Raw genomic sequence first — 259,657 nt, forward strand, 5'->3', positions numbered from 1 at the left:
GGTCAACCATTGGCAGCAATGGACCATCACTGCATCGTGAAGGAACGGCTTGCTCTTGAGTGGACGCCGGCTGTAACACTTCTTCGATACATAAAAGGGTCAGAATCTGAAGTGAACAACAGATGCAAGACTATAAAAGACTCACCTTTTTACCATATACACCGTTCTTTTCCTTCTTGGAGGGGTAAATATATAGGTCATTCTTGGACTCCTTGTCAGCTATTTTGTAGGCATTCAAAACACACAGCCCATAGTACGATTCCACAATGCTGGTCACAATAGTCTTGCTGCTGGATCAGTATTGAAAGAATCGCTATCGCGCTGAAAATCGGATTTAGCCTTAATATGCACATTTTTAATCATTTTATTAACATTTGAGTTATAAATTAAGGGAATGTAGGACTAGGGTGAGCCCGAACTACTAGTCAAAGCACAAGCCTCTATGTGAGACTTTAGCAGTACGAAAAGTACAGAAGTGGAAAGACGAGATACTTCGCGAGGTTTCAAAAACGGTAGAAACTTCAAGAAGCAGCCTCTTAAAAACCTTCATATTTTGAATAGAAGGCCTCGTCTTACTTGCGGAATGCTTGGGGCGAACATAGGGAATTTATTGAACACTTTACTTTGACTTTACAAAGTATTGTTGGACAACTCGGACTTAAAGGAAATAACGAAGGATATATCGGACAAAGGACCTACATGCGGACTTAGGATAGAAATATCCGATACCCATGAAGTCATAGGAAAAGGAAAGGATTACAACGTTCTGAAATAAAGGAAATCTAGACCTCGCGAGGTTGACGTGATGGTTGTTACTGGGGACAGGAACACAGGAAATATGTCATGGACAGCGACTGGTTCTTTTCCTTATTTAGAGGACATCAGGATGATGGTGACATAGGAGATATGTTTCCAAGGATATGTGGGCAACTCGGAGACCTCGGGAAGTCTAGGCTCTGTCAGTGTAACATGGATACAGACAGGGGACTCTTGGCTTATTATTTTATTCATGGTTTCTGGCACAATCTCTGGCAGCCACTTCAACATCGCGACTGTCATCGTTTTCTTCTAGGTCAACATCCATAGCATTGGGCTCAGCGTCATCTATAACCAGTATAGTTAGCTCATAAATGCAGGGGGGACATGGGAATCCACCTGATATAGGTATCTTTTTGTTATTCTTTTCACATTTCTTGGTTGTTTTTTTCCCTAGTAAGTCATCAGTATGACGGGCAGCTGGGAGGACAAAATTACAACTTACCCTCACTTCCTTTGGGCATGATGTTGGGTGAAAGCAAGAGAATCCAACACGACCAGCTCCCTGGTCACCTACAACGCAAAACCATATTGGTCAGTTGTCTGGTTGCTCGTCGTTAAACGTTGTTTTTGCGAGCCTGATGTGAAAACACCTAATGAGAAAAGACTTGAAAATAAGCAAATTGGCAATGGGCAATCCAGGGTCAGTAATGACAAGAGTAGATATCCATGCTACAGCTAGCAATGGAGATCTTCAACATTGGTACTGTAGATAGTAACGTAGAAAAGAATTCTGAAGTCACATTAGCTTGGACAAATGAAGTACTATGGGTCGTTAAGTACTCTAGGTCGTTGCCAGACTTAGTATGGGACAAAAAGAAAGGGTTTTCTCTACATCAATGGTCCTAGGACTACAGTGGCGAGCCCAAATGCCAACAGCTGGCGAATGGAGGGATTGTAGTCGTGGTACAGAGTTGAGTTAAAGCATGTCACACCATAACGCTCGACACGAAACTTTACCGCTTATGCGGACTTTCTCACACCAGACATAGCATCAATTGATAAAATATTTCAAGGTACACAAAATACACGAGCTTCAAGGTTCACTACTGGCTACATGAAGAAGTCCAAAAATACAAGAAGTCCAAGAGATACAAGAAGTCCAAGAGATACAAGAAGTCCAAGAGATACAAGAAGTCCAAAAAGGCCAAGAAATACAAATAAGATGGCTACACAAACCTGAGTCAGTTTGGTCAAAACGTCTGTAGAAACCGAGTAGCCAACTGTCGATTCTTCTCTTGGATCTTCGGAATGGTGTAGGTAAACGACACCACTTTTCTCCATCTGGTCGCATTCATAAGTGACCCCTGGCCAGACAAACACTCTCAGTGTCTATTCAGGAACCACTTTTTGCAATCTTTTGACCAAAAGTCGATGTTGAGTCCGCAGGCCTGAAATGGCGCAGGGCAGGGCCACCAAGACATGTGTGAGACTTCAGACACATTGGTATTCACTTGATCTTGTACTGTGGGGTCAGACCTTGAAATAATATTCAATAAATATCCAGACTTACCCTTCTCGACCATGTATACACCACAGAGCATATCCATTTCCACAGGGGTAAGGAAATCGTCCCAATAGCCTGCTCCCCCTTGCTCCCAAAAGCATCGTCCTTGCATTTGAAGGCGATCTGGGTCACCGCCGAAAACCACACGCTCCTCTGGAACGATTATTGTCACCATCCTCAACAATAAACCTCCTGCTAGCACCGCTGCCTGACCCCTGTCTGACCGTAAGAATTGATCTTGTTCACCTTCATATGCCCTCCAGTCGTGGATGTCTGGCTTGTAACCTGCTCTCCTGAAGCCGAGGTGACATAGGGTCGACACATGAGGATCTTCTCACTGCCAAACCAGCTGTTGAGAAGGTGGTTTGCCATAAACGAGTGTGTGGAACCTAATTCCGAACCTTAGAAGCTGAGACGCTATAACATGGAGGTCGGGACCCCAAGCACAGCAAATGATATGCAACACTGATACAGGGCATTTTACATGCAACACCATTTTCAGGGAAAGTAGATCAGCTTTCTTGTGAACCAGGTGCCAGTCCTCGCCATTGATCGTCACTTGAATGACACAGATCTCCCAATTCAACAGATCCCAAATGTATGAGGATGGGTCAGAGAAATTGTGGCTTGGAAAAGACATAGGAGTCTGGGTATGCAAAAGTATATGGAAGAATTGACAAAGCTTATCCAGAATTTCCCGGCCTGGGTCGGGTTCAGAGAACAAGGTGTTCGCAGGGTTGTTCCACCACTGACCATTGCCCAACAGATATTGGGTGGTGTCCAGGTTTGCGGGGTCGATGTTTTCCCTCTCCCATTCACAGTCACTGAAACTGTAACGTTCATAAGCAACCTCTGCCATTGTCAAAGGAACGAAGCAGGCCAACACTTCCTCTTCTGTTTCGATATAGCCTGTGATAGCTGTCAGGGCTTCTCCTGAACTAATTATGATGTTGTTGTTGATGGGTGGATCATCTTCAATCACCCCTTCCTTATCCTCCCCTTGCTCTTTATCATGACTGCCCTCATCATCTCCTAACTCCGAATTGGTGGCTGATAAACCAACGTTTTCGGCTGGGGGATCTTTCTCCCAGTCGTCATCCAAGGCTGGATCAAAATCACCAAATTCGCTGCAGAGATCCCACGTATTGGAGAAACCGTCATACTTCTTCTGTGCGTTAGAGGCGTTCCCACTCACTCTCCGTCTAGCCACGAGTGAGACATGTCCGAACACGGAAGCCACTGCAGTTATCCCAATACCAACACACTGCTCCTTTGCAACCTGGTGGGTGAAACTTGGCTGCTTCTCGTTCGTGAGCCTCTCAGGTCTGATGCTGTGTGGCTGTTTCTAATGCCAGACAATCCCACTTTCGTTTATCTCGGTGCACAAAGAAATTCTGCCAACTCTGTCCAGGATGTTGACCAGAGTTGACCTTGACCTTGGGTGAGTCAGAATCAGGGAGATGGTAATGGCTCTGATATGGAGCAAACTGAGAGTGAGTGCTAGCTGAGGGTGGGTCTTCGCGTATTCCCCTGAAAAGTTTCCAGAACTCTTTGGTTGACGGAAAGATATCCTTCAAAGCCTCCGCCTTATCACAGTATGTTGCCCATGCCTTATCCTTCCAAATACTCGTACCCGTCTCGTTGTACTGCCCTTTGGTAACAGCCTCGTGGCCCGAGATCTCACCCCAGTGGATGCACAAAGGTACATTCAGCTGCCGGTAAAACGACAATAACAAAGGTGAAGTGTGTTGACCTGCTTCGATTATACCACCTGCACATAGAACATATTTGTCATTGGTGTACAATCTCTCAAACGCCACAAACCACTTGGGATGTATTCCCTTGTTGTTCTGTAGACGTTCACACCAGGCGAAATCCAAATGGAGCCTTTCCTTGCGCTTCATCCACAATATACCGAGCGTACCAGCTGCTATCAACAGTAGGAATGCATCCCTAGAATGTTGGGTGGCTGTTTGAAGTGCTGCAAGTGAGATATGTCCATGGTGGTATCCGTACGAGGCCAGATATCTCCAGAGGGAGAAAGTTGGTGAAAGGAAGGATGTATCGGGCTTGCCTTCGTCCAGCATCACCATGACTAGATTTCGGAGATGCTTCTCAAGCTGGTCCCAAGCATTTGTAATTTCTGTAGGTAGAACATAAGGAAAACAGTCGTTTTTGTAATCAAGGCAGCCGAAAAGCGATCCTTGGAATACACTCCATTGTGGTACAAGCGGTAGGAAAGGGTGGGCGTCATGGATCCAGTTGAACTCCTTCAAGTGTTCAATGGAGAGCTCAGACCTGATCGAGAAGTGAAGGGCATTCGAGGTAGGGAGTTCAGTGGGTTCACTATGGTAGGAGCAGTCAACGATAACTTCGCGTCAGGGATCACTGTATACCGTCCTCCGCAGAGCGACAGATACACATATTGACATCAAGATATGCCCGCCTAATTGCACGAATCAAGACAGGGTCTCTCAGCTGCTGATTTCGATAGGGATAGATGCTACACAGTTCAACCAGCCATTCGTAAGTGACCCACGGATTATTACCAGAGATCCAAACACTAATGTCTAGCTAGATTGTTAGACTGTTGCCCTCTATGCAGCCCCCTCCTCCCTCTCCTTTGTCAGAAATCGCCGATTTTGAGAGCATCACCGAGCCTGATAGTGAACCGATGATCGGCCCAGAAACTGGTTGTGATGAAACACCCGAAAATGGTGAATGGACAGAGCACATTAATGCTGTTGGTGAACACAGCATGGAAGACTGCCCTGCCTGTTCACACTTTATGACAGCTATCCCGCTAACGGCACTAAAAACTACTACAAGGTGCAGCAAAACACACTCCAAGCATGAAGTGCGCAAAACCAAACCCAACACTAGTAATTAGCATAGTTGATTTGTGGAGGTCGGTATCAATGGACGCTCTCAGCAAGGTTCACTGAGAACTCTAAGATAGGACTTCAAAGGTGGGGCTTTATATGGTTCAAAACAAATTTAAATTCTGTGTTCATAAGTCAAAATGACAAAGGCTTTCTACGAAGTTCACTACTTCGAGGAGGTGTTCAATTCTTTCTAAGTTCAAATAGAACTATCAAATTCAATTCAAATTCGAGTCAAAGCAACTCTACAAGTTCAAAGTTTCCAAGTACCAAAGTGGCAACAAATGAAAATCAAATTCAAAGTTCAAATCTAATCTTTTCCAAATACAAACACCAACTTCGAAGAAGTGGGGCAAAGTATGAGCCAGAGTCCCCTAGTGAAAGCACTTAGGCTTCTGTTGTAGGTTACTGGGGAAAATACTGCTGCTACCACCCTTCCTTATATGCACTTTTTCGAATAAATAATAATCAAACGTCGAAGATATGGTAAAAAGTCGAAAATATAGAGAAATCCCTTTCAGAGATACCAAAGTACCCTTAATCAGGTATAGTACATGTCAATTAGATATAAAACTGTCCAGAATATAGTATTCCTTATTTCTTTTCCTCATATTTTCTTTATTCCTGTTCCAAGTCGGATATCTTTGACATTTGCATGTGGATACATCCTGACCCCTTTTTGTTTCCAAGGCGAGTCCCCATGTGCTCCCTTGTTCTCTCTTGTTCTATCCAATCTGGAATAGTCCAAAACTGTTCAATCTACATTCCAGGGATCGTTCCTATGGTTCTTTCCTGGTAGAATATCCTTTCTGACCGGACATCGACGACATCTGCCCCTTTTCTTGTTTCCAGCTGTAAGTTACAGCCACCAGCTTTGTTTTCGTTCCTTAAGTCAAAAGTGGACTTTAGATAGTTACATCCGTCTGATTGTTACTTCCAGATGTACTTCTAAGAGTTGTTTCTGTCTTTTCAACCAATATCGAAGAAATCAATAAATTGATAGTAAAATCAAGTGTCCCCATGTTTGCTACAAGTATTTGCGAGTGAGACAAGGCCCATGCAAATGAACGAAGGTTTTTAAAAGGCTGCTTCATCAGTTCCTACAGGTTTTGGAACATCAAAGACTCTCGTCTATAATAATTCGTACTTTTCGTACTTCGGATAACCCGCAAATAGACCCGTGCTTTGACTAGCAGCTTGGGCTTGCTCTAATCCTCATATTCTGTTCCCATTTTGATTATATTATATATAAAAATGTTAAAAATGCGCTTATTTAGGTACTAGTAGAGTTTATCCACGATACCGCTCTCCCAAGTCACTGAAAGTCAAATTGCTGCACTCAAAGTGCCTGACGAACAGTACGAGTTCCCAAGCCCTTGGAAATTAGTGCATCCACTTGCATCCCAGCAGTGGGAACCATCTGGTGAGTCATTTGCTGTTCCATCATCAGCCATAACATCCTGACACGCCGCAAGAGCAACGATCATATGCTTGACAACCACAGACGCCTACAAAACGTAAAACATCCGATGATTACCATGTGGATGGTGTATTCAACACATCCGAGTATGACATGATGTCCATGTATCGTTGTGATGGAGGGGTTTTCTAGATCATACAAAGCAGATGTGTGTTAAGGACGTGCGGAATGACTCGGAACCGAACGGAACCGAATGGAGAAACGATAAGATAAGATATAAGATATGTACGGAAGGATATACTAAAAGAGGAATGATCTAAGATGAAGAGAGGGAAGAAACGGAGTTGATCGGAGCGTGTCGGGGAGCGACGAGGAGAGTGAAGGAGGTCGAAGAAAATGACGGAGTCTTGACAGTAGCCGAAGTTATTGGACAACGGCTTCCTGAGTCGAGCTGCCTTAGACCAGGTCACTGGGAAACCAGAGTCGAGTTTTTCTAAAGAATGTAACTACGAAGTTGTACATCTTATATAGGATAGAAATGTACAAGGTCCGAGACGGATTGTATAGTCGGATCCGCATTCGGACCGCCGACTCCCAAGCCGATGGTCTAGGCTTTAATAGGTAGTACGGAGATTAAGGTAAGTGGAGTAAGTGATTGTCGCATCGGTCCGGATCGGTCCGGCATGGATGTAACAGTATCCCCCTCTTAAGGTTCTTGCCCTCAAGAACCTTTCCGAGACGGAAACCGATGTAAATATAGTAAGGTGGAATTTCGAAAAAAAAAAAAAAAAAAAAAAAAATGAAGTGAGTCGGATCCGTGCGGAGTCCGATGAACGTGATTTTCTAAGTTCATTCCCCCTTAACCTCCTTCCTTCACCATCATGAGCGCAGTTCCCACCGAGTTCCTTCCCCTTCTTACGCCTAGACCCACCCTTAACAAACGAAGGCCTTTCGACAAGCTGCGTCCGATCGGAGTTGAAGGGAGCCGAAGGGGAAAAAGATGGAGATGAGATGGAGGTAGAAGCGTAAGGAATGGAAGCGGCCAATGTCGGACCTTAATAGGTAGAGAAAGAAAAAATGTATATAGTACGGACCGAAACGGCCACTTGGGCCTTATATTGTAAAAACTTTTCTTGAAATTGAACACAGTGAAATGAGTGAATAAGGATCATAAGGATCCGGAGGGACCCGGTCTATTAGGGTACTTAGCGTGAAATTCCGTAATGATCTCCTCGGCCTGGAAATTATCGGCCGGGATCCAAGAGTATTCTTCGTCAGTACCTTCATATCCTAACCACCGTACATAGTACTGCAGCTTGCATCGGAACCGTCGGTCGATTTTGGAATCGAGTATCTCCGAGACCTCGTAATGATCTTCAGAGTCTTCGACGATAACGGGTCCGGGCGGGTCCTGGACACGATTAGGGATAGGATTAGGAAGGATAGATTCTAGTTGAGAGACGTGAAAGACGGGATGAATAGAGCGGAGTTCTTTCGGAAGCCGAAGAGTGTAAGCAACTGTGGACGGTTGAGCTATGATTTCAAAAGGACCGAGATACTTCTCCGAAAACTTCTTGGTCGGCCGAGTCGATTTGATGTTTTTGGCTGTCACCATGACTCGGTCTCCGACCTTCCATTCGGGATGTGGTATAAGCTTTTTGTCCTTCTGTTCCTTGTAGCGTTTCTGAGCTGCTGTTAACTCGTCACGGAGCATAGAATGTAATTCGTCAAGATCGACGACAAACTCACGGGCCCGTTCGGATGCGATATCGCGTTCTGGATGGACAGTGATGTTCGGATGATAACCCTTGTTGGCAAAGAAAGGAGAGATGCCGGTGGAAGCGTTCGGAGCGTTGTTATACGCGAACTCTGCTAAGGGAAGAAGTTCGTCCCAATTGTCCTGCTGATAATTGCAGTAGATTCGGATGTACTGTTCTAAAGTTTGGTTAGCACGTTCGGTCTGTCCGTCGGCCGAAGGGTGGTATCCGGAAGTGAAGTGAAGCTTCATATCCAGAGCGGTACCTAAGGAGCGCATGAATCGAGAGACGAATTCGGATCCGCGATCGGAAGTGACATGATTCGGAACCCCGTGTTTAGAGAAGACATGGATAATAAAGATGCGTGCGAGCTGTTCGGAAGTGATAGTAGTGTCGGTTGGAATGAAAATGGATTGTTTAGAGGCACGATCTATAATGACTAGGATGGAATTATAGCCATTAGAATTCGGGAGTTCTTCGATGAAGTCCATGGATATAGAATCCCACGGACGGGCCGGAACTGGTAGAGGCTGAAGCATACCGTACGGTCGATGTCTCGGAGACTTGTTCCTATTACAGATAACACAGGACTTAACGTAATCACGGACCAATTCACGGATCCGTGGCCAAGTGTACTGTCGGCGGATAGTCTCTAGGGTACGATTCTGACCGAAGTGTCCAGCTAGAATATGGTCATGAAAGATGCGGAGGACCCGGAGTTGGAGATCCTTAGCATCTGGAACGTAGATTCGTTCATCAAGACGAAGAAAACCAGACTCATCTAAAGACCAACGGGATTTCTCGGGATCCGTAGCGGACCGGAAATGTTCCCGAAGGGATTCGTCTTCTGACTGAGCTGTTCGGATGTCTTCGTGAAGTCGTTCAATATCCATAATGACACTAGCGCGAAGGACGGGGCCTTCAAGGAAGGTAGCACGGAGGGAGGAGGAGAGTTGTTCTTGTGTAAAGACTGGACGGAAGTTATGAGGATTAAGACTGGCATAAGCGGTATCCCCCTCTTTAGGGTAGACGTCCCATCGTCTAGTAAGAGCGTCCGGTTTAGTTCCGAGACGTCCGGGACGGAAACGAATAACCATGTTAAAATGAGAGAGATATTCGGACCACCTAACTTGCCGACGGGTAAGAATCTTGGTAGAAGTGAAGTATTCCAAGTTCTTGTGATCTGTAACCACGTCGACCGGATCTCCGGAACCCTCCAAGTAATGTCGCCACCGTTTGAACGCTTCGAATATAGCAAGAAGCTCCTTGTCGTGGACGTCGTAGTTGAGTTCGGGAGGCGTGAAAGTGCGTGAGTGGAAAGCAATAGGGTGAATCTCACCGTCCTCGGTCCGAAGGGAAAGGATTGCAGCTAATGCATAATCGGAAGCGTCGGTCTCCAGAATGATTTCCTGATCAGGAAGCCAGTGCGTAAGTATAGGAGCATGAGTAAAAGCTTCCTTTAACGTTTCAAACGCTTTCTGACATTCGGGACCGAAATTCCATTTGATCTGCTTCCGGGTGAGGCGGGTAAGAGGGACAGTGATGGCACTATAATCGTAAATAAAGCGCCGATAGAAATTGCAAAAACCAAGGAAAGATTGGATATCCTTGATCTTACGCGGCGGAGGCCATTCGGTAATGACTTTGACCTTTGCCATGTCCATTCGCAAGCCTTCGGGGGAGAGAATGTAACCGAGGTATTCAATGGTGTCTGTGTGGAAGTCGCATTTCGAAGCTTTACAGTAGAGACCGTTCTTTCGGAGTCTACGGAGTACTTCCTTAACATGCTCCCGATGGGATTCGAGGTCATCCGAGTAAATAAGGATGTCATCCAAATAAACAAGGACATTGACGTCAAGCATGTCAGAGAAAATATCGTTAACAAAGCGTTGAAAAACAGATGGAGCATTGGTTAAACCTTCCGGCATAACACGCCATTCAAAGGATCCGTAACGAGTCCTGAAAGCGGTTTTTGGTTCGTCTCCGGGAGCGATCCGGACGAGATGATAAGCATGACGTAAGTCTAGCTTGGTGTAAATCCGAGCCCTCCGAGGTGAGTCTAGAAGGTCAGATATGAGAGGAAGCGGATACCGGTCTTTCTTCATGATCTTGTTAAGGCCACGGAAGTCGACGCATAGGCGGAGATCGCCGGACTTCTTCTTGACAAAAAGAACCGGAGCACCGTAAGGGGATTTCGAAGGAGTGATGAGTCCAGCACTGATGTGTTCGTCTATGAAGTCTCGAAGTGCTTTGAGTTCGGCTGTGGAAAGAGAGTAGATCGGTCCGTAAGGCGGATCCGAACCATCCTCTAGATTGATTTTAATATCGTAAGGTCTATGCGGGGGAAGTTCCCCGGCTTTCGACTCGGAGAAAACATCAGCGAACTCGTGATACTCCGTAGGAATACGTGCGAGATCCTCATCGGATAATTCCGAGGCTCTTCCGGTCACCGACTTTTCCGTTGTGTCTACCATCTGCATGGTATAAGATCGCGCACCTGATTGCTTTGTAGCGTTCAAGTAAGCACGAGCAGAGATGATGGAAACCAGCGGAGTCGAGTTGGACGGAGCGTTAAGAAGATCTGCATAGGAGTAAATAGGCTCAAAAGGAAAGTGAGAAGTTTTAGAAGCGTAGCGGAGTTTAGCCTGTTGGCGTTTGCTCGGGCCCGCCGGAATGGATTTGTCTGAGTCCTCGACAGAGGGAGTCGGATGGTCGGCCGGATTCGGAAGCGTGTCGGTTCGGAAAGTGATACTGTTTTCAGACCAGTCAATCAACGGATTGTAGCGGTTGAGCCAGTTGTATCCCAGAACCAAGTTGCAAGTAGAATCTAGAGAAGTGACGTAAAAGTCGATTAGAATGGTTTTGCCTGTAGAGAACTTCATTGGAAGCGAGGCGGATGACGTAATAACGGAGCCGATGGAACCGTCGAGTAATCGTAAAGATATAGGTGAAATAGGTATTGTATGTACTAGATTCTTTGTAACAAAGCCTTTATCAATAAAGCAATGGGAAGAACCGGAGTCCACTAGGGCCAAGAAATTATATGTATCGGAGGTAAGAGGAACCGTAAGCGAATTAGAAGAAGAGAGCGCAGCTGCGTTGAGTGTAACCTCAGGATAGACACAATCCGGTGCAGTGCAACTCCGAGCTTGTGTCGAGGCATCGGAGTTGCAGCCTAGTTTCCCGACTTCTCGTCGGACTTGGCCTTCTCCGGAGTAGAAGAGACTGTCGCTGCACGGGCTTTAGCATCCTTCGCAGTCTGATTAGTCTTCTTCTTTTGACAATCCTCAACTTTATGTTTACCCAACCCACAATAACTACACAACCCTTCCTTCAACCGTCAGGCCTTCTCGTCGGCGTTGAGTTTTCCATCCGTTCCTAACTTCTCCAAGAATGGGAGACGGGGAGCGGCGGAGGCCGAAGCGGAAGCGTTGGAAGTGGAAGAGTTCGAGGTCTGTTCTTTGCCTTTCGGCTTGGACTTGGATTGTGAAGAGGAAGAGGAGTTGTTGTTGGAAGTAGAGGTAGAGGAAGAGGATTGTTTCGGAGTAGAATTGGAATTGGAATTGGAATTGGAATTAGACTGGCGATTAGCTCGGGATTTTTCGGCCTCGCGCTGCCAATAGCGAAGATCTACGGCTTTAGCAGCCGCTTTGAGAGGATGATACAACGCCGGCTTCCCGCCGGTGATGTTACTAACTCCGTCCTTTAGACGTTCAGGAAGACCTTTGTAAAAGGCATGCTGAAGAGCGGAGTCGCTATAACCAATTTTAGCTGCGATGTCATTGAATTTAGTAATATACGGCGCGATTTTCTCGTTCGACCGCATAACCAAGTAATCCAACTTATCCGCCGCTTCTCCGGCGGCATCCACTTGACCAAAGTTAGTTTGGAGTTCTACTACCCAAGCTCTGTAGCTAACCATCCAAGCCGGCGGATCCAGCTCGGAAAACTCGCTACCTAACAAATCAGGTTCAAAGTAATCAAGAGCTATACCACGGAGGAAGGAAAGTCCGTAGTTGACTTTGGAAGCGGAGTCGACAAAGGATTCGGAGAAATAATTGAACTGGAGTTGTAGACCAGTGAGGAAGTTTTTGAGTTTGGTGGGGTCGGAGCCGTTGAAGGTTTCGGGGTCCTTCGGTTTGGCACCTTTCTTCGGTTTTGCTTTTTCGCGTAGCATTTGCTGAAGCAGAAGATTGTGAGTGGTGAGGTAGGTAGCATAAGCCGAAAAGAAACCCTCGGCTCCGCCGCCTTGTGGCGGACCATGACCACCACCTCCACCACCGCTAGGAGGACCACCGCCTCCTGAACCACTGATCAGAGGATCCGACGGATCCTCCTCCGGGTCAGTACCATCGTCAAAAGAGTCATCCTCGTCGTCATCCGCTCTACCCTTGCCTTTATTCCTCCTGGGTGTCTCCGGAACCTCCTCGATGTGCATTTCGGAGATGATCGGAGATTGTCGGGGAGTGCGTTGGTTGGAGCTGCGATTGCTGGAAGAGCGTCGGGGACGATTAACGGTACCTTGGAGTTTGCTCGGAGATAGTAAAGTATTGTATGGGTCGTTGGAATCAGAAGCATAAACGCTACTGACCCTTCGTGAAGAACTGGGAACTTGAAGATGGGATATACGAAGATGAGACCCGACATGGGTCGTAATCGGAGTAGGACGGGAAGGAAACATAGAATCGAAGATCTTGAACTGATCAGAGACGTCGTCCGGAGTGAACGACATTTCGACTCAAGAAAAAGAATTAAACTACTGTTAAGGACGTGCGGAATGACTCGGAACCGAACGGAACCGAATGGAGAAACGATAAGATAAGATATAAGATATGTACGGAAGGATATACTAAAAGAGGAATGATCTAAGATGAAGAGAGGGAAGAAACGGAGTTGATCGGAGCGTGTCGGGGAGCGACGAGGAGAGTGAAGGAGGTCGAAGAAAATGACGGAGTCTTGACAGTAGCCGAAGTTATTGGACAACGGCTTCCTGAGTCGAGCTGCCTTAGACCAGGTCACTGGGAAACCAGAGTCGAGTTTTTCTAAAGAATGTAACTACGAAGTTGTACATCTTATATAGGATAGAAATGTACAAGGTCCGAGACGGATTGTATAGTCGGATCCGCATTCGGACCGCCGACTCCCAAGCCGATGGTCTAGGCTTTAATAGGTAGTACGGAGATTAAGGTAAGTGGAGTAAGTGATTGTCGCGTCGGTCCGGATCGGTCCGGCATGGATGTAACAATGTGGGAGCGTCGATAGTGACCACATGTTGCCTAGATAGCATAGACAGTTCTGAAAAATAGTTTCAAATAGGTTTCTTCATTTGAAATATACGCCTAGTCAAATTACTGAAGAATACGTCGCTCTAACCCTCTCCTCTGTGATTATACAGTAAGCAACACTTGGTAATGTTCATGAATATCACTGCTCCATGGCGATTAGTATAATACTATAGTATAGATGAAATTCATTACACACCTCATCAATTCCCTCGCTCTAAGCTGCCAGACCCAATTCTCTTCAGTGGTGTTCTCCCATTTCGCAAATACAGATCCTTGCCAAGGGCATCGCTCAAATGCAAAATCTGGAACAGTTGAGTCATCTTGGGATTCCCTGGCGAGTACCCGCAGACAATGTTCGATAAAAGGGTTTGGTGGGAAAGGGTTGCTGACACCTTGATGAAAGAAAAACAGGTCATATCCAACTTGTTTGTTTTCTATGCTGAGAGGTACTGTCATCTTAGCAAGCACCAGAATAGCTTGCAGATTGGAGCTATACATGTACGTATTCGGAAAGCCTTCATGTATGAGGGGCACAGGAACGGAAAACAGGACACCATCGCCAGAGATGAAGATTGCAGGGGATGCAGGCTATTTACGATAATTAACACACATTATGTGGCTTGTGCAAAATTGTGACTTACTACACCATTTGAATCCCAATATTCTATCTGCTGGTCCACTTCATCGGCCAGTGGAGGACTGTCTGGTACAGGCATTTTGGGGAGAATGGATCGATCTGAAACTGGACCACTTTCAGAGAGAAAGATCAGAAAGTCCCGGGTACTGCATATCTTGACAATCATTTGTTTCATGAGCCTGAGAGTCGAAAATCACAAGGAGCAACATAGGATGTAAGCGATAGGCAAAACCGGCTACCCAGTGAAGGTGATTAATCACATATCATACTCTACATCCATCCTACAGCTAGGAATGAATGTAGAATGCCCCCACACACCTCTATCCTACAGCTAGGAATAGAGGGGACGAGGGCTTATTGATGATGGTGGTGGGAGGAGACAAGGGTGACTTGATGTGACTGAGTAACCTGAAAGTCACTGTATGTTACTAGGTCACATAAGAGTTACTTATCTCCAGTGTTGCTCGGACACATTGTCCAGGGACAAAATGTGTGTCCCATGGACAGCATGTCCGACAAATCAGTGGCGGACACATTTGTTGTCCGTGTAGTGGACACAGGAAAGACAGTGGGCCGGTTGCAGTCCGCCTACCCGAGCGTCGTGGATACACGTTCGTAGATAACGATGAGCGTCATAGATACATGTGTGTAGATAACGATATTGATTATCGATGTATTTCAAGTTGGTGCGCCGCCTCTCATTTTATTATGTCGTCTCATCCTGTACTTCCTGTACTCACATAACCATGGCTTCAGATCGAAGCGAATGGGTACAGCGGCAATTCTTCCACCATCCAGACCGTGACAGCCGGGACGTAAACGTACGACAACGAAGCAATTATAGTGACAACATTGCAAGCTACAAAGCACGACGGTATTGTCAATACTGCTGGGAGAAAGACAGGCAAGAGTATATGCAGCACCAATCACAGCTAGCAGATACACATCAGCAGCCGCTGTCAGAGTCACAATGGGAAGCCCGACGTGCGTGTTCATTTATATTTTGACCTAACACTGCCTATTCTTACCATCGGCGATCGCTCACATGGCCTCTAGTATGGCAGGACAAGCAACGGTGTACGCGTGGCGAGATCGGGACTATGATCAATCACCTTGCCACTTGTCTCAATGCACCCGATGAAGTCAGTAAAGAAGCACACCGAATCAAGAAATCCAGAGGTACCCCTACCCGAAAGCGTACCGTCACTGTCACCCAATCCTCGTCAAGGCATCTTGCTATCCCTCCACCCATATTTCCAGCATCGGACTTGGCCTCGACATCCATGTTACCACCACCGTCCCCCTCCCTTCCATTTTCTCATCCGTCGAATCCATCAACTCCGATTCCATCCATACCTTCTTCACCAAGCTCAACCCATGCTAGTCTCGCACCAAGTGATTCGATATCTGTGGCAGGCTCTGCAAGGTCACGGAACAGCCATCACCGTCAACTGTCACGGTCAGCCAGTGCTCCCACATTTACATCGGGTGGCGACATCACGCTGATTCAGCCATGGGACGACAATCGTAAAGAACGTTATAAATATCTTCTTGGTGCCATCACTTCCACAGCCGGTGTACCTCTACGATGGATCGACAATTATTTCGTCAAAGTATTCTTTAGGGAATTTATCCCGATGGCCCCGCATGTTAGTCGCCATAGCCTTGGTCATAGTATTTTACTGAAGGTCAAGGAACAACTTCGAGCAAAGGTACATCAGTGAATTTTCGTATCAATATTATCCTCATTGTTATATAGGTTCGCTTCCAAGTCCAAGGACACAATGCAACTCTCCAAAACAATGGCTGGACCGGTATCAATCATCACCATCTGTCAGCATACATGATTGCATCTGCGGGGAAGGTATTTGCTAAAGGAATATTGAATCAGAGGGACTTTGACAGAAAAGTGTACATATAGAGACAAATGTACTTAGAAAATTCCGGACATTGCAAGTGATAGCTGCACTGTGTAGCCATCAAAGAAGGGTAGAAAGGGTAAAAAGACGGTCGCGTGGCGTCTGATCTTGGTGACGCCGGCATGTGTCCTGGTGCCCATGACCGTGGGTGTGGGAAGGTCAAAACTACAAAATGTGTCCGCCACTCGCCTGTCCGCTACACGTGGTGACGGCTACTGTCCAACAGTGTCCTGAGCAACACTGCTTATCTCACTTCCACCACCGTCACCCTCCCTACATCTGCCGTTAGGAGGGTTCTCAAAGGTGTATCTTCCTCAGTCTGTAGAGGAAGGTAACTTAGGTATCCGGCTACTGCTTTGAAAACTGGGCTCTTGAAATAACAACCACTGGTATTTGAGATGCCTGTTATCTGTGAAGAATGTGGCGGTGAATTCTCATCTTCTGGGCTACACCACCACTTCAATCAAACAACGAATAACGAATGCATCAACTATGCCAATACACTTGATGGAATCTCACCTCCACCTCCTTTTCCCAACGACATCGAACCTCTGGATGACCTGAATACACATTACTCTTTCAACAATTTCCACTCTTTCGACTTCAACAATGATCCAGCTCCTTTTGAAGGCGACTTTTTCAGAAACGACTACACTATGCATGATCTGGGTTAAGCAGGGGATATCTTGACCGATGACGATGCTCACGATGAAGACAATACTGATTGGGTCGACCATACTCACGATTACAACAATAGAAGCAGTGGCACTGACGATGAAGATGAAGATGAAGAGATAGAAGATGGTTTGGAGGATTTTGATAACGATGAAGTGAATGCAATGCATGAACATGATTGGGAACCAGTTCGAGAGGGAGACTCAGAGAGTGATGAAGAGCATGAAGAGGATGGGGACATTGAGGAACCCTATGGCCCACACTTCGATGCGACGCCAATCCCTGAAACAACACAATGCTTCAAGATTGAAGATCAACTACGACAGCTACCATTCGTGGTACAATTTCCAGGCCCAGCTGGAAGCCCATTGCACGATGGAAGCGAGGACGCCGACAGTCGCTACAGACGCGAACTGAATGGCGGTTCATCATTCTAGCACCCGTTCAGCTTTCAAATTGACTGGGAGGTCAGGAGGTGGGCAAAGCTACATGGCCCCGGTTCCAACACATTCAATGAATTCTTGAAAATCCCAGGGGTGCGATGATTTCTGTAGCCCTAATGCTGTGATGTTGACATTATGTGTATGTGTAGGTTGTAGATGCTCTTGGTCTATCCTTCAAGACTACCCAAGAACTAAATAAAATTATTGATTGTCAACTATCTGGCTGCCCAGCCTTTAAACTTGAAGAGGTGGTGGTTGCCGACGAGGCTTTTGAATTCTATTACTGTGATATCTTAGAATGTGTACAAGTGCTGTGGAGAGACCCAGACCTTAGCTCATATCTGATCGTGTGCCCTGAACGACACTATACAGATAGCACATGCAAGACAAGACTTTACCACAGTATGCATACTGGGCGATGGTGGTGGGCTACTCAGGTTGGTGTTTGAATATTTGTATAGGTATTACATATTACTTAATTTTTGTTGTATTTAGAAGGAGATTGAGAAATCCCATCCTGGTGCTACAGTCATCCTGTTAATTATATCGTCCGACAAAACACAGCTTACCATGTTCGGTAATAAGACTGCCTATCCTATATGTATGAGCATTGGAAATATTCCAAAGGAAATTTGCCAAAAACTTCTCATGGTGCATATGTTCTCCTTGCCTATCTCCCCACCTCCAAACTCAGCCATATCAGTAACAAGTCAGCTCGTTGTCATGCTATGGCTAACCTTTTTCATTCATGTATGCAACATATCATGTCCCCTTTGAAAGAAGCAGGGCTCAATGGTATGGAAGTCACTGATGGGAAGGGAATTTGTCATCGCGGACACCCTATTCTAGCAGTCTATGTTGCAGATTATCCAGAGCAAACCCTGACAACCATTGCCAAAAGTAACTGCTGCCCTGCACTCTGCCCAACAGAACCCGAACAGCTGGGCAATGATGGCATGGATGGGCCTTTTCTAGATCTTGAAGAGGCTCTCAAGGTCCTCAAATCCATTGCACATGGCCTAACTGAGTTTCATCATCAATGTAAAGCACATGGCATGAAGCCTATCGCTGAACCCTTCTGGAAAGACCTCCCCTATACCAATATCTTTCAATCTATTACACCAGATATCCTTCACCAGCCGTATCAAGGTCTCATCGAGCATTTGGTTGCATGGCTGATAAGTATTGTTGGTGCAGCAGAGATTGATGCACGATGTCAGCAATTCCCACCCAACCACAATATACACATTTTCATGCAAGGGATCTCTAAGCTCTCTCAGGTCACTGGAACAGAGTACCAGATGATTGGTTGTCTGATTTTGGGGCTTATCATTGATGTTCAACTTCACGGAGCCTCATCATCCACTCAACTTTGTGGGGCAGTTCGGGGCATGTTGGATTTTGTCTACCTTGCCCAATACCCCCTTCATACTACAGACACCCTTCAACTTCTCAAACAGTCCCTCACTTGTTTCCACAATAATAAAGAGATCTTTGTGGAGCTGGGAGCATGTACCAGCTTCAGGATTCCCAAGCTCCATGGATGCCAGCACCATGATGTTCATATCCAGAATTTTGGTACTGCCGACAATTACAACACTGAATACACAGAATGACTACACATTGACCTCGCAAAAAATGCTTACCGTGCAACCAACCATCGCGATGAGCCAGACTCGACTTGCGCCGAATAAGGAATCTGCCGAAAGTAATTGATAGAGAGAGTCAGAGCTCACCGTCGAGACAGAGCAACTCCATAATATTGCTCTAATACCTGGCTCAATGTGTCAATCTCAAGCGTCTCTATCAACTTCAACCGAGCCTTAGGCCTTACTGTCCATATCTTCTTGAGATCTTCCTTGTTCTCGGGTTCAAGTGAAATGACGGTAAACTGCCGGTCAAACTGAACAATTTCTGCACCCTGAACCCTCCTCTGGATCTTCACAGCACTTCCCTGCCTGCCTCGAAATGGGTTCGTAGACTTCAATTTGTCCAATACATGCAGCCTATCTAGGGAGACTTCTTGCCGCAGGTTTATATCGCACATTTCTATCCATCTGAGCCGTTGACCCTGACACTGGTAAAGCATTTAAGCCACGATGAGAACGATATATGGTCGGACGTTCACGCACCAAAGTAAGCCATTGGTCGTCGTCCATCCAACAACTGAACGACCCCAATTTGGATTCCGTGCTTGTGGAACGATTGCCATAGTTGTTGATACTAACTGTGTTTGCATGTGTAAAGGTGGTGTTGCCAGAGAAATGCGCATTGGATGCGCCCTCGAAAAAGTGACTCGAAGACATAGTTGCACGGCTTCAAGTGATGGTGAGAGGAAAGGGCCACAGCAGCCAAGTTGTTCCTGGACCATGTGCTTAATGAGCATGCTGTCCACCACTATGAAAACTTGAATATCACCCAAGGAGTTTGAGCAGTAACACCTCTTGGTGTGAGGTGACTGATAACCACACTCAGGCTTTTGGTGTGGTGCCATAAATGCACAGACAGAAGTGGTACAGAAGACACAGCTTACAATGCTTCCGATGCAAGATAGAGGAAACGGGAGGCCGGTCATTACAGATCAGTCAAATGTATCCGCCATGAGAGAGAGATGGAACTCCGATAATGACATCCATACATGATACAATCCATTTTTGACCACGTAGGTATGGACTTGATAGAGTTGTTTCTGGCACGAGTTGAGCAAAAACATAATCATAATGTGTCCAAGCCAGTGGCCACTGCCAGCAGGAACCAAGCTAAGTAGAAGTCGTAAAGTTGTTGACACGCGACGGTTGACAGCGGAGGAGCATGGTAATAAAGTACCGGTTGGCTGCGCTCAAACTCTCTATGAACATCCACAACGACCTCACCTTTCTCAAGGATCTAGCTCAACAACATCAACGCTCAAGGTCTGGAGATAAAATTCTCTTGAGGATCGCACCCTTCTATGTTCAAGCACCGAAATTTATACGCGTATGGAACTGGCCAGAACTCGCCGTCTGTGGATGGCAGCTGGATAAGGACGATTCTTCAACTGACTGTCATCAGTATGAGGACAAAGGGGGAGTATGAATTCGATTGTTTGGCTGGGATAGTCTGGTCTCTGAATATCTGGTAGTTGAGGCAGAGTGGGTTGGATTTGGATTTGGAAGCAGGCTCAGCCGTGGTGCATCTGGAAAATCCAGATTTATTAATTAGTATGAATTAGTATGAATTAGTACTAATTAGTATGAATTTGCTAAGTTATCAAATTAATTCGTACTAATTAGTATGAATTCATACTAATTAGTAGGCATTAGTAGGTAAATAAATTGTACATACTTCTGTATAGTGTACTATTTTATTACTATACTATATACTACATAGTGTACTGTTTTATTAGTATACTATACTATGATATTTTGAAGTTGAACCTAACTAATTTTACTTACTTACATTTATTAGTATTAGAACTACACTTGTCCGAAATTTTTGACCCCCCTAGGCAAAAAAATGCTAAAAAAGCGAAAAATAATAGTTTGGCCTAGTAGTACCATCAGAATGGACTTCAAGTACTGTTTTAGACCAGTGTTCTGCTTCCTTTGTAAATGTCTTCAGTGATAGAAACTCTTACTACACTGTCTTCTAATATAAATCTAATTTACCCCTGCAATTCTGTGTAATAACTTATGCAAACCTTTTGCCCCAATTGCCCCAATTAGTGATTAGTATATAAAGTGTGGTTTTCTCTACCATTTTGGGTGATTACTTATGGAAAAACTCATATAACTTTTTGCCCAATTAGTGCCAATTAGTGTCAATTAGTGATTAGTATCAATTAATAGAAATTAGTTTTGGATTAGTACAGATTATTACTAATTATTACTAATTACTACTAATATATAAAGTATGATTTTCTGGGTGATTACTTATGGAAAAACTCATATAACTTTTTGCCCAATTAGTGCCAATTAGTGCCAATTAGTGTCAATTAGTGATTAGTACGAATTAATAGAAATTAGTTTTGGATTAGTACAGATTATTACTAATTAGTAAAGTAGGTTTTCTCTGATGTGGACTTGTACGTTATCGTTTGCATTGTCCATACCTCAAATGTCACCCACCTCTTCTTCTTTTTCTCTTTCGTAGATTGATGGCGGACTTGCGGCCGAGTTGTCAGTGTCGGTCAGCACATATGACAAGTGCACCACCCAATTTTCGTACCGAACATGGGATCCCTTATTCTGATCTTAGCCTTGGGCCGTTGGAGAAGAAGGATAATCGGACGGATAATTGGGACTGGTGATCTTGCAGACGGCCAAAAACAATCCTCGAGGAATCATCGACATCGCTGATTAGGCTCCACAACATGTGTTTGGCCGAAGACTCTGGCGTATGGAGTTATTTCACGGTAACTTGCGCCTCTTTTAAATATATTCTCTTTCACGTGCTGACGCTCACGAAGACTGTTTTTCCCCCCAGTGCATGAAAATGGTTATCCGTGTTGGGTACCGACTCTATGTGATGTCTGTTCAGACAATATGCTCAAGGACATCTTCATCTTCCCATTCCTCAAGTCACGAGTGAGTTCTACACTGTTTCTCCCTCTCCACTTCGCACTAACTACATGTCCCCCTCTCCGGTCCAGGAATCTGCATCGAATAACCCGGAAGGAGTCGCGGTCGATATTCATTGGCATGGTATCGCACTCAAAAGTCGTTTTGAAAGTTGAGACGTCTCGGAAGTCGTCGTTTTACAATTTCGAAAGACAAATGATGGTTGATGGTAAGTTCCTCGATCCCTCGCCATCCGACTTATTGCTTACCTACATACCAGAACTTTAAACTTCTTGAAAAGCGCAGTCCCAGGTCTTAGATCTCAGTCGTCATCAGTGGTCTCAACTACTTGAGAACCCCCCCGGCTACCTGCGGCGGACAGATCACGGAAGGGAAGAAATCCTCGGGTAGGACGAGTGCGGGTACGGTGATCATGACTTGGCCGTACCCGAATATCTAGCCAACGAGGTGTTGTAGACTGTAGCACCGTTTCTGGCTTAGTACGATGAAGTATGGTTCATACTTCTTCCCGGCGCAGACAATTCACGTTGTTCCTCGTTCCTCGTTGTATTCCATAGACAAAAGCCGCGACGGCGTAAGGCCCGTTTCACTGATAGTTTCGTAGCGAAAGGGTTACATATACATCTTGACAGTTTAACCAAATAGCTAATGTACTCGGATCAACAACTAGATTAAACGGATACGAGGTCTGATCTAGCCTGTTGTGTAGTACTATCGATCTGCAATTTCAACGATGGACGCTTGCCCGACGTGACCAGCTTCAATATCGATCCATAAATTCAGTTCGTGGGCATCTTGTTTACCCTTCCCAACATTTCCGGATGAGCCTGTAGTGGTAAAGAAAACCTTGAGTGGTACCCGAGAAAAATACACATAGAATTTGAATTTGTTTCTGACCTTCAATCGGCTTGTACACATCTTCACAACCCTCAGTGTTTGGATTTGGCTGGATATGTGGGTCACCTGAGGATAGATCTTGTGAGCAATTGACTATTGAAAATGTGAGTCCCCTACCTTGGACTAGAATGGGGTACCCATGATCGTTGGTAAACTGACCCAAGTCAGACTTGTTAAGATACTCCAGAAGTGCCTCATGCGCCTGCTCATACCATGTTGATCCGAAATATGGGTTCACCTCTAGATCTGGGATTCCATACTTCTCCCAGTCCTCTTTGGGAATCTCCATCCTTCCACTACGGTCAAAGGACCAGAAAAATAATCGGGTTGATGGCCAGCGAATGCAGGGCATATTGTCGATCCATTCGGGGGAAAGAGGTGGAACATGTAGGTATTTTGGTGGATCAGAACTTGACGGATCAGACGTGAAGGTCCCTAAGAGTACAAAGCTAATTTCATCAACGAAGACTATAAATATTGATGTGCGTTAGTAGTGAAGACTATATAGCTATGCCAATTTCATACCCAAGTCTTCGGGATTACCGGGATGATGAGTAGATGTCTGTGCGAGGAAGGCAGTCGGGAGTCGCTGCCGATCCTCTGGGGGCAGTCGTAATGAGAACTGAATAGCCACTTTCCATTCATTGTTATTCTTCGCGAACGCGAGATCAACCAGCGAAGGGACTGTAACATGATTAGAATTAGTAAATGACTCTGAAAACAAGATCACCTGAATTCGAATACTTGGCAACGACGTTGGGAATACCAATACGAACTTCACAGGACCACACAGGAGATGTGATGTTAGGAAAGTATCCCAGGATTCCGGGTTTTCTGAGATCAACAACCGTGCCAAATGTTAAGAGGTCATGGTGGCGGACAGAAGTATAATATCTAAACAATGAAAGCAGCCGGAAAAAGTCTGGAACAGCGCGGATGGAATCGAGCGGTGGATTGCAACCGTGTGGAAGTGGGGGCAGTCGTGTAAAGAAGTGCGTATCTTCGTCTTTGTCGGAGAGTGCCGAGGTTATAACGTCATACTGGAATGACCCAGTCCTCAGATTGAACGTCCAGTCGCGGAACTTGAGCGAAAGCTAGATGGAGCTATTTTTAGACCGCAAGGAGGTTACAGAGAGAGCTTACTGGATTTGACAATTTTTGTAGAGCTCCATCAATTAGCACATCGTCACTGGAATTGACCTAAACACGAGATGAGCTAAGATAGACAATCATCAAGGTGATCATCCGTACGTATCTGTAGCACAGATAACTCCATACAATCGGTGTCCTCTCGTATCGCCTTGCGATAGTATTTCCACTGACAACCTCTAGACACAAATCAACGCTTACAGATGTAAAGAAGGTAGTAGTAGAACGTGAGCAAAACGTACCATCATGGTATATCAGTGTTGGCATCATTGACCGACCCACTCCAAAGAGTTGTGTGAGCCATACTCGACTTGGATCAAATAAGGAACGTAGCTAAATATAAAGGTCAGAACTCACCGTTGAGAGAGAGCAGTTGCATAAAGTGGTTGTAACAGCTGGCCCAAATATATCAACTTCAGCGTCATCGTCAACCATCGACTCTTACCCTTTGTATCCTCTCGACGTCTCTCTCGTCCTCGGGTTCAAGTGAAACGACCGTAAATCGTCGGTCTCCATATTCAATAATTTCTGCGCTTTGGACCCTTTTCCGGATTTTTACAACATTTTTCACTCTGTTTCGGAATGGGTTCGTGGACTTCAATTTGACCGACACACAATGTGTCTCCGACGATATTTCACACAGGATGAGTATATCGCACATGTCTATCCGTCTCAGTCTTTGTCCGCCGTGCTGGCACTGCATGTAAGCACAACAATAATGATCTATGACTAGAGCCCACGCACCAAGGTAAGCCATTGGTCGTCCTCCCTCCGACAGCTCGACAATCCAGGCTCAGATTCCGCGCGTGCCGCTGGATAGTTGTAGTACTTGTTAATGATCGTATTTGCGTTTGCAAACGACTGGCCACCATAAAATTGCATATGGTGTGCGCCCTCGAAGAACCGTCCTGAAGACATTATCGCCCAAGGTTGTGGGAGAGGGAAAGATTGAGGAAATGATGTGTCCTGTGCATATTCATCCTCAGTCACGCATGCAATCTGTCAAGCTTCATGGGAATTTGACGCAAAGCGGTTGTCCTGGATCTCAAGGAGCGATGTTTGTGTGTAAGTAGCGGCAGTCCTTTATCCCGTAACTGTCACATGACCTGTTGTGACAATTTCTAAATATGGTGATTTTCGGTTGGGAGGCAGAAACTTCACCAGCCTGCATAGATTAGAACCATCAAAGTCTCGAAAAAATGCGCTAAAATAAGAAATTCACCGAAAATCCGGGAGAGTCTGTCTGTGTGGAGTTGTTTTTCGTCGCCATATGACCAGCGAATAAGGGCCACAGCCGGACGCCCGGTTCACACCAGGATAACAGTATTTGAAAAATCTCAACGACCACTATCTATCTATCTGCTCCCTGAAGATAAATAGATAGATAGATTACACGGCGTGGTCCCAGAAATCGGAACTGCCGGAACTACCAAGTGCCGGTAGACTTTTAGGCGATCAGTAGCCTTGTACTACAAGGCTGTCCTACTAGTATCTTTTACCTTGTTAAACAACTTGTTTGCTGCCAGGAGTGAATCTTTCCTCCAAAGGCCATTCAGTTCGTGCTACTCAGCTCAATTCCGTGAATACGAACAACATCGACGTAGAGAGCTAACAAAGGAGTCACCGGGACAAACCACCTCAGGCAGGAGTTTGACAGCTACGTAACGGCCTGATAGACCCCCAAAAAAGCCGTGAGAAACCGGGTCCAGAAGGCCTGCTACGCCGAGGGCGTTTCCCAGGCACTGCGTACTACGGCTCTCTTCCTCCTACTACTTTTCCGCATCGCCGCTCCCTCGATACCTTCTTCCCCTCTTCCCCTCACATCCTCGCCGCTGATATAGGACATAGTACGCGACTTTCACCTTCAACGTCGTCTTGGTACCGCAAGAAATGAATAATCACTCGGAATTCGAGGTTGCGCAGCTCGCCGGTTGGTGCACATACGGTGTACCTTTCACACTTTTCGTTATTTGACCTCAATTTGACCTTGCTCTCTATATTTTTAGGAATATTTTCGGACGCCTTGGAGCTACATTCTGCTCAGAACGATCCAGTGTTGACAACTTGTTGAATACACTGCTCTACCCCATTTGTTCCTTCACACAGCTCCCTCGATTTCTACTTCCCTCAGTCCTTTGCATTTACCATCACTTTTACGGGCCAAAGATCTAAGATACGCCTCCTACAGTGTCTTGTCACTGTGGAAACCGCCAGATCCTGGAATCTGAGGTTCTACCTGGTACTACAGCCAGCGGGTAATTATTCCTTATGGCTGGCTGACAGGTTCTCTATCATCATATTCTTTATAGAGACTGAATGATACAGCACAGTTGTGTTTTAGATTGATTTTCGGGTGGTATTCCAGGTGTGCACGCCGAAATTCTCTCCTTGTTCCACATATTTACACTTTTCAATAGCCTAAGTTCTCATTTGCAACCCCGGCGAGTAGCTACAAAAGGTCAACAAGTGACGTTTACAAGACATTCGAGGTTGCCGTTGCGGCTGCATTCATGGTGTACTGCATGTCTACCCCCCCTATAGGAATGGCCCAATGGTAACTGCAGACTCGATGTTATTGTATCTGACAATATTCATTTTGTTCAATATCATATCAGTATTATAGTAAACAGTCCTCAGTGAGATAATAGATTTGAAGCAACAACATTGTTATTGAACAATCGGAAGCATTCTAAACCATATTGAAGTCGGTGCGAGACATCAGCCCGAAAATTTGGGGAAAACATAACATATGTCATTTTATCCGTACACCATGGAGCTAGCTAACACTACTCTACATATCTATTTACGGGTAAAGTTCGTTACACACGTCTCAATTAATTTGCCAATTCTTTGAAGGAAAAATGAATTCTCGCCTGGTCGCCCCCAATCCACCCTCAAGTGCATCAGCTCGGAGTCAATTGATATATGTAGTTGGCTACCATATGCCAACCATCGCCATTGGCCTCCAAAGTGAATTATAGGTGTTGATGAATGTCCTAAGGTATATAATCATAATTTGTGGAAAACCAATGAGCACAGCTATTGGGACGAACCCATCCGTGGTTTACCATCATACTTGACAGCAAAGATGGCTCAAAAAGTGATCACCGTTTTCTTACTTTTTCGTTCACCATCTTGCGGGTATCCGTTCATCCCCAAAATTTGATAGTCTGATCCTACTGTAATTTCAATGATTTCTACCATAGGACTAAGTGAGTACATGAGTAGTACTCTCACGGGAACAAAATTTATGTTTCGGCGGTCTCCTAAAACTGCCGGTTATTGAATAGCCGGTATATCCGGCCATGTTCGACAACCTCAAATTTGAAGTCCACGAACGTTTTGAATATAGACTCACTCCCTAAGTGATTTAGATTACATTTAGAAGTACGGGCAAGGAATGATTGGGGACAATTGAGATAACATAGATATTCTACGCTACAACAGGAGTAACGAGTAACGATCCATGATAACCGTCGCCCATTGCCCGTTGCCCGTTGCCCAACCAACCTGCAAGCCCAACCAATGGGGCCGGGAAACGACTATTCTCCCGCTATGCTGCCAATGGGTTGTAGCTTAAAACTAGACCCTAAATACATGGAGTGCCCGTTCCCGTTACTTCTTCCCCTACAATCATAGACTGTCGCGCTTGAATTCAGTACCATGCGAAGTGAAACATGTTTGAAGGACATTCCTGCAAGGTTTCTGAAGACATGCCAGAAAACGAACACGACGGGGTACCAGACAATTTTTGAGGAGTAGTGGGGGACATTGTACCGTAAAGTACCTCTCCCTTGAGACAATACTAAGGTGACCAATGCGAGGTTTAGCCCTTGTAGACAAGTTCAATTGAATGGAAGAGTGCACAGGATAAAAAGGAAAATCAAGGAATTCTGGCAAGCGCACCTGGTCCTGCACTACTCTCGATTTTAACCAAAACCACAACCCCGTTAGATTCGCTTTGCATATCGTTTAGCGTTCAATATGTCGAGTATTTTAATATGAAAGAGAAAGTGGTCAATTCATGAAAGGGATAAGAGGTGGTGTTCGTACCTGCAAGGATGCACCTGAAACCTATAACTCCGGTAACAACGGCGGTTTTGCGGTTGACATGGTACGCAGACGTTGCCGTGGAGTCGAGTTTTACCCAAATATCACTGGTTGAAGATGGTGCGAGGGATAGCGCAGCCCGAGGAAATAAGCGTGCGTCGGTCATGCAAGTGGTAGGAGGAGTAGAGCCCGTAGTCCTCCTTCTGTTATTGTGCGCACTTATTTCCTTTGAATTTCGTCTGAACTGCAGGAGATCATACCAAACCGTGTCGAACGTTTGGCGCTGGTGGAGAATCCGTGGATAAAAGAAGAACAATGCGACTCGAGGAGAGAGGAGAAATATTTGGAAACGTGTCGCTACATCGCAGGGACGTAGAGCGGGAGTAGGTGGTTAACTAGGGAGGATCTACGGCGTAGCAGGCCTTCTGGACCCGGTTTCTCACGGCTTTTTTGGGGGTCTATCAGGCCGTTACGTTAGCTGTCAAACTCCTGCCTGAGGTGGGACAAACTTGGACCAAATCACCTGCCCTTAAGCTTCAACCACATCGGTTCAGACAGTTTTGGCATCTGTTCCCTCAAAAACTGCCAGCTTTCCAACTCTTTTCCCCTCCTTCAATATCCATCCACATACGACTAACTATCACGTCCGAAGAGCTCAGCGGTGCCTCTGCTCCGATGGTTTTGACCTGGTTCGAATAGGCTGAATCCGCTAGCGATTGATGTTCCAGAGGAATGGGATTGCGTAAAGGCAACTTGGGAGTTACCCAGTATCTGTGAGTAGAGTCGTCGATATCTGAGCCCGTACGCTGAGCTGACTTTAACGATGGTAGGATGATTGCCTACCGGCCAATCGGACCTATTCTATGGTCTCGAATTCTCAATTTTGCGGGGGTTTTTTAATCGTGATAACTTGCGTAGATTTACATTTGTCGAATGGATCCGTGTCAGTCCAAATCCCGAAGCACATCGTTCAAGTCCGGAAGGATCGATTGTCATACGATGCGAACCGATAGATCTGGAGGGATTTATAAACTCCGGCGATACAGAGACATTAGGGCTGTTCAAAGTCGTTGAGGCCATGCTCGGGGTACGTGGCCACAGTCAATTCGACCTGAAGAAGTGCCTACTAATCTTCCTGGTGCAGCGTTAATCCACCGAAATCCTAGCGCTGGCCGACGGGACAGCAGGTGATACTAGTGATACTGGCTAAGAGTGGTTTCTCCTGGTCGTATTGGGCAATGTACCAGCTTCACTCGCGCTTTCGTACTACACCTCTGAATCTTTTTGATACATGCTCCACTTGACTCTGCTTCAATTCAAGTAATACGTTCAGTCTGGTCTTCTAAAGAGCTAGTAATTTTTGGGGGCGAGAGTGTGAGACGAGGGCGAGGGCACTAGTGAACGTATCATGGTGATGGAAAGAAAAGTCTTGATCTAATCACTCCGCTACGAACCTACTGGAATATACGTACATGCTATCGATCTGGAATTTCGACTATGGCTGCTTGCCCAGCAGGATCAGCTTCAAGATCGATTTGCAAATTCGGTTTGTGGGCTGTTTGTTTACTCTTCCCTTCCTTTCCAGATGAGCCTGTAGCGTAAAGAGGACTTTGAGCGGTACCCGAGAATGGATACGTGTAGAATGACTTCTAACCTTCGATTGGCATATTCATTTTTCGCCTGCCACGGTAGCCATGATATAAATACCGCGCCTCGAAGTTTGATTTCCGCCGTATGTGAGGGTCACCTAGGGATAAATCTCATGAGGGACAAGTTTGATTCAAGGTTCGTCTCTTACCTTTGACTAGGATCGGATACCCATGATCGTTGGCGAATTGTTGACCGCCCAAGTCATAGTTATTACAGCGGAGATATTCCTGTACTGCCTCATACTCCGGCTCTACCCACGTTGAGCCTAAGCATGTCTTTACTTTCAGGTTTGGGATTCTATACCGAGCCCACTCCTCTTGTGCAATTTCCATCCTCCCTCTACGGTCAAATGACCAGTAAAACAATCGATTTTTCAATGGCCAGCGAAGGCAGTGCATATTGTCGATCCATTCGGTGGAAAGAGGCGGGACATGTAGGTATATTGGTGGATCGCAACTTGACGGATCAAACATGAAGGTCCCGGTGAGTTTGAGGCCAAGCTCATCAAAGAAGACTAACATATAAATGCATCTTAGTAGCGAAGACGGGATGGGGATTCAAATTTTATACCCAAATCATCGAGATCGTCAATGACATGATCTTGGAAGAAAGGGAATGACTGCACGAGGTAGGCATTCCGGAGTCGCCGGCAGTCCTCTGGTGGTAGTCGTAATGAAAACCGAATATTCATATCCCATTTGTCGTTGGCCTTCACGAAAGTAAGGTCAACTAGCGAGCGGACTGTGGGAAAGTTAGACTTGCCAGGAGATGAACCCGAAAAAAATTTACCTGATTTCGAACACTTGGGCGTGATGTCAGGAGTACCGTATCTACAAGGTTCACAGGACCACACAGGAGTCGAGATCGAAGGAAAGTACGCAAGGACTCCGGGTTTTGTTGGGTCAACAACAGTGCCAAACGTTAGAATGTCATGGTAGTGGAAAGATTTGGTCCTTATACAGTGATCTCCACCGGATGAAACTATCTGCAGAAAGTTTGGAAGAGAGCGGATGATCTCTACGGAATCAAGCGGTGGATTGCAATCGCGTGGAGGTGGGAGAAGGCGATCACGGTAGGCCACTTGAGGATCGTCTTCGTCGGAGGGTGCCATGGTTATGAGGTCGTACTGAAACGAAAGAGTTCTCAGATTGAATGTCCAATCGCAAGATTCGATCGAAAGCTGAATGAAGCTACTTTTAGACTGCAGTGGCCGTTACAAAGAGAGCATACCGGAATTGACAACTTCTGCAGAGTTCCGTCATCATGTACCTCGATAAATGAATGGACCTAGACACGAGATGAGTTTAGATAGACGATCATAAAGGTGGGCATTCTCACGAGTCTGTAGGCCAGGTAGAAGAATACAACCGGCACAATCTTGTTGTTGTATTGGTTAAATATAGTATCCCCACCGACCACCTCTAGACCTAAATCATCACCCAGAATGTAGAAAGAGTAGCGTAACACACCATCATGGTATATCAGTGTTGGTACCATTGACCGACCCACTCCGAAGAGTTGGGTAAGCCAGACACGACTTGAATTAAATAAGAAACTCTGCTAAAAGTGATTGATAGAGAGAACCCACCGTCGAGACAGAGCAATTTCATAGATTGGTTCTAATACCTGGCCCAAATATGTCAATCCCAGTGTTTCATTCGACGGGTGAGTCATACCGTCCATATCTTCTCGACATCTCCGTCATCCTCAGGTTCAAGCGAAACGACTGAAAAGCGTTGATCTCCAAACCCAGGAATAATTCTGGCGCTTTGGATCCTTTTCCTGATTTTCACAACACCTCTCATTCTGTTTCGAAATGGGTTCGTGGACTTCAATTTGACCGACACACAAAGCATCTCCGAGGATACTTCGCGTAGGATGAGTAAATCGCCCATGTCTATCCGTCTGAGCCGTTGTCCGCCACGCTGGCACAACATGTAAGCACAACGAGAATGATCTATGACTAGAGCCTACGCACCAAGATAAGCCACTGGTCGTCCTCCCTCCGGCAGCTCGACAATCCAGGCTCAGGTTCCGCGCGTGCCGCTGGATAGTTGTAGTACTTGTTAATGATTGTATTTGCATTTGCAAACGACTGGCCCCCATGAAGTTGCATATGGGATGCGCCTTCGAAGAAGCGACCTGAAGCCATTATTGAGGGTAATGGAAGAGGAAAAGATTGAGGAAGCAATGTGTCCTGTGCATGTTCATCGATTCTGGGCGGGCTGTGCTCAGTCGTGCATGCATGCTGTCAAAATCACAGCAAAATCACAGTGCTGTCAAGCAATTGTCAAGTGTGCCTGGATCCATCGTCGAGCCATGTATTTATACTATAGAATTGAATATTGACCGTTGAATATCGAATGCTTTCCTTCAAAGGCCGTTCAGTACGTGCTGGTCAGCTGAAGGAACAACATGGATGAGAGAGCGAAGTTGAGCGCTAAGCCAACGACTCACTGGCCCGGGATCAACTTGTGGCGTACTGCCAGCTTTCTCGTTTCTTTCTCTTTTGATGTACACCCACAACCGAGCTTAGCCTCTGCTCCGATCCTTGGATGGTTTCGACTCTCTGGTTCGAATGCGGCTGAATCTTGTTCTGGGGCGGGAAGTTGTCAAGCGTGTCCGCTATCGATTGACATTCCAGAGGAATAGGAGTGGATAAAGGCAGCCTGGGAGTTACCCAATATCTGTGAGGATAGTCGTCGATATCTAAGCCTGTACGCTAAGCTGACCTTGACGATGGTAGGATAATTGCATACGTACTAGCAGACTTCGAAGTCGGACACTGAAGTGGGCAAGAATGCTTCGTAGACGTGGAGATATTGTTGAGGTACATTCATCGATCAGACCTACTCTATGGTCTCGAAATCTCAACTTTGCAGGTTGTATATCATGACATCCTTGCGTAGATTTGTATTTGTCGAATGGCGGTTCAAAATCCTGAAACACATCTTTATTCGTTCAAGTTCGGAAGGATCGAGTGCCGTAAAAAGACCGTGCTTCGACTTCAGGCGTTCAAAGTTTTTGAGGCATGCGAAGTCAATTCGGAATGCCTCCTAATCTTCATCGTGCAGCCTTAATCCACGCTGGCAGACGGGGCGTATTAGGCAACGCATCGGATTCGCCCACACATGCGCTCAACAATATGGGAGGTTACTCGTTTTATAAATCTGGCCTTCTAAAGAACTAGTACTTGTTGGCCCGAGAGAGGAAGCTATAGTGATGGTATCATAGTGATGGAGGGGAAGATCCTGATCTAATCGCGCCGCTACGAACAGAGCCCACTGCACCCTCACCTCCCCTCAACCGCCATATCAATCAAGACGCCCTTATCTGCTGATTCTTCAACAAGCGCCTTCAGCACCCCACCTTCACGGTTCAATAATTCCCGAGGCGTGTCAAATTCGACCTGGTAAGCATGGTGAGCAAGGCTGAACGTTCTGGACAAATAATACTATACTCACGATACGACCCGCATCCAAAACCATCTGAAACAGTCACAGTCAGTGATGGGCTACTACGAGAATGAAGGATAAAACAGGAACGCACAATTCTATCAGCATCCATAATCGTTTGCAGACGATGAGCGACGGTGATCACTGTGGTGTCCGAACCTAATTCATTCCGTAGCGATTGTTGAATGATAGCATCCGTTTCATAATCTAAAGAACATGAACCGATTCACGAAAAGAATGTACGAAGATAACTCACCGATGGCGGAAGTAGCTGCAAACAGGCAAACCTTAGATTAGGCTAACAAAGAAATGAAGAGAAAGGCCGGAACCGCACCTTCATCTAGGATCAAGAGTTTACTCTTCCTCAGAATTGCCCTAGCAAGAGCAAGGATCTGCCGTTGACCCACGGAGAGGTTAGTCCCTCCGCTTGAAATCCCAGAATCCAAGGTCAGTTTATCCTGGTCGTTTGTCTTCTGCAGCGCAAAAAGTCCCGATGAGCGTAAAACGTCGTTGAGCGTTACATCATCGTGTTCGCCAAACGGATCTAGGTTTTGACGGAGCGTTCCGCTGAGTAGTTCGGGCTAGGAAGGATCGGTGAGTAGGATTATAGTGATCTGTGCGCAAAGGTGTACGTACCATTTGAGGGATGATAGTTATCTTCGACCTCAACGCATCGAGATTGAGAACGGTAGTGTTAATGCTGTCGTAGTACACGTCTCCCTCAGTATAGATGCACCTGAGGAGTGACAACGTGAGAGAACTCTAGTATACGACGTTCAGTATGCACATGTCAAAACCGTACAAATAGTCAACGTACCTTTCCAGAACCGGTACGACCAACTAGACATGCAGCCATATTAGCATGCTGGTGAAGGGTCTGATAAACGATAGAACGTACCGACTCCTATGCGCTCGCCAGACCTGATATGGAAGGAAAGGTTGTGCAAGACTTTGGGGCCATCCGGGCTATACCGCGCAGAGAGGTTTTCTACTCTCAGATCACCACTTGCCGGCCAGTACGCAGGGGGTTCGCCAGTGCTCGAAGCTCCAGGTTCTCTCTCGATGTTGAGGTATCCGTCAATACGTTCCAAGCTAGAGATTTGAAAGTCAGCTATCACTGTCAAACAATCTGGTGGATACGGAGAACAGACCTATTGGCTGGGAAAAGGTTATGGGTTGTGAGCATTGGTTAGCATCCCATCGGCATAGAGCGACACACCTGAAGACTTCAGTTCGTTCCACGTGAAAATAAAGAACAGAATCGCTCCAGTGAAGGTGACTATGCATACAGCACCTCCATCAGTCCGTGCAATAGACTCCGCGAAATCTCAGCACCACATACCGGCCATGTTCAAAGTAAACCCGGCAGCTGAAGCACTAACGTTGCTGAAGTAGACGAGGTAACCCGCAAGGCTCGCGGAAAACACCGCCGCGAGAAATTCAATTCGAGTGGGCATCCATCTTCCTACGTTATAGAACGTCCGAGTTATCCTGACGTTCGCATCAACTCGACGGCGTAGCTCCGCTTCGAAGGCCTCCTCAGCTCCGTACGCTCGAACGGAAACTATCATCTGGTCAGTCATTTGCTCATCATCAACGAAAAGTGATTTGACTTACCGATACCAGCGAGTGCACCCTCGAACCTAATGAAAATACTACATCAGGCCACGGGTTGCTAGGATAGATAGGGCGAGAACGTACTGAGCAAGAACCGGAGCTTTGGAGTTTGACCTAGATTGAGATTTCAGTATTGCGACGAGAAGCTTGAAATTCGAACCACCCACTGTTCACGACGAATACACAGAACAGCCCGACCGAACAGATCCCCACACCACTTCCCAAGCAGCACTAACACGACAGCTGGTGGTATGAAGATCGGCGTGTATATTACCAAAGCAATCAGCTGGGTGATCATCCTAGTTCCCAACACTCCGAGTTCTTGCAACATATTTGGAAGTCTAGAGTCGACTGTGGAAGTGGAATACGATTATCAGGGGTCACGATGGTGAGTCACGGAGAGCAGAAATATACCCTACCGGTATTGATGTCGCCGGTGCAACGAGTCAGGATGCGAGAAACGGGGGTAATGTCCAGCCATCTAGTATAAAATCAAAAAGCGGACATGCTTTCTAGTAGGTGAGAACCAACCTGAGGGTAGTTGTCAAGACCGACTGCATGAGCCTGATGTGAATGGTCCTTGAGGCTCTAACGGCCAAAACTGCATGGAACGCATAAGTGAAGGCGGATATAAGCGCTGCAGCTAACAATATCAGGCCTGGGTGGGGGACTGAGCGATTAAATGAGGGCAGTTAAAGACGTTGCGTACCATATATCTCGAAATGGCTGGAGTAATATCATCAGTACCCAGTAATGAACAGTGCGATGGAAGCCCCACGTACAAAAACACGGGAACACTCGATGGAGGAAGAACTTCATACTGTCTCGCCCAATATCCCAAATACCACGTCTGAAGCACATTCAACCCACCTACAGTTAATAAACCGCCAACGCACGTTCCAATCGTCAGTATCGCATGGTTTCCTCCAAATGCATAGCCGTACATCTTAGCTGACAGAAGATGGGTCACCTTTCAGCATGTAGAAGACGGGATGAGAGAGAGAAACATGCCAGAGGACGATCCAACCTGCCCATATTGAACTTCCTCCGCCACTATCAACTTCCCATCAGGAACGTCCTCGGAGGACGCTGATGACTCTTCCTCCTCCTCCTTTTCCTCTTCATTCTTCAATTCGACCGTTTTTCTCTCCACTTCTTCAACCAACGATTCGACATTCTGCAGCGCAACGTCAAGAGATCCTTGCGACATGATCCTCCCATCCTTGACAGACACGACGAAGTCCGCGAGCGATGCGGTTAGAGGAATATTATGGGTCTGTAGTAAGCACAAACGGCATGTAAGCGTCACGTACGAGCAGAACATGGTCAGATAGAGAATACTCACGACGAGCAAAACTGTCCTTCCCTGGAGAAACTCACCCTTAAAGCACTTGTCTACAATCCACTTTGCGGTATGAACACTTTCAGACTCATTAGGTTGGCCCCATGAAGAACGTAGATAAACAATGGTTGACTTACTCAAGCGCAGCCAACACATCATCCAACAACAGAATCTCCGCATTGGAATAAACAGCCCTCGCAAGTGTAAGCCTCGTCTTCTGCCCACCACTTAACGTAATCCCCTTTTCCCCGACCTCGGTTCTATCTCCAGCCTCAAACAATGCGAGGTCTCGTTCTAACCCGCATTGATAGATAACTTTCTTGTATCGCTCCTCGTCGAAAGGTGAACCGAATATAATGTTTTCCTGATTATCAAACATACCGCGTTAAGTTGAGTAACACCTTCGAAGGCAGCAGATAGCGACATACCCGAATAGTCTCATTCTGCACCCAAGACTCCTGAGCCGCATATGCGACACCTCCCGCTCGTGGAAGACTGACATACGAGTCCTTAGCAACAGGAATATAATGCATCTCGCCTACATGTAAACCTGTCAGAAAAACCAGCGAAAGGTAGAGACAGAGAGCGGAATATACCAAGCAATGCCATCAAGAGCGACGTCTTCCCAGATCCAGTAGGTCCCACAATCAAATTCAAACATCCTTTCTTGAACCGCAACGTCTCCTGGTCAACCTTAAGCACAAATCTCCTCTCCGTTTCAGAAGGCGATGATTGAGCCGCGGCCGACTCCGTGCTGACTTCTGCAGTCCACGTAAACAAAGCTTCATGAATCGCAATCTCGTCACGCGGAACCACATCTTGGTTTTCTCTATACGTTATATTCGGTGTGTACGCGTCCAGGAGTTCTGTCTGTGAAATCCAAAAGTTCGAGTTCAATACGGGAAGTTCAAGTTCAAGGTGGGGTAAATTCTCACCCCAACGAGGAAGTCGTCAACACGGTCAAGCGAAACTTTCGCTACGATAAGTCTCGTTAAGAGAGTAATGAGAACGTCACACTGTGTTCGAAAACTGTCGAAAATAGTGATTGAACTGAACACGACAGATGCTTTGAGCTCTTCCTTCATGACAACAGTCTGTTCCCCTTCCCATTAGCAAGCTTAAGTGCGAGGAGGGAAAACACCGACACTGGAGGATGGCGAGGAAGTTAGCCACACCACTAGCGGTAAGGATATTAGGTAGAATAACTCACTATGTGAAGTAAGAAACTGCCATCGTGATAACCGGTATTAAAAAGCTAAAGATTGGCTATGGGTCAATAAAATCCACACCCACATTCTCCTCAATCAGTAAAATACACCCACTTGGCAACCCGAGTCATCGCTTGCAACAACATAAGCTTTCGAATCCATTTAAGCTCCTCCTCCCTCTTCTCCGCAATGGCTTCGCTCATCTTGGTCTCCCACCCAAACAACTTAACCATCCGAATGACTTTCGTTGCTGTTTGAGAGTAGGCCAATCAGTTAAAAATCCAGCAGGAACGGAAAAGGAGGCCAATACCGACTTTCAGAAACCAACTGAACCCTCTCATCCGTCTTCTTCATCTTCTCCTTCTGTATCCTATGTGTGATATTCGCCAAAATAAGAAGGACAGGAAGGAGTATCAACATCGTTCCGAATGCAACGAAAGCGCTGGAGGGGGGGAAAAAACCATCATTAAAAAAAGGTCTAAACGGTACCGGCGTGATACCCCAGCGACACTAAGACAAAAACGTACCTCCACCCCAAAACCGAATAGAGGAATAACAAGCTCAGTGTGAACTGAAGCGGGACATAGGTGAAGAGATAGGTGACATGAGATCCTTCCAGGACGTTACTGACATCCGTAGTGACTAGATTGTTGATTTTTCCGACGAGGGAGCTGGAATGTGTGCCTGGCTTCGAGTTCGACGTTGCCTACGTTTTGAATGGAAAATCGGATGGATTAGATTTCTGGAGAATGAGGAAAGGAGTAACCGTACCTCAACGTTTTCATTTGAGTTGGGCCGAGCAGATAATGGAGAACCATCAACTTTCATCCGGATACGTAACGCATGTGAGAATACTGCCTGGGAGAGGATGCTGTCGAGGTGTGTTAAAATACGAAACTAGATCGATAACGACAGGTCGGGTCAGAATGGTTAAGTGAGGGTAATGAAGCGAACATACAGCTTCGAACATGTATCTTTCAATGGCCATTGAGCCAATATTTGGGCCTAAAGTCAAATGGATCTTCAGAAAAGAACGGGGACTAAGTAAGAGAGACACCAACCAACGAAAAGCATGGCTACCCAGAACCAGGGGCGTATGAAGGCGGGCTCGCCATTCGCCTCCATGAATCTTTTATATTGCAGTGTAAGGTCCACGAACTCCGCAAACGGGGGATGTCGCTCACCTCAAGAGCTGGTTGAGCGCGACGGGTATGGCAAATTTGCCAAGTGTAAAGATCACGACCATCACCATCATCCAAAGGTATTCGTACTTCACCAGCCACAACAAGGTCCAGAATATATGGCGTCGTGGGCGGTTTTGGACGAAAGAATCCGGACGGTTGAAGCTTGGTACATGCTGGGAGAAACTTTGGGTTGAACATGAGCTTCGGAAAGGAAAGAGAACGGAGCACCTTTTGAACTTTTTCACGCAAATAATCCGCAGCGTCGTAATCAGCTAGAGGGGGCAGCTGATCTGCCGTTAGATGAGTTACGCGAGATGCAGCGAGAATGAGAGGATCGAGGAAGAAGAAGAAGATCAAGCTGAATAAGGTAGCGGTTTGCTCTGGATTGGGATTTGGGGATGGTTTCTAGTGTGAATGTCAATCCTGGTGTCAACTGATAATGAAGAACAGGCGTACGTTGGGGTTGACAGGCTTGTATTGTCTCGGCATGGCCAAAGGTAGCGCGGTTGCAGCGGCTACCACACCGATTTTCCACCATAACAATAAGCCTTCTTCATGGTCCTTTGGATGGAGAGTATAGGTGGCCAGCGGGAAGAGGTCACGATAGGTATACACCAAGAGCGTCACGACAAGTAGCAAATTGACATGACGCGTCACCATATCGCTCCATTTTGGCGACGCGACGACGACAGCCAAAGATAGCACACAGATGTACACCTAATGAAGCTCGTCAGATTTGATAATAAGAAGTGGAACCAATTCGCACCAGGTTAGCGTTCGAAGCAATAACGCGGTAATCCCAGTCGTACGCCGTAGCAAACGTGAACCCTCCAATACACACAAGGGCGACGGATGATATGAACCGAAGGACTTGAAGTCCAAATCTGACGATCCCACCATGCGATAAGATATGATTTTTGAGGTTTTGTGCGTCTTCCACCGAGGCCAAATCGTCTTCTTGTCGTGTTTTGTTTCCTCGAAAAAGCTTCGTCAACGTCACGACCGTTAGAACTGAGAGCGACAACGCGCCGGAAAATATCGGTAAGAGGGCGCTATCGTAAAAGAAATCTCTGCTTCTCATCGTAAACGGAGTGAAAAGCTCTTCATACGGAGAGGAACGTACGCGGTATCCGTCGTATCCACCTGTTGCATCAACACTTGCGGCGGCCACCATGGCATTTTCCTTCCATCGTGCGACATTGCAAGTCAACGGTCTGGGTGGGGTATTTCAGATCTAGTTGAGGAGATGAGGCCTTATCGGAATTTTTTAGGCTGCGGCTATTTATACTGCGGACCAAAATGCCCTTGACGATATCAAATGACTTTGGCTCCGCTCTGAATAATGATGGACAGCCATCCCGATATCGCTTCGTATGTTGGCTGGAGAAATCATCTGTATATCGAGAAACAGAACAGAGTGTTGCTGTGGCTCGTGGGTGGAGCTTGCTATGTGCTTACGCGGCCACTAGTGTACGCAAGCTTCACCCAAAGGGTCTCCGACAGCCTCGTAGCGTTATGTACAACATCCCGAGTCACAAATTTCCGATTATGATGTACGTATGTCAAATGGTACGGGTACAATGTCACAAGTGACCTGTGCGTATGAGTCCTTGCTCGCATTTCAACTTTCTTCACGATACAGTGGGAAGTATTCTAGAATTCAGTTCTGTCAGCAATCGATACACCGTGAATAAACAATCCATACCGGAACAGAAAAAACTACCCATGCTCCATGTTTGCACCACTTGTCACCTCTCCACCAACCCCACCTCCAGTTCCTCCTCCCCCCGGATTTATGTTTACCATCTTCGAAGACCCGCCCGGCTGAGTTTGTACTATCCTTCCATCCGCACCCCTTTTATAATCCCGTTTCTTAAATTCTTCATCAACCAATCGTTCGCTCGGGTGTGCCTTTGCCTTCCGAAGTTGAGAACCGTCTTGCCCTGGATCTGTATTTTTGCAGCAGCCTGTATACATAGTAACGAGTAGAACGATACCGTTCCTCAACCATAACTCGTAGACAAGTGAACTCACAGCAGCAACTGCAGAGGTACGCGATCCCCATGCCGACATCTCCCATCTCGGTTCTAACGCTCCCTTCGAATGATTCGTCTTTCTTTCACTGATTCAAGTCAACCTTGCCGTACGAACGCTCCGAGCCGCTTGGAGAGATTCCTTATTAGCCTCCGTCGGAAGTTGTAGGAGGTATGGAAATGCGGTTCTCTTGCAACAAAGCCCTATAAGTCACCACTCGCAGTAAAATGTCGTAAACTTAAACTTACCAAACCAGTCTGGCACAGTGAGAGCAGGAGAGGAAGAACAGTTCAATAGCAGGCTGCATGGACGTCATACTAGGAGTAAACCTGCAGTGCATTTGCGGCGGAACTCTCACGCTGCGAGGCTTTAGGGCAGGCCATCCGGCGTTCCAGTCTAAACCAACACACCCCATCGATGCATTATGCTACATCCCTCCATCCCTCTCCCGAATTTCCACCACGGATTCAGCACAAACCATGCTCTATTTCAAACCTACCACCGGAGGCTGACCTACGTCAAGTTACATAACCCAAAGAAAAGATCTCGGTATCCACAAAATCTCCAAAACCCGGTTTCCTCCCATCGTTTCCCCATCAAGTCCGCTGCTGCAAGGGCAAGTGCAGGAGTCGTCGTCGTTGGTTGAGTCGATTCGGTCTTTCAAAGAACAAGAAGAAGGGGAAGACGAAACACGCCACCTCCAGCAGCTCCCTCCACCACCAACACACGCATTCGAAGCCTTCATCTGCTCCAATCCCTGGAGGCTTCGGATTCTACTTAACCGGCCTAAAAGTCTTCGTCTCGGGACAAGAGGTGTTGACAAGCTACCGATTAATTTTCCAGAACGAATGGGAATGGGTGATGGGTGGAAGTTGCTTGGTATCTGTGAGTAAAACCCGGTTATCTGAACTTTTAAATGTTCAACGAGTTATCCGATTGGTTCTAGTCGGCGGTGTAGGAGCTCAAAGTCGACAGCTGACGTTGATGCAGATAGGCCAAGGTAGGTTCTTCAATACCTCGCCGTCCGACTTATTGCTGACCTGTATACTTGAATGGGCTCCTTGAAAAGCGCAGTCAAAGAATATATTCACACGTCATTGACGGCTTGAAAATTGGCAATTGGAGGGGTATCGGAAGGTCATCGGAAGAAATAGACGCAGGAGCAGAGGCCACAACGAAGGGAGGGTCAAAATCCTCGAGGCAAGTGCGGATACGGTGATCGTGCTACGTCCCGAATGTCTAGGCACTTATTTATCAGACTCGTTATAGCTCACTGGTATAACGCTGCAAGCGGTTTATTCTAACGTATTTTACAAACTGACCGTGACCTATTTCACCAGCAGCCCTGAGCAGGAGGGAGTAACACGTAAGTATGTACATTCAATCTGGAATCTCGACTATGGATGGTTGTCCGACACGGCCAGCTTGGGTATCAACTTGCGAATTTGGTCCACGGGCTTTTTCTTTGCCCTTTCCTTTTTTTCCGGATGAATCTGTGGGGGTAATAATCACCTTGAGACGTTACTGAATATAAATGTAGAATGAGACTCTGACTTGGGTCAGGAAAAAGCGTTGCCGTTTTTTGTAGTTTTGATTTCAGATGTTTTTCAGCCCGAATGTGAGGGTTGCCTGAGGATAAAGCTTCGGAGTAAGTTCCAAATAACTCGCAGTTAACGGCCTCTTACCTTTGACTAGAATCGGATAACCATGATCATTGGCAAACCGTTGGCCACTCTGAAAATCATAGTTCTTGGAGCGAAGATATTCCTGAACTGCAGTATATGGCCTTTCGCTCCAGCACGACCCAATATCTGTGTGTACTTTCAGCTCCGGAATCCCATACTTTGCCCAGTCGTCTTTTGGAATTGCCGTCTTCCCACTTCGGTCAAAAGACCAGTAAAAAAATTGAGTATTCAATGGATCATAAACACAGGGCATGTTGTTGATCCAGACGGGAGATAGAGGTGGGACATGCAGATACTTTGGTGGATCACAAGTTGACAGATCACACGTGAAGGTCGCAGTCAGATAGACGCGAAATTCATCAATGCAGACTAAAATGTGAAATATGTCAGTAACAAAGGCTAGATATGCAATTTTATATGTACCCAAGTGTCTGGAGTCCTTATGGTTGTTGTAGAAAGGGAATGACTGCACAAGGTATGCAGTCCGCAGTTGTTGGCGATCTTCTGGTGGTAGGCTCAATGAGAATCGAAGATCCATTTGCCATATGTTGTTTTCCTTCATGAAAGCGAGATCAACAAGTGAAGGGACTATGAAATGGTCAGAGTTGGAAAATGACTTTTGAAAAAGGGATCACCTGAATTTGAATAATTGGCAACAATGTTGGGAATACCAACAGAATGTTTACAGGACCACACAGGAGATGAGACAGAAGGAAAGTACCCGAGGATTCTGCGTGTTGTGCAATCTATAACAATGCCAAAGATTACAAGGTCATGGCAGATACATTTGGCTGCCTTGATGCGACCTCCAAATGATGAAACAATATGCAAGATGTCTGGAAAAGCGCGGATGATCTCGTTGGAATCGAGCGGTGGATTGCAGTCACGTGGGAATGGGAGCAGTTGATCAAAGTAGCGCACTACAAGACTGTCTTCACCAGAGAGTGTCCTGGTTATGACATCATACTGGAATGAACCAGTCCTCAGATTGAACGTCCACTCGCGCATTTCGTTCGAAAGCTGAATGAAGCTATTTTAGACTGCAGGGGACGTTACCAAGACAGCTTACTGAAATTGGCTTCGGAGCCTCATCATCTAGCACGTCGTAAATTGAATGAAGCTAAAACGAGATGAGCTGCAATAGACAACTATTGAAGTAGACATCCCCACGAGTCTGTAGGCCAGGTACAACCGTACAATCAGTGAGTTCGAGTATTGCCTTATAAGAGTGTTCACATTGACAACCTCTAGACGCAAATCAGCATCTGATTTGAAGACAGTAGCGGAACACACCATCATGGTATATCAGCGTTGGAATCGTTGACCTACCGACTCCAAACAGTTGTGTAACCCCAACTCGGCTTGAATCAAATCAGGGACGCAGTGGCCAAAGATAGAGATCAGAACTCACTGTCGTGACAGAGCAGCTTCATAAAGTGGCTCCAGTACCTGGCCCCAATATGTTAACCTTAGCCTCTTCATCAGCCACCGAAACTTACCCTCTGTATCTTCTCGAGGTCTCCCTCCGAATTCTCAGGCTCAAGCGAAACAACCGTAAACCGTCGATCTCCAAACCCAGGAAAAAATTCCGCGCTTTGGATCCTTTTCTGGATTTTTACAACATTTTTTACTCTGTTTCGGAATGGGTTTGTGGACTTCAGTTTGACCGACACACAAAGTGTCTCCGAAGACACCTCGCGCAGGGTGAGCATATCACACATGTCTATCCATCTGAGCCGTTGTCCGCCACGCTGATACTATAGATAAGCCACAACGATGATCTATGACTAGAGGTCTACGCACCTTGAGAGTAAGCCATTGGCCGTCGTCCCTCCGACAGCTCGATGATCCACTGGCAGGTTCAAGTTCTGCGCGTGTTGGACAGTTGTAATTGTTGATGATGTTATTTGCATTTGCAAATGACTGGCCTCCATGAAGTTTGATATAGGATGCATTCTCAAAGAAGCGACCTGAAGACATCGTTGCCCAAGATGATGGGGAGAGGGAAAGGGTGAGGAAGTAAACATGCGCTTGTGCTGCTCACGTACAGGCTGTGCATCGTGCATGAATGCTGTCAACCATGAGAATTTGAGAATCTCCAGGGATTTGAGCGGATAAAAACCAACTCTCAAGATGAGATAACGAAGCTTTTATTTTCCTAGTAGCAGTTTTACTTTCCCCGAGCCCCCTCATCTTCAAAGACCCACTGGGCTGCGCTTGTACTATCCTTCCATCCGCATTCCTTGTTCAATCCCATTTAATAAGCTCTTCATGAACTAATCGCTCTCTCTCAGGTCACCCATTGCCTTTCGTCGAAGTTGAGATCCTTCTGGCCCTGGATCCGTATCTTCAATGCACCAGCCTGTATCATCGTAACGAATAAATGATAAAGTTCCTCAGCGGCGTAACTGCTAGACGGGGATGGCAAGCTCACAGCAACCACAGGAGTATTTCAAAGCTAGCGCCTCCCGCTTATTTCGGTTTCACCGCTCCTTTCTGACTCTTCTTTCGTGGGCAAGTTCACTGATCAGAGGTATCCATGAGCTCCGAGCCACTAGAGGGCTTATGTAGGATGGGAGTGCGAGCTTCTCTGCAACGAAGGTTATAACTCGTCGCTCACAAGAAAATCATGGTAAACTTACCGAAGCACCCCTCAAGCACGGTGAGAGCAGGAGGCTTGAACAATCGGCTAGTTGAGGGTTTAGGGCAGGTCATCCGGCGTTCCAGTCCGAAACCACACCCCTGTCAATGCTACATCCTTCCATCCCTCTCCCGAACTTCCACCACGGATTCAGCACAAACCATGCTCTATGTCAAGCCTACCAATGGAGGCTGACCCACGTCAAGCTACAGAACTCAAAAAAAGACCTCGGTGTCCACAAAATCTCCAAAACCGGGTTTCCTCCCATCGTTTCCCCACCAAGTCCACTGTTGCAAGAGCAAATGTCGTCATTGTCACCGTCGGTAGAGTTGATTCAGTCTGTCGAAGAACAAGAAAAAGGGGAAGACGAAACATGCCGGCTCCAGCTCCCTCCTCCACCAACACACGCATTCGAAGCCTTCTACCCAAAAGGAAGCATCAACCCATCTGCTCCAATCCCTGGAGGTTTCGGATTCTACTTAACCGGCCCAAACGACTTCGTCTCGGGACAAGAGGTGTTGATGAGCTACCGAGTAATGTTCCAGAACGATTGGGAATGGGTGAAGGGAGGGAAGTTGCCCGGTATCTGTGAGTAAATCCTATGATTATCTCAACTTTTAAATATTTAACGAGTTTCCGATTGGTTTTTGGCTCTATGTAGTCGGCGGTGTAGGAGATCTAGCCTACAAATGTAGCGGTGGAAGACAAGAGAATAGATGTAAATGTTTCGATGTGAGGTTGATGTGGAGGTAAGTCCATACGCGTATCCCCGTATATACATCTTCTCATCCCCCGCACTGGTGTACAGACAGAATGGAACCGGTGAGCTCTACACATACCTCCCCCCAACTGAGAACAACAAAAAGCAACTTCTGGCCGTACCACCTGTCTCAAGAGCAAACAACGATTACGGTTTCTCCGTAGGCCGCGGATCCTTCACTTTTGTCAAAGGAACATGGGTGTGCATAGCTCTCCGATTGAAAATGAACACCGTCGGTGAAGAAGATGGTAAGGATTTCCCAATATCATTCCCCGCTGTTCGCCAACCGAACTTGAATACGTATCCTACAGGAGAGTTAGAGCTCTGGATTAACGGCCACTCCGTCATTTCTATCCAAAGACTATCGTTTCGCGACTCGGAAATGGCGACCATTAAAGGGATGCACTTTCAGACTTTCTTCGGCGGTATGAGTTCGCTTCAAAATCGAGTAGCACGTAGACTGACATGGGAAATAGGCCACACAGAGGATTGGGCATCTCCGAAAGATCAACGGGCGTGGTTCGCTGATATCACAGGGGTCTCCATCCTGAACACGCCATCGTGCGCTGTTTCTCCATGATCTGGGATGCGTTAGAATTTACCATAGATATTCAGAATACATCTTACACGGTAAAACTCTTGTCGTTCCGACTCTCGCATTTCCAGAGGGGATTGAACCATGGTTTCCACGACAGAACGTATTTAAGAAACCGGATCGACGGGCGTGAAGATTTGACTCGGCCCGGGGATAAACGTTTGAACCTTCCGAGTGTACAACAAGACCAGATCGAACCTACTTCCAGCGCTTCCGATCAATGATCTCGCTCGTCCAAATCAACTGAGTGATACTCCGGAGAACAAGGCATATCTCGCTGAAGCTTCTTCACAGCTATACTCATCCCAACCCGGCGCACGTCACGACTCAGACGGATCCAGCTACGGAGATGAATTCGAGAAGATGGATGGAAAGGTCTTCCATGCGACTCGAAAACGAGGCTTTGTCGGACGATAAGGTGGCGAGCGGATTAGAATATGAAAGCACCTCGGAGGTCGGTGGGATAGGAAAGTTGGAGTTTTTTCCTGGGTTACGATATTATAATTCAGGCACCCAATTTGTGGAATCAAACCGTGGCAAAAAGGAGTTTGTGAAGGAGTTTGTTGACTCGTATCAAGGAGAATATATCCGAGCCAACTTCAACCAACGTGATCAGGAGTATCAAGCCCACCGGAGTACAAGTTGGCAATTGTTTCAGGATTGAATATTGACTAAGCGCTGCGCGGAAATGTAATGCGGAGCGTAAGAATGGTAGGACGAATTAACCAGGTAGGTAACTGAATTGTAATTGAAGCACCTGTGGTAAGGTAGGCATGACCTCGGTGTCGTATCTTCTCCTCCGATGCGCCATTCCTGGTGATTAGTCGAGATTTTTCTGCGATTGTTCAGCCAGAGGAGGATGTGGTGAGTCGTGAGTGAAGATTTGAACTTGATGGGGTTCTCGGTTGTTCGTATCCATATGATATTGAGGGAGGTCGTTCAAGCGTACGTTGGAAAGATTGGAGTTTTTCTAGGTTATGAACCTCGGAGTGATTTTGCAAACATAGTCGGGCATTGGTGGGGCTGAAAATTTGCGAAATTGAAGGTGTGTCACTAGATGAACTGTGGAGGGGAAAACAAAGTTTCCTTGACGGGGCGTGAACCTAAGTGGGGATGTTTGAGCCCCACTTTGTTCAACAATGCAGAGTAAGCAAGTAAAACGCCCCAGTCAACCTCTCCTGCAACTACCCGAGCCAACAAGACATACAGAGTGAGTGATGTTGACCAATGTGGTCAAACTCAGCCAAACACGCGAGCTCTTCTTGACGCGTTCCTTCATCCACTGTTCTTATTTTTTTCGATGGCACATAGAGTCGAAACGGTACTAAATCCAATGAAAGTGGTATGTCCTGCTCAATGTCACCGACTATGACGTAGGCCCTTCGCTAACCTTTATTTATTCAGGCATCCGCTCAGGAAAACTGTAGAAAGCCCCAGATTCCCCTTTCCCTTACCAACACACATCCATCGACGTCACCCAACCTCATTTGGCCTCGCTGACGACAACGACGACGTTCAACTTGCACAAATGACTCCTCTGACGCGCGCTATACGCAACGTTGGACGAAACCGCCAATGTGACGTCAATCGCTACGCTTTCCTTTCCTTTACAAATACCAGACCCCTCCACCTCTCTCCCTTACTTCGATTCAGTCCACAAACCCCCATCTCATATCGATTCTACACCTCTAGCAAGTACAGTAAAATGTCCAACAACAACGCCGATCTCCGCATTGGAGATGTCTTCAACGTCAAGGACAAAGTCGCTTTGGTGACGGGAGGTGGTTCAGGCATTGGCCTGATGATAACACAGACTCTCGCTGTCAATGGTGTCAAAGTGTATGTCGTTGGGCGTACAGCCGAGAAGCTGGATCGCGTTGCAGAGACTTATGGAAAGGACATTGCTGGTCAGATTATTCCGCTTCAGGGTGATGTGTCGGATAAGGAGGGTGTCAAGTGAGTTTTTTTCTTCTTTTTTTCCTTCTTATTCTAGCTTTGGTGCTAACCTATTGGTTTTTACTCAGGAAACTCTACAAGGAGATCGAGTCGCGCGAAAAGTGTCTCCACATTCTCGTCAACAACGCCGGAGTTGCACGTGGTAAGGGCGATCTCGACGGGGAGAAGACCGCTCAGCAGCTAAAAGAGGCCCTCTTCGATCCGACAGCGTAAGTTTTTAGTTTTATCCACCCCTTCTACAACAAGCTTATCAACGTCTATATCCAGCGTCGAGGAATGGACGGATATCTACGCCACAAACGTCGTCGGTCCCTACCTCATGACTACCGCTTTTCTCCCTCTCCTTCAAAAAGCCACCGAAGACCAACACGGCTACTCCGGCTGTGTTGTCAACATCAGCAGCATCTCTGGCTCCGTCCGTATTTCTCAAGGCCACGTTTCTTACAATGCCAGCAAAGCTGCCACCATCCAACTCAACAAAATGCTTGCCACCGAATTCGCAAAGGCAGGTCTCAAGATCAGGGTTAACTCTATTTCACCAGGTGTTTTCCCAACTGAAATGACGACAGGGGAGAGTGGGGAAGATCAGAAGAGTGAGATGCCGAAGGAAAAGAAGGGAGGGTTGCCAGCGAGGCGACCGGGGAATGATAGGGATATGGCGGCGGCGATATTGTTTACTGTGGGGTGCCAGTATCTGAACGGTCAAACGATCTACGTGGATGGTGGATACCTTCTTCAGGTTGGGATGTAGGCTATTGGCCGACGGGAAAAATGGATGTACCATAGGATGTATCATGATTAATTCCGCTTGACACAAGAATAAACTGACTTTACCATCATACAAAAGCGTCTGAAGTGCCATCGTTTTCGCAGGCCCTGTATAAAATCATACAATTCAAACGACGAGAAGAACATTGATGTTCGTGAGTTATTTATAAAACATACATGGGCCTCGAAAACATGAACATAATGATAATACATCATATAAATAATATACAAGAGAGGGAAACGCTACGTGTGTACTGGAGCATACCCCACCGTAGCCTCCAACCCGCTCTCTCTGGGAACCTCAAACCCAACCGACTCCAAACTACTCCTCTGTTCAACCTTCTCCACATCTAGATATCCCGACGGACTCTTCGCGAACACAGTTTGAAGATCTCGTACAGGAACATCATCATAACCAGCTTGAACTTGAACATCCCTATCCTTATCTCCAACGGTAACCCCTAGCCCAAACCGGACGATAATCAATGTCGGTACGATCCCAGCGATCTGTATCATGGAGTAATAAAACACCGCATGGGCCGTTACGAACGCTTTCGTTGGGTGCCAATAGACACTCGGGCTATCGCTGTTGGTGATGCCTATCGCTACAATGATTGTGTAAATGAGAAGAACGAGATGGTATAGAAGTCCTGATTCGAGGCTAATAATAGTAAGTTTACAGGACCAGGAGATCGAGATCACAAGGTTTGTGTAAGGGTTCGGAAGATGGTGGATGAATATAACCGGAACGCACATAATTATAAGGGCAGTAGCAGCAGCGCTGTAGTACATGCCCTTTCCCCCCTTCCCGTCCAACGCCATATGTCTGTTCGCACATCGGGTGATATAGATTAACCGACCAGCTGTAAAAAAAAAATCAAGGTTTTTCAAAAACCCATCGAAATAGACTCCAGCGAGTCATACCTATCATCAACCCGAGAAGTAGGTTCGAAAACAGTGCGGCAAACACGAATATAACGAATTGAGATAGTTTTGGTCCTCCGCTTCCGATAATGGGAGTAAACACGAACAGACCATGGATGCGAGAGAGTGTTATTGCGTTCCAGATGCCAAACACTGTATACGGGGGGGTTGGATAGGTTGAGAGGGATTGTCCATCGAAATCCAATAATTACACACCGGTTGCTGTCAGAGAGAAAACCCCCGGAACGACAACGAATCTTCGTCTCGATCCCCATACCAGATAGCACCGAGAGAGCTGTAGTAGCGAAATATAATTGAGCTCCACATTTTACAAAGCACACGTCGAGTTCGGTTCTTACCAGAACAAGCTCTGTCACCAAACTACGAGTATCGTTAGTATCGTTATGAGAGCTAGAGAAGCTAAACTGACTTTGTTATAACGATAAACACTACTCCAGCAACAGTCATTCGTCTGGAAGTGGATCAATCAATTTCCGACCCAACAGGGGGGGGGGGAAAATCAACTCAAAAAACGCACCGCAGCTCCCCACGTACCCCATCAACAAGCTCATTTCTCAAATTCACCATAGCATGCCAATCAGAGGGAATAAGAACCTTCTCCACCTTCTGAACTTGACCTATCTGCATTACGACGTTGATAATATTGATCGCCGTTCCGACTGCCGAAAGGAGGAACAACACCACCACCACCACCACCACCACCGTAGTAGCACCTACCCATCCCGTTCCCGTTCCCGTTCCCGTTTTTTCGTTCCCGTTTTGGTCTGCGGAGTGAATTTAAGAATATAGATGGAATATCCGAACAGGCCCAAATAAAATACGAATAAGATACACTCGATCTAGGAGGGGGATCAGTGGTTGTCCGAGATCCGAGTCAAAGGGGGCGTAACTGCAATAACGGTCATCGGTACAGTTATCCATTCCTGGTCACATAGGGTACTGTATCCGAACACTATTCCGCATGCCGATCCATCCAAGAGGGTGGATGAAGCCATATTCGAGGGGAGAGGCAGGCCTCAGGCCGCTTATTGAAGCGACAGATGGGTGAGGCCGCGAGGGTGTCTGCTGCGATGTCGATGAAGGAGGGGCCCGGGGGGCACGTCGTGGTGGAAAGCTAAAAAGCAGTTCACTTGCCCATCATTCAAAAGAAGTTTCGAAGCTATACCGTGACTTACCACGATTTACCACGCCCCCCTCCCTTCAGGGATAATAAAGTTTGACACAGGGCGCTTTTTTGAGGTTTGGGTAGAAGGCGCTGAGAGGCTGTTTTGAGTTCTTGTAGTTATGCCGAGCTTCGGGATCTACAAGTTTGAAGTTTAACGGGTACGGTCTGGTCCTGCCATGCTTGAAAGTTTGGTTCAAGCCGTCGACTAGAGCATCGCGAACCAGAAATTACAGATCTGAGCTATGCAGAGAGTCGTATCCGACGTTAGCCGTTGGTAGATCTTCGCGTGGTGCGACAAAGACTCGTGGTGATCAAGTCCGGCAATCGCCGAGGATGGTATTCGTCCGTGTGTGGGAAAATATTATTATCGGCATTCGAATCCGCTCTCTTTTCTGCCGTGGCTTTCGCTGTGAGTGAACTTTCTGCAAGATCACCGACAACTCACGTGCCTGCTGGGGCACAAATCGAGACGTACGCATCCCCGACGCAGTCGTGAATGGGGCACATACTGCAGCCGACGAATTCGAAGATGATAAATCCGGTGGGAGGAGGAGCTGGAGGTGGGCTCGGGAGAGGTAAATACTAAAGCTGCTAGAAAATGAAATTTTCGGTATCTCGCCTGTTGGTTATCCGCTCAAAGGCTCTGGAATTGATGTTCAAGTACCCATTGTTGATAGCATGCATCCATGCAACTTTTGGGTAGATATGACCTGAATCCGTCCAAGGATTCCGACGGTTTCAACCGAAAATTCGGATACCGAGGTCTTTTTCCCCCCCGAGTTCTGGAGATCTACATGGCCTGTGGGTAGTCTGCATAGAGCATGGTTTGCATTGAAATTGGGATAGAAGGATGTCGGCGTAACATTGACAGGATGCTCCGGGTGTGGTTTCGGACTGGGACCCAGATGACCTGCCCTAAAGAGCCTCAAATAGCCGATGAACTGTTCAAGTTCTTTCTTCCTGCACTCACCGTGCTTGAGCGTTCTTCGGTAAGTTTACTATGATGATCTGTGTCAGCGGTGACTTATGATCTTCGTTGCAGAGAACCTCGCACTCCCATCCTACAATAAGCCCTCGCGACTCGAAACGATTTTGTACGTATCGATTATTTAATTCATGAAGACTTTATAAAACAGGATTAAACAAGGGGCAAGGATGTAAGAAAAATGTACAACCCAGTGGATCTTAGGTTGATGGAGTCGGGCTCGGGAGGTACTAAAGCTGCGAGGGTTGAACGTGACGTTGACATGTGAATTGATTATCGATGAACATGCACAGCACGTTGGTTTCTTACTCTTCTCTGTCCCACCTTGAACGTGCCCAACGATGTCTTCCGCTCGCTTCTTCGAGTGCGCATCACATATGCAATTCTATGGTGGCCAGTCATTCACGAATGCAAATCAAATCATCAACTACAACTATCCACCACCTGAACCTGTATCGTCGAAGAATGGTGAGCAATGGCTGACCTTGGTGCGTAATAGACTCAATTTTGTGTGGTTTTGGTTATAGCTGATGCTGCTGTGTCACACACCAGCGTAGTGGACAAAGGATTAGACAGGTAGACATGTGTGACATACTCATTCTGCGCGAAGTCTCCTCAGAGACGTACCGTGTGTCGGTCAAATTGAACTCGACAAACCCATTTCGAAGTGACAGGGTGGGAGGCGTTGTGAAGATCCAGAAAACGACGCAAAGCGCGGAAATTGTTCCTGGGTTTGGAGATCGGCAGTTTACAGTCGTTTCACTTGAACCCGAGGACAATGGAGATGTTGAGAAGATATGGACGGTAAGTTTCAGTTGTTGACGGAGACGCTAAGCTTGACATGTTCAATGGGGCCAGGTACTAGAGCCACTGTATGACGTTGTTCTGTCTCGACGGTGAGATCTGATATCTACCATCTTTTGCTGCGTTCCTGATTGGGTACAAGTCGAGTATGGCTTCCACAACTCTTTGGAGTGGGTCGGTCAACGATACCAACGCTGATATACCACGACGGTGCGTCTTGCTACTCACATTAGTAAATAGTACTGATTTGCGTCTAGAGGTTGTCGATGCGGGGACTATCATAGATCAATACGAAAAGACACCGATTGTATTGACCTACCTGAACTACAGATATGTGCGGATGTTCACCCTGATGGTTGTCTCTCAGCTAGCTCATCTCGTGTTTAGTGGCATTCCTTTTTTCACGTGCGAGACGATGAGACTCTGCGGAAGTTGTCAATTCCGGTAAGCAAACTTTGCAACGTCCCCTACTGTCTAAAAATAGCTTCATTCAGCATTCGAGCGAAAACTGGACATTCAATCTGAGGACTGGTTCATTCCAGTATGATATCATAACCACGGCACTCTCCGGCGAAGGCGGTTCTCAACGGCGCTACTTTGATCAATTGCCCCCACTTCCACCCGATTGCAATCCACTGCTCGATTCCAAGGAGATCATCCGCGCTGTTCCGGACTTCTTACAGTTGATTTCATCATTCAGAGGTCGCATCAAGGCAGCCAAACTTATCCGCCATGACCTTGTCACATTTGGCACTGTCGTTGATCGCACAACACACAGAATCCTCGCATACTTTCCTTCCATCTCACCTCCTGTGTGGTGCTGTCGACTTCCCGTTGGTACTCCCGACGTCGTTGGCAAGTACTCAACATCAGGTAACGTTCTGCTAGAGCAATTTCCCATCTCTAACCATACCATTTCATAGTCCCTTCGCTTGTTGATCTCACTTTCACGAGGAAAAACAATATATGGAAAATGAAACTTCTATTCTCATTAACCCTACCACCAGAAGACTGCCAACGACTGCGGACTGCATACCTCGCGCAGTCATTCCCTTTCTACGACTACAACAACCATCGGGACTCCAATGCCTTGGGTACGTATAAACTTGAATATCTAGCCTTCGTTACTGACATATTTCACATTCTAGCCTGCGTCGATGAATTTGTCGTCTATCTGAATGCGATCTTCACGTCTGATCCGTCCACTTGCGATCCACCAAAATATCTGCACGTCCCACCTCTATCCACCACTTGGATCAACGATATGCCCTGCATTTACTGGCCATTAAACAATCGACTATTTTACTGGTCCTTTGACCGTAGTGGGGAGAAGGAGATTCCAGAAGAGGACTGGGAGAAATATGGAATCCCAGAGCTGAAAGTAGACACATATATTGGGTCAAACTGGTTGGAGCCGTACTATAGGGCATTTCGGGAGTATCTTTCCTTAAAGGACTATGACTTCCAGAGTGGTCAACAGTTCGCAGATGATCATGGTTATCCGATTCTCGTCAAAGGTAAGAGGCTGTTTACTACGAGTCATTTTGGAACTTACTCCGAAGCGCTCTTTGTCCTCAGGCAACCCTCACATTCGGGCTGAAAACTCCTTAGAGAGAGGAGACCTTCATGCACCTGGCCCGATGAGAAAACATCCGAAATCAAAACTACAAAGACTGGCAACTTGGGTCGGGAAAACTGTCAAAAGTCAGAGTCTCATTTTACATTTATATTTTTCAGTACCGTCTCAAGGTAATCACCACCCCCCACAGGATCATCCGGGAAAAAAGCAAAGGGCAAAGGAAAAGCCCACGGAGCAGATTCGCAAGTCGAGGCTGGCCGTTCCGGACAATCATCCATAGTCGATATTTCAGATCGATAGCACATACTTTCGTGTATCAGTGCTCGTGTCCGTTCCATCTCTAACGTTCAAACCGTATATTCACCTTGCGATTGTATCCAGGTAGTCGATATAGCTGAGTGAATGAAAATTCATGACCCTCTCGCGCACTGCCGTGAAACAGGGCATAACCCATCTAGCCCTTTGCAGTGAGCTATTACGAGGCACAATGACCATACCCGTACTTGCCCTCCGGGATATCCTTTCCTTCGTTCCGGTTACTCCTGCCTGTATTTCTTCCAACAACCTTCCAATACCCTCTCAGCCGCCAGTTTCCGATTTCCTCGTCCTCGGATATCCCGAAGAAACCCTTCCCACCTTGAACTTCAATCCATTGGGGCGAACACCGACGATGATGTCGACCGCGCTCTCCAAGGAGGCTGTTCAGATATACAGGTCAGTTCTAAGTCGGATGACGAGCCGTTGAGGAACTTACCTGGCTCGTCAATGTCAACCGTCGACTTTGATTATTTCGAGTGTCATACACGGCGATATATATTGACCGCGAGTTCCGAGAGTTTCAAGAAGGATTTGGATTGAGCAACACCTATTATGGAGTGAAGAGGGAGACGCCACGGTGTCGGTACACGGTACAGATGTGAGAGAGCGGTGTAGAACGACCTGTGGGTTGAGGTATCGCGATGATGAAGGTGTGGATCTTGATTTGTTCTAGCGTCTTCTATGAGTAGCAACACGGCTTATTCGGAACCCAACACGAAGCTTGAACGTTGATAACGCGAACCCTGGTGTGAACTCCAGCAGGGCAGAAGAGAGGAGAGTCAAACAGGGCTTACTGCAAATGGTTCCAAACCCCATCTTCCGTTACCAACGGCGTGAAGCCTTTTAGTGATGAATCAGAATTCCTTGAGGGGTCGTTTTTGCCTGCTTCAAGCTCAGTCGTCCCGGTTTCACGTGGGCTTCAACTCTCAACGGACAATGAATAGAACTTGGGCACGGGGATACACGCAGTGTTGACCGAGGACCCCCCAGAGAATGTTGGTTCCTATGCGATAAACGAGGGTGAGTCGGGTGGTATCTGAAATATGGATGATGTGTCGATACCTCGAAAATCTACCACCGCTGCTTCCAAATTCGAATCCACCTGACTCGCACCATCACCCGCCTACCAGCACCAGGATATCTGGAGCCCAAACCATTCATAAGCACACTTCCTATCCCATTTGTAGTCCTCTAACCTCAACAGCTGGTTCAAGGCTTCAAGCAACGTGCTTGCACCATTCAGTGTAGCGATCCGCGCACGCTCTGACCTGGTGTATGTGTATGCATTTTGGTATTGAGAATGATCGTCGCTTGAGGGACACAGGGCGTTGTCATGTTGTTGAGGAATTTGACTTTCGATATCGAGTTGTGTATGTTGTTCGGGTGGTATTCGTTGATGAGAAGGGTCACGGTGGTCAAAAACGTCAACGAGCACCGGTGTAAGAAATTACCACGCTTCTCTGCTACAGTCGACCGAGGCTCAGACTGGCTCGGTCACATCAGCTTATTTATTGGTGCGTTTTAGAGTCTTCACACATTCGGAATACAGCTCAACGTCTTCACTGCTGTTCAGATTCACGCCCATCTTCATACGGTCCAAGATCCCTTCAGAGTTCAGCCAATCTCATTATATTGCCAGTGACGACGTACTCTCGCAAAAACCACCAGAAGTCCACTACCCAAACCTGGACAGTACGCGAAGAAATCTTAAGCAACGACTCAGGCTTTCACTATTCAATCTCGATGCTCTCGCCGTCAACTTGTCATTTCTTTTCTCGCACGAAAGACGAAGGTCACTAGCTATCTCATACAATGAGTTCATGCGCCCGTCTTTCATAGCTCAATGAGATTACCATGGCTTGCAATTATCCCGAACCTTTCTCCTCGCAGTCTAGCACTAATTCATCTCCTTATTCATAACTCGACTCGTCTACGTTACCCTCAAGGTGTTCTTCAACTTCGTGTCCACGTCACTGCTAAACCATGCCCGTCTGGCCCAGTGCGGGTTTTTTTGCAGATCGGGTCGGATTCGGTCGTTGAACGACTCAATGAAGGACTTTGATCCATGAGAACTGGTACGAGAGGGGCGCTTTTACGCCAAGCAGTATGCATTCTGTATGATAGTACATTCCAACCAATTCCGGGTCATGAAGAAACATCACCCGATGGCGCATTCAGGACGGAGACGCCTGTTTGCTCTTGAGACCGGTGTCACAGCCAGAAATCATTGTTTGTTATTCTCCGTTGGGAGATTTATAATCTGTACAATTCGCCGTCATGGTAGACCAGTCGGGGACATCAGAAAAAGATATCAATACGGAAATACGAGAGATATGTACTTACCTCCACAGTGAACCCAAACGAGCCCCACATCGAGACATTTGCATCTATTCTCTTGTCTTTCGCCACGACATTTTAAGGCTAAGCCTCCTACACCTCCATCTAGAACCAATCGGACAACACGTCAAACGTCAAAAAAAAGGTCCAGAACGTATAACCATAGTCTTTTACTCACAAATACCGGGCATCTTCCCTCCTTTCACCCACTCCCAATCGTTCTGAAACGAGCTCATCACGACCTTGTCCCTAAACAAAATGTTTTCGAGCCAGTCAAGTAGGATCCGAGGCCAGAGGGATCAGAGCAGATGGGTCGATGCTTTTCGTCTAGGTAGAGGGCTTCAAATTCAACAAAAAGAAGGACCTCGGTATCCACAAGATCTCTAAAACTGGGTTTCCTCTCATTGTTCCCGACCAAGACCTGCTGTAAAAGAGGAAGAAGGGGAAGGCGAACGATGCCGGTACCATAAAGCATGGTTTGTGTTGAAAATTGGGATAGAAGGATGTCGGCGTAGTGATAGGATGTGACGGTGCGGCAGGAATGTCTAGTCGACAGGTAAACGGTTGAGGTCGATCCGGTCGGATGGCTGACAAAGTAACGGTAGATAAAAAAAAAGAAGAGTACTACGAAATATTCGAAGTACGATACAACGTAAAAGACCACGACGCCGCAGGAACGTGATGTATCTAGAGAACTCGTGTAGAACAAAGAAGTTGACACTTAGCTTAAGTGACTGATTCTCGTATCTTGCTCAAATATATGTTGTTAATGTTCGCTCTTGCTCGGGATTTAGTGGAGAGATTCAGGGCTCGGTTTTGGCTCAGAGGAAGGGGGAGAAAGGCAGAAAGAAAAAGTTAATTATTCGGTACAGCATTGACAGTTTATATGAACGGACTCTGGGTCCGAGCGTGCGAGTAAAAGAAGTAAGTAAAAAAAAGCTAGTTCTAAAAAGGACTATCTACTTGGTTCCTTGATAAGATAACGGGGAGGCTAGACCTCTGACCCACGGCATTCCCGAACCAGTTCCGCCTCAGTCGACGCTACTAAGACTTCGCTTTGGGGTGGATGAGGTCCCAACGCGGCATAAAGCAATTTTACCGCCAGGTGGACGAGGCCTTGCGGGAGCGGACTTGTAGGAGGGGAAAAGGAAAGGAAACAACATGAATCGGAGGCTCACCGTAAGGTACGAATTCATAAAAATACAACGACAAGCGATTCACGCTGTAATAAAAGTGCTTCTGCGTTCGAAAAGGAAAATAAGTAAGTTTTAATTTTGTTTAGGTTCGCAAGTAGAAGATCATCAAGAAAACAAAGTGAACAAGAAACTCATCGGGATGAATGATTCTACCAGGGACCCGCAGGACCCTACCACAACGGAACATTGGAACGCCAGATGGCCTGCCCTAAAGAGCGTCAAATAGCCGAATTTGTTGTTCTTCGCCTCCTGCTCTCATCATGCTTGGGGGTTCTTCGGTAAGTGGACTATGATTTTGTCATGAGCGGCGACTTATAACGTCTGTTGCAGAGAACCTCGCACTCCCATCCTACATAAGCCCTCCAACGGCTCGGAGTGGTTTTGTACTGCAAGCAACGAGTATAAGTTAACTCCGATTCATCAGTGAATTGGCCCACGAAGGAAAAAGTCAGAAAGGAGCGGTAGAACCGAGATGGGAGGGAGGTGCTAGCTTTGACATACCCCAGTGGTTGCTGCTGTGAGTTTGGCATCCCCGTCTAGCAGTTACGCCGCTGAGGAACTTTATCATCCATTCGTTACGATAATACAGGCTAGTGTAGTAAAGATACGGACCCAGAGCCAGAAGGATCTCAACTTCGAAAGGGAAAGGCTGACCTGGGACTCTCAAGTAGTTTGTCAAGCGTGATCAAACAAGGGTTGCGGACGGAAGGATAGTACGAACGCAGTCCAGCGGGCCTTTGAAGATGATAAATCCGGTGGTAGGAAAAACTGAAAGAGGGTTTGACGGAGGCGAGCTTGGAGGAAGTAAAGCTGCTAGAAAATGAAATCTTCGGTATCACGTCTTGATAGCTGGTTATCCGCTCAAAGGCCCTGGAAGTGACGTTCAAGTTCCCATGGTTGACACTATGCATGCATGACTGAGCACAGCCTGCACAGAACTAATGAACATGCACAGGACACGTTACTCCCTCAATCTTTCCCTCTCCCAGCACCTTGGGCAACGATGTCTTCAGGTCGCTTCTTCGAGGGCGCATCCCATATGCAATTCTATGGGGGCCAGTCATTTACGAACGCAAATAACATCATTAACAATTACAACTATCCAACACGCGCCGAACTTGAACCTGGATCGTCGAGCTGTCGCAGGGACGACGGCCAATGGCTTACTTTGGTGCGTAGACTTCTAGTCGTCGATCATTCTCGTTGCATACATGCAGTGCCAGCGTGGAGGACAACGGCTCAGACGGATAGACATGTGTGATACGCTCATCCTGCGTGAAGTATCCTCGGAGACGCTTTGCGTCTCGGTCAAATTGAAGCCCACGAATCCATTTCGAAACAGAGTGAAAGACGTTGTGAAAATCCGGAAAAGGGTCCAAAGCGCGGAAATTGTTGAATATAGAGATCGACAGTTTACGGTCATTTCACTTGAACCCGAGGATGATGGAGATGTCGAGAAGGTACAGAGGGTAAGACTCCATGGTTGACAATGTCACTTAGGTTGACATATTGGGGCCAGGTATTAGAGCCACTTTATAAATCTGCTCTTTCTCAACGGTGAGCTTTGATCTCTATCTTTTGCCGCGTTCCTGATTCGATTCAAGTCGAGTTGGGTTTACACAACTCTTTGGAGTGGGTAGGTCAACGATACCAACGCTGATATACCACGACGGTGCGTTCTGCTACTTACATTAGTAAATGATGCTGATTTGTGTCTAGAGGTTGTCGATGGGTGGACTCTCATATACCAGTACGAGAAGGCGCCGGTGGTATTCCACTACCTGAAGTACAGACTCGTGCGGATGTTCACCTTGATAATCGTCTCTCTCAGCTCACCTCGTGTTTAGTGGGATTCCTTTTTTGACGTGCTAGATGACGGGACTTTGCCGAAGTCAATTCCAGTAAGCTGTCTTCGTAACGGTTCCTGCAATCTAAAGATAGCTTCATTCAGGCTTCGCCATCTGGGTGGACGTTCAATCTGAGGACTTGTTCACCCCAGTATGACGTCATAACCACAGCACTCTCCGGTTCTCAATATCAATGGCGGTCCTACTTTGATCGGCCACTACCATTTCCACGCGACTGCAACCCACCGCTCGATTCCAATGAGATCATCCACGCTATTCCAGACTTCTTACAGCTGGTCCTATCATCTACAGGATTTAACCATGGAGCCCCCGGTTTTGACCACCATGACGTCCTAACATTTGGCACTATTGTCGATATTACAGAACCCAGAATACTCGCATACTTCCCTTCCGTCTCATCTCCGGTATGGTCCTGTCGACCTTCCCTAATTGGTACTCCCGACATCGTTGCCAAGTACTCAACATCAGGTAATGCTCTTAGAGAGTAATTTCCCATCTCTAACCATTTCTTAGTCCCTTCACTTGTTGATCTCACTTTCATGGAGGAAAACAACATATGGCAAATGAAACTTCTATTTTCATTAAGCCTACCACCAGAAGACCGCCACCAACTGCGGACTGCATACCTCGTGCAGTCATTCCCTTTCTACCACAACCATAAGAACTCCGAGGACTTGGGTACATATAAAATGCATATCTAGTTTTTGTTACTGACATGTTTCACGTTTTAGTTTGCATTGATCAATTTCGTGTCTTTCTGACTGCGACCTTTATGTCTGATCTGTCAACTTGTGATTCACCAAAATATCTGCATGTCCCACCTCTATCTCCCATCTGGATCAACGACATGCCCTGCATTTGCAATCCATTAAACACCCAATTTTTTTACTGGTCTTTTGACCAAAGTGGAAAGACCCAAATTCCAGAGGAGGACTGGGAGAGGTATGGAATCCCGAGGTTGAGAGTAAACACATTTATTGGGTCATTCTGGGATGAACTGTCATATAACGTAACTCGGGAATATCTTTGCTCCAAGAACTATGACTTCCAGAGTGGTCAACAGTTCGCCAACGATCATGGTTATCTGATTTTAGTCGCAGGTAAGAGCTTTTTACGATTCATTTGGAACTTACTCAGAAGTTTTATCTTCAGGTGACCCTCACAACCAGGCTGATCAAGATCACCCAGAAGGAGCCCTTTGTGACTCGCTGAAAAAAATTATAGAGATCGATCAGTGAAATTCGGGTCAGAAAGAATGTTCAAGTGGAATGGCCGGGGTAAGGCCCACGGCCCGGCGGACAAGCCTTGATTTCAGATTGATATTCGAGTTCAATTCGAGTTCAATTGTAACATATTCTGTATGTACGCCACCATTAGATTTATCAGTGCTCGGTTCTGTTTATTCTATGACGAAACCAAAAAATATATGATTCGTATTGGTTTTAGCTCGTTCTCCGGACTGTCAAACTTGAAGATAAGTGCAAGAATTGAGAATTCAAATTCAATTCCTATACGTTCAAGGACTTGTTTATTTCTCATATTTAACAGGCCGGGTGAGGCTCTTTTCATATTTGCAGGCTCGGATGTTGCGAAGCACCACCGGAGAATTCGACTACATGAATTGATCCCATCCCCCCACGATCTGAAAGGACCCTGATACGACGAACAAACAGGGTACTCGTAGTAGCGAGTTGCAAGTTGCGCTATGATGTCCATACCTCCAACATCGATGACATTAGCGTTTTCGGCATTCCACGATTCGAAAGGACCCTGATATGACCGAAAGAATGAGTAGTCCCAGTGAGTATATAGCCAGGGACGGTTGAAAGGACAATGATATGTGTATTCGGGAAATCAAAAGCCTCGGGGGGAATCTTATGTCAAGGGCTAGGTGGTCTGTCTGTCGGGAATGGGAAGGTGTACTAAATCATTCAGTTTCTCCAAAGTGACTGAGGTGAGCCCACTAAAACCACAACACAGCCTTGAGCAACGCCACGGGACACTCGCCAGACTGTAGGAAAATTTGATCGTCGCGAACCTCAAAGTCTAATTAAAGGAACGTACTTGAGAGGCTCATCGTTGAGTGAAATTTACCCGAATGTCGGGGGAGGATTATGAACACACGAACTCCACCGTTTATATACAAACGCGGGATGAAGTTAATAATTCCCTTGTCGGACGACTTCTAGATCTGACAGCTTGTGAACGAGTTCTGATTGAGATTTCCCAAGGATTTATTTGAGTTCAGTGGCGATGTTGAATATAACCGTTGACCAGTAGTCAGCTGGTGTTTTAACGATGTATTTTGGGATGCGGAGGAACTTGCTAGTGAAATACCCGCCAACGCGTGAATGAAGATAGAAGCAGTCTTCCGAGCCAGAACGATAACTCGGGAGTCGGATAACCTTCCGCTGCCCTCTGCTAACGTCATAATCATAACTCGAGAGCTGAAACATGGACATGACTCGCTTTAGAAAGGGCATCTTTTTTTCGTACAATCCAGCAATAGGAGATGCTGTCATTGTTGCGGGTCGGCACGCTGAGTCTATGTGTGGGAAAGCGCCCATTCGTGGGAACCTTTTGTCGGAGTCCCTCGGAATTTCAAATTCCTTCCTTTGCAGTGCTCTTCATGATTGATGCAAGTTCAAAAAGCACTGAGATAGTTCATACTCATCAAGTACTACGCGACCACGTCGAAAGCAAGTTAACACGGGGCAAAGTATACTGGGTTACGGATGACTGGCGAGCGCCTTGGAGGTATCATTAAGCAACCTGTGCAGGTATGGTCCATTTGCATCACTTCTCCCGCGATCAAGTTAACTAAACCCCGAAGACCTTGTACCATCTACTTATAGTACCAATGTCAATACCAAAACTCTGGCGTTGATTGTCGCTAAGTCCTGGTCAATTCTGATTCGTTGAGGGGAAGCCATGCCCGTTCGCCATCAATGACACTTCTGAAATCAAGGGAAAAAGAACCTCCGAACGGTAATATGATTAAATCGTTTTTGCATCCAATTTATAAATTTTCACAGTATATGAACACCTCACGCGCGCTGTCACTGTAATCCCGCCTTCCGACCCCCCTCCCCCCCTCCAGCTGCCGACCATGAGGGCTTTCAACGCAAAAGACCCTCTGACCCAAATCGGCATAGCCTCCGTCGTATTCACCGTCCCCGCGATCCTCACCACCGTCTACCGTCTCTACATTCGTCGTAACCGTTACTGGGCAGACGACCTCTTCGCTCTCTTCTCCATGCTCGCTCAATTCATCATGTTCTCAGGCGCCTTCATCCATATAACCCACAGCTCCCCTCGACTTTCCATGGTAGCAGCGTACTACATGATGGCATCCGCGTTCTACTCCGTAGTCTGGTTTGCAAGACTCAGTATCGTGTTTTCCATCATTCGAATCCATCCTGATCAGGGAATGAGACGGAAGTTGTATTGGGTTGCAGCATTGTTTGTGGTAATTACGGCGGTGTTAATAAGTCAGTTGTATTGGGTTTGTGAGCCTGCTGGGGGTCAGTGGAAGAATACGGAGGCTCCGCAGTGTAGTTTGACGAGGCAGGTTGTGATTTTTCAAATCGTCAGTGCGTAATTCCGGTTCGCTTTGCGGGGTTTCTCTTGAACTAAATTCTCAATCCTCACATAAACAGCCGACGTTCTCTCTGATGCCATCCTCGTATTTGTTCCCATCCGTCTCATCCAAACAATATCCGATAAAAAGCTGCGACATCGTTTAGCCGTCATCTTCTCAACGTGCTTGATCACAACAGCAGTCTCGCTCGTACACGCTGCGTTTATCTTGGTCCATGCGGGTCCTCAAGAGGTTATAGCGGCTATCACAGAGGACTGTGTTAGTTTGATCGTGTGTAACGTTCCTGTCGTTGCTACGCGGTTGATTCAAAAGTGGAATATGCATAAAGAGTCGGAAGAAAGGACAACTACAGGTGTGGGTGGTAGTACGACGGCTATATCGATCAAGTTTGCGACCTGGGTAAGCGAAACTTTCCGCAGTGGGGGAACCAAAGTTCGGAATGTTAGAGAATCGACGGTGTCGGCGACGACTGGTACGGCGAATGAAGCGAATCCTGGGTGGTTCCGATGGGAAAGGGATTTAGGAGAGGATAGTTCTTCGGATGGAGGAGTTGTTTCGAGACAGACCCACCACCAACATTCTGAGCTCGGACAAGGAGAACGAGAGCGATCTACCCGAAACCAGGCGTTTCCAACTGTTACGCTAGATCTTTGCAGTTCGAAGGCTGATGATCCTGAGCTGTTGAAGAGTCGAGATTACGACGATGATGTGGAAAAACAAGATTCGGAGGAGGGTCAGACCGGCTATCCGCCGAGGAAGCAGACGGTGACGTGGGTAGACGATGTTATGGATCGATGTGAACCGAATTCTCCGTCACGTACGTAAATGGGTAGGTGGTTGTTTCACGAACCCATTTACTCGCCGGCTGATAATTTCCCCTTTCGTAGATTCATAGCGAGCACTGGAATCGCTTCGACGGTCTTTCTAGATCTCTTTCTATTTGTTTCTGTTCTGTATCACTAGTAGTATCATTCGCTATGCTTTTGCACTGTACCATAGACTAGATTAATTGAAAGAAATGCCTAAACACTGTAAGGCCCCGTTCTGCGCGTCGGATAAGTATAAGGTCTGTTGTATTTCAGTGTTTGAGGGTTGTAATCTGAACTTCACCAGATCGGCTACATCGTTGGTTTCGGAGTCATCGGACCTCCGTTCTACTCGTGACTGTTCGCCTGGTCATCTCTTTCCCAGACATGTGTACAGTATTGAGGAGAGTACGCGGTCAAGGCTTCTGCATCGACAACGTGGGAGGGAAAGAAACTACTATCTGATGGTCATTTGACCTCTACCTGGGGCTCGGCGTTACCACCTAAAAGCACTACACTATCGGTACAACTCCCATCACAGTCGATGGCGAACACAGTCCTCCCCCCTCACTACCCTCACCCTCCATCCACAGCTCCACTCGAAATCGCTCAAAATTGGCTCAGAGCCTTTTCCAAAGCCCTCACCAATAATCCGAAATCGATAACCACAGACTTATTCCTCGAAACTTCATATTGGCGAGACGTTGTCTCTCTCACATCTGATTTTCGCACTTTCAGCGGTTTTTCGAATCATATAAAGCCATTCTTACACTCACGAGCGGATCTTTTCGTTCCAACTTCACTCAAACTCCTCGTTGGCCATGATTCAAAGAAACCGATGATCACAGAAGTCTTTCCAGACTTGGTGTTTCTCCAATTTGCGTTTTCGTTTGATGTTTCGTACGGTGGGAAAGGCACTGCAATTGGGAGGTTGGTTTATACGGGGGTGGAAGAGGAAGGCGTGGCAGGGTGGAAGGTTTATACGATGTTTACGTGTCTCGATCAGTTGGATCCGTTTGTTGAGAAGGTGAAGAGTTTTTTTCTTCTATGACTGTTATCACTTGCTTAATAGTATATATCTTTTTTAGGTTGGATCTAACCGTCCAATAACACCTGTGTTCGAACCTTGGGATGAATTTCGTCGAAAGCAGGTAGAGTTTGAGGATAGAGATCCTGATGTGTTGATCATCGGTGCGTTCCTTCGGTTTTCTCTCATCTTCATTCCTTAACTGACGTCTTGTACAATCAGGTGCCGGTCAAACAGGACTAGAAATAGCAGCTCGAATGAAACAACTGGATATAGACGCGTTGGTGATTGAGAAGAACCCTCGAGTCGGGGACAACGTGAGTCCCATCACCTCATCGTTTCTTTGGGACCGCAACGCTGAAAAATAAATAAATAAATTGTATAGTGGAGGAACCGCTACGACACCCTCGCCCTTCACGATACGATCTGGTACGACAATCCACCGTACCTCTCTTTCCCCTCTACGTGGCCCGTCTACTGCACCGCTGGGAAACTTGCCAACTTTCTGGAATCCTACGCAGAAACTCTAGAATTGGCTGTGTGGACTTCCACTACGGTCGTTGGGAACGCTAGGTGGAATCAAGAGGATAAAACGTGGACTGTAGAATTGGAAAGAGGAGATGGGAAGGGAAGGAGAGTGGTTAAAGTCAAACATATTGTTTTTGGGACTGGGTTTGGAGGGGGCGTTCCTAATATCCCGAAGGTACCAGGCGTGGTGAGTTCCGAAGTTGCGAGTCTACTTCTGAGTATTCCTTGGCTAACGAACGATCCCTACCACTCCTCTTTCTTTCAGGAAAAGTTCAAAGGGAAGATATACCATTCCTCAGAGTTCAAGTCTGCTAGGAACCATAAAGGTGAAAAGGCGTTGGTCGTTGGAGCCTGTAATTCGGGTCAGTTAGTCCTCTCGAGTATATCCTCACTTTTGCGCTGACCGCTCCACTCGTTCAGGCCATGATATCGCCCAAGACTTCGCCAGGCAAGGTGTAGAGGTGACAATGTACCAACGCAGTTCGACATACGTTATCACTGCCAGAGCAGTTGCGATGCTGTTGGCGTCGTTCAACGAATCCACGATGAATCAGTTAGACTGGGTTGATCGTGCGAACGCGTCGTTACCATATCATGTCGTCCGGGAGATTCAGCAGAGGGTTGTACCTGTGTTTCGTGGGAGTGGGGTAGATGGGTGGGTTTTGTTTCTCCTACTTTCTTTTTCCCGCGTTTTTTGATGCGTTCTTCTTGGTGGGTAGGGAGGTCATTAAGAATTTGGAAAAAGTGGGGTTCAAGACGAACACTGGACCAGACGGAGCTGGGGTGTTTCCATTGTTGTTTGAGAAAGCCGGAGGGTATTATATCGGTAGGTTTTCACGTCCCTCCTCTCCATAGTCGTTAACGTTCACTCCCTCGATTAAGACACCGGAGGCAGCGAAGATATTATTACCGGGAAGATCAAGTTAATTTCAGGTGCAGGTGGAGGGATAAAAGAGTTTTCCGATACTGGTTCAGGGGTGGTGTTCCAAGATGGAAGTTCGATTGAGGGCATTGATGTCGTTGTCTTTGCTACTGGGTGAGCCTTATGCTTGTCATTCCACAAATCCGATACTGACCCCCCCGGCAGCTTTGCAGACGCAGCAGACTCCATCTCACCCATTATAGGCCCTGAACATGCCTCTAAACTGCACAGAATCTGGGGGTTGAACGAAGAGGGGGAACTACACTCTGTATGGAGAGACTCCGGTGTGGAAGGTGTTTGGGTCGGAATTGGGAATCTTGCAATGTGTAGGTATTGGAGTTCTGTGCTTGCGCTGGAGATTAAAGGGAGGCTTGTTGGGATGTTGCCGGAGAAGTATTGAATATCTAACCATCGAAGTTTACAACAAAGTGTATTATACGTAACCTGCTACTGGATATCCCGCATCACCTTGCACAAGTCTAGTCTCGCCGATGAAAAAGATGTCACCCTCAATCGAAGGCTCCTTCGCATTCAACGCCAAAGTTCTCCCAACCTTCTTCCACTTGACCTGATTTGAGCAGCGGAATGAATGGATGTGAAAATAGCATGGAGGATCATTGAGTGTTTTTCTACTTCCATCTCATCTCTACCGGGTGAGTTTGAGCCAGAGTTCGATGAACGACGAGGACAAACCGGCGTTGACTCGTGAGAGAGATGCCGGCTGGTAGTGAAAAAGGTGTGGATTTGAATAGGAAGCAATGGAGGGTCGAGAAGGAATCCGAGTATTTACCATAATGCAATCCTTTCCCAAATTCCTCGTCCCGACGGTGACAACCTCGCGAACCCAACCTCCCATACTCGAGGTTGAGTCAACCCCAAAATCCACCTTTATGATCCCGAGTTGATCCCAAGAGTTCCTTGGGTATCGAGCCCCGGAGGGAAGTAATTATCGGATCATGTGGTCTGTCTGAGGCTTGGTGTTACCACTACCATCAGTAGGCGACAGGAAGGGAGCCAAACATCGTGGAAGAGTGAAACGAAGACAGCACGGTAATCAAATTCTACGCACTCCCACCACCACCACAGTCGATGGCGAACACAATCCTCCCCCCTCACCACCCCCACCCTCCATCCACAGCCTCTCCACTCGAAATCGCTCAAACTTGGCTCAGAGCCTTTTCCAAAGCCCTCACCAAAAATCCGAAATCGATAACCACAGACTTATTCCTCGAAACTTCATATTGGCGAGACATCGTCTCTCTCACATCTGATTTTCGCACTTTCAGCGGTTTTGCAAATCAGATAAAACCATTCTTACACTCACGAGCGGATCTCTTCGTTTCTACTTCACTCAAACTCATCGTTAACCATGATTTAAAGAAACCAATGATTGCGGAACTCTTTCCAGACTTGGTGTTTCTCCAATTTGCGTTTTCTTTTGATGTTTCGTACTGTGGGAAAGGCACTGCAATTGGGAGGTTGGTTTATACGGGAGTGGAAGAGGAAGGCGTGGCAGGGTGGAAGGTTTATACGATGTTTACGTGTCTCGATCAGTTGGATCCGTTTGTTGAGAAGGTGATGAGTTTTCTTCTTCTATGCTGTGTTATCACTTGCTTATTAGTATATATCTTTTTTAGGTTGGATCTAACCGTCCAATAACACCTGTGTTCGAACCTTGGAATGAATTTCGTCGTAAGCAAGTAGAGTTTGAGGATAGAGAACCTGATGTGTTGATCGTCGGTGCGTTCCTTCGGTTTTCTTTCATCTTCATTTCATCCTGACATCTTGTGGAATCAGGTGCCGGTCAAACCGGACTAGAAGTAGCAGCGCGAATGAAACAACTGGATATAGACGCGTTGGTGATTGAGAAGAATCGTCGAATTGGGGACAACGTGAGTCCCGTCACCTAACCGTTTTCTTGGACCTTATCGTTGAAATAAAGATAAAATTTCCGTGTTAGTGGAGGAACCGGTACGACACTCTTACCCTTCACGATACGATCTGGTACAACAACCCACCCTACTTCTCTTTCCCCTCTTCATGGCCTGTCTATTGTTCCGCCGGGAAACTTGCCAACTTTCTGGAATCCTACGCGGATACTCTAGACTTGGCGGTATGGACGGAAACTAGGGTCGTTGGGAACGCTAGGTGGAATCAAGAGGATAAAACGTGGACTGTTGAATTGGAACGAGGTGGGAAGGGAAGGAGAGTGGTTAAAGTCAAACATATTGTTTTCGCAACCGGGCTTGGAGGGGGTGTCCCAAATGTTCCGAAGATACCCGGTGTGGTGAGTTCCGGCCTTTCTCCTACTTGTGAGTGTTGGGTCGTTCTTCGGCTAACGAAGGATCCTCTACCACTCCCTTCTCTCGCAGGACAAGTTCAAAGGGAAGATATACCATTCTTCAGAGTTCAAGTCTGCTAGGAACCATAAAGGTGAAAAGGCGTTGGTCGTTGGAGCTTGTAATTCCGGTCCGTCAGTACTCAGTGCTCTTGAATATATCTTCAATTGTGCACTGAACACTCCGCTCGACTTTTTAGGCCACGACATTGCCCAAGACTTCGCCAGGCAAGGTATAGACGTGACAATGTACCAACGCAGTTCGACATACGTCATCACCGCCAAAGCGGTTGCGATGTTGTTGGCATCGTTCAACGAATCGATGATGAATCAGTTGGAATGGGCTGATCGTATGAGGGTCTCGTTACCGTATCATGTTGTCACGGCGATTCAGCAGAGGGTTGTACCTGTGTTTCGTGGAGTCGATCGGTAGGTTTTGCTCATTCCAGTTTTTTTTTTCGCCTCGCATCTTTAAATGTATTTGACGCTCATGTTCTTGATAAATAGGGATGTCATTACGAATTTAGAAAGAGTGGGGTTCAAGACGAACACTGGACCAGACGGGGCTGGGTTATTCCCGTTGTTTTCTGAGAAAGCTGGGGGGTATTATATCGGTAAGATTCTTTACGTCGCTCTTTCCCTCGACGCCTCCCTTCTGTGTTGAACCGAAATTAACGTTGGCTCTCTCAACCTAGACACCGGAGGCAGTGAAGATATTATCACCGGGAAGGTCAAGTTAATTTCAGGTGCAGGTGGAGGGATAAAAGAGTTTTCTGATACCGGGTCGGGCGTCGTATTCCAAGATGGAAGTTCGATTGAGGGCATTGATGTCGTTGTCTTTGCTACTGGGTGAGCCTCTTGTCAATCCACAAATCCGATGTTGACTCCGCCTCCCGTCCGGCAGGTTTGCAGACGCAGCAGACTCCATCTCACCCATCATCGGCCCCGAATATACTTCCAAACTGCACAGAATCTGGGGGTTGAACGAAGAAGGAGAACTCAATTCTGTATGGGGAGACTCCGGTGTGGAAGGTATTTGCGTTGGAACTGGGAGTCTTGCGATGTGTAGGTATTGGAGTTCTGTGCTTGCGCTGAGAATTAAGGGGATGCTTGTTGGGATGTTGCCGGAGAAGTATTGAATTCTAAGTGATCAAATTTCATAACAAAGTGCATCACAAAGTAGTTATAACCCACTTACTGGATGTCGAACAATACCTCTCTAGTGTCGCAAAGACGTCGCCTCATTTCTCAACTGGAAGGTGGCAGCCTAGTGAACCGGTCTGCTGGGACCTTTCTTTACCTAAATAATGGTGCCGAGCATCGTAGGTGCACGTTTGTAGATAATAATTACTGTCGGAGCCGCGGATGCCGGACAGCTTGTTAGTAGATTCCGTTTACCACAATGAATATGAAATGTATTGTACTGTATTTTAGCTCAATCTCTCACCATACCACTTGGGTAACTCTCACTAAGATATAATAATTTTAGGGACTGTTGAGCCTGAGCTATGAATATTTTTCACGCGCGACCTCCAAACCTCGGTTAGATTGGGTAGCCGGACACGCGCGTACGTAGGTGGCAGGCACTTGTGGTGGCTATGCAGCAGAGACATATACCGCCCGTAATACCTGCATATCTCACTCAGTTTTGGACCAAATTGAACAAGTAGGGGCTCGTTACATAGGGAATTTTAATTACTACAGACTGGTAAGGTCAAATATTTTTTGAGTCTTCAGATATGCTTCCAAAGGTTCCAAGTTTTGTCACCATCTGCCCAGGAAACCCAGAATTCCAATATACCAGCCTTGTGATGGTGCTTGGTAATCTCCAGGACATGGATTTGTCAAAATACTGAAATTTACATGTTTTAACTATATTTAGGGCACATTTTGACACTGTGAGTCATATCTGCCACTCCAGAATCATAATTTCAATGAGTAGGAATGTTTTTGTGACATTTGACATCACTGGTGGGTCATATGAATTGCTCAGATCCAGATTTGAGCTCAAATCTAGAAATATATATGAACTACTGTAACCCCCTGTATATATCTGTCACAAAAAATCTATAAAATCACCAAGTATGGTTAAAAGCCTTATTTAGTAGTGTACTTCAGATCCCCAATGTCTGAAGTTGATTGGATAAGGACTTGGCTCACAATGGTTCTGTCATTGTTTAGTCAAAAAAAGGGGGGGAAAAGGGAAAAAGTGAAAAGATTCAGTGTTAACAAACTTTGCATGAGCTGAAGGCCTAATATTGCATCTGTTAGAGCTTGGGGAGTGTCTATAGAGCATATAATAATAAGGGAAGAAAGGGATTTTGGTAGGAGTGTCACCTTGTGTGGACACGTGCTTATATTGATCTGTATTCCCAATTAAGGAATTGGTGCCTGATTTGGACAAGACATGTGAGAATTGCCATATTTCCCTTAGTTGTGCACACCTTGCCCTCAAACTCATAAGAGAGCTCAATGAGATGGTAAGGTACATTTTCATTACTATACATATCATAGGAAAGTTACTAATTATCGTGCTAGGATGCCGCCGTCCGGCTTCCCCGTGTGTCTGGCTTCCCAGTCCGAGACAGTATCAATTATTGGGATGTCGAAAGACAGTGTCCCATGATGGCAGGCATAGGAAGGTCAAAACTACAAAATGTGTCCTCCACTGACCACTGGTCCTACCTTTGGATAATGGTAGCCTACTAATAAGCTCAAATTCATCAGATTTAGTCAAATTGTGGGCTTGTAAGTTAGCGTTGACAGTCATGTGCTGCATGGGAAAGCATTACTTAATATAGTAGGAGGGAGCAAAATATAAGATAACAAGCTTATGACCCGGCCCTTTGTGCCGAGTTTTTTTGCATGTTTATACACCTGCTTACTTGCACTCTGTAGGAGTTCTGCAGGTAGTGAACAGCATGAATCACCCATGGGGGGAAAGTTTGTGTCCCTTGGCCCACTGTATTCATGTCACATGACCCGTTCTGTGAATATCCTGTGTCAGAGGCGTAATTACACCTGTTCTACCTGTTACCCATGGAAAAAAGTATGGTGGGTATGGGACTTGTACAGGGTGACTAATCCATTCCAGCCCCATCCCATGCACAGGAAAACCCACCAACCTGTGCTGTTCCAACTTCCCTATCTGCAGGTATGGCCATGCTCTATCCCATTTTACAGGTGCAAACCCATGGGAAAAGTATTCTGTGTCAAATCAGTACATATTGTATAGTGGGTGACATAAATAGCAGGTAGAGGACTTGTACTGTGTACAGGACTTTGTACAGGGTGGCCTACCCCATTCCCTCCCTGTCCCATGCACAGAAAAACCTGTAACCTGTGGAAAACCCCACCAAGATAGTACAGTTAGAGAAGGGGAGAGGAGGGACCACAGAAACAGTGAGAGATGACAAATTATTACCAAAAAAGAGTGTGGGAATATAAAAGTTACATCTAATAACAGTTGAAGTATAGATGCATGTCAGATAACAGTAGGAATAAACAGGAACTTGAAAAATACTACATTAGCTCAAAGGGAGGGGACATGGATATTGTCGTGCATGCAGGAAATTTCGATCTCCGCTTTAATTTACCCCGGTCCAGTCGCATAGATCATTTTTTCAAGATAATCGCGACACTTCTCCCATAATATAAGGAGGATTTTCATCAAGGGGTACGCTTAGACTGTGGTACGTCACTGTCACAATCTCGTGCTTTGTGACACTCGTGGAAGGTCCGCTCTTGGACCCGTTCTACCATCTTCTCAGACTCCCAGGCCGTGAAGCAAATTTTACATTTTTAGTCTTTTTCTGTGCATGAGAATCGAACCGGGCCTAATCGAAATCACTCCCGGTTCAATACTTTCGGCTATTTACCGATGGGACTGGGAATTCTCAAATGGTGAGATAATTGCATATCCACCGCCTATCTTCCTTCATCAGCTGCTCCCGAGGCTGAGTAATTCGGTTTCCCTCGGGTACATGGAGACATCCAACACCTCGTCAGGTAGCCAGGCATCTTTACAAAAACAGTGCATTTCTTGAAGAAACGCCAGCGTCAGTACCATCATCATGTCTTCCCCCCAAGTAACCCTCTACACCGCTGCTGCACCCAACGGTTGGCCCATCTCAATATTCCTCGAAGAGCTCGGGATATCCTACGAAGCCATTAAGATGTCCATCTCCGACTCTGACATTGGAAAAGTCCACAACCAAGTCAAATCTCCATGGTATCTAGAGATCAACCCCAACGGTCGTATTGCTGCAATCACCCATAACGGATTCAACGTCTTTGAAACGAGTGCCATTCTGGCGTATCTACAAGCGGAGTTTGATAAGGAGAACAAATTTGGGTTTAGTCCCGTTGGAAACCCGAAGGAGTATAGTGAGGTGTTGCAGTGGTTGTGCTTTGCGGTATGACTGGGCGCATGGCGCCCTTTCTTCCTTTTGTAGTCATTGAAATTCAGGCCGCTGATACGTGCTTGGTATATATCTAGCATGGAGGTATAGGCCCAATGCAAGGACAACTCGGCCACTTCAAGATGTATGCACCGGAACAAATGTGGGCAGTCGTTTCTCGAATGTGTCTTTGGGGATTCGGCTCAACCTCAGGCTCCCCCCTTTTTTCAACAGCCCATACGCGCAGAACCGTTATCTAAACGAAGTAAAGAGGCTTTATGCGGTCCTCGATTCGCGATTGGCGAAACACTCATATCTCGCTGGGGATAAGTACACGATTGCTGATATCAAGGCCTATGGATGGTTGTTTCCGCATCTTGTCTTTCGTCATTTGATATTGACCATGAATGCATATCCATATACTAGGGTCCGACTTGGCGTACTGTTCGCAGAGAGGTATGGCCTTGATCCAAATGATTGGCCGCATGTGAAGGTATGTTCGTTAATGAGCTGCGATTTCCACCTTACTGATGTTTCTTTTCTTTTCTGTTTACATAGGAATGGATTGATAGAATCGAAAGTAGGCCGGCTGTTCAGAAAGGCGTGAAGGTACCTTAAATTTTGGGAGGATGGTATGATCGCGATGTACTATGTATTTGGATGAAGAGAAGGCTTTGAGTCGGAGACCTGCGGCGAACGAACACATGATCTGGTCTGTGCGATACGTTCCTAAGTATGTTATACCAGACTCGAGAAGGTCAGAGATCTGTGGAAAGGCTGACTATGGATTTTGTACGCGACAAGACTCGGTCAAACACGAAGGCGTTCAGTCCTTTCCCTATCATATGACCTCGTCTAAATCCCGCCCTAAAACATCCAGCGTTACCCTCCGCAACTGCTCCATCGCTGGGAGTCAAAGTTCGTCAATGTCGGCTTGACGAATAACTTGTCCGAGTCAAGGTGAGTTTTGAATCCGGAGTTCTAGATACCTGAGCTCTGAAACACATGGTGTTCATCGGTCGCTCTTATGAAAGCCATTCCGGTGCAAAAAGGAATACATATTTCGTGTAGTACTTCCGTAATACACCAATGGACGTAACCGTCTTACACGATGTATACACCCTTAGCAAGAACGCTGACCATCATCCCAGCCCTATCCAACTTTCTCAACGGCTCGTACACGCCCTCGTCCAATTTCCGGTCTAAAACAATCAGTGATACAGTCCTCAACCGCTCCATCTGCGGCCACAATTCAAGGTTGATCAATGACCAACGCGACTCTACCATCTCCACGAACGCTTTGTCCACGTCAAAGTGAGATTGAACCCGGAGTTCCAGATACCTAAGCTTTGGAATGGAAGGGTGTCTTTCATCGGTCACTCTGAGTTCCTCCAACAGTTTCTTCGTCACGTTTTGTTTGAGTGGGATATGGAGCTTCTTCAGGTCGATTCCATGGTCAGCGCAAAGTTCATGGATAGTGAGCTTTTGAAGGGCAGGAGTAAGTCGAAAGAGTCGTATGATATATGTATCATGTATGGGCATTCCAAGCAATGACAAAGTAGTGAGGCTGCACCCAGAGCGAAGAATGCAGGAAGTTATGGCATGATGTGGCCAGTTAGAGTAGAAAATCGGCTGTTCCACAGTATGGTCTTTTATATTCTCTTGCTTAAGAGCCACCTCCCCATGGATTTCGAGGGACGTGAGGGATGGGAGGGTCAAGACAAGGAATATATCGGTGAGTATGTTATATACTCCACAGCTGTTGAGAAAATGAAGAGAAAGAGAAGTGATGGGGGAGGTGATATGAGGTATATCATCGACGGTTTCTCGGTCTTCCTGGATGAGAGGGAAGTAATGACTACCGGTTCCAAGGGCAAGAGCCTTGCCGAAAAAGCGGAAGGAGCGAAGCTTTTTAGCAGCCTTGAGCGGCGCAAGGTCAACGTCTACCCTTTCCCATCTGTCGTACTCCAAATCAAGATGATGTAGGCCTTCCAACCTATGCTGTTCAACATGAGCGCGTACTTCGTCCCTAATTATTTCGAGACGCCTAAGTTTGGGTGCATTATTGATGCCCTCCATCGACCAATTATGCCAATCGCCCTCCAAGGTAGCAGATTCGAGCAACGGAAGGGAAGCAAGACGATCGTCGAGTGCGAGGCAAACAGTTTCTTCGCTCAATCTCTCCATGTTAAGATGTTTCCATCTATTCCGATGTTCAGACAATAGCGAAAGCAACGCCGCGTTGGCATCAATGAAAGTGTCTTCGAGCACAAGAGACAGTAGAGCTTCCTTTGAACGTATCAGAGCTAGTTTCACGAGCTCGGCTGCTCTGTCGCAAATGCGGACGGACAACATTGACCAAAGTTCTGGAGTTGCGATAGCAGCTTCCCTCCACCGAGAACAAACAGCGGCGAGGTCGAGAGCAGTAGACTTCCAAATAGCCTTAAATCCAAATGAATTGTAGCCTGATGCAGAAAGGAAGATTTCGCGTAGTGTTTCAGGAGGTATTCGGCGGATGGGAGACCGTAACGACTCGAACTGGGAGATTTCGCGCTTAATGAGGGAGATCTTGCTTCGAAGCTGTTCAATATATCCTTCATACATCTTAATATCCCCTTCTGCTGCCACTGTGAATTTGGAAATGTCCTGTTTTGAAGGAGGAACGATCGCGTTTGGAGAGCGAAGGATTGTCTCAAGCTCGGTGCTCGTCATTGGAAACTTGGACCGGCGAGGCTGAATTACAGAGGGTTGCATTGCTTCAAATTTATCTACGTTGAGAGTTGCATCAGTCGAGACTTGTAAAACAAGATATTTATTCGTTACCGTCTCTTTGTTCGCGGACGTGGGAGGAGAAATCGATCCCGCTGTTTGTGGGTGTTGACGTGATGTGGCCACGTGAAATGATGTAATAGGCCTTAGCTTACACCTCCGCCAGCAAATCGCGACGTATGACTGGTTTGGAACTTTTGAATACGCCGGAAAACGTCGGACGTCCATCAAGAAAAGCCTAATTACTTCAAAGAAAACATCAGATGACGCTCAGAGAACACGAGGAAACGGTAGTCAAAGTTTTGGGCGGCAGTCCGTGTACAAACCGTGTAGAACACCGGTTTTCATGTGGGATGGGCTTTGCGGAAGTGCTTCTTGTGGTGGCGTTGGTGACGTTAGCCGACAAGTCCTGCGATGATAAAAACATGGCCATTATAGACCCTTCCACAAATCACCCGTCCTATGAATTTCGATGATCGACTAGTACGCTTCCATCATCTTTCTATATGTGTATAATTCAACCATTGATGGCTCACCTTGATGTAGCCCAAACGGGTATCAACCAACTCCCGAAGACATATATAAGAACTGAACATAACCTCTCAAGATCTCACACCTCATCCCCCTCCACCCCACCCCACCCGACGCGTCATCATCATCAAGTGGCAAATCCGTTCCTCCCTCTGTATCCAGAACAAATGTGAGTCGTGGACTCTACGGCTCTAAGTTCTATCAGTCGCTAACTATGGCCAGAGTTGACCGCCTTTGCAAGACTAAAAGATATCCGAGTTTCCAATCATAAAAGATGACAGAATACGACTACTCTCCAGAAGGCTACAATCGATACATGGAGACTCAACAACGTATTTCGAGATGGGTGAATGACACGAATTCCCACTCCAGCGAGTTTAAAAGTCCGTTCGGACCTCGGTCAGATGTTTCCAAAGAACCTGTTTGTAGGAGCCTCAACTCTTCGCCAGCGCCGGGCGCGAATAAGTCACGGCCTCGACCACACGAATATCACGGCTCGACAACTGGAAGCAAAGATGGATGTCCCGATGTCAAGAGGAATACCAGTGTCCAGCGTCCATCCCCTCGAAATAGGACCGAGAGTACCGAATCAGACACAACTTACTATGACCCGGACGGGCCAGGGCCCATGCCAATGCATGCTCCTTCCTATCCATTACGAGCTGCTATTCCCGGGAAGCCTACGCAACCATCATCTCACTTAGTTGATAGCGCATCTCACAATCCATCGCACATACACTCACGCCATAAACCTTCACATGGCAATCAACCCAATCCCGTTAGCAGCCATCCCCATAACTCAACAGCGACCAGGGGCCGTACTCTCCCCACTTCTGGGCTAGCACAAGGCCCCAACTTGGTCAGATCGTCTTCCCTACCTCGATCGCATACAGATAGTCGTTCTGGTCCCAGTCAGGACCATCATACACACCATTCTTCCAATAAATCTCATCACCATCACCACACCGGTGGTGGCGGACACCACCACCACCATCATCATCACCATCATCACCACCGTCCCCGTTCCCGGTCGACGGGACCGTCGATAAGTCATTCCACCAGCTCGGGTACGGCTTACCAGATTAGCTCCCCTACTTTTATCGCTCCAGCTCCAGCTCCCGCACTCGGGAAAACTCGACCTTTTGTGGTTCCTTATTCTCCGAGAGACCGCGGGTACTATTATCCCGCACCTAACGAGCACCTCATGTCTAGTCCTGGATATATTATACCGCCGCAGAGAGGTATGGTTATGGTAAGTAGAGCGTCAGAATTTTAAATTGTTGTCGACGTTCGACTGATATCGAAATTGTTTCTTTTTAGCTATAATGAAAATTGGCTTTCCAAAATAATTGGGAGGACGTGTAGACCAGATATGCATTATTTCCTTCGTTTATGGGTTGTACAATAGAGATTGAACGCACTGTATTTTTGTACTTTTACATAAATAAAAAACGACGGGAACGTTGGAAAGTTCTTCGGATTCATTGGCGGCTTACAAGTTATACATGCCCGTTTCTAAGCTTAGCACCTTGGGCAGGACCATGACAGGTGACGTAACCCCCTGTTAGGGGGGGTTTTAGTCGTGTGGGAAATGGACCTAAGAGGTCTCGCTTCCGAAGTGCAACGTACGACTTCTTGCGCTTCGTTCGCTTCCTCCATCCGCGTCCCCTGCTCCCTCCTCGCTCCCTTCCTGGAATCCCGTCTCCCAACGCTTTTTTCTCCCATATGTCTCTCATCTACACTCTAACATGACTTCAAGGTTACTCATTTGACGCCGTGTGCAATCCTGATCTCACATCGCTCCGTCCAACACAGCATGGCAGTGGAATGGTTCTCCGAGTCGGTGCGACGATGGTGCGCTTTTTTTGCTTGCTCACCTACTGCCACTAATACTCCTCACAATCTCTGTAGGTTGGCCCCAGTATTTAGTTTCGTAACACGCTCAGCAAGCCCACCTACTGCTACTGGAAACAATGTGTACAGGATTTTAAATGGGTGCGTCACGGTACTCTTCCCATTCTTGTAATCTGCCTAACCCATAACCTCTCTTTGTAGTAGCCTCTCACCTCCATTATACTCATCTTCAACCTCAAGCTGGCTCTGTCAATGCATGTGACTCACCTAGGGCAAACGAGCGTTCAGTTAGTAACAATATCCCTCAAGTCCCTGCACTCTTTGGAGGCTCGCAAACTTGTAAGGCAGATGATTATCACATTGGCGTCAACAACCACGTCGGTGCGTTTGTTCCGCTTTCTGACTTCAACTGTCATTACCTGGCAGGCTCACAAGCACGGTTGACCACCAATCCCGCCTTTGAACTATGAAGTACAGCAAAGTACCGAACTGGACGCGAAGAAACTCAAAAGATAGAATGGCTCCGTGTCCTATCTACAGCAAGGTTAGGGATGGATAGTAATTGCACGGGCCAGGGTCACTGTACAATTAATTCAATAGTACACTATAATTTGTGTAGTACACTCATTTGCTATCGGCCAAGCTTAGTGCTCCGATACCCAGATATATCTTAATTATCACTCCTTTTATAATATTGTTTCTCATTTCTTTCCTCTTTTCCAAGTTTAGTACGACTGGTGGAAGACATGATTTAACTTCTTGCGCGCATGGAGGTCCCCGGGACACCGGCTAATCGATAGCCGATGTTTCCGGATATTTCCGCAACACAAGTCTGCATACCATGGGTGGGCTAGTTATTCTCCCACTTAGATATTTGGGTTTTCGCATTTGCTGAGGGTCTAAATGAATCTGTCAAGAACTGGCTATCTACCAATCAAAAATGAATTGGTGTGAAAATGGATCTTGCTGAAGAGTCGAGACGCGTCTAAAGTACATAGTACGGCTGACCGTAACCTGAGTCCTGACCTATCCTCACTTAAGCCGGGTGAACCGTTGAAGAGTCTCATATTTGAGATATTCCCTATTGAAATTGGATAATAAAATAGTATCTATAGTGAGCAAGGACAACTAGAATGGTGTGAATGACTGACCTTTACCAAAACAAACTTGTCCGATGTTTGGGACATAATAGAAGTACAAGGGGTCTGTCAGGGCTCTATTTTATTAAATATATATATAGTATCTCTCTATAATTACATTTATTTAGTTAACGCACTGCAAAGCATTTGCATGATTGTACAGGCTACCTTAATTTTATCGTCAAGTTCTACACGACGAACACGGGTGAGAGGCACAAATACTATCAACCAAGTTTGAAGCCAGCATTAATATGGTAACAGAAGGTAAATTGCACAGGATTCATGTACGGCTCGGTGAACATTCACAAAGAGCCAGCAAGCTCAGATGTGAGCACGGCAGCGCGGCCACCAAGCTACCACGCTGGTACACACAGAAACAATTGTGCCGGGCATTGGGTAGTGTGAATGCACTGGTGAGTAGAGGAGATTTGAGATCGCAACAGACCTAGGACAGTGGAGCGGGAAAGCCAAAGAAACGGGGACATGTGGCGTCGACGAAGGCCCAGTGGTTGAAAAAATCTGAGAATAGACGAGATGTTAAAATGGACGACATCAGTGCTAGGCAGATTTGGTACACATGGATCCCACATACTGCTACAAGATGAGAGTCGTTGTTCAACGCCGTGCATGGGGCTACTATTGATGACACACTTGAGTTATAACATTGGGGGAAAGGCAGACAAGCGCACGGCGCACCTCGAATCCTCATTGGACAATTTTTGAGGAGCGAAGTGGAACGAGAATATGTGCGAAAATGGCAAAGAATGGATGTTTAGGTATTAGGACTCGTAGCAGAGGATAGTGTGGAACCGTATCGAGCTATGAGCATCGCGCATACTGTAAGTGTAGACATTTTGAGTGATGAGTACTCTTTCAGTGAACGAACAAACCTGTTTAGGGTGCAGGAGCGTTACGGCAAACACTACAATGAAGAGGATGGCTCAGAAATTATAAGGAATATGGTACCAGGCGAGCAAGCAAAAAAAAGCGCACCATTGTTGCACCGAGAACCAACCCACTGTTATGCACCTGTGTCAGACGAAGCAGCATCGAATAAGCAACCTTGGAACTATGGCCAGATACTAGAGTGTAGATGAGAGGATATAGGAGAGTAAAGCGTAGGGGACGGGAAGGGAGCAAGGGACGCGAACCGAGGAAGCGCACGAAGCGCACGAAGTCGTCCGTTGCAATTCGGAAGCGGGGCCTCTTAGGTCCATTTCCCACACGACTAAAACCCCCCCTAACAGGGGGTTACGGCACCTGTCAAACTCCTGCCTAAGGTGAAGCTTAGTACTAGGCCGCGGATGAAGCGAATTTGCATCGTGACCCCAAACCGTGACCGCGTCCAGTGGTAATGCGCAATCCTCCCACCAAAAAGTTAGCCGAGCGTGCAGTTCCCACGGCTGGCCTCCCCGCCAAATGCTGAATTAAGAACGGCGAATGAGTTAATCTCAACATCGGCCACATACTCACTCAAACTCTTTAGGGATATCAATATTTGGGATAAAAACAAGATGATTTATCGGAGAAAAATCCGGAATTTAGTGAAATGCCAGCTTTTGCAACATGTAAACACTTGAATAATGGGAAATCTTTACTTATTCTCCGATAAATCATTTTGAATTGTTGCAGAAACCTATTTCCGAGTGGTTTCAGGGAGCAAGAAGCTCCAGGAAGCTCAACTAACTATTCTCCGCGGAATGAGTGAATCGAGTGAAAATAGAGTGTAAACATATGTAAACAAACGCGACGCGCTCGTCCAGAACACATTAAACACGCTGAACTCCCCCAAGGCTCTCACTGGAGGCATTTTGCTGTCATGTGGGAACTGTCTTGTCTATGTCATGTAAGCCGTATGTGGAAACGCTTATTGTGACTAAAATGTGACTCAAACAATAAACATTGATGAAATTTAACCTAAATGAGATTACAGTTTTGTAGTAAAATATATTAGTTGTTGTGGCCAATGCAGTGATCATTTGCGCAAAAGGTGCCGGAATGCTAACTCAATGCAGGGTCTTTGTCGCTTCAACGTCGATTGTGAAGTCACTAAGTCACGTGAACGGTGACCTTATGTAACATTGAATCAGCATTACAGCGGCTTTTGCACAAACAATCACTTCATTAGGAACAATAACTAATATACTTTAGTACAAAACTATTATCCTATTTAGGTTAATTTTCATGAATTTTTATTGCTTGAGTCACAATTCGGTCACATCAAACCCTTCCACATACGACTTACATTACTGCCACATGACATAGACAAGACAGCGCTCACATGACAGCAAAATGCCCCCAGTGTCTGTGTCTATGCCTCTCCAGCTCATCAAAAATGTCAAGGAGAAATTCAAGGACTATTTTGGATAGAGGAAGAGGAAGAAACCATTCTCAGAAGTACTAGGAGTTGCGAAGGGCAATTGAACGGTTTAATGCCGAAGTTGGGTTGGAGGGTGCAGGAGAGCTAGAGGAGGACGTTGTGGGGTTATAGACAGGTGTCGTTGGGCATAGGAAGGTGGGAGTAGGAGACGACGAAGCAGAGTGCGGCCGGGGAGCTTCTCTGATGAATATACTAGTAGCGAGGACAGCGCTGCCGAGTATTATAAGTAATTCAATATGGAATTTGATGGATTCTCGTGATAGGTATATCCAAATACAGCCATTCATTTGTACTACCCATTCCCATAGTCTGTACTACGATTTGAACTCTACACGAAGTTGCATGTCAAGTTGAAAGTCAGTGCTCATATTCGCCGCGTTTCAGACGCGACACCCGCCAAATTAGTGCTGACTAAGCGCACGCTCTCAGAACCGGCGTTGCGCATTACCACGTCCAGCTCCAGTCCTCCCATGGAGTCATCCAGCCCCAACCTTCCATTGCAACGTTCCCGTTCCAATCGACATTCACACTGGCAGAAACTTGGAGTCAAAGTCGTGTGCCCTTTGAAAACCCTGGAATCTAGGCTAGACCTTCTGGAACGCAAATCACGGGATTCTGAGGTTGAAATGTCGTGGCAAGTGGTGATACAGCAAGCAGCGGATGCCAAATGCAAGTCGACGGCGGATAACTTGAAGTTACCGCGTACGTTTCTCCTCCAGTAAAGGCTCTTTCAGGAAGACACAAATAGACTTCTTTTCCATGACAGCCTCCTTTTAGTATTTACTCTTTCTGCGCGCTCTCGTTCTCAGCTCATACCGTGTCGCAATGATGATGAAGCCTTTTCGGGGCTCCAAAACACGATAGAAATAACAGAGGATCCGAGTCATTTTCAAGGTTTTTCGGTGATGGTGCTTGAACACATTACTTAGTTCTTCCTCAGTACGTCCCCGCCTTATCCATCAATCTCGATCTATGGTTGATGTGGTACTGTCATCAGGTTCGAGGGTGAGCTCCCTGGTGTAGGTAAGTCGATTGCTCTCCTTTGGTGGTTCGGCTTTCCACTGAAACCTAGCATAGGTAGTTACACCATAGAGGTGGACAAGAACGCCAAAATGACAAGAACTTCAATGTATAAGTGCTTCTCGCCTTCGTGGGGGTGGAATTCGATCAAGGCTTGTAAACGATCGCGTTAGCGATCATCCCAAGGCAATTTGGAAACCGAGTGCGGATGTTCACGACGCCTGGAATGTTACTTATTCATGGACCGATAGACTGGGCGGATCGCTGGGCTGCAATGGGCGGATTTATACATCTTTCCAGGAGCATGAGAGCTGGTAATATCACCGCTCAAATCCCCCCGGAGTGTTGTTAGGCTGTTCAAGTTCCCATGGTCAACAACAAGCACAGGCAATCGATGAACATGCACAGGGCACGTTGCTTCCTCACCCTTGCCTCTCTCCGTCATCTTGAACTTAGGCAACGATGTCTTCAGGACGTTTCTTTGAAGGCGCATCCCATATGCAACTCTATGGGGGTCAATCATTCACGAATGCAAATCAAATCATCAACTACAACTATCCAACATCCACAGAACCTGAACCACACGACGACCGATGGCTTACTTTGGTGCGTAGATGACCAGTCATGGATTATCCTCACTGTGGCTTACATGTAGTGTCAGCATGGCGGACAAAGGCTCAGACATATAGACATGTGCGATATCAACATGTTGCGCGAAGTGTCGTCAGAGACACTTTCTGTTTCGTTCAAACTGAAGTCCACGAACCCGTTTCGAAATAGGATGGGGAGTGTTGTGAAGATTCAGAAAAGGACGCAAAGCGCGGAAATTGTTCCTGGGTTTGGAGATCGACGATTTACGGTTGTTTCACTTGAACCTGAGAATGAGCGAGACGTCGAGAGGATACAGAGGGTAAGATTTGGTCGTTAACGGAGACGCACATCTAAGCATTGGGCCAGGTACTGAAGCGGGCTTACGAAATTGCACTGTCTCGACGGTGTGTCTGATTTCCCAACTTCAGCTGTGATATTCCTAAATCCTTTAAAGTCGAGTATGGCTTACACAACTCTTTGGAGTGGGTAGGTCGATGATACCAACGCTGATATACCATGACGGTGCGTTTTCATACTGTCTTTACATTTCAAATACTTAAAGTTTGTATCTAGATGTCGTCGATGGGGAGACCATCATAAGACAATATGTGGAAGTACCGATTGTAATCTTTTACCTGACCTACATATATGTGCGAATGTCAATCTTATTGATCATCTATCTCAGTTCATCTAGTGTTTAGGCCAATTCTCTTTTCGACGTACATGCAGATGGGACTCTGCAGAAGTTGTCAATCCCAGTAAGTCTCTTTGTATCATTCCTTGCTGTCTAATTATAAATAATATCTTCATTCAGCTTTCGACCCAATTTCGCGACTGGATGTTCAATTCGAGAACTCAATCATTCCGGTATGACATCATAACCACGGCACTCACCGAAGACAATTCCCAACCGCGCTACTTTGATCGGCCCATCCCACTTCCACGTGGCTGCAATCCACCGCTTAATTCCAACGAGATAATTCGCGCTCTTCCGGACTTTATCCGGCTGATTTCAAAGCTTGGGGAGCAATTCAATGTTGAACGTTCAAATGCCTTTATCCACCGCGACGTTCTAACATTTGGCACTGTCGTCAATCTCACAAAACCAGGAATCCTCGCATACTTTCCTTCTACCTCGTCTCCGGTGTGGTCCTGCAATCTCCCTATCGGTACTCCCGACATTGTTCCCAAGTATTCAAAATCAGGTATTCTTCTGTTCAGAGTCTTTGCTTCAGTCCTAACTATTTCATAGTTCCCTCACTTGTTGAACTCACATTCACGACGAAGAACGACATATGGCAGATGGATATTCAGTTCTCATTACGACTACCGGATGAGGTCTGTCAGCGGCTCCGGAACTCTTACCTCGTGCAGTCATTCCCTTTCTACAACGACAATGCTGTTGATTTTAACAATTTGGGTATAAAATTTGTGTAGCTATCTACTTCGGTGCTAACGTGCATCATGTTTTAGTATTCATCGACGAGTTTAGTTTCCTGCTCAATGGGACCTTTACGTCTGATCCGTCAAGTTGTGATCCGCCGCAATATCTACATGTCCCGCCTCTTTCGACCGAACGGATCGACGACATGCCCTCCCTTCACCCGCCATTAAAAAACCGATTATTTTACTGGTCATTCGACCGTAGTGGAAAGACGCAGATTGCAGAGGAGGATTGGGAGCGGTATGGAATTCCAAAGTTGAAAGTAGAGATGTATATTGGGTCGCGCTGGTGGTGGCTTTCATATGGGGCAGTTCGGGATTATTTGCGCTTTAATGACTATGACCTGGGTGGTCAACAGTTTGCCAATGATCATGGGTATCCGATTCTAGTCAAAGGTATGAGAATTGAACTTTCGGGAGTTCAGTCAGGGGTTGCTCATGAGATGTATTCCTGGCAGGTGAGCCTCACATCCAGCTGAGATCAGGAATGGTATCATGGCTAGGAGAGAATGTGTTCAAGCCATTTGGAGGTCAAGGAGTTATTCTACGTGTATTCTTCTTGGGTATCACTGAAAGTCTTCTACAGGTTCGTCCAGAAAGATAGTTGTACATCACCGAGTTGACCGGGCAACCCCAGCAAGCGCAAACCCTGGTACTACATTTTTCTTGTTGCTTCTCGCCATTTCTCTCTGTGTTTTCTTACTCAGCTACTTACTCGTCCTCTTTAAAGGATAATGCATTGTATGTTATAGAGATTGAGCATTCTTTGTTATAAAATGGTGAACTTGCTATCGGACAGTTCTTCACAGTGTTGCTTGGACACAATGTCCATGGACAAAATGTGTGTCCCGTGGACAGCGTGGCCGACAAATCAGTAGCGGACACATTTGTTGTCCCACAGGAAAAACAGTGGGCCGGTCTCCATCCACCTACCCGAGCGTCGTTCGTAGACAACGATAATCAATTATCGATCTGTTCGTCGCTGCCCCATGATCGTGGGCGTGTGAAGGTCAACTACAAAATGTGTCCGCCACTGACCTGTCGGCTATACCTGGTGTCGGACACTAGCCGACAGTGTCCTGAGCAACACTGGTTCAACTTCTTCGGATTCGACTAGCTCCAACTTTCCTTTCTCCAGTCTCCCATGATCTACTGGCAGCCCCAACCTTCCATTGTAACGTTCCCGTCCCAATCGACATTCACGTTGTTTAAGACATGGAGTATGGCTCCTGGACTTTGAGAGCGTCGCCAAATTCTTGAATGAGCAACGAGCGACGGAGAAAGCTTCAAAATCGGCTCTGGATTTAAACTAGATCTGCTCGACCAAAAAACGTGGGATGTTGAAGGGAAAATGTCGTGTTGGCCGTCGCGAGTAATAGAGCAGGCAGCGGATGCTAAATGAACGTCGACAGTGGATACCGTCAATGATCACCGTGTACGTTACTCTTCCACGATCTGTTTAGAGTTGGAAGACACCCTGATCGAATACTTTGCAGCGGTATCAGGGTTCTTGTTTCTAGTGTACCACCGAGGAACTGGAATAGAAGTGACAAGTAGCAAGCGTTCCGGGTTTAGCAGCGCCGTACATGGCAGACAAAGTTTGTTTAGGTTTCAACGGGGATCGTTTCCCCGATGTCCGAAACCAAGTGTGGATATGGAGTCTTGAAGAACACGAGGATCCCTTTGGAATGGAATGGGGGCGAAAGAAGCACACAATTTCCCCGGTGATAGTTCGTCCGAGAGTTGCCTTCGCGTTCGAAGTCGTTACTAACCAGAGCTTTGAGGGAAAACGGTCTTACTGGATTCTGTAAATCCCATATGTTTGACTGAAACAAGCTAAACAAGATGTGAGCCGGACAAGATTAGTATCAGCGATGGATACACATACGTAGGTGAATATTACAAATCGGCGTCGATCTTGGTCAAGGATAGTTTAGTTTACCTAGTGGTGAGCTCTTCCAGCTCTAAATCAGTGTCTATAATCTAAAAGCAACTATGGTACTTAAACGCGTCAAAAAATCATTTGATTTTTTTGCGTGGTTTTTTTCCTCGCAAAGTCAAAATAATGTCGCGCAGTTTGGGCCGTTCGTCGCAAACTCAACTCCGTAATTCCGCACAGTCACGATTTCCGAAACCACACAGTTGAGACTACGTTTCCACTCGCGCAGTTTCGAGATTCAGTTGCATGTTTTTACTTTTTTTCATCACACAGTTTAAACTTTACTGTGACATAGGGCCAGGGCTCGGGGTCTTTGATACTTTGGAGTTGCACATACAAGGTAGTTCTCGACGTATTCAATACTTAACTTTCAACAGCGTAGAGTGGTCAAGAAATAGATTGGAAGGTATAACCTGGTCAGCTAATGTCCAGAGGCCCTGTAACGTGTAAGAGTTCACTGATGACAAGATCTACAATGTTATCGAATACGGGTACGATAGGTAATTTCAAGATAAAAGAGGGTACGTCATTCGTCATTCATACAGGGAAAGAGAAAGCCTTGTTCAAGGTGATCTGGAATGTCAAGAGGGAAAACTGGTCGTCAAAGCCTTCGCTTCACTAATGCCTTCTTTTTAACTTGAGGACCAGTTCCGATAAAATAAAGGCCCGAATGAGGTAAGGAATGGGTTTGGACAGAAGGGGCTGATTATAGGGAGGTTAAGTGACTCGGAGGTGAAGCTTTGAAGATGAATGTTGACGTTAAACATTAAACCCTGACGACGAGTCAGTCATTTGAACACCTAGGATATGTGCATGGCAGGCTCAATTTGAGATGACGGGCTCTGAGGAAAGTATTTCGAACTCACCGTTGACCCTTGCCTTGCCCTTGCCACCAATAGAGGAAATATAGTCAATCCCTCATCCAGTCTTGATCCAGTCTGATTCCTCCTTCAAAGCAGGTTAGTTGTGGTGTGTGAAAAGAAAAATTGAAGTTCGTGGCCCCTTGATCTTTATCACTACCTGGAGCAGACTGAAAAAACTGGTTCATGACGGTGAAGGGGAATGAGGAAACGAAGGCTGCCAGCAAAGCATTGTTGTCAGCTGTTTACTGCAAGCAGCGGTCCGCCGCCGCCGATTGTCGGCTTTTGCCGGATAACTTGTGATAAAGACGTCACCTTTACTAGTGACAGCCGAAGAATGCCGAGGCACGCCATCACTAGAAAACCTGACCGGGTTGACCGGGTTACAATAGCCGGACTGTCAATCAATAGTGCGAGGAAAATAATTGCAACTGTGCGGGGAAAGCGCACAATCCCAACTGTGTGATTAAACATTTTTCTGATTGTGCGATCAAGTCCTGAGAATATGACTGTGCGGATTTGCGGGGCTGAGTTTGCGACGAATGTCCCAAACTGCGCGATGATTTTCTGACTCTGCGGGGAAATTTTTTCACGCAAAAAAATCAAATGATTTTTTGACGCGTTTAAGTACCATAAGCAACGATCAGCGTTACCATTGAACGTGAAAAAAAATCGATTGCTCGCCGTTGGGATAGCCCAAATTCGTGAAGTCGTTGCAACACTTGGTTCGATATATCAATCTCAGGCATCACCGTTCCTAACTTAACGTCTCTCCCCTTCTCGGGTTCATATGAAGCGACTGTTCTCCAAATTAAACAATTTTCATAATCCGGATTTGCACAGCTCCTCCTGAATAAGTTAAACCCGGCTTTGAATCGGCTTGAGAAGCGAATTTTCATCACGCGCTGAACACCTTCCGAGGAGAGTTCGCATAGCATGTGAATATCGAACATATATACCCACCCAAACGTTCCAGCTTGATATGAAATATAAACCATAACAATAGCGACACAGAGTCCTACGCACCAAAGTAAGCCATCGCTCATCACCCCTGGAACTGTACGATCTAGGTCCTAATTCCTCCCGCACCAGATGATTGCAGAAGTCATTGAAATGTGATAACCGTATTCGCGTTTAATGAGATGGGGGAGCGAGAAAGGTGGAATGCATACACTCCCGGTCGGTGGTGCTTTTCGACGCTCGATTCCGGGAACAGTGGTCGAGGGGGGGTTTGAGACCTCCCTTCTCCTCTCGCATTTCCGTGGTGAGGTACCAGCTCCATCCAACAGCATGCCGCCCCGAATATTGTTCTAGACGCTATGCGAGTCCATCAAATTGCCCTGTCCAGCCATGCTTGTCAGACGTGTCATAACAGTGATAACACGCAAGCCGTAGATCGGTCCACCCTGTGATTGTCTAGCGTATTGGTGCAACATCTGTTTCTGGAGTCGAACACCCTCAGTTGTGCGCAGTTAGAGACAAGCGAAGTAAATTCAGAACTGAACTTTGAATCCACAAAAGCGTAACTACGCGAGCTGTGAGTTACAGCCTAACAACCTGAGAAGGCATTTTTAGGGTGACAGAGTAAATGACATGGGTAAGTGGTTTTCTCACCTGGAGAAAACCGTGTGGACGGTGGTGCTGAATGACAGGAACGACGTAACAGGCGATGTCACTGCTTTGGACGGGGGTAAGTATACATTCGTGACCATTCGTGAACGATTTGCGGCGCACGATGAAGATTTCCATCATTCGAGTTCAGGGTAAAATGGTGGAACTTGAATGGAATATCTGTCATACGTACATGCCATGTCACGTTCGTTGAAAACATTGATGGACAAATTGAATATGGCAAACTTTCAGAAGAAAGCCTAAACTTTCGAGCTTGCAGATAGTGACCAAAAATTAGAGCAGCCTGACCTGAAAGGGCGTCCAGCTTATTGCTTTTGAGGCATAGCACGGATGGTTTGATAAATAGGAGGGCGTAGAGACTGTTTCAGAAAATAAGTAATAAATGGGACCCTGACTGAGAGCGTCGTGCGGAAATGGGGGTAGGCATTACCAAATTTCGGTCATTGATCATACGATTCCAAGTCTTCACACGGTTCCCCAGACCTACTTATATCAACGTGATCAACGTACGAATTTTTCCTGCTTCACGGTTGACCACCAGCACCAAATCCTCGCTCATTACTCTTGACGACTTCTCCATTATGTTCTCCTTGAAGTTCATTCCTCTTTGTGCGCTTGCCATCGCCTTTGTCAATGCCCAGTCGTCCGGTTCTAGTGCTGCTGGCACTGACAGTGCTACTGCCAGCGGTACTGCCAGTGGTGCACCACCCACGGGTACTGCAGGCATCACGCCATGCATTCTACAATGCGTCAACACCGCTGCCACACAAGCTGGCTGCCAGTCCTTGTGCGTACTAGTTTTCTTTTTCCCATTACGCGTCCGTTGGACATTGAACACTTTTCTTTAGCACCGACCTTAATTGCGTTTGCACCAGTGCAGCTTTCCAAGCTGCCGCCGGTGCATGTTTGCAGTCGACTTGCACACCTGAGGAGCTTCAAACCGCTATGGGTCTTCAGCAAGCTAACTGTGCAAACGTTGGCAGTGCGTCTCTTTTATTTTCGTTTGTTTTCTCATGTCACTGATATCCTGTTTCAGACTCTACTTCAAGCGGAGCCTCTGGTACCGCAACTGGAACGGGTGCGAGCGTAACCGGCACTGGAGCGGGAACGGGAACTGGAGCTGGGACTGGAGCTGGGACTGCAACGGGCCCAGGCACTGGAACTGGAACTGCCAAACCAACAACTGGCCTAGGTACAAGCGCAGGGACGTCCTCGGCTGCTGGAGGTTCTCAGACAGCTGGCGGCAACGGTGCTGTTGCTCTTTTCGACACGAGCTTCATGGCTGTCGGTGTGGCTGCTGTTGCCGCCGTGGTTGGTGGTGTTGCGGCTTTGTAAAGGAAGAGAGAAGAGGTTTACTCCTAGTCGACGGAGAAAAAATCGCATCTCGAACGATTATTCACTGTTCTCATTCTCTAGTACCTACCATTTCTTATGTTATACTGTCGCTATTGAAGAGTTTCTGTACGGACTAGCATTTTTTTGGAGACTTTTTACTTTACCAGTCACGATGAATTGAATGTTACTCTTTTTGCTAGTTAAAACCGCAGTCACCCCACAGGTGGAGTGTCAATTCTACACCTACCTTCACCGTAACGGGCTGTCCTTGACAAAGTCGGAGTCCTCGTTCGAAGTCCAATCCGATTCAATTTCAAAGCTCCAGCAGTTTACGACTTTACCATTGTGTCGCAGCTGTATGCGCGCAAAGCAAAAAGTTCAATATCCAAGCGCATGGGAACCAAAAACAAGCGTCCCATAACATCATACCACGTGCTTGCCACGTGCAAACGTGTCGTTTCTGCTCTTCGTCGTGCGGTCCACTCAACTCTCCGCCTTCTCCGCCTTCATTGTCGACGTTGCCAGCGATGCCTGACGCCTTCAGGCTTGACTTACGAGAATTTAAGTGTCCCTTATTTTGCTGTTTGTTTTTGGCCAAAAACGGTGGGAAGAGCCAAGAAAAAGGCTCAAAAGTGGTGGAAAGTCTTTTGCAAGTTTTTTGGGCATAATTACTGATTATCGTCAACTGGTTTCGAACGTCGATGGGGATCTCTTAACTCAAACTTAAATATCCCGCTCTGGTCAATATCTAGCGGCACATAGCCTTATACTGAAGTTCTACATGGATTCTCGACAATCTCAATGCAAGTCAAACATCAAGTTCTTCAAAATTCATCTGTCACTGGATTGGAGTCAATTTCACCTGCAAGACCAGGAGGTGTCACTTACGATATCCACTAACACGATTACGATCCTTAAACTTAAAGTCCCTGGTAAGTGTATCGACTGTCGAGATCGAATGCTCAAGGCCTTCACTTATTATTGTCAGGCGGCAAAGACGGTCATGATAATGCGTGAAGGAGATGCAATTGTTTTCTCGACCTGCGCAGCGATAGCAATGAGGTTCCGAGACACAAAATACGAAATTCGGGCTGAAGCAGGCAACCAATCTGGCGACTCCTCTGGCAGCACTTATCAGTATTTTCCTCGGCACGATGGGGGAATCTATGAAGAATGTCAAACGAACTGCAATTCGGAGCCCGTTTCTTTTAACACAATCTTTCCGGCTTTTTCTCGTAGGCCAGAGTAACGCACACGTTTCGACGGTTCACGGGAGCTAGGATCTCAAGGAACCACTAAAAATCCGCAATTGTGTTGAATGTCCCCGAGTTGAGCGTTAAGCGGTGCTGGGCGCTGAACTTGATTGAAGTCAAGGCGTTAAGGTCATAAACCGGAAAGAGGGGGGAACATATCGGATGAGCAGCTTTGAATGACTGCTTGGTTTTTATTTATTCAAAACCCGGAACGTTTCGATGCGAGGATGCGAACATCCGAGTTTTACCGTTATAATCCGGGGCTCTGAAAGTCTTTTAAAGTTCCGCATTCCTGGCTTCTAACCGTCCAGCCCCCCCCCAACTTTGACCGTCGCCCGCCATGGTTTTCTCAAACACCTTTACTATTGCTGACGATATTCAATTGTACTACACCGATAGCGGTGCCCCTCCAAATTTTCCTGAATACACCACGTTACTTGTATTACACGGCTATGGATTCGGTGGAGGTACGTATTCTTCAGCAAACTGCAAGGTCCTTTAACGATCGCTGAACCTCACCTCATAGCTGGATTTGAAGCTATGCAGTCGCACTGCCACGACTACAACCTACGCGTGGTCGTCGTAAACCGGCGCGACTACCGGGGATCAACTCCCTTTACGGATTCAGAGCTCGAGGAAGTTCGACAGGGAAACCCAATTTTTCTAGAGCGACTAGCCGTTCACCTAGTCATGTTCTTGAAGCAGTTTATCGAAAAGGAAAATATTCCTGTGATCACGGACAATCGAAAAGGAGGCGGACTGGCGATTATGGGATGGTCTCTTGGTGCGCTTACAGCTATCGCCCCGTTTTCGAATCCGGATTTGTACGATGAAGAGACGCGTGTGATACTCGAGCGTTATGTTAAAGGTCTGATACTCTATGGTGCGTATTTATTTGCAGCCTTTTTTTTGAGTATCTCATTTGAGAAACACTAAATAGATCCTGCCTACGCTGCTCTCGGCTGCAGTATTCCCCCCAAGGTTGATCCTTCCAAACTATATACCCTTTGGACGGATCCAGATGCCGCCCAAATGAGTCCAGAGGAAGCCATCCAAAAGGGTCTTCATTGGGGCAGCTCGTACTACCAATATACGGTCACTAGTGAGGGTGTTCCCACCCTCGAAAGTTTTGAGAAGACAGCCTCCTTGTGCCGAACGGAAAATTCCCTGGCTGATTCTTGGACGCAGAACGACGCCATGCGAATGCTTGACCCGGAAGGAAGTCATCCTCTCCGCGCTGATACTGGACTGTAAGTCTCCGTTTCTGGTTAATGATGCCCCCTATCTTTGTCAGGCTCAAATTCTACTGCATAGACTTGCTCCTCAGTGGCAAGCGATCACAAAGGACGCCGCACATCGGGCGCTCCTCAATGAGTCCCTAGCTCAGAAATTTCTGCCGCAACTTTCGGTCTTATTTCTCTATGCTCCTCATTCACCCTGGATGGCGGTTCTGGCTCACATGGAAACGTACAGAATCTATCAGGAACATGTTAAGCGGAAGGAAGCTATTCGGCTGATAAACTTTGTGAAGTTGACAGGTGCTAATCACTTTGTGAGTTCGGTTTGATTTTCCTGTACGTCGCTTCCGGTGAATTTGACTTGATTAACCGCTATACCCTTCCCAGATGCATGTCGCCAATCCCAAATTGCTGCTGGAAGTTATAGCAGGAAACTTGTAGGCTGCAAGTCAGTCGTCTCAACTCGAACGACGGGGGGTTCAACTACCTCCGTCGCCGGTTACATGTACAGTACAAGTTCCGAAATATATAGTTGTAATCGACCCTTGACATCAAGGTACGCATTGAACATGGCGGGGTTGCCGGTAAAGTACGTAAGGGATATACTACTGAACCTCCTTTAATGATGCCCCGTCGGGCTCAAAGGTTTGTGCCATTACTAGGGAGTACGCGCTCAATTATAGGGTCAGTCAAACTTTCAAGGCTTTTACTGGCAGATAATACTATGTTCGAAGAGAAATAATACATGATCGTCTAAGATGGGGTTTTGCGGAGGGTCGAGGGATCGAGCCAGCGGGTGGCGTGGAGCCCTGATCCTCTCAAAAATTCATACTCATGGGATCCCATCTTTGAGTATACTCCATGGGGTTCGGCCGCTGATTTGTATAGTCTACCTGTATGGAGGTAAAATTAGCCCCTTAGGATTGGTTTCTAAACCAAGAAACAGTTACTTATGTAGCTAACGCGTTATTACCGAGGTATGCATTCTCCCCGTACGCCGAAGGATCTATACATTCCTACATCATCAGAACGAAGCATTTTCGTTCCCCAGCATTACTACCACTTATGAGTCTGCTTGCAGATGCCTTACTACCCGTGTAAGACGCAGGGTGTAATGGATACATGGAAAGTATTCTCAACCTGTGACTTACTCAACCATTCTTCGGTGTTTCAATGGCGTCCATCGAGTTGAGGTGACTGGTGCTCGAGAACGCGCAAGGAGTGCAAGTCCGATTACCAGTATACTGCGTAATTGCGGCGGCCCAAGACCCACGAAGATGGAATATCGCCACAATTGGTGATAGAGCTCGCTGCTCGCGTGTCAGTTCCATGTCGTTCAATTTACAGCTACAGTAGTCCTGACACAATTGAAGGCATGTTGATGCCATTCGTGGTAGATTTAGATCTATCCGAAGGGCAGTCCGACTCGGAGGTGCGAGGCGAGGTACTGACGCCCCTGCTGATTTGAAAGTTACTATGTAGTTATCCGGGTCTTCGCGCTCTGAGTCTTTACGCTCTTCCCGTTGTAATAGAAGTGATTTCTTCCCCCAATTTCGTTGTCTACAAGGCTAAAACACTAGTCAAACAGTAACTCAAACTACACGAGTGAAAATTCGCCCGCCGCCAAGAAGAACCGTCGCGTCGGTAAGTTTATCCTCGCGCGGACCCTCCCGCCAAGGCCCTCGGAGGGCAGGACCTTTCCCAAAAGGCAGAAGATCGGTTGAGCATGCTTTGATGCGCTGAGATAAAATGAAAAGGCATTTTCTGGGTCCATCTAGACTCTAGAGCCCCAATCTCACTTGGTAACAGTAACACGTACAATGTTCCCTTCTGTACGCGTATATACGGGACCAGGTTTCTGGCAAGCCACACTATTGTGTCACCAACTACCTCATCGCCCGGATATCCAAGATCAAGGGGGGTTTTCAATTCTGAACTTCCTTACGTTGAAAATAGAAATCCCTTATCGGTGAAAAATCAAAAATGCTGTGTTGATCTTGACAATTAACCCCTATTACGTTTTGCCATGTGCCCCGGGAACTCAATTATGATCGACCATTTTCCGAGAACACCGAATCAACCGGTTGATACACCTGTCTCCACATCGCATCTGGCTGGCGCCTGGTAAGCTCTAGCCTGACGACTGGATTCTAAGCCACGTTCTGTAAATGGGCGTGGCGCGACACAACGCGCGCCATTTTAGTTCAGTTTCTTCAACAGGAACGACGTTAGAGACCATTCTGACTGCTCAGTAAGTACTAGGACCCCTTACTACATGTTTATTGGCGTATCCATTTCGTGAGGGAAAACAAAAGAATGAAGTTTTGGAACCGAATCACCTTCGTTGCCGGTTACCATCGTGCTCGGCTAATATCAAACTCCCTCCTCCCTCCTCACGTTCACCAGCCTCTTGTTGTCGTCTTGTCGTCCCCTTTCAAGTTCATCACTCTTGAGTTATTATCAAAGGCGTTTTGAACCGTCCATGTCGATACTTTTACGTTTGGGACTAGCCTCCGTGATAATCTTCAAGCCCTTCGTCCGTAGGGCTACACTCTCCCAACGCGAAACGGCTCTCTGTCATCAAAATTTCCGTCCGCTGTGTACAACATAAGTGGGTGGTTAATGGGTGGCGATTATTTGGATCACCTCTCTTTTCGAACCAATTAAGACCCGGTTTATTGGGTTGGAACTTCTTTAGGAGCAAGGTCGGGAATTACGCAAACCTGGTAATTTGAATTCGTGCTTGTGCAGAATTACGGATTCACTGCCATCCCCGAGAAATTCAATATAGATGTGAGCGACAGGGCAGGTCGTGAAGGCGTTTGTTGGCACGTATCAAGGAGTTTATCGAGGAGCCGCTGTGAATCTGAACTAAATCTGAAGCGTCAACATGTTTAAATTGACCGTTGCTCAATAATCAAGTCCGCCAAGTTGAATATTTACACTGAATACCAGGATCAAGGCGATAAACGTCCCCAGAGATTTCATATATATCGCTTGTGGTTGGTCTGTTCGGTATACCGAAACTTCTCCGAAAGATAAGCAAAGCGAAGCTGCCGGGAGGCAACGCATCCTTTCTGTTTCCGATCAGCGGCAGGTATTTAAATATTCTGATGTCACAGAGTGGGACCTACAAGAAGCGTGATTGCTTATTTGGGCTCCTTTCCATTCCATTTAAGGCAAACTTCCCATTGTGGAAGCGATCTGATCAATTTGAACAAAGAAAAATGGGTTCAAAGCCTATTCCTTTTGCGCGGCCTTCTCGGTAGATCATCCAATACCTCCAATGGACAAGCCCTCAAGATGTTCAAATCTCAGAACCGAAAGGCTAGCGATATAAAAGCCAACAATATGTCGGAACATTATCACACGAGCTTACCCCATAACACGTTTTTACCTCTTGACGCCAAACGTCTTTGAAACTGCAACCTCTCGCTGCCTTGGTGTGGATGACTATAAGCAACTTTTCTGAAGGCGATACCTATTTGGGAATGTGGGTCAACTTCCTTGCTCGCGACGCGCCATATTTATTTCTCTAATATATTCAGGCGTACCGCCGTCATACACGACACACCCTATGGGTTCAGCCAGCTCTCTTCACAAGACGACGGCGTATATCGACACGCTACTCACTATCATAACGAACAACATGCAGGCAGGAGTCGTCATGAACAACGATGGTACCCACACTGGAGTTCGCAGATTCCAATGCTGCCGCAGCCGACGGGTTCACTAGGTGTAGAGGAAAATTATGAACAAAAGGTGCGAACACTGTGCCTGCAACACGTCCTTTTCCTCATCGTCGTCTTGCAGTATTCACCTCAAGTATCACTTCAATCATATCCCTCACATACACCGTCCAGTTCTGATCCTGTGACCAATTTGAAATATCATGATCTCCACTACACCGCCGTCGGGCAACATGCTGGTCCCGGGTTGTCAACACCGAACGTTCGTAACAACCCTGACTCAAAGAACTTAACAATCTCTCAAACATCAGATCGAGTGGGACCTCCCGTACTCGGAGTCGACCTTACCATCGCCGAGGCAGAAAGTCGGTTGAGACAGGTCCACAATCTGCCTGCCGGAGTCCCGCTAAACTTGACTGCAATACCTGACCCTCCCCCTCCTCAAGTCCACCAGGATACTTTGGTTCAGATCGCTATTTGGTCAAGCCCATCCAAACGATTGATTGCCGCGGATATCTATACTGCTATTCAAGCGAGGTTCCGCTCTTTTCCTGAAGGTCCAGACCAGCCATGGCGAGTAAGTCAAGTCCCAGCTCACCGTTTGATGGGTACTCACTGACACATGTACTCTACCTCAGCGCTCTATCCGCCATATGCTGTCGTTCAAACGAGCTTATGTGAAGTCCAACGACAAAGACCACGCCGGGCGGCATTTCTGGGAGCTCGACTTTGACCATCTCGATCAGGGGTACAAGCGTGAAAGAAAGCGAGGCGGCGCAGTTCCTAGGAGCCAACGAGGCAAAACTCGGCACTTGAAAGGGGGGGAATTATCGTACGAAGAATCAGGCTTTGACGAAATACTCGTCGACCAGGATGAGTTGTACCTCAAAGAAGAATACTACTCTCCCTCTCCTTCACCGTTGTTGTTTTATACCGACCCCCTGCCGTCGGACGACAGCTCTGATACGGTTGTGGTGTCTGCCCATAGGTCGGGACGGACTCGATACTCCCGCTCTCATTCCTACTCCTCTCAGACCGGGCGCCGACCTGCATCACGACAAAACTCGTCTACTTCTGGTTCCCCCCCATTGGGGTTTAGTGGTCCGGTTTATCTGTATCCGCCTGGAGGGTACCAGGCTGACTTAAAGGAGGCTGTTATTCCTATGACCCAGACCTCGCCCCCTCATCCCAATAGCCACCGGACCTATGGCGCCAGCTTATCGCCTCAGTGTATTCCATTAGGTCAAATGGATCAGGGATCATCGATGGAAACGCAATCAATCTCCAGACGCCGCCCTTTTTGAAGTTCAAAAAGTGATGGTTTCCACACGATTCCAAGAATGGCTAGTTCCACAATCACTCACGGTTATCAAGAAGATCATCCACTCCTCAGGTTTGCCTAGAGATATCCAATTGTAAAATAACGACTCGTGCATTGTTGTTGTTCTGACCTATGACCTATGACATTCTCTTTCATGAACACGTTTTCGGTTGTTTTGGCTTTCTGTGTAAGTTTAATGGTTTTTTACTTTCGCTGTAATTCGTTTCAGTTTATTTATTTGATCAAATACCGTATAGTGTATTCATTTACCATTTGTATCTACACCGCAGACTGGAGTCAGTAAAAAAACCTTCTTTCGTTTCGCGATTAGTATATCAACGATGGTATCAGCTCTTCCCATATCCCTTTCAAAGCACCCCAGTCGTTTTGCACGACCTTTGCTTGATGGGAGATCTTGGCTCCAACACATCGAGGACAGGGAAGCCTCCACCTATAACGAGAAAAATGGGCATCAAAGTTTGTGTCGGACGAAGAATCCTTACCCGCATCGAGTGAATTGATCTAGTCTAAAGCAGTGACAGTTTCATTCGTACAATCAAAGGGATGAGAAGATTGAAAAGGCACACAAGACTTGATCACCATCAGGTAACGTAACGGTCAGAAGACAGTCTACTGATGATGGCGGCGGCGGTTTTCGTGAGGAGGTTCGACGCCGTGGAATACTGCTGGTGGCACTGGCAAGATTACATCCATGACAGAGGTACCGTCGGTTGTGACACATTGGGCAGCACCAAAAGGTCCTGAGGTGTTTTGCCGTCATTCGCAAGATAGTACCCTGTGAAAGAGTGACCCAATCCAATGCAACAACCTTTTCTTGTCCAGACTTCACTTGTAAGTTCGTCTTTTACATGTGAAGGGAGTTGGGGAGTCAATAACCATCCAACGTGACGACCGGAGACTTACTTGTCCACTCCGGTAAACATATAACACGTCCTTCTCCACAAGGACATCCCCTCGATGATATCGCTTGTCAGACGACAAAAACCGTGGACGACTAATCTTCACTATAAGAGTCCCTGAACCTTGCCTTTGTTCAACGCTGCTCTCGACAAAAACGAATGGCCTGTAGCGCTCTAATATCACACTCTGCCACTCCGAATCTGAGTGTCCCAGTCCCGGTCCTAGTCTCACTGCTCGTCCCACTACGAGCTTCTTATTTGCCGGTATGACCACCCGTTCCTGGACTCCAAAAACCTCTCTCGCAGCAACACGACGGATTTCTGCCGAGACCACATCAAGATAGAGGTTGCGGTATAGTCTAGAACAAGTTAAAATCACGGAGAGTTTGTCGGTAAAGGAGACAGTTTGTTTGAGAACGATGAGGATAATCTCCGAGGGGAGGTCTACAAAGTGGATGTGCATGTCTCAGGCTTGGGGACAGCCTCAGCTCACTCTCCTCGGGATAAAAAATCGGGACCGCCTTCGATCCCGATCCTCCGACTCGAATGCCTCGGGTCACGTCGATCGGCTAGTAACTCGGCATTCAGCTCCAAGGAGACGCAGACGTGTTAACAACGGAAAACGTTATTTGTTTCAAAAGATCGGAAGCTACCTTAGAAATTTTTAGGGGTCTTTCAAGAAGCAAGCTCCAAGAACGCCGTAGGCAAGTCCACTTCATGGTTTTCTGCCACAAGCTGCAACCCCTTCCCATCATTAACGCGCTCATAAATCTTTGTGCCGCCATTAAAGACACCTCCAGTAACCAACCACCTCCCGTCTTCGCCTACAAATCCCATCCCTCTTAACTGCTTGAAATCCGTCTCGATTTCCGTAACCAATTCAAACTGGCCTGTGGAAGGATCGGTGATTTGGAAGATCGCTATCGTATCGCCGCCATCAGTACGGCCATCATACCGATTCGAGACGTAAATGTAGGGTGTCGAAAAGGCATCGTTAGGTCGTGGAATAAGAATTTCTCCTGCAGTCACGGCGTCTGGCGTCTTGATTGCATCTGCGAAGAGGGCTGTGGATGGTAAGCTGCAGGAAGCAACATCGTGATCGGCTCGACTGCGGAGGGGGAATGAAGAGAGGGTGTTGTTCAGTTCGTGGAGAATGTAGATGTGGTCACCTGTATTCGATTTCAATATGATGTGAATACGAAAAAAATATACTACTGAAAGGACATAAATGACGAACCATAAAATGCAGCGTGCCTCGGTCCACTACCAGGATAGGAGGGGATAAAATTCTCTGAAAGACGATATACACCGTCCTGGTTTCTCGCAAGTCTCCAGGTCTTATCCGAACCTAAATCCGGGACGAAGACCTCCCCATCAGACGGCTCTAATACCACTTGGTGAGGATGGCTAGAGGTTTGTCTGGTTGGGTGAGGTCCATCACCTGTGAGTTGCAGAACTTGTGAACGATTCGAACCAACATCGATGAAAGGTGCTTCTTCCAAGATTGGAATCGTAAAGATATTCCCATTATCATACTGTCATAAGCAATGAAAATTGTCTCAGAGAACTTGGGGAAAAATTCAACGATACTATTAAACGGCAGCTCACATTTCCGACGACGACTTCATGCCTTCCAGCAACGAGTGACGAAGGGCCATCTCCTTGACACGACACCTCTGCCATAACTTTTCCATCACCTTCCTGATCGTATTGTACGGCAATGAGCTTCGCATTCGGGATCTTCAAGGCGGTAAAAACGACCGATTTGTTTCCTGGATGTGCGGTCAACCAGGATGGTTTAGTGCCGACAGTTACAGACGAAGATTTGACTAGGGATTTGGCAGACGGGTCAAACTTGAGAGTAAATATCTCTTTGGTATTTGAGCCCACCAGAATGGTGATCGTCTTCATCTTTCAAGGCCTTGAGGGCTGAGATAGTTCGTGGTGGTACAGCGGACTGAAATCGTCCCAGGAAAGTACAGCCACGGCGAAAAACCGATCCTTCCAAAAAAGGAGATGCCTCCGAAAGCAACACTGAACACACTTACATGGACCGACGATGAGTAATATGATGGTCTGATCATCTATGGTACGTGTGTCTGCTCGGTAGGTTATTTTGTGCTGCAGTCAGTCATGATTGGTCCGGAGCTTCCACACCCAGTGATGCCTGCCGTCCGGCAATTTTCGAGCATGGTACTTGTGCTCGTGCTCTGGCAGTTCAAAAGTTATAACACTGAGAATACTTGGAAGCACTCACCACTAACGATCAAGCAGTTAAGCAGCACCACAGTACAAACACAATGGATAAAGTACATATATTCAAGTAATGAGGGGTATAGGAAATACATACGTCGTTATGATATCGTCCGCATCTATCCTTACAACCAGACGTCGCTCCTTCGCGAAAATTAAATAGAACGAGTTTACGCCGTTTCGCTACTGCCTCCGCAGCGGTAAAGCCCTCTTACATCCAAAGAAATCCCGTCGGAGCTTTGACATCCTCATTCTTCGCAACGAGTCTCAAATCCTTCCCGCCGTTAATCCGTTCGAACACTTTCACACCTCCACCATTCCCACCACCAGTAATCAACCACCGATTCTCGGGTCCACCGAATGCCATGCCTCGAAGGTGTCTAAGTCCAGTCCGAACTTCCCCCACCATATTCAGAGAGTCAGAGTCAGACGCTTCGAATATAGCAATCGTGTCACCCTCTGCTGAAGGATCGTTGCGGTTGGAAACATAGACATAAGCTTCAGGATATGTCGAATTTGGTTTGGGGATGAGAATCTCAGCGGCGAGCATGTCATTGGGTGATTGCGGAGGATGAGAGAGTGTTGATTCGCTGGCAAGAATCACAGGCTGCTTTGGGAATTGCAAAAGCTTTCCTTTGACTAGTCGAGACGACAGTTCGAGTAGAGTGTACAATATGCCGTCTAAGGGAGACTGTGAGTAGCAATAACTGGAAGATTTGTTGAAGGGAAACAGGCATACCGTGAGCAGCAACGTGCCTAGGGCCTCCACCAGGAGGATATGAAATTTCGCCTACAATAGTCCATGTCCCATCGGGGCGCCTTGTCAGACGATGAATGACATCTGCACCAAGATTGGGAACCATGAGTTCATTGGTTTCGTCAATCCAAAAGACGCCGTGAGGATGAGGTGATTCTTGACGTTCCCTATTCGGCCCTGTTCCTGGGAGGTATATCGTTGTAGGAGATTTCGAAAGGATGTAAGGAGCTTCATGCGTTACAGAAAGAATTGAAAGGTCTCCTGAGCTATACTATGTAGACGCAAACAAGTCAGTGATCTTAACGTAGTCAAATTTACGATGACGAACGTTCGCAATGAGTAGTTCGCCGTCCTTGACGAGAAGGTGGCATGGATCCTTTCCACCGCTCGATGCTTCAGCAACAACCTTTCCATTTCCGCTTTCATCGTACTTCAAGGCCACCACAGTCCCTTCAGCTTGTTCCAGACACGCAAAAACGAGGCTCGGATCTGTCGGGTGGGCTGTGATCCAAGACGGATGGTATCCGATTCTTAAGCTGCTCGAAACGGTAATAGTTGCTTTGCTGGGAACAAATTCGAGAGTGTACACCTCTTCCGTGTAGGAGGAGCCGAGGATTCGATAGGACATCGTAGTTCGTGATGATGACAAGTAATGGACCGAAAGACTTTTATACCACCCCGTGACTGTTGATTCATCGCCGATAATTCACCGTCCTGTAGAAAAGCCTCCATAGGTGACAGGAAAATCTAGGGTTTATCGAATTCAAGCTTCGTACTCGTACAATCTCCAGTACGAACGGCTGTCGACAATAGTGATGGTGAAGGCAAAAAGGTAATGTATTTGCGGCCAAGAAGCCCGACATTTCCCCATGAGCACACGTGATTACTTCAGCGAACCAGGTCTGACAGTCTGTAATAAATATTATTTTTACATTTATTTCGACTTCTGTAGGACCGTATGGCAGGAGCAACTTATAGGACAAAGAATTCCTACGGCTGTCCGAGATTTCTCCCATTTGGTTCGGTGAGCATCTCAACGCTTCATTTCCTGAACATCATTGACACCATAGCTACAGCGCGAAATGTCGTTGAAATGGCGGAATATGCTCGTCGAAGGATGGATCATGGAAGGGCTCCCGAGGCGGCACGAGAGCAGGACTGGCAAACATATGTCAACGGAGTCCGGAAAACGACGGCAATTGAGTTACGAGGGACCAGGAGAAGCCTGTTTCAACAGAGTAGTATTGTGTTATCTCGCACCCCAACTTTACCTGCAGCAAAGATAACGCGACTGCGCTCTCTACCTCGGTCCTTGATATACCCTGAATCACAATTCGGAGTTTTTGGTACTCGGGCTAGAGAGATAGAGTAAATTAAATCATCCACTAGTACTCGTGAATTAGATACATACCTTTACTGAATTTTCCCATTCCACCCCAGAACCTCGAGGGTGATCCGATAAGCCCGAGAAAACAAAAAGCCCAGCCTACTCACAAAGAACAGAAGTCAATCACCACCACACATGTCCCTTCATAAGTCGTCTTCCCGTCCTAACTACCTGAGCACTTATCACATTTCCATGCTCATCAAATTTCGCACCAACATCAACGACCCCACTTGGATGCTTCAGTTTGACTAGCCCGGGAGTCTCGGTCGATCGCCGAGATGAAGAATGACGAAGAACGTCCCATACCACCGACCCTTCTACATTCGCAGCGACACCGAGACAGAGCCCCAACGTCATCGGTACTGCTTTGTGCAGAACTCCCATCGATAGGGCGTGTACGACCACATCAACTTCGTTTCGATCGTCTTCTTTTGTTGAGGGGGGTCTGACTATGGCAATTTTAGGCTGCGCTTTAGCACTCGGGTCCAAGCCCATCTGAAGGGCACCCTCCCGACGGAGGGATTCTAACATCTCGTCGACACTCTCTGTCGGTTTTCCGCGTGTGTATTCCTCCAGTGACGGCCCGAGAGATGAAAGAGCCTCATACGGAACAATTACGGTGGGATTCGAGGCGTCAATGAGGGTGGCAGGAACGGAGGTACTCGTACCGTCTGGGGCTTGGACTGAAAGAGCTGTCTTTGAGTTCCCGGTAGGTAAAAGCTTCCCCGTTCTGGCCCCACTGGGGTTATGAAAGTCAAGTGTGATGACAGACGCCTTGCCCGATACACCTGCGATAGATGTCTGTGGGATGTCGATATCTGGAACGTATTCAGAATCCAAAAGCGTGCTACCCTCGCCCTTTCGAACAGGAAAAGTCGTCTCGATGACCTTTTGAGTGTTGGTGTTGAATGCCCGAACGGATCCCAGCGTAATCTGCGAATCATCCCCTCCTCCTTCTCCAATGCGAATACGAGGCATACACATCCCTTCATCAACTGCAAAAACCCCAATCATACTCGAGAGATTTCCACAATTTCCAGATAAATCGATGTCACTGTCCCGGATGCCAACCTGAACGAACGTATACTCCACATCAACATCCAATTCCTTGCTTTCCTTCTCCTCGGCAGGTTTGACCAAGCAGATTTTGGAAAGACTTGATATCCCTCCTCCCATACCGTTGAGTTGTCGCCCGTATTCTGGGTCTGGAGAGCCCATGAGACCGAGGAAGATGGCAGGCCAGAGGGAGGTGTTGGAAGGGAGGTCATCCTGGTTCAGAAAGACGCCTTTAGATGTACCTCCTCGGAGGAAGGTTGCTGGGAGGGGATTTTGGGTTTCGTTTAAAGACCTGGGGGATTTAAAGGAAAGTCTCCTGGCGGTAGAGGTCACCGAAGTATTACGAGCCATTTGTGTAAGTCTTCGACTGCCTATTGGCTGGAATACATTCGGCGGAAGCATTCGCAGACCTCAGCTAGCAATTTATTGAGCAAAAACTCAACAAGCTACAGGGCTTAGCGTTGACGATGGTGTGGGATGAAACCAGATCCGGACCGTACGAGAACCCGAGTCACTCACGTGCTCGGAAGGCCGGCGGAATTCCGCCGACTTTGATATGGGCAATCAAATTTTCAAATTCAGACCAACTTCATTTGACCCTTCATCAAACAAGTTGACCTCAAGTCGGACGCGTCCTTCCAACACTGCTCTCACGCACGTCTTGATCAGGCTCTTTCCCAACGGTTGCGGTAGAGGCTGAAAACAAACCTAGAAACACTGGGGGCATTTTGCTGTCATGTGAGCGCTGTCTTGTCTATGTCATGTGGCAGTAATGTAAGTCGTATGTGGAAGGGTTTGATGTGACCGAATTGTGACTCAAGCAATAAAAATTCATGAAAATTAACCTAAATAGGATAATAGTTTTGTAGTAAAGTATATTAGTTATTGTTCCTAATGAAGTGAGAGTTTGTGCAAAAGCCACTGTAATGCTGATTCAATGTTACATGAGGTCACTATTCACGTGACTTAGTGACTTCACAATCGACGTCGAAGCGACAAAGACCCTGCATTGAGTTAGCATTCCGGCACCTTTTGCGCAAATGATCACTGCATTGGGCACAACTAATATATTTTACTACAAAACCGTAATCTCATTTAGGAATTTCATCAATGTTTATTGTTTGAGTCACATTTTGATCACAATCAGCGTTTCCACATACGGCTTACATGACATAGACAAGACAGTTCCCACATGACAGCAAAATGCCTCCAGTGAAACGGTGTAGCAGTGACAGTCTAACGAGAGTTTTACTTTCTGTTGGAGGCCTTCTTGTGTCGCGCTGGCAGTCAGACACACAGTCTCTAGCTGACACGTGTACGACCCTCTTCATCGGGATGTAGTCATCTTCTTTCATACCTCTTCCTTTTCCAGATATCACGATTGTTCACCCTTGAGCTGTCATCGGTGGGATTTCTTCTTACCGAACCGGTTTGAAAAACGCTCAATACCGTGGTCGCCTGGCAGTGGAACATGGACTGCTTCCCGGTTCATATAACAGCAAACCTCCAGCCTTCGTCATTCTGGACTGCTCTGGATTACTACTCGGTGGCATTCCGAGAAGACTTCCAATGCAGTTATCCCGGCTCTTACGGCCAATGTAATGTGATTTTACAAATGGGCGAGCTGCGGCTGATTGCATGTCGAAATCCGAATCATGACGCTGATATCAACTCCAGTCCAGTTTTAGGAGTAGTAATCTGGCCGTCGATAATATCTTGATCTTGATTCATGTCAGTCACTAGCAGTACTTGGGGTGAGTCTGTCCATCGAAACTATGTTTTTTCTACTCCTTCGCAAAAGGCCTGATTGGGACTCGTTCTCAGAGTGACTCCAACGCCACGGCGCGAGTCCTCACAGTAGTCCGTTGTATCCTAACACTTGGACGACTTGGCCAAAAAGATCCTGGTCACTCCAGCTATCTGGATTCTGCTTACTGATTCATCATTCACCTTTTCGGCGGAACGTCCGACTGCTCTTCAGTACTATATAAAAACGGCAAGGACTCTTTGGCTGTTCATGTGCAGTGGTGGGGTCTTCCCCATCCCGGAAGCCGCGATGAACGTGGGATGCGGTCTACGAAACTAATAATCAGCGCTAGGGGCGTTCGCAAAGGGATTAAAGGTCCCCGTATAAGGGGACGCCTAACATGTCTGACATGTCCGCTGTATAGATCAACAGCGACAGGGACGTTGTAACTGACCGCGCTCCACAAACTGTTGAGAAGATATCCAAGACCCAGGCGAGATCAGGGACTCCGGAGTGGGACAAAGACCGATTTCAGCTCTAGAGAAGCTCACTGGGAGTGCGGGCATAATCATGACTCGAGACTGCTTCTTGGTCAAGTCAATATAATGACTGAATTATTATTATTTTTAGTTGGCGGCGGCTCCGTCGGGAAGTAGTGGGAAATACGATGCGACTCTAGGCTCGTGCTGCCCTGCGACGAGCTAAAACCCGCCACAAATTGCCTGTCAACATCGAAAAAACACAAAGATGACAGCGGAGAAATCAGGGCTCCTTCCGCGTCTTTTTGCGACTGGCTATCGATGCATTTTCATTGGATAGACATCGGCACCTGGGGTCTGTTTTCTAAATTTGCCATCATATCAAATACATCGTACTGAATTCGAGTTCTTTCAGCCAATGTAAATGCTCATTAACCTCGAGTTTGTCCATAAGGTCAGTGGTCATCGAGCAATAGCTGGCACATTTACATATGAATGTTAACTACCGTGTACTCGTTTAGTGAACGGTCGCCGCAGTGACATGAACTATAGATTACTACCGCGAGTGGGCTCGAATGTCGTGGCTGGGGTACCAGGGGGGCAGGGTGCGGATCACGCGAGCGAGATCTGGCAACCCGTGCAGATTTCTCATCTTCTGATGCGTTCAAGATCAATAACGTCGACGGTCTTGCGACGGTCTGAGCAATCCGTCCAAATAATGAGAACTCGGGCGACCAGATTTCATCAATCCCAAGATACAGCCACCATCACGACTTTTGTTATTTTTGACTGCCGAGAGTCTCTGGAGAAACCTAACAGATGTGTTGATCTTTACTTGTCAGCGACAACAGTTCAATCAATCGCGGGAAGAGCAATGCAAAATTGGATTTGCGCGAAAATCATTCAAATTCTATTTGGAAATCTGCTGAGTGAGCCCGTGATGGTTTCTGGTGATCAACAATGACATGATGACATGATGTGGTTACAGACGGGTTGAAGGAAACGTGTAATGAAGGTGTCGGACGTATTCAATCGAGTAGGACGTGCTTACGAATGTTTCTCTATCCCCCGACTCCGAAATCATTACGGACACTGTTGGTGGGGATAAATGCTGGCAGGTGAGCGGAAGGTTTCTGATGGAATATTTCTTCAACAGCATTAGAGACTTGCGTGTACGGCGAAGGGTTAATCATGATGATCCGGGTCACGTCTTCCCTGACGGTGCTTAATTTGTGTTGGAGTCTAAAGTCAAAGCGATTGGTTCAAGTTGACGGCTTTTTGTTTACAATTGTACGGAGATAGAAGATAGATACGATTGAGGGTGCGGTGGTGGTGCTAATGATGGATAGAGGAACAGGCTTGTGCCAGCACGAGGGGCGACATCGAGGCCTAGAAACACAGCCAATTAACAAATCCTCTGACGCTCTTCAAAACCTGACTGACGATCCTCCGTTGAGAGTTCGGGACACGAGAAAGATAGTGTGTGACAAAACCGAGTCCGAAACTGTCAAGAGGAACTTGCAGTCGCTCTGAAAGGCTGCTGTAAATGAGATTGTCCCGATCTGTGGCAAGTTTTGGCGTCCCTGCAAGCATTATTAAAGCTGACATGGATATTTGAATGTTTAATTGCGCGATTGAGTAATCAACGCTGCCACTGGGGTTCCACAAGGACCAACTCCAAGCTTGATACGAACGCCTGGAAATGACTCTTCCACCTGTGGCATCCCGACCTCATGATTTCTTCCTTGTTGTTGAGAATTGGAATCAGTCACCGATGAGAAGACTGAAGCACTATCGGATGTGAAATGAGACTACACACTGGATGTTCCTGACACCACGCCCCATCAGCGATCCGTGCGCCTCCAGATCTATCCAGGGTTGCTGCGTCGGTCGTCCGCCGCCATTCCGATGAGGTAATCGCGTCAGCCACACCCCATGATATTGTAGGTTTCCTCCTAGGATGAAAACATGAAAGATAGTATGTGTATTACACACCCATGTTGATGAAGCGAGGTCAAAGTGCGGTTCTTGCACTGAAGGAGAGGGGTACAGCCGTGAGTGCTGCTAAATACGAAGCGGCGTCGTCGGTAAAGTGCGATGGTACGGCCGTTCTATCGGGTAATATGGCGGTTTTCCGGCATGCGGTCGTCGCTTGGACCTGTACAAGAAATGGCACCGGATCGCAAGCAGACATCCGAAATGATACTGTGCAACGGAGAGAATCGAGCACTGCCGAGCACAAGGTGGAGAGATACCGTGCTGGGGGAATTAGAAAAGATTACAATGGTTGTGAATGATTTTGTGGGGTATCAAATGGCTCTTGATGTACTGGTTTACAGTCGCCGGATATATGGCAGTAAATGAGTGTAAAAGAAAATCCCTCGGTGACGGTTATGTTATCCGTACGACGATCAGGCCCGTGGGACTTGAGAGGGGTATTACAGTAATGTAGCCTTGGAAGTTCTGATTCAGACTGTCGCGTGTTTCAAGAGGTTTCCCAGACAATCCACGATGGGACGGAATTTTCGTGGCGTTTTGTGGTTGGACCTGGTAAGGCGAATTCCCAGAATTAGCTCAAAACTCATGTCACAAGCATTTAGTTACCGAGGTCATCCAAAAGTCAGAGTTATAGCCCAGCGAGAAGTTCGTAGCAGGGTCCGAGGTAAAGGTGGAGGTTCAACATAAGGTACTTGCCACCATCCTATCGAAGAGGGAAATCATGATGCTTCTTCTACCGCTTTAGGTGATATGCTGCCACCACAATCTGGGTTACGGGACGTGAGAGATAATGCGCAGTGAGCAAAAGCTGTTAAACACGCGTAAGCCTTTTGATTCTTGAGAATCAGAAGGCTTGAAACGGGCAAAAGGCTAAGGCCTCTTCCTGGAAGCTACGGAAATGACAGCGACAGTGCCTGAACAAGCCCTAAGAACGGCGGGGACCTGGAGAACAGGGTAATCCAAGTTCGGATTATGGGGCCTCGCGTAGCAGGCCAGCACAAGGCAAAAGACTCTAATAACAGGAAACGTTCTGGGGGGATGACAATCATCCCGACATGCTCGTGAGCCGTAGTGTCGCAAGGTCGTGGCGTGCTGGAACTGGCCTATGGGAAGAAATCGATGTATAGGTGAAAAAAAAGATTGCCGAAATGAGAAAGCAAGCTTTCGGAAAATCAGAAATCGGCGCGAAAGCAGTGTCCGGGGTCTCCCGCCTCATGTTAGCACAAAGGTGACCCCATTTGGAAGCAATTGGGAAGCAATGTCGGCACCGCCCCTCCCCTCCTCCCCTTTCCCCATTTGGATACATCCGACGAAAATTGACACGACCCGCAAGCGAAATCGAATTATAATTCAGATACTTCCTCCCCACGCGTCACTACATAAAATGAGCCTCCACAGATCCTTCGCGTGCCCTGCTTATTCCCCTTCTCCCCTCGATAATTCTCATAATCCTTCTCATTCCATGTTCTCCCTGTCATAATCATTCATCATGGACACTGATAATTCTTCATCGAGCGATGTACCAATGTCACCTTCCACAACGTCGGCAACGACGACCACGGCGAGCATAACGTCTGCATCACCACATACGACATCAACTACAACAAGTTCAAATTCAAATTCACGAGCCCAACCTCCACAATGTGTCTCGTCATCGGCAACCAGGTCGCCACCTCGATTACCTACAACAGCTACAATCAACCCTCGGTCTGGTTCTACAACTCCGACTCAACAAAGCCAGAATCCCTCGCCACAAAGAAGTTCATCATTATCGCCTCGAATCCGCGAGCTCAGAGGACCCGCCACTTCTAGTTCAGGCTCTTCGAGTTCTTCCAGCGGAAGTAGCGGTGTTTACGGTTCTAGTCAAAGTAATGGTGTTCTAGACGCCAAACCTTCTTCTCAATTGGCTCTTATGCTTTCCACCGCTTTGGAGGAACTTGATACGCTCAAAAGCAGATATTCAGAAGAGAAGCAAAGGGCCGATTATTGGGAGGGATTAGCGAGAAGTTTTAAGGTTATTGAAGAGGCTTACAGTGCTGGCAGTGGTGCCGGAAGCTCGGGATCGCCAGGTCATGACCGCTCACCGCGGTTTAGCACCAGTTCTACCAGTTCGCAGCAGCAGCATGCACCAGATATATCGACATACCCTCCAGCCGTCGTCGAGCTCGTTTCATCTCTCCATCAAGCCCGTTACAACGCCGAGTGTGCTCGTGATGACGAACACGCGCGTAGGCTCGTTATCACCGATCTCTGGCGCCAGTTAAGGGACTACTTGGACGCCTTGGAGAGACACGCGAGAGATGCCAAACTTGCGTTCGACAGGAGAGCTGTAGGTTTGAATAATGGAGAACCCATCGATACCGACCGAAGCGGTAAGTTACTTTCGAATTCGCCTCACACCCGCCCATTGATTGTTATTTGCCAGGAACAACATCTGGTGGTATCCTCGTTGAAACTCAACGGCCTATACCTTCTCTACGTGATTTGGAAGGTGCCGGTTTTGTCTATGACGAAAAGGGTCGGATCGTAAATAGAAGTGGGCATCCGCTTCCTGTTGGACTCGAACCTTTGATTAGGTTTCGCAGCGAGCGCGGTCCTCCGGATGCTTCGCCTTTCGCAAGCACCGCAATGGGCCCTCCTACCCTTCCCCCGTTTACCACTGCGCCAGAGCCAAAATCTCACAGAAAGCGAAGGAGTGGTAGTATCGAAGGTGGTCACCACGGACATAGTGGGCATGCGCACAAGAAAAGTCGCGTTAATAATGTAAGTGTTCCGCTGCAGACAGTGTGTCCTCGGCTTTTCTTCTTTCTTTCTGTCGCTACATCGCGCTTCTTCGGTTTCCACGCGTCTGGCTTTCTTTTTCTTTCTTTTACCCGTGGTCGGCCGACCCGAGATGAGCGCACCTCAAAGATCCCGAGGCTCTTGGTAAATCTGTGTTCATTCAGCTTGTCTGTCGATCATTGCCGTACCAACTCCTCGACATATATACGTTGACACCGAGAATCTATGTTCAACTCAGGTCCCGCCTCTGGCCCATTTATTTCCTTCACATGTTAAAATTCCACTCCTTTAATTCTCCTCCTTTTTTCATGTTCGTATGGCCTTCCTGCATGTCTCGGCCGCGTTTTGCATTTCAACTTCTTTAGGTTTTCCGATTTTACCCCTGATTTTCGTTTACAGCATTGAACTAATACGATTTCCTAGTATCTTCCTCCGCCACAACCACTTCACCCCCCTTCGCATTCCGCACAACCCTTCAATTTACCCCAGAACACCTCTTCCGCCCCCGACCAAAGCCCTAATCTCTCCAGCCATCCCTCCCACTCCCGTCCGTCCCCTCAGCTAACTCACATACCTCCTCCACCTCCTCCACAGCAACACTATGGGGATGCACGACCCCCAGGCAAGAGCCAAGGCCAGTTCGTACCGTGGCACCCACCGGGTCACCCTACTTTCAGTGCACGTGACTTAGAACGGGATCGACAGGAAAGGGAGAGAGGAAGGCCTTCATCTTTACCTCGTGAATCACGGGAGCGAGTTGAAAGAGGGAGGGCAAGAAGCAGGAGTGCATCGTCCGACAAATCGTTGGACGATATGATTCTCGATGCCACTGCTTCTACGAGCCATCCTGATCAACCGGAAATAGCTGGAACCCAGCTACCACCTTTACGCTATACTCCCGGCTCTGGTGGCGGTGTTGTGTCGACCAAACGCCGCTCTTCGAGGGAGCGTGATGAACGTGAAAGGGATTATCATCAACCTCGATCACCCCCTTCAAACCACCACTACCTTCCTCCACCCGGAGGACCCAAGATGTATACGCATCCTCCGCCTCCGTTACCTCAATTCCAAGGTAGAGATGTCTTTGTGGCAGGTGAAGGTAGGTCTGGAGATAGGCCTGGTGAAGGTGTCGTAAGGGCGGGCGAGAATGGTCAGGGAGGTGGGTATTCTTATTCCAAGTTTCGTATTTCATGTTAGGTATCGACAGATACCTTAAATTTCCTTTCTTTATGGTCAAAGATTAGGCCCACTTTCTTTCTTTCCTGTCAATGGCCCCTTGGGTCATTCACAAAAAAGGGCCATTCGAGTCCCCTGTCGTCACACCGCTATTCGCTTTCATATTTGCCTTCTGCTCTGTTATCGGCTTTATCTGCTCGCCATTGTATATATATTCTTTCCGCTTCGTTGTATCTCTTCCCTTCAAGATCTTGGTACTCATGGTTTTGCGGTTCGAGGCAGCCCTTTCACCGTGGTTTTTTCTGTTTTTCTCTCTATTGGGCCTTGTCACGTCATGGCTCCCGCTTTACATACCTCATCTTTCAAATGTTCCGTATACCCCATTTTCTTTCTCCACAAAGCCTCTTATCCCCACTCCTCAATAATTCGCCACTACAGCCAAACTATCCATCATCCGCCAAAGATGGAGTAGGGGATGAGGTGAGAGGAATCCACGTTTGTATTGGTTGATATCTTATTGCCACCTCTTCTCTCTCTTTTCGGTTTTCTCTTGAAATCCCTTCTTTGACACTGCCTCACTTGTTTGTTTGTTTTTTTGCCGATGTGCGACAGCGGTTATGTCGATATTTGACCCTTCACCTTTCATTTCTTCTTTGGTTCCCTCCATTCTTCCCGTTGTTTTGACATTCATGGACAATTTCTGATTTTTCTATCATTATACAGATCCGCATCATCCTTCGTTTAGCAGCAGTCATGCCAGTCACCATCCACATGCTCTTACCGCGCATCCCACGATTCCTAATGGACAATCGCTATCATCGCTCCCATCCTCATCTTTGACGTCCTCTCATGCCACCACCACCACTTCCTCGCATCCGTCCATTCAAACATCTTCCTCGACGATAGGCAGCCAATCCTCACTCGTTCAGCCAGGGTCATACCCTCCCACGAACTCACAAGGTCAACGTATCTGCCGTCAATGCGGACAGGCCGGACGATACAAAGATGGGAAATGTGTTGAAAAGTGGGGACCAGGTCCTCATGGTCCTGGCACTGTTTGTGATCGGTGCCGCAAGAAGATGAAACGGGTCGAACGCCGTGGAACGATCGAACAAGCTCAAGCCGTTGCTGCTGCGCAAGCACAGGCTGCTCGACAGCAAGCTGCGGCGCAGGCTAGAGCCGAGGCGGCAAGGATGGTAGCTGAAGCTGAGCAAAGAGAGAGGATGGAAGAACGAGAACGAGGGAGACCGATAGTTGCTAAGGATAGGATGATGTTGACGAGGAACGATACTGTTATTGTCCCTCCTGCCGATGCAGGGGCAAGTCCTGGTTCTTTTTCTCGTCGAGATCGGGAAAGGGAATACTCTCCACTGGGTGGGAGGTTAACGCCCTTGATGACGGGCACCGCAGGAGAGCTGGCACCTCCTCGGACGATCGTACCTGCTCCTGGTCCTTCAACATCATACCGAGGGAACCCATTACCTCCTCGCAGTTCGTCACTCCGTCCTTCTTCCCGTAGATCTGAATCGCGTTCTGGGTCTGCGGAGGATGTTGACCTGGATGCAGAGGGCGACCTTGACGATGGCGATGGAGACGGTGATCCTGAATCTCCCGAAGTTTATTCCAGTGAAGCAGGAGGGGAACGCGATTTGACAGGTCCTCAGCGCACCCGTAGTCGAGGGGGAAGCGGGGGAAGCACTGAAAGTCGACGATCTGGAGGCAGTGGTGTGGTCGTTGGAGTTCGGAGGGAAGTACGAGAACAGGAAGATCCGGAGGCGGATATCCTGGAGGCCATCGATGCAGCTGAACAGAGCGTCAAATCCGAATGATTCTATTTCACTCACTTTACTAAGCACAGCGACCTTTTTTTATTATCATACTTCCAGACATCTCACACCTCACCTATCATATCATTTTACAGCGACGTCCGTCGTTGCATAAGTCGAATGCTGTATCGATTGCATCTACATACTTCTCGACCTCGAAAATCAAACCATATTGTATTATTATCCGTAGGTGTTGTCAGTTACTTTAGATGCGTAAAAGCAATCAAATCTTGTTAGCATTTCGCCGCAGCAGGAGGTTGCTGTGTGTAAAGTGAGTTTGTCTCTGAATCTCAGGTATTGGGTCCCGCTCTAATACATCTGCTTCTCGATCTCAACAAAATATTGCGTCTCGACCCAGACCTTACGCTTAATCAGCCGAAGCCGAATTTCTTGTCTCGTCTCGAAGGCCCTGTCATACTACATTCAATTCCGTCGTTATGTGGGCTTTAGCGTCTATCTAGCTGCCGTATGCACGATCGTTGTGCTGGTTCTGGACTCAAGCAGACTTCCTCTGCTTGAACCGTCCAGTTGTGGAAAGCATCTCGGTATCTGCAAAAAGGGCAAGGTTCTTGTCGAAGGGACGGTGGGGCGTCGACTTGGTATAACCTCAACTCATTATTGTCTTCGGAAATAACTTTCTAATCGCCGTCGCGCTTCATTTGATACCACTCAGTAGCAAACATTAACATTATTCCAGCTCGTTGGCCCGAGCTTCAGCGTCGTTGGCCATCCTCCTGGCAGTACGTATGTGTGTGTATCTTTATCCACTCGTTATTCTAAATTCCAGATAACTAAATATTGATAACCACAGTCTCACTTCTATCAGAGCGCTACTTGCTGAGTCAACTACAGCGAATTCGAGCGGAATATACGTGATAACCGTCTTCTTGCTTCCTGTCGAGTTCCGAGTGGTAAAAGGGAAGATAAGTATGCGTTTAGTTGGTCACTGTCCCTCCCGGTCCTGTCAATTGATGCTGACCATTGAAAGAAATCTGATTTGATCGAATGGCTTTAGAGCACATATTCACATTCACACACCAGACTCGTGGTTACACGCCCCCGTCCGACGTGAAATATTACCCACGAACCGACATGCCATCCTGCCCCACTTTCTTTCGGAGCTGATGGAGAACAATAAACCTTGCGATATCTTTTCCCTGACTGCGATTTCAGCGCGGATCTTAGAAAACGAGTCAGTCCTCTCCCTCTTATTATGATTTTTTGTATCATCGGTTCGTTACTGACATGCGAACGTAATTACGCGAGGTAGGGCGGTGGAAAGGGTGCTCGGGGTCTGTTGCGAAGTGCGCACTCTTCCGAAGTGAGTAAGAACAAAGGGAGGGAGCGCCCGCTCGGATCTAAAATGGAGTTTGGAAGATTTCCCAAGGTGGCTTTAGCGGTAAGAAGCCCAGCCTCGGATTTTCTTGTGCAGTACTTTACGTGGACTTGACAGCCAAGCAAAGCCCCCCGACGATTTTTTCTGCAAGGCATTACGGCACTGGAAGCTGGTCTCGCAACCAGAAGCCGCTCTTTTAGTCGCGCCACCCGGGTGATTGTCCAGTCTCCATGCTTTTCATTGTCCTTATTCAATCTTTAGCACAGTTTCCACGTTTTACTCAGGCATTTTGCTTATAATTGCTAGGCATATTCTAGCTTCCGTTTCGATGCTCGGATGCCCGGAGGCTGCTTGATACAACTGATCTAGATCCCTATGAGCAAGTTCGCCGCCCTCTTCTTTCGAGCAGCACAATGATAAATCCTCCTTCAATAACGGACTTCGATACAAAATGAAGAGGCAATAACACACTCTTATCAGGTCGAAGACTCGTTCCGCAACGCCGCCGTTATGGATGAATTGGGTTATCCAAATGTGACCGAGAGGTTTTACAATAGGGTACGAAAGATACCATCTCTTTCTTGCTAAATATTTTAGTCCTCGTCGTTTCTTTCCTATCAGAGATTGACTCAACGGACCGACTCATCGGGATGTCGACTTCGGTTCGAGCTCCGGTTGCTAAAACGATTCCTGTTCAATCACCTCCAACTTGATAGGTCGAATTCTTACATACATCCTGTTATTCAGGCTCGCAGCGCACCACGCCTATGGCTGGTTGTCAAATCCTTATTCCGAGGACCTGGGCTCTCGGACGTACGGTCATGCATTCCACCTTCTGCCGCTTGGCCCGTCAGTGAGTGAAAAATTGATCAACAAGTATACCCTATTATCATAATATGCAGTATCCAATAACGAAGGATTTGACTCTAGGGTTGAGGGTCTATTGACCACGGCCGACGACGTCCAATGTCAAATCACAAGGAGAAGGTGCAACGGAGAAGCACATATGTACTTGAACAGGATTCTCTCTTGTTAGATCAAGGATCAACGCCGCACGCCCGACAATCAGGGTAGAAGTGATATTGGGATCACCGACGACGTATACCCCCATATGTTGGCGAAAATCTTTTCTCAGAATGCCCGTTAAGGTTCGGAAAACCGTCCGTCTATTTATAACGACACCTAGGAGAGTTAACCTTGACTTCGTAACCTTGAATTGAACCCAAAGCTCGGAGGTTTGAATCCGTCCTGCGTAATGTCAGGTTTATTACCAAGTTCTGGCGTCGTGGGATCATGAATCATTCTCAGACGACCACAGGCCGCCACCGCCGCGCACGGCTAATCGCATGTATTATTAGTCACTTCCATCAGAAAACTAGGATAGAATAAGCACATGTCGGTCGGGTTGGGAGGGAACAACTTAAAGTCGAAAGGACCCCAATTGCACCTCCAGATTAGGAAAGCAGACGACGCACGTTGCACCGGGCTTCGGGATCGTAGACTCGGGACGAGCTCGCCGGCCAACAACGTACATACAATAGGCTATAGCAGCGTTTTCACCTTCTATATGACTAGAAGGTTATAACGGGAGTGATAGGCACCATGATGGCGCAAATTCTGGTGGATCTTGCCGGACTTTGCCTACTTATGCACTTTGCCGTATCCAGATTCCAAACTCCTTGCGGCTTACCTCAATATTGAATATTGAATCCCCATTGAATTTGTTCGGGGCCCCGAGGACTCAGAGTAAAACTGGTGCCCGCCAGGCCGACTATCGACCAAACCGTATCCTGTGATGCGCGTGAGTGCTACTAGGGTATGTATTTGGACACCAAACTGATGGAAAGATAAATGAGATTTCCCCAGCAACACCGCAGTCCCAGACCTGTGAGTACCACCGGTATTAACTTCATCCCCAGGGCACGGGCCGGGGAGGGCACGAGAAGTGGCGCAAGTTTTGCCGTTCGGGAGGGTCTCATTGGCGGGTGATACTATTTACGGAGGAAAGACATGGAATGCGACGGCACGCAGATACTTGTATTTGGGCGTGTCAGGGTGACGAATCTGGAACCGATCCTGTTCAACGTGAATAAGTTACAAGTACAAGTCGCAATTCGGAACAGTCTGAGTGATGACCATAGTAGATCAGTGCGTCAAGCATTTCACAATTGTTTCAGCCTTCTGAAATTATCATGGACGGTACCAATTCTCCTATCTCCTGTTGCTGTGATCAAGTCCGCAGAGACCTGATTTGAGTTTGTTAGATTTGATAATGGAATCGCACCAGAGGCGCGATAAAGTGAATATTCCGAATTGAAGTTCTTGTTGAACGATGCTAGAGAAGTAAGCGTTTTGACTATCTTGGGACTGATGGTCCCTATAATCACACATGTCGGTCCTAGTACACTTTAACAGATTACGCTGACTCACCGAGTTGTACAGCGGGAAACGAGAGTTCCGCTCGTACATTAGCGCTTGAAAATGAATTCAAAACCTGAGTTGGTGATTAAGCGACCTTAAAACCAGATGGAAAGAAGAATAGATGAGTACTTACTGCTGCAGTAAGCTCGAAATTTCCGCTATCGTCCACATTTGTCAAGCTGGGAACGACGAAGGCAGAGTCCTGTACGGGATGTCCGCTTCCACCATTGTCATGGATCCTCCCGTCGACGGCGACAAAGAATTTAGATATCCCAGACCCCAGGTCGATTGGAGCATCAAATTTAAAATAAGAAATGGATCCCCATGTACTCGCTCCCGAAGCTTCAAAATTGGCTGATGTAGAGAATTTTCGGGAAGAGAAACCTTCTCGAGACTGCCAAGAAACCCTTCCAAGACAGGGGATTAGCGAAGCCAGAAAATCGGAGAGATAGAACATACTGGACTTCTGGTGTGACATTCGAGGAAGTGGAAGACAAAAGCTAAGTAGTCAGACCCAGTCAACGGTCAATCCCGTGCGAGTATTCGGACTCGACATACTCGTATGAAACCTCTGAATCTCATCTCTCCAGTTGAGGTAAAGTCAAGGGTTACATTGACAGGCTTCAACTCTAAGGGAGCAATGACATCCGTAAGCGCCACCGTTTTCGGGACAGTTTCCATCATGCGAGTGAATAGTGTGATGCAGGTGGAAATGAAATGTTCGGAGGACGTGGAAAGGCTGTGAAATTAATGAGATGCACGACGTAAATGAAAGGCCAGAGTTGATTGAAAGAGGCGCACTCGAGCAATGGTAGCATTGTTGTCGGACACATAGAGCCGTAAATCCGAACGAACAGTTACATTATCTGTCGTAACGAGCGCTCCTATGAAACAATTTAACAGGATGTTGATGAGGAAAAGCCACGCGGACTCTTTTACCTCCTCGGTTTCCTTCACTTGCCAGATACTCTTGAACTCTGTAGTTTCCGTGTCAGAGCTGGAGAACGGCACTTCCGAGTTGTGAATGGCAGATAACTTACACATTGATATCGAAAACATCCGGTGTAGAATCGAAATGGATTCCTCCCCCAGTATTGTTCGGTGTTACCGCACTTTCGGGTACTTGAAGATCATCACCGTGGATATCAGAAAAATCATGAAAGTTTCCTTTCAAAAGGGGACGTACCCACTTGGGGAAATCCACCATGGTGCACATTCCCCATCGTGTGACCACATGCAGTAAGGCCCTAGAAGGAGGTTAAATAAGGAGGATCCAGCGCCATTATCGAATAAAGTGAATACAGACGATCGCATCGGCTTGGTTGAATCCGGCATGTTCAAATTGATGAAGTGTCTCTTCAATACTGGTCTCAGGCTCTGGTACACCGAATTCTCCGCCCTCTGTCGCGTCGATTCGTCCTCCCCGGAGAGGAATTGTAATGGTGGGAGAAGAACAGGAACCAATTGAAAGCGAGACGCTGAGCGCAATTAGATCGGCCACTTCGGAAATATAAATATGAATCAGCAACGACCGAGGGCATCAAGGAGATTGGAAGAAAAAACACAAAAACGACGATTCCTTACTCGAAACATGTGCGTTCACAAAGGGAGCAAAGAACGATAACGAATCATTCATCGCTGATCCACTATTCTCTGGTCTCAAAGTTTCAAATCCGATGGAGGCATCGATGCCACCGGCCCCAGCAGGTACGTTAGCCGTTGAAAAATCATCTAGTGCGTTGGTTTTTCATCAGTATATCGAGGATGTCTTGCTAGAGTTGTGATGAGATCGTACGGAAAGCAACCCTCAACCACTGTGCACTGGTCTGTCTTCCTAGTGTTTGAGGACCTTGAATATAATTCGTGCACGGTGTTATTGCTCGTTTGAATCCGGCATCATTGAACCCTTCGTTATCGACCAGTATATGTTCAAGTTCATCCATAGTCGGATTAGGCCAGGTGTAGACAGCATTGGAGTAACCGACGAGATGAGAGGTCGCCAAGAGTAGGAAGAACACACGGTTTAGCAGACCCCGGACCATGATGTTGCCACGCGCAATCAAGAAGAGATAAGGTCTTTTATATGTCTTCGCCACTTCATCTTGTTTTTGCCTTATATGGTTTAACCGCTCTATATTGATTGGAAAGTTAGTCAGACCAGGTTCACCGAAGCTTAAAGTGAATCACAACGCACACGTTCTTCCTTTCAAAACGGTCAGGGGCGCCAATTCGCTTCCACTCATCTAAACTGGGGGAGTATTTTCTCTTCACCTGACAAAGGTGGGACTTGTAACGTTTGATTTAATCATGCAGAGAAAGGCTTGGCAGGAGTTGGTGGCAAAGCACTGAGAATGTCGCCCAACAGGGGAAGCCCGTTGCACTAGTCGAGTCCGAGTAGCCACGTTTTCAAGATCAGCAAGATAACGGAGGGCGCTTTTAAACAGGTCGAAGGTGACAAACCAGCTTCGGACGATGGTTTACTTGTATGTTTTCGGAGAGTGGTTTGCAGGCTGTAGTTATTGGGCCCATAAATACATCGTGCCTGCTGTAGGGAGACATGGCCTCGTTTCATGTCAGAAAGTGTATAGCGCAAGGTACGTTTGAGAACGAAAACGAAAGAATGGTAATCGATTGATGAACGTTCGCTTCTGGCTGTTGAGCTGCACCAACAAACAATCCATTATTACTCTGTCAAATCAGAGGGTGAAGATATATCGGTCATGTTGAAGAACATACCTGTCATACGATAACCTAACTCAAGGGCAAAGGTTCTAGAGCTTGCTAACAAAATGCCAGATTGATCTTGGCGTTCCTAGCTTTGATTCAGACGACACGCAAAATCGTTCGATTCGATATACGAACCCCCCGCCAAGTATAACGAGGCTAGCACTTGTGAACAGTAAATCAGTAGATAAGAGTATCATGCTCTGTGGCCGCTGGCCTGTGCGGATAGTACGAGGACGTGAGAGGACTTGATGGTGAAATTCTATCCTTCATGTCTTGATATCGAGGACATTAGAGAGATCCGAGCAGCAATAACGAAGGCGAGCAGTCAGTAAATCATCGACGAGTTTGAGAAACACGCAACTAATTTCACGGAGGATTGCTAAAAGGAGGTTATTGACCCTCCCTTCTCCCCTTCTATTTACGTCTCGTGCAGACCACTCCTCAGAATTCCTCACAAATTACTCGTCAATCTCGAATTTGTAGTGTTGAATTTGAGCCCTGAACAGCGACCGTACCGACAACGACTCTAGCACCGGCAGGTCGAAAACATTGGCAACGACCCAGAACGAGTGTAAAAGATAGAATTTACCGCTATGAAGTCCTTTCACTTTTCCGTGGATCTCCCTGGATATGTGCACCTTTTACTTTCTGCAATTTCTCTGTATTGGTTTGGACTTAGTCCAATTAGCAAAAGGAATCAGTTTGGCAGTACGGAGACATACTCAGTGGCCGTTTCAATCCTCCAGCGTGTTGATGAAGAGAGTGACTTGGAAGAGTGATGAGATGAGACGACAAATCAAGCTAATCGTAATGATAAAGTGTTATCAGATGGGTGATCTAATCAATCATGAAAAGTCGCACAGTACTGAAGTACTGATCCCTCATCCAAATTCGGTGTATTTTCTTGCTCAATCTGGTCGTATTCGCACAATCCTGCAGGGTGTAGTCAATACGCCCTGAATAGATTGCGCTAGATGTAGGGACACGGAAATCGGTAATCGAACGATATATAATTCAACTACTCTCTCTCAAATCCGAAGGTGCAGGGTATATCCTCTACATGCCATACGGTCTCCTAACCTAAGGGCGGAGTTGGTTTTCTAAAGGCTGCTAACATATGACACATTCGTCTTGAGGTTTTCCCAGCTTTCCTTCGAGTCGGATACGTAATGAATCGTTCGATCCGATATATGAACTCCCGCTAAGTAGAACGAGGTCAGCACTTGGACCCATGCGTCAAATAAAGGGGGTGGGGAAACAAGATCCTCACCTATACTGGAGACTAGTAGCGTTCGAGTCACTCTCCAAAAGTGAATATACATTATACTGGTGATGTGGGTGGCCAAACTTCTGCCTGGGACCCAACTCAACACGAGACGCCAGCCGTATGGAAATCGTTGGCTTCAATCTGCTTCCGTCGTTACTGCGAGGAGGTCGTACATCGGCAAGAGAAGACGATCCAGGTTTCGGAATCGTCAAAGATGCATCAGGGATAAGTAACCGAGAATCTACCCATGTCGGAGGACTGTTTTCGAGAAGAGTGAGGGAGACATACCACGCTCCGAAACGGGGCCGGTCATGTCTCCATTTATCTGTAGATATGCAGAATGCGAGACGCCACATTCGTCCTAGATGAAGCCTAACCGTGAAATTAATGCAGCCAAGTTGTAGGCAAGCCACGTACCTCTAGCAATAAAATCAACTCCAACCTCACCCGACACCCTCATCCTCTTCTGGAACTTCATCAGCTTTATGTCGACCACGAAGGCACCCTCATCAGAGGGTATTTCCACAACTTCTACTGCATCTGGAGCAGCTTTACCGCCAAGTACCATCTCGTCTGTCCCTGAAAGCGCAATAAACTCTGCAGAGGTCCTCAGCCGTTGGAATAACGCCTGATCTGAAGTTATCAGACACGCCAGCTTGATCTCCTCGACCGTGGCCGGCGTTAGAGGTGCCGCATACGACAACACCAACGTTAAAAGATCTGGTGAAGTAGAATCCGAAGCCGGTTTTCGATTGATGATTGCCCAGTATATAGCCGAATAACCTTCGATGGACTTCTCCTGCAGCAGAGCGTTGAAAGGTATACGATCGTCTGCACAAGCGGCGTGGCAACTCTCCAATATCCCCTTCGCCTCCACACCATCATCCACCGTCCTTCTAACCACATCTCGTATGATTCCCAATACGGTCGTTCGTACTTCTCGTGATTTGCGAGATCCAACAAAGCTCAAACCCCACCAACTGCCTGTCGTTTCCTTTCCTGTTCGCAATGTTGCTGTTCCTGTTCCTGGTCCACGAAGGTTCGGTGTGATTGGTGGATAAGTCGTACTAGAGCTTCCTCCAGAGCTTGTACCGATGGGGGTCTTTATATCCGTTGGTCGCGACGATGTGGAAGGTGGGGCCCCACCAACCTCGTCATATGAGGGCGGTGCATCTTCCTGTAGTGGGTCTTCCTTCTGGATAATCATATCGGGAGTGGATGGATGAGAAACAGGAAACGTAGATTTAAAGCAAGAGGAGAGGACAAGTTACCGCGCAGTTCGTTTCGACATTGCTGTTGAGGCTTCCTGCTGCTGCCGAACTGCTGCGCACTGCGCTGATTTGTTGTTCAGGGACGAAGGCGGTGCAGACAAAATGCGCGAACCGGTCCGGGGTGTGAGAATTTTTGGAAAAAAACTGACCCCAGCCAGCTGCACCAATACCGTACCTTTTCAAGACACTTGAGATCTCAGCCCATGAAGTTTGCATGAACTTGAACTGTCATGACAGCAACTCGGAGTTACAATGATATAAATCTAGTCTGTATTAGCCTGGGCCCGCCATTGTGAAAATAACCAGAACTACGTAGTAGGAATACAGGTTAGTGAAATAAATAATCGCCCCCCTTTATACAGTATTTATCCGAGCACTATTCCTCACGAACCGTATCGAGCTAAGTTCCGTTTGCGCGAAATTCTCCGATTGATCTCTGTCAGATTCCACAGCGCAACCCATCCCAACTCGAACTATGATCAAAGTAGGTGCGATCCCCTAAGTAGTATTGACGGGTAAAGACCGGGGAGTCAGCCATACTGAACTGAAGGGGAAAACTTCATGTATTCACCGTAATTTGGGCAATGGAATCGGTAACATACTACAGGCGGTGTGTTGTGAGCCTGTCTCATGGAATATATTTCAAAGAGGGTTAAGAGACACACCGTTGCATTAAACTTCAAAGAGTAAAGCACTACGAGGACCACCAGAGAGGCTGATATTATAGCACCCGATTCAATCCTATGAAACATTGATTGTCGTCAGTCGAAAAGGAGGAATGTTCAACCGTAAAGATCGCACACTATAGCCATCGCTTGGAGATATTTCTGACAATAAGGCCTCCCGAGGAACTTGGATGTCCGTCGTGCATCCCACCAAATGCGTCCAGCTAAACAAAATTTCCGATCAGTTTAACGGATTCTATCCCCTCTAAGGAGATAAATCAACAGCGTACCTATGAGACCTGTGACAATAACATTGGTACTCAAGGACATGGCATATCCGATCAACGAACACATCGGAATACTGGTATCAAACACATTCTGACCTGGTTGAACGCGCGTGAACAACCAAGCGGAGATGTAGCCAGATACTAGAACGATTGTTTAATCGAGTTCCCGAGGTCTTTTGAGCGTTTGAACACTCTTACCAGAGAACCCGACGAGGAGGAGCATCGGAAGAATAACGATCCAGCGTGTGTACCCCCAAATGATATACAACCGATAGATCTATTTGGAATGGCGTAATGAGTCGGGGGGAAATCATTTGTGAAATAAAAAAAATGAATAACTAGAAGTGAATCCGCGATTAAACTGATTCATTCAAAATTTCAGACACTTGATTCGAAAAAAAAGTTGGCACGAAGAAAACACGCACATGTTTGTAATATATAAGGCCTGCCTCAGCAGATCACTCCACATTAAAGGATCGGTATAATAAGCCATTGGTTCGTGTTCAGGTCCGAAAAACGCGTCGATCCCCCGGATGAAGTCGACCACGACGTGCGCTGTGCATAACGCGTACATCACGACGGCCGCGCCTAGAAAGACCTTGTGCCCTCTCGATCGTAGGAGAACGTATAGACATATGAGAAACAAAACGGTGTTGATGCCTTTGGTATCGATTATCACTTTAGTATTGTACGTAGTTGGAAAAAAAAAACATACGACTCACCGAAGAATAATGTTTCCATCTTTCCATACATTCGTAATCAAAACTCCCTTCAAAACGAAGAAAAATTATCGGCGTACCCATAGGGCGATGAACTGGGCCTGTTGAATGCGTGTCGCCGATGAATACAGATCATTATCAGAATTCAAGGTGGGGGATAAACTCACTTTTGAAATCGTCATGTTCCGCATCGTCGTTGCGGACTGGAGGTGGAAGGAAGGTGGAGGGATCCCGTATTCATATCGTCTGAAACCCCAGGACTTATATTCATATTCATATTCCACTGAGGATGCGATCTTTAACCGCCTCCCACCCTCTCCCAATCAAGTAATCTGCATTCAATGGTTGCACGGGGCTGTCAGAGGCTCCTCACTCCTTTTTAGTTGCACACAAATACACGCTCTGTCAAGATTTCGGAGCGTGATGCGTCGTGATAGAGACGGCATGGCATGGCAGTCTTTTTGTGGATCCCGAATTTGAAGCGTTAACCTTCAGATTTCATTCGTCTCGACTCTTCGAAAGGCTTCAACAAGACAAGATTAGCGCTGTTGACGGCAAATGGTAGAGGACTCTCATACGTCGCTTGATCTCTCGGTTGCTCGTCGATTGAGGTTGAAAAAACAATTATTCACGTGACGACTTTCGAGTTCCGCCTGGGAGCCGGAGGTCCGAGCGTGGAAAAGCCCCACCAATAGTCGTCCCCGCCCTTCCCAGATTGTCCAAGCGACACGCCCTCAGTCGCACGTTCGATCATGACACCGTGTCATTTGAGAAGTTCCCCGACAGTCCATCGTTTTGTTTACGGACCGGGAGATAACTTCGAAGTTCCGTGATTTGGTTTGCCACCGGGGCACTTATTCTTGTGGACCCGACAAAATTCCTCAGTTTCGGATCCGACTATTGCTCGGTGAGCCTGAACAAGGCACTACCTACCTACGCGCCTGCTCTCAAATTAAAGGCACGGTCAATAGTAACTTATACCAGGTAAATACGACTTTGACGGCGCGCCCTTGCAATCCGAGTCGTATCAATATCATGGATTGTATACCTATACAGCTTCACGTACACGTACCTACGAATTTGATTCATTTGATGGCCAGCCCTCAGCAATGATTAATTCACCGCCAGTAATCGGTGTCATCTCAATCTCTCACGAAAAGGAAACAACGACGTGGTCAGTTTCAGCTAACAATTCAATGATGAAGACGAGGCACCAACGTCAACCATTACAACACATTGCGCAACATGGGCCCACGACGTGTGGCGGTATAACGACAGTCGACGAAACATAGTAATTTTGTTTGTAATAAATATAGTAACGCAATGTCCGTAAACTGACGTCCAATACGATTATGTTGAAAAACGAAGTGCACAAGCGTCTGACAGGTAGAATGACAACAAAGGTAACAAGATAAAGATATCCTCCAAAGTCCCAAAAACGAGAGATGAGGGAACAAGGGTTCGGATGTAAAATTTAAGTGAAAGCACGACAACTTAAGACTGCTTACAATACCCATCACTGCTTCGAATGAAATTAATCGACCCATCAGGCTGACTTTGTCCACCCTTGTTGATAGCTTGGTCAGGACCGTGACAGCTACGGTATAAAGAACAAGTCAAAAGGGGGCTTCCGTCTTTGCCGTTCACATCGTGGTAAGCTGGGAGAAAGTTGTTAGTGTCGAGTTGAGCGGAAACAGGGGGTTGGGAGGACGCTTACTATTCACGAAACCGCACCCAATGACGGTGTCGCACATTTTGAGGCAGTCTGAGAAAAGGAAGGATTAGTTAGGGGGGGGGAATGACGGAGCAGTAAAACAAACATACCATCTATAGTATCAACCAACCCAAAGGTCATGTAATCATCCGCTTCTATAGCACCATCCAAATTGGTAAATACGGGGTTATAAACACCCGGGGGCGGTGGAGGAGGAGGGGGTTGAGAAGGGGTTGCTGGCGAAGGGACTGTAGGATCCTGCGGTACTGGAGACCTCCGTTTGGGCGCTGCGAGTTTAGCTCGAACAGCTAGTGCGAGTGGGAAGGTAGGACAGTGGATGGAGTCGGGGACTTTGTTGAGGACAGTGCAGAGGGTCTGTATCACAGAAAGATGAGTAGGTCAGTTAAACGGCGCGTAATAGACGGAGGATATGGAAATAACGTACGCGATCCTTGAGCCATGGCAACTCGGGCGCGTTATCTGGGTTATCTCCCATATACCAAGCGGGGGAGTAACCTTCCTGCCATGGAGGAATAGAGGAACCGAAGTTGTTTGAGGCCGAAAGAGCAGCTCCGGCGGAGAGCTCAGCTTTGGCTATTAGGTTTGGGAAACGGACGGAAGTTGCAGAAACGGAAGTAACAGCGAAAGCAGTAACGAGGGTGAGGAACATCATCTCTCTCTTTCCACAAACAAAGGACAGTAGGGGGGGGGGGGGAAGGGATGAAAGAAAGTCGGAAGATTTGTGAAAAGTTGTGAGTGATTTATATGAAACACGGCACTGTGACCGATATCAGATGTAGGTTGTTACTGAAGGATGGCATCTGCGTGTTTTGTGACGGACAACTGTTTTCAGATAGGAACGGGCTAGGAGTCGAGGCACAGACATTTTCGGTATCCAGGGACGGGATTGACAGCATGAAGGCAAGGACACTAGCCTTGATGCTACAGCAATTCATCGAAGAACAAGGAGTTAATGATGCTGGTCAGTACATATCCAGTGAAAGGCAGAGGATGTGAGGCCTTTCGCTAGTTTTTGGTCCCCAAAGGTCCTCCAGGAACTGAAAATAGAGGTCTAGACGTTCTATCGATCATGCATGGCCCGGAAGCACGGAAGCAGCGAGCGCTGTCGGAGCCTCGGAGGCAAACGTGATTTGAAACTTTTGGGTTCTGTGCGGGCCGTCTGGTCTGGATTACTTTGTCTCGGGAAAGTGAGAGAGGGTAACGGTTCCGGGGTGAGGAAAAAGCTACAGCTTCAAGACGTCGCTAAACGCCCTCTTCAGCCACGAAGATGGAATTCAACAGGTATAATGGTGAGAAGTAAACTTCAACATGTTACAGCGGTGATAGACATACTGGCAGGAATATTCAGTTTCCCGAGGTGTTGATGTTCTGAGGCCTTCACAGACCGTAAATTCCCCGTTCCTTAAACAGGAGTTCTCGATCAGAATCATATCCTTCCGATTTCAAATGTCGTAATAAGTAAAAATCTGAAACAAAGCAAACTAATGAAGACGAACTGGTATGAGTTGGGTATGACATTGAGATTGCATTGAGAGCTGGAAAGAGAAACCGTGACGGTGCCTCGAGCGTTTGTGACGAATGTGACAACCAACCTCCACGGTTCATTCCCTCGATGCCATTGGCGACAGCTCCATGCCACCCTGCGGTACTGGCTCTCTCTTGGATAGTGCATGTTACACTAGGGTTATAACTCGACCAGCAGCTTCATTAGCGGTGCGTGGAAGAAATTCAAGCTACAACAGCCAGCTTATTTTTGTTGCCTACCATTTTTAGCTGCAATTCGTGCTCTATGGTGCGGTTACTAGCATCAACAGTCTAAAGCAACTAAAATTTCTTTTTCTAGGAGCGTACGCTATTCTTTTCGGAATCTGCCTGTTCACACTCACCACTCGAAAATTAAAATTACCTTACTCCTCCATCCATATCGCCGCGGTGACTACACTATTTGCTGTAGGCACGATAAGCCTTTCTCTCAACACTACCATCATCGTCCGAACGGCGACAATGTCATTGGCTCCAATAGCCTTCAGCGACATATCTCTAGCTATCAATGCTAACAAGTCTGTCAACGAAATACTTGAACAACAGTACGGGTTGAAGGTTACCTATCGCTATTTACAAGACGAGCTAATATGGCTATGCAGGAGAGTTTTAATTCCGTGCGCGCACATGCTACTTGTGCTAGCCAAGTATGACATTCTTTCTCTCCAGGAATCCATACATAAAACTCAGAAGCCCCCCCTTAGTTCTATAGCCGATGCAATTCTCGTATGCATGGCAGCCTATTGGAGATAAACCGTTTACTCAATTACTGTCTTTCAAACCACAGGTGTGGCGTTGTTATATGATCTGGGCATATAACCGAAAAGTTACCGCGTTTCCCGCCCTGTTCTGCTTTGTCAATAATTGTACGTTGTGAAATGTTTTGGGCTGCACAATGGAACGTTGACATTCTTCTTTTCCATACAGTTCTTGGTATTACTACGAGCGCTTTATACATCAAGAATGGACATGTAGAACAATTCTTTCAGGTTCCTCATACCGACTCAACATCGACCGTTTTTACCGTCTTTATATTCGGAACTCTGTTCTCCAATCTCCTTATTACCGCCATGATAGGCATGTCATATTTTCGTTCCTTAACTGCCAACACTAACCCCACCCATTAGCCGGACGTATCACATATCTCGCCCACAAATCCAAAGCTTTCCTCGTTCCTGATTATTGGAGGATGTACAGAGCAGCTATTTCTATCACGTATGTCACACCTTGTCTCTTTTTCATCACAGCTGCTCATTTTTTGTGCTTTCATAACTTTCCCAGTCTCGAATCCGGGATGCTACTGCCATTAGCTATCGTAGTCTACGCTGTGGCTGCTCTGCAAACACAAAAAGTTCCGAATACATGGGTTCCGTCCGCCAGCTTAGGGGTTATGGAGACAGTGGCGGAGGTTATGTTTTATGCGTTGGTTCAGTTTGTTGTGAGTTTCAGGTCGTCGTCGTCGCTTCTCTGATCCTCTATTGACACGCTCGCCTAGGGGATCGCGCCTACATTGATTATCGTTAGGATTGGTCTTGGGGTGAGCGTTGAAGGGAGACAGCAAGACTCTAGCCCTGAGCGGCATGAGATGAGGGCGGACATGAGGGTGGAGTAGTGCTGTATTGGGAGATGTGTACTAGGGTTGGATCCATTTTGTGGCTTTCAAGTTGGATGATATGATTGGCGTTGGGATTTGGCCCAGCGTTTTTCAATTGGGACCTTGGACCTTTTTCAAGGCTCATACGAAACGGCCCATGCCTGGCTGTCTACTACATTTGTATATGTACCTCCAATCGGACATTTGTATTGTTGTAGATGGGACATGTATCTCCTTGTCTTTTGTCATTGGCTCGTGATATGGGTCTGCCGCTGGGCATTCTTTAGCCGGCCCTATGCTTCCCTCCGTTTCCATCGATGTAGGAGCGTTGAACCCGCGAAACAGCTAGCTCTCAATCACCTCCATTCGAACCTTCATTTCCTACCTTTATCGTAACGATACACGTGTCTGAAAGCTTACCTTCCATACCCAAACCCTCGAGCTCGCTCTTCGCTTCATCCCACCTCGTTTTCCCCTCAAGGAATCAGGATATCCGAAGGATTACCCTCCCAGTAATCTCAAATGGAAGTAACGTTTGACAACAGGGGCAACGTTCTCAATGCCAAACTACACACGACTGTCGATGACACCGTAATATACACTCTCGAGACTACCTACGGATTTCGAGGTAGACGAACGACGGTTCTGAAGGACTGTAATCCTGCGCCCGGTCGGTCAGCAACGGTGGGGACGATCAATTGGAGAGAGAAGATTATAGAGGTGAATGGGATGAAGAAGAAGGTTGGGGATGTTAAGAAGAGGAAGGGGAATTATTTCCGAAAGTGCGTTTCGATTGAGACAATACCTTGAGTTTCTTTAGTTCTTTGGAGTAATCTTGCTGGATTTTATGGTCTTTTTAGTGCGAGGTTTTGGCAGTGGGGATCAGAAAGGAAGGAATATGAAATCAAGTACAAGAATGATGAGTGGAGGGTGAGGAGGGGGGTTTTACCTCTTTTTCTCTCTTCGGTGTGATTTTGCGCGGGTTAATGCTCAATCTGTCAGGCGACGAGTGTAGAAGGCGATGAACCATCTATCGACCGGAACCACAAGAAAGAGAAAGAGAATTCAAAGGTCAAGGCAACGACGGAGGCTATCGATGAACCTTCACGTACCCAACTGGCAGAATCATCCATTCCAGCATCAGATCTATCGGTCCTTTCAAACGACGGCTCGACGACCCTCGATAGCGAAAAATCCTCGAACAGTCATGAAGGGGAACAGGAACAGATGGAAGGCCTAGTTGGACATTTCCAAGTTCCATTTCGACCGCATCTGTTCACGAAATCAAAGCCTCCGGTGTTGAAGCTGTCTCGAGTTGCGTTGCTGGAAGACGAGGTGTTTTTAATTTTAGTCTTTATCTATTCCGAAGCTAAGCGACAGGACCGGACGGTATGTTTTGTGTAACCAAAAGACCAGACTCCACGTTGACCGGTTTTATACAGAATACCTCTGTCTCGTCGGAAGGATAGAAGGGGATATACCTACCGAATTTTTTCGGTTGATGTTCACATAACTCGTGTAACGCTTTACACCACCTCTATGTAAGTACTTGTCAAAGATATCGAGACCGACCGTTTTTTCAAAATAATGTCTACCTCGCGCTCTTGCATATCCATACAATGGTTTCTTGACGCTAATGTTTTTTTAAACCCAACTTGCAAGGCTCTGATATTTATATCGACGCTGCTGCGTACCTAGATATTGTAATCGACAGTGCAGATTCGGGGCTTCTAAAAAGCGGGCTAGGATGTATGTCAGGCAGGCGCGTTTCAACTTATACTTAGTAAGTACTCTCCGATTCCGCTTTTGAATTTAGCGATATCTATACCTAAAAAGGGACTCCAACGCCGATACTATTTGATTGTTCAATGAGAGGGGAGTGGAACTGTATGGTGTGTTCAATAGAACTTCAACTGTAACGTCCTCCCTTTGACCCCCGCATTCTTGCACTAGGCTGAAAGGGGTAGCTGGGGACGGTGCCCCCCTTTTGTGAACTTATACCGGGGGCTTGACTTGTACGCTCCACGCTCTTTTTGGACGTCAACGGTTCCCATCCTCGGAAAAACTGACAAATCAGATGGCTCCGAGAACGCGGGCGGGAAAAGATTAGGCTGAAGATCCATGAAAGGACCGAGTCACAGGCGAGTACACACGGAGCGCCCTACGATGAGGCGGTCTTGGGTGGAGAACAGAAGTGGGTCTCGCTGCTTCTGGCAATGCGAGTCCGACAACCTTGTGAATGTCTGTGAGAGGCGAATGTGTAAGTGGGCACCCGAAGCGAGTCCTCGGTTCACAACCGGTGGCGTTGCTTATATTTGAAACTTAGAAAGTCGGCGCACCGTTCACCGTTATGGCCGGTTGAATGCCGCTGGGTGCATAATGACGATTCATCGGTACGTATCCGAACAGATAATGATTTTTGAATTCAAATTTGGAAGCAAGCCTGATTACTGCTTCATAATAGGTGGTCGTCTCACACATACGATTACGCGGCACGCCGGCAAGGGGAGCCTAGACGGTTTCAGGTGTTAGAGGTATATAAACCATGACCCCATTACTGCCTCCTTATTCCTATATTGCTTATCATGTCTTTCAAACTCGATCTCGACACTCCATCTTACAAGGGCGCCGTCTCACTCAACACCGGACTCTTCATTGGCGGAAAGTGGGTTGATCCTGTCGAAGGGGGCACTATCGAGTACGTCTGCTTGTGTTTTCGTTTTATCAAAAGTCTCCTAATCTTCGTTCTCTTCAGTGTCGTCAATCCTGGTATGTAATCGACAAGTCGCGATTCTGGTTCTTCCATCTGTCCTAAGAACCATGTTCATGATGCCCTTAACAGCTACAGGAAAGAAGATTGTCACCGTCCCTGCGGGCACTGCGAAGGACGTGGATATTGCAGTCGATGCCGCGAGAAAAGCATTTAGAGAGTCTTGGGGCTTGAAAGTCCCTGGATCAGAGCGCGGAAAGTTACTCAACAAACTCGCAGATCTCATAGAAGCGAACGTCGACGAATTCGCAGCTCTTGAAACTCTCAACGTCGGTCAGTTTCCGGTTTTTTCACCTTACCCCTTCTGTGTGCTCACCATTCTATACCAGGTAAACCTTTTTCCATGTCGAAAAATATGGACGTTGGTTTCTCGGTTATCGCTTTGAGATACTTTGCTAGCCAGGCGGATAAAGTTAAAGGAGAGACAATTGAGGTAGGACGTTCGATTTTCTTTTTCTGTCGCGTTATAAAATATCCCCCAGTCGTCTGAACAGAAGTTTACTTACACCAGGCGCGAACCTTATGGTGTAGTGGTATGTCGCCTTTTCTTTATATGGCCTATGGCTGCTAACAACAGACTTTGGTTTGATAGGGAGGAATTACTCCGTGGAATGGTCCTCTGGTACTTGATCTCCTTTTGTCGAGTTTTTTGTTTCTCTCTAAATCTCGAAATCATTCTAGCTCATGCTCATTTGCAAAATTGGACCAGCTGTCGCTGCGGGAAACGTTGTTGTTTTGAAGGTGAATTTGAGCGTCGCAAATTGCAGCCTTTAACGCCTAAATAATCACTCAACCATTCCTTAGCCTTCCGAATTCACACCTTTAACGTCTCTCAAAGCTGCCGGATTGATTAACGAAGCGGGATTCCCCCCGGGAGTTATCAATATTGTCAACGGATTGGGTAAGTTTTTTATCCACTTTGCGGATTTTTATCCACTCATACCGAACACGATAGGTTCAACTGTCGGCCATGCGCTTTCCTATCACCCCGATATTTGGAGGATCTCTTTCACTGGCAGTACTCTAACTGGGCGCAAAATTCAAGAGGCTTCAGCCAAATCAAACCTCAAAGTTGTCACACTCGAGCTCGGTGGAAAGGTATGGGTTCAATTCTTCCTATTCTATGGAAGGTATTTACTTTGATTAGTCTCCCAACATCATTTTCGACGACTGCGATGTTGCGCAGACCGCAAAATGGGCTGCCAGGGGTGTATAGTACGTCCCTCTCCTCGTTTTCGGTGATTGGCGGGCCCCTTACCAAGTTATGCAGCTTCAACATGGGCCAAGCATGCATTGCTGGCTCACGTATATTCGTCCAAGAAGGTATTTACGACAAATTCCTTGCTGCTTTCCAAGAAGAGACCAAGGCGTGGAGTCAACATACCGGAGATCCCTTTGATTTAAACACCCAACACGGTCCGCAAGTCTCTCAGATTCAATTTGATCGGGTGATGGGATACATCGATTCTGCAAAGAAGGATGGAGCAACGATCCTTACTGGAGGTAAACGACATGGAAACGAAGGGTACTTTATCCAGCCCACGATTATTACGGACACGAGGCCGGATATGAAGATTATCAAGGAAGAGATTTTCGGGCCAGTTGCGTCGATCATCAAGTTCAAGACTGAAGAAGGTACCATTCATTTTTCCTTACTTTATATCAGAGTTCTGACGGCTTCCCGTTTTGAATAACGTGTGTGTAGAGGTGATTGAGATGGCAAACAATACGACATACGGATTGGCGTGTGGACTGTTTACGCAAAATGGAGCGCGGGCGACGAGAGTGGCGCATGCGTTAGAGGCTGGAACAGCTTGGGTGAACTGCTATACCATGTTCGACCTGAATGCACCATTTGGTGGGTATAAACAGTCTGGCATCGGAAGAGAGTTTGGATCTGAGGGTATCTACGAGTGAGTGCTTTACGATTTTTCTTTGGTTGAGAGCTGCTAATCATGGTCTGTGATTAATCATTATAGGTACACGCAGCTTAAGTCGGTTCATGTCAATCTTGGTATTCAGATTTGAGAATGTGCGATTGAAGTAGAGAATATGCCAGTAGGAGTAGACTTACCCCCAAAATACCATCGCCCAAGTTATGCAACTTCTACGTATCGAATCCCCCATAGGTTACTCGTCAAGTTATTCGCCCAGCGGTCACACCTGATCCTCCCCCTCTGTCAATAAAATGACTCTCCTGGGGGGGACTTGGAGCTCTTCTGAACACCTCGGAAGCTTCAACCTAACGGTACCACGTCATGGCGCTCGGGGCGGGTGTCGTCGCTGATGTCGGCGTGCCTGAGCCCAGGGCCGACGCCCGCCTCCCGTACTTTCCCGCCATTTTCCCGCCATTTTTCAAATTTCTTTACACGTACACGTTTTATTCCCGGTAAGGAATCTATCAACCTGTCATGCCGACGCAGTCAATTCGGATATCTCGGAATGTCACCGATATGGCCGAATAGAACGACCGAAGTACTCGATACGCAAGTTTGCAACAATCGCAATTAATCAATTCTATAGACTCCGCATCTTGAGTGAGAGATTTTCCAGAACAAGTTACTGAGATGATCTTCCATTCTGGTTCTCTGCTTTGGTTCTACTCAAGGATCAAGAAGGCAGATAAAGTTGATTCGCGTCAGTCGCATCACGATCACAAGTACTGTCGAAGGCACCATATCTTGTCGTCGAAGCAACGTCGAAGGTACTCCGTTCATAAATCTGAATAGCTCCCACAGAAATAAACTCGAAGATGTCGTTATAGGTACTCCTTGTACTAAGGACTGATGAAGTCTGGCGGGCTTCACTGCCATCTCTGGACGATGTTTGAAGAATATCAGGTCCGAGATGAACGTACAAGGTTAAATGAGCTGCTGTTTCAACAAGTAACGTTTAGGCTGTATTCAGAATAGCACAGCCTTATCCCCGTCTTTACCCCAAATTGCAGTTCAAGACTCAGGCTCCAAATCATTGATACGAAGTTACTAACTGTCCAAAGTCACTGATAAAGGAGCTACGCATATCTTTATCCTCATCCCATCTGTCATGTTTTACTGACTGATATTGACCGTTTCCCACGGAAACGGGATAAAGTTCGGAGCGGGTCGTCAATGGTGTAGTCTAAAATCCAATATTGCCTTAAGGGCAGTTTCCCCTGGACTCTCGGTTCTTAACCTTCATGCCCCCCTCACTGGCTTGACATGCTCTTTGGAATATTAGTATCTTTATGGTATGTTTCCGGAGCTTCCTCTCGTTTCCTCATTCTCCGCAATTTCTTCTCCAGTTTGTCTCTAGAAGCGACTGCACTTCCGTCATACGGAGTCGCAAGTCTCCCGACCCGGATAACCCTCGATCGACCGTTGACCCTTACATGGTTTCGAGATAGCGGTGACCAGATCACCACACTCGAAATTATACCAGTAGTTGAAGGAGGAAAACCCGTCACTTCTTTCGGAGATAATCGCATACTCGTCCCAGTCGGGACCGAAACTCAGGGCGACATAACCATAACTCCCACTGTTACTGGGTTCGTCAAAATATCTTAAGGATTCTCTCATCAAAAAGTACATTACTCACCTTTCCAAACTCTCGCAGCCTATATGGATTCAACCTTCAGGCAGACCCTACAACTCCGCCCACGGTGTGCGTAGTGACCACCTCTCCTCTTTAATCACTCTTTTTACATACCAAATTGTACAGTGAGCCAGGTGTCGCTCTGCCTGTGATGACACTATTGTTTGTCAGTTCGGCCACGAGCTCTCACCCAAATACTACGTGAGTATACATCCATTTTAGCCCGTCTGCGAACATCGATCTGATCAGCACGAGACTATAGCGGAACTCAGACAACGCCGCCCCCGACTACTTCAACCACTGCAAGGTACCTGGGATGTTTTTCGAGGCGAGCCCGATGACTCTGAACTGATCCATCCTTATCCAGCCCCTCAGTACCAGTCCCCACAACTACTTCTTCACCCACGAAGAAGCAAAACTCGGTGTTGATCGTCGCCCTCGTCGTCGGACTCACCGCTGGAGTAATCCTCTTCTTACTCGTTGCATATTTCATTTGGCGCCGAAAACAATCAAAGACGACGCAAGCCGTGGAATATGGTCGTAAGTTCCTCGAAACTACCTCTCCCATCCCGGGAGCTTCAGTCATCAGAAACTGATACCTTGGATCTATGTATAGCACTTGCAATTACACCCTTTCAAGAAGCGATAATAATGGGGTATCCTTCTTCATCTAAAATCCACACCGAATGCAAAAGGCTAGGGTCGAGCGGTCCAGCGTCTGCATCGACAATGTCGACGACAAGCTACACTCACAGTGGCACTACATCGCCATTACGAACTGAGACTCCCCAAGATTTATACCAAGGAACGAGCGATTCGGTACCTTGGGTGAGAAGAGAACAGGATGGTGGACGTGCGCCCGTTGAAGCGGTGGTGCTTCCACCGCAGTATGATATTCGATGGTGTAATAATTCGTGAAGGACTTGTATATGATAGATCTGATTAATTGTCATTGGTATTAGCAGCCGCCGAGGAAATGCATCATTAATCAATCAATTAAGCGTAAAAAGGTAAAGCAAGGTTGTACTAATCACATGCGGCTTGTGCTTTTTTGTGAAGTTCCCAATGACCATTTTCGGGGTCGCCTGGTCCGTGACAAATAACGGACAAGTAGCAATTATCGAAACAGTTGTACTCCTGTAGTAATTTTCCCGGTAAGAAGTCTATCAACTCAACCTGTCATGCCGATGCAGTCAGGGAATGTCACCGATATGGCCGAATAGAACGACCGGGAACCAAGTACATCGATACGCAATTTGCAATAATTGCAATTAACGAACTCTATAGACTCCGCATTGAGTGAGAAATTATCCAGAACAGACGATCTTCCATTCTGGTGCTCTGCTTTGGTTCTACTCAAGGATCAAGAGGGCAGCGTCACGAGTCGCCTCGTTGGATAATATATGGTGCGTGGGAATTTTTTGCTTTTACTCCTGAAAAAGGAGCTGTAGGTCCAACAGTAACTATTCACTGGACTCACACAAGGGGGGTTCATTTAGTGGATGACTACTACCCGCACAGTCATATATCCGCTCTTGAGATACCAGGTTGAAAACGCAATTACACCATTTATAAAATTCTTACTGTAAAGGTAGAGAATATGTTCAGTGAATATTGTCCTGAGAAAAAATAGCTAAACATCACGTGGGAGGAGTTCGGTTCAGCCAAGATCGAACCTTGGCTCGATCCCAAGAAGAACGGCTAAATGACTGTAAACATTATTTGTAAAAAATCCTTACAAATACTTTATAAACATGGACCGGGCTCCCTCCATCCTTATCTTGCCTCTTAATTTCTATCATGTCTTTCAAACTCGACCTTGACACCCCATCTTACAAAGGCGCCGTCTCCTTCAACACTGGACTCTTCATTGGCGGAAAGTGGGTTGATCCTGTTGAAGGGGGCACTATTGAGTACGTCTACTTGCATCTTCTCTTTCCAAACATTTCCTAATTTTTCGTTCCTTAGTGTCGTCAATCCTGGTTAGTTTTAATCGACCAGTCGCTGCTGAGTGCTTGCCAACTAATCATGGGTTCCACGTGTTTCTCACAGCTACCGGAAAGCCCATCACCACCGTCTCTGTGGGCACCGCGAAAGACGTGGATATTGCAGTCGATGTCGCGAAAAAAGCATTCAAAGCATCTTGGGGCTTGAAAGTCCCTGGATCAGAACGCGGAAAGTTACTCAACAAACTCGCAGATCTCATCGAAGCGAAAGCCGACGAATTCGCAGCTCTTGAAACTCTCAACGTTGGTCAGTTTCAGTTTCAGTTTTCCGATTTTCGACTTTTTACCCCGGGCCATTCTGTTGCGCCGCTCACTGTTCTTATCTTCAGGCAAACCTTTTTCCTCGTCGAGACACATGGAAGTTAACTTGACGCTAACCGCTTTGAGATACTTTGCTGGCCAGGCGGAAAAACTCAAAGGGGAGACAGTTGAGGTGAGCCGTTCGGTTTTCTGTAATCTGTCGCGCTCTAAATAATCTCTCCCAGTCTTCTGAACAGAAGTTTACTTACACCAGGCGCGAACCGTACGGTGTAGTGGTATGTCGTTTCTTTACAGCTTTGCATAATAACAGACTCCGTTTGATAGGCAGCAATTACTCCATGGAATGGCCCTCTGGTACTCGGTCTCCTTTTTTCAACGAGTTTTTTTTTTTTTTTTTAATTTTCGAAATTTACTAGCTCATGCTCATTTGCAAACTTGGACCAGCTGTCGCCGCAGGGAACGTTGTTGTTATGAAGGTGAATCTGAGCGTCGCAGATCAAAGCAGTTGACACCAAAATAAATAACCTATGCGTTCTTTAGCCTTCCGAGTTCACGCCTTTATCGTCTCTCAAATTAGCTGGTATGATTAACGAAGCAGGATTCCCTCCGGGAGTTATCAACATTATCAATGGAGAGGGTGAGTCGTTCATTCACTTTGCGGGAAATTTATTGACTCGTACCTAAACGAACCCGATAGGTTCAACTGTCGGCAATGCGCTTTCCCATCACCCCGATATTTGGAGGATCTCGTTCACCGGTAGTATTCTGACTGGGCGTAAAATTCAAGAGGCTTCAGCCAAATCAAACCTCAAAGTTGTTACACTCGAGCTCGGTGGAAAGGTATGGCTTCGACTCTTCCTGTTTTTATGAGATATTAAAGGTATTTACTATGATTAGTCTCCCAACATCATTTTCGACGACTGTGATGTTGCGCAAACCGCAAAATGGTCTGTCATGGGTGTCTAGTGCGTCTCTCTCCTTTGTTTATCAGACGGGCTCCTTGACAAGATTTCGTGTCAACTCTTAGCATTAATATGGGCCAAGCATGTATTGCAGGTTCGCGTATATACGTCCAGGAAGGTATTTACGACAAATTCCTTGCTGCTTTCCAAGAAGAGACCAAGGCGTGGAGTCAACATACTGGAGATCCCTTTGATTTGAACACCCGACATGGGCCACTAGTCTCTCAGATTCAATTTGATCGGGTGATGGGATACATTGATTCTGCAAAGAAGGATGGAGCAACGATCCTTACTGGAGGTGAACGACATGGAAACGAGGGGTACTTTGTCCAGCCCACGATTATTACGGACACGAGGCCGGATATGAAGATTATCCAGGAAGAGATTTTCGGGCCCGTTGCGTCGATTATCAAGTTCAAGACTGAAGAAGGTGCCATTGCTTTTGCTTACTTTGGGTTGGATTGCTGACGGCTTTTTTGTTTTGAATTAACGTGTGTGTAGAGGTGATTGAGATGGCGAATAATACGACGTACGGATTGGCGTGTGGACTGTTTACGCGAGATGGAGCGCGGGCGACGAGAGTGGCGCATGCGTTAGAGGCTGGAACAGCTTGGGTGAACTGCTATACCATGTTCGACCTGAACGCACCAACCGGTGGATACAAGCAGTCTGGATTCGGGAAGGTGTTTGGAGAAGAAGGTATCAAGGAGTGAGTTCTAATATGATTCTTTCTTATTTGAGCCTGCTACTCATTGCGGTTTGTGGTTATAGGTACACGCAGCTCAAGTCGGTTCATGTCAATCTTGGTATTCAGATTTGAGCCGCAGGCCTGAGAACTTTGAGGTAGGGAATTAGATAGGAATAGGTTTATCCCAAAAAGTGTGTGATGTTCAAGTTGTACTATAGATGTTTCATCAAAGTTTTGTAGCGCCAGCTAGGCTGGCCCTGAAAATCTTCATCCTTAGCCTGTCATTCAAAAATCGGAGGACGAACGTGATGGCAGATAGGCGTTCAGAAATGCAATGCATGCGCAACGTCGATCTGGTGAACTCCTGTTCTCCAGCAGTGAGCTATTGTAAGAGAACGTACTTCGCACGACTCTGGAGGGTATTTCACATGGGACGTTTAGGACTTGGCCAGTGCACCCTCTTGTAACTATACCTTCGATCGACAGAGATAGATGGTTCAAAGTTCATAATGTTCATCGACATCGCTCATCTTCTGGCGAATGACGTCACGACCTTCTTTCAAATTTTTAACGGGGTTTATGAACCTCCGAAGGACCCGGCGGAACAACTAATATTCCGCACTCGAAGGGACAGGTACAGGTACAGTACCTGCGATCTCTAGCGTTGAATGGGTTACTTTGAATGACGTCACGATGTTCTTCAGAGTTCTACGGTCTTCTATCGCATGATTTGACTTTTACGCCACTGACATGTGGGTCAATCCCTTGATTGATTCTATAGATAGCGCTCAATTGGACCCCGACGCACGAACATTCCGTCGCCCGCAACTTGACACTGTGCATTCCCTCGAGAGCCAGTGACCTTCAATCTCTGGTGTGAAATGAATGGTCTTTTATGGCTATTGCGGAATTCTCGTTCTTCTGACTCCTGGATCATGGAACATCGATCGGGTTCCCGGGGCAGAGTGTGTCGTGTGTACTATAACTCAAAGATGCAAATCTATATTCAAATAAATCCCCGACGTACGAAAATCCCCGCCGCCCTCGAGCTCGAGTCCTACCCTTCCCCTGATTCTGCATGTGTTATCCTGTCCTACTACATGTACTTGTACACGCGGCTGACCCCGAGTCAAAAGAACAAATGACACGGGGCATGTATCAAGTGGTGTTGAGGCAGACAGATGATGTAACTAAGGCAAATCTCCCCGACGTACGAAAATCCCCGCCGCCCTTCTTTCCCCTTCCCTTGAGTGCCCTTCTTAGAAGTTCTATTTCAGTTTTTCATTTCAACACCGAGTTCATAGTTCTTCCGAATTCATTACTTACAGTAGTCCATGACGAGGACACGAGTTGGTTTCACAATTCAACGTTCAAACGTTCAATTGACAGTAATCAAGTTGTCCATTGTCATCGATCATTAGATTCTCAAATTACCACCCTGAACTTGTAGTTGATGAGCGCTGAGCGTTCCCGGCTCCCGAGTTGTAAAAGTAAGAAACCGTAATTAGCGGTACGTACAGACACTGAGTGAGAGTTGTCGATTGTCGACTGATCATGAACCTCGGTCTGGGGTCTCTGAGGGTGGCGTTGGTTGCCTTTTTTTTTTTTTGAGAATCAGAATTCAAATCCAGTCAACGCATTTGCGAATTTTTCACGTTTGAAACACCGGGTTATTACGAACATGAGGGGGGGTAAGGGAGAGAGACTACAGACGAAAGGAATTCGAAGCTATCGCCGCACACGAGGTTGAGAGGTTGAGGTTGAGGCGAGAATAACACCTGTGAAAACCTTCAAGCTCAAGTTGGGAAGCGCGATTTTTACATTGAACCAATGCGAGCTTGGATTACCAGGAGAGTATACGATCGTAATTATCCGCTAGTCGTACGAAACAGAAAAAAAATTCAATAACGGAGCAGCGGGAAGACCACAGACGAAGCTAGCGCTTGACGTTATTGAACCCACCAATCCACCCCGCGAAACAACAAGTTGAACAACTTTCTTTCCGGTCCATTGCATCACTTCCAGTTCAGCAGTAGTTAAAGTTAGTACCACATGTGGAGGGGTGGGGAGGGAGTCTCCGCAATCGCCGAAAAGAAAAAAACAAACATAAAACGATGTGTATATTTTTTTGAGGAGGTCCAAATAAATATAATGATCCTGATTCCTGTCATCGATGAGTATATAAAGAAGGGGGGGTTGCACATAAAGACAGATGGGAGAAATCTGACCCAGCTATCCAACCATTCTTTGAATTGCGGTCACCGTTCGTGTTTTTCTTTGTCGTGTTCGTGTTCCTCTAGAACTGAAGAGCCCGTTTTATTGCAGTTATTACGAGTCGTTGAAAAGGGGGGGAGGGGGAGGACATTGAGTAAGCCAGCGAGAAAAAGCGTACAGTGAGGAGAGGGGGGAGGGAGGAAACCAACGGCTAGCGTTGAGAGAGTGAGACTGACAACTGACAACTGACAAGCTGCGATTTCCCCGCGGGATTCCTCAAGGGGCACTAGATCCGCACCCTAAAATTGGGGGTCCGTTTGTTAATCGGGGACACGAGTGCTGATCCGGTTTCACTTCGGACGGTCATGAGGTCATACCGCTCCGACTTTCCGGTCTATCCATACATTCAAGCCCGGGTCATAGCCACGTGACAACTCTGTGGAGTTTTTGGCCCCAAACAACACGAGATAAGGCTCGCTTCCTTGACATTCCACAGCTTTCGACGGGATCTGATTGGTCGCTTCGCATTCTACAAGTTTCTGCAGTTTTCGACGGGATGTGATTGGTTGAGACGTTTTGGCAGGTAAAGCCTGCTCAACCGCCAGACCGCCAGATCGCATATAACGCCGGTGGGCATCGGTCGTCAGTTTTTATTATTATTTCCCCGTCCGTTCACTCGTACGTGGTAACAACTACGACATGTCAGAAGGACGCACACTCAACCGGCCGATTCAGAGTTGTTTCCAATGTACGCCACTTTATCCTTTTTCTCTCATCGTTGTCGTTTACAAGCGTTCTTACAGGTCGTAAGAGGAAGATTAAATGTAGGTTGAAGGATGTCTAGGCCAGGGATCTGACACTAGACTTTCAGGCAACCGTGCCCATCCTTGCGCACCATGCTTGTTGCGCGGAGAAGGAGACACATGCCATGAGGTGGAGAAAATCATTGCGAGGTAAGCTTCATAATAATCCCCTCCCCCCCAAGCGTACACACAAAACATGTCTTTATGTCGGTACGAATTATGTCGAAAATAGGGCTATGGGCCATGGCGTAACAGTCGAAGCTGTCGACGAAGTTCTTAATAGGGTAGTTGCTCTTGAGCAAAGCGTGTCCAGGTTGTCCAAAATGATGGCCAACAGTCCTTCCGAAGGTTCCGCCATGAATACCGAGTTCATTCATCATCCTAACGGACACCAGAAGCGATCTCTCGCTAACGGTAACACTAACGGTACTCAGGGAGTAGCAGGTTCCAAGCCTCAACAACCACAACCACCACAGCAACTGCCAACAGAGGAAGACGCAGCTATGATCCTCGCAGACCTCGCAATGGGGAACCGCATGAACATCCGTCGCAGTTCTATGCACATGGAAGCCAATTCGAATCCAGGCAGAGCACCCAGATCGTTCCCTGGCCTAGCCAACACGCCCATGCAACTTCCGCAATTACCAGGCACCAGCAAGCTTTTCCCACCCAATGCGAATGGAATTTCAGAGGAACATCCTCTTTCGCTTCTTGTACGACCCACGACGAGCGTTATCCATCAAATTCTATCCCATCTTCCAGCTGAAGCCGATGCGAGGGGTTTAGTTCGGTTCTATGTCAGTTCATCCCTCTTCCACCCGTTTTTTTTACACCTTTACTGATTGGGGGGGGGGAAAACAGTTTGAAAGAATCGAATGGTACACACGAATCATCCACTACCCCACATTCTGCTACGAAACGAAGATGCTCACTCGTCAAATATCCGACACATCCGCATCTTCCACCCCTGGAACGCCCTCCATCTCTCTTCCGTTCCTATCTACCTACTTCATGGTTTTATGCCTCTCGTACCATTTCATCGAACCTGAGATGTGTAAAGCTTTGGATACGACATTTGAAGAAGCAGCAGAGATGTCGAAGAAGATGTATAATGCAGCACAGCTTTGTCTTTGGATTGGGAATCATTTAGAGAATCATTCGTTGGAGTTTGTTCAGACGCTCATGTAAGTCTTCCGTTCTCACCGGATTTTTGGGTGGTATTTGGTATTTCGGTATTCACGTGGGTTGTTGGGGTAGACTTATGGGGATTTACCAACAGAACCTCGGTGATTCTGAGTGAGTAAACTTGTCAATTCCGTGCCTTACTGACAAAACGTAAAATAACTTTTTTTTAACTCTTTAGTTCACATTGGGCGCTTTTGGGTTCTGCCATCAAGGTTTGATCTTGGGGGTTCTTTTTGTTTGCTCAGAGTCGTCGAACGTTAATCCTCCATTATTTTTATTTTATTTTAAATTAAATTAGATCGCTCAAAACCTAGGCGTCGACCGGCTAGGCCACGAATCTGACAAGAGAATATACCCAGCTCCGTGGAAGTCAGTCGTCAGAAGGGAAGTTGGAAGACGAGTTTGGTGGAATTTGGTATGTTTACTTGTGAATTTTTCATTTCCCAAACTTTTCGGTGATTCAACACACACGCGAATACGTGTTAGATCCATAACGAATGGTCAAATGCCGCCGCCCACAGCGGCGCTTACGCCATCATCCCCTCTCAAAACTACACAGGGCTCCCTCTCAACATCAACGATATCGATTTGGACGAGGAGGAGGAGGAGAGCGGCGGCGGCTCGAACAGACTCGTCCAACCAGCTCCTCATAACCAATACACCGTAAGTGGGGAATTCCCCATCTGTATTTTTCTTTTATCCTATCCTCGATTAACGAAAAACATCTTTTTTTCTACTTTTTTGAGGAAATGACCTACTCCCTAATCCGATTCCGATTCGTTGAGATCCACCGACAAATCGTCGATACTGTCGAGAAAAACCCGATCCACCCAGGAGGAGCAGGATGGAGGCCTAGTTTTATTGCAGAAACGGACGCGAGAGTGTTGACGATGTTGAAAGAACTCCCTGCGGCTTTTGCGTTACAGTCGGGGGAGAGGTCGGTTATTAAAGGGTTGAAGAATATCGAGTATACTGTGTCGCTTATTACGGGAGAAGCCCTGAGGATGAGGTTGCATAGGCCGTTTTTATTTAGGGGGTATACGGATGATCGATTTGTGAGTTGGGGAATTTTTTTTTTGACGTTTGGTTTTTTTGGAGGAATTGAATTTCTGGTGTTTTTTTTTTAGGCTGCGTCTAAGCAACAGTGTGTTGCGTCTGCGAGAGCTATACTCAAGTATCTCAAGAACGATATTGGCCAGACGACAGTTCTGCTCCGGAGGTGGTCTGTGATGTTTTTCGGGTTTACGGCTGTAAGCCTTCCCCTCCCTTTTTTTTGTGTGTGTGGATACCCGTTGAACACTGCCGATTTCACAGTCCATCGTGTTACTCGTGGATTATTGCCAACAACGAGCTATCGGAGCTCTTCAAGATAGCAGGAAGGAACTTCAAAGCGCGTTGAATCTGTTCAAGTGAGCTATTTAAAATGGACTTCATTTCGAGAACTTGCTGACCTCCACCTAGGACCGTTCAGGTTTCGTCCACGGCCGCTCAGAATATCGTTCCGTTGTTGGAAAGCATGATCGGTAAGACCGTCGTCCTATGAAAAACATATATACAGTACTGAATCTTTCAACCCCCCTGTAGCCGCCGCCGAACACTACCTAGTATCCAACAAACACTCTCACTCTGGCAGTTCTCGCCCAGGCCACGATGACCATGATCTTTGGAGCGAAATCGCAAAGGAAGCTATCGTACGTAGAAGTTCTCCCCCTCCCCCCCACAACCCGAGCGTTTTCCTAACGGTTCCCTCCCCCCCTCTTTCGAACAGGCCAACGCAGGTGCCAATGGGAAAATTAGACCTCAACATCTAGCTCCTTTACTTCCCTCCATCCTAGTCCCGAACGTGAACGTGAATGCAAATGGACAGAACCCGACGTTGTCCCCGTCGGGGTTTTTGCAATCTTTGGGGTTGCCCAAGGTGAAGCAGCAGCAGCAGCAGCATAGTGGGAGGGAGAATGCGAGAGAAAGGAACGTGAACGGGAATGCGAATGCGAATGGGAACATGAACGTGAATGGAAATGCCAACGCGAACGGGATTGGCAATGGGAACGAGGCACATCATCATGGTCATGCTCACGGTCATACCAATGGAAGAACGGCTGGAAGAACGGCTCCGGCTACCCATTGGGAGGTGTATTAAAAACCCTCCTCGCCAAATTCAGCTTCCTTTTTTTTTTTTCAAATCCGAAAACGACTGCGAAGAAAAATCGAAAAAAACTCAAAGAAACATACGGAAAATCGGAGAAACGTGTTTGCTTTTTCTTCAACTTATTTATCGGAAAAAAACGTCTTTTCAACCACTACGGACACGGACACACACATGCCAGAGGGGAGCGTTACGACCTTTTAAATGCTTTCATCGTGGACGAAAAAACGAACAAAAAGCAACAAAAAAACATCGGGAAAATAATCAAAAACCGCGCCATAAAAAACATATACTGAAGTAAAGGATTGATCTGGATGTTGGACGGACAGACGTTTGGACAATGGGATTGGGATTGGGATTTGTTGGGTAAAGGGGGTACGGAAAATGGAAGGAGATGGGACGGGAACGAGGGTTGGGAAGGGACGGAGAGGGATACGGAATATTTGCAATCCATCTTACTTGCTTGTCGATTGTCGCAGATTTTTTGACACTGCCTCTGGGCTGGTCTTATGAATTTCAGGGCCCGTATTTTAACAAAGATCGGCTTTTTTGAGTTCGCGAGAGCCTCAAAAAATGACATTCGTGCATGTCCATTTGACAGCTATTGCAAATTCCATCGATATATTACAACGCATTCTACTGCTCCTTTGGTTTCAATCCGCTTAGATCTTTCGTAGTCCTAATCCAAAAATGAGTTTATGCGAAAAAGTCGAACAGGATAGGCAAACACGCACTCTACAGGCAACCCAATCACGTCGATCGCGTTTATCACAGTTTCATCTTCATTACCATGATTATTGACGACAAATATCTATTTTGAACCCCATAAACCATCACCAACCAAGCGAAAGAGGGGGGAACATACATGTAGAGTATTAACCGCTTGGAACCTCACATACCGTAACGCTATCGGATCCCCCTTCAACACATGATCTTCGGACAGATCAATAATCTGGGCCACTCCAGGTTCATCCGCGTCTTCTACGTCTTCAAAACCGAGATTGGGGCGATTTACAGCGAGCTTGATTTGTTTGGGTGCTTTGGCGAGGTCGTTGGATCTGATGATGAGTGTTTTTACACGGACGGTTTGGTTAAACTGCGTAGATATTGAGATGGAGATGGAGATCAGTGGAAAAAGAGGTTAAAGCGCGCGTATACGTACGGTAATGTTCAGTAACAACTGTTCATCTGCGTCACTCTGTAGCCACATGTTGCTAGCTGTGTTGATCGACTTTGATGCTAAGAGATTTTTGAGGGAATACTCTGACGATTCGTTGAGGCAGTTTAGTTGTTGAAGGTCGAGGAATTCAAGGAGGGAGACCTAGTAGTAATTAGATTTGATTTCGGCTATTATTCGGATGATAGGGAAAGCATACATCGCCCTTTTCTTTGGGAGGTTGAGAACCTGCACCGGCGAGAGATTGGAGGAGTTTGGCGTCCATGATGACAAGTAGGGAGGATTACGTAAGTTACTGACGCGACGTCGGAGTTAAAAATAATCCTGCATGTTGGATGGATGAAGCAATCGACGTCGTGTAGGTTCGGAGCGCCTAGCCTTGTATAGCGATACGCGTCGCTTGCTAATTGTTGGTAATTGGAAATACAGTCCCCACTGTTCAGGGCTATTGGTTACTTACCCCCTTCTAGTCCTCGATGCGTCGTTGACCAAGGTCTCCCTTAAGCTTCCACAACGATGTCCTCCCAATTCCCAGTCTCCAGCGAATCTCCCCCTAGCATACCCTCGTCCTCCCAGTCCTTCTCCGTCACACCCGACCTTCCCACTCAGGCACTAGTCCCCGTTCAAAGCACTTCCAGGCGAGATACTCGAAAAAAGAAGAAACCAAGCACCGAAGAACAACGGGCCACCCATAATGCTGTCGAAAAGGCTCGGAGGGAGAATTTGAATGAAAGCTTTTTAGTACGTTATTCCCTTCATTGATTTCTTTTTTTTCAAAAAAGAGAGTTTACCCGATGAACTTTCACCAAGGACCTGGCTAAACTTATCCCGTCGATCGCACAACATCGGAAACCCTCCAAAGCTCTAATCATCACTTCATCCATCTCCTACCTTCATGCGTCCCGTCGCCATCGAGCTATGGCCGCTCGTGAGCTCAGGTCTTTACATATGGAAGCGGAGAACTTGAGGAAGGAAGTAAATAATTGGAGGGATCATGCTGGTATTAAGAGGATCGACGAGCCTAAGAGGAGTGTAGCGTTCGGAATGATTTCGAGGGGTGAGTTGTTATTGGACGACACCGCGACCTCGGGGTCAGAGGTTTTGGAAGAGGAGGGACTCGAGGTCGAACACGATCGTGAAGAGGCAGCAGAACCGGCTCGTCCTGAGCCCAGCCCATCGCCTCCGGCGGCGGTGCCTTCTCCTCCTTATCAACAACAGCACGGTCCTCCACGGTATATTTATTCTCGAGAGCAATTTGAAAGTCCCAATCCGTGGTTTGGACCCCAGGGTCATATCCGTAGCACTAGCTATTCTCAGAGTCGACAACCCCCCGGGCCCTATTTGCAGGCTACAAATCCACCCAATCCTATTGCCAATCCTGGGTGGCCAAATACGACGACTCATGGGTTGCAGAGGGAATGGGGGACTTCAGAGTGGCACCAGCATCGACCATAAGTGACCGAGTTGTATTGAAATTAGACAAAGGATTTTGAATTATATATACACTAATAGTCTATCATACCCGGTACCATGGATGATAATCTAGTCACCGAACGTTAGCGCCGGATCTTCCGACATTGAAGATCAATCATACGACCAATCATTGCGGGTCGGAAACTAACATTCGGTTGAAACAGACCTCAGCATTAGTTCATCGATAGCACCCAACGGGGGTGGGAGTAAATCGTTTCTGAGCGAGGATCGCCGCAATACTAGTGACCTCATTCACGTGCTGTGAAATCTGCACGTGGTATAAAACGCTTCAACCCCGCTTCAACCCCATCAACGGCGCCTTCCGTGTTTTTCCACGTTCTTGTCTCTGCATCCATCATTCAACCAAATCATTCAAAAAAAACCTATCATGACACTTGTCTAGTGACAATGTCTTCCTTAACCATCTGGGAACGCGTATCGCTATTCCCTCGATTTCTTCCTCTCCGTACGTATCAGCCTGACTAGACTAAGTCTTCCTAACTTACCTTATAAACACTGATAGCTGGAGTTCTCCTCTACACCGCCCTAGCCTCGTTCTTCTCCAAGAGTTACAAGGGCAGGAAGTTATACCGTATCATTTTCGAAGCTGCCGGACGATATGTTACGCGAGTCGCGACTGTTTCTCAGCTCCAATGGGTTAGTGGTTCGACTTTGGAGATGTACGAAACTTGGGCGAAGAAGCGTGGTGTTTCTCCTGTTGTTGAGAAGGTTCGAGTCAGTGAGGGGGAGGAGGTTAATTTGTATTGGATTGGGGATAAGGAAGCAGAGCAGGTTTTGATATATATCCATGGTACGTTTGTTTTTTTTGTTTTTTTTTTGTCCTTTAAAGTTATGTTCACGTTGTACGCAGGAGGCGGGTTTATGTTACCCATTTCGGATTTTATGTTCACGTTCTGGGACTTGGTTCATCAAGGAATGAAGAAACGTTCGGATTGTAACTGTAATTTCAGCATCGCTGTTCTAGACTACTGTCCGTCCCCTCTTCCTGCTTCTAATCTCCCGCTACTAATACTTACTCGTCCCTATATAAATGAAACCACCAGCTCTTCATCCTGCGACATTCCCAAATCAACTCCGTGAACTCATTCAAACGATCAACCACTGTCTGCTGAAGAATCCACGCGAAACGTCGTCCAACTTAAAGTTACACCTCGCAGGCGATTCCTGCGGTGCCAACATCATTCTCCAGCTCATCTCCCACACTTTCCATCCTATACCGGGAATACCCCCCTCTCCCCTACGCTCGTTTGGAACGGGAACACCAAGACCACCACTGATCCGGAGCGTCCTGCTCATCTCACCCTGGACATCCCTCGACGAGGAATCTCCCTCTCAAACGATGAACACCACCGATGCTCTCGATGCTCGAACCTTACGTCGGTGGGGGGCGATGTATGTTTCGGGTATCCCATCCGGATCCGGATTCGACTACGTTCCGTACGTGAAAATCCATAAAGCTCCCGCGGATTGGTTGGATGGTGTGGATATGCACCGGGTGCTTGGGAGAGTTATGATTACAACTGGGACGGCTGAGTGTTTGTTGGACGATGCGGAGGTGGTGTACGAGTTGCTGAAGCGTCACAGTGGGAGGGGGCTTGAAGTGAGGATGGACGTTGAGGAAGGTGGTATTCATGATGATCCGATTTTTGATATTGGTGCTGGGAGTAGGCAGTTGAATGATGTTGGTGAACGGATGGTAGATTGGTTGGTGGAGAGCTGTCGGCGGTGTCAGTGAAACATTGAAACTTTTGAACGTACGCCGCCTCTCTTACCCGAACGAAACAAGAAATCCGATTCTCCATACTCGAAGTTGGTAGGAATCTTTATATTTATACTTAGCCACGTACCAATTGAATATTCTTAGTTTCTCGGGTGTGACGGACATGTGCAACCACTGTCTGAAAGCAGTGAAACACTCGCCAAGTGCTAAACGTCCCATGTGGGTGGATGTCCATGCCGAGAAGTTCAGTCAGTATATAACCCTCAACCGTGAACTCTCGATCTTTACCTTACGGGACCATGCAGCCTACTACCTCTGCTTTCTTCCTACTCGCATTTACCACGGCGAGTCTCAACGCAGGACGCGTACCTCTACCCATAGTCAATACCCTCCAGAGTCGTGCGACGTACACCCTTCAAGATAATTACCAAGGGGAAGATTTCTTCAAGTAAGTCCACTCCCCCTCCCTCCCCGTTGACAGCGCCTTTGGAACTGACATTTCTCCCGGTGCCGCCTTCCAGCAAATTCGACTTCTTCTCCGACCCTGATCCCACACAAGGTCTCGTAGACTACCAAACCAAAACCAACGCGATCTCGAAAGGCCTCGCGTTCGTTCAAGAAAACGGTGTCACTGTTCTCGCTGTCGATAACAAAACTACAATTGCTAGCGGTGCGAAACGGGCTTCGTAAGTTGGCGTTTGCGTTTTTCCGGTTTGATGACTTCTGCCTTCTCTGAGCCGTCCCTTACCCATAGTGTCCGCATTGAATCACAGAAACTGTATGGGGAGGGTCTGTTCATTGCTGATTTTGAAGCTATGCCGTTCGGCTGTAGTACTTGGCCCGCATGGTGGTAAGTCTAATTATATTTTCAAATACCCCCCCCTCGGAAAATCGAAGGTGATTCATTGTCATTGTCCCTCCTTATAGGTCTTATTCATCCAATGAATATCCTGAAGGAGGTGAGGTGCCATTCTTCCCAGCTACTAGCCCCACATGCTTAAGCGACCTTTTTTTTTTCAAAAAAAACAGGCGAAATCGACGTAATCGAAGGCGTCCACAACCAGCCCTACAACGACCTAACCTTCTGGCGAGCCGGCGGAAGTTCCTGCACCTTCCCTCCTTCCTCTCTTTCCGGTGCCAAAGGCACAGTCATCGATCAATCCAAATGTTCCGATACCACCGCCGACCAAATGTCTTGTGGCTTCCAAGACGAATCGCCCGGCGTCTTCGGTGCTGGGTTTAACAAGGCCGGAGGAGGTGTATACGCTCATCTCATCAACGGCGAAGGGATCTTTATCTGGTTTTTCCCTAGGGGCGCTGTACCTAGTGATATAACGTCCAAGAACCCCAACCCGAGTACGTGGGGTGCCCCAGTTGCGCAGTGGAAGTCGGATAGGTGTGATATTGTGGAACATGTGAGGGGGCATAAGTTGACGATTAATGTTACGCTTTGTGGGTCTTGGGCGGGTGATCCGGATGTTTGGAGAGACTCTGGGTGTTCGGGGAGTTGTCCGGGTACTGTGGCGGACCCGAAGAATTTTGACAGTGAGTGTCTTTTTTTTTTTTTAAATTTCGGGTTACGGCTTTGGGGTTTCCTTAATACTCAATATGGCACTCTTCCCTTTTAGATGCGCGATGGAAGGTTAGGTCGATTTCGGTGTATCAAGAGGCATGAAGCCGTCGATGAATTTGGAGCTTCAACTTTGAATGTTTTCCCAATTGCACTCGGTTATGTACTACATTTTCAAGACAGGAATCAGGATCATTATATTTGTTTGGACCTCGTCAAAAACATAAAATAAAAATTTAGCAATCCCCCTATTACACATTACACATCGTTTTGTGTTCGTCCCACGATTGCGGAGCTTCCCCCCCACCCCACATGTGGTCCTAACCTTACTGCCGAAGAAAGTTGTTTCGCGTTGAATGTTCGCAGGCCGTATTCTCGTCAACCTCAATCTCGTGCGCTGTACGCTAGCCTTGAATTCATTTTTCGTCTGTAGTCTCTCATGTTCGTAATAACCCGGTGTTTCAAATGCGTCGACTGGATTTGAAATTTGAATTCTGAATTCCCCCAAAAAAAAGACAAGGTCAGAGACCCCAGACCAAGGTTCAAACGCTCATACTCAGTCGACAATCGACAGCTCCCACTCATTGTCTGTTACCCCCCCCCCTCCTCCACGCGTGTCGGTTTATAATTACGGTTTTTTACAACTCGGGAGTCGGGAACCGCCCAGTGCTCAGCGACAAATTGAGGGTTGTAAATTGAGGGTTTGAGAATTGAGAATTTGATGATCGATGACATGGACAACCTTGATTATTGTCAATTGAACGTTTGAACGTTGAATTGTGAACCAACTCGTTTCCTCGTCATGGACTAAGCAATGAATTCGGAAGAACTAGAACTCCAGGACACATACATACATTCGATTGAAATTGAAATAGAACTTCTAAGAAGGCACTCAAGGGAGGGGGTAGGGGTAGGGGTAGGAGTATTTGGGCCAGTGAGGGGCGGCGGGGATTTTCGTACGTCGGGGATTTTTTTGAATATAGATTTGCATCTTTTGAGTTATAGTAAGTACATGTACACACGGCATACTCTGCCCCGGGAACCCGATTGATGATCCATGAGTCAGAAGAACAAGAATTCCGCAATAGCCATAAAAGACCATTCATTTCACACCAGAGATTGAAGGTCACTGGCTCTTAAGGGAATGCACAGTGTCAGTTGCGGGCGACGGAATGTTCGTGCGTCGGGCAATTGAGCGCTATCTATACCGAAGGATTTGACCCGCATGTCAGTGGCGTAAAAGTCAAATCATACGATAGAAGACCGTAGAACTCAAGAGAAGGTCGTGACGTCATTCAAAGTGGATCAGGATTCCACAAGCTTTTAAGGCCGTAGAACCCATGGGAAGGTCGTGACGTCATTCGAAATCAAAAGTATTTGGAAACCACGCGCACTCGACGGATTGGTTACTTAGTACAAGCTGGTGTTGTACCATTGGAACTTGGCACTTATGCCCTAGTATATAAAGGCGATATGGGATGATAGGACTTTGAAATCCCTCCATATTTAAGTAATAGGCTCTTGTTATTGATAAGGAATTGGCCGGCGGAGTCTCACCACCCAAAAAAGCGTCGAAAAGCCGCAGTAGTTGTGTTGGAGGAGGGTTTGAGGTGAAACTTGACTCGTTGGTTGAGAGTAAAATTATATTTTTTTCCATTGTATCATGCCAAATCATCGATGGACCATCTGACGACTGAGGTGCGCGGAATACCTAGCTACCCTGTCACCTCAGCCCATCTGCATCGACAGTCACCGTCTACGGAGTCTGAGAAATTTTAGAACAAGAAGGGTAATGCAAAGCAAACAGATAAAGAAAAGTAGTGGACAGTGGCCACGCCCTGTCTCTTGCCAAACCACCGAATTTGCCCTAGTCCTGGATGAGAGCTCTGCTGGCATTATATGGGTTCTGGGTTCTGGAACTGTCACTAGCAACCAACAATTGATTGTCTTTCTTTCACGACTCGGACAGCCCCGAAACTACCCCGTAGAAAACAGACGATAATTGACATAACTTACTTTGAAATTCCATAGCCTTCCTCTACTCCGAATTTTAGTCGTAATACTAGCTAAGTATTTGACCACTTGACTTTCACAACTAGGTTTCGGACGATCACGTCAGTCTAAGGCTTTCTTTTTGATACGACGCGTGATCTCGTCATTAAGGAAAAAACTCTTTAACAGTTGGTAGGTTCACTGCTTGACTTTGGCATGGTAGTCGTTGTGGGAGATGGGGGTCGAGTGCATCATCCAGGTCCCAGGACGTGATTGAGGGGAGGGGGTGGCGAGGTGTCGATGTCTTGTCCTTGTACTAAGCGTGTCATACCGCTGCGAGTATCCAGGTACTTTATGACCATATATATGTATGAGTGAACAGGGTGCATCGATTGGGTTGTTTCCAGATTGTTTCCAGAGTTGAGAAATCGAGATAGGGTTGATATTGTGACTTTCTAGTTCCAAAATAGAAGAGGCATTGTTTTATCACATAGGGTGTAAACTTCGCATTCAGAAAATGGGCGAGTACTCATCGACATCCTCGACAGAGGCGGACAAACATGGGCGTTGCAGGCGAAAGTAGGGAGGCGTGTGACCCTGGAGATAAGATAGGAGATGACTAATACGCCACTTCACGTGATTAACGCGAAGCCTGGTTGGGCTTCCAAGTTCCCTTTCTTCTCGAATTACGCTCTACTCAGGCCAAACTCAAGCTTCTTCGTTTTCGGGTCTACGCTCGCTTCATTAGAGAGCAGTAACGACGTCTCTATAATCGTATGACTCTCTGATATTTCCTCCAGAAATCCACAAACCGAAATCTTCGCGAAAAAAACAACAACAACAAGAAACAACCGACAATCATTTTTAGCAACAATATCGTAACGAAATTCCCCACTTCCGCTGGAACGTAACGCAACATGGCTTCAATCAAGCCACGTCAAACAGGACTACCTACTCCAGGTCGCCCTTCAGGTGGTGTTAGCGGGATTCCAACACCAGGACTTGGTACGAGGTCGAGGAGTTCATCGCAGGCTGGCAGTTCCCTCCCCAGCTCTTCATCGGCAGCGATAGATGAAGAGTACATGAATCTCGCTTTCAAGAACGCTGTGAGAGCGAATGATCCCGCAACACATCGGGTATCTAGCATTTCATCGTCAAGTTCGGCGAATGGGTCGTCCTTCGGGCGGAGTCAGAGTCAGGGTTCAGGGTTAAACCAAAGCATGGGCAGAGCGAAGACGCCGACGTTCGCGAGACCTGCAAGTCGGCAATCTGATGTAGGATTAGGGAATACCAGAAGCGCTAGTAGGGCTGGATGGGTCCCAGAAGTCGGAGACGCCGTGAGGATTGAGAGCTTAGGATTCGAGGGAGTATTGCAGTACATTGGGGACATTGACGGGAAACCAGGACTCTGGGCTGGAGTCGAATTATCTGGAGGTTTCGCTGGGAAAGGAAAGAACGACGGCAGCGTTGCTGGGTGAGTTGTATGGTCAAACCCAAACTTCTGTCTGACCTCTCTTCATTCCAGCAAACAATACTTTACATGTCCTCCCAAATGTGGTGTTTTTGTCGCGACAACTAAACTTTCTCCACCTACCGTTTCTCATCCTGGGGCACGTCCGTCGTCTGTCGCTTCTTCGCGAGGCGGTCGTACGACACCTTCATTCACCCCGTCAACGTCTACCGCAGGCCGTATCACACCTTCCTCATTCTCCGTGTCACGAGGTCCAATCGGCAGGATTAGCTATGGTTCAGGCAGAACCACGCCTTCTACATCTGGCCGAATCACGCCCTCCAATTCCACCGCAGCAACGGGTGGTTCACCCGAAACGCCTGCTCTTCGAGCTGCACGTCTGAGGGTCATGTCGAAAGGCGGTAGTAACTCAACCTCCACCTCTACCACCAGAACCGGAATGGGTGGCTTAAACAAATCCTTTGCTACGCCTACCGCTAAAGCCAAGCCCTCCACCATCAATACTGGGAATCAAGCCCCAGTACCGGTACCAGGCGTTCCCACTCCAGGTTCTAGGGCCAGCAAGTACGCCGGTATGACAGCGAAACAACTGTCCCTGAATAAATCCTTGTCCTCTCCTATCTCTTCCAAATCACCCGTCACTTCCTCACTTCCTTCACCCAAATCAACCTTATCGCCTCTAACGGTATCCAACACGAACATCCCCTCAAGTGTTGTCTCTCCAACTCGCATCCGTACGAAAACAGGTGTTAGCTCAAGTTTACCTGGACCTGGATCCCCATTCTCGACGCCTAAACCTCGTTTAGGCGGAACGTTTACCGTACCCAGTTCGGGTGTTAGTTCACCTACGGCTGGAAACACCCCCAAAGCGAGGGTGCCTTCTGGAGTTGCGATGCCGCCACCGCCTGTACCCCTTCCACGATTTGGTTCAGGCTCACCGATGAGAAGTGTTTCGGCGACCTCGTCGGGGTCTACTGCATCTTTAGAATCTCCTACTGCGAGTCCGACGAGGAGGGCGAGGGTGACGGATATTGGATTGTTGAGTAGTGATGAGCTTGAGGCTAGGGGGAAGGCATTGCAAGAGCGGATTGCGGGGTTGACTGGTGGGAAGGTGACGCCTTCGCTTTCTTCTGAGGGATCGCCACCTCAACAACAACAGCTACCCCCGGTTTCACCGGCTAGAAGAGGGACTATTGTTATGAATGGAGGTGTGAGGGCTAGGTCTAGGTCTAGGTCTCGAACTGCTACTACGCCTGCGCCTGCTTCTCCTGTTAGGAGACCGCCGTCGAGAAGTGCAGGACGTAGTTCGAGACCTTCGAGTGTGGCATCTACGCGACCGGGATCTGTGGCTTCGGGTGTGTTGGGGAGAAGTGGGAGAGCTTCTGTTGATCCGAGTGCGCAACTTGAGCAGATGCAGAGTCGGATCGACGCGCTTGAGTATGAGAACTCGAGGCTTAGGGTGAAAGTAGATGATTTGGAAAGTGGCGGTGCTGTTACTGTTGCTGTTGCTTCTGGGGCTGTTGCTGGTCCATCTTCATCTTCATCTTCCCCTCCTCCTTCTACAGACGAATCAGCATCTTCCTCTTCCTCTGCTGCTGTCGAGTTGGAGAAGCAGAAAGTTGTCGAGTTGAGTGCAAAAGTGGAAGGGTTGGAGAGTGATAAGAATAAGATGGGTGGTGAGTTACGGAGGTTGGAGGAGAGAAGAGCGGAATTGGAGGTTGCGTATGATCGAGCTGAGGCTGATAAGGAGAGATTTACCTTGGAGCGGGGTGAACTTGAAGCGGCCAAGGCTCGTTTAGAGGAATTGAATGCTACGTTGCAGTCCGAGAAGGCGCGGTTGGGTGAAGAGAAGGTTGGTTTGGAGCAAGAGAAGGCGAGTGCTGAGGAACGAAATAGGGAGATGGAGGGTGCGAAGATTGAGGTGGAGCAAAAGTTGAAGAAGATGACTGTTGAATTCGAGGAGGAACGAAGGGAGCTTAGGGAGAGAGTTGATGAGTTACGTCAGGCTGGCCAGGTCAGCATTGTTTTTCTTTCTTTCTTCTCCGCTTGTTCGAACTGACCTTTTCGCTTTGAACAGGAAACCATTGCTTTGTACGAAGAGAAACTCCGGCAATCCGATGTTCAGAAATACGAGCTGGAGGATCGAATTGTTGAACTTGAAGCACAGGCGGCGTCCACTTTGTCCAGGTCGACCAACGCCAAGGTTAATGGAAAGGCGGATGGTGGCTTTGGCAGTCATCATCGGTCGTCTAGCGGAGCTTCGAGTAATACCGTTGTGTCAAATGCTGATACAAAGTCGACTTTGGAAGACGCTACTCCTATCGCCCAAACGACCTCTCAGATCGATACGGAAACGCTGCAATTACAACTGTCGCATTTGCAGAACAAGATTGCTTCGTTGGAAGATTTGTTGGATGATACGAAGTCGAATCATGAGGGAGAGGTTTCTGCGTTTACTGCTAGACTTGAGAAGGCCAGGGAGAGGGAAGAGGGGTTGAGGAAGGAAGTTGCGGAACTAAAGCGAGAGCTGGGTGAATCCCAACGGGAGAAGGAAAGAGGCGTGAGGGAGGGAGGTCGGAGAGTTATGGAAGTTGAGGAGGCGCTCAGGGAGAGCACTCTCAATCTTGAGGAGATGAGAGCGGAAGTTGAGGGTCTACGGGGAGAGCTGTCGGTATGTTACCGCTCCCTCGTCCGCTCAGTATTCGTCATACTAAACTTCACTTCGTAGAACATGAACGGTTTGGCAGCGTCGACTTCGTCTGTCACCGGCGAGTTGCAGAACAAGCTGACGGAGGCTCAGATTCGGGCTGAGCAGGAAAAGGAAGATTTCTTGGATGAAATTCAACGACTGACAGACAAGATGGCTGATTGGCAGGAGAGATGTGAGAAGGTCAGTGTCAGATGTCGATTGAAATCCCACCATTTCCATTTCTTCCCCCCCATGTTTTCCTCAGTTTCCGACCATCATTCCCCCTATGTTCTCCTTTACTATGAGACTATGAGCATAAGTCTGTTCAATCCCGTCTATCGGACAGCCAGCCTCCCACTATACTTGAACTAAGTTGTTAGTTCCACCACTTCAACCGACGCGTTGTCCGTGGTTTTGTTCATTCGTTCGCTTGTGCTACCATTCTTTTTCTTCTCCCGAGGTCTCCCCTCCTATGCACTGATGCTCTGGTACTTTAGCTCAAACGCCTCACGGAAGACCAAAGCGCCGAGATTGAGGGTTTGAAGAAGAAAGTTAACCGTGACGTTACGATCAACGGTAATACGATGCAGTCTCCATCAACGCCAAGCAAGCAGGAGAAGTACGATAAGCATGAGTTGAACACGGCGAAGGAGGAGATTATGGGCTTGAAGTATGTTCATGTTCCCCCCCTACCTCCTAATGTTTCCGCCTCTTTTTCCACCATGCTCGAAAGCATGAATTCTTTGTCCACTGCTTTCAGACCCCATGAACAAGAAATTAACTGATTCGCATTTCAGGCATATCATCCAGGACTTGCAGAAAGAAATGTTGACCGCGAGTCAAAGAAATAAGGTATTGGAGTCGGAGAACCAGCTTCTGATATCTGAGATGGAACAATTACGCCAGGTATGTGTGTGCGCTTGTGTTTTTGAAATCCGCATTGTTGTACCTTCTTTACTCCCCTTTCCTTTATCCAAAGCTTTATATTCAGCTTCCCTCGCTGTTCCCTGACCATACCTTTATCTTCCTTCCTTACTTTCTCTTCCTCTTGATATATGTTGAAGCGGCTTGCTGACCATCTTCGCCTTCGCCTTGCTTCCCTTCGATCCTCCTTCGTCCCTCTGCCGTCCGTTGCTATCTTCCGCACATCTCGTTTTGGCGTTCCGGATATTCTCGACATTATCGCTCGGTTGAATTTCTTGATACCCACGGTTCCAACTCTACCCTCGCCCGACGCTCGGATTGCAAACCTTCACGCCCTCGTCAACCATATTCCTCGCATTTCCATATCCATACCCCGAATTAATCGTCCATGTTCTCCCTTTCACTTTGGTCTTCTGCATCTACGCCTACCGACACTTTCGACGTTGTCAATCGCGTACTTCGATTTGGGAACTACATCGTCCACGGTCCCTCTTCTTCTGCACTCACCTCCACTGCCTATCATGGACCTTATGATGGTGCCACGTCCACGTCAACTGCACGCCCACGAACTTGTTCTCCCTCTCCGTCGTCCTCTTGCGCTTCGTTCTACTCCTGTTTCGGACCTTGCGATGGCGATGAACAGGAGGTGAAAATTCTTGAAGATAACCTGGACCAGAGTATCCTCCGCGAGGAGGAGAACCTGACCATTGACGGTACTGGTAACGGATCATCGGATGTGGATGCCCTGAAGCAGACTGTGAAGGAGCAACGGCTAAGAGCAGATGTGAGTTGCTTTACCAAGTTCTTCGATAGGACATATGTTGACTTCCATTCTCTGTGCAGGTGGAAATCGAACAGTTGAGAAAGAAACTGGCTGACGTTGAAATGAAGAATGCCAGAACAACTCATGACGTAGGTTGTACGTTGTACTTGCTGGTAGCGTCGTTGACATCAATCTTGAACAGCTGAACAAGGAGATAAGCGAGCTCGAGGCATTGGTAGAGGCCAAGGTCAGTCCTCGGATTCGCTGCCACATGTATATCAACTTACCTTCCTGCTTTTAGATATACCGTGAGGTGTGTAAGATGTGTTCGTTCGATCAACACGGTGTTAAACTTGATATAGGACGAACTGGAGCAAGAGGTCGAACGCCTCAAGGAAAAGCTCATCAAGCATGATAGGAAGAAAACTTCCAAGTCAAGTACAGAGCCTGATGCGCTACTCGAGCAATCAAAAGATGCACCACGGCCTGCATCCTCTTTCTCACTTTCTCACACCTCGAATCCATCCGTCTCCTTGCAGGGCACTGGTATTGTTTGCGAGATCTGTGAAAAGCCAGGTCATGATATCTTCAACTGCGACCTATTGAAGGAGGACGGACCGCTCTCGGCGAAGTCTATGACTAACGCGGCTCACAAAGCCATCAACGGGGATGTTGAAGAGGTTGATCTTTGGTGTGAAGATTGCGAAGGTCATGGCCATTCCGCTGCGAACTGTCCTAACTCCGAGGATGTTTTCTAAACGTGACTCTTTTTGTACGATATCAAACTTTGTTTCCCTTCTTTTCCTTCTCTGGTCTCTTCTCATCTTGTTTTGGATCATTATCGCAATTTTTACGTTTTTTTTCTTATGTCTTTCGATCTGTACTGGATTCCATCCTGCATCGTACCTTCATTATGCCCCGTTTAGTTCGCATACCATCATCGTAACAGTAAATTCTGGAGTATTTCCTTGGACGCTCCCCCACGTTCGTTTCATTTATGTTCATCCTTCTTTTTTCACTGCTCTACTCATCACACGATATCTTATACAACTATATACCCTCTTTCCTCATTGTAGTCGCACGGAACGTTCATTACAATACGCCTTTCCATCGAGGAAGTATTATAAGTATAAGGCCCATGCGCGCCTATACCTGTTCATAAGTAAATGTCTGACAGCGACACCTGCTATAATTACCAGGCTTTCAATACCTGGATGTAAGTTAACGGTAGTGGCGCGACAAGAGCGAAATGTGGCGTCATCTTAGTATGAACGCTTATCACGATCAGTATTTACGCTTTTCTGGTGCTGTATCAGAATTCTGCCATACAGGAGGACTTCCTCCTTCCTCGAATCCTCGGTGAGGGTATCATTTATGTAGAAGGATACATCACTATTGAACTGGACTTGACTTATTTGCTGCATACCACCATGATAGCGTCGTAATTCCGACTGGAAATTGATAAGCCACCTACAGTCATTGACATCTGAGTATGGCTCGTCGGGAGTTGAGCGAGTAAAGACCAACCTGCTTTCCTCTAAATTCTATACTCACGGTAACTGGCGTCGGATTCCAGTTGCCGTTATCGTTATCATACCCTAAAATGCCTCTGTTAACAGACTGGAGTCGGCTGTCCGGTGATCGATGATCCCTCACAATTCAATACCACCAGGGAATACATAGTCCAATCATCCAGATTTGCCCGCTTCGTCACGAACGCTAGAGTCCGAATTGCCCATTTCATAGAACCACTCACGGAAACACCGATGACTTTCGCAGGTGGACCTCCGGGGTCCCGAGGGAGTGTGGCTTTGGAGACGTGAGCCATTGATATGAATTCTTGGTTCAAAGTATAGCTTCCACCGCTGACAGAGATTAACGCTCTGCAACCATCCGGGCAACTATTGGTACCATCGAGTTTGGGATTACCTTTACTGTCCAAAGCGAGGTTCCACATCAATCCCTATAACACGAGATGAGACCGACGTGAGTGTGGGTTGGCGGTTACGGTTCCCGGACGACTTACAGACTTGGCTCGGTGTTCGAGGGCACCGATCCATCTATTAGAAGCGAAACGTCAAATTGACATAAATCGGAGGATCGCAACTCGGCAGTTTTTTTCCTACAGATTATCCATGTACCACTTGTTAAGCGATGGTTGTGAGCTAAAAGTTTATTTTGGAATGAGAATGACGTTACCTTCATGTCCGACCACCAGTCAGATCCTACTGTCCCCGAGCATTCGGTGAAGTAAATATCCTGGGGGATTTCATGGGATACGTCACGGCGCAGGTATGGACAGTGGACACACACCTTCGAGGGAAACGCGGTATGGAATTGGTCTTGTTGGTCGACAGAGCCGCCATAACAATGAAAGCTGATGAGGAAAAAAGTACGAATGAAGTTCAAAAGACGTCGTTTTTCAATCGCGAGGGTGGCATTTTACCTAACGCCAGCGAATGCGCTTCCGGCATCTTCAATCTAGCCATGATAGTCAGCTTCTCGGATCTTCTTAGGAAGAACTACTATTTCGCGAACCAGAGAAACAGGGTAGTCACCAGCGTAAATCCAGTTATGCTGGGATTTTCAATGAGCTTGGTGGACAATATCTGTCAAAGAATTCTGGCGAACCTCAAACCCAATAATCTTTACACTCTGCAAGCCCATGTCATCTAGTTGCTTCCGAAGAGATTTTCCGATCTTTGCTTCTACCGAAGGGGTCATCGTACAAGTAGGATAAGAGGGGTTGTCGTTCAGAGGTTCGTTCTAGTCAACAAAAAGATACTTGAGTAAAGGGGCTTTAGGGTGCTAAGTAGATGGGTTTCAATTACTTGAACTGAGATAGCGTAAATTGGTATTCCTTTGTTTTTGAAACCTTGAACAGCCTTGAGTAAATACGTTGAATCTGAGAACCCCATTGACATCAAGTCGTCCGGTCTACTGGATAAGGAATGGACTCACAATATTTCACCATCTCCGATCTCAAAGAACCTCCTTGCATGGTTCTACTGTCTTTCATCCATCCCGGCTGCGAAAGTCAATGAAAAGCCACGACGACGATCTAAGGCGTTTGCTCACTGGGGACCACGGGACCAGGTGAACCTGTCAAATTAATGGCATTTTGATGATAAACAGAGTAGATGCACCAACCTTCAAATGCTCGTTCACGGACCGGATATCCTTGAGTGTGCTGAAGACGTATGAAGGAGCACGATTGACGTCGAAGTAACGAAAATTCGTGTCATTCTCAGTATCATCCAGGCTATATACTTTCCGGGGGAGAAATCGAAAGTTAGATAACAAATTGGAAGCGCATAGTTTGAGACAAGAAATACCGGTGGAAGAGAAATCTGTAGCGCCTAGTGGAACTCGAAGATAGTTCAGCCCAGCTGAGTCTGACCCGTAGGTGACATCAAACGCGCGTTTCAAAAGCTCCCAATATTTAACAGAGTCGGTAACCTTGAGTAAAAGGTTTCAGCTAAAGAGTAAGGGAAACAGCGTGGATTTTGACATGAAAACCACAGTTACCTTCATATTCGTGAGAGTTAGAGCCGATATATCGGCTGTTAAATTAATAGGAGTGAGAGTTCGATGGAAACTGAAGAGTTAAATCAAACTCACTCAATGTTGCGCCGAACCCAACTATTTCTTGAACTTCCCGAGTATCATCTACGTGAACTTTCACGCTCGGAGAATCCACCGACGTCGTAAAGTTGATCGGCTTGGTCGGTGAGACGTTTGTGAACAATTTTGACCGATCCCATGTCGTTTGCCACTGATGAAATCGGAGAATGAGAATGGAGGGTTTGCGAAGAAGATAGTAAATGGACCTACAACGTCGTGTATCTGTTGTGCGGCTGACGATAGGGCGAGACACAGCAGACACGCCAAGTGCAACGCTCGCATCTTTTCGAGTCGCGGAACACTTCAAGTTTCAAGCCTTGGGCTACAAAAGCAGCCTTTTATGCTGCCCTCTTACCAGCTATTCGACATTCAGGGGATCTCTGGAGCCTTGGCTGTCGATTTACCAGTCCTTCATGTCCACCAATGAGTTGCTCCTTTCGTTAATATTTTGCTACATCACCCTATCAATCGGAACTAGCGTTTCATCCGGACGCGATCAAGCATACTTCCGTTTTGTACGTTCCGGGTACGATAAGTCGATTCCAATTTATCTGGTCTGACGGTTACAGCATTCAGCACTTGACAACCAGCGTCAGGCGGAAGTCATAGTGGCAACTGCCTCGCGGGGTGTGTGAATGGCTTCGAATGTCCCGAGAGATTGACAGAAGTGGAAGCCGAAAAGTCTAAAGACCAACATTCTTACGCCGTCTTGTGAGCGTTAATGATCGGTTCTTCGTTGGGAGTGAACTACTAGAACGACCCAAGAGAACTGAAGGAGAAAGCCAAACGCGTAATTGACTGGAGCTCCTGTTGACGTGTCGACGCGAGTATTCGAAGGTGTTGAGTCGGTGATTCGAAATGGCCTCCTTTCACCTCACTGAGTCCGACCCGTACAAGAACCTTTCTCAATTCGCGACGCTAACTGAGAAAAACCTTTCAAAATAGACGAGTTTTCTATGAAAGCTAGAGCAACATTAATGGATATTCGGAGCCGAAGAAGAGTTGTTCATTCTATCGTAAAGATTGAAGTTCTTGATCAAGTCTCGTTGGGTAGTTGAAAGGACTGAGTATCGAAGGCCAATTGGGGTGAAGGTGTGAGCGGAAGAGCGTACGGGTGACACGCGGTCCAGACTCCAACGCACCGTCAATTCTCACGCTTCCGTTCCGATTTTGCGGCTGTGGCGCTTGCAGATATTTCGGCGCGTAATAAAATATCCCTCGATAGGGCCGTCGTTGCAAGGGTATGAGTCTTGGTTGTACTTAGGATTGAATATTGAATATTGAGGCCCTGTGGAACGATGTCACTGGCACACAGCCGCGGCAGGATCCGGCCCGGGATTAAAGATTTCCAATTTGCTGACGCTTAACCAATGACCGGTGACCAGGTGAACATTGAAAATGCCTATACTGTATTGGCGACTTCTACATTCCTTCCAACCAGGCCATCTCTTTTGTTTACAACAATTCAGACTCTCCATCGATCCGACGCCTTCGCGAGGAATTGACATCCAAGCCGGACCCCCAGATCCTAACCGAGGATCAATGCCAATATGGATTGTATGAAGGACTATGCTAGGACAAATCACCATGACCATGGCAGTTCCCAGTCAGTCGAGGAATTCAGCATGATGTTTGTCATCCGCCGAAAGGCTTTCTCTCAACGAGCAATAAATAAAAATATTGAATTACGGAACTCTTTGTTCCTGTTGAGAAGGAGCAGAAAGTACAAGAACTTATTGAATACCATTATGGTATGTTCTGTTTTTGCTGTGGTGTTGTACGAATTAACCGGTTGGTCTCTTCTCTGAAGGTTTTAAGTACGCACACATTCATCACTACCTATCTGGCTGATCATCTTAAGTATCTACCGAATCCTTGATTTGGCGCTAGCCTTGTCATTTTCATTTTCCATCGGCACGACTTGTGTCCCTGTCTCCCCGCACATCCATCCCATAATCCACGATCGCCATATTTCCTTCATCGTGTTTGCGACCTATACTCTTTCAACTCGATATTAAGGGAATTTATCGTGGATGAGGGGAAGACAATCTCTTTTATCTATCTATCTATCTATCTCTTATATGTTACTCCTATCGCGTGCTTTCGGCGATATAGGCTACTGGAGACCACATGAAGGTTGTCAACGAATATTGACACTTGTATGTAGGACTATGGCAACTAAGTGATAGTAGATATTATTTTATCTGGCGGCACGAGTCTCAGTGCTCAAACTGAATGATGTCATCCCGCTGTGTGAGTCATTCGGTAAAACGCATAAAAAAGGAACAGCAACTAGTTGACCGTTATTATAGCAACCCAACATGAGCTCCCCAATCGCGATCGACTTCTATGACATACCGTCCAAGCTCAGAGGTAGTTCATGGTCGCCAAGCACCTGGAGAATCAGGTACGTCAAGGATCTTTCGAATGCTCAAGCACTCACTAGCACTACTGACTTCCATCGACTTACAGATACGCCCTCAACTACAAACAGCTCCCATACAAAACCACCTGGGTCGAATACCCCGACATCGAAAAAACCTGTAAACAGATTGGTGCCCCGCCCACATCCAAAAAGCCCGATGGTAGCCCTGCTTACACAGTTCCCACCATCTACGATCCAAATACCGGCAAATCCGTCTCTGACTCGCTTAAAATCATGGTGTACCTCGAGGAAACGTACCCCAGTTCACCTGAACGTTCCCTCATTCCACCAGGTACTTGGGGGTTGCAATTAGCCCTTCTGAGTCTGGGCCCCACGATCCTTGGGTCATTTTCTCAATTTATATTGCCCCCTGGGATAAAGTTCCTAAACGAGCCTAGTGCGAAATATTGCACAGATCGACTAGTGGTAGGAGGACGGCCGTTGATGGACTTGGAACTTCAAGGTGAGAAGCGGGTGGTTGAGTGGGAAAAGGTTGAGCATGGGTTCGGGGTTATTGATTCGTGGATGAAAAAGGAAGATAAATTCTTGATGGGCGATAGATTTATTTTTGCGGACTTGACTATTGGTGCGTTGGTCCGCCGGGTTCGGCAGCTATATGGCGAGGACAGTGAGGAATGGAGAAGTATGGAGAAATGGCATGGAGGAAGATGGGCAAGACTGGTCAAAGAACTTGATGAGTACGCAATGATACATTGATCTGGCGTCGTGAATAGACTCGTATTGTAGAAAGTTCCCAGTTGATTTGTAAATACCAGTGCCTGGGTTTGTCAGCGCTGATAAAACATGACGAGATGATTGCGATACCAACGGAGAGGGTATGGTACTTATAAAGTAGTACTCATCACCTCGACTGTCAGGAGAGCGCTATGTCCGCCGCGACAGAGATCCAGTTCTACGATATCCCGTCGAAGACCAAGAGTAATGCGTGGTCCCCCAATACCTGGAGAATCCGGTGAGTTAGATGTCATTCGTAAACAGTAGTGGTAAGCTCAACTACCATTCGTCAAAAAAGATATGCTCTCAACTATAAGAGACTGCCATACAAAACGATCTGGATCGAGTATCCAGAAATCGCTCCGACGTGCAAGAAGATTGGAGCTCCTCCGTCCGCTACGAAACCCGACGGGAGTCCCTACTACTCCGTCCCATTCATCTATGACCCAAAAACCAGGAAGGCAATTTCAGATTCAATCATAATCATCCAGTACCTCGAAAAAACATACCCTAGTTCCCCTGAACGTTCTCTGATCCCATCTGGTACATGGGCACTCCAATTAGCCTTCATCGACGCCCTATTCGCGCCTTCAGTCGTCTTCCCGTTGTTTCAGTTCGCCGTTCCTCGTTCTGCGTCTATGCTGCATGAAACTAGCGTGGAACATTATCTCGAAGCACGCCGTGAGCTTTTTGGGGGAAGAACCTTGGCTGAAGTGGATCCTAAGGGAGAAGATCGGGTACTGGAATGGAAGAAAGTCGAGAAAGGGTTTGGTGTTGTAAATTCATGGTTGAAACCAGAAGACAGATTTGTTGGGGGTGAACAAATCATCTTCGTCGACTTTGTTCTGGTTAGTGTGCTTCGATGGATTCGAGAAATATGGGGCGAAGATAGTAGTGAATGGAGGGATGTTTCGAGCTGGAATGAAGGAAGATGGGGAAATCTTGTCAAGGATCTGGAGGAGTATACGACTGTACTTTGAGTTTGTAACAGCTGAAAATTTTGAGCTGTAAAAAATGCTGTGAACTTGGGACAAGAACGGCATCGCCTCCGGAACCGAACCCTGAGCAAAAACTGCGGGTATGACGTAATGTTCATTCCGACACTGCCTTCCCTGCTAATTTATATTCGACCTCATATTCGACCTCGCCCGACGATAGACCACCATGTCTTTTCCTCGCCCAAGCTTCCCTGGACAACCTCAGCCCCCAATGCAAGGTTATAATTCAGCTTATCCGCCTTATTCAGGCCCTCCACCCACATTCAACGTTAGAACCTTCATATCATGTATTTTTCCGCACTAATCTTATTGGTTCTATATCTTTATTCTATAGCCGCCTCCAGGCCCTCCACCGCCACAACAGTACTATTCACCACCTCCTGGCCCACCTCCTGGTCATACTGATCGACATGGTGCCTCATATGTAAGACAAACTCTATGCCCGACCCTTTTGGAAATGATATGACTGCGCTCGAACATAGAATCCAGTTTATACTTCACTACCACCTCCATCGCATTCCTATGCCCCAGCGGCAGGTTATGCCCCTCCTCCTGGGCCTCCGCCACATCTCAATACTCAGCCTTATAACCCTTCGTATCATCATCCCCATCCGAACGCTGGAGCCCCTAATCAACCGATATCGCTCTACTTGAACGTACAAGTTCCGACACCAGCCGGGCCACAACAACCCCCACCGCCGGTTCTGGGTTACGATCCAACGGGCGATTACGAACGAGTAAGAAAGGCTACGAAAGGTTTCGGTACAGATGAAGCCGCACGTGCGTATTCCACCCCCCATCCATTTCAGAATTATATTTTTTGCTCAACAATCCGAGGCAGTTATCAAGACGTTGGCGCCGCTCGATGCAATGAAAATGGCCAATTTGTCGTCCGTTTTCAAGAGCAAAAGCGGAAAAAGTCTCGCCGAAGTTTTGGAGAAGGAAACAGGGGGTTGGTTCAGGTAAGGCTGAAGATTCATCTTCCATCTTCCGTGCAGCTAAGAGTTGGCTCTTCCAGAACTACACTTCATGCAGTTGTTCTCGGTCCTCTTTGGTACGACGTCGAGTTGGCCAATCAATCGATTCGAGGCCTCGGGTAAGTATCTTTTACTATATGAGATATTTTTTTTTGACACACGCTTACCCTAGAACCGATGAAACTCTTCTCACTGAGATCATCGTAGACCGGACTCAGAACGACCTGAATCTCCTTAGTATCGCTTATCGTCAGCGGTACGGGAGGAACTTTGAATCCGAGATCAGGGGCGATTTATCTGCCAAGACCGAGAGAAGTACGGTTCTAATCCCGGATGCTAGACAGCTTCTTATTCATTATTCTAAACCTCAGTGTTTTCAATGATCCTCGCGAACAATAGACCGCCCGATAACGCGCCAGTAGATCACAGCCAAGTCGAACGGGACGTCGCCATCTTATACAAGGCTGCGCAGGGAAAGATAGGGACAGATGAGGTACAGCAAACTCCATCACACGCATAAGACGTTTTTTTTGACCATTCGTACCGCGCTAGATCGCGTTCTGCGAAGTCATCGTCAATCGATCCCGTCCTCATTTGACTGCACTGTACGTATACCCCTGCCCCGTTTTCCAGTCCCGCCCTTATCTGCGCAATTTATTAGATGCGATGCGTACGGGAGGAAATACAAATCTTTGACTAAAGTCATTAAATCCGAGTTGTACGTAGTTCTGTCCCGAATCATCCTTTAATTTAACGCTCTTCTTCACAGCTCCGGACATATGCGTTTCGCTCTGCTTTACATCGTCAATGGAGCCAAAAATAAACACATTAATGAAGGACAGGGAGTGTGGCGAGATGCTAAACTGATAGAGGCTTCGATGAAAGGTATTGGAACAAAGGATAAACAGCTCGTTTGGAGGTTTGTCTCCTTAGCATTTCGGAGAATTTGAGCGCGGAATGGTTGACTTTTGTTATTTATTATAGGATCGCGAGGTCTCATTGGGACAAAAATCGATTCCAAGCCATCAAGACGGCGTACCAGAAGAAGTACAAGAAATCGCTCGAATCGAGAGTTGCTGGAGAGACGAGTGGCGATTATAAGAAGATGTTGTTGGCTCTTATCGTTGCGTAGGTTTCGATCACACATATATGATAGTGTAAAGTATTCCAACCTCTTGTTATTGTATGAATCGAAAATTGTACTTATTTCAAGATACAATCAACCCAGCGTTTCTGACTTCCGAACAACTTCGGCAAACCACCCTTCCAATTTTCCAACCTATTATTACAGATAGAACATCTTTTTACTGCCGGCCAGGAGACGGTGTCAATTACCAACTGGAACTTGAGCAAGACAACTTCCACTCGGGTGAAGTGATCAAAGGTTGGGAATTCTTCTAATTCTCGCAAACAGGCGTGAAGTTGTTGCCGATACTTTTCGCATTCTGTGCAGCTTTGATTGCCGCGCCAGTGCTGGCCCGACTCGGACGCGTGATTTCTTGTCATCTCTTTTTCATATTCTTTCTTCCACGCTTCCCATTCTGTGCGGTATAGTGACTAGTAAAGACGAAAGTTATCATTAAGACAGACGGATTAAGGACATAGACTTACCCAAGTCATATATATCTGCAGATGATTCTTGAGGAACAGAAGCCCAACCTTCGTAGGTATACACAAGGTACGCCGAGCAAATTCGTCGATAATATTGGAGCTGGACCGGGAAGCTTCGCGCAGAAGTACCCTGAGAAGGTCTTCGTGACTCATTTTATCTGCTCGAGACCTATTAATATTTCATAGGTGGAATGAGTCGAGTCGACGCGACGCCATAACTCCAAGTCAACTGACTTACACAAGTGCTTCCTCACCCGCCTGCAACGCGATAAAAACCCCGTACTTGTCCGCAGCATCCATAAAGGCGAGGAGGTCGTCGATATCCATGTCGCTACACTCTTTCCACAGTTTGGCAAGTGCTGTATTGTGCATGAATCGGAGTAGAAGTCGGAGAGTAATGCCTTTCTCCGGAAGTTCAACGATTTCGCCCTTCTTTTCGGCCGTCCATTCCACCGGTGGAAATCCTTCACTGAAAGATTCGAGGTTCTTTTTATGTGCGCCGAAGCGGATACCATCGCTTGATCGGAGAGTTATATCGATCGGGATTGTACAATCTTTACCTGCTAGACTCGGAAGAGACAATGTCAGCATTGGTTGCATCCCGGAGCGATTGTGCATAAAACGCGATAGCAAGTTGGCTACTTACATGGACAACAGACAGGTTTACCGTGGGGTTGGTCGACCTTCAGTCGATCGCTGGCATCTGTTGACGTTTCCAGTGAGGACATCGACATGGTGGTAAGAGGAGGGTAGCACTGGAATCATTCCGGATGACTAGCACTTTTAGGGTCCCACTGGGCCACGCCGAATCTGGTAAAGCTTAACTGGAATTTTGAACACGCGTCGCACCTCGAGGGCTTTGTGCTGCGGATTCCATTGAAGTCCTGCGGAGCCACTCCTGACCGACTTATCTTTGGATTCTTCAGCTGCGGCACACCTGAGGCATGTAAAACACGCGGCCTCACTCAGGTATAATTAATGAGTAGCTCCAGATTCAAAATGTCAACGGGGCCGGGGGAGTTGAACCGGTTCTCAGGAACGATATTATTCGAGATAACATTCAGTCTTTGTATCTCTAAACTTGTACATTACTCGTGTACCAGGATTAATTACTTCCTGATACACTGATACAGTCGACCCAGCGTTTCTGCTTTCTGAATAACTCCCTGAAAGCATCTCTCCAGTTTTTGAAAGAACTGCACTGGAGTTGGCAGAATTTCCCCACCGTCGGTATTGAAGACAGCAAATTCACCGCTTGTTCGAAGTGATGAAGATCTGGAAATTCTCCTCCGATCTTCCGAATAATAGGGTGAAACACATTCAAGTAGTTCCTGAGGACTTTGCAGTCTTCATCATTAACATTCCTGTGGCACCTTCTCATTTTGAACATCTCTTGGTGATATTCGTCTTTCCATTCTTTCCACTCTAACTGATATCGGCACTAAAAATGACGATTGGGCGGTGTTGAGACCGTCATTTCAGCGACAGATGAATTGAAATCATACCCATATCATAAAAATCCTCGGGTGGGCTTCAAGGATGTTTAATCCGACCATCATAGGAATTTTGAGGCTCTGGCGGGCGAAAACGTCTATATCACTCGAATCGGACCTTGCAGCCTTTCGCAACAACACCTTGAGAAGTTCTTCGGCACTCAATTCACTTGCTCGAGACCTATAGATAGATTTAGATTTCAAGGTTGAGAGAAAGTTCCTTTCTGCCAGCTGCTATTCAAATTTGAAATATTCAATCACCGTAGTGCTTCGTCGCCCGCCTGCAACGCGATAAAAACCCCGTACTTCTCCACAGCATCGATAAAGGCGAGCAAATCGTTGATGTTCCAACCGCTACATTCCTTCGACAGTATGGGAAGAGCCGCATTGTGCATGAATCGGAGCAGGAGTTCGAGAACGATTTCTTTCTCCGAGAGTTCAACGATTTCATCTGTTTTCTCGTCCGTCCACTCCACCGGTGGAAATCCTTCACTGAAATATTCGAGATTCTTTTTGTGTGCACCGAAGTGAATACCATCGCTTGATTGAAGAGTTATGTCTACCGGAATTGTACAACCTTTGCCTGATAGCAGAAGTCCCGTCAACCCTGGTGGTATTTTCGCATGACAGTACTGAGCACTGCAATTACTCACATGGGCAATCCCAAGCTTCACCATCATCGGGCAGGGTATTGTCATCGATTAGCTGTTCAAGTGAGGGCATGGCGGACGAGGGGTTAGTTTGGTACCATCGTCCTCCAGAAAATTCAAACTCCGAGCTGTGATATCATGCGGGCGGAGTTTTGAACTTGGTCCCCGGCCCCCGGCCCGGGTACCAGCCTGTGTGACACTGGTAGCGGTTTTAGCACTCAGTATTATTATTATTAGGCTTTAGATTCTTCTATGGACGCCGTAGGATACCGAAGCACCCACGGTACAGACGTGCCTACGTTAAGTATGCCGACCCACGTCGAGTGCTTTCCGGAAACTGGAGCCAAACTGGAGCAGGATCTGTGCACGACTGCCTTTCTGTGATTTAACTTGATACTTGGGTAATGTAGCATGTTCTCTGTCGATTTTTGAGTTTTTAAACAAGTAGGATTTTTTTTACCACTGAGCAGAATCGGTTATTGGAGGCAACTCGCCGTAGTGCTTCCTCCCCAACCTGCAACGCGTTGAAGACCCCGATTTCTCTGCAGTATCGATAAAGGCAAGTAGGTCGTCGATGTTCCAAGCATTGCACTCTTTTGACAGTTTGGGAAGAGCCGCATTGCGCATAGATCGAAGCAGAGGTCGGAGAACAATGCCTTTTCCTGAAATTTCAGCGATTTCATCTGTCCTTTCAACAGTCCATTCAACTGGGGGAAATCCCTAGCTGAAAAATTCGAGATTCTTTTTGTGTGAGCCGAAGCGGAATTCATCCGTTGACCGGTGAGTTATGTCGATTGGAATTGTACAATCTTCACCTGTTAGAAAACATCCCTTTCAGCCTTGTGCTTGAAAGTTGACAGCACTACAGCGCAATGAAGGAGGCTGTTCACATGGGCAATGGATAGGTTCATCATCGGGTCTGCCCTCGGACCTGTAGGAGGTTAACGGTAAATTATAGTTGAGGACATATGATGCTGCGCTTTACTGATCGTTGCACAATCTCCTTTTGCCGCGGCGCATTCCAAACTCTGCGGCGTCACTCAACCGACTCTCCTTTGGAATTTTAGGGAATACCAGGTCTGCCATTCATCCGTCCGTGCAACCGTCCATACTTCGGGTGGACATCCTTCGCTTAAAATTCCGAGATTCCTTTCCTTTTACGCGCGCAGGCGCCAAAGGGGACGCCAAACATTGTGTGATACTTTTGTATACGAGCGAGTTGGGGAGTACTGGTATAATGAATCAACAATCTATACCTGACGGGAAAGGATCGAGTCACTCTCCTTTTGTTTTCAAGTTCCAAGTTGAAGTTGATAGAAATGCTAAGGCGACTCACATGGGCAGCGAACACATTCATGGCGCGTTTGTTGGCCTCCTGAATATATTATATCACCCTCGACTAACTATTCGGCGAGGCTTGAGAGGAGGGTAACAATAACTAGTGATTTTTTTGCCTTCCACGCGTTGCGGCGCCGCTCCTGACCAGGGCCGACTATCTCCACCCATCACTTAGAATTCTATATACCGAGTCAGATGTCAACGGATGAGATGAACCAGGTCTGCGATACGATTGCAATACGATTTCGTTATTTGAAGCAACAATGACAGTAAAGCTCCCTTCAACATTTCCTGAGCAAGATTGGGTGTCCTTCTTCAATTTGTAAAATCCTCCCACCGAGGTTGACGCTCGAAGACCTTTTGAATGTTAGCTGTCCACTTCGTGAAGGCGCCGCAACCACACATTGTTTTTATGCCGGGTAGCCCATTCACAAACATTCGATTGCTGTTGAATACCTCCCAAGTGACACGAATTCCGCTGACTTTTTTCGAACCCCGGAAATAGTCGAGGTATTTATCCAGTTCCGGGCATTGACGTACATCGTTCAAGTGCCGAACGGGGTACGAGTTGATATCCATTGCAGAATCGAATTCTGCGTCCCACTCGGCCCATGCTATCTGGTATCGAGACTGGGAAAAAAAGATTCATTATCGACTTTGAATAAAGGAATGATGGGCAATGAGCACGCACCCAGAGGTAATAAACCTCCGGATATCCTTTGTAAAATGACCACACCTCCTTGACCGGAATACCAGGAGTTCTGCGAGCAAAGTCGTTGATATCGGTGGAATCGAACCGGCAAACTTTGTAACGGAGGACTTTCAGCAACCCATCAGGGTCTAAGGTCTTGGCTCGGTTCCTTTGGGTTGAAGTACAACATGATTAAATACATAAAGGAACAAAACAGAAGGAGGTAAAACTCACTTCAAGCCTCTCCTGCACGCCTGCAACGCAATAAAATTACCATACTTCTCTGCAGCCTCACAGAGCGACAGTAGGTTGTCAATATCAATATCCCCATCCTCAAGGTCAGGAAGGGCAAGGCTGTTGTGCGTGAAGCCCAACAAGAGCGTGAGCACTGCGCTAGATTCCGTCAACACCACCACCTCGTCCACTTTTTTGGCCCATCCTGCCGGAGGAAAACCTTCGTTAAAGCACTCTAGGTTCTTGGTATGTGCCCCAAAAAGTTCGTTATCGCTGGATTGAAGAACAACGTCAACTGCAATCATACAACCTTCAACTTTAAATACAAGGCAGTTCTCAATCAGCTTTCCCAATAAATTATGTGAAAGAGTACTTGCCTCTGCAAGCAGGAGCTAAAGGTGTTGGCATATCCATCGAGGTCTATCTGAGCGCACTCAGAGAGAACTTGAACTGGCCTCATGGCCGGGGGTCAGTTCAACATGTGTTAAGCGTGAGAATATGACTGACCGGAAAGTGGCCGGTTCTGTCCATAAACGGACTTACTAAGGGTCGTGGGATTTGGCATTTCCAAATCATTCATGCAACATTCATGAGGTCGAATTCGCCATCGAGAATAGGCTGTACTTCTTGCCAAAACTAGGAAACTTGGTCTCAAACGCAAGTATGTACGTCTGTTTCCACGGACGTCTGTTAACTGTATCTACTACAACATGTCAAAGAGTAACCTGGATGTACAGGGGAAGTACCGTTGAAGCGTTGACTGGCCTTCAGTCGCGTATTTTTGGAGGACTCCAAAATGGCAATACGGACGACGGGGTACACCCGTTCGACGCTCGTTCCTGTCCTGCCAAGACAACCCCTTTACAGTATCCAGCCCTACCAGCCGGATTTGCGTTTTCAAACTCAATTCGACATGAAAATTGTGAACGCCCCTGCATGAGCGGCCTAATACCCTTAGATCTCTTCATCTCCAAACTCAAGCGACGACCACGCTAGCCACTAGCACTAGCGCCTCAAATCGACTATAAGTTCAATTGGTTCCTGAGTTTCTATGTGCTCCTCATTTAGTCGGTTTTCCTTTCTTCAAGTTCCAGGAATTCGACGGAGAGTTTGCGGCTAACCATAAACCAATTGAAGTCCCGGCTGACTTCCTCTCGGAATTTTCAAGTCAGAGTATCCGACGGCGCGAAAAAACGAGTTTAAAGTTTTAAACAACTTAAGGTATTACATAGACTGGTTCAGTAGGATCCTCGGCGGTCGACGCGGTCTAGTCGTATGTTATCAGGGCGTTTTTGAGGCTCTTCTCCATATAGAGACGCAGACAACTTGAATGCGACGGCAAAAACGGACGTTCGCTTCCCCCTCATCCAATCGTTGAAGGTCAGTAGCTGCGGGGATTTGCTTTCCAGACGCTTCGTGAACAACTAGAAAGTTCGACAGCCAACGAATGCGTGTCGCATGTCAAATTACAAGTAATAAACCTCTAGATACACATGCAGCTCTAGGAAACCCAAATCTCATTAACTAAATATACATACACGTAAAGTCCAAAGGTAGTGGCACAACCGTAGATATCCTTTTGTGAAATAAGAGAAAGTCATGAATGATCATGAAAGTGACAAGGTAGAATGAGCGAGAATACCCGAGAGATCCAGGACCAAAACGGAACAACGAGAACGAGATGGCAATGTTTTGAGGGAGGAGGTATATAAACAATGAAACAATGATTTGGAGAAAACGAACGAGGGAGGGAGGACGTTGGGTATCGTGTGAAGAGAGAAGAATCGATGAGGGAAAAGGTTAACATGGGGCCACGAGAGCCTGCAGGAAGGGGGAAAGCGCAGTGCCAAGGTTTTAACCACTGGAGGACATCAAGGAAAAATAGCGGAGAAATAGTCTGCCTGCCTATCACGAGTATCAACTCTCCCACGCCAACCACTACTTAGCTAGCTGCCGTCCAGTGCTAAATGACGCAAATGCAGCTTGCGAGTCGTGCCTGGCCGCGTGGAAGCGTCGTAGTCGCTGTGTGAGAAACGACAGCAGACTGGTAGGGGAATTGAGAGCACAGCGTCTCAAGGTGCTCTCGCGAACCAAGGATCTTTGCCCCCCCATCACCATCAGAGCGAAAATACACATCCCATCTCAACCCCCGGACCCAGCCCAACTGAGCCCAGATTTCGATCACAGAATTCCACTAGCTTTCAACGCATTTTGCAAAATCGTTTCCTTGACAGCTGCAAACACTAATCTGATGTTCGTCGTATCGGTCGCTTGAGTGAGACTAGTACACGCGAAAGATGAGTCACACGGTAACAAAAAAAAATTGATGAACTTACTGTGGGTAGACACTAAGCCTGGCCCTATTTGCTTGCATGAATTTCCATAGAATGTACTTGGCAGCCTTGTTGATATCGTTGCCCCCAGTGTACTCGGAGAAATATCTTTCCAGTGGTACTTTTGGCAATTTTTTCTTGAAGACGTCTATCTTGTTGAGGAAAAGGATGATTGATGTTCGAAGGAACCAACGCGAGTTGATGATAGATTCGAAGAGGACGAGTGATTCGGTCATTCGATTCTGACTTTTTTCTTCGAGCAGGACCTGGTCGTACTCGCTCAAGGCGGTACAGAAGATGATGCTAGTGACTGATTCAAAGCAGTGGATCCACTTCCGACGTTCAGAACGTTGACCGCCAACGTCGAACATGTGTATTCTGAGGCTATTGTAAGATACGGAACTGTGGCGAAATAGGGTAAGAACGCACGAAAGTTGGCCCATAGAGAAACGGGTTTCGGTAATGCCTGTGCTCTTCTGTCGTGCTCTCAACACATCCGTTTCGTTGGGAAGGTAGTCCGGGGAGCCAATTCTCAGAACCTCGGTGAAAAAGCTACATGACCGTCAGTTGCAGGCTTTAGCGTAAAAAAGAGTAGCATAACGTACTAGTCTGCACTATCCATGAGGTAGAATTCGCTCCCGTGCTCATCGATGATTTTGTTGACTACAGGATCCTTTCGGAACTGATGTATCGCTTCAGCAATATCAGGGCTGAGGACAAATGCAGTGCTCTCGTCGAGTTTGTAGTCGACAATCTTGTCAGCCAAAGGCCTATTCGAGTAGGTTTCGCAGTCGATATTGAGCTTCCTCATCATGACAATAATCGCCTGAGCGGAATCAAGAACGTTTCGATACACGATGGGTGCATATGTTGCCCGTTCAGAATCGGGGAAGCCGTCTTTGTGAATAATGCGCATTTGCTTCACGACTGTCGATTTCCCTGACTCGCCAGAACCTATATAAAAGTATTAATGAAAATAGCTGCAGAAAGGATGTAGACTGACCAAGTAGAAGGATTTTGCATTCACGCTTAAAGCGTTTTGCATCGTCCTCTATCTGCTTGTCGATAGCATCACTTCGCTCCTTGTCTTCTCGGCCTTGCTGCGATACACAGTTGCCCATTTGGCACTGCCTTCCGGTAGTGTCGTCGTCAAGAGCGTTGAGAGTGGGAGCGTAAGCTCGCGGGTGTTGGGGTTGAAGATGACGGTGAGAGTGAGATGTGTGAAAGAACCGGGTGGGGAGTACAAAGGCGGATTACTAAAGCGATTTGATTACGTAATATATACGTAATAGTCATCAGCAATGCACGTGTCAGGATTATTTTTCAAAAAAAGCTCTGCCGTGTCTCCGTTCAATCCTCAACTCAGTTTCCTGTTTGTGCGAGTTCTTCAACTTACTATACACCAGCTACATCTGAAATGGGATCGTACGAGTACTGCCTCAACACGGGGAATCGAGGAGCCGCTCAATTCAGTACACATCAACTTAAGCGATGCCTGTCATGCCACTGGGACAACTTGAAAGATATTATAATTCAGCCCGGAACGTCTTTCGCCTACAGCACAAGTGCTCATATAACCCGTTGGAATTATCATTGATCCGAATCACTCAAATGAAACCTCGCCGTCGTTACCTTACTTTCCGTAACACTCCTTTGCCTCACTCGACAAGCTACCCGCTGTCGACAGCAACGCCCGCTCTGCTTATTCAACGGTTGTCTAGAGTAGACCCGCGTTTATCAGCTTTCATGAGACCGATGTCATTCTCCTGGGGGATTTCGCATACCTCTTTGTATGTATCGGACCGCCTGCCAGTTTACATCAGCCGGAGTTCTGTAGAACGGTTCATCCAGATGAACAAGAGATCGGAATTATCAATCGCCATCGCTATCCTATCCTGCCGCTGTCTGTCACTATCCAACAGATTCTTGATCTTAGGATCGCTTTGGAGAGCTTTGGCCCTACACCATCAATCCTTGTTTGCTGGGTTCAATGTTCCGTTCCTGTGGCGACACTGTGACCAAGTAAGGAAGGGTTCCGGTCTGTATGCCAAAACATTTAAGATTTTCTGGGGTCCAGCTCTTGTGGCGCTTTCCGTCTTGGTGGCGCCACCGTTCAACGCAATGGTGGCGTTTGCCCCCTTCCCTTTGCTCACTGTTTGCTCGTCGTTCCTTGACCCTGCCCTTCACCCCGTTGAAGCCTATTATCAATGTATTGAAATTGCCCTACAAGACGGCTACGTCAGATGGTAAAGAGATAGCTTAATTTGGCGCGGAACACAATCTGCCAGACCTCCCTCGTGCGACCTCTCTAACGGATACCACGACTTCAATTCATTCTTTTTGGAAAGCTTTGGTCCTGACGTTGCCTGACGAGCCAAATAGCTATTCCAATTTACGTCGTTGGCAACAATTTTAAAGGTACATACTAGTACGTCCCACCAATAACATCACACCCTCGCGGTAGTGATGGCGTTATCTAGGGCATCAACATCGAAACGTGAGACAACGCATTCCGCTACCAGGGCCCTAATAATCTTCAGTTGCTTTGTCTCGGTGTCTGACGATCGAGGTGTCTTATTTAGAGCGCGAGAAAAGACTTTTTGGGATATTCGCCATTGTTCCCTGAATTCAGTCTAGTTGGAGGTGAGTCGTCTCTTGGCTACGGTAATGACGTTTCATAGTTACCCATATGTAAAAGAACAACGGGTCTTTCTTGCAATATGTCCATACAGTGGATAGAGGCAAGTTCACCGTCCGACCAGCCAGTCTCTCGATTTCTTCCAGATCCCCGTGGAAGGCTCGGAATGCAAGGACGGCTAACGAATGATTCGCAGACTTGAACCGTTGAAAGTCCCTAGGTTTTGGGAAATTTAAATCGTCCGAGTCAGTCACCCACAGTGGGAACAGAAGATACAAAAGGGAAACAACTTTTACCTCATCGCCACTTTACACACCTCCGAAGCAAAAAAGTTTCCATACTTCTCCGCAGCGGTCGCAAAAGCAATAACAACATCAACATCAAGCTTTCGCAGATCAGAATGCTTGCAGTTATGGGAGTACTCGAGGAGGAGTTTTAGAGTTTCTGCGTCCTCAGCGAGTTCCACGAGGTCCTCTATCCGATGCGTTACTGAGTCAAGACAAGGAAAGGCAGTGTTGTAAACTTCTAGATTCCTCGAATGGGCACCAAGTTTCTTCCCGTCTGAAGTCTTGAGAACGAGGTCTACGGTCAGAGGACAGTCGGAAACTAGGTACATACTTCCATGTCACGAACATTTCACATGGTAAAAAAAGCGAAAGGTCGAACGTACCGTGGCAAGCTGGAATTTCCACCGCGTCGGGTTTGTTGGGTAGAATTCGTGGCATCGTGATGGTGGGAGGGATTTAGGGAAGACCGCCTGCGGATGAGGTCGCTGCCTTATGTACTAGAACTAAAGTGCTCCTGGGATCGATGAAGAGAAGTCCGCAGCTGCCTCGTGTAATACGAAAGGCGTCGTTATCGAGTCCGATCATTGACTCACATTGACAACGGTGAGCGAGCCAAGAGACATTCATGAGTTCCCGCGAGGAGCCTCTCGAAATATAGGAGCGAGTGGAAGGTATTGAATGATGAGGAAAGATGTATGATCGTGTCAACGAAAATTCTGCTTCGCAACAAAGGATGATCGATGATGGACCGGCATGACGAACAAGCTCACCTTGAGGATGGCGTAGCTGACGACTTGCAAGGATAATCAGGATAAAAGTGGGTTGCACGACTGACTCGTGTATACTGTACAAATATTTCAGGCACTCCTGATCGATAACGCGCTACCATTTCCCATTAGATCAAAACGCACTCTCCGTGTTTGGTATCCCGAGACGGAGAAGAGCTGCCCTGAACGCCTCATGAACATCATGCTCGTGTAACCAAGCCCCATAACCGTCCTGCCTAGTACTCGCCATCTTCCTAATTTTCTCATCATCCCTCCACTCTCCAGCGTTCTTACGATTTACATTCACCGCCTCCATAACCCTCTCCACTTGCGGCCTTCGCGTGGCTTCGTACAGTCCCAACGCCGCAGGTAAATTCCCTTGCGTGTGTGAAAGAGCGAGGTAGAGTGCCACGGCATCATCGATAGCCATTCCACCACCTGCTGCGAAGGCTCCACCAAAAGGATGGAAGGAGTCACCGACCAACACTATACGATTCCTCCATGTGGCTTCGGGAATTCCCTCTGAGCTCAGAGTAGGGTATACACGAAGGTTTTCCGTCCGCGAAACGAGAGCACGGATGGTAGGGTTCCAGTCCTATGTAACAAAACTGTTCGTTATTTTTTATCGTCTTTGGTAAAATATCTGGAACACAAGTCGTACCTTGTCGAAGTAAGAACGAAAACGCTCTAAATCGGCTTCCTGATCCCATTGTTTGTCTCTCCAAATGGGGCTCTCGAGGCCTTCGTATTTGCTGGTAACGACAGTAAATAGGTCGTTCGCTAATGAAGTAAACGTTAACCCCGATCAGCAACAATCCCGGGCGTAAGATTGTGCGAGCCCAACCTAGTGCGGAAGAGAAAAACGTGCGATCTGGGCCAATGGTATGAACCGTGTTCCGGATCCGAGGCAGATCCAAATCTGAGAGTCGAGATATTGGGAAGACTGCGCGTAGAAATATATTTCCTGTATGTTGAATTTTGAAATTAGGTAGGTAGGTACTTCTAACACGCTGCCACAAGAATAGTAAGAAAAACTGTCAAATTAAGTGCTCCTTGTTGCTCACCGATTTGATTCCATCAGCACCTACTACCAGATCGGCCATGAAGGTTTGACCATCTTCAAACTTGAGGACCGGACGACCACTGACTTCAAATTCAACATCAACGAGTCTCTTTCCAAGATGAAGATTCTCTGCCGGTATATGGCTGGCCAGGACCTCCACCAGATGTGGCCGGAAGAAACGTGAGGTATGGTGTCGACGTTCGGTCACGCCTGCTGAATGTCTTTCCAGTGCGAGGACTTCCCCAGTACTCCAATGCCTTCATGAACTTATTCAACATGAAGAGTCGAACTCCACAAAAGAAAGTACGTACTGAAAAACGTGCGGTATTCCATGATCACTCCGAAAGCCAACATCATCGCTCAACGCTTCTGGTACACCTATTTCCTCCAAACCGCGAAGCCCATTCGGTCCTATCGCTATTGAGGCTCCAACCTGAGAATCGCAAACGACGTTTAGCTGAGAAATTTGGCACAAGTTTTCGATGAAAGTACTTACTTCGCGTAGCTCAGATGCTTGCTCGAAAACATGCACAGAGACATTGGGAAGCCGATTTAACGAGATAAAAGTGGCTAATCCTGCTATTCCCCCTCCGACAACGGCGATGGTGATGGTGGTGCTGGGAGAAGAATGCATTACTGTGTGCTTTTCCGTTCTTCCAATAGACTCATGATGACGATCTATGGCAACCTTATAACGTCGTTAAGTGCAGGTTGGTGAATCTAGCCAGCTAAAGCTGGGGATACGGAATAATTCGCGGCTGATATTCCTTGTCCTGAGAAGGCCATATAGACGGAGCTGGATATTTGGATAGCGGGCGATGTTTTCCCAGTGCTGGGAGCGGACCAGAAATACGGCGGGAGGTATTTGTCATACTTGCCATATCGAGCACTCAGACGGCCGGCAACAGACCGACCCTAGGCCTTCCGGTCTCGGCTTGTCATGCTTGACCTACTCTTCGGCACCTAGTACTTCGACACTGTCGCAAAGCCTTCTCCGTTGAAAACTCTGTTCAATTTACAGAATGAATCAAGTCTACACGCAAGATTCAACCAGTCTTACAGTCGGGCTTATAAAAAACGACAGACGCTATTGGATCACCAATTACATCTACCAGAGAAAACTGAAGAGATTTGGCAGCTCAGGCCGTTGAAGGACGCTTCTGGTTCATATCTTTCGATTCATACAACTAAATTCTACAACGAGTTACTCAACTTCGCTACCCTGTAACCCGGTTAACCCATCGAAAACCCCGTCGGCTAACAATCCGACTCACGCCGAACCTCTGTCTCCAGATTCTCCACCGCGTCCGCCCCTACCTGTACGACTCGGAGGACCTCGGGCCCACGCGGATTTCCGTTGTGGATGCGACGTGGGTGTCTCGGTAGTAAGACTTCCGCTGGGAACATGTTGCTCGGGCGCCTGGGATGTCGTTTTAGAACCTCTCGCGGTGCCACCAGCTCTTCTACCCTGACCCCGCACATAACCTGTACCTCCACGAACACCTCGATGATCACGACGCGTTCCATCCTGTGTGCCAACTGCACCATGTTCCGAATGATTTGTGGTCGTCCTGACAGTCGGTACGGCCCGCGTGGCGTTGGGAGGATTGCCTCTAGCGGTGTTTCCGCGCAGGTTCCGGGTGATGCCTTTTCGCCCATCTTCTGCGACCTCGCCTCCCTTCTCCGTCGTATTTGAGACAGTGGCTATCCTCGGTTGCTGTGTTGGCGTTGGTCGCTTTCCAGATGGATCTCCTCGTCCAGCTGTGTTGGGAACAGGTCTCCTGCGACCACCCGACGATCTAGAAACTCCTTTATCCTGAGGTGTGCTCCCGCTAGGACCACTTTTCAAGTCGTCCCCCTCCTTAGGCTTCTCATCCACGACCGTTTTCGTCTGTTCGAGCGTTTCCCCCTCGGCCCGTTCCTTCCCCTTCCCCTTCTTGCTCCTCTCTGCCTCCGCCCGCTTCTTTTCCTGTTCCTCCTTCTTCTTCATTTTTAGATCAGCGAAAAACTGCTCCCGCCTCTGCCATGTTGGTATCAGATCACAGATATGGCAAAAGCGATTCTCCCGTTGCCGATCCCAAGAACCAGCCGGGAACGAGTTCTGACTCAAGTTTCTTCCGCACCCTCCACAACTTTTTTTTGATGAGTTGTCGTTATATTCGAGGGTTTCCAGTGCAAAGAACGGATTGGATCGAAAAAGATTGCCATCGATGGGCTGTTGGTCTTCCCACATCCTGACGTATCGAAGACTTTGCAGAACGATAACATCGTCGATGAGACCTCGCTCCTCGAAATTTAGGAACAAAACCTCCATCAGATACACATCGTTCGCAGCATAGAATAGATGGGCATCCGAAAGCGGTCGGATCATCCACGAGCCGTGGTCGACTGCGCAAAAAGAAGTCATTAGGTTCTACTACATGCCGCAAATGCATCCAAAGTTAACGTACCAGACCCCTTCGAGGCTTTGGTCCCCACCTTATTCTCCAACAAGCACCCTCCCAAACCCTGCAGAAGATGGATGTGAATGTATTTCTTACTCCTCCGAGGATCCTGGAAATGACGGGGATTGAAGAATCGCATCAACCTTTGGAACTGTTTCTGAACATTCTCCTCGCTAATTCTTCTCCGCATCTCAACTACTTGAAGATCTACTACGTTACTCAACGCAGTCCCGAGACCGAAATAAATGGCACAGAAATCCATCCGTCCGTCCCAAAATACTTTTCTAATCGATGAGGAGGCTAGAAGTTCGAGGAGTGGTTGAATCGAAAAACCTGTTTCCGGGTGTGTAAGAACGACAATGTCGAATAGGAAGGTTTTGGGGAGGGAAACGGGAGTCTTAGCTGGCGAGCCGGGAATGCCTCGACACGACAGAATAGAAAGCGCGCCGCCTTCTATACCCAGATTGAATCCTTCGCAATCCACAGTCCATGTGGCATATTCCTTTAGTTCAGATACGGCGATTTGGAATGTTTGCTCCGTGTCCACGACCAGAACGTCATCCGGGAGCTTCAGTTGCTCTTGTGTGTCCTCAGTATCCTTCTCTTTCTCCTTCGATTCCAACGTTAACGTTTGTAGATCGCTTGTGAGATTGTCAATGGTGGGCGGCATCGGGCTATCCTCCATCGCTACCTGTACTATGAGATGAAGCGAGACGATAGGCGATTTTTCAGAGGAGATGTAGAACTGCGGAGGAACTAAAGAAAGTCCAGTACCAGGTGAGTTACACGCTCTCATATTTCGAAGAAACTATATAGCTTCTGTCTCGGGAACGCTGCGCAACACGCGGCTACATATTACGACTGCGGCGACAGCTTCTGACAACCTGTGACCGTGCGTAGTACTTCTCATTTCATGTGAGCCGATCTAACGACAGAACGTGGGATTCTAGAACGAGAACTTTCTATTTTTTCCTGTCGGAGGGTGTCCTCAGCTCAGCAAAATCTTCTTCCCCCTCACGTAAATCATGTAAGGTCTCCATCTAAACCGCTAAGATACCATGTATCAGTACATCAACGGCCCCAATCTCTCTGATTTTGAAATCAAAATTTTCCGAGCAGACTTTTGAACATCATCATGTTCGCACTAAATTCCCTTGAGGGCCTGACTAAAAAGACCTGCAGCATATGTTCACACGATCACGGCGAGACTCGAACTCGCAATCTCTAGCTATACGATTTTCACCGGAAACTAGCGCGTTAACCATTACGCTACGCGACCATCAATTCGAGTCGCTAAAAAGTATTTTAAAATGGTAGACTTTATCAATTTGAATTTACAATCAGCAATTACAGAAGAACATTGGAAGAACAACAGAAGAACTTGTAATTATTATGGAATGTGAATTCGGAGAAGGAGAAAGCGAGAGTCGTTACCCTTATTCACGTTCCCAATACCCAATCAACGACCTTCAACATCCACCCTTTTCTCCTCCCGATGGCATTCAACACACTGCTCTCTTCATATTCGTCTACTTTTGCGCGTTCTTGAGCGAAAAACGAGATATCTTCTAGCCTTCGTAACTGAGAATATTTCCGAGTCAATCAGGCTGCAGTCGGGGTACGAGGCAAGGCAACTGATAAAACCACCCACCTCTGAGCTCTTCCAGAATTTCCATCCGATGAAGAGCAGAGGGAGCCCGACAATTAGGGCATATACAAATATGACGGTGGGGACATCCCATTTTCCAGTCATGAATACAGAATATGCCTGGATAACGAGCATAATGGAGCAGAAGGTTAGAGCGTAAAAGCTATCAAGGAACGCCATGTTGAGTATTGCGAAGTAAAACTTTTTTCGAACTTGGACTCACCCGCAAAATGGTTGCCAGGGTCCCTTGTAAGGTAATGTGTTTCTCGAGATGTTTTGGGCCTTTAGGGCCTAGTAGGAGGGAGTCGGAAAGACATTGTAGTAAAAGTCGATAGGGACGAACATAATAGAACCGGAGGTAAGAGATTGCTATGCAAAAATAATTCAAGGTATACGACACGGTGATGAGGTCTGCGAACCTGAGAATACAGGAGAAAACGAAGTTTCAAGTCGACAGTTCAACGGGGATACAAGACACAACTTACCACTGCAAAACAACCGCCGAAGTATGTGACACGCCAAGTAATGCTAACAAACCGAACAGACTTGTCGCAGCGACACACCAAATCGGGGCTCCGTGAGAGGTGCATCTGCTAAACCGTTCACTCAGTGCCCCCAGCTTCCCCTCCAGAGCCATACCCAACAGCACCCTACTTGCACTATACATGAAACTATTGCCTGCCGAGAATATCGATAACAAAACAGAAGCGTTTACGATATGGGGCAACACGGTGATTCGTAGGTTGTGCATAGCGATCACATATGGAGACGATCCGGCTCCTGGTTGAGGATTCGTAGCAGCGGAGAGGAGGTTCGGGTCGTTGTATGGGATCAGAATACCCACGCAGAGGGACCCAATTACGACGAAGATCAAAAGACGGCCGTAGGTATGCTTGAATGTACGTGGAAGGACGGTTCGGGGGTTAGCGGCTTCACCAGCTGTCATTGAAATGAATTCGGGTCCTGATTCGATAGGATTCTGAGTTTTACCACGCTGTCTTTGTGGGACTGATGTAAGTACTCACCCACGAGGGTAAATGCAGCTTGGACCAGACAGTTCAGGAACCCGATGAAACGACCTTGAGGGCCCTTTTTGATGTACTCGGCAAATGGTGCTCCCTTGTGGGAGTAAAGCAGGCTGAAATAAGTATAAGTTTTAACGCGTTATGTGTTCCATGACATACCTGGACACGGGACGCTGCAGATAGCTTGGTCATTGAACGCCTTTACGAGTAAATTCGGTGACTCACGATCCCAGTTCCTGAACCCGAACGCGTCATGCAAAGGATTCCCACCAACCATTACGACAAACGTAAAGAAAATGAGGCCGACAGCAAGGATGACTTTACCAAGCGCCAGCCAAAATTCCGCCTCTAAAACGTCAATTTCCCGGCTTAAGTTCCGCCGAGTTTCCGTGACCATCATGCGAGCAGGTGCTCACCTCCGTAAAGCTTCACCGCAAAGATATTCAAGAGTCTAAGTAAGTCGAAATCTCAGTACAAATTCGAATTGACATGGAACGAGAAACGAACAAGTAGCACAGAAGAACGAAAAATATGACTGCCACTATTGGGATCCTATCCGTCCAGAAATGTAAGGTCAAGTTGAAAGCGGTTATTTCGAAGGCTACAGTGATCCCCATGTTGACGAAGAAATTGATGGCGGCGATGAAACCTAGAGCAGAATCGACAAAATGATCTGCGTAACGTATAAATGGCGAGGAGATGGGCATCCAGGTGACCATTTCCGCTGTAAATTCAGGATGAAAACATGTTAAGTTAACATTGAACGTCTACCCCGGGATTTGGAACCGAACACACACCTAGGGAGTTATTGATTGCCAACACGACTGTTGACCAAAACGTGAAGGCGATGAAAAGGCTTCCAGGGCCGCCGTGTGTCAGAGCTGCACCTATTTGCACGAAGAGGGCTGTCCCAATTGAACCTGTTTGTTCCATTTGGCGATTAGATCGAGAGAGAAAAATCAACTAATACCTCCAATTCCTATTAGCTGTATGTGTCTGCTCTAATGATTGATTAGGTCAGTGCTAGCACTGGAAAAAAGTAAGAGATGATATCGAGTCACCGACAGAGTCCGATGGGTTCCATCTTCTGGCTTGCTGTGGTGCTCCCAGTGATCGCCCAGGCGAACTTCTTCAGAATTTACTGTTTTCTCGATTGTAAATGGTTCCAAATCCGCCTTGCGGTGGATTGTCATAGTGTCGGAGGCTTTCTGTGGTTATAGAGAAGCTGAAATCCGTTAACGGCAATTCATGAACGGAATGGCTGGTCGATAAGTCTCCTTTCTGCTGAAATTGAGGTAAGGAGTCAGGACTGTACAGTGTGAAGGGGATTTTTCAATCGGTTTCCTTGATGTAAGTTGGGTCATGGGACATAAGGGGATGTGAATAGGGAATATATAGGCGGGTACAGAGAAGTTCAGTCCTTGGGAACCGCCAGTTTCAGCTTGCAGCCATTAATAAGGTCCCCCCCCTGATGTTTTCCCGGGCCTTGAATCCATTAGTGTTCCTCGGAGATTCAAATTCAAATTCCGACCACAGGCGCCACTTGAGGGCAGGCTATTGACATCTGTACGAAACTCCCTCACTTCCCGCATGGAACGGTCACTCGGCCTTGAGCTTGACCTCTAAATACCGTTACTTGACATGGAATTGACAATATCGTGAGTGTTGTTATCTCTCATTTGTTCGAATTTGTTGGTTGACCTTCAACAATGAATAGATGTGCGTTGTATCTGAAAGCGAGTATGATTTTGCATCGCGGTCCTTGAAGGCGTTTTTCAACGCCGGTGGGGTTAACCTATATCCTATATCACCACCGGCATTTTGTTGTCATGTGGCAATTGTGTTGTCTATGTCATGTCGTAGTCATGTCGTAGTCATGTAGACCCCATGTGGAAGTGCTCGGTGTGACCGAAATGTGACTCGAACAATGAAAATTGATCGAAGTTAACCTAACCAAGATTATGATTTTGTAGTAAAATATGTTAGTTATTGTGGCCAATGTAGCGATCATTTGTGCGTAAAAGAGGTAGATAATGCACGGGCCAGTGGCCAGTGCCAGAGCACTTAATGAACAAAGCGTCGACGCGCTTGCCTTGGTCCCGTGGCCGTGTTAAAACTCCGCTCGGCCGACGGTCACAAGACGTCAAGTCGGTCAAAAACTTTTTGTTCACACTGTCACTGTGCAACGATCCGCCCTCCTCACCTCGCTTTTTGACGGTTGAGACAAAATAAAATGGAAAATTATTCTTCCAATTTTCGAAGCCAGTTGGTTGGCTGTCTGTTCTTCAAGAAGCTTAACATTGACTCCCAACATCGAGTGTGATGGAAAACTAAAATATCAACACTGTCCACTATCTATTCTGAGTTGGAGCCAAAAGCAACCCTAGAAGAAGGGACAAATTTGAAACCCCTTTTGAAACACAGCACCAAAAATAGTAGCACAGTAAATAAATTGGTCCATATATATCAAATAAATCTGAGATTGACAAACCTAAACAAAAATTGAATTAGAAGGAATCAGAGAGCATAGAGTACATATAAAAGCCAATAAGCTCGCTAATTTTCGGACCTTAGAAGTGACAGCTGCTCCATCTATAGCAAGTCGTCGAGGAAGAGTAGGAAGGGACGAGTCATTGACACGTGTCCTATCATATATACCATCTAGTGCCGTGTATTCTGCTACTCTTTGGCAATGTGACATTGTGTGACTGATATTTTCAAACACCTTTTCAGAGCCCTCTCTCCGGCACCTCTCTTCCTCCCTGTCCACTCGACAAAATCACTAGAAATTCGGGATTTAGGTAACACAGATATTGTTCATCTGTTGTACCAGAGCTGACAGAGGAATAATCATAGTAAGTAATAAGTATGAGTCTGATGCTCATCTTTAAAAATTTTTAAACTCAGGGACAATAATAGTATGTACACATATAAGCAACAACATAGACAACGCAGTTGCCACATGACAACAAAATGCCGGTGGTGCCTTTGGTTTCTACCAAGGATCCCTGCACAACTGCTGTCGAGGAGAGGGTATAAATCATAGGTAGGAGAGAGATTATGATTGTCACGAGGTCACACAAACTGCTGTAACGTTGAATTAGCATTGAGGCATCTTTGTGGACACTGGATCGGCAGAAAGCGGCATTGCCAAGAGCTGCCGTCAGCGCTCATTCCATTCATTCGGTTTTTGGCACTGCCCATGGCCCTTGCTTTATCTTCGTCTTTTTTGCCCAAACGATCGCTGCACTGACCCAAATAACTATCATAATTTACTACAGAATCGGAATCTCGTTTAGGTTAATTTTCATCAATCCCCATTGTTCGCGTCACAATTTGGTCACATCAAACATCCCCACATGGGCCTTACATGACTACGACATGACATAGACAACACAGTTACCACATGACAGCTAAATGCCGCCAGTGTATGGTAGGGAACAGGGAACACAATCGCCGATCGGTGGCTTGCTTCCGATATGTGGGTCTTCTGGTTCTTGTACTCGGTTTGGTTTAGACTCTAACACCTTATGAACCATCATTTTGGCGCTGCTAATAGAATGTATGGAGGCAACGTAATGGCCAATGGTTAACAGCCAACGGCGTTCCAAAGATTCCCTTTGCGCAACGCAATTCCGATGTCCTGTCCCAATCAGGTCCAAACGGACTTAGAAGTATCGTCATCTCCAATATCGGGCTATTCAGCTGGGCATGAAAATCATTCATCAATAAATGAGATATGATTTCTCTACGAGTCACAATATAGTTTTTGCTCGCTTCGATTAAGTCGACTTATCGTTCAGTACTTCAGTACTCAGTGACAGTAATAGCCGAATAATCATTTGATTGATATGTCCATAAATAACTGACAGGTCGCCGGATCTGTAACTAACTGGACCCTTACCAGGACTTGAGTATAATTCCTGGGGAGTTTCAAACCTTCTGTTTCCCATCTTCCACTTTTCCTCCCTGCTCTGTACTCTGAAAGGTCCGAATGGTCGAGATACCCCAAATGTGGGCCTTGTAGTGGCGCTTCAGCATGAGGTCCTTGCTCGCGTGAGTTTTCTATACAATGTCAACGCACTCCCTAACAGACTCATTAATAATGGTTAATGATTTTTCAGAACTTTAACGGTGTGATGATACCCTCAAATCTTAACTTCCTCCAACGCATCCTCATGATTTGCGTATGTAGCCGCTGGGGGAGCACTTTTCGCCTACAATGTTCTACTCAATTTAGACATTGAGCTCGAGTATATTTGGATAGCCCTCAATCTTCGAAAACGACCAGTCAAGATAATGCCTATACTATTCAGCTTGATCTACCTTATACAGAGGTATCTACCGTTGTGTGATCAAATTACCTTGAATCAGCATTGTCAGTCTAACGTTTATCGATTGTCCTCATTCTTTCCCTCGAACTAACCGACTTGCAATGGCAACAGTCGTCTTGGGAGCACCCACCAGGAGAGCATGCATGATCACTTATGTGATGTGTGCTTGTACGGGATTTTCTATCAGCAGATATTCTGATCCACTGAGATGATTATAGGGATTTCAATTGCAGGAGTATCGCTTTCTGAAGGTACGTCTCTTATTGTTTTCTTGTACTCTGATTGGTGTTTCTTACATCCCTGTGAATACTCATACTTGTAATTCGAATATGGGCTGTTTGGGTGTGGAAACCACTGATAGGGGTTATTAAGTTGGTCTTGTTCCCGGTTGCGGGTGGGATTCCTGCAATATTTTTCTTCTCAAAATTCGTGAAAGGATTTCAATGTGTGTTTCTCTCGTACGGAGTACTTCCCCTTTGCTCACATTCCAGCAGACCGTGAAGTCGATCTACCTGGCATGTGGGAGCAACCTCAAAGATGTTCTTATGTGATGACGAACAAGGAGGTTGTTGTGCCTTGGATTTTTTTGATCCTTTATGATATATGTTTGTGTTTAACTTCTCTTTCTGAAGGGTTTCAAGAAACTGAACCTTAGAAGTTGGTTTGATACTGATGGTGATACCAGGGATAACTGCCACCTGTAAGACAATCGGAATCTTTTTTCTTATCGCTAATGTGAACTTTTGTGTCAGATTGGAGTGGTGGAAGTTTGAGCCTTGTAAAGGTCGTTTATCGGGATGGTGAGCTCATTGTTGCATCGCCTTCGATCGAACACTCAAAGCCATACTATATTGAGGTGTCATCTACTATGCGCTAATCTTCAGTGAGGCTTATGTTTCCTTGAAGGGGCTTTCTCGACCTCATGGAACTTTAACAGTGGTATTGTTGATTAACGTGATTGTCATTCTCGTTCTATCCGTAAGCTCAGTCGCCCATACTAATCACTTAGAGACATACTCACCGTAAATGTTAAAACTTTTTTACTTCTTCTGCACTTCTCAGAATGATCTTGTACTTCTCCTCTTTGGGTGAGTACTACCTCCACCTTTATCAAGTACACATCTGAACTGGTATTTATTGCTTAGCCTCGAACATGTCCTTCACTCTATTCTTGCCAGTCACATAATTCTTCACATACGAAAAATGGCTTCTCATGATAATATCCGTGGCCAGACGAGAGACATGTCAACTGCCAGAATGTTGGTGACAGTTGACTTTACGTCTGATTTCACAAGAACTGAGGACATGTTCGCTATGCACAGGTGCTACCAATCTGGTTTTGAACTTGAAGGCCAGCAGCGAACATGAGCTTAAAAGAGGGAGGTCTATATTGTATTAAATTATGGTGTGAAGGTTTGAAAAATGTTACTGAGGGGTCTGTGCACAGCCTTCATTTAATTATATTCAGAAACCCATTGACCGAGCTCACTTTGAACTTGCTAAAAGAAATATAGTTTTCAAAGTTTGGCATTGTGAGGCTAGTTGAGAATGATTTGTATCCACAGCATCACCCATCAGCATCTTGACAATTTACTGGTGAGAACTTTTTGATGACTTTTTGGACTTGCACAAGCCAACAAGTTGACCAGTCACCAGCTATGTCTGATTTCTGGCAAGCTCAGTTTTGCTCGGGTCCACCTGCTAAAAATTTCCAGTCACCTCAACTTTTCACAAAAACCTCCACTGTTGGAGGCTTTCTGAGAGCATGTTATGAAACATATGCCAGCTATTTGGACCTCATTGGCTGGCGTGTGCTTGCGATATGTGAAGGAGCTGGTGAACTTGCGAGGGGGTGGACTGGTCAAACCAGCCGAAAAGCCCAGAAAAGCTGGGAAAGTTCACTGGCAAATTGTGTAAGTTGCTGATGCCATTGAATTGGCTGATCCCAGGAGGAAAAATAAAATATATAGCTCAGCCTCACTAGTGGATGTCATGAATCATTCACTTTCCAAGGCATGTCCAGCCTTGCACAGTCATTTAACAACTTTTCACAGTCAATTACAGTCATTGTGTGGTTATTCCATGTTATTTCCTATTGGCTAGTCTTATCCCCATGTAGGTAGCTCAGTAGTATACTGACCTATTTAGGTCAATTCAGAAGGTCACAGGTCACAGCACCTCAAATTTCCGAAAAATTTCGGAGGGTCACAAACCGCAAAGTCCTGTGACCAATTTTTTTTCTCACCTGGTAGAACCCAAGAATGGCTTCCAAAGCATTGAGATATAAGGGTAGACTTGTACTAAGATGTCAGAAATACAACATGCGTATAGTACAGTTCACACGACTCTCATCCTCCTTTCCTACCCCCATGTTCCATCATAACCTGTCCGAGTTGGTCTCGATACATTAGGCATGGGTTCCAGGTGTGTTTTTTCCATCTTGCTTATGTTTTCGAGACTTATTCTTTGGTTTCTGTAGTGCACTAGTGGCCAAAGAATCAAGGTCAGCCTCCATCCCAGCTTCAGTATTCAGATCATTGTCCTGATCATCTGCATGCCTCCACCAGCCCTCATATAATTTATTTGGCTTTCTTTCTCTTTTCATACCCCGCCTTTCTTCATCCATGTTCAAGATGTCTCTGAGTTCTGGCAAATCACTTTCGGCTTCAGCGCAGGATGAGAGTCCCATGTTAGTCCTTTCAGGTTCAGTAGTGTAATGTGGCTGTGACCTATGGCCAGGTCTCTTCATGACATGTGCTGTCAAATCAACCACAGGCACATCACTATTGTCGGAGCCTCCTGTATCATCCATTCCCTTGGCCTCGATATCCTCCAGAAGTTTTTTATCCATATTTGGGCAAAGCTCAGGTGCAGTTTTTGTATTGATTTCTTCCCAGAATTCCAGTCAGGTATGCTTCAAATTCCTGAGATTTTCACAAGCTTCAAATGACATTAAGCTTTTGTAGGATAAGCTTAAGTGGTCCACCGAACACATTTCGAATGCCCAAAACTAAGGTCAACAGAATAAACATGAGGCTCATAGCATGGTATCTACCCTTTGAACCAATTCTGGTTTGTGAATTGACGAATATGCTTTCCAGAGCCATCCAATGCTCGCATCTCGCATTGGCCCAATAGAAGTATCAAATGACATCTCCTCACCATGCCACATCTGCAAAAAAAGGCTATCAACCAACCATCCATGGTAAGATATTTTCAGTGATTGCTTGAAAATGTGATTAATCAAAACATCTAGTGGCTGCACAACACTAGTGCAATTTGCGGGTATGAAAGTGATTCAAATATTTGGGTGGGTTTGCCACATCCAATTGCAAAATTCTTTTGACTGATGGACAGCCCAGACATTGATAAGCCATAGGGACTTTTGAGACAGTGGGAGCCTGAGTTCTCTTTTTCGACTCTCAAAGTAAGGTGTGAGATTTCAGTCAACAAACCCTTCCATGGTTTTCTGATTTGACCAATGATTAGCCTTGACCTATGATGGGACGAACTCGAAACTGGCAGTAATACAGTCATCATAATGAGGTGCAGTTGGTTTAGGGCAGACATGGGAGGTTTCGCCACCAAACATGCATTGGATTGGCAGGACATTACCATCTGCAGAGATTGATAGTAAGGTAGTAAATGCTCGCTTTTCTTCTAGACCAATGTCACGAACTCGCCATACTCCAAGTACTCCTCCATAGTACTTCACGTGCTATCACGACTCCTCCCGCCCTCATGCTTGATCATTTCAATCTCTGTGATCATCCTCCCTTTGATTCCTTTGGCTCCTCACTGTTGACCACTCTGTCCGACTCGTGATCGCTGTAGACCATCGTAGATAGGGAGACCCCTGCCCCCTTGACTCCTTACCCCTTAAGTAGTGTAGTATATAAGTACTCCAAGTGTACAGTAGAACTTCACTCTTGTCTGGTCAATCCTACCTAGGAGTCATTTCTTTTTCCCCTTCAATTGTCAGCTCACCTCACCCAAGGATCGACTCCTGACAATAGACAAGAGTACCCCAGGGGTGACCTGACCTTTTCTACTCTCACCAACCTTTAGTTTGGAAACCTCTCATCTTGATCGCTGTGCACATGTCTGCCACCTTAGATCAGGATACCCACATGAACCCCAACATCTCTCAACATGCTGGACCAGCTCTCCCCGATCCAGAAGTCCTCGCTCAAGGAACCAAAGAATGGTTCCAGGGTCTTAGCACACAACAGCAGGATAGGGAACTCAATGTCAACATTTGGCGACAACTTAGCCAGTTGAGTACTCAAAACGAAGTCATTGCTAGGTTACTCGAGAAGGGTCATAGCTGGAGTAATGAGAAATCTTCTGCTATGAAGCCCAAAGCATTCAATGGAACCCCCAAAGGCATTGATCCCTTCTTCGCCCAGCTCTATATTTATTTCCAAAGAAATGCAGAGAAATGCACTGTGGACCACACAAAGGTCCTCGAAACCCTTGCCCATATGACCGACGGAGTACTACCTCCTAAATGGGCGGCTAATAAAATCCAAAAAATCGAGAACGGATGGTGGCCAGCGTCATTCAATGACCTAAAGGCAGAAATCTGTCGAGATTTCACTGGCAGTGACCAGAAGGATATAGCACAGAGGAAACTCCACAGCCTGGTCCAGAAATCTAGCGAGTTGGCTAGTCAATTCTTCCTCAAGTTCGAGGAGTACTGAGCCAAATCTGGGCTTGAAGAAGAGGGACTCCTGATGTTTTTAAAGACGAATCTCAAGCCCTTCCTCATTAGTCGTATCTACACCATGGATCCTATGCCGCAGACCTACGACAAATGGAAGGAAGCAGCAATTTGGTTTGACCTTCAGGAGCACAGTGCATGGACTCTGAGAATGGAGCATAATGTGCATACTCCAGCAGCCAAACCTGCAGCAGCAGTACCCTGGAGTACCAACAACCCTTTCCAGAATCAGGTATCTACGGTACCCACTGTGTCAACCACGACCTCAGGACCTGCAGAAGCTAAGACGGGAACCGGTGTAACCTTCGGAGGTCAAGGACAACCTATGGAAATCAATCAGGCCCGTGCTCATCCTAACGCTTGGAATGGAAACCATCAGTGTTACAACTGTCAAGAAGTTGGCCACCTTGCACGGGACTGCCCTCATCTTAGGGTTAATCGCATGTCTCAACTCTTAACGAGATCCATTCGTTTAGTACTGCAGAGAAAGCAGAGTTCAGGAAAATTGGAGAGGAGGCGGGATTTTAAAACCCCTTAGGAAGAAAGATACACCATCTAAGGGACCCTTTGTCTGTAAATCCAATAACAATCGGTTCAGTGTTTTAACAAACAAGAGTGACTTGGTGAAAGACGAAGACGTATCAGAAAAACCCACACCTAACCTATCACTAAAAGCAAAAAGGGCTGGAGTACCTCAGCGAGTACCTGCTCGAGTACCCCCTAAAACTAGTAATCCTGAACTCCCTTACCCTGCATCAAAGAAGGATGCCTATTGGATCTATTGTAATTTATGTCACAACGAGGAAAAGGGACGACAACGAGGAAAAGGGAAGACATCTCCTGAAGAAATGGTTGCATGAAAGCAGGATGTCCAAAGTCAACAACAACTTAGTATGCAATATTCTCCAGATGACAGTTCAAGATGCACTTTCAACCATTAAACAGCTAAAAGAATCTGTTCAATGGATCCGGAAGATTAAAGGAGATTCTGTGTTAGTACTGATGACTCTGGAGACCCTCAACTTGCACAAAGGACTTGTTACCAAAGCCCTCCTCAATTGCAGAGCTACCGGTTGCTACATCAATAAGGCGTTTGCGATGGACAAAGGACTTAAATTGAATGAGTTAGATCAACCAATTCCTGTCTATAACGCTGATGAAACTCCTAATCATGCAGGCAGGATTTCCCACATGGCCAAACTTCGAATTACGATCCAGGATCACACTGAAGTCACCACGTTCACTGTAACTGATATGGGAAAAAGCAATGTGATTATAGGATATAACTGGCTTCGGCATCATAACCCGACAGTGGACTGAAAAGGGGGACCCTTCAGTTTAATTGATGTCTGCCAGAGTGTAAATGTTGCTGAATGTGGCAAATATGGAAGGAAGAAGATACTGAAGATATTGAGAAAGAGGATTGAATCTTCATGACGCAAATTTGCTTCAAAGACAAGAAAGTGGAACAGATTCGCACAGCAAGAAGCATAGTGGCAGAACTAGCTGCCCAGTACGCACAGGAACAAGGAAAGAAGACAATAGAAGAAATGGTACCCCTGGAGTACCTTGAGAAGTACTGCTCGGTATTTGAAAAGGGAGATTTTGACTCCTTACCCGAGCGAAGGAAGTGGGACCATGCCATTGAACTCAAGGAAGGCTCAGAACCCTTCAAAAGTAAACTGTATCCACTATCAGCAGAGGAACAGAAAGAACTCGACGTGTTTATAGAAGAACACCTGAAGACTGGATGTATCTGTCCATCTAAGTCCCCCATATTCTTGCCCTTTTTCTTTGTAAAAAAGAAGGATGGGAAACTGCATCCAGTGCAGGACTACTGGAAGCTTAACACAATGACAATCAAGAATCGGTACCCCATTCCCCTCATCTCTGACGTACTCTATAAACTCCGGAATGCCAAGATTTTCACAAAGTTAGATGTACGATGGGGATACAACAATATCAGGATTAAAGAAGGGGATGAACAAAAGGCAGTGTTTGTGACCAACCAGGGCCTTTTTGAACCCCTAGTGATGTTCTTTGGCCTAACGAACTCCCCTGCAACTTTCCAGACTATGATGAACGAAATCTTTGCAGATCTTGTTATTGCTGGAAAGGTTATTGTCTATATGGACGATATTCTGATCTTTAGTGAAGACATGGACTCGCACAGAGAAACGGTGGATGAGGTACTCCGTATTCTACAGGAGCACAACCTATACCTCAAACCAGAAAAGTGCGAATTCCATAAAGCTGAAGTGGAGTACCTGGGTTTAATCGTTGGGAATGGCCGTCTATGTATGGATCCTGTGAAGGTTGACGGAATAAGAAAGTGGGAAACACCCGAATGTGTTAAGGATGTTCAAAGCTTTCTAGGATTCACAAATTCCTACCAAAAGTTTATTTGTGGGTACTCCAACCTCTCCCGACCCTTGAACGACTTGACAAAAAAGGAACATATATGGAAGTGGGAAAGCCCCAAGCAGAAAGCATTTGACTCACTAAAGAACGCAGTATGCTCGGACCCAGTACTCCATTTCCCTATCAATCATGCACCATTTAGGGTTGAAGCAGATAGCTCAAACTTTGCAACGGGGGCAATCTTATCCCAGAAGCAAGAGGATGGGTGGGTGCCAATTGCATTCTTATCAAAGGGGTTAAATGAAACTGAGAGAAACTATGATATCCACAATAAGGAAATGTTGGCTATCATGCACGCACTCTCAGAATGGAGGCATTATCTCATGAATGGAGTACAATTCGAAATCTGGTCCAATCACCGAAATTTACAGTACTTCATGACGTCAAAAACACTCAACCTGTGACAGGCAAGGTGGTCAGTGACACTGGCAGATTATGACTTTGTACTGGGATCATAAACCTGGAAAGTCGCAGACTAAGCCAGACTTACTTTCAAGATGAAAGGGCCATGAGAGGGGGGAAAATGATAACAGAGACATTGTCCTCTTAAAACCCGAATTCCTTCGTGCCATTCATGCTGCAAGTACTGAAGGTACTCCTGGGGATCACTTTCTGGAAGAAATCAAAAGACACAAGGCAAAATGGGAAGTCAAGGTCTTGGAAATGGGAGAAAACAAGGGCAACATTGAGAACTATGGAGATTACTTGACCAAGGACAACCTGCTTTATGTACCCCCTGAAAAGAGCTTGTGGCATGTGATTATTCGGTTTCATCACGACACCTACTTTGCAGGACACCCAGGACAGGCAAAAACCACTGAACTTATACTACGATATTATTGGTGGCCCACAATCTATTGGGATGTCAAAGCATACGCTAGGGGATGCTCTACCTGCCAGAGAACGAAGACCTTCCTCAGTAAACCGTGAGGACTTTTAAGTCCTAACGTCATATCTAGTCAACTGTGGCAGTATATATCCTGCGACTTGATCACCAAGCTCCCAGAGGCTCATGGGTACACTGCTATACTGGTAGTGGTTGATCGACTTAGTAAGAGAGTACGCGCTGTACCCACTTACAACGAAGTTGATAGTGAAGGAATTGCGAAGCTCTTCCTTGATCGGGTTTGGAGAGATTTTGGCCTCCCAGAATGGGTGATCAGCAATTGGGGTATAGTATTTATCTCCAAGTTCTTGAAGGTGCTGTACAACATCCTGGGTATCAAGATGAACGTATCGACAGCCTACCACCTGCAAACAGATGGCCAAATGGAGTGTGTCAACATGGAAATTGAGCAGTACCTGCAGGTCTTTTGTAATTGGAGACAAGACAATTGGGACGAATGGATTCCCATGGCAGAATTCTGTTACAATGACCACGCCCATAGTTCGACTGGGTACTCCCTGTTCTATCTAATGTGTGGCTTCCACCCTCGAAAGGCAACTGAACTGTTCACAAAGACGAATAATGAAACAGTGGAAGAGTTCTTTACCTGGCTTAACCGAGCCTGCGACAACACACAAGCATGCCTTTGTCATAGTGCAGAACTTATAAAGGAGTACTACAATGCCAAGCAGAGACTGGCAGAGGACTATAAGCCTGGAGACTTAGTTTACCTCAAAGGGAAGAACATTAGAACAGAACAGCCATCCATGAAGCTTGGGGATAAACGCTACAGTCCCTTCAAGATTATTGAGAAGGTCGGCAGTTTGTCCTACAAATTGGACCTCCCCATGACATGGAAGCGAGTGCACAGTGTCTTCCATACAGTACTCCTCACCGGTCATCGGCCTTCCATCGCCAAGCACCAACAAGAAGATGTGTCCCGATATCGCGGATATAATCTACTAGTACCTAAATAAACGCATTTTTAACATTTTTATATATAATATAATCAAAATGGGAACATAATATGAGGATTAGAGCAAGCCCAAGCTGCTAGTCAAAGCACGGGTCTATTTGCGGGTTATCCGAAGTACAGAAAGTACGAAACACCCTATAGATGAGAGTCTTTGACGTTCCGAAACCTGTAGGAACTGATGAAGCAGCCTTTAAAAACCTTCGTTCATTTGGATAGGCCTCGTCTCACTCGCAATTACCTGTAGCAAACATGGGGACACTGGATTTTACTATCAATTTATTGATTTCTTCGATATTGGTTGAAAAGACGGAAACAACTCTTAGAAGTACATCTGGAAGTAACAATCGGACGGATGTAACTATCTAAAGTCCACTTCGGACTTAAGGAACAGAAACAATGCCGGTGGCTGTAACTTACAGCTGGAAACAAGAAAAGGGGCGGATGTCGACGATGTCCGGTCAGAAAGGACATTCTACCAGGAAAGAACCATAGGAACGATCCCTGGAATGTAGATCGAGCAGTTTTGGACTATTCCAGATCGGATAGAACAAGAGAGAACAAGGGAGCACATGGGGACTCGCCTTGGAAACAAAAAGGGGTCAGGATGTATCCACATGCAAATGTCAAAGATATCCGACTCGGAACAGGAATAAAGAAAATATGAGGAAAAGGAATAAGGAATACTATATTCTGGACAGTTTTATATCTAATTGACATGTACTATACCTGATTAAGGGTACTTTGGTATCTCTGAAAGGGATTTTCTCTATATTTTCAACTTTTTACCATATCTTCAACGTTTGATTATTATTTATTCGAAAAGGCGTATATAAGGGAGGATGGTAGCAGCAGTATTTTCCCCAGTAACCTACGACAGAAGCCTAAGTGCTTTCACTAGGGGACTCTGGCTCATACTTTGCCCCACTTCTTCGAAGTTGGTGTTTGTATTAGGAAAAGATTGGATTTGAACTTTGAATTTGATTTGAATTTGTTGCCACTTTGGTACTTGGAAACTTTGAACTTGTGGAGTCGCTTTGACTCGAATTTGAATTGAATTTGATAGTTCTATTTTGAACTTAGAAAGAATTGAACACCTCCTCGAAGTAGTGAACTTCGTAGAAAGCCTTTGTCATTTTGACTTGTGAACACAGAATTTGAATTTGTTTTGAACCATATAAAGCCCCACCCTTGAAGTCATATCTTAGAGTTCTCAGTGAACCTTGCTGAGAGCGTCCATTGATACCAACCTCCACAAATCAACTACGCTAATTGCTAGTGTTGGGTTTGGTTTTGCGCACTTCGTGCTTGGAGTGTGTTTTGCTGCACCTTGTAGTAGCTTTTAGTGCCGTTATCATTGGTGACCACCGCAGGGGGTGGTATCACTAAGAAAAGACTTCATTTACATTGTACATCTCGACTTCGAAGAAGTTCGCTTCGAGAAGTTACCCTATACCCGTTGAACTTTACGGAAGAATCTGTCAAAATTGCTCCTAAAAGCGACCCACCAGTTGCAAATAAAGGAAAAGCGTTAGAGACTTCTAAGAAAAGGACAACTTTGACTTCGACTGTTGCAGGACAGTCACAATTGTTTGATCACAGTCTCTCAAATATTCAGAAGAAGCTTGAGGAACTGAGAAAAAGGAATACAGAACAAATAAGAGATTCGGAAGCAGCCCGGTTAAGAATAAATCAATCTTTAGCTGAGTCGCCGACGAAAAGAGGGTATTTTACCGTCGAAGAAGGCATTAGTACTGCTAGTCTAGTACCATTACCATCTTCCTCACGTGAATCATCTTTATCGAGTTTGTTGTCAGACGTAGAATCAGAATTTAGAATGTCGAATAGAAATGAATCAATGGCACTGACGGAAATGTCGGATCGCCCACCGAAGAACTCCTGGATGGAGCTCTCCGAAGAAGCGAGAGATGTCCTGAAAGGGGACAAATACAAGTTGCGACTTCAGGTCTTTAGTAAAGATCACCCGGAACATTTCGAAGGTTGGCTTACAGCCTTAGAGGATTATTTCCGGTTCCATAACATAGAGAATGGTGAAGCGCGGATCAATTTTACTATGACTCAGATGGACATAGCAACCAGAGAGCTATTAGCGGAGGTTGTACCGTCGTCTCGAGGTTATGATTGGGAAAAATTCCGAGAAGAGTTACTTAAGGAATTCCCGGAAGCGCAGGACAGGAAGATTGGCTCTCGTGAGCGTCTACTTGCCATTTGCGAGAAAGCGAAGTATATACCAATTGGACATACCTCGAAGTTAGCTGCGTTTAATCGTGAATTCAACTTAGAATCGAAGAAGTTGAAAAATGTGAATCCGCCATTGATTACGAATGTGGACCTAGTCCGGTATTATATCAACACCTTGGAGCCCCGCTTTGCGGAGGAGTTACGGAAACATCTGTTTGCCAAAGCCATGGCAGAGTCCAGTAAGGACATGGACATCGCTGAAAAGCTAAAGAAACGTCAGGATCCGTGGATGATCGAAGATGTTCAGGAAGCGGCTATCAACATGTCTGTTACGATGATACAAGGTGCATATTTACCAGAAGTAGGACAATCAGGTAGAGATACCTATGCGGGGTTAACGCCTGCAGGGTATACGATGCTTCATGGTGTAAGACAGTCTGAAGATCAGTTTTGAGACCACCGGTCCCGGAAACTAGGGAAAAGAAATTCAAAGACGAATGGGAACAGAAAGTTTCGTCTTCGATGGACACATATAATGTGAAACTCCGAGAATTGGGACAGCAAGTCTCAGAACAGAATAAGGCAACGGAAAATAATAACCGATTACTCCTTGAATTGATGAGAACAATGAAAGTGAGCACCGGAAATGGGACTCAGAATAACGGAAACCAATACCAACGTCCTGGCGATAGAACGCGCAATGGAAATGAGTCTTCGTCAAAGTCTAACTGGGTCGAGGATATGCAGTGTTGGTTCTGCAATAAGGAAGGACATACCGTGAGGAACTGTCCGGAACAAGCAGATTTATTGGCGAAAGGAATTTTGAGAAGGAATGCTGATGGAAAGTTCGAGTTGAAGAATGGGGACCGGGTTCCGTTTGTGAGATTCGGGGAACCAGGACCAACTCGTGCGGAAAGGATTTGGGCAATTGCCAAAGAGAAAGGATGGACGGCTAAGACTTCGGTGATGGCGCAGAGCTTAATGTTTGAAGTCGAAGAAGAGCCAACGCCGGTCTCGAACTTCCAGTTTGCGCTGGAAGAAACTATCAAAGAAATGGGTGACTCAGATGAATCGAAAGTATTATCGGTTCTGATGAAGAAACTCAATGGCTCAAAAAACTAGAAGTTCCAAGGAAAGGGCAGGGCAGTAAGAGGGATAAGGCCCAGGAAAAGACCCTTGAGGAACCTCGAAGATTGAAGCCGGAAGTTGTGATTTCGCCGCCGAAAAACTTTGATAGATCCAAGTACGTAGTTCCACAGTTGAGAAAAGAAAATGAAGAAAATGATAATGCGCCGACTTCGAAGAAGTCAAAAGAAAAGGAAACTAGCGAGGGACAAACTTCAGAGAAGGAAGATCCTCAAGAGAGACACTTTGATCGGGTAGAACCGATTGAGAGGATATTTCAACCAAGGGATTTTGCTTTACCCAGGAAACCAGAAGAAGACCAGGGAAACAAAGGTTAAGGAAGCCGGAACATTTCAGAGAAAGTCGAAGACATTAGAAGGGCTATTAGGCCTAAGTCGGAGAAACTTTCTTTGAATGATGACGATTGGAAAGTCGTAAAGCAGAAAGCGGTTGAAGAGATTGCGGACAAAATTCTGAGACAGGAAGTTGAGATTTCGACGTCGCATGCTATAAAAGCTTCGCCGGAATTACAGAAAGCCTTGTTAAGGAAACTTAGAAATCGGAGACTGCCTAGAAGGGATGCGAAGTCCTTTTTCGAAGCAGAAATAGATGAAAAGTTAGTAAAGCAATTTTCTAACTTTGGAACGGAAAGTGAGTTCGTCGATCTTGATGAACTCGAAGTTGACCAAACATTTGAAGTTTTGGAAGAAGCTAGAGGACAGCTTGAAGCTGGTTCAATAGTTCAGAAAGATCCGGTGGAACAGTATATCAGAGACCTTCCTATGGAACAGCAGCGTAATGTTTTTATAGTTGCTAATGTAATGGATGGTCTTCGATGTATTTATCCAGAAGTCAATGGGTCCAAAGAAAGAGTAGAAACTATCATAGATAGTGGATCTCAGATAGTTGCAGTAGATATGGTTGTAGCTATTGGACTTGGAATGATTTGGGATCCAGACACAAATGTGGTGATGCAATCTGCAAATGGTCAACTACAAAGGACTAAAGGATTAGCAAGGAATGTACCTTTCACATTTGGTGAAGTAGAAGTCTTTTACAACTCCATGTTGTCGAAGATGCTCCTTATCAGATTTTGTTGGGAAGACCTTTCGACGTTTTAACAAACTCAGAGGTTCAGAATTTCCCAGATGGTGATCAACTCATAGTAATCACTTGCCCTAATACTAGAGTAAAGTGTACTATACCAACTTACCCTAGAGGTGAGGGAATTAAGATTCGCCATAAAACAAAGAAGCCAATCCTTAGAAGAGAAAATGCTAGAGCCAGACAGGCTAGAAAAGAAAGAGAAGATGAATTAAAAAGAGAGGAAAATTCAGAAATAGAAAATTTTCAATGAGCCTTGAGGAATTGCTAGATGATCAAGGAGAGGTTGCATTGAGTTTTATTTTTGAGGATAATAAAATTGAGATAGAAGGGTATAAATTACCAGAAAAGAATAACTTTGAGTCAGTAGAATTAGCAGAAGCGTTTGTCTTAGCTAGTAAATCTGATTTCGAAGAAGTCACAGCCTTGTTAGCCTCTAGCGCTAGAATAGAAGAAATAGAAAAAGGATTAAGTGGAGAGAACCCACTTATCAATGATAACTCAGAAACTCCTTATGGAAACCCTGAGAATCTAACAAGTTTAGAGCCAGCCTCTGTATTTGGGAAGTATAAACCAGTGCACTTGAAGGTTAGACCGCAACTTGCACCAATGCCAGAAGAATTTAGGGTACAAAGGAATATTACTGGAGATCCACTAGCGGAACTTCCAGAACTATCTCCTAATCCACCTGAATATTCGCCTGGAGAAAGATATACTTTAGAAAGGAAAGAGGTCATTGACAAGAATCACTCCAAAGATTTCTTGTGGCCAGAAGAAAGGAAATTGTTGCATCATTTCATGACAGTACAGGAAAAAGGATTTGCTTGGTGTGCAGAAGAAGGAGGAAACTTCAGGACAGACTTCTTCCCTCCAATCAAATTTCCAGTACTACCACATACTCCATGGGTGGAAAAGAATATTCCTATTCCACCTGGGATTTATGAAGAAGTATGCAAGATCCTGAAAGATAAGATAGCAGCTGGTGTTTACGAACCCACTACTTCGTCTTATCGGTCTAGATGGTTTATGGTTTTGAAGAAAGATGGAAAGAGTCTGCGCTTAGTTCATAGCTTAGAAGCTTTGAATAGAGTTACGATCCAACACTCAGGAATTCCACCAGGAACAGCAGAGATAGCTTCTAGCTTTTCTGGAAGAGCATGTTTAGGCATGTTGGACATCTGGGTTGGTTACGATGAAAGACTGATAGATGAAAAGTCAAGGGACTATACTACGTTCCAGACTCCATTTGGTCCTTATCGTTTGGTTAAATTACCAATGGGTTGGACAAACTCTGTTCCATTATTTCATGAAGATGTATCATACATCTTTAGAGAAGAAATGCCACATGTCACAAGACCATATATTGATGATGTTCCTATCAGAGGACCGGCCTCTAGATACGAAACACCAGATGGGTCATTTGAAACCATACCAGAAAATAAAGGAATTAGAAGATTTGTTTGGGAACATTTCCAGAACGTAAATTGGATAGTTCAGCGCATGAAGTATGTTGGTGGAACCTTTTCGGGTCCTAAAGCATACTTGTGTGTATCAGAAGGGTTAGTAGTAGGACACAGAGTGTCCTATGAAGGAGAAAAGCCAGTAGAAAAGTTGGCGGAAGTCATCCTATCATGGGACCCTGCAAACTTTGAAAACAGAATGCATATAAAATCTTTCTTGGGCACAGCAGGACAAATGCGAATGTTCATTAAGGATTATGCGAAAATTACACGTCCGTTGACTAAGTTGACTGCAGCGAACGTACCTTTTGTCATTGGGGAAGCGGAGATGAAGGCTGTGAGAACAGTTCAAGAAGCTATTCAAAATGCGCCAGCACTCAAACCCATTGACTATGAAAATCCTAATGGAATTACGTTAGCGGTAGATACTTCATGGCAAGCGGTTGGATTCTACTTATATCAAGAAGATCCAGAAAATCCTCGCAGGAAGTTCTTCAACTACTTTGGTTCCATTACCCTTAATGAAAGAGAAGCAAGGTTTTCTCAACCGAAAAGAGAATTATATGGTTTGATGATGGCTCTAAGAGCTACCAAATATCAGACCTATGGATGCAGAAACTTAACAGTTGAAACCGATGCTAGCTACATAAAAGGAATGTTAGACAATCCTAGTAGCGCGCCAAATGCCAGTATCAACCGTTGGATAGAAGAAATTAGACTCTGGAGATTTACCTTAGTCCATATCAAGGGATTGGTACATGGGCCAGATGGTTTATCGAGACCGCCACCAGGTGGCAAGTCAACTGAAAGACCAGAAGGTTGGGAAGAATTTCTAGAGGATGATGATGGAAAACCGGTAAAATTCAGGATGGGTGAAAACCAGACTGAAGAACCATTAGAATTTGAGACCTTCAAGGATCATATAGATCCTAGGTCAGGATATTTTAATGAAGTTGTAGACTTCACAGAGTTAGCTACAAATGTAGTGGATTTTGAGGAAGAATTGCAAGAAGTCAGAGATGAAGAAAGACTTTGGGCTTATTATTTTGAGTCCTTTCATTATAAGAAAGAAAGTTGGGCTAGAAGCTATTCACTAAAAGAAGTGGTAGTTATCCCATCAGAAATAGACTTGGAATGGTCAAGGGACCATCCATATGATGAAATTCATCGAAGTCAAGAAGCAATTGATCAAGATGAAGGAATTCCAAAGATTATTGACTGGTTGGTCAACTCAGACTCAGATGTCTTGAAATTAATGACCGCATCAGAGAAAAGTAAATTTATACGAAGGGCTGCTAAGTTCTTTGTAGACAATGAAGGAAGATTATACAGAAAGTCTTTGGATGGTTCTAGCCATCATAGATTATTTGTACCTAAGGAAAAGCGAATGTGGATGCTAGTTGCATCGCATGACAACTTAGGGCATAAAGGAATGTTCGCTACCAAAGCTCTTATTGAGAAGCGATTTTGGTGGCCTCACTTAGAGGAAGATGTGGATTGGTTTGTCAAGTCTTGCAAGCCTTGTCAAGAACGGAAATTGGAGTTACTTAGAATTCCGCCAGTTCTTACCCACACTCCTTCTCTATTTCAGAAAATACATATTGATGTTATTAAAATGACACCTGCTAGTAGAGGATGCAAGAACATTGTGCATGGAAGATGCGCGTTGTCTAATTGGTCTGAAGCAAGAGGTATCGCCAATGAGAATGCAAGGCAACTTGCGGAATGGTTCTTTGATGACATCTTATGTAGATGGGGAACACCTGAAGAGATCGTAACAGATAATGCTCCTCAGATGTTAGCCTTGACTAAATGGTTAAGAGATAAATATGGAGTTAGAGGTATTCGTATCTCACCATATAATTCTCAGGCCAATGGAAAGATAGAAAGAGCACACTTTGATATAAGACAAGCATTGGCAAAAGCCACCAGTGGGAATTTACACCACTGGTTTTATTTCTTGAAACATATCTTGTGGGCAGACAGAATTACAACTAGGAAGAGTCTAGGGTGTTCACCCTACTTCTTTGTTTTGGGGGCAGAACCTATTTTGCCTCTAGATCTGGTAGAATCTACTTGGTTAGTAAAAACACCTGAACGGGTTTGGACCAGGGAAGAACTTATTGGATTTCGTGCTCAAGCCCTAGCAAAACATCGTACACATGTATTAGATATGGTGCAAAGGGTATCCGAAAATAAAAGAAGGAATCTAAGAAAATTTGAACAAGACTATATGCACACTATAAAGCCGTATGACTTTAAACCGGGTACATTGGTCCAAGTTCGAAATACTCAGATTGAAAAGAACTTAGATAGAAAGATGTTTCCTCGATACTTTGGTCCTTGTATAGTAATTAGAAGGACAAAAGGAGGTTCGTATATCTTAGCAGAAATGGATGGGACTCTTATGAGAGGAAAGTATGCTGCTTTCAGAGTTCTGCCTCATGTGGCAAGATATACTCCGATCGAGTTACCTTCAGAAATAGAAAAACTTATACATTTGTCTAAAGAAAAGTTAGATAAATTAGTAGAAGAAGATGAAGAAGTTGAGTATGGTCCGGACAAAGACTATATCTTCGACCGAATTCCTAACTTGCGACTTAGCGAAGAGGAAGCAGACATCGGACACAACTTCGAAGAAGTTGAAGAAAGCGATGTCGAAGACTAAACTCAGCTTCAAATCAATCACATTTGCGCAACAGCGCTACAGACGACAAGTACAGTATAAGTCCAAGCGAAGTGTATGGGTTATATATTTTACTTAGAAAAGGAAAACGGAAAAATGGTAAATTAGGCGGAGACGTAGCCAGTCTTCAAGGTCTCGCCTTGGACAGAGACGTCCTTGATAGCCTCCTCGATGGATTCGGTGTCCATAGAATCGTCGATACCTAATTTAGCAAGGCGGACGCGATTAATTTCGTCGAGCTGAGAAATAGTGAACTTGTACTGGTTGTGAGCGTAAAGGATGGTATGCTGAAGAGTAACCGCCTCAGTGCGCAAGAAGTTGGCAACAGAAAGAAGATGCTCCGGATCGTATTTGGAAAGGTTGGCAAAGGGCAGCAGCCCTGCAATGTGAAGAATACGTTCATGGCCTTCCTGACGAAGGCGGAGTTCCTCTTCGATGTGTCAGGACAGTACGAAGTAAGAAAGGAATAAGAGAAGATATCGGGTGTTTCTTCAGCGGTGTCAATGATTGGAGTTGGCAAGCGAGCCTTCTTGGCCCTGGACAAAGCCATGGCGGAAGTACCGTTAGGGCCACTCTGAAAGGAATAATTAGAATGTAACAGAAATCGAAGAATTCAAGAAACTGACTTTCTTGAACTTAAGGGCAGAATTAGCACGGGCACCCTTGCCCTTGGCAACGTCCTTACCAGCGGACTTGCCTTCTTTCTGTTTGAGGACGGAATGGATAGAGGCTTCGAGCCCCTCCATCTCCTGAAATTTAGTAAGGAAAAACAAAAACAGAGTTGGAAAGTACCTTTGGCTTAATGGAAGCGTCGGCGACGAGTTCCATATCTTCGTCAGAGTCGGACCCGACCAACTCCGCAGATTTCTAAAGGAGAGAAACTTTTAAGAATATCTTCGACATCATTGAGATAGGAAGCGTACAGCAGAGCGCTTGGAGCCTTTGGCCTTGTTACGAAGGGTTTCCTCTTGCTTGGTACGAATGGCCTGCACCTCGTGAACAAAAGCGAGATGACCGCAGTAGCTGGGAACCTCAGACACGCCGGGGACCTTCTGGAGCTTCTCGAGAAGCTCGACACATTTCTTGATGAAATTAAAGGCCTCGGTATCTTTCGCGATGTGGTAGATAGACATGGAAACAGACTACGGAAGTTAGTCGAAGAAGAAAGGATACGAATAGAAACAACGTACTAGACGGTTGGCAATAGCGCGAGCGCCTTCATCGGCGAGCACGCTCATATTGCTGGCGAGCATGGCTTCCATATGTTTGATGAAAGCATTGTTGTGCTTAAGGAAGTGGTCACGACCGTTCCAGGCAGGGACTTTGCTGGCAGTAGACATATCGAAGACGGTACGAGTTGAGAGTGTAGAAGTAAAAAGAACGGAAAATTGGGTGAGGATAGGAATGGCCTCACTGAGGCTTTTATACCGAAAGGTATAGTCAACGGAGTTGACAGTTCTTTTGTCAGGGGGAGAGGACTTGAAATTCGAACAGAATTTTGCATTTTGCAACTAAACAACAGCTAAGAATGGATCGTCGATGTTGGTGCAACAGCCCAGAATTGCCGGAAATTCGATCTTCCGAATAAACCCTACACTCTAAGAAACAAGAGAACCATAAGGAAAACCATGAGGATGATCGAGATGCCATCGAGACACATATGGTTTCAATGTCGAAGATGGGGTCTTAGTAAAAGAAAATAGAAAAAGCACGTTGAAAACAAGATCTATACTACGGACAGCGTGGCGTAGGAAATGTAGATCATGTCTAAATAAGGAAATTTGATCGGAACTCGACTTCGAAGATTTAGGCTACAGTAAATCCGCGGATATGTACCTAGCAGTGTTGAGTTCAAAGTCAAAGAAACCATAGTAGGCTTGTGGAGGAACATATTGGATGGAATCCGATACTATGAAGAAAGAATAGAAAACGGCGATGCACCAAGCTTCGACAGCGCCTGGAATTGAGGCAATTTCGAGCTTCAGGAATCCGACTCGAGCCATAGCGTTCGCAAGTCGATGAAAGAATGAGCGTGCAGCCGTAGGAAAAATGTGATAGCAGAGGGGACCCGTGATAAAAGATCTCTGTGCTGGATCGAACGTGAGGACAAACTTGAAGTAAGGTCCGTCAGAATGGCGAAGGGAAACCATGAATTGGAGTTGGATGGCTAGTTCAGCTTCTCGTTTAGTCGAAAGAGGCGTACGAAGAACGATCTGGTCTCCAGCAATGTAGTAGGAAAGCCCTACATAAGGAACAAAGTTCCTAGGGTATGCCTCTATTCGATGTCTAGATTCGAGATTGCGTATCGAAGACATTAGAATGGACTTACTAGAAACCAATAACTCATACAGCACTTCAATGGCTAGCTTCATGTTTGTCAGGATAGAAGGGAATATAGAAAAGAATAAAGGGAAAGTAGGACTTAGGGGTCTCTTTGATATCGTTGAAGTCACTAGACAGGGGCTAACGAAGGCACTCTGTCTAAGTCAAAAGTCTTCGAAGACTCTTAATTCCTTTATCACACAGTAATAGAAGGAAAAATACAGAGTGTATTTTTATGCTACACAGTAGCAAAGATATAGAAATACATTTTTTAAAGTAGTATGTATACTACTGAACAGATAGAAGCATTACAAGAAATAAGAAAAGAATAGGTCCCGAGACCAATGTCTCGAGAACCGCAAGTCCAAGCAATAGTCCATTACAAGATATCGGCGAAGATCTCTAACAGGAATAGTTAGTGAGGTCGAAGATATCTAGGATATGAGCTGGACTTACACTTAGGTGAACGTCCAAGAGGATTGGAAGACGGGGCAACATCCCCAGGCGATGGTGCCTCCATCGAACGCTCTTTCCCCTCGACAACCGTTTGACCCGGCTGTTGAACCACGGATTCCTCAACTTCCCGAGCTGACGCGCTGTCATCGTGAACTGGTTCCGGAGCGTTCTGCTGAAAGGAAAGGAGTATTTAGAAAGGAAAATAATAAAAAAAAAAAACAGAAAATGGATAGAAATATAAAGAAAACGTACTTGAGCGGCACTGGTCGAACCAAGAGCGACAGAGAAGGACTCGCCGGTTGTCGGGTTGAGAAAGGTCGTCGAAGACCCATCCACCTTGACCTCCGTGAACCCCTCTGCCTCTCCATCTTCCAACGGCCAATCAAAAAGGGCACTAAGCCCACGGATTGTCTCCGAAGAGAGCGCCAGACCGTCCGGGTGCAGTTGAAGATATTCGAGAACTACCTTCGGGTTGATGGCGACATCTTGGACCTTGTGAGCCTTGTCGACGATGTTGGCACGAAGGGAGGAAATCGAATCTTGAAGAGACCGCGCTTGTTCATTGAGCTGGTCATATATCTTCAAGAGCTGCAAGAGCTCGCCTAGACGCGAATGGAAGTCTAGAAAGATACGTTAGTCAAAAGAATAGAATGGAAAACAAGGACTTACTGCTGGGGGTCGAACTCGCCCAGTCCCGGATGATGTCCATCCTAGACCAGGACTCCGACTTCGGCAGAATCCAACTGCACGGGAACCGAGACACCTTGCATCGATCACACTTCTCGCTTTTTGTTGTAGAGCGCTCGCACTTGACTTTTGCGGAGGCGCAGGAGAAGCATGGAAGCATTAATTCCTGTTCAAGTTGGATCAGCTTAGGAAAAAGAGAGTGACGGTTAGAACTTACTGAAGAAAGAGTCCGGCCGCTCTCGAGAACATCTCGAAGCGAAAAAGCGTCTGCCTCAGGAACGTTGAAGCGGAGCGGGACATCTAAGATAGGAATTAGAAACAAGAAAATGTTAGAAACTGGAAAGATAACTTACTATCGGCGTCGAGACCTTGCGGATGCTTTTGGGTTTGCGAATGCTGAAAAAGTAATGACTTAGAAAAGAAAAGAAGTAATGAGTATAAAACGGAGACTTACGATGTCAAATCGGCGATTGGAAAACCATTTCGAAGGCTTCGGAACGTAGGGAGATGGCGATTTAGGCCTAGCCTTGCCTTTCCCCTTATCCTTTCGAACCTCGGGGACCTTACCAGCTGCAGGTGTCTTCGAAGGTTCTTGCTTGACCTTCAGGAGGGTACCGGTTGAACTGCGCGTAGTGCGAGGGCCGGAGGACAAAGTCGACGAACTGGCTACTGGAGGGATCTCGACCTTCTTGATTTTCGACAAATCGGAGGGCGGAATCTATTCCAATTATTAGAATAGTGAGAAACAGAAAAGAATAAGAGACTTACCAGAGAACGTGCCGGCTTAGGCAAAGGCTTAGGGAGCGGACGTTGGGATATGACCACCTCCAGTTGCTTTTTCGAAGGCGGAGGGGGATCTTTCTTTGACAGTCTGGTAAGCGGCTACGAAGATATTGTTTAGCCTTGAGAAAGAAGGAAAATATTAAGTGAACTTACTTCTGGGGAAGGAGAAGGTTTCAGGTCCTCTTCGGACTCGATTTCGTCTTCCTCTTCCTCAGAAGAGACTACTGCCTTGGATCTCTTCGACGTTGGCTATAGAATGGTTAGGAGAAGTCTAAGAGCGGAAATGACGGCTTACCTTGCGCATAGCGGTCTGTTTGAGACGTTTCGCCGGGGGATCGTCGACGATTTCGACTTCAGAGGAAGAGGCCTTCTTGTCGTTCTCTTCAGACCGGCGTCGTTTTGAAGACATCATGCGGACCATTCGGTATCCGGGATGCCAGGGAGAGTAAGGGCGAAGTTCAAGATCGGGAAGAACGTCGTATAGAAAGTTGACGGAAGGCGCAGCCTTAAAGTTATGTTGAGGCTACGGAAGACAGTTAGTATCGAAGACAAAAGAAAGGAAATATGGAACGCACAAGGTTATATGTCGCCCAAGTGGCGAGTTCATCAGCAGAAAGCACCCAGAAAGCTTCGTAACGTTGAGAATTCGCTATCCTTGAGGCAGCAGAAAGGATCGATCCCACTGCAGGAGGGAAGCTTCGATGAAACGAAAACTTGTGGAATTCGAAAGCCAAGCGATCCTAGAGTGCGAAACGCGTCAGAAATGAAACAGAAAGGAAGAGAAAGGGAATTAACACGTACCAGCTCTGTTCCGCAATGCTTGAGAGCACAGAGGAGGAGTCCGTCGCGTGAAAGTTCTTCAGAGGGAGGGAACGTGATTGCATCGCCGAATGTGCGGTGTATTGTGAACATGGCCTCATTGAAGGACGAAAGATCGCTGAGAGCCGCTGGCGAAAGGCCCGAAAGCGACGAAGAGGAAGACATGGTAGAATAAGGGAGGAAGGAAAGTTGAAAAACGAACCGTTGAACCTTGAAAATATAAAAGGGGCGATCGGCAAACCCCGAATTGACTTAGAAATATTTTGAACATACCTCTCGCGGAAGTAGTGGAGTGGGAAAGTTCTAAATAAGGAAACCTTAGCTACAGATCTCGAAAACGAGTTGATGGCTAACTCGCTAGTGCATAATCAATTCAATTTGATATCGATAACGCTTCTAAGCGAGATATATGAAGGAACCGATTGATGTGGGGACTTAGAGTCCTCGGGAAAGAAATTTTGGACTTCGAGGAGGTCTAATCAACCAAAGAACATTGCGAAACAGGTCGTAGACATTGCGGATTGACTCCGGACAAAGATAATATGGACTGAGGACAGTCCTTTCTTTTGTTAGGGGGAGATATCGCGGATATAATCTACTAGTACCTAAATAAACGCATTTTTAACATTTTTATATATAATATAATCAAAATGGGAACATAATATGAGGATTAGAGCAAGCCCAAGCTGCTAGTCAAAGCACGGGTCTATTTGCGGGTTATCCGAAGTACAGAAAGTACGAAACACCCTATAGATGAGAGTCTTCGACGTTCCGAAACCTGTAGGAACTGATGAAGCAGCCTTTAAAAACCTTCGTTCATTTGGATAGGCCTCGTCTCACTCGCAATTACCTGTAGCAAACATGGGGACACTTGATTTTACTATCAATTTATTGATTTCTTCGATATTGGTTGAAAAGACGGAAACAACTCTTAGAAGTACATCTGGAAGTAACAATCGGACGGATGTAACTATCTAAAGTCCACTTCGGACTTAAGGAACAGAAACAATGCCGGTGGCTGTAACTTACAGCTGGAAACAAGAAAAGGGGCGGATGTCGACGATGTCCGGTCAGAAAGGACATTCTACCAGGAAAGAACCATAGGAACGATCCCTGGAATGTAGATCGAGCAGTTTTGGACTATTCCAGATCGGATAGAACAAGAGAGAACAAGGGAGCACATGGGGACTCGCCTTGGAAACAAAAAGGGGTCAGGATGTATCCACATGCAAATGTCAAAGATATCCGACTCGGAACAGGAATAAAGAAAATATGAGGAAAAGGAATAAGGAATACTATATTCTGGACAGTTTTATCTAATTGACATGTACTATACCTGATTAAGGGTACTTTGGTATCTCTGAAAGGGATTTCCCTATATTTTCGACTTTTTACCATATCTTCGACGTTTGATTATTATTTATTCGAAAAGGCATATATAAGGGAGGATGGTAGCAGCAGTATTTTCCCCAGTAACCTACGACAGAAGCCTAAGTGCTTTCACTAGGGGACTCTGGCTCATACTTTGCCCCACTTCTTCGAAGTTGGTGTTTGTATTTGGAAAAGATTGGATTTGAACTTTGAATTTGATTTGAATTTGTTGCCACTTTGGTACTTGGAAACTTTGAACTTGTGGAGTCGCTTTGACTCGAATTTGAATTGAATTTGATAGTTCTATTTTGAACTTAGAAAGAATTGAACACCTCCTCGAAGTAGTGAACTTCGTAGAAAGCCTTTGTCATTTTGACTTGTGAACACAGAATTTGAATTTGTTTTGAACCATATAAAGCCCCACCCTTGAAGTCATATCTTAGAGTTCTCAGTGAACCTTGCTGAGAGCGTCCATTGATACCGACCTCCACAAATCAACTACGCTAATTGCTAGTGTTGGGTTTGGTTTTGCGCACTTCGTGCTTGGAGTGTGCTTTGCTGCACCTAGTAGTAGCTTTTAGTGCTGTTAGCGACATCGAGTTGGTGTATGTTTGTCCCACATGAAGTGGCTGGTACACTTGGAGACATCATGTTTATATCGTCCGAGACATTTGGGACAAGCAGATAGTGGTTTGTATCCTCCCATTGGGTCTGGATGCGCTTCCTGAAAGGACTGCATGAAGGTTGTTCTTGGTTTTTTTGGTGACATAAAAATGGGTTGCGATGTGTCTGGGGAGGACTCTTCACGAGGTCATTTACCTCCAGAGCTATGTCGGTACGGCGATGGGGTGCTGCTTTGTGCCAGTGCGTGTACGTAGCGTTGGTTTGAGATCGACAGTTGCTTGGTAACTTTGTCTAAGCTGGCATATTTAATGCAATGAAGGCAAGGGAGGGGGGGGGCGGGTATGGTTATGCAGGTGTAGATGTGAGTACAGGTGCGGGACATGCAGGTGCGGGACATGCAGGTGCGGGTGCGTTTAGACAAGGGTGCGGGTGCGTTTAGACAGGGGTGCGGGTGCGTTTAGACAAGGGTGCGGGTGCGGTTGGAGGCATGGGTGCAGGTGTGGTGCGGATGCAGGTGCGTGTAAGTGCAAGGGAAAGTACAATACAGGTAGCAGTTGTTTGAAAAAGGAAGATATTGACTTCGGTTAGTATTCGTAGTTGTAGAAAAAGCATTGGTGGCTTACCGTGACATCCTCGACTGCAGTTCGTTGTCTTCTACAATTCTTCTACATTTTTGAAGGGTTTCATTGTTGATGACGGACAAGTCGAACGGTTGGCCATTAGCATTTGCGTTATACCAGTAGAAGCGCATTTTCGCGTGGTAGAGTACAAAAATCTTCTTCCCCAAAGGGGAGTGTAGATCTGGATGAGCGTCCATAGTAACATAGAATGAAGAAAACATTTGTTGCCAGGCAGGCGGAAACCCCCCTAGGCTCAACGACTTCAGGAACAAGGTCCTGCCGTCGAGAATGTCGCCCCAGGTTAGTTCTTCATCCGCTTTCGCATTTGGAGAAGCTCTATTAGCTGGGTTTGCGGTAACTACGATTTTTTCGTCGGCATCTTTGTGAATTCCGATGGTGGTGTCATTGGTGGCTCTCCTAAGGATTGCCTCGGTTTCGTTGCAGGCCGAGGGGGTGAAGTACCAGAAAGGAACGAACTTTCATTTCTCCATCTTGTCTTGTGCAAAAGGTTGAAGTCTTTCCGGTCGTTTGTTCATCGACTGACCGGGTACAAAAGGGTGCAAGGTTTCTCTCTTCTTCTCCTTCTCTTTCAAGCTTTCCTCTCGTTGCTCTCTTTCCTCCTCTTCTCGCAATCTTGTTGTTTCCTCTTCTTGCTGTTGCCTCTGATGTTCCAAAACCCTATCCTCCTCTACTTGTTGATTCCATTGAGCCACATGTTCCTCGATTTCAGTTCTCCAGTCATTCTGCATGTGTTCTATTGCTTGTTCATCGTTAGTGATGTCAGGGAGGGTTTCGTCTGCGATGAGGAACTGTCTATAGCGCAGATGTCTGTCGTGTGAGAAGTCTGGGCATATGTCTTTGCTGGGGTCGTGATCTAGTCTGTCCGGCATCTTTTGGAGAAAAAAGGACTAGAGATAAAAGAAAGTGATAGATGAAAGAGGGAGAGAAGAGGAAAAGGATGTCGTTGGTGTGTTGTATGACTTAGACGCGAGTCTGTTGAGGAACGAGCATGGTGATGGTACAGAGGGAGGATTTCGTACTGCACCACGTGTCCGTTCGAAGACCTCAAGCTACCTTACTTTCGTGCCTCATGTATTGTAGCTCAACAATCCTGCTATTTTGACTGCGAGAAAATTACACCAAAAGTACTCGGAAAAGTCAGCCTTGGGTATATGGTATAACCACGAAGCCTTCGAGGGCAAACGCCCTTAAGGGGGGGGGGGGGGGGGGGGGTAATGTCATGAACTCACCATACTCCGAGTACTCCTCTATAGTACTTCACGTGCTATCACAACTCCTCCTGTCCTCGCACTTGATCATTTCAATCTCTGTGATCATCCTCCCTTTGATTCCTTTGGCTCCTCACTGTTGACCACTCCATCCAACTTGTGATCGCCATAGACCATCATAGATAGGGAGGCCCCTGCCCCCTCAACCCCTTGCCCCTTAAGTAGTGTAGTATATAAGTACTCCAAGTGTACAGTAGAACTTCACTCTTGTCTGGTCAATTCTACCTAGGAGTCATTCCTTTTCCCTTCAATTGTCAGCTCGCCTCACCCAAGGATCAACTCCTGACATAGAGGCTTGTGCTTTGACTAGTAGTTTGGGCTCACCCTAGTCCTACATTCCCTTATTTTATAACTCAAATGTTAATAAAATGATAAAAGTATGCATTATTAAGGCTTAATCCAATTTTCAGCACGATAGTGGGTATCTGAAAGTAGGGGTAGTACCCCTGGTTCAGTTTGTGACAGATCTGGTGTTAATGCTATCTCTGTAGCTCTGATATTAGGTTGATTATTGAGTGGTATACTTTTCCCATTACTGCCAAAAGTATTCCTCCTGCCACACAGGTATCTCCACTGGGCTATACCTGTTCTCAAATGGTTGAGAGTGGGACTTGTGCTCTCTGAAGAGTCATGTCTGGCTCCAAGGGAATCAACTCCTCCCCCTCCTCATGATTGTCAGCCAATATGAATGTTTGAAACCCCAAAGCAGATGAACTGTTGCCACTGCATTTGGGGACTGGAACACCACCACCTTTGGGAACTGGATCACCACCTTTGGGAATTGGAAGGCCACTGCTTTTGAGAACAGGATCTGGATTTGAATGGTGGAGAACCCACTATAGCAGCCAACATGGTTTCTGCAACATGCTGCCTAAGATCACCAACTGTGTATTGTTCCAAGTAAAACTAACTGGCAGCATACCTGACCTGAACAGCAGACAGTATAATGGGTCAAAAGTCTTTGACATCTGCTGAAGGCACGTTTGGAGAATTGGTGGTTGACTGTGAAATGGCAGCAGTTGAAAGGGAGGATACCACTACAGATGGCTGTAGAGCCCGTATGTCTGACTGTGAAGATCAAACTCCTGATGGTTGTTTTATGTGGCAAACATAAAGGGTCTGTGGTGATGAAGGTAACGGCCTTCAGAGAGGATATTTGGGCATTGCCAATGGACACTCGACTTGGCAAAGTGCATGAACAATGGGAAACAATGAAGATTTCACCTAATGACTGTTGTGTTGTATGCCTTATGAGCAAGGCTGTGCATGACACTTGGTCAAAATTCAACCCAAAATCATGGCAAGAAGCACATTAATAACATTAGTACTGTATTTCTTATGAAATGTATATAGCAATATGAATTTGATATGAATATCCTAGATTTTTTTGAATACCCCATTATCTTGATACCTGGTGGGTGACTTAGATTACCTTGACTAATTTGATCTACTAATATGCAGGCCAGTTGCAGCACACACAAAGCAAAAGGAACACACCCAGAAAATGAACTGGATATTGGGTGTGCTGCAATTCTGTGTGTGTGTGTGCTGAGTGCTGCATCTCATTTTTTGTGGTGGTCTGCTGCATCTCGATTCTCATTGGGCCCCCCTTTGACATTGCAGACTTTATCAGTTTGAATACAATTTACAATTGGACAGAATACACAAGGTGTGTGCATGGAATGGTGTTAGCCCAACAGGGGAATGAGTTATTGGAAATGAGAATGGGCTTAAGTATACTAGGGAATACAGAAGAGCTGGTTGAATGTGCAGTAAATGTATGCATTTTGCTTGAAGATCTTACATTCCACATCCATACTTATGAGTTCTGAGTCCTCACACATTCCTGCCATTGCATGCATTTTGCTTAAAGCTCTTAATGTTGTGACATCTGTCTCAACTTGAGATGTCTTAAGATATCTTAACATAATCTCAATGATCTCAATAATAGTGGCCTTTCCAATGTTTCATTATCTCAAAAATTCTCAAAACAAATCATGTCTCAAATTAAGAAGAAAATCTCAATAATCTCAAACATATTTAACTTTCAATCTCAATACACCAACTGTGATTACTATGAGTATAAGTCTCTAAGTCACTTGTGTGCAACACAATTGAAATATTTAGCACCAGGTCCCCACAAGACCTTAGCTTAGTATATCAAACAAGAAATTGTTTGACTTAGAGACTTATACTCATAATAATCACAGTTGATATATTGAGATTGAGAGTTAAATATGTTTGAGATTATTTAGATTTTCTTCTTAATTTGAGACATGATTTGTTTTGAGAATTTTTGAGATAATGAAACATTGGAAAGGCCACTATTATTGAGATCATTGAGATTATGTTAAGATATCTTAAGACATCTCAAGTTGAGACAGATGTCACAACATTAAGATCTTTAAGCAAAATGCATGCAATGGCAGGAATGTGTGAGGACTCAGAACTCATAAGTATCGACGTGGAATGTGGAATGTGAAGTTGGAGAAGGAGAAGGCGAGGTCGTTACCTTTAGTATTCACGTTCCCAATACCCAGTCGACGACCTTTAACATCCACCCTTTCCTCCTCCCAATGGAATTCAACATACTGTTCTCTTCATATTCGTCTACTTTGGCACGTTCTTGTGCGAAAAACGAGATGTCTTCTAGCTTTCGTAACTGAAAATATTTCCGAGTCAATCAGGCTGCAGTCGGGGTACGAGGCGAGACAACTGATAAAACTACCCACCTTTGAGCTCTTGCGGAGCTTCCATCCGATAAAGAGCAGAGGAAGCCCCACAATTAGGGCGTATACAAATATGACGGTGGGGACGTCCCATTTTCCAGTCATGAATACAGAATATGCTTGGATGACGAGCATAATGGAGCAGAGGGTTAGGGCGTAAAGGCTATCAAGGAACACCATGTTGAGTATTACGGAGCGCTTTTCCGTCTTTGGACGCTTTTGACTCACCCGCAATAGGGTTGCCAAGGTCCCTTGTAGGGTAATGTGTCCCTCGAGATGTTTTGTGCCTTGAGAGCCTAGTGGAAGGGATCAATTCGGGATTCGGAACACTCGCGGGAAAGGCGAAGTTACAGTAAAAGGTACGAACATAATAGAACCGGAGGTATGAGATTGCTATGCAAAAATAGTTGAAGGTGTAAGACACGGTAATGAGGTCTGCGAACCTGAAGGGTCAAGAAAAATATTTAGGCCGACAATTCAATGGGGGAAAGAGACAAACTTACCACTGCAGAACAACCGCCGAGGTATTGGACACGCCAAGTAATGCTAACAAACCGAACAGACTTGTCGCAGCAACACACCAAATCGGGGCTCCGTGAGAGGTGCATCTGCTAAACCGTTCACTCAGTGCCCCCAGCTTCCCCTCCAGAGCCATCCCCAACAGCACCCTACTTGCACTATACATGAAATTATTGCCTGCCGAGAATATCGATAACAAAACAGAAGCGTTTACGATATGGGGCAACACGGTGACTCGTAGGTTGTGCATAGCGATCACATATGGAGACGATCCGGCTCCTGGTTGAGGATTCGTAGCAGCGGAGAGGAGGTTCGGGTCGTTGTATGGGATCAGAATACCCACGCAGAGGGACCCAATTACGAAGAAGATCAAAAGACGGCCGTAGGTATGCTTGAATGTACGTGGAAGGACGGTTCGGGGGTTAGCGGCTTCACCAGCTGTCATTGAAATGAATTCGGGTCCTAATTCAATAGGATTCTGAGTTTTACCACGCTGTCTTTGTGGGGACTGATGTAACTAATTCAAGTACTCACCCACGAGGGTAAATGCAGCTTGGACCAGACAGTTCAAGAACCCGATGAATCGACCTTGAGAGCCCTTTTTGACGTACTCGGCAAATGGTGCTCCCTTGTGGAGTAAATCAGGCTGAAATAAGTATAAGTTTAACGCGTTATGGGTTCCATGACATACCTGGACACGGGACGCTGCAGATAGCTTGGTCATTGAACGCCTTTACGAGTAAATTCGGCGACTCACGATCCCAGTTCCTGAACCCGAATGCGTCATGCAAAGGATTCCTGCCAACCATTACGACAAACGTAAAGAAAATGAGGCCGACAGCAAGGATGACTTTACCAAGCGCCAGCCAAAATTCCGCCTCTTAAACGTCAATTCCGTAAGTTCCGCCGAGTTTCCGTGACCATCATGTGAGCAGGTGCTCACCTCCGTAAAGCTTCACCGCAAAGATATTCAAGAGTCTAAGTAAGTCGAAATCAGTACAAATTCGAATTGACATGGAATGAAAAACGAACAAGTAGCACAGAAGGACAAAAAATATGACTGCCACTATTGGGATCCTATCCGTCCAGAAATGTAAGGTCAAGTTGAAAGCGGTTATTTCGAAGGGTACGTTGATCCCCATGTTGACGAAGAAATTGATGGCGGCGATGAAACCTAGAGCAGAATCGACAAAATGATCTGCGTAACGTATAAACGGCGAGGAGATGGGCATCCATGTGACCATTTCCGCTGTAGAATTAAGGATGAAAACATGTTAAGTTGAGATTGTACGTCTATCCCGGATGTTGGAACCGAACACGCACCTAGGGAGTTATTGATCGCCAGCACGACTGTTGACCAAAACGTGAAGGCGACGAAAAGGCTTCCGGGGCCGCCGTGTGTCAGAGCTGCACCTATTTGCACGAAGATGGCCGTCCCAATTGAACCTGTTCATTCCATTGGCGATTAAATCGAGATATCGTATCAAAAAGCGAATACCTCCAATTCCTATTAGCTGTATGTGTCTGCTCTGATGATTGATTAGGTCAATGTTAGCACTGGAAAAAAGTAAGAGATGATATCTCACCGACAGAGTCCTATGAGTTTCATCTTCCGGATTGCTGTAGTGCTCCCGATCGCCTGGGCGAACTTCTTCTTCAGAATTTACTGTTTTCTCGATTGTAAATGGTTCCAAATCCGCCTTGCGGTGGATTGTCATAGTGTCGGAGGCTTTCTGTGGTTATAGAGAAGCTGAAATCCGTTAACGGCAATTCATGAACAGAATGGTTGGTTGGTTTTGCCGATAATTTTCTCCTTCCTACTGGAAGTAAGGTAAGGACTGTACAGTGTGAAGGGGGATTCTCCAACCGGTTTCTTTGGGGTCATGGGATATATGCAAGGGAATAGGAATACAGCAGACCACATGTTATGAATACCTAAGTATCCACTTCGACAGAATGCGACAGAATGATGTATAGGCGGTAGAAGATGGGTAGGGGCGGCCCGGAACCAGCTGAAGTGCCGACTTAAGGGCAGGCCTAATATCCCGCCTGTTTATGTAACACCTTTCACCTTCCGTCATCCCTTGTACTTGAGTACTTTGAGTCGTGAGACGAAGTTGATATTTGGAATAAAAACTGTGAGTGTTTTAATTAAAAATTACTCCATCAGCTAATCTTCATCTATACGCGTACAGGGAGCTCTAATAGCAGTATCCTGCTCTCGAATGTGCATCCACTATTACACTAACTTCCCTGTACTACCCGTTTTGCTTTACCTAATACTTAACTTACGACTCGCAATAAGTTTGGCACTTCTGATTAACAGATCCGCTCTGGCTCCGGAGGGAGCTAGCAGTTCCCATGCACTGACCGTCCATATCGGATCAAGCTCAAGTACTAGTACCGTCATCTCCAATATTGCTCCGAGACAGCATGGGCATTGGGCTATGAAAAATCATCCATCGATCATGGATTGGGGACCTCCTGCTCGTTGTTAGCACCATTTGCTGGCAACAAGGAAGGAAGGATCAGTGAAGAGATACATGGCTGAATCAATTGATTGATAGATCAAACGGTACCCTGAGAGCCGACCTCAGCATAGCTCTTGGGAAGTTGATATAGGTTCTAGTTCGGTTGGGATAGGTTCGACCTCTTATTTCCTTCCTCCTACCTTCCCTTCCGAACTCGAGCTCGACGGGTTCGGGTAAACGGCAGTACTTACCGGGCCCCGGCCTTGAATCTCTTTCGCATTATTGTTATATGAGATCAATGCTATATCGTTAGACATGGCTAACTAACATTGCGGCATCATTTTTCGTAGTAATGGAGATGAGATACTTTCCTTGTCAGTTCACCATTTCCGGATGTTTGACCACTTATAAATTATGGCCACCTGGGATATTGTCACGTGAGCTGATGTTCGGAATCAACTTGAACGGGGAGCATCTAAGTAAGTCCTTTTCTCACAGTCCCCTGATCAAACCCCTGCAGTTAAAACTCCGACGGGCGCTAGCTAAGGGCAGGCCAGTGGCGTTTGCACGAACTCCCTCATCAGTCACCCAGCTCTTACGCCTACTTTCCGTTACTTGGCAGAGTTGACATAGGATCGATGTGATGTGAGTTTTTATCTCTCATTTTTTCAAGTTTGTTGGTTCACCTTCGAGAAATAGTTATCTCGGGCGCGTCGTATCACGAGTACTTCTCATGATTGGTATCGCGGTGCTTGAAGGGGGGCTTACCAGAACACGACATTGGTCGCTTGCTCGCGGGATGTGCATCTCGTGGTTCTGTACCCGGTTTTGTTTTATTCTCACACCTTATTATGAGACTTCTGATACTGTCGAGAAGTGTATAGATGCAATGTAACGGTCAAGTTAACGGCTAATAGCGAGGCTAAAAGACCGACTTGTAATGCCAAAAACTGGCTCCTGAAGGGTGCTTTGACTCCTGGAGCTCTCCAAAGATCTCTTTGGCGCAATGCAGTCCACGTCCAATCAGGGTCCAAACGAACTAAGGATCGTTGTCTCCAAGACAATATCGGGTTATCTGGGCATGGAATCCACTCATCAGTAGTTCTGATGTTGATCAGAAGGGGTGAATGGGATTTTTCAAGTTGGAGTAAGTCATGATTGCCATCAGTCTCATGGTAAGCTAGGAAAGGTCATAACAGTGATGGAATACAGCCGAGGCATGAAGTGAATTGATCATGCAGACTGACTCGCTGGAATCGGTATTTGTAGCTCACTGAACCCTTACCGTACGTGAGTGCCGACCTCAGTATAACGCCTGGGAAGTTAATATAGGTTCCAGTTCGCTTATGGTAGGTTTGAAATTCTGTTTCCTTCCTCCCACCTTTCCTTCCTTGCTCGAAGACCTGGATGGTCGAGATATCCCCAGATGTCGTAGTCGCGCTTCAGCGTGAGGTTCTCGTTCGCGTGAGTCTCCTATACAAAATCTCAACAACTTCCTTAGCCGACTCATTAATATTGATTACCAGAGCCTTTTCGGTACGATATCTCTCAAATCTCAACCTTCCCCAACGGAGCCTCACGATCTACGCATTTAGCTGCTGGGGGAGCGCTTTTCGCCTATGACGTTCTGCTCAATCTAGACGTCGAGCTCGAGTACATATGGGCAGCCCTCAATCCTCGAAAACGGCCAGTTAAGATAACCCCTATGCTATTCAGCTTGATGTACCTTTTACAGAGGTATCTTCCGCTGTTTGATCAAATTATCTTGAATCAGTATTGTCAGTCTATCGATTGTCCTCATTCTCTCCCTTACCCACTCATGATGAAAATAGTCGTCTTGGGCGCCTCCACTAAGAGAGCATGCACGATCACTTATGCGATGTGTGCATGTACGGGATTTTCTATTCGCAGATATTCTGATCGGCTGAGATAAATTTAGGGATTGCGATTGCCGGAATATCACTTTCTGAAGGTACCCACCACGAAACCAGGGTGATTCTGTTCGACTCCTGATATAGATGTCAAAGTAACATTAGTCTGGGAGACATAATCAGTACACAACCATGTATTTATCATTGAATCCCAACCTGAGTTTGAGTGGGCACTTATCAACAGCCTGTGCATAGATGGGCAAGATGCAATCAGTTTCTGATGAGTGTCTGAAATCCAAGTCCCAGTCTGATGATGTCTGACGGTGTATGGTCAACATCAGCCCAGATTATGGCCGGATAGGGTCAGGATACCGTTACGGAGTCACCTTAATTCAGACTTTTGGCTATTTGTCACGGTCAGACCACATTTGGTCCGTACACTGTCCAAATTTTTTGAGATAGTCAGATTAGTACTTATCTATGTTAGCAACATAGCCGAAAAAAAAAAGAAATGCACATTTAATTTGTTACGCCAAAAAATAAGGCTTGAAATAATTACCGTAAATTTTTTTTCGGCGTGTTCAGGGTTCTGTCCTGCGCAGGGTAACTACATGTGCGCCCAATGTGCGCCCCCGAGTTCCCCATTGATTTTGCTCCACCAATGCCCCACAGACGGAGTGGGTATTTCTGGATCCCACATGGGTCCTCTCCACAGAAGTTTGTTATGCCAACAAATATGACCAAAGAAGGTGCAACGTATAAATATGCCCGCCGCACGCATCCTGCCACACTGCTCTTCCTCTTATGTTAGTAGGACTTAACTCTTTTTTCTTAACTGACTGACTGACAGACTGACACTTACTGTAGGGCGAAGATCTCAGCTGTAGTAGTGACAACTATAGTTGCATGCCGGCTCTGATCATATTTCTCGATTGTTCATTATTCCTTATGTGTATATATTTGTACTGCTCTTAATATAATATAATAATATAATAAATCTTTTATTGGAATCAGACACGAGCGAGAACTGCAATGATTATATCAAATATTATATTAATTTCCAAAACAAGTAGTCCAAGCTAACCCAGACTGGCGGCCGGCGGGTATCTGATGATAATACGACATCTCATCATCTCAGCCCATCTGGCGATGGCTGGTCTGACATCAACACACTGGACTCCTCTGCTCAGTTCTGTCAAACTGACCATGCACTCTCAGAATGAAAGGCCAAATTAGATTTGAACTTGAATTTCAGGTCTATACCAGGTAACGTCAATTTGAGAGGCACTAACGATGGCTGACGGTATTGATCAGTCCATGGACATTTTGGTCCCAATTTCGTGGTGCCGTTACGTCTCTTACTGTTTTGTTGCACACTAATTTGTATGTCTCACGTCCCTGTGAATAGTCGTACTTGCAATTCGAGTATGGGCCGTTTGGGCGTGGAAACCTCTGATAGGGATTATGATTGTCGTGTTGTCGGCAGCGTGCGGGATTCCTGGGATGTTCTTCCTCTCAAGGTTCTTAAACGGAATTCAATGTCTGTGTCTATCATATGGGATACTTTCCTCCTTACTCACATCCCCGTATTCATATTCATCAGACCCTGAACTCGATATACCTGGCGCGTCGGAACCACTTCAAAGATGTTTCTATAGGATGACGAACAAGGAAGTCGTTGTGCCTTGGATCTTGTTGATGGTTTGCGATATGGGTTCGTGATTAACTTCCCCTTGCCGAAGGGTTTCAAGAAACTGAGTCTTACAAGCTGGTTTCATCCTGATGGCGATACCTGGGATTGGTGCCTGTAAGACTCAGAGTCCTTTTTTCCTTACCGCTAGTGTGAAATTTTGTGTCAGATCGGGACGGTGGAAGCTCGGGCCTCGTAAAGATCGTCTATCGGGATGGTGAGTGAATTGTTCAGTGTTACATCGTGTTCGATCGAATACAAACCCATATTATATTCAGGTGTCATCTACTATGCGCTGACCTTCAGTGAGACTTACGTTTCGTTGAAGGAATTTCTTCAAACTCATGGCACACCAACAGTGGTATCGCTGATCAATGTGATCGTCATCCTCCTTCTATCCGTGAGCTCAGTTGCCCGTAATAAAGAGACATGCTCACCTTACATATCAATATATCAATAATCCTTTCTTTCTTCCGCGCTTCTCAGAATGACCTCGTACTGCTCCTCTCCGGGTAAGTAGTACCTCCTTTGTCGAGTACGCATCTGAACCGGTATCTATTCATTAGCCTCGAACGCGTCCTTCACTCTATTCTCGCCAGCCACGTCATTCTTCACATACGAAAAATGGCTTCTCAAGATAATGGCCAGATGAGAGACATGTCAACCGGAATGCTGGCGACGGTAGAGTTCAGCTCTGAATTCACAAGAACCGAGGACGTGTTCGCTACGAGCATGTACTACCGATCTGGTTTTGAGCTCGAAGGACAGCAACTGGAAGGCGATTTGGGGAGTCCGGTTCCACCTACCCGTTCTGAAAACCATAATTCCCAATCCATGGCCAACGGAACACGGAGCTGATATTCGGAATCAACCGATTTTTTCACCCACTGTGCTGCTACATGTACCATCTTATATACGAATTGCTGGTTCAAGCGCTTTCAAGCCTCACCACGTAATACTAGTCCACTGCTATTTCGGTAACATGCTATAGCCAATTTCCCAAAGTGGACCAGCTCGGTGGTAGAGGTGGCAGTTATTACTACGTAACGGACGTTCACGTTCAAATTCCGACACGCGCCACTTGAGGGCAGGCTATTGCCATCTGTACGAAACTCCCTCACTTCCCACACTGAGTCACTCGGCCTTTACGCCTACGTACCATTACTTGACAGAGTTAGTTTGGAATCGATAATATCGTGAGCGTCGCTATCTCTCGTTTGTTCAAATCTGTTGGCTGATCACCTTCAACAAAGAAATAGACGTGCGTCGTAGCTGAGAGCGAGTATGATTTTGCATAGCGGTCCGAATGGCGTTTTCAACGCCGGTGGGGTTAACCTATATGGTAGGAAAAGGGAACACGATCGGTAGCTTGCTCATGGGAGGTGCGTCCTCTGGTCCTGTACCTAGCTTTTTTTAAATCTAACACCTTATGAACCATCACTTTGCCAATTCTAATAGAATGTATGGAAGCAACGCAAAGGTCAATGCTTAGCAGCTAACGGCGGGGTTACAAGACTGTCTTCATGACAAGAACGGGCTCCCGAAGGGCGCTTTGACATCCGAAGCTTTCTCCTTTGCACAATGCACTTCCGATATCCTGGGCCCGGTCACTACCCCCAATCAGGGTCCAGACGGACTGAGGATCGTCGTCTCCAAGATCGGGCTGTCTGGTCATGAAAATCATTCATAAATCATTGTTGTTGATATGTGGATTCCCTACTCACGATATGGTTTTTTGCTCCCTTCGTTGGTGTTTTTGGAAGTTTTGGGACAGTGACAGCAGACAACCGATTCACAATCATGAATTGATTGACAGATAAATGACGGACAGGTCGCTGGATATGTACTAAAAGGACCCTTGCTGTACCCTGAGAGCCATCGAGTTAAGTATAGCTCCTGGGGAATTTACATGGGTTCCAGCTCACTTGAAATAAGCTCAGCCTTCTGTTTCCCATTTTCCACCTTGCCCCCCGCTCCCTACAAAAGCTCCGAATGGTCGAGATACCCCCAGATGTGGACCTTGTAGCGGCGCTTCAACATGAGGTAGTCGTTCGCGTGAGTTTTCTATCTGACAATGCCGACGAATTCCCCGTTGATATTGATTTCCAGTACCTTTTCGGTACGATATCTCTCAAATCTCAACCTTCCCCAACGCAGCCTCACGATTTACGCATTTAGCTGCTGGAGAAGCACTTTTCATCTACGACGTTCTTCTAAATTTAGACGTCGAGATCGAGTACATATGGGCTGTCCTAAGTCCTCGAAAACGGCCAGTCAAGATAACAGCTGTACTATTCAGCTTGATGTACCTTGTACAGAGGTATCTACCACTGTTTGATCAAATTATATTGAATCAGTATTGTCAGTTCAACGATTTTCCTCATCTTTCCCCTCGCTCTTACTGACCTGCAATGAAATGTAGTCATCTTGGGCGCGTCCACTAAGAGAGCTTGCATGATCACTTACGCAATGTGTGGATGTACGGGATTTTCTATTTTGGGCAGATATTCTGATCCGTTGAGATGCATGTAGGGGTTTCACTTGCGGGAATATCGCTTTCTGAAAGTATGTCTCTTGCCGTTTTGTTGTACCTCGATTTTATTCCTCACTCCCTGTGAATAGTCATACTTGTGATTCGAATATGGGCCGTTTGGGGGTGGAAACCGCTGATAGGGGTTATATTGGTCGTGATCTCGGTAGCGGGCGGGATTCCTGGGATATTCTTCCTCTCAAGATTCTTAAACGGAATCCAATGTCTGTTTCTATCATATAAATCCTCTCCTCCTTACTCACATCCCAGTATCCATCTTCATCAGACCCTGAACTTGATATACCTGGCGTGTCGGAACAACTTCAAAGATGTTTCTATATGACGACGAACAAGGAAATCGTTGTGACTTGGATTTTGTTGATGGTTTACGATATGGGTTCGTGGTTAGCTTCCCTTTCTGAAGGGTTTCAAGAAACTGAGCCTTAGCAGTTGGTTTCATCCTGATGGCGATACCTGGAATCAGTGCCTGTGAGACGACTGGGAGTCTTTTTTCTTGTCGCTAATGTGAACTTAGATCGGAGCAGTGGAAGCTCGAACCTCGTAAAGGTTGTCTATCGGGATGGTGAGTGAGTTTTCGCATCGCGTTCGATCATAATCAAACCCATACCATATTCAATCAGGTGTCATCTACTATGCGCTGATCTTCAGTGAGGCTTACGTTTCTTTGCACAAATCTCCTCGAATTCATGGCACTTTAAAAGTGATATCGCTGATCAATGTGATCGTCATTCTCATTCTCTCCGTGAGTTTAGTCGTCCGTAATAAGGAGACATATATACCATACATGTTAAATCCTTTCTTTACTTCTTCCGCGCCTCTCAGCCTGACCTCAGACTGCTCCTCTCCGGGTAAGCACCTCCACCTTCATGGATTACGCATCTGAACCGGTATCTTTTCCTTAGCTTCGAACGCGTCCTTCACTCTATTCTCGCCAGTCGTGTAATTCTTCACATACGAAAAATGGCTTCTCAAGATAATATCCATGGCCAGACTCCGACATCAACCGGAATAATGCTGACGACGATTGAGTTTACCTCTTTTACAGGAACCGAGAACGGTTTCACTGCGAACATGAACTACCGATCTTTTGAGCTAGAAGTCCCGCAACAAACGAGAGCTTAAAAGGAGGGAGCCACTGAAAACGATTTCGGCAAAGTACCTGGTACCGGTTCCCGGAAGTTCCAGGCTGCGGTCCGGAGGTGTTCTGGCCCTCGCCGGTACCTCCACAAAGTCGACTTGTCGCATTTCCGGTTCGTAGGTATATAACGAACTTGCTAAAAGGCCACCTGTATGCATTCAAATCCAATTCTTGACCGATACATACGATAAAATAAATAAATATTACCGGACATCTATTTATACTATATGCTATTTTAACCCTACGGAGTCCAGGCTTTTACACTTCAGCTGGAGTAACCAAAACCCCCTCCTTCTGCTGTCTCTCTTTCTCCAGGTCACTCCCCGAAAGGCTCCCCCCAGAGCTTGAGTGATTTCCATTCGGCAGGTCAACTGTGTGGTGAAATTCATCGGATATCTCTCCCAGGTCAGTCGTGATAGTGTGGATTGTTGTTGCTCCTCCTCCTCCCCCCGCCCTTGCCCTCGGACCCCCCGCACCAACAAACCGAATCCCACTCTTCGTAGTCGAGATCGGTTCAGTATTCGTTCTGTGATTGTTTGCAGAAACGACTTGGTCCACGCTATCCGTCGTCTTTCCTTGCAGCGCGCGAACGATAATCAGAGTCGGTGCGATTCCCTACGGTCGGGATTGCAGGTTAAGCAAACTGTGGGGGGGAGAAGGAGATAGCGACGCAGGACGTACAGCAGCTTGCATAAACAACGGACTGAGATCAACAGGGAGTAAACTCTGGTTATCCGGGTCCAACTTTAATAGAATGACGATATAGATGATAAGAGAAGCTGGGTAGAGCAATCCAGATTCGATTCTATAATCGACATCATCGAGGTTAGAATTCCGGGATGAAGAAAACGGAAAAAACACCGACATAATAGCTACAACAGTTCGATACGTTGAGTGAAGCTTAGCATCGAGATGCTTGCGTGCTTCGCGACTGATCAGGTAGATTCGCCCGGCTATATGGTCATAGTTGAGTCAATACCGGAAGTGCATGAACATGAGATTAAAGAGAGAACATACCGGTCAACGCGGTCAAAAGGCCGTTAAAGACTGCATTCGCAATTAGATACCCGTTATTGATAGAATTACCCTTGAGTAGAAGATTGACATTCTTGGGATTGATACTGGTATTGCTGAAACCTTTAGTGAACATGATACAACCTGCGAGGCCAACAGCTGGAACAGGGTTATGAGGATTAAGATGCTTCGGGTACTGGTAAATGGAATCGTACTGTTCAACGCCAGTGAAAGGAAGATCAAGGTGGTCGCCACCCATTTGTTCTTGAACCACACCAAATAGCAACGATGAATCTAGACGTAAGGAATAAGCGAGGGCATGTGAAGGCGCTATCCACACGTACAAGCATGGTTTCTGCGGTAAGACTAGGGAGACGATGTCAGCTACGGTCATAACAAACCCGGGAAGCTCTTACTTTGCTATGATCGGTAAGATCATTAAAAATCCTCTGTGTACGTGGCACTTTAGAACTAGCCGAGAGCACGGAAATATTATTTTGTACGCCACCTCTGGATTGTCTTGATTGTATCGTGCTGCGCGTACGAGAGCAGAGGTGGATAATCCTTCGTATGCTCTCCAGTGTAGATTTTGATCGCCTGCCGAACTCGATACCACGTCTCGATTATATTGTTCAGAGTGCATAGGAAGAACAACAATATGGTCCATGTGAGGTAAAGCTTATGGTTGGCTGGATGATGCTTGTATAGGTTGTGCAGGGTCACGATGAAAAGACCGATGTAGAACCCTGAACAGGCCCCTTCGGTTGAACATCATTGCATAGAGAAACCATTGAAAAGTCGCACCGTATACAAACCAGGTAACCTGAAGGGATGAAAAGAAGAAAACGTCAAACGTCTATCATAGAGGTGAAAATCCGAACTTCACCCACCGTCAGCGACACAACAGGCTGGACAATCATCACTTCATTCGTGAACCATGGCTTCAGGATCTCCTCCAAGGACGCCATGACTCGTACGTAGTTATCGTGGATTCCTTCGTTGTCAAAAGGAGGTATTGATGGGAGGCAAAAGTCTAGGAGAGTTTAAGTATAAGTTTATAACCGGAGAGACTGGGGCATTATCAGTTTTGGCGGTCGAGTGGACCGACAAGTGCGCCAAAGTCCTCCGGGTGATTCACGATCATAGAGATTTTGTTTGACAGCTGTCAAAGGGTGGGAAAAAGATGACAGGCACGTTCGGGAGCAGATTTGTCCGCAGACTGCGCTTCGAAGCGCTGAGGCTGAAATTTGGTGAGAACTTCGTGGTCATTTGCATCGCGCTTTTGTTCAATGAAGCCTGCATGGAAAGTGAGGTCGAGATGAAGGGGAGAGTCGAAAAATGCACCAACTCTAAACGCAGCTTTAGACAGGTAACGTGGGGTAGGTACGCTTCATCTAACCTTAACGAGTAATGTGGATTCAACTAAGTACCAAAATAAAGTTCCCTATTCACACATCTCCTCACTATTTTTACTAGAGTTTGTTGACGCTCAAGGAGAATCAGGGAAAACCTGACATCGGCGGTTTGGGCGCAACTTTTAGGAAAGTAAGAGGAAAAAGCAAAGCGATCATTTACAATGCCCCCTGGCTGGATTGAACAACCGACCTCATCATATCATCGCATACGAGTGACGCGCTCTACCACTGAGCTAAGAGGGCTTGCCTTAATGATTGAAAGCAAGATATAAACGTTCGAGAACCAGGGACCATGCAGACGACAGTTTAGATTTACAAGTACATTGTACATTTCAGGGCCCTGATCCCTACTCCCTACCCGTAGCAGTCCAACTCGGGTTATTCTTACGGATATTGCCAACCCCTCCATCAAACATCCCATCGATCGTGAACTGAAGTTGAGGATTTACAGGTTGCTTCGTCATCGCCCATACTGCAACTGCAACCGTACTATCAAAAATAATTAAAAAACGATCGATCAGTGAATACAGAATTGATAGGAACGAAAGGTTAAAAACAGACTTTGATCCTTGGTAATCAAGTATCCCTTCATGTACCGGGAATTTGGTTTGAGGTCTACACAACAAAAAGGGCAATTGAGCATTCCCCTCCACCCAATCCCCACGAGACTATCAGTAGCACATACCCTAGGTTTCCCACCCGCTTACCCATCATCCATCCGTTCACGAACAGCAGAGCCCGATACGGCTGCCCATCTGATTCGACAAAGTTCAAACTCAACATGACATCTTGTCCCTGGGGCAAACTGAGGTTGAAGGTATTCACGAAGAAGCCTACTCCAGGAGAGGACAACGACAAGTTCGATACGGTTGCCCACGAAGACGTATCGAATCCTGGGAGATGCCAGCCTTTACGCTCGCCGAAGAGACCACCTTCGTTTAGGACTCCTCGTGCTTTGTCTGGGAAACTGCGGACGCAAGCGAGAAGGTCAGCTAATTAAGGAGCGATCAATCATAAGAAAACACGGCGGTGCTTACTTGGTGTATCCACCTATTTTCCCTTGAACCCTCCATTGAGAGAACGTTCCTGTATTCAGTTGGAACCCGCGAACGCCCCGTGGGCTCTTCATGCTATTAACGGCTAGATCATCGAATTAACGTCGGTAAAATATCATCAACGAAAACAGGTTTCACCGTTTTGTTCGTCCAGTCCCATGTTGTCCTGGCCAAGAATAGGCGTAAGAGAACGCATCGAGTACGGCGTTAATCAAAGGACTGACCTGAACAATAGTGATCACATTATCTTTCCCGGCTTGCGCTACCCCGTTGGGGAAGGTATAGACTTGGTCCGTCTCCTCGATAAAGTTTCGATTGTTCGTTGAGCTAACAGGACGGCTTGAGACGGAGCTGCAGGAGGCGATGGAGATACATACTTTCCAAATGCAGTATTCAAGAACGCGTTATTGAGCCAGACGCTGGCGGCGAATGCTATACAAATTGATTGAGTTTTCAAACGACGATGAAGAATGGATCAATGACTCGATGACTGACCTTCACCCCCATTGATCGACAGATTAACGCTCTTCTCATTCCCGGTCCCGGTGAAATGACCTCTCCAAAGGACGATATTCTCACAGCTACGAACGAGTTGATCAAGCAAAAAAAGAAACAAAAACGCCTGAACTCACAATCCATAATCACACCCATACAAAACCCTTCCATCTCCATAATGCGGCTTCTCCGGAATGTTCGTCTGCGTATGATTCGCCAAGGCCCACTTCGAATCATCAAACCCGCCTACGATCTCCGGAAGACTATCCTTGAACTTCCACGTCTTCAGGGTAGGCAACGTAATCCGTCCAGTCAACGAGTCGGATCCCGTGGGCGACGAACCGTTACGATTAATGGCACCCAATAACCAAGACGTAGGAAGTAAAGACGAAGAAATCGACACGGCCTCCCCATTCCAGCTTATGCTAGTCACGTTCTTCGGCGCGATAACCGTCAACATCACATCCCCAGCTCCATCAGAAATATTCAGATCCCCTCTCAACGCCAACTGATTCCCAGAGATAGCAGCGGACCGTACAAGATACGGTCCTCCGACCAACACCGTCTCGTTCGTTCCCAAACTCCAAAAGTTGGCGAGATCACCGGTCGTTCCAGCGATGGTAGGTGCCCAGAATGTGTCGACGGTGGCAGAATCGGCGTATAGGATGAGCTGAGTATCCGAGTCGTAAATCGTAACTAACCCTTGGACACCAGGAAGGAACCCAATGATCGTCACATTATTGGCACTACTCGCACCGGCTTCAGTACCCATGAATTGCACATTCGAATTCCCGGGCGACAAAACACCGGGTGTAGGTGTTCCCGTTAACTGTATAGCAGCAACATGTTCCTGATTGGAATCCCCATAGAGGAACAGAACATCCCGTCCACCGATGCTACCCGCGAAGAATACTTGGGCGGTCGAGTAGAGCGCGCGGGATTTGGTCCCGAATGCGTAGTCGGTGACGATCACTTTGGATTGACGACCTGATAAGGTGACTTCGGTAGGCAGTTGGATCTTTGACCCATCTGCTGTTGTTACGTTTAGTCTGAATACAGATGTAGCCCTGCATAAACAAGAATATTAAGTAATCAATTATCCAACAAGGAAAAGCGAGGAAACGGGAACTTACGTAGAAGTCGAACCGCTCTGCCTCACAACCCAGAATCCAGCCCTCGTATTTGGATTCCTCAGAAGAGTGACAAATGCCGCCGGAGTATTGTTGACGGAGATGACAGCGCCGTCATTCAATCCCGTAGAGGTGTCACCAATCCAATCGGTTTTGTAGAATTCGGGAGAACTGCGAAGGAATATTCCTTGCCTTTTCAGGGCGGAATACTTGGTCGTAAGCATTCGGGATTCCGTTATCTGAAGGAATCAGAGTAAATCAGTTCTAACCTGAGGGAGTCAGGCGTTGGGTACCAACCGATGCACCGTAGTCATAGGAAGTGTAAACCCCACTAGAGATAAAGATACAGATACATTAACGAATATGACGAGGAACAAGAGAAAAAAACAACTTACTGGAATGGAACCGCACCCCACGAAGTACCTCCATACACCATATAAAAATTGATCATCTTCGCATTCGAAGCCCACAACTGAAGGTTGAATACCGAAACAAACTCTGGGCCAGTAAGCTGGCGACAATTTTGGTACCCTAAAAACAGAATTTTACGACCACACTCAGAATCAGACATCATATAATTGGGATATTCTTTACCAGGAGACGTTGGGCCCCAAGCATCAAAGGCCCCACCTTGAAACTCTACAGGACAGCCGTCAGCGCGAATGATCGATCAAAGTCCATATAGAACAAACCTGGGATGTACCAAACCTGAGAAGGATTGGCGCTTGCGTGATATTGATGATAGTTAAGCGTAACGCCGTTCCACACATCAGGATGCGAACAATCAAACCCTTGAGGGTACGAGTCGAGACTGTTTAACAAATCCCAGACAGTGTAAGATCAGCCAGAGTCCTGGTTCATTGCAGTTCACCTCTCACCCATATAGATCGACGGCGCCCGTTCCATTGATGAAGTTCCTGCCTTGTCCTGGATCGTTATACGTTAAAGGCACGACAATTCCACTGGTGGAAGCTCGATATGCAGCTTCGAGCTCGGCGAAGTAAGTACCACCATCGCGTTGATTATATTCGTTGTCTAAGCGAGGGGCACCGTGGGTCAGTCACCCTCAGATTGAAAAAATCAAACATAGAACCGAACCCACCAACTTGTATAGCGATAAGTGGACCACCCTCAGTGATCTGATTGGGCCTAGACTCGGTAATAATCCCGTTGACATACGCTTGCCATGACGCCCTCCAATCACTATCATTCGTTCGAAGATTTCCAGCAACCTCTGTCGTAATCCAATGCGCAATCCCTCCCGCTGTGGTTTCCGCGTTGATATACTGTAATGAACGGGCATGTTTCCCCCTCGTGAGCACCACCCCTTTTCACATGTTCAAGGAAATTCTCACCGGACCTGGTTTGATAGAAAGGAAAAGGGTCCGAAGTGTGTTCAAAAAAAAAACACATGAGCGTGAGTAAAGTAACAAAACAATTCCAAGAACCACGAACCGGGACGAAGAACCACCGTGATTCCAGCAGCTTTTGCTGCTGCGTATAGGGGTTGTAGACCTCGGTAGCCGTTAAAATCGACCACATTGCGCGAAGGATTGATCAAGCCCATATGGGTGTAGACACTGACACTGTTCAATCCTGCTGCCTTGAACTTTTGTAGAATGTCAGGCCAAAGGTCCGGTACTGGAAGTCGGAAGGTGTGGAATTCGCCTGAACTATTTAGACGAGAGTTACGGTTAGTAACTTTCGTTTGTTCGTGGAAATGAAAAAACAATGGAGATACTCAACTATAAGAAGAACCTCTGGTCTTTCACAAGAAGACTATAGTTGTCGAACCGAACCTGATTCGTAAAGGATTCTGCTCTTGCCAAGACGTCGACGTTGAATCCCAAAGCCGAGTCAGCACCGGGCGGCAACGCCATATGATGACCGTTCGAACTGATACTAGACCCCAACGCAGCTACAGCCATCACAGCAGAAACCCCAATCATGCTCAACCAAAACCGCACACTCTTCCTTTCCATCCCAAGATTCACTTTCATTCCTCGTTCTTCGAGTTGTTGGTGTTCTTGTTCTGGATGAAGCTTTGGTAGTTCAGATGTTCCTATTGACGTCGTTGCAGATGAAAGTGGAGAAGAATGGAGTGGTTTCTCATGACCTATGTGTGAACTGAGTTTATATGTACGCATGAGCCGTCCGTAGGAAGTTCGGAGAAGAGAGTGTTCTTTCAGGGTCGCATGATGACTTGCGTGAGTGGAAGAAGCGAAGAAGGAGCCAGGACGCACGGACCACTGGCTGGTTCGGTCCGGGCAAACGAAGCCGGACCACTGGCAGCCGCATTCATGATCATGATTGCCTGTGTTCAACTCAAAAAAAAAAAAAAAGCCGTTTGTTCGGCACGGATGAAAGGATACACCCGAAAAAGCATTCAGTTTAATTCGGTTTGTTCACAAATGAGCTCAATAACATTGTAAACAGCATACAGGGTACATTCAGTTTTTCGAGCTTAGTACTATTTCTCTTCACATCGAAAGAATCCGAGCAATCTACTCGGTGACAGAGAAAGTCTGAGACCAAAAATTCGTGGTAACCCCAGTCTACAGGTAGGGTAGCTTCAAGTCAGCATCCAATCTCGGTTGACCGGAATAACCACTAGAAGTACTTACTCCATACCCATTGAAGGTCTCCTTAACAAGCACTGTTCTCTCCCCCGGAACCGGCCAACTCATTTGCCTCAAATCAATATCCACATGATATCCCCCCGTTGTGATACCTTGGTATTCAATTTCGATGTTGGGCTTCATTCCGGACACGACTTGCGTCGTGTAAATCCCCGATTTCGGTGATATCTTCATTTCACGGTTGAGGAGGAAGACGTCGATGGATATGTCTGATTCTTTGAAGTAACGGTGGGGGCCGAAGGTGAGGTTTAGAGGCTGTAGGGGTGTAGGGGGAAGGTAGGTAAGGATAATCGATCATCTCTGGAGGGGGGAAAAGAACGTACTGTACTCTGAGAAATCGTCGTACCATCCGCTGGGCTAATAACCCCATAATTGGTATTAGAGTCCTGACTCGCTAGGAGAGCAAGAAGAAATGCCGGAAACGTAAATTGCATTGTTTGGAAGATATTTAATGTTAAGAGTTGTGTTGAAGTAAACCTGATGGAATGGGGTGAGCAAGTTAAGGCGAGAAAGGCTGGCTTTTATACCCAATGCGAGTCGTGGGCTGACAGAAAACGGAGCTTTAATCCTCCGTCACAACTCGGATACAAATTAGTAGTACAAAATTCATGGTGAGTTAACAGGATGATTAATGACGTGAACATTATTATTGAACTCCATACCTTATGCACCATTTTGGTCTGCAGAGGAACCTTCATTCGCTTCCAGCGGGTGGGGCGGTTCGACAGCATTCATGGTGACCGTAGTGGAGTAAAGAGCCGTAGCCTCTCATGTCAACTTGTCTTCCTAATCTCACTCTGGTCCTGTATAGGTCTAGAAGATACGCCGCACATCAGCTGAGAATCCCGGTCTTTTACTTCTCCGAGACAAACCGAGAATGGAGGACTTTCAGAAGATCGTCGTCAGAAACCACAACGATTAAGCAAGGCATGGAGAGAATTCAAGAAGTTGCCAACACCTCCCACTGTCCTTCCCCTCGGGCGATACAAAGCTGCGGACACATTGAAGTGTATTCAGACTCGACAGGGCGTATAGAGACTTGTGCTTTGTTTGCCTCTTATTTCTCTGAAGCGAAGAAGAATCAATAAGCAGGCATTTGACAGCCAGAACGATGAACAGCATGTTCCCGTCTTGGAATGAACACCTAGAAACCCAAACCCACTTCAGGATATCAGTTCATATGCGGCACGAAGAAGAAAAAGGTATAAGAAAACCGTGCCCTTTACATAAAATGATGCAACAATTCCGCTCTTGATAAAACGTCCCTCGGAGAGGTTAAGCCCAAGCAACTCTACACCTGGCTGTTGACTGATTTTAGACCCCATCGAAAGGCCATCGCAGTAGCAACCCACCTTTTGAGCCCGAGGTTCTCTTCCATTCCTCGTTTCCCGAGTAGTTGGTCTTGATGAAAATTTAGTACTGACGTCGTTTGGGGAAGACCGGCGGGTTCTCAAGATCTCATGACTGACTTTGTGCACTGAACCGAGTTATACAGTATGCACCCTTGTGCCGTCTTAAGGAAGAAGTCACTGGTCCTGTCGTTCAACGTTCCAGGGTCGCTCCGTGAGTGAAGGAAGCGAAGAAGAAATGTAATGGCCTGCCGTTCGGTCCGGATCAGCTCCGTCGCAGTCTGGACTCTGCCGTCACGCATTCGTGATTGCCATCTGTGCCGAAAGACACCCAGCTTCAAATTCAATTCGAGCTCCGTATTAGTATTTGACTGACTTCTCATCACAGCTGATTCACGAGGATACAAAGCTCCATATTATAAGTTCTAGTCGCAAGCACAAACGATACAAGCTAAGCATCCCGTTGTCCGTCAGGCTATAGTCCATTCACCGAACCATCGAATCGGAAGTCTAGGCGGTGACAGAGAAAGTCTGAGACCAATAATTCGTAGAATCCACACCCTATAATCAAATCAGCACCCAACCATGCTCAACCAGAGCCTTAACCAGGATTACTACTCACCCCAAACCCATTAAAGCTCTCCTTAACAAGCACCGTTCTATCCCCGGGAACCGGCGCACTCAACTGCGTCAAATCAATATTCACTTGATATCCTTGCGCCTGGATACCATCGTATACGACCTCAATGTTGGGCGTCATCCCAGATACGACTTGTTTCGCGTTGATACCTGCTTTGGGTGATATCGTCGTCGCACCGTTGAGGAGGAAGACATCGATGGTCTTCGCAGATTCTTTGAAGTAACGGTGGGGGGCGAAAGTGAGGTTTAGGGGCTGTGGAAGGTGGAAGGGGGACGGTAAGTAAGAATGATTAACCATCTCCGGTGTGAAAAATAACGCACTGTATTCTGAGAAATCGTGGTACCATCCGCTGGACTGATAACCCCATAGTTGGGATCAGAGTCCTGACCCGCTACAACAACGGAGAGAGCGAGAAGAAATGTGGAAAGCGCGAATTTCATCGTTTTGAGAAGGAATGAGCGCGTGGTAGTAGTTTCTTTTGAAATAACGCTGATGGATTGGGATGAGGACTATGAGGGGACGAGAATGGCTGGCATTTATACCCAGCGTCTGATAAAAATCTGAACTCCAAGTTGGCGCGCATCGCATATCCTCCTGGGCGCACCGGTTGAAACTTTAACCCGTTCACTGCCCCGCCCTTCACTGATCGTGCAAGTCGAGAGTACTAATCGTATGTAATGTTAGTAAGTGTTAATTGCCGCGGCGGGCAACTAACGTCGGCACAGTATCATTAGTCAATGATTACATCGTTAATTAGTAAACTCCCGGAACACTTATGCCACCGACTGGAATCGTTCAAGCAGTTTTTTGGCCTGCAGAGAACGTCCGGGCAACCGTGGACATGGAATGCATGCGTTCCCGCTTAAGCGCTGGTGTTAAGCGTACATAGAGTAAAGAGCAGACTCGGAACACTCACGAAAGGATTATAAGGTCCTGTAGTAAAGGTCTGGAAGATACAGAACAGAACACCACACCTCAGCTAACAATCCCAGCCCTTTTCGATTTACCTCGCTCCTCCGAGGAAAACCAAGTATCGAGGACTTTCGGAAGATATTCGTAAGAATCACAGAGAGGTACTACAGGTCAAAGCTCGGAGAAACCTTATATCAACAGACATGACTACCGTACCCCTCCCCCTTCAATCGAGCGATTCAACACTACGAGCGCATTAAGGGGAGATGTTTAAGCAAGCTGTATGGACAGCGACAGAGAATGATCTCATGCTTGGCTTGCTTCTTATTTCTCCGAAGTAAGGAAGAATCAATAAGCACATACATAGTACCTGAAAGGAATAAGAGTCGAGGGAACATGATCCCGTCTGATAGAACTTCAAAACAACCCAAAAACCCAAACCCACTTTAGTATACCAATTCGCACGAATCGGCGACACGAGGAGAAAACATTAATTTAATCCAATATTCAAGACCGTACATGCTTACATTCTTCTTCGTTCCCACACAGAACCTCGAAAATTTCACCCCCTTGCCCATAATTCACTCAAATCCACAACACCCCCATTACTATCCAACATCCCCTGAATAAGCGCAACATCAAACAACGCATTCATCGGGTTCCCAACATCCCCGAGTTCTTCCGCATCAGGTTTCTTTCCATCGAACGCTACCTCAAAAAACGCTCGGAACTCTTCCCGAACGCCTTGAGACCGGAACGCGTATGTTTCTTCGGTTTCTTGGTATTCTTTCTTTGTCGTCGTCGTTGTCGTCGTCGAGGAGTTTGAAGAAACTAGAGATTTGATGGTCACGTTCCATCCACCACCTTCTTCAGCCTTCCTTCTAGCGATACCGATGTAGCCATGAGATCCCATGATGACTGTTTCGTCCGAGTTGGGTTGGGAGCGGACGGGCCAGGCCCAGGTGAAGTCGAGGGTACCGTTGTAAGAGGCTGGAGGGAGTTTTGAGGGAAGAGTGAACATGAAGATGGATGATTGAATGACTTACGGGTTTTGAGAATCGCATGAACCGTATCTTTGGGAGCGAGATATGGTTTGTTGAGGGAAGCGAAGGAGATCAGGTGGCCGGATGTAAACTCGGGAAGCATAGTTCTGAGGGCTGCGGAAGTGTGCTGGGGTGGAAGGTTGTAAAATTGAGATTATATAACAGGAAATCAGAACGTACAACACCCCCATCAAGCTGGATAAACCAATCGATACGGTCAACAAACAGAATCAAAGGTTAAGAGTCGCCGTACCAAAAATCCACCTTGATACTGTATGAATCTTCAGCAAAGTCCATTAACAAAACCAAAACAGTAGGACCGCACCTCAGGAACCGTCCTCCAAGGCGTCTTATACCAGTCACTCTCCTCATCCAAATACACCTTTACACTCGCCTTAAACCCCTTCACCTCCCCAATCTTCCCAGCCTTCAAAAGCTCCTTCACCTTCACATAAACCGGTTCAACCTCAAAATTCTCCGCAACCCTCCAGACCAACCCCGCCTCCGTATACGACTTCGCTTCTCGGATCAACTCCAACCCAATCTTGACGGAGGCCGCTACGGGCTTCTCGCTCAAAACGTGTTTTCCCGCTTTGAGAGCTTTGAGAATAATGGAAGGTTGGACGGTGATCGGTAACGCGATAATGACGGCTGCTATATCTTTGCGAGAAAGGAGAGCGTCTAAGTTCCCTCCGGATGCGCTAGTAGTACGATCGGAAACAGGCTGATCGAAGTAAACATCCGGAGTGCCAGCGCCTTCGCCTCCTAGTTGTTTGGCAGTTTCCTCGGCTAAACCTCTTGCGCTCTTCTCCGATCTTGAGTAGATGGCTCTTACTATTGGGCACTGACTTGGGGATGTGGTGCGTAGGGCTGATAGAGCTGGCAGATAGGCTAAGATGATTAGGAAGATTAGCGAGGGAAAATCATCGGTTTGAAAAGCGCGAGAATGTCACGAAGTCGAACGAAACGTAAAAATGACGATAAGCTTACCTAGAGCAGGAAACAACCCAGCTCCAAGAATTGCTATGCCTGGGATCGTGGTGGTGGTAGCCATCTTTGTTGAGAAGGTTGGGGAGTCCGATTAGGGCCTATCGCTACCACGAGTGACAACGAGCTAGAGGGTATATTGTACCCAGAACGTGAGAGTTGCTCGTGATCGGAGACGGGGGGGACGGGGGAGCGGCCTGGAAGTCCGGGTGCGGAGATAGCCGAGAGTCTGTGGCACGTGCAGTTGGACCGAGAATTCTCCTTCCAACATAACACCACGACTATCGGGTTGAATTCACACTCACCTGCAAACCTCCTCCTCCTCCGATGCCTATCATTCCGTTCTGTGACGGTCTCTCTGCTCCTTCTCGAATGTGTCGAGGACGACAGCAAGAATGGATACAGGTATTTTGTTGCCATGCACGTAGTAGGACGTATGAATCAACATACATATATGACATACGTCTCGCACCACCCCGCACGGCCCATTAAACCGGACAATTCTCGGGAATGACCCCAATTCAAATGTTACGACCACGCTTTGATTATCGGAAGATTTCTCCCCTTGCTTCGTCCTAGCTCTTTAAGTATTTAAGAAAAAGGGAAATGTCACCCTTTTCAATCCTTGAACCGTCGATTCACGTTTCCCGTTTCTTCCCCTCCCTCCTTGACGAAGAAATTCGAAAATGGGTACCTCGGAAGTTAAGAAGCTCCCTGAAGGGTTTATCTGGGGGTTCGCAACTGGTGGGGTTTTTTTTTAATGAATCATGAGAGCCTGATACCTATTGACTTGGTGTATTTTCAACTCAAAAAAGCTGCATTCCAAATCGAAGGTTCAACCTCCAAAGACGGTCGCGGTCCTTCCATCTGGGACGAGTTCTCTCGAACCCCAGGGAAAATCATGGACGGTAAAAGCGGTGATGTCGCAACGGATTCGTATGCTCGATGGAATGAGGATTTGGATTTGTTAAAATCATACGGTGTCAAATCTTACCGGTTCTCAATATCGTGGTCAAGAGTTATTCCGTTGGGTGGGAGGAATGATCCAGTTAATCCGAAGGGGGTTGAGTTTTATTCGAAATTGGTGGATGGACTATTGGAGAGGGGGATTATGCCGTTCGCGGTGAGTTTTCTTCAAATCTGGGTACTTGAATGGTTTTGAATTCTTATTGGGTCGTTTAGACGCTGTACCACTGGGATCTCCCGCAAGCTCTACACGACAGATACGGGGGATGGTTGAACAAGGATGAGGTCGTAAAGGATTATAATCGGTATGCTCGTGTGCGTTTTATTACCTCTTCCCGCGACCTCGATCATTCATAATTGAAACTTGACAGGTCTGTTTCGAAGCCTTCGGTGATCGCGTTAAACATTGGTGAGTTGTCAGTTCTTTTTTTATTTCCCAGTCTTTTTTTGTTTTCTTCTGTTTCACCGAGGACCCTTGCGTCACTTCCGTTTGACTTTCCTGTATTGCCATTCGGTTCTCATGGCCTTTTGATTACTCAGGCTCACCATGAACGAACCCTGGTGTGTCTCTATTCTCGGGTACGGCCGTGGTGTCTTTGCACCCGGAAGATCAAGTGATAGAGAACGGTCACCCGAGGGTGATTCCGCTACTGAACCTTGGATGTAAGTACTTTATTTTCGACGTATATTTACCTTTTTGTTTACCACCCCCCATTCAAGTGTTGCACACAGCGTGATCCTATCCCATGCACACGCTGTCAAGCTTTACCGCGAAGAGTTCAAACCAACACAAGGAGGTCAGATTGGTATCACGTTGAACGGGGATTGGCAGATGCCTTGGGACGATTCGCCCGAGAGTGAGTGGTTTCTCCGCTTTTTGTTTACATAACCATCTTTGTTTCTAATACACCCTTCTGTACAGATATCGCAGCTGCCCAACACGCCCTCGACTTTGCCATCGGATGGTTCGCAGATCCAATCTACCTTGGATATTACCCACCATACATGCGTGAGGTTTTGGGTGACCGTATGCCGGATTTCACAGCAGAAGAATGGCAAGTGGTGAAAGGAAGTAGTGATTTCTATGGAATGAATACCTATACAACGAATCTGGCTCGTGAGTTTCGCTCAGAACCAGCTTTGGACTCGATCACTCAATTGTTACCTCTCTCATCGCAGGTGCCGGAGGCGACGATGAGTTCCAAGGAAACGTCGATTACACCTTCACGAGACCCGATGGTACACAGTTGGGAACTCAAGCTCATTGTGCGTGGTTGCAAGATTACCCGGAAGGGTTTAGGTCGTTGCTTAATTATTTGTGGAAGGTGAGTGTTCGCGTTGTCGAACCTTTTTTTTCTTCCGCCCAACTTCCCACTTACGAATTGCAACGCTTTTTCACAGCGCTACAAACTCCCAATATTCGTGACCGAAAATGGGTTCGCTGTCAAAGACGAAGATACTCTCCCCCTCGACGCGGCATTGAAAGATACGGATAGAGTGAACTATTTTAGAGGCCAGACGGAGTCATTAATGAAAGCCATAACGGAGGATGGAGTCGATGTGAGGGCCTATTTCCCTTGGAGTGAGTGTCTTTTCCCGCCTCGCTTTAATATTCAATGCATCCGTTTCCACCTCTTTTCCTTGTTTGCTTGAAAAATTCTTTGCTGTTTCTCGATACCACGCCTTGGCGTCGCCTTATTCTCGGAATAACCTCGAGGGTTTCCTTCGATCACCATCACCCTATGGAATAATTTCTCCGCTGTATTTCTCCGACGGTGATTGGTCCGAGGGTTTGTCACTTTGTTGGTTCTTTCCCTGGGTTCCATGCATCGCTCCCATCGAACTTCTGGGATGAAACGTATTCCAAAAAGACATCCTCAGTCCCAAAGGCGACGTACCAGAACGTTTCTATCACCTACTTTTGTCTAGTCTCCACGGATATGTATCATTCGTTCCTTGTTCCTTGTTCCTTTACGTCAAAACTACGCGTTCCTTACACTAGTAACGCCAACACCACTAACACCAACACTTACTTTTCCAGGTCTTTTGGACAACTTCGAATGGGCCGATGGCTACGTAACTCGATTCGGTCTAACATACGTCGATTATAACACTCAGAAGAGGTACCCGAAGGATTCTGCAAAGTGGCTTGTACAGGTCCGGCATGGTTCCCTTTTCCAAATCAAATATTTAGAACTGACGTTTTGTTTTCAGTGGTTCCGTGAACACACTCAAGAGGATAGGAAGAATGATGTAGTTTCACCCCGGTTACCGCATCAAGACACGAGTTCAACTCTTATTTCGACTGCGGCGACGAGAAGTCCTGCTTCGACGGTTAAAACAACACCCTCCAACGGGTCGGATGGGGATATCAAGACTGCTAGTACTGGCGATGATGATAGAAGTGCTCCGGGGATTGTAGGCAAGATCAAAGCGTACGTAGGTTCCTTGATGCTTAGGGTTCGTTTTTGACTTTCTTTTGCGTTTGTTAGGGTCTTGTGTTTCTGGAGATAATGAGATGGGGAAAAAATGCAAAACCGGACCAAGAGAGAATGGTGGAATGATCATAGCCCCCTCGTACTTTTTTTTTGAACGACTTGATGTAACGACCCCTCTTGTACAAAATGTAATACTAGGTTTATTTATTCTTCTTTCTGTTTTTCCCCCTTAATACCAATTCCGATAGTCAATGCCTTCTTCCCCTTACCTTCCATATTCTAACCGGCCACTATACACCTGCTACACAAAACATTTTACAGTCAACCATCAAGCGATGCAGGGTCTTGTTCAAGTCTCTTCTTCGGTGGCAGATGGCAACGTCCTGTGATGTAAAAACAAACGCTGATGGGATGGATTCAAATTTTCCGTATCTTGTTAATATTTTTGATTAAAAAGCGTTTTCTAAACCTCCGTATTGGGGGTACCGCGGATCGAACGCGGGACCTTCAGAAACACAGAAAGACGAAATGCGGCTTCAGTCTGCTGCTCTCCCAGCTGAGCTATACCCCCGACAAAAGCAAAGCATTCATCTCCCTCCTATAACAAGTGAAGGCTTTATCAACCTTCCAAAGCGAAAAGCGTAACGCCCGGGTGAGGTTCTTTCAGTTTTGACATTATTACCAAAGCAGTGACATAGCAAGGGATGGGTTTACAAAAACGTTTCGGAATAACGTCCCGATGAAGAAGGGTCCGAAGTTGCCCGAAGGACCAAGAAAAATGTTTTAAGTACAATCCCGCATGGCCGGTAATCGGGAATGAAAATGATGAAATACAAGAATGCACGAATGAAAAGCTGCAAAGTGTACAAAGATCCAAGAGTCCGTGAACTTGATGAAAGATTGAGAATGGAAGGGCTGCGAAGGTGATTTGATGATGCAAAGGGCAACGGACAAAGACAAAGAATAGTATGTAAGTACGTGAAAGAGGATCCCGTGGAATTACCACCACATGAAATGACGGTCGATCTTTGAGTATGGCTAGATGATTGGCTATGAACGTAAGATGGGAGGGACGGAGTACTCGGCTGCCAAAGGCGGGTCTAGACCTACTGTTCGGCAAGCCTTCATCAATTTATTACGAAGGTCAGCACAGATGGCTTGTTGTCCTGGAAAAGAGAATGAACGTTAAGGAGACGAGATCTTGTGTAGAAAGGGAAAAAATGTACGTGAGCAAGGCCAAAGGTAGTTCAAGATGTCAACGATGACGAGCAATGACTTGGCGAGATGAAGGGCTGGGATGTTTGAATTGTCGTGTTTCCACAACATTAAACATCTAAACAGGATTCGGTGAGCAATAAATCACAAAGAAGGAATGGATCTCATTTACATTGCTAGCTGATGGGAATACCAGGGAACTTGATAGGGTCGGCGAGTAAGTTGGAGTCCGTGTGGGTCCGTTATGCGCTGAACGGAGAGTGAAACTCGTTTGACAACCTGCTCCTGCGACGTCACTAGACAGTCGGGAAAGGGTTCAGTGACGAATGTATTGCGCAACAGCTCGACGACTTACCCCAGTCCTGGGCCTGCCGTTTAGTGAAAAGGCGATTGGTTGGTAAACCATGGAAGCTGAGTAGAGGATACAGTACTCAATATTCAGTGACAGAGAATGTTGACTGCAATAAGTACCTCCGAAGGCATCTTGCGACAGCGACCCGTGTGCTGTAATGGCTATGAGTACGAGAAGAGAGAAGCGACGGACGATATCAAACTCACTTGTATATGTACTCCCTTGTGAGGTAGATCAGACCGGTGTCCAGATTACAGATGTGAAAGTCAAGGGACTCTTGGAGGAACTTTGATTCTCCCAATGCCTCTTGCGCATATTCGGCTTGGAGTTCTTGATCAGTGCAGCGGGCCAAGCGATAGTGACAAAAGACCCAGAGCAGCATGCTTCGACAATATAGCGCGAAAACCGACTCTTTGGGTGAAGGCGAATTGGCATTACGGTAAGATGGAGAATCGCGGTCCAGAACTTCGCCAGGGAATAGAAGAGCCCACTGAATGAGAAGACGTCAGGACGTAAACCATGGTCGGCTTGAGAAAACAATCAGGCTTACATTCGCAGGATCACATATCCAGAGTTCGGCTTCTTTCACCCCTTCTCCGTCGTAATCGTCATCCAAAACTGCAGCCTGGACGGTATAGCTGGCTGTTAGGCTGAGCGCACACCAACAAACCCTTCGACATTCTTCGTCTCTTATTTGTATTTCAGACCACGAAGGATCCCAAGGTAAAGGGTATGACCAAGAGGTGCGGTCATCAGGAGGCTCTTGGGCATCACTTGGAATACAACCACATCGCCGAGAGAGCGCTTGAGTGGTGGACAGTTGAACCGTTGGAACGGCGTGTTCGGGGAATTGGCAAGCCTCGGGGTCTGACCGGTCGATGGTGGTGAGGGAAAGGCTTTGAATGATATCGGAGAGAAGGACGAGGGTACTGGCGTGGCGTCCAGGATCATAATCGGGATGGGCAGAAGATTCAAAAAGGCAAAGAATCTAAGGCGGCTGTGAGCGGACCTAAGAGTCGGAGGAAAGAAGGAACTGACTTACCAATGCAGCTTCTGCCACTGCGGCATCAACAGAATGGTAGCGTATCGCTGTTTGTATAGCTTGATGTGCAGCATTACGGAGGCCGAGAGCACTTCTTCGTCCACTATCTCCATTCTCGATACTACTGCTCTTCATCAACGTTGACATCGCTAATGCCGCCAAAATAAAAGCAGGTTGGATTGTATATCGTCGATCGGGGCGATATAGTAGTGTCCGCACGAAGTAGTCGACGTTCAGAAACTCGATAGTGTGCGCGGTGTCCGAGAATAGATAACGAATATGATTCTCGATATCTGGTAATCTAACAGGCTGGAGTCATGATCTGCTCTTCAGCATAGAATATCACGGACTTACGAGTACCCGGAGTTATCTAGAAATAGATCCCACCATTCCCTGTGGATCGATTCAACCACAGGAGAGGTAGGGGGCGGGAACTTGTTGTGGGCTTTGTCCAACTGCATCACGTTGGTGTCGATAGGTCGAGGAAAGGCAGTCTTCAGATTATCGTAAGTATAAGTATTCGGATAGCGTTGTGTTACCGGTGACTGAGACTCTTCCTACAATAACAACATGAGGAGGTGAGGTGAGCGGAGTGATTGCGCAGAAAACATACCTTGATCGGGAATGATCCTACTTGAGCCAAAGCGTGCAAACAGGAAGCTTGAGAGAATTCTTGAGATCGTCGCCTTGTGGGCTCATTCTCTGCCATATTCTCCTTTGAGGGAGTCTGAGAAGGAAGCGTAACCGATAAAGAATCAATCTTCTTTCGTTTAGCTGGAGGTTGAGTAGCGTTCGAGACAGTCGAATCGGTTGCCGGTCTCTTTTTACATGACCTCTGGCGAGTGCCAGGACGTTTATCCGGTCCTCTCCTTTTAGGTACGGCGTCGTACTCGCACGCATTAGAGCGTCGGACACAATTGCTACACATTGGTCGCGTTGAGTCGCATCGGATTTTACGGCTACGGCTGTCAAAAGTATGTTATCGGACTCGGTCCCTTTTCATTCCAAGAGAATGGTTGCCACATACCACTGGCGACAAGCTATGACAACGCTAGATATCTCCTTGCGATCCCGGCGATTTGGGTGTAGAGTGGAAGACTCGAGAGAAGGTGCTGAGGGTGGAACTGATGGTGCGTTCTCGCTTGGAATCGAGGCAACCATGGGGGCGTTTCGAAGTCGGTAATACGTCGGGTCATGAGGAAGTGGTCTACCAGGCAACGGGTGTTCGACTTCCCGACTGAAATAGAAGGTGGGGGAAGGTGGAAGATGTTGAGGCGTTGTCGTAGCCGTTGCATTGGGAAAAAAATCTGACTGGTTACGGGGCAAAAGATTATATTCGGGAGGATTAAAAGCGTTAGGACGCGGAACTTGTAGGGTCGGATGAGTCAACGGATGTTGCGGTGGCGGTATTAGACTCGACGAGTAATCCGAAACCGAGAATTGCGTGGCGAGGTCTCCGCCCGTTTGAGGTCGGATGTCAAATTGATCAGAATACCGGACTTTATTAGAGCACGGATGCAGATGAGATACAACTTCTATTGTAATAAGGAAATTCAAGTCGTGACTACTCACATTGGTCAGGCCGTTGAAAGGAATCCGTGTCATAGACTGGAGAATGTATTGTTGAATCGTTTCCATTAGATTGGGGCCTGCCTTCCGCCATGGTAGTAGAGAGCTGAAGAGGTGGATAGTGGTCAGCCCCGCTGCTGGCGACCATGAGTGGAAAGAAAGTGATGGCCTGCTCAGGGTACGGCTGCCACGCGACGAATGTGTGGAAAGAGATTGAGTTAGGCAACGCGTGCCCACGGCAACAGACTATCAATCGGATTATAGAAAACTGACAAGAACATACATATGTCAACTGACCCACCTGGAACTGGAGAGAAGTCCTCAATACTTGCGCGAACGACTTTCAGCGAGTTGGTAGAATTGAGAAGAGCGCGAGAAGATTCTAGGTCTCAACGTCGCCAATTTGAGCAAACAATTACACCACTTGTCGCAACATACGGAAAGTCGTCGGGAAGTTTTGGCGAGAAATCCAGTTGGAAGGTTGACGGCAAAACGTAACCCCATTCAGATGCAATATGACACCACGGTCCATTACGAGTAACTTTTAACCACAGTCGATTCCGGTTTGTTGGCTCGTGCCTTGTGGTGACCATATGATCTTTAGCATTCTCGCAGAGATCATCAAGGTATCGTTGTGGATCCTTGCCCGATGCATATCGCTCGAGGAAACTGCCTTCCAAGCCTACGAATGTTTAGCACTTTCTCCCGGTACCCTCCCCATATCAAGCGGGCTTTGAAAACAAAGAATCACTTCGCGAGGGGCGCGGGCTCGATATAGCAATTGAACTCCGCCTTAACATCCTGCCTTCTGCACATCCCTTATTCTCACCTATAGAGTTATACATACATCAGGAATCTTGCCAATGCTTGGAATGATCTTTCGATATCCATTTGATTCGTGTGGAAATGAAAGAGCTGTATTTCAATAACGCACTTTCATACGCCGTTCGAATCTTCGTTTGAGATGCTACGGCCGCCTATTGAATATTGAATATCAGCCACCAATGCACATATATGTAATGGAGCTTTACCTCACACCCCCCGAAATATGGAGAAATACTTACGCCAATCCATCTCTTTGTGAATTCCTTGACACGGCACCAGCCCTGCTTCGAGAACACACCACTGTCTGCTGCCTTCGCGGCGCCCGACAGAAGGACTTCTTCACAGATAGGCAAGTCACGTTTCCGTCAATCGCTCTTGATATACGGACCACCTGACTGACATATGGATTCCCATTCAGCAAAGAAAAAATTCAAAGAAATATGGATAGTGGTTACGCACTATATCCAGGTACATACAGGCCCAATGAGCTCTGTTCTGGTCTCGTTGAGTTGTCAATATGGTCTATGACGGGCCGTAACATCGGATCGTTACTCGCATTCAGGGCTCGCTCGCTTGTATGGCAGCGGAATATACATTTCCACTCGTCTATTCTTCCATTCCGCCCAACTCGTGGAGAACGCGTGGCCAGAGTCTAAAATAAGTCTCAGGGCTAGGAGGCCAATGGGAGTTTCTTTTTTTCATATGCATCTTGGTACACATGAAAGTCTATAAGTGAAACTTATCAAATCTGTGTCATGTCACGCCAGAAAGAAAAGAAATACTCATTGCGGTCAGAACGCAGATGATGAACTTGTTTCCCACTCGCTCTTAACTCGCTTATGACCTTTCAAGTTACTAAACGGAGTCAGAGATGGAAACCGGTTAAAAAACGCCGAACGATACATACTTGCATCAGCATCAGCTTCCCGAAATACAAAAATTTGATAAGAAAGCTCAATGAGAAGAACTTGAACAAGTGTGATTTTGGGTCCCACCACGAAGTTCCCTACAATTGATTCACCGTTGGGTGCAAGGAAACGACGAAAAACATATGAGGAGAGCGAAAAGTCATGCTGTCGATATGCCATAGATAGGGATGCATATCAATTGTCGTCGTGGGTTCAAAGTGAACCTGCGCCTCATATCAACTTGCAGACTTCTATGTAGAAGCGGAACAGGGTCAAGTTAAGATTCAGCTCCCTTTGGAAAAAACGGTGGTTAGGATATTGTCCAGTTGACGTGCGGCCTGATTCGAAAGAAATTGATGGAAAGATATCAAGTGTATCAGCATATCTATATCCAGGCTGGAAACCAGGAGCATTAGACACATATACGAGGGAGCCTGGACGCTAAATTCTCATACCCAAGAGTCTGTTCCTCCTCCAGCTCCCAGGATACGGGTCGAAGGACATCGATCCAACGAGTTCCTTTCGCTAAAACGGAAGTCCATATGACTCGTCGAGGAGATTCATGCGGAGAATAAGAATCGTCCCTGTCCTTCCATTGGTGATCTGGAATCGCTTCGGCTTGGGTAAATACTCTAAGGTGAGCTGTACACTGCGGTCCTTTCTGCGGCCAGACAACCATTACGATGTTGTTTCTCGGAACAAGTAACCTGAAGATGGTTCGATTTAGCAGAACGCACAAAAAGGAGACCGACCATAAATGCTTAACTTACCGACTTTCGAGTGTCGGAAAAGAGATGGAGATCATTGATTCTGAAAGGAGCGTACCTTTGATGTCACAGCGGCTATCAAAACGAAAGCAACACATGAATCCAAGAGCGAAAGCGAAAGCGAACAAGGACGCACGGTAATCTACTTACCACGTGGAATGTCTCCGTGTTATTACGTACGCGTTATTGACGCGTTGTGTGCCTCCCACGTGCAGCTGCCAGCTCTCTTCCCTCCTCTCGATAGCTTTTTTACGCGACACACATCTTGCATTTGCGGCCACAAAACACTCTCGATGAGCGACGATGAAAATATCTATTATTCTTCGGATGTCGCAGACGAAGAAGATCGAATCCAGTCAAGCTCGAGTCAACGCAAAAAGAAAGGGAAAACGAGCGCCACTGAAGAGTACAAGTTGACGAATACGTTGAAGGCACCGAGAGCAACCACTTATGCTGCCTCATCCTTGAATGGTAGCTTTGCTTTTCCGTATCAGGAAGGCCACTGACGGCCCCGTGAACAGAACAAATCACTCGTGGTGACATCGAGCTTAACCCAGAATACCAGCGCGGTAGGGATTATTTTTTGCATTTGTTACGGGGGTATCTGATGATGAGCCTCTATAGACGTCGTGTGGTCAACTCAGAAACAAATAGGCTTGATCGACTCGATATTCAGAAATTTCTACGTACCGCCTATCATATTTGGTGCGTTTTTTTTTCATCATCGTATCCCAATGAGTATGAATTCATTTGGTCTATTTTGGCAGCTACTACATCCCACGAAGATGGCTCAGAAACCAAGACGTGTATAGATGGAAAACAACGTTTGACCTCAATTCACCTGTGCGTGTCCGGTTCATCTGTTGGACTTCCTTGATCGTACTAATGAAAAGCTTTAGTTTCATGAATGGTGTTATTCCACGTTTGTACATCTACCTCTGTTGTAGCAAGCACCGACTGAAACATATGCTTCTCGCGTCCAGATCGCGACGCGTAAGTCGGTTGAAAACTCAATATCGGCGTGCGCTAAAACCGTTCTCCCACGTATACAGAGATACCGGCAGGCAGTACTGGTTTGACAATGCCAATAGCAAGCAAAGAGAACTATTGCCAGAAAGGTACCGGTCGATATTTTCGAACAAGCAAATCGTTTGCGTAGAGTACCAAGAGCTGAAGGATACTGATGAGCGGGACATCTTTACTGTGCGTTTATTGAATATCGTTATCGCTCACATACTGACATACTGTCCTTTAGCGCGTCCAACTCGGGATGGCGCTGACTGTAGCCGAAAAACTTCAAGCTATCTCAACCCCTCGAGCAGACCTTATACGGCATCTCATGCAGACCTTTCTCACACCAACAACACTGACCCATCCGGATATCCCATGGGATCGCAGTCGAGGAAGAGATTTTCAAATATTGGGCACTGTGATATATTCCCTGTTCAAATGGGATAAGCATATGGGACTGAAAACATGGGTTTCGACTGTGGTACTGGAGAAGTGGCTGAATGAAGCCGAGACGTCGAGAAAGAAGCCAAGTCGCTCTAGCCATGGGGAGGATGGAGATGAACATACCGTTTTACGAATTGGTGTACCAGTGGATGAAGGTTTCAAAGATGCGGTTATCCGTACCTTCGAGACTGTCGTGAAGTTGGCAACCACGAAACGGTACGAGTTCTACTTCGTGATGACAGGAGCTTACTAACTTTCGCGTTCGGCGTAACAGGTACAGTTCACCTTTTCGAGCTTCAAATTCCATTGCACTAAAAGTCTCCCCCATCGAAATGGCTGGAGCATTTATCTTGGTACACGTTGTTCACACCGCTCCTCCCAAAACGTACAAGAAGGAGGTCACTCTCGCGGGCTTGAGTGCCTTGTACGTTCTGTTGAGGAAGAAACTTCGTGATGAGCACCAGGATATCAGGTCGAACGGCAAAGTCGGTCGAACTATGGTGGAATTTTGTTTGGAGGCATCCAACGATCCGGTCACCACTATAGTCATGGGCGAAGACGAAGGGTTATTAGAGGGAGAAGTAGAAGATGACGCTAAGTGGACGAGATCGAGGGAGCGCGTCTCCGAGAAGAGAACTAAAGTCGAGCGTGCACGAGCTCGAGCTCAGAAGGAAAGCACTGACGAGGAAGGAGAGCAGTTGGAAGATGAAGAAATAACTCTCCCGGTGAAAAGGAGACGATCATCCGGGGGTTCGTTGTTAAAGGGTCGTGCTTCGGGCTCGTCTTCTCTCAGGTCGGCGAACCATTATTCCGACCAGAGTGCCCCTACGGACGCAGGGAAAGCCAAGAAGAAGCCGAGCAAGCTCAGCCGTGTAGCACTCCCTACCCCTCCCTTACCTTCTCCGGGGCGTGCTCTGAAAAACTTGTTGAGCTCAAGAGCGCAGGAGTCTCCTTCACCACCACCTGACGAAGTTCGAGCTAGTTCGTCCGACGTTCCAACACCATTCGCCATTCCATCTTTACCTCTGTCTTCATCTCCTTCTCTATTGACACCCTGTCGTTCCACTCCCCCTTCCACGCCAACGGCTCCACCTCAGGCACCAACGCCTGAACAATTGCTCGCTGCAATGGGGGTTTCGGTACCAACTGCGATGATACCTACCATGATAGCTCAGATGAAATCGTTCGTGCAAGGAGCGACACAGACATTGCCTGACCCCTCCCCATCTCAGGCCGTTCCCATACCTCCAACAGGCGAAGTTCGCGGTCAAACCCTATCGTCAACGGTGAAAGATGAAGGTGAAGATCCTGCTGAGGGTTTTGCTGCCGAACTGGCTCAGAACATCGGATGTGGTGCTGTTTCAACGGACGTTTCTTGATCAAATTCTGTGTTCGAATCTATTTTCTCTTCTCTTGCTCTCCTCCTTTAGTCCGCATCTTATACCCGCTTTACTGCATCCAATCCAGCTGTCGTTTTGTACGCGATGATAGCTGATGACATCTTCTTGCACGCGATTATCTCTCGCTCGTTTGACACCCGCTTCTCATGTTTCCATGTCAATTCCTGTTCATCATTGTCCATACTGTAATCGATGATGGTGTGCTCCCTAACTACACTGCCCCCAAATTCAGAATTCGACATCCGCGGCGTAGGAACGCCCCCCCACCCTCAGTCCGCCGATCATTTATTCAGATCCGATGAGTTTCCGACGAAATCTTGAATGCCTTGTATGCACAATTCCTTCCTCTCTATTCTCGCAAACTCTCGTGCGTACTTGAAGGACTCGGACCCGCTTCTTACTCATTTGGTGTACACCAGAATGTTGAATATTTGTTGAGATAATACGATATCTTCATACCCCCCGTGACTGATCATGAGCCGCCGCCACTGTACTGCCGGAGGAGAAAGTGCGCATTTCGATGTCATGATGCTGATCGATTTACAGGTTCAGTCCGCATGACAGGGACAGAACAGTATCAGAGAGATGACATCAAATGCCCCAACTAGACCCACTTTCCGCCCGGCCTTGGAGAGGGTCAGTTGGAAGTCTATCGAAAGAATATATATCCCTCCATGGTGCTCCCTTCAACTCAACTCACACCCCACTATTAACCAGGCAGATGTTGTCAAAAGCTCTCTCCTCCCTCGCTCGTCCCGTATCTCGTTCTGTCGGCTCAGTGAGATACGTTCAACACCTTTCGGCCCCCTCTACCCTCGACTCCTGGGCTCGGTATCCATCTGCGAGGCTCATAACATACGATTTGTTAAAACCGAAGACTCTAAATCCCCGTGCAGTAAGTCCAGAGGATTTGAGTACCCCAGCTTATTTGACCTGACGCCACACTTCCTGTCCCTTCTTGCTCAGAATTCAATATTGGTTGATGTCCGTGGACCTGACGAAGTAGAACACGGCATGATCCCCTCAGCCGTCCACATTCCCATCACCAACCTTGAAGAGTCGCTCAAATATCCTCCAGAAGTCTTCCAGGAGAGATATGGTATTCCGAAACCTAGTAAGGACCAGGAGATTACGTTCTACTGCAAGAAGGGTTTGAGGAGTACGATGGCGACTGAAATTGCTTTGCGCCATGGTTTCACGAAGTGAGTTATCAACTTCAGTTTTGTATTACTGACTCAAGGGACTGAATGCGTATCATTGCTACAGCATCATAAACTACAGAGGCTCGTGGATCGAATGGTCGCAGAGGGAGAACAATGTTGATTGAATATACTGATTTGATTGTTGCGGTTTCTACCCTAGTCTCCTCTTCTCTTTGGGCACGCGTGCAGGTATTCGTTCGATGTGCCACACCGATTCTCTAGTTCCCACATAATTGTAACCAAGTACACATACACAGTTAGATGTCTTTATTGTACAGTAAACAGTGACACACGATATACCATGATAACAGGCACATTTCCTAAAAGGCCAGGTACGAGTACGGAGCCGAAAGGAATATATAGGGGCCCGCGTAGTATCCTCAACCCTTGAGCTTGACCCACCACCATTCATTTTCTACCCGTCGTCCAATCCATCCAACAGACCCTCCTTCCTTCCGCGTTGCAGATACCCCCTCGGATCCTGAGCGATTTCGTGACACATATCCATCACCACCCTTCCCCCGACCGAGTTGTAGCGATGGTGTTTGTCAACGCACTCCCTGCGATATCTGACTCTCAACAGCGTGAAGAGATCGCCGAGAGATCGTAGGGAGTAGGGCTCCGCATTCGAGGATTTTTGAGGAGACACATAAACCACATATATCAACACAAACGCTCCAGCCATCTCGTTCATGTTGAGTATCAACGATATCTGTGGTAACGAACGGAACCCGAGGTTGTACCTATAAGAACGGAAACCCTGAGCACAAATTCCAAAGCACCCACAGTACGTAAAAAACCTACTTGGGGTTCGTAGCGAGCTTGTTTACGGTCTCAAACACCTTGATGATGTTCTTCCTGAATGCTTCGGGGACAGGAACACCTTTCCCTCCCCTATCGCCGCCCTTCAAAAGTTTTCCAGGCGCAGTTCCTCCTTCAGCCAACCAC

General features: G+C 46.6%; 76 protein-coding genes and 3 non-coding genes across 90 annotated transcripts in view; 34 read left to right on the top strand and 45 right to left on the bottom strand.

Moving 5' to 3' along the window:
* Positions 1–2,657: 2,657 nt before the first annotated feature.
* Positions 2,658–4,416, bottom strand: E1B28_010580 (uncharacterized protein; the record flags this gene model as incomplete). The annotated part of the gene is made up of 2 exons (XM_043155550.1): positions 2,658–3,615; positions 3,689–4,416. 2 exons carry the CDS (start codon positions 4,414–4,416, stop codon positions 2,658–2,660), a joined length of 1,686 nt encoding a protein of 561 aa, XP_043008021.1.
* A 10,988-nt stretch (positions 4,417–15,404) lies between these two features.
* Positions 15,405–16,028, top strand: E1B28_010581 (uncharacterized protein; the record flags this gene model as incomplete). Its single annotated transcript, XM_043155551.1, has 1 exon — positions 15,405–16,028. The coding sequence occupies one exon, from the start codon at positions 15,405–15,407 to the stop codon at positions 16,026–16,028; it is 624 nt and encodes a 207-aa protein (XP_043008022.1).
* A 3,045-nt stretch (positions 16,029–19,073) lies between these two features.
* E1B28_010582 (uncharacterized protein) lies at positions 19,074–19,647 on the bottom strand (the record flags this gene model as incomplete). Its single annotated transcript, XM_043155552.1, has 2 exons — positions 19,074–19,412; positions 19,474–19,647. The coding sequence occupies 2 exons, from the start codon at positions 19,645–19,647 to the stop codon at positions 19,074–19,076; spliced, it is 513 nt and encodes a 170-aa protein (XP_043008023.1).
* Positions 19,648–20,191: 544 nt separating this feature from the next.
* E1B28_010583 (uncharacterized protein) lies at positions 20,192–20,552 on the top strand (the record flags this gene model as incomplete). The annotated part of the gene is made up of 2 exons (XM_043155553.1): positions 20,192–20,410; positions 20,463–20,552. The coding sequence occupies 2 exons, from the start codon at positions 20,192–20,194 to the stop codon at positions 20,550–20,552; spliced, it is 309 nt and encodes a 102-aa protein (XP_043008024.1).
* A 1,956-nt stretch (positions 20,553–22,508) lies between these two features.
* E1B28_010584 (uncharacterized protein) lies at positions 22,509–25,003 on the bottom strand. 2 transcript variants are annotated; one of them, XM_043155555.1, is made up of 12 exons: positions 24,691–25,003; positions 24,392–24,637; positions 24,304–24,341; positions 24,189–24,256; positions 24,049–24,125; positions 23,941–23,997; positions 23,528–23,891; positions 23,323–23,481; positions 23,010–23,265; positions 22,915–22,951; positions 22,798–22,863; positions 22,509–22,727 (listed from the first exon to the last, which is right to left on the bottom strand). In XM_043155555.1, exons 1-10 carry the CDS (start codon positions 24,862–24,864, stop codon positions 22,921–22,923), a joined length of 1,470 nt encoding a protein of 489 aa, XP_043008026.1. In that variant the 5' UTR covers positions 24,865–25,003; the 3' UTR covers positions 22,509–22,727; positions 22,798–22,863; positions 22,915–22,920. The 2 variants fall into 2 exon arrangements, with proteins under 2 accessions (XP_043008026.1, XP_043008025.1); XM_043155554.1 differs by having other exon boundaries at positions 22,915–23,265.
* Positions 25,004–27,347: 2,344 nt separating this feature from the next.
* Positions 27,348–28,423, bottom strand: E1B28_010585 (uncharacterized protein). 2 transcript variants are annotated; one of them, XM_043155557.1, is made up of 3 exons: positions 28,257–28,423; positions 28,000–28,199; positions 27,348–27,905 (listed from the first exon to the last, which is right to left on the bottom strand). In XM_043155557.1, exons 2-3 carry the CDS (start codon positions 28,160–28,162, stop codon positions 27,580–27,582), a joined length of 489 nt encoding a protein of 162 aa, XP_043008028.1. In that variant the 5' UTR covers positions 28,163–28,199; positions 28,257–28,423; the 3' UTR covers positions 27,348–27,579. The 2 variants fall into 2 exon arrangements, with proteins under 2 accessions (XP_043008028.1, XP_043008027.1); XM_043155556.1 differs by having other exon boundaries at positions 27,348–27,778; positions 27,853–27,905; positions 28,000–28,423.
* Positions 28,424–29,412: 989 nt separating this feature from the next.
* E1B28_010586 (uncharacterized protein) lies at positions 29,413–32,150 on the bottom strand. The gene is made up of 12 exons (XM_043155558.1): positions 31,997–32,150; positions 31,625–31,946; positions 31,323–31,571; positions 31,235–31,272; positions 31,116–31,183; positions 30,985–31,067; positions 30,877–30,933; positions 30,436–30,826; positions 30,217–30,387; positions 29,795–30,160; positions 29,651–29,743; positions 29,413–29,587 (listed from the first exon to the last, which is right to left on the bottom strand). The coding sequence occupies exons 2-12, from the start codon at positions 31,796–31,798 to the stop codon at positions 29,472–29,474; spliced, it is 1,806 nt and encodes a 601-aa protein (XP_043008029.1). The 5' UTR covers positions 31,799–31,946; positions 31,997–32,150; the 3' UTR covers positions 29,413–29,471.
* Positions 32,151–32,938: 788 nt separating this feature from the next.
* Positions 32,939–37,145, bottom strand: E1B28_010587 (uncharacterized protein; the record flags this gene model as incomplete). Its single annotated transcript, XM_043155559.1, has 24 exons — positions 32,939–33,055; positions 33,111–33,134; positions 33,196–33,308; positions 33,358–33,372; positions 33,436–33,682; positions 33,738–33,863; positions 33,919–33,941; positions 34,000–34,193; positions 34,253–34,259; positions 34,321–34,380; positions 34,444–34,665; positions 34,719–34,744; positions 34,803–34,832; positions 34,886–35,069; positions 35,138–35,199; positions 35,250–35,376; positions 35,428–35,444; positions 35,501–35,669; positions 35,730–35,994; positions 36,064–36,139; positions 36,198–36,424; positions 36,489–36,598; positions 36,657–36,930; positions 36,996–37,145. The coding sequence occupies 24 exons, from the start codon at positions 37,143–37,145 to the stop codon at positions 32,939–32,941; spliced, it is 2,865 nt and encodes a 954-aa protein (XP_043008030.1).
* A 124-nt stretch (positions 37,146–37,269) lies between these two features.
* On the bottom strand, positions 37,270–39,626 carry E1B28_010588 (uncharacterized protein; the record flags this gene model as incomplete). Its single annotated transcript, XM_043155560.1, has 11 exons — positions 37,270–37,315; positions 37,383–37,518; positions 37,583–37,710; positions 37,796–37,974; positions 38,040–38,165; positions 38,227–38,273; positions 38,330–38,397; positions 38,453–38,625; positions 38,681–38,857; positions 38,909–39,169; positions 39,219–39,626. 11 exons carry the CDS (start codon positions 39,624–39,626, stop codon positions 37,270–37,272), a joined length of 1,749 nt encoding a protein of 582 aa, XP_043008031.1.
* Positions 39,627–39,954: 328 nt separating this feature from the next.
* E1B28_010589 (uncharacterized protein) lies at positions 39,955–40,827 on the bottom strand. Of its 2 annotated transcripts, XM_043155561.1 has the most exons (4): positions 40,735–40,827; positions 40,487–40,675; positions 40,158–40,419; positions 39,955–40,105 (listed from the first exon to the last, which is right to left on the bottom strand). In XM_043155561.1, exons 2-3 carry the CDS (start codon positions 40,530–40,532, stop codon positions 40,172–40,174), a joined length of 294 nt encoding a protein of 97 aa, XP_043008032.1. In that variant the 5' UTR covers positions 40,533–40,675; positions 40,735–40,827; the 3' UTR covers positions 39,955–40,105; positions 40,158–40,171. The 2 variants fall into 2 exon arrangements, with proteins under 2 accessions (XP_043008032.1, XP_043008033.1); XM_043155562.1 differs by having other exon boundaries at positions 40,158–40,675.
* Positions 40,828–41,541: 714 nt separating this feature from the next.
* Positions 41,542–44,173, bottom strand: E1B28_010590 (uncharacterized protein). The gene is made up of 11 exons (XM_043155563.1): positions 43,975–44,173; positions 43,671–43,922; positions 43,583–43,620; positions 43,465–43,532; positions 43,342–43,418; positions 43,241–43,291; positions 42,807–43,191; positions 42,595–42,759; positions 42,172–42,540; positions 42,041–42,115; positions 41,542–41,979 (listed from the first exon to the last, which is right to left on the bottom strand). The coding sequence occupies exons 1-11, from the start codon at positions 44,149–44,151 to the stop codon at positions 41,867–41,869; spliced, it is 1,770 nt and encodes a 589-aa protein (XP_043008034.1). The 5' UTR covers positions 44,152–44,173; the 3' UTR covers positions 41,542–41,866.
* A 712-nt stretch (positions 44,174–44,885) lies between these two features.
* Positions 44,886–46,765, top strand: E1B28_010591 (uncharacterized protein). 3 transcript variants are annotated; one of them, XM_043155564.1, is made up of 7 exons: positions 44,886–45,400; positions 45,474–45,561; positions 45,621–45,820; positions 45,884–45,997; positions 46,049–46,133; positions 46,188–46,202; positions 46,268–46,765. In XM_043155564.1, the coding sequence occupies exons 1-7, from the start codon at positions 44,920–44,922 to the stop codon at positions 46,389–46,391; spliced, it is 1,107 nt and encodes a 368-aa protein (XP_043008035.1). In that variant the 5' UTR covers positions 44,886–44,919; the 3' UTR covers positions 46,392–46,765. The 3 variants fall into 3 exon arrangements, with proteins under 3 accessions (XP_043008035.1, XP_043008036.1, XP_043008037.1); XM_043155565.1 differs by having other exon boundaries at positions 46,049–46,202; XM_043155566.1 differs by having other exon boundaries at positions 46,188–46,765.
* Positions 46,766–47,416: 651 nt separating this feature from the next.
* On the top strand, positions 47,417–48,959 carry E1B28_010592 (uncharacterized protein). Its single transcript, XM_043155567.1, has 4 exons — positions 47,417–47,509; positions 47,572–48,123; positions 48,192–48,332; positions 48,391–48,959. Exons 2-4 carry the CDS (start codon positions 47,696–47,698, stop codon positions 48,872–48,874), a joined length of 1,053 nt encoding a protein of 350 aa, XP_043008038.1. The 5' UTR covers positions 47,417–47,509; positions 47,572–47,695; the 3' UTR covers positions 48,875–48,959.
* A 175-nt stretch (positions 48,960–49,134) lies between these two features.
* On the bottom strand, positions 49,135–50,463 carry E1B28_010593 (uncharacterized protein; the record flags this gene model as incomplete). Its single annotated transcript, XM_043155568.1, has 6 exons — positions 49,135–49,754; positions 49,816–49,968; positions 50,032–50,110; positions 50,175–50,196; positions 50,246–50,287; positions 50,354–50,463. 6 exons carry the CDS (start codon positions 50,461–50,463, stop codon positions 49,135–49,137), a joined length of 1,026 nt encoding a protein of 341 aa, XP_043008039.1.
* Positions 50,464–52,298: 1,835 nt separating this feature from the next.
* E1B28_010594 (uncharacterized protein) lies at positions 52,299–54,726 on the top strand. Of its 2 annotated transcripts, none has more exons than XM_043155569.1 (11): positions 52,299–52,474; positions 52,539–52,790; positions 52,845–52,882; positions 52,933–53,000; positions 53,048–53,124; positions 53,178–53,234; positions 53,285–53,663; positions 53,714–53,884; positions 53,939–54,307; positions 54,369–54,494; positions 54,560–54,726. In XM_043155569.1, the coding sequence occupies exons 1-11, from the start codon at positions 52,328–52,330 to the stop codon at positions 54,667–54,669; spliced, it is 1,794 nt and encodes a 597-aa protein (XP_043008040.1). In that variant the 5' UTR covers positions 52,299–52,327; the 3' UTR covers positions 54,670–54,726. The 2 variants fall into 2 exon arrangements, with proteins under 2 accessions (XP_043008040.1, XP_043008041.1); XM_043155570.1 differs by having other exon boundaries at positions 52,299–52,454; positions 52,514–52,790.
* A 4,497-nt stretch (positions 54,727–59,223) lies between these two features.
* Positions 59,224–61,326, top strand: E1B28_010595 (uncharacterized protein; the record flags this gene model as incomplete). Its single annotated transcript, XM_043155571.1, has 10 exons — positions 59,224–59,391; positions 59,444–59,689; positions 59,740–59,777; positions 59,825–59,892; positions 59,940–60,016; positions 60,068–60,121; positions 60,172–60,556; positions 60,602–60,766; positions 60,820–61,188; positions 61,241–61,326. 10 exons carry the CDS (start codon positions 59,224–59,226, stop codon positions 61,324–61,326), a joined length of 1,656 nt encoding a protein of 551 aa, XP_043008042.1.
* Positions 61,327–62,701: 1,375 nt separating this feature from the next.
* On the top strand, positions 62,702–64,762 carry E1B28_010596 (uncharacterized protein). Of its 2 annotated transcripts, XM_043155572.1 has the most exons (5): positions 62,702–62,868; positions 62,922–63,076; positions 63,124–63,681; positions 63,748–64,518; positions 64,577–64,762. In XM_043155572.1, the coding sequence occupies exons 2-4, from the start codon at positions 63,037–63,039 to the stop codon at positions 64,512–64,514; spliced, it is 1,365 nt and encodes a 454-aa protein (XP_043008043.1). In that variant the 5' UTR covers positions 62,702–62,868; positions 62,922–63,036; the 3' UTR covers positions 64,515–64,518; positions 64,577–64,762. The 2 variants fall into 2 exon arrangements, with proteins under 2 accessions (XP_043008043.1, XP_043008044.1); XM_043155573.1 differs by having other exon boundaries at positions 62,922–63,681.
* Positions 64,763–65,039: 277 nt separating this feature from the next.
* Positions 65,040–67,372, top strand: E1B28_010597 (uncharacterized protein; the record flags this gene model as incomplete). Its single annotated transcript, XM_043155574.1, has 9 exons — positions 65,040–65,522; positions 65,584–65,686; positions 65,745–65,839; positions 65,908–66,237; positions 66,316–66,412; positions 66,471–66,705; positions 66,770–66,876; positions 66,933–67,086; positions 67,138–67,372. The coding sequence occupies 9 exons, from the start codon at positions 65,040–65,042 to the stop codon at positions 67,370–67,372; spliced, it is 1,839 nt and encodes a 612-aa protein (XP_043008045.1).
* Positions 67,373–68,061: 689 nt separating this feature from the next.
* E1B28_010598 (uncharacterized protein) lies at positions 68,062–70,449 on the top strand (the record flags this gene model as incomplete). The annotated part of the gene is made up of 9 exons (XM_043155575.1): positions 68,062–68,547; positions 68,610–68,712; positions 68,770–68,864; positions 68,933–69,259; positions 69,345–69,441; positions 69,511–69,739; positions 69,818–69,924; positions 70,006–70,159; positions 70,215–70,449. The coding sequence occupies 9 exons, from the start codon at positions 68,062–68,064 to the stop codon at positions 70,447–70,449; spliced, it is 1,833 nt and encodes a 610-aa protein (XP_043008046.1).
* Positions 70,450–73,085: 2,636 nt separating this feature from the next.
* E1B28_010599 (uncharacterized protein) lies at positions 73,086–74,400 on the top strand. Its single transcript, XM_043155576.1, has 5 exons — positions 73,086–73,725; positions 73,809–73,873; positions 73,945–74,073; positions 74,137–74,203; positions 74,269–74,400. The coding sequence occupies exons 1-5, from the start codon at positions 73,384–73,386 to the stop codon at positions 74,326–74,328; spliced, it is 663 nt and encodes a 220-aa protein (XP_043008047.1). The 5' UTR covers positions 73,086–73,383; the 3' UTR covers positions 74,329–74,400.
* A 352-nt stretch (positions 74,401–74,752) lies between these two features.
* Positions 74,753–76,739, bottom strand: E1B28_010600 (uncharacterized protein; the record flags this gene model as incomplete). Its single annotated transcript, XM_043155577.1, has 4 exons — positions 74,753–76,478; positions 76,534–76,574; positions 76,635–76,673; positions 76,726–76,739. 4 exons carry the CDS (start codon positions 76,737–76,739, stop codon positions 74,815–74,817), a joined length of 1,758 nt encoding a protein of 585 aa, XP_043008048.1. The 3' UTR covers positions 74,753–74,814.
* A 545-nt stretch (positions 76,740–77,284) lies between these two features.
* Positions 77,285–78,336, top strand: E1B28_010601 (uncharacterized protein; the record flags this gene model as incomplete). Its single annotated transcript, XM_043155578.1, has 2 exons — positions 77,285–78,262; positions 78,331–78,336. The coding sequence occupies 2 exons, from the start codon at positions 77,285–77,287 to the stop codon at positions 78,334–78,336; spliced, it is 984 nt and encodes a 327-aa protein (XP_043008049.1).
* A 4,473-nt stretch (positions 78,337–82,809) lies between these two features.
* Positions 82,810–86,172, top strand: E1B28_010602 (uncharacterized protein; the record flags this gene model as incomplete). The annotated part of the gene is made up of 16 exons (XM_043155579.1): positions 82,810–83,085; positions 83,150–83,322; positions 83,381–83,406; positions 83,461–83,812; positions 83,876–84,009; positions 84,065–84,313; positions 84,361–84,398; positions 84,449–84,516; positions 84,568–84,644; positions 84,696–84,752; positions 84,809–85,199; positions 85,247–85,414; positions 85,468–85,833; positions 85,896–85,967; positions 86,024–86,089; positions 86,168–86,172. Exons 5-16 carry the CDS (start codon positions 83,902–83,904, stop codon positions 86,170–86,172), a joined length of 1,665 nt encoding a protein of 554 aa, XP_043008050.1. The 5' UTR covers positions 82,810–83,085; positions 83,150–83,322; positions 83,381–83,406; positions 83,461–83,812; positions 83,876–83,901.
* Positions 86,173–90,363: 4,191 nt separating this feature from the next.
* On the top strand, positions 90,364–91,520 carry E1B28_010603 (uncharacterized protein). Its single transcript, XM_043155580.1, has 3 exons — positions 90,364–90,655; positions 90,717–90,850; positions 90,905–91,520. Exons 1-3 carry the CDS (start codon positions 90,450–90,452, stop codon positions 91,201–91,203), a joined length of 639 nt encoding a protein of 212 aa, XP_043008051.1. The 5' UTR covers positions 90,364–90,449; the 3' UTR covers positions 91,204–91,520.
* A 527-nt stretch (positions 91,521–92,047) lies between these two features.
* On the top strand, positions 92,048–94,377 carry E1B28_010604 (uncharacterized protein). Its single transcript, XM_043160782.1, has 6 exons — positions 92,048–92,135; positions 92,192–92,923; positions 92,983–93,339; positions 93,397–93,706; positions 93,771–94,008; positions 94,082–94,377. Exons 2-6 carry the CDS (start codon positions 92,797–92,799, stop codon positions 94,133–94,135), a joined length of 1,086 nt encoding a protein of 361 aa, XP_043008052.1. The 5' UTR covers positions 92,048–92,135; positions 92,192–92,796; the 3' UTR covers positions 94,136–94,377.
* Positions 94,378–97,009: 2,632 nt separating this feature from the next.
* Positions 97,010–99,107, top strand: E1B28_010605 (uncharacterized protein). The gene is made up of 4 exons (XM_043155581.1): positions 97,010–97,187; positions 97,243–97,456; positions 97,508–97,960; positions 98,022–99,107. Exons 1-4 carry the CDS (start codon positions 97,144–97,146, stop codon positions 98,685–98,687), a joined length of 1,377 nt encoding a protein of 458 aa, XP_043008053.1. The 5' UTR covers positions 97,010–97,143; the 3' UTR covers positions 98,688–99,107.
* Positions 99,108–100,231: 1,124 nt separating this feature from the next.
* On the bottom strand, positions 100,232–101,692 carry E1B28_010606 (uncharacterized protein). 2 transcript variants are annotated; one of them, XM_043155583.1, is made up of 4 exons: positions 101,515–101,692; positions 101,233–101,453; positions 100,862–101,159; positions 100,232–100,793 (listed from the first exon to the last, which is right to left on the bottom strand). In XM_043155583.1, exons 2-4 carry the CDS (start codon positions 101,305–101,307, stop codon positions 100,300–100,302), a joined length of 867 nt encoding a protein of 288 aa, XP_043008055.1. In that variant the 5' UTR covers positions 101,308–101,453; positions 101,515–101,692; the 3' UTR covers positions 100,232–100,299. The 2 variants fall into 2 exon arrangements, with proteins under 2 accessions (XP_043008055.1, XP_043008054.1); XM_043155582.1 differs by having other exon boundaries at positions 101,233–101,692.
* A 396-nt stretch (positions 101,693–102,088) lies between these two features.
* Positions 102,089–103,262, bottom strand: E1B28_010607 (uncharacterized protein; the record flags this gene model as incomplete). The annotated part of the gene is made up of 3 exons (XM_043155584.1): positions 102,089–102,558; positions 102,617–102,905; positions 102,963–103,262. The coding sequence occupies 3 exons, from the start codon at positions 103,260–103,262 to the stop codon at positions 102,089–102,091; spliced, it is 1,059 nt and encodes a 352-aa protein (XP_043008056.1).
* Positions 103,263–104,144: 882 nt separating this feature from the next.
* On the bottom strand, positions 104,145–105,479 carry E1B28_010608 (uncharacterized protein; the record flags this gene model as incomplete). Its single annotated transcript, XM_043155585.1, has 1 exon — positions 104,145–105,479. The coding sequence occupies one exon, from the start codon at positions 105,477–105,479 to the stop codon at positions 104,145–104,147; it is 1,335 nt and encodes a 444-aa protein (XP_043008057.1).
* Positions 105,480–110,658: 5,179 nt separating this feature from the next.
* Positions 110,659–115,323, top strand: E1B28_010609 (uncharacterized protein). Its single transcript, XM_043155586.1, has 4 exons — positions 110,659–111,673; positions 111,727–112,064; positions 112,506–113,241; positions 113,982–115,323. Exons 1-4 carry the CDS (start codon positions 110,791–110,793, stop codon positions 115,085–115,087), a joined length of 3,063 nt encoding a protein of 1,020 aa, XP_043008058.1. The 5' UTR covers positions 110,659–110,790; the 3' UTR covers positions 115,088–115,323.
* A 3,259-nt stretch (positions 115,324–118,582) lies between these two features.
* Positions 118,583–120,883, bottom strand: E1B28_010610 (uncharacterized protein; the record flags this gene model as incomplete). Its single annotated transcript, XM_043155587.1, has 13 exons — positions 118,583–118,797; positions 118,851–118,914; positions 118,975–119,248; positions 119,301–119,341; positions 119,400–119,462; positions 119,572–119,580; positions 119,643–119,725; positions 119,781–119,818; positions 119,882–119,963; positions 120,028–120,088; positions 120,148–120,341; positions 120,426–120,572; positions 120,637–120,883. 13 exons carry the CDS (start codon positions 120,881–120,883, stop codon positions 118,583–118,585), a joined length of 1,518 nt encoding a protein of 505 aa, XP_043008059.1.
* Positions 120,884–122,479: 1,596 nt separating this feature from the next.
* E1B28_010611 (uncharacterized protein) lies at positions 122,480–124,205 on the bottom strand. Its single transcript, XM_043155588.1, has 3 exons — positions 123,253–124,205; positions 122,839–123,196; positions 122,480–122,769 (listed from the first exon to the last, which is right to left on the bottom strand). Exons 1-3 carry the CDS (start codon positions 124,040–124,042, stop codon positions 122,679–122,681), a joined length of 1,239 nt encoding a protein of 412 aa, XP_043008060.1. The 5' UTR covers positions 124,043–124,205; the 3' UTR covers positions 122,480–122,678.
* A 168-nt stretch (positions 124,206–124,373) lies between these two features.
* On the bottom strand, positions 124,374–126,386 carry E1B28_010612 (uncharacterized protein). Its single transcript, XM_043155589.1, has 12 exons — positions 126,356–126,386; positions 125,945–126,300; positions 125,858–125,878; positions 125,781–125,799; positions 125,484–125,718; positions 125,398–125,419; positions 125,257–125,335; positions 125,062–125,199; positions 124,908–124,995; positions 124,772–124,847; positions 124,678–124,707; positions 124,374–124,604 (listed from the first exon to the last, which is right to left on the bottom strand). Exons 2-12 carry the CDS (start codon positions 125,966–125,968, stop codon positions 124,461–124,463), a joined length of 876 nt encoding a protein of 291 aa, XP_043008061.1. The 5' UTR covers positions 125,969–126,300; positions 126,356–126,386; the 3' UTR covers positions 124,374–124,460.
* Positions 126,387–126,950: 564 nt separating this feature from the next.
* On the bottom strand, positions 126,951–129,035 carry E1B28_010613 (uncharacterized protein). Its single transcript, XM_043155590.1, has 6 exons — positions 129,009–129,035; positions 128,845–128,945; positions 127,937–128,765; positions 127,602–127,866; positions 127,495–127,542; positions 126,951–127,435 (listed from the first exon to the last, which is right to left on the bottom strand). The coding sequence occupies exons 3-6, from the start codon at positions 128,162–128,164 to the stop codon at positions 127,272–127,274; spliced, it is 705 nt and encodes a 234-aa protein (XP_043008062.1). The 5' UTR covers positions 128,165–128,765; positions 128,845–128,945; positions 129,009–129,035; the 3' UTR covers positions 126,951–127,271.
* A 109-nt stretch (positions 129,036–129,144) lies between these two features.
* On the top strand, positions 129,145–130,666 carry E1B28_010614 (uncharacterized protein; the record flags this gene model as incomplete). The annotated part of the gene is made up of 9 exons (XM_043155591.1): positions 129,145–129,225; positions 129,286–129,304; positions 129,356–129,599; positions 129,657–129,780; positions 129,842–129,920; positions 129,982–130,131; positions 130,182–130,269; positions 130,336–130,492; positions 130,550–130,666. 9 exons carry the CDS (start codon positions 129,145–129,147, stop codon positions 130,664–130,666), a joined length of 1,059 nt encoding a protein of 352 aa, XP_043008063.1.
* A 504-nt stretch (positions 130,667–131,170) lies between these two features.
* On the top strand, positions 131,171–132,117 carry E1B28_010615 (uncharacterized protein; the record flags this gene model as incomplete). Its single annotated transcript, XM_043155592.1, has 4 exons — positions 131,171–131,430; positions 131,509–131,578; positions 131,651–132,037; positions 132,091–132,117. 4 exons carry the CDS (start codon positions 131,171–131,173, stop codon positions 132,115–132,117), a joined length of 744 nt encoding a protein of 247 aa, XP_043008064.1.
* Positions 132,118–133,468: 1,351 nt separating this feature from the next.
* Positions 133,469–135,446, top strand: E1B28_010616 (uncharacterized protein; the record flags this gene model as incomplete). Its single annotated transcript, XM_043155593.1, has 11 exons — positions 133,469–133,691; positions 133,748–133,851; positions 133,901–133,951; positions 134,011–134,040; positions 134,100–134,159; positions 134,223–134,319; positions 134,374–134,516; positions 134,566–134,633; positions 134,689–135,053; positions 135,124–135,331; positions 135,398–135,446. 11 exons carry the CDS (start codon positions 133,469–133,471, stop codon positions 135,444–135,446), a joined length of 1,398 nt encoding a protein of 465 aa, XP_043008065.1.
* Positions 135,447–136,515: 1,069 nt separating this feature from the next.
* Positions 136,516–137,963, top strand: E1B28_010617 (uncharacterized protein). Its single transcript, XM_043155594.1, has 7 exons — positions 136,516–136,647; positions 136,702–136,944; positions 137,013–137,060; positions 137,118–137,192; positions 137,254–137,298; positions 137,359–137,531; positions 137,608–137,963. The coding sequence occupies exons 1-7, from the start codon at positions 136,619–136,621 to the stop codon at positions 137,907–137,909; spliced, it is 915 nt and encodes a 304-aa protein (XP_043008066.1). The 5' UTR covers positions 136,516–136,618; the 3' UTR covers positions 137,910–137,963.
* Positions 137,964–138,775: 812 nt separating this feature from the next.
* On the top strand, positions 138,776–141,434 carry E1B28_010618 (uncharacterized protein). Its single transcript, XM_043155595.1, has 13 exons — positions 138,776–138,904; positions 138,960–138,973; positions 139,044–139,244; positions 139,327–139,430; positions 139,483–139,533; positions 139,583–139,612; positions 139,675–139,734; positions 139,799–139,895; positions 139,956–140,098; positions 140,156–140,223; positions 140,286–140,650; positions 140,722–140,929; positions 140,992–141,434. Exons 1-13 carry the CDS (start codon positions 138,792–138,794, stop codon positions 141,038–141,040), a joined length of 1,503 nt encoding a protein of 500 aa, XP_043008067.1. The 5' UTR covers positions 138,776–138,791; the 3' UTR covers positions 141,041–141,434.
* Positions 141,435–142,756: 1,322 nt separating this feature from the next.
* On the top strand, positions 142,757–147,781 carry E1B28_010619 (uncharacterized protein). Of its 3 annotated transcripts, XM_043155596.1 has the most exons (16): positions 142,757–143,594; positions 143,659–143,870; positions 143,926–143,946; positions 143,994–144,075; positions 144,158–144,722; positions 144,787–145,109; positions 145,183–145,221; positions 145,289–145,322; positions 145,409–145,525; positions 145,597–145,773; positions 145,857–146,165; positions 146,238–146,360; positions 146,425–146,519; positions 146,572–146,633; positions 146,695–146,801; positions 146,879–147,657. In XM_043155596.1, exons 2-16 carry the CDS (start codon positions 143,822–143,824, stop codon positions 147,248–147,250), a joined length of 2,475 nt encoding a protein of 824 aa, XP_043008068.1. In that variant the 5' UTR covers positions 142,757–143,594; positions 143,659–143,821; the 3' UTR covers positions 147,251–147,657. The 3 variants fall into 3 exon arrangements, with proteins under 3 accessions (XP_043008068.1, XP_043008070.1, XP_043008069.1); XM_043155598.1 differs by having other exon boundaries at positions 142,757–143,870; positions 143,926–144,075; positions 146,879–147,781; XM_043155597.1 differs by having other exon boundaries at positions 142,757–143,870; positions 143,926–144,722.
* Positions 147,782–147,785: 4 nt separating this feature from the next.
* Positions 147,786–148,769, bottom strand: E1B28_010620 (uncharacterized protein). Its single transcript, XM_043155599.1, has 5 exons — positions 148,633–148,769; positions 148,419–148,577; positions 148,122–148,352; positions 147,991–148,067; positions 147,786–147,935 (listed from the first exon to the last, which is right to left on the bottom strand). Exons 1-5 carry the CDS (start codon positions 148,696–148,698, stop codon positions 147,893–147,895), a joined length of 576 nt encoding a protein of 191 aa, XP_043008071.1. The 5' UTR covers positions 148,699–148,769; the 3' UTR covers positions 147,786–147,892.
* A 59-nt stretch (positions 148,770–148,828) lies between these two features.
* E1B28_010621 (uncharacterized protein) lies at positions 148,829–149,989 on the top strand. Its single transcript, XM_043155600.1, has 2 exons — positions 148,829–149,174; positions 149,244–149,989. Exons 1-2 carry the CDS (start codon positions 148,950–148,952, stop codon positions 149,886–149,888), a joined length of 870 nt encoding a protein of 289 aa, XP_043008072.1. The 5' UTR covers positions 148,829–148,949; the 3' UTR covers positions 149,889–149,989.
* A 325-nt stretch (positions 149,990–150,314) lies between these two features.
* Positions 150,315–151,662, top strand: E1B28_010622 (uncharacterized protein; the record flags this gene model as incomplete). Its single annotated transcript, XM_043155601.1, has 4 exons — positions 150,315–150,372; positions 150,430–150,717; positions 150,778–150,897; positions 150,971–151,662. 4 exons carry the CDS (start codon positions 150,315–150,317, stop codon positions 151,660–151,662), a joined length of 1,158 nt encoding a protein of 385 aa, XP_043008073.1.
* Positions 151,663–151,946: 284 nt separating this feature from the next.
* On the top strand, positions 151,947–153,322 carry E1B28_010623 (uncharacterized protein; the record flags this gene model as incomplete). Its single annotated transcript, XM_043155602.1, has 6 exons — positions 151,947–152,095; positions 152,169–152,333; positions 152,402–152,497; positions 152,575–152,606; positions 152,677–153,192; positions 153,276–153,322. 6 exons carry the CDS (start codon positions 151,947–151,949, stop codon positions 153,320–153,322), a joined length of 1,005 nt encoding a protein of 334 aa, XP_043008074.1.
* Positions 153,323–155,871: 2,549 nt separating this feature from the next.
* Positions 155,872–162,194, top strand: E1B28_010624 (uncharacterized protein). The gene is made up of 11 exons (XM_043155603.1): positions 155,872–156,683; positions 156,735–158,694; positions 158,758–159,351; positions 159,409–159,570; positions 159,867–160,039; positions 160,167–160,275; positions 160,937–161,077; positions 161,137–161,205; positions 161,259–161,303; positions 161,358–161,369; positions 161,419–162,194. The coding sequence occupies exons 1-11, from the start codon at positions 156,127–156,129 to the stop codon at positions 161,812–161,814; spliced, it is 4,218 nt and encodes a 1,405-aa protein (XP_043008075.1). The 5' UTR covers positions 155,872–156,126; the 3' UTR covers positions 161,815–162,194.
* A 1,343-nt stretch (positions 162,195–163,537) lies between these two features.
* Positions 163,538–163,780, bottom strand: E1B28_010625 (uncharacterized protein; the record flags this gene model as incomplete). The annotated part of the gene is made up of 2 exons (XM_043155604.1): positions 163,538–163,633; positions 163,688–163,780. The coding sequence occupies 2 exons, from the start codon at positions 163,778–163,780 to the stop codon at positions 163,538–163,540; spliced, it is 189 nt and encodes a 62-aa protein (XP_043008076.1).
* A 381-nt stretch (positions 163,781–164,161) lies between these two features.
* E1B28_010626 (uncharacterized protein) lies at positions 164,162–164,962 on the bottom strand (the record flags this gene model as incomplete). The annotated part of the gene is made up of 5 exons (XM_043155605.1): positions 164,162–164,325; positions 164,392–164,515; positions 164,585–164,619; positions 164,678–164,831; positions 164,891–164,962. The coding sequence occupies 5 exons, from the start codon at positions 164,960–164,962 to the stop codon at positions 164,162–164,164; spliced, it is 549 nt and encodes a 182-aa protein (XP_043008077.1).
* Positions 164,963–167,001: 2,039 nt separating this feature from the next.
* Positions 167,002–167,822, top strand: E1B28_010627 (uncharacterized protein; the record flags this gene model as incomplete). Its single annotated transcript, XM_043155606.1, has 2 exons — positions 167,002–167,087; positions 167,153–167,822. 2 exons carry the CDS (start codon positions 167,002–167,004, stop codon positions 167,820–167,822), a joined length of 756 nt encoding a protein of 251 aa, XP_043008078.1.
* Positions 167,823–167,992: 170 nt separating this feature from the next.
* On the top strand, positions 167,993–168,820 carry E1B28_010628 (uncharacterized protein; the record flags this gene model as incomplete). The annotated part of the gene is made up of 2 exons (XM_043155607.1): positions 167,993–168,078; positions 168,139–168,820. 2 exons carry the CDS (start codon positions 167,993–167,995, stop codon positions 168,818–168,820), a joined length of 768 nt encoding a protein of 255 aa, XP_043008079.1.
* Positions 168,821–168,999: 179 nt separating this feature from the next.
* E1B28_010629 (uncharacterized protein) lies at positions 169,000–171,060 on the top strand. The gene is made up of 11 exons (XM_043155608.1): positions 169,000–169,106; positions 169,173–169,262; positions 169,321–169,618; positions 169,680–169,800; positions 169,857–169,934; positions 169,988–170,130; positions 170,187–170,308; positions 170,368–170,420; positions 170,477–170,533; positions 170,585–170,734; positions 170,800–171,060. Exons 1-11 carry the CDS (start codon positions 169,005–169,007, stop codon positions 170,945–170,947), a joined length of 1,362 nt encoding a protein of 453 aa, XP_043008080.1. The 5' UTR covers positions 169,000–169,004; the 3' UTR covers positions 170,948–171,060.
* On the bottom strand, positions 171,019–172,175 carry E1B28_010630 (uncharacterized protein; the record flags this gene model as incomplete). The annotated part of the gene is made up of 4 exons (XM_043155609.1): positions 172,073–172,175; positions 171,665–171,989; positions 171,427–171,595; positions 171,019–171,372 (listed from the first exon to the last, which is right to left on the bottom strand). The coding sequence occupies exons 1-4, from the start codon at positions 172,158–172,160 to the stop codon at positions 171,019–171,021; spliced, it is 936 nt and encodes a 311-aa protein (XP_043008081.1). The 5' UTR covers positions 172,161–172,175.
* A 283-nt stretch (positions 172,176–172,458) lies between these two features.
* On the bottom strand, positions 172,459–173,667 carry E1B28_010631 (uncharacterized protein). The gene is made up of 4 exons (XM_043155610.1): positions 173,573–173,667; positions 173,181–173,502; positions 172,932–173,100; positions 172,459–172,867 (listed from the first exon to the last, which is right to left on the bottom strand). The coding sequence occupies exons 1-4, from the start codon at positions 173,640–173,642 to the stop codon at positions 172,532–172,534; spliced, it is 897 nt and encodes a 298-aa protein (XP_043008082.1). The 5' UTR covers positions 173,643–173,667; the 3' UTR covers positions 172,459–172,531.
* Positions 173,668–174,928: 1,261 nt separating this feature from the next.
* E1B28_010632 (uncharacterized protein) lies at positions 174,929–176,305 on the bottom strand. Its single transcript, XM_043155611.1, has 4 exons — positions 176,210–176,305; positions 175,833–176,148; positions 175,599–175,767; positions 174,929–175,537 (listed from the first exon to the last, which is right to left on the bottom strand). The coding sequence occupies exons 1-4, from the start codon at positions 176,244–176,246 to the stop codon at positions 175,223–175,225; spliced, it is 837 nt and encodes a 278-aa protein (XP_043008083.1). The 5' UTR covers positions 176,247–176,305; the 3' UTR covers positions 174,929–175,222.
* Positions 176,306–177,265: 960 nt separating this feature from the next.
* GPA1_5 (guanine nucleotide-binding protein subunit alpha) lies at positions 177,266–179,377 on the bottom strand. The gene is made up of 5 exons (XM_043155612.1): positions 179,169–179,377; positions 178,771–179,119; positions 178,595–178,717; positions 178,169–178,543; positions 177,266–178,113 (listed from the first exon to the last, which is right to left on the bottom strand). The coding sequence occupies exons 1-5, from the start codon at positions 179,284–179,286 to the stop codon at positions 178,014–178,016; spliced, it is 1,065 nt and encodes a 354-aa protein (XP_043008084.1). The 5' UTR covers positions 179,287–179,377; the 3' UTR covers positions 177,266–178,013.
* Positions 179,378–180,612: 1,235 nt separating this feature from the next.
* On the bottom strand, positions 180,613–181,709 carry E1B28_010634 (uncharacterized protein; the record flags this gene model as incomplete). The annotated part of the gene is made up of 4 exons (XM_043155613.1): positions 181,474–181,709; positions 181,100–181,409; positions 180,851–181,019; positions 180,613–180,798 (listed from the first exon to the last, which is right to left on the bottom strand). Exons 1-4 carry the CDS (start codon positions 181,526–181,528, stop codon positions 180,613–180,615), a joined length of 720 nt encoding a protein of 239 aa, XP_043008085.1. The 5' UTR covers positions 181,529–181,709.
* Positions 181,710–181,899: 190 nt separating this feature from the next.
* On the bottom strand, positions 181,900–183,777 carry E1B28_010635 (uncharacterized protein). 2 transcript variants are annotated; one of them, XM_043155615.1, is made up of 6 exons: positions 183,417–183,777; positions 183,232–183,353; positions 182,922–183,177; positions 182,702–182,867; positions 182,519–182,637; positions 181,900–182,452 (listed from the first exon to the last, which is right to left on the bottom strand). In XM_043155615.1, exons 1-6 carry the CDS (start codon positions 183,552–183,554, stop codon positions 181,991–181,993), a joined length of 1,263 nt encoding a protein of 420 aa, XP_043008087.1. In that variant the 5' UTR covers positions 183,555–183,777; the 3' UTR covers positions 181,900–181,990. The 2 variants fall into 2 exon arrangements, with proteins under 2 accessions (XP_043008087.1, XP_043008086.1); XM_043155614.1 differs by having other exon boundaries at positions 182,519–182,867.
* A 413-nt stretch (positions 183,778–184,190) lies between these two features.
* On the bottom strand, positions 184,191–185,188 carry E1B28_010636 (uncharacterized protein; the record flags this gene model as incomplete). Its single annotated transcript, XM_043155616.1, has 2 exons — positions 184,191–185,154; positions 185,181–185,188. The coding sequence occupies 2 exons, from the start codon at positions 185,186–185,188 to the stop codon at positions 184,191–184,193; spliced, it is 972 nt and encodes a 323-aa protein (XP_043008088.1).
* A 138-nt stretch (positions 185,189–185,326) lies between these two features.
* On the bottom strand, positions 185,327–186,160 carry E1B28_010637 (uncharacterized protein; the record flags this gene model as incomplete). Its single annotated transcript, XM_043155617.1, has 1 exon — positions 185,327–186,160. The coding sequence occupies one exon, from the start codon at positions 186,158–186,160 to the stop codon at positions 185,327–185,329; it is 834 nt and encodes a 277-aa protein (XP_043008089.1).
* Positions 186,161–186,558: 398 nt separating this feature from the next.
* On the bottom strand, positions 186,559–186,643 carry E1B28_010638. Its single transcript has one exon. It is a non-coding gene; the product is annotated as a tRNA-Arg (tRNA).
* Positions 186,644–186,804: 161 nt separating this feature from the next.
* E1B28_010639 (uncharacterized protein) lies at positions 186,805–189,230 on the bottom strand (the record flags this gene model as incomplete). The annotated part of the gene is made up of 13 exons (XM_043155618.1): positions 186,805–186,945; positions 187,016–187,175; positions 187,236–187,303; positions 187,356–187,431; positions 187,498–187,975; positions 188,038–188,131; positions 188,197–188,210; positions 188,263–188,385; positions 188,454–188,488; positions 188,545–188,761; positions 188,835–188,957; positions 189,008–189,038; positions 189,099–189,230. The coding sequence occupies 13 exons, from the start codon at positions 189,228–189,230 to the stop codon at positions 186,805–186,807; spliced, it is 1,692 nt and encodes a 563-aa protein (XP_043008090.1).
* A 5,548-nt stretch (positions 189,231–194,778) lies between these two features.
* On the bottom strand, positions 194,779–195,222 carry E1B28_010640 (uncharacterized protein; the record flags this gene model as incomplete). The annotated part of the gene is made up of 1 exon (XM_043155619.1): positions 194,779–195,222. One exon carries the CDS (start codon positions 195,220–195,222, stop codon positions 194,779–194,781), a length of 444 nt encoding a protein of 147 aa, XP_043008091.1.
* Positions 195,223–218,112: 22,890 nt separating this feature from the next.
* E1B28_010641 (uncharacterized protein) lies at positions 218,113–218,523 on the bottom strand (the record flags this gene model as incomplete). The annotated part of the gene is made up of 1 exon (XM_043155620.1): positions 218,113–218,523. One exon carries the CDS (start codon positions 218,521–218,523, stop codon positions 218,113–218,115), a length of 411 nt encoding a protein of 136 aa, XP_043008092.1.
* A 2,920-nt stretch (positions 218,524–221,443) lies between these two features.
* E1B28_010642 (uncharacterized protein) lies at positions 221,444–223,888 on the bottom strand (the record flags this gene model as incomplete). The annotated part of the gene is made up of 13 exons (XM_043155621.1): positions 221,444–221,584; positions 221,655–221,814; positions 221,880–221,947; positions 222,019–222,094; positions 222,155–222,632; positions 222,705–222,816; positions 222,862–222,875; positions 222,928–223,050; positions 223,114–223,148; positions 223,203–223,419; positions 223,494–223,616; positions 223,669–223,699; positions 223,757–223,888. 13 exons carry the CDS (start codon positions 223,886–223,888, stop codon positions 221,444–221,446), a joined length of 1,710 nt encoding a protein of 569 aa, XP_043008093.1.
* A 3,917-nt stretch (positions 223,889–227,805) lies between these two features.
* E1B28_010643 (uncharacterized protein) lies at positions 227,806–229,060 on the top strand (the record flags this gene model as incomplete). Its single annotated transcript, XM_043155622.1, has 8 exons — positions 227,806–227,860; positions 227,921–228,052; positions 228,116–228,226; positions 228,281–228,319; positions 228,372–228,419; positions 228,481–228,602; positions 228,689–228,714; positions 228,769–229,060. The coding sequence occupies 8 exons, from the start codon at positions 227,806–227,808 to the stop codon at positions 229,058–229,060; spliced, it is 825 nt and encodes a 274-aa protein (XP_043008094.1).
* A 243-nt stretch (positions 229,061–229,303) lies between these two features.
* E1B28_010644 (uncharacterized protein) lies at positions 229,304–231,875 on the top strand (the record flags this gene model as incomplete). Its single annotated transcript, XM_043155623.1, has 14 exons — positions 229,304–229,398; positions 229,462–229,584; positions 229,661–230,321; positions 230,381–230,563; positions 230,625–230,681; positions 230,735–230,767; positions 230,825–230,956; positions 231,019–231,129; positions 231,183–231,221; positions 231,268–231,315; positions 231,374–231,400; positions 231,455–231,495; positions 231,576–231,601; positions 231,656–231,875. Exons 3-14 carry the CDS (start codon positions 230,195–230,197, stop codon positions 231,873–231,875), a joined length of 1,044 nt encoding a protein of 347 aa, XP_043008095.1. The 5' UTR covers positions 229,304–229,398; positions 229,462–229,584; positions 229,661–230,194.
* A 274-nt stretch (positions 231,876–232,149) lies between these two features.
* Positions 232,150–234,013, bottom strand: E1B28_010645 (uncharacterized protein; the record flags this gene model as incomplete). The annotated part of the gene is made up of 10 exons (XM_043155624.1): positions 233,796–234,013; positions 233,710–233,728; positions 233,414–233,651; positions 233,322–233,354; positions 233,250–233,271; positions 233,121–233,199; positions 232,909–233,064; positions 232,757–232,844; positions 232,573–232,696; positions 232,150–232,506 (listed from the first exon to the last, which is right to left on the bottom strand). The coding sequence occupies exons 1-10, from the start codon at positions 233,871–233,873 to the stop codon at positions 232,150–232,152; spliced, it is 1,194 nt and encodes a 397-aa protein (XP_043008096.1). The 5' UTR covers positions 233,874–234,013.
* Positions 234,014–234,482: 469 nt separating this feature from the next.
* Positions 234,483–234,563, bottom strand: E1B28_010646. The gene has a single exon. It is a non-coding gene; the product is annotated as a tRNA-Thr (tRNA).
* A 104-nt stretch (positions 234,564–234,667) lies between these two features.
* E1B28_010647 (uncharacterized protein) lies at positions 234,668–238,542 on the bottom strand (the record flags this gene model as incomplete). Its single annotated transcript, XM_043155625.1, has 17 exons — positions 234,668–234,809; positions 234,882–234,935; positions 235,006–235,287; positions 235,358–235,460; positions 235,514–235,541; positions 235,600–235,702; positions 235,753–235,807; positions 235,871–235,956; positions 236,008–236,937; positions 237,004–237,239; positions 237,298–237,331; positions 237,396–237,531; positions 237,595–237,639; positions 237,693–237,811; positions 237,879–238,035; positions 238,103–238,286; positions 238,456–238,542. 17 exons carry the CDS (start codon positions 238,540–238,542, stop codon positions 234,668–234,670), a joined length of 2,781 nt encoding a protein of 926 aa, XP_043008097.1.
* A 203-nt stretch (positions 238,543–238,745) lies between these two features.
* On the bottom strand, positions 238,746–239,147 carry E1B28_010648 (uncharacterized protein; the record flags this gene model as incomplete). Its single annotated transcript, XM_043155626.1, has 1 exon — positions 238,746–239,147. The coding sequence occupies one exon, from the start codon at positions 239,145–239,147 to the stop codon at positions 238,746–238,748; it is 402 nt and encodes a 133-aa protein (XP_043008098.1).
* A 357-nt stretch (positions 239,148–239,504) lies between these two features.
* On the bottom strand, positions 239,505–240,073 carry E1B28_010649 (uncharacterized protein; the record flags this gene model as incomplete). The annotated part of the gene is made up of 3 exons (XM_043155627.1): positions 239,505–239,555; positions 239,625–239,894; positions 239,963–240,073. 3 exons carry the CDS (start codon positions 240,071–240,073, stop codon positions 239,505–239,507), a joined length of 432 nt encoding a protein of 143 aa, XP_043008099.1.
* A 1,268-nt stretch (positions 240,074–241,341) lies between these two features.
* E1B28_010650 (uncharacterized protein) lies at positions 241,342–242,135 on the bottom strand. Its single transcript, XM_043155628.1, has 3 exons — positions 241,949–242,135; positions 241,611–241,880; positions 241,342–241,549 (listed from the first exon to the last, which is right to left on the bottom strand). Exons 1-3 carry the CDS (start codon positions 242,066–242,068, stop codon positions 241,499–241,501), a joined length of 441 nt encoding a protein of 146 aa, XP_043008100.1. The 5' UTR covers positions 242,069–242,135; the 3' UTR covers positions 241,342–241,498.
* Positions 242,136–242,659: 524 nt separating this feature from the next.
* Positions 242,660–244,703, bottom strand: E1B28_010651 (uncharacterized protein). Its single transcript, XM_043155629.1, has 6 exons — positions 244,574–244,703; positions 243,909–244,474; positions 243,837–243,854; positions 243,764–243,778; positions 243,587–243,710; positions 242,660–243,530 (listed from the first exon to the last, which is right to left on the bottom strand). The coding sequence occupies exons 1-6, from the start codon at positions 244,635–244,637 to the stop codon at positions 243,103–243,105; spliced, it is 1,215 nt and encodes a 404-aa protein (XP_043008101.1). The 5' UTR covers positions 244,638–244,703; the 3' UTR covers positions 242,660–243,102.
* A 120-nt stretch (positions 244,704–244,823) lies between these two features.
* BGL1B_3 (Beta-glucosidase 1B) lies at positions 244,824–248,263 on the top strand. Its single transcript, XM_043155630.1, has 12 exons — positions 244,824–245,314; positions 245,386–245,693; positions 245,753–245,851; positions 245,908–245,945; positions 246,077–246,199; positions 246,257–246,393; positions 246,459–246,653; positions 246,716–246,861; positions 246,938–247,118; positions 247,578–247,693; positions 247,751–247,971; positions 248,029–248,263. The coding sequence occupies exons 1-12, from the start codon at positions 245,257–245,259 to the stop codon at positions 248,048–248,050; spliced, it is 1,644 nt and encodes a 547-aa protein (XP_043008102.1). The 5' UTR covers positions 244,824–245,256; the 3' UTR covers positions 248,051–248,263.
* A 188-nt stretch (positions 248,264–248,451) lies between these two features.
* On the bottom strand, positions 248,452–248,545 carry E1B28_010653. Its single transcript has one exon. It is a non-coding gene; the product is annotated as a tRNA-Phe (tRNA).
* Positions 248,546–248,621: 76 nt separating this feature from the next.
* On the bottom strand, positions 248,622–252,698 carry E1B28_010654 (uncharacterized protein). The gene is made up of 13 exons (XM_043155631.1): positions 252,454–252,698; positions 252,156–252,398; positions 251,611–252,082; positions 251,197–251,548; positions 250,938–251,140; positions 250,584–250,884; positions 250,092–250,529; positions 249,748–250,031; positions 249,661–249,693; positions 249,545–249,600; positions 249,362–249,485; positions 249,201–249,307; positions 248,622–249,140 (listed from the first exon to the last, which is right to left on the bottom strand). The coding sequence occupies exons 2-13, from the start codon at positions 252,298–252,300 to the stop codon at positions 249,025–249,027; spliced, it is 2,631 nt and encodes an 876-aa protein (XP_043008103.1). The 5' UTR covers positions 252,301–252,398; positions 252,454–252,698; the 3' UTR covers positions 248,622–249,024.
* A 1,287-nt stretch (positions 252,699–253,985) lies between these two features.
* On the bottom strand, positions 253,986–254,702 carry E1B28_010655 (uncharacterized protein). Its single transcript, XM_043155632.1, has 3 exons — positions 254,656–254,702; positions 254,341–254,592; positions 253,986–254,281 (listed from the first exon to the last, which is right to left on the bottom strand). The coding sequence occupies exons 1-3, from the start codon at positions 254,688–254,690 to the stop codon at positions 254,170–254,172; spliced, it is 399 nt and encodes a 132-aa protein (XP_043008104.1). The 5' UTR covers positions 254,691–254,702; the 3' UTR covers positions 253,986–254,169.
* Positions 254,703–254,876: 174 nt separating this feature from the next.
* Positions 254,877–257,969, top strand: E1B28_010656 (uncharacterized protein). Its single transcript, XM_043155633.1, has 9 exons — positions 254,877–255,123; positions 255,174–255,221; positions 255,277–255,357; positions 255,420–255,495; positions 255,552–255,574; positions 255,636–255,645; positions 255,705–255,855; positions 255,908–256,323; positions 256,382–257,969. Exons 1-9 carry the CDS (start codon positions 254,946–254,948, stop codon positions 257,484–257,486), a joined length of 2,088 nt encoding a protein of 695 aa, XP_043008105.1. The 5' UTR covers positions 254,877–254,945; the 3' UTR covers positions 257,487–257,969.
* Positions 257,970–258,228: 259 nt separating this feature from the next.
* Positions 258,229–258,834, top strand: E1B28_010657 (uncharacterized protein; the record flags this gene model as incomplete). The annotated part of the gene is made up of 3 exons (XM_043155634.1): positions 258,229–258,402; positions 258,474–258,709; positions 258,774–258,834. The coding sequence occupies 3 exons, from the start codon at positions 258,229–258,231 to the stop codon at positions 258,832–258,834; spliced, it is 471 nt and encodes a 156-aa protein (XP_043008106.1).
* Positions 258,835–258,930: 96 nt separating this feature from the next.
* Positions 258,931–259,657, bottom strand: part of E1B28_010658 (uncharacterized protein) — a 2,009-nt gene continuing 1,282 nt past the window's right edge. The window contains exons 8-9 of the mRNA XM_043155635.1: positions 259,514–259,657; positions 258,931–259,452 (exon numbers count right to left, since the gene is read on the bottom strand). The exon at positions 259,514–259,657 is cut by the window's right edge and continues 248 nt beyond it. Of these exons, the coding sequence (XP_043008107.1) occupies positions 259,125–259,452; positions 259,514–259,657 (472 nt within the window). The 3' untranslated portion in view covers positions 258,931–259,124. The remainder of the gene's footprint in view (positions 259,453–259,513) is intronic.

This window comes from Marasmius oreades, chromosome 6 (assembly GCF_018924745.1).
Source record: "Marasmius oreades isolate 03SP1 chromosome 6, whole genome shotgun sequence".
Lineage (NCBI taxonomy): Eukaryota > Fungi > Basidiomycota > Agaricomycetes > Agaricales > Marasmiaceae > Marasmius > Marasmius oreades.

Bases quoted from the DNA above. Each gene is read 5' to 3' on its own strand.
- E1B28_010584 (XM_043155554.1), bottom strand. From the start codon at position 24,864: ATGTCTTCAGGACGGTTCTTCGAGGGCGCACACCATATGCAATTTTAT. The intron at 24,126-24,188 runs GTACGTTTTGCT...ATTTGTGTCTAG, and splicing joins AACACTGATATACCATGATG to AGGTTGTCAGTGGAAATACT. The intron at 23,892-23,940 runs GTAAGCTCTCTC...AGCTCCATCTAG, and splicing joins TACAAAAATTGTCAAATCCA to CTTTCGCTCAAGTTCCGCGA.
- E1B28_010585 (XM_043155557.1), bottom strand. From the start codon at position 28,162: ATGACCGACGCACGCTTATTTCCTCGGGCTGCGCTATCCCTCGCACCA. The intron at 27,906-27,999 runs GTACGAACACCA...CGATATGCAAAG, and splicing joins TTTCAGGTGCATCCTTGCAG to CGAATCTAACGGGGTTGTGG.
- E1B28_010586 (XM_043155558.1), bottom strand. From the start codon at position 31,798: ATGGCTTCAGGTCGCTTCTTCGAAGGCGCATCCCATATGCAACTTCAT. The intron at 31,068-31,115 runs GTGTGTTACGCT...ATTTAGGTCTAG, and splicing joins AACACTGATATACCATGATG to AGGTGGTCGGTGGGGATACT. The intron at 30,827-30,876 runs GTATGCTCTCTT...AGCTTCATTCAG, and splicing joins TGCAGAAGTTGTCAATTCCG to CTTTCGATCGAATCTTGCGA.
- E1B28_010589 (XM_043155562.1), bottom strand. From the start codon at position 40,525: ATGTCGGCATGGGGATCGCGTACCTCTGCAGTTGCTGCTGTGAGTTCA.
- E1B28_010590 (XM_043155563.1), bottom strand. From the start codon at position 44,151: ATGTCTTCAGGTCGCTTCTTTGAGAATGCATCCTATATCAAACTTCAT. The intron at 42,760-42,806 runs GTGATCCCTTTT...ACCATTTCATAG, and splicing joins TGCCAATTATTCAAATTCAG to TCCCTTCACTTGTTGATCTC. The intron at 42,541-42,594 runs GTACATATAAAA...TTCACATTTTAG, and splicing joins TAAGGACTCCAGACACTTGG to TCTGCATTGATGAATTTCGC.
- E1B28_010591 (XM_043155564.1), top strand. From the start codon at position 44,920: ATGCTACATCCTTCCATCCCTCTCCCGAACTTCCACCACGGATTCAGC. The intron at 45,401-45,473 runs GTGAGTAAATCC...GGCTCTATGTAG, and splicing joins AGGGAAGTTGCCCGGTATCT to TCGGCGGTGTAGGAGATCTA. The intron at 45,998-46,048 runs GTATGAGTTCGC...CATGGGAAATAG, and splicing joins CTTTCAGACTTTCTTCGGCG to GCCACACAGAGGATTGGGCA.
- E1B28_010592 (XM_043155567.1), top strand. From the start codon at position 47,696: ATGACTCCTCTGACGCGCGCTATACGCAACGTTGGACGAAACCGCCAA. The intron at 48,124-48,191 runs GTGAGTTTTTTT...GTTTTTACTCAG, and splicing joins TCGGATAAGGAGGGTGTCAA to GAAACTCTACAAGGAGATCG. The intron at 48,333-48,390 runs GTAAGTTTTTAG...GTCTATATCCAG, and splicing joins GCCCTCTTCGATCCGACAGC to CGTCGAGGAATGGACGGATA.
- E1B28_010594 (XM_043155569.1), top strand. From the start codon at position 52,328: ATGTCTTCCGCTCGCTTCTTCGAGTGCGCATCACATATGCAATTCTAT. The intron at 52,883-52,932 runs GTGAGATCTGAT...ATTGGGTACAAG, and splicing joins GACGTTGTTCTGTCTCGACG to TCGAGTATGGCTTCCACAAC. The intron at 53,664-53,713 runs GTAACGTTCTGC...ACCATTTCATAG, and splicing joins TGGCAAGTACTCAACATCAG to TCCCTTCGCTTGTTGATCTC.
- E1B28_010596 (XM_043155572.1), top strand. From the start codon at position 63,037: ATGACACTTCTGAAATCAAGGGAAAAAGAACCTCCGAACG. The intron at 63,077-63,123 runs GTAATATGATTA...AAATTTTCACAG, and splicing joins GGAAAAAGAACCTCCGAACG to TATATGAACACCTCACGCGC. The intron at 63,682-63,747 runs GTGCGTAATTCC...TCACATAAACAG, and splicing joins TGTGATTTTTCAAATCGTCA to CCGACGTTCTCTCTGATGCC.
- E1B28_010599 (XM_043155576.1), top strand. From the start codon at position 73,384: ATGTCTTCCCCCCAAGTAACCCTCTACACCGCTGCTGCACCCAACGGT. The intron at 73,874-73,944 runs GTGGGCAGTCGT...TTTTTTCAACAG, and splicing joins ATGTATGCACCGGAACAAAT to CCCATACGCGCAGAACCGTT. The intron at 74,204-74,268 runs GTATGTTCGTTA...CTGTTTACATAG, and splicing joins ATGATTGGCCGCATGTGAAG to GAATGGATTGATAGAATCGA.
- E1B28_010603 (XM_043155580.1), top strand. From the start codon at position 90,450: ATGTTCTCCTTGAAGTTCATTCCTCTTTGTGCGCTTGCCATCGCCTTT. The intron at 90,656-90,716 runs GTGCGTACTAGT...ACTTTTCTTTAG, and splicing joins CAAGCTGGCTGCCAGTCCTT to CACCGACCTTAATTGCGTTT. The intron at 90,851-90,904 runs GTGCGTCTCTTT...ATCCTGTTTCAG, and splicing joins TAACTGTGCAAACGTTGGCA to ACTCTACTTCAAGCGGAGCC.
- E1B28_010604 (XM_043160782.1), top strand. From the start codon at position 92,797: ATGGTTTTCTCAAACACCTTTACTATTGCTGACGATATTCAATTGTAC. The intron at 93,340-93,396 runs GTGCGTATTTAT...AACACTAAATAG, and splicing joins TAAAGGTCTGATACTCTATG to ATCCTGCCTACGCTGCTCTC. The intron at 94,009-94,081 runs GTGAGTTCGGTT...TACCCTTCCCAG, and splicing joins TGACAGGTGCTAATCACTTT to ATGCATGTCGCCAATCCCAA.
- E1B28_010605 (XM_043155581.1), top strand. From the start codon at position 97,144: ATGACTATAAGCAACTTTTCTGAAGGCGATACCTATTTGGGAAT. The intron at 97,188-97,242 runs GTGGGTCAACTT...TAATATATTCAG, and splicing joins GGCGATACCTATTTGGGAAT to GCGTACCGCCGTCATACACG. The intron at 97,961-98,021 runs GTAAGTCAAGTC...ACTCTACCTCAG, and splicing joins GTCCAGACCAGCCATGGCGA to CGCTCTATCCGCCATATGCT.
- E1B28_010606 (XM_043155582.1), bottom strand. From the start codon at position 101,535: ATGAAGACGATCACCATTCTGGTGGGCTCAAATACCAAAGAGATATTT. The intron at 101,160-101,232 runs GTGAGCTGCCGT...TGCTTATGACAG, and splicing joins ATGAAGTCGTCGTCGGAAAT to TATGATAATGGGAATATCTT. The intron at 100,794-100,861 runs GTTCGTCATTTA...AATCGAATACAG, and splicing joins GAGGCACGCTGCATTTTATG to GTGACCACATCTACATTCTC.
- E1B28_010609 (XM_043155586.1), top strand. From the start codon at position 110,791: ATGGACACTGATAATTCTTCATCGAGCGATGTACCAATGTCACCTTCC. The intron at 111,674-111,726 runs GTAAGTTACTTT...GTTATTTGCCAG, and splicing joins CATCGATACCGACCGAAGCG to GAACAACATCTGGTGGTATC. The intron at 112,065-112,505 runs GTAAGTGTTCCG...ACGATTTCCTAG, and splicing joins AGAAAAGTCGCGTTAATAAT to TATCTTCCTCCGCCACAACC.
- E1B28_010611 (XM_043155588.1), bottom strand. From the start codon at position 124,042: ATGATTATCCAGAAGGAAGACCCACTACAGGAAGATGCACCGCCCTCA. The intron at 123,197-123,252 runs GTACGTGGCTTG...GGCTTCATCTAG, and splicing joins AGTTGATTTTATTGCTAGAG to GACGAATGTGGCGTCTCGCA. The intron at 122,770-122,838 runs GTGAGGATCTTG...CGTTCTACTTAG, and splicing joins GCTACTAGTCTCCAGTATAG to CGGGAGTTCATATATCGGAT.
- E1B28_010612 (XM_043155589.1), bottom strand. From the start codon at position 125,968: ATGCGGAACATGACGATTTCAAAA. The intron at 125,879-125,944 runs GTGAGTTTATCC...CGCATTCAACAG, and splicing joins GGAACATGACGATTTCAAAA to GCCCAGTTCATCGCCCTATG. The intron at 125,420-125,483 runs GTGCGTGTTTTC...TGAATGAATCAG, and splicing joins GCCTTATATATTACAAACAT to TTTAATCGCGGATTCACTTC.
- E1B28_010613 (XM_043155590.1), bottom strand. From the start codon at position 128,164: ATGATGTTCCTCACCCTCGTTACTGCTTTCGCTGTTACTTCCGTTTCT. The intron at 127,867-127,936 runs GTACGTTATTTC...TCTGTGATACAG, and splicing joins TGCCATGGCTCAAGGATCGC to ACCCTCTGCACTGTCCTCAA. The intron at 127,436-127,494 runs GTAAGCGTCCTC...ACTTTCTCCCAG, and splicing joins TGGGTGCGGTTTCGTGAATA to CTTACCACGATGTGAACGGC.
- E1B28_010617 (XM_043155594.1), top strand. From the start codon at position 136,619: ATGCTCTTTGGAATATTAGTATCTTTATG. The intron at 136,945-137,012 runs GTTCGTCAAAAT...AAACTCTCGCAG, and splicing joins ATAACTCCCACTGTTACTGG to CCTATATGGATTCAACCTTC. The intron at 137,193-137,253 runs GTGAGTATACAT...ACGAGACTATAG, and splicing joins AGCTCTCACCCAAATACTAC to CGGAACTCAGACAACGCCGC.
- E1B28_010618 (XM_043155595.1), top strand. From the start codon at position 138,792: ATGTCTTTCAAACTCGACCTTGACACCCCATCTTACAAAGGCGCCGTC. The intron at 139,245-139,326 runs GTCAGTTTCAGT...TCTTATCTTCAG, and splicing joins TCTTGAAACTCTCAACGTTG to GCAAACCTTTTTCCTCGTCG. The intron at 139,534-139,582 runs GTATGTCGTTTC...TCCGTTTGATAG, and splicing joins GCGAACCGTACGGTGTAGTG to GCAGCAATTACTCCATGGAA.
- E1B28_010619 (XM_043155596.1), top strand. From the start codon at position 143,822: ATGTCAGAAGGACGCACACTCAACCGGCCGATTCAGAGTTGTTTCCAA. The intron at 143,871-143,925 runs GTACGCCACTTT...GCGTTCTTACAG, and splicing joins GATTCAGAGTTGTTTCCAAT to GTCGTAAGAGGAAGATTAAA. The intron at 145,526-145,596 runs GTATGTTTACTT...AATACGTGTTAG, and splicing joins GACGAGTTTGGTGGAATTTG to ATCCATAACGAATGGTCAAA.
- E1B28_010620 (XM_043155599.1), bottom strand. From the start codon at position 148,698: ATGGACGCCAAACTCCTCCAATCTCTCGCCGGTGCAGGTTCTCAACCT. The intron at 148,353-148,418 runs GTACGTATACGC...ATATCTACGCAG, and splicing joins AGTTGTTACTGAACATTACC to TTTAACCAAACCGTCCGTGT. The intron at 147,936-147,990 runs GTGCGTGTTTGC...TTTTTGGATTAG, and splicing joins GTGATTGGGTTGCCTGTAGA to GACTACGAAAGATCTAAGCG.
- E1B28_010621 (XM_043155600.1), top strand. From the start codon at position 148,950: ATGTCCTCCCAATTCCCAGTCTCCAGCGAATCTCCCCCTAGCATACCC. The intron at 149,175-149,243 runs GTACGTTATTCC...ACTTTCACCAAG, and splicing joins ATTTGAATGAAAGCTTTTTA to GACCTGGCTAAACTTATCCC.
- E1B28_010624 (XM_043155603.1), top strand. From the start codon at position 156,127: ATGGCTTCAATCAAGCCACGTCAAACAGGACTACCTACTCCAGGTCGC. The intron at 158,695-158,757 runs GTCAGCATTGTT...CGCTTTGAACAG, and splicing joins AGTTACGTCAGGCTGGCCAG to GAAACCATTGCTTTGTACGA. The intron at 159,571-159,866 runs GTCAGTGTCAGA...CTGGTACTTTAG, and splicing joins GGCAGGAGAGATGTGAGAAG to CTCAAACGCCTCACGGAAGA.
- E1B28_010629 (XM_043155608.1), top strand. From the start codon at position 169,005: ATGTCTTTTCCTCGCCCAAGCTTCCCTGGACAACCTCAGCCCCCAATG. The intron at 169,935-169,987 runs GTAAGTATCTTT...CGCTTACCCTAG, and splicing joins CAATCGATTCGAGGCCTCGG to AACCGATGAAACTCTTCTCA. The intron at 170,421-170,476 runs GTACGTATACCC...GCAATTTATTAG, and splicing joins CGTCCTCATTTGACTGCACT to ATGCGATGCGTACGGGAGGA.
- E1B28_010631 (XM_043155610.1), bottom strand. From the start codon at position 173,642: ATGCCCTCACTTGAACAGCTAATCGATGACAATACCCTGCCCGATGAT. The intron at 173,101-173,180 runs GTGATTGAATAT...ATCTATCTATAG, and splicing joins GCGGGCGACGAAGCACTACG to GTCTCGAGCAAGTGAATTGA. The intron at 172,868-172,931 runs GTATGATTTCAA...CGTCATTTTTAG, and splicing joins CGAGGATTTTTATGATATGG to TGCCGATATCAGTTAGAGTG.
- E1B28_010632 (XM_043155611.1), bottom strand. From the start codon at position 176,246: ATGGATATGCCAACACCTTTAGCTCCTGCTTGCAGAG. The intron at 176,149-176,209 runs GCAAGTACTCTT...TTGTATTTAAAG, and splicing joins TTTAGCTCCTGCTTGCAGAG to TTGAAGGTTGTATGATTGCA. The intron at 175,538-175,598 runs GTGCGTGCTCAT...TTTTTTTCCCAG, and splicing joins CGGAGGTTTATTACCTCTGG to TCTCGATACCAGATAGCATG.
- GPA1_5 (XM_043155612.1), bottom strand. From the start codon at position 179,286: ATGGGCAACTGTGTATCGCAGCAAGGCCGAGAAGACAAGGAGCGAAGT. The intron at 179,120-179,168 runs GTCAGTCTACAT...ACTTTTATATAG, and splicing joins ATGCAAAATCCTTCTACTTG to GTTCTGGCGAGTCAGGGAAA. The intron at 178,718-178,770 runs GTACGTTATGCT...ACGGTCATGTAG, and splicing joins CTCATGGATAGTGCAGACTA to CTTTTTCACCGAGGTTCTGA.
- E1B28_010635 (XM_043155615.1), bottom strand. From the start codon at position 183,554: ATGCATTCTTCTCCCAGCACCACCATCACCATCGCCGTTGTCGGAGGG. The intron at 183,354-183,416 runs GTAAGTACTTTC...TGCGATTCTCAG, and splicing joins AAGCATCTGAGCTACGCGAA to GTTGGAGCCTCAATAGCGAT. The intron at 183,178-183,231 runs GTACGTACTTTC...AAGTTCATGAAG, and splicing joins GGAATACCGCACGTTTTTCA to GCATTGGAGTACTGGGGAAG.
- E1B28_010650 (XM_043155628.1), bottom strand. From the start codon at position 242,068: ATGAAATTCGCGCTTTCCACATTTCTTCTCGCTCTCTCCGTTGTTGTA. The intron at 241,881-241,948 runs GTGCGTTATTTT...CACCTTCCACAG, and splicing joins CCACGATTTCTCAGAATACA to CCCCTAAACCTCACTTTCGC. The intron at 241,550-241,610 runs GTGAGTAGTAAT...ATTTGATTATAG, and splicing joins AGAGCTTTAATGGGTTTGGG to GGTGTGGATTCTACGAATTA.
- E1B28_010651 (XM_043155629.1), bottom strand. From the start codon at position 244,637: ATGGCTACCACCACCACGATCCCAGGCATAGCAATTCTTGGAGCTGGG. The intron at 244,475-244,573 runs GTAAGCTTATCG...TAATCATCTTAG, and splicing joins TGGGTTGTTTCCTGCTCTAG to CCTATCTGCCAGCTCTATCA. The intron at 243,531-243,586 runs GTAAGTCATTCA...AACTCCCTCCAG, and splicing joins TCATGCGATTCTCAAAACCC to CCTCTTACAACGGTACCCTC.
- BGL1B_3 (XM_043155630.1), top strand. From the start codon at position 245,257: ATGGGTACCTCGGAAGTTAAGAAGCTCCCTGAAGGGTTTATCTGGGGG. The intron at 247,119-247,577 runs GTGAGTGTCTTT...TTACTTTTCCAG, and splicing joins GAGGGCCTATTTCCCTTGGA to GTCTTTTGGACAACTTCGAA. The intron at 247,972-248,028 runs GTACGTAGGTTC...TGCGTTTGTTAG, and splicing joins ATTGTAGGCAAGATCAAAGC to GGTCTTGTGTTTCTGGAGAT.
- E1B28_010654 (XM_043155631.1), bottom strand. From the start codon at position 252,300: ATGGTCGCCAGCAGCGGGGCTGACCACTATCCACCTCTTCAGCTCTCT. The intron at 251,141-251,196 runs GTATGTTTTCTG...TTGTTATTGTAG, and splicing joins TAGGATCATTCCCGATCAAG to GAAGAGTCTCAGTCACCGGT. The intron at 249,141-249,200 runs GTACATTTTTTC...TCTCTTTTCCAG, and splicing joins CTACCTTTGGCCTTGCTCAC to GACAACAAGCCATCTGTGCT.
- E1B28_010655 (XM_043155632.1), bottom strand. From the start codon at position 254,690: ATGATCTCCATCTCTTTTCCGACACTCGAAAGTCG. The intron at 254,593-254,655 runs GTAAGTTAAGCA...AACCATCTTCAG, and splicing joins TTTCCGACACTCGAAAGTCG to GTTACTTGTTCCGAGAAACA. The intron at 254,282-254,340 runs GTATGAGAATTT...CCTGGTTTCCAG, and splicing joins GAGGAGGAACAGACTCTTGG to CCTGGATATAGATATGCTGA.
- E1B28_010656 (XM_043155633.1), top strand. From the start codon at position 254,946: ATGAGCGACGATGAAAATATCTATTATTCTTCGGATGTCGCAGACGAA. The intron at 255,124-255,173 runs GTAGCTTTGCTT...CCCCGTGAACAG, and splicing joins TGCTGCCTCATCCTTGAATG to AACAAATCACTCGTGGTGAC. The intron at 255,358-255,419 runs GTGCGTTTTTTT...CTATTTTGGCAG, and splicing joins CGTACCGCCTATCATATTTG to CTACTACATCCCACGAAGAT.